The 239,214-nt window shown below is 24.2% G+C and overlaps 12 protein-coding genes and 1 non-coding gene across 19 annotated transcripts; 5 read left to right on the top strand and 8 right to left on the bottom strand.

Annotated features, from left to right (window-relative positions):
* Positions 1–14,104: 14,104 nt before the first annotated feature.
* On the bottom strand, positions 14,105–23,042 carry LOC122499900 (major facilitator superfamily domain-containing protein 8). 2 transcript variants are annotated; one of them, XM_043608476.1, is made up of 11 exons: positions 22,681–23,042; positions 21,258–21,404; positions 20,905–20,990; positions 19,976–20,126; positions 19,235–19,478; positions 18,196–18,284; positions 17,785–18,004; positions 17,400–17,508; positions 16,273–16,407; positions 15,774–15,883; positions 14,105–15,311 (listed from the first exon to the last, which is right to left on the bottom strand). In XM_043608476.1, the coding sequence occupies exons 3-11, from the start codon at positions 20,934–20,936 to the stop codon at positions 14,773–14,775; spliced, it is 1,629 nt and encodes a 542-aa protein (XP_043464411.1). In that variant the 5' UTR covers positions 20,937–20,990; positions 21,258–21,404; positions 22,681–23,042; the 3' UTR covers positions 14,105–14,772. The 2 variants fall into 2 exon arrangements, with proteins under 2 accessions (XP_043464411.1, XP_043464412.1); XM_043608477.1 differs by lacking the exons at positions 20,905–20,990; positions 21,258–21,404; positions 22,681–23,042 and having other exon boundaries at positions 19,235–19,474; positions 19,976–20,113.
* Positions 23,043–24,406: 1,364 nt separating this feature from the next.
* Positions 24,407–28,889, bottom strand: LOC122499903 (opsin, ultraviolet-sensitive). The gene is made up of 5 exons (XM_043608484.1): positions 28,576–28,889; positions 28,043–28,258; positions 25,420–25,801; positions 25,155–25,339; positions 24,407–24,836 (listed from the first exon to the last, which is right to left on the bottom strand). The coding sequence occupies exons 1-5, from the start codon at positions 28,794–28,796 to the stop codon at positions 24,734–24,736; spliced, it is 1,107 nt and encodes a 368-aa protein (XP_043464419.1). The 5' UTR covers positions 28,797–28,889; the 3' UTR covers positions 24,407–24,733.
* Positions 28,890–29,174: 285 nt separating this feature from the next.
* On the bottom strand, positions 29,175–36,364 carry LOC122499901 (FAD synthase-like). Of its 3 annotated transcripts, XM_043608481.1 has the most exons (9): positions 36,158–36,353; positions 34,718–34,807; positions 33,289–33,409; positions 32,993–33,223; positions 32,652–32,808; positions 32,312–32,555; positions 31,684–32,116; positions 31,332–31,473; positions 29,175–29,786 (listed from the first exon to the last, which is right to left on the bottom strand). In XM_043608481.1, the coding sequence occupies exons 5-9, from the start codon at positions 32,793–32,795 to the stop codon at positions 29,361–29,363; spliced, it is 1,389 nt and encodes a 462-aa protein (XP_043464416.1). In that variant the 5' UTR covers positions 32,796–32,808; positions 32,993–33,223; positions 33,289–33,409; positions 34,718–34,807; positions 36,158–36,353; the 3' UTR covers positions 29,175–29,360. The 3 variants fall into 3 exon arrangements, with proteins under 3 accessions (XP_043464416.1, XP_043464413.1, XP_043464417.1); XM_043608478.1 differs by lacking the exon at positions 34,718–34,807 and having other exon boundaries at positions 36,158–36,349; XM_043608482.1 differs by lacking the exons at positions 32,993–33,223; positions 33,289–33,409; positions 34,718–34,807 and having other exon boundaries at positions 36,158–36,364.
* On the bottom strand, positions 33,416–34,711 carry LOC122499902 (tRNA (guanine(37)-N1)-methyltransferase). Its single transcript, XM_043608483.1, has one exon. The coding sequence runs from the start codon at positions 34,688–34,690 to the stop codon at positions 33,425–33,427; it is 1,266 nt and encodes a 421-aa protein (XP_043464418.1). The 5' UTR covers positions 34,691–34,711; the 3' UTR covers positions 33,416–33,424.
* A 161-nt stretch (positions 36,365–36,525) lies between the features above and the next one.
* On the top strand, positions 36,526–38,298 carry LOC122499904 (probable small nuclear ribonucleoprotein G). Its single transcript, XM_043608485.1, has 4 exons — positions 36,526–36,685; positions 36,809–36,831; positions 36,917–37,041; positions 38,072–38,298. The coding sequence occupies exons 1-4, from the start codon at positions 36,654–36,656 to the stop codon at positions 38,120–38,122; spliced, it is 231 nt and encodes a 76-aa protein (XP_043464420.1). The 5' UTR covers positions 36,526–36,653; the 3' UTR covers positions 38,123–38,298.
* A 2,352-nt stretch (positions 38,299–40,650) lies between these two features.
* LOC122499897 lies at positions 40,651–46,241 on the bottom strand. The gene is made up of 4 exons (XM_043608474.1): positions 45,378–46,241; positions 42,479–44,777; positions 41,750–41,794; positions 40,651–41,084 (listed from the first exon to the last, which is right to left on the bottom strand). Exons 1-4 carry the CDS (start codon positions 45,462–45,464, stop codon positions 41,011–41,013), a joined length of 2,505 nt encoding a protein of 834 aa, XP_043464409.1. The 5' UTR covers positions 45,465–46,241; the 3' UTR covers positions 40,651–41,010.
* Positions 46,242–50,262: 4,021 nt separating this feature from the next.
* Positions 50,263–151,449, bottom strand: LOC122499908 (disintegrin and metalloproteinase domain-containing protein 12). Its single transcript, XM_043608486.1, has 13 exons — positions 151,164–151,449; positions 88,647–88,738; positions 74,635–74,790; positions 66,773–66,962; positions 65,634–65,698; positions 62,868–63,032; positions 62,061–62,230; positions 59,325–59,522; positions 58,429–59,025; positions 55,597–55,798; positions 55,268–55,472; positions 55,050–55,182; positions 50,263–52,797 (listed from the first exon to the last, which is right to left on the bottom strand). Exons 1-13 carry the CDS (start codon positions 151,297–151,299, stop codon positions 50,463–50,465), a joined length of 4,644 nt encoding a protein of 1,547 aa, XP_043464421.1. The 5' UTR covers positions 151,300–151,449; the 3' UTR covers positions 50,263–50,462.
* Trnae-uuc lies at positions 136,915–136,986 on the top strand. Its single transcript has one exon. It is a non-coding gene; the product is annotated as a tRNA-Glu (tRNA).
* A 396-nt stretch (positions 151,450–151,845) lies between the features above and the next one.
* On the top strand, positions 151,846–156,336 carry LOC122499910 (ribonuclease P protein subunit p29). Its single transcript, XM_043608489.1, has 4 exons — positions 151,846–151,907; positions 152,151–152,287; positions 152,506–152,899; positions 154,868–156,336. The coding sequence occupies exons 1-4, from the start codon at positions 151,892–151,894 to the stop codon at positions 155,002–155,004; spliced, it is 684 nt and encodes a 227-aa protein (XP_043464424.1). The 5' UTR covers positions 151,846–151,891; the 3' UTR covers positions 155,005–156,336.
* LOC122499909 (clathrin heavy chain) lies at positions 155,268–174,743 on the bottom strand. The gene is made up of 14 exons (XM_043608487.1): positions 174,263–174,743; positions 172,126–172,333; positions 168,304–169,262; positions 165,505–165,939; positions 164,811–165,264; positions 164,282–164,601; positions 163,857–164,122; positions 163,432–163,666; positions 162,872–163,254; positions 162,357–162,654; positions 158,359–159,362; positions 157,988–158,210; positions 157,508–157,583; positions 155,268–157,408 (listed from the first exon to the last, which is right to left on the bottom strand). Exons 1-14 carry the CDS (start codon positions 174,302–174,304, stop codon positions 157,275–157,277), a joined length of 5,037 nt encoding a protein of 1,678 aa, XP_043464422.1. The 5' UTR covers positions 174,305–174,743; the 3' UTR covers positions 155,268–157,274.
* Positions 174,744–175,983: 1,240 nt separating this feature from the next.
* LOC122499911 (60S acidic ribosomal protein P2) lies at positions 175,984–178,036 on the bottom strand. The gene is made up of 4 exons (XM_043608490.1): positions 177,902–178,036; positions 176,979–177,157; positions 176,369–176,467; positions 175,984–176,172 (listed from the first exon to the last, which is right to left on the bottom strand). Exons 2-4 carry the CDS (start codon positions 177,148–177,150, stop codon positions 176,102–176,104), a joined length of 342 nt encoding a protein of 113 aa, XP_043464425.1. The 5' UTR covers positions 177,151–177,157; positions 177,902–178,036; the 3' UTR covers positions 175,984–176,101.
* Positions 178,037–178,511: 475 nt separating this feature from the next.
* Positions 178,512–191,097, top strand: LOC122499919 (RNA-binding protein cabeza-like). Of its 4 annotated transcripts, none has more exons than XM_043608501.1 (8): positions 178,512–178,686; positions 179,017–179,397; positions 181,643–181,733; positions 183,324–183,355; positions 187,430–187,572; positions 187,757–188,112; positions 189,957–190,268; positions 190,625–191,097. In XM_043608501.1, the coding sequence occupies exons 1-8, from the start codon at positions 178,674–178,676 to the stop codon at positions 190,662–190,664; spliced, it is 1,368 nt and encodes a 455-aa protein (XP_043464436.1). In that variant the 5' UTR covers positions 178,512–178,673; the 3' UTR covers positions 190,665–191,097. The 4 variants fall into 4 exon arrangements, with proteins under 4 accessions (XP_043464436.1, XP_043464439.1, XP_043464438.1 ...); XM_043608504.1 differs by having other exon boundaries at positions 183,327–183,355; XM_043608503.1 differs by having other exon boundaries at positions 178,513–178,686; positions 190,628–191,097.
* Positions 191,098–201,927: 10,830 nt separating this feature from the next.
* On the top strand, positions 201,928–204,447 carry LOC122499944 (transcription factor AP-1). The gene has a single exon (XM_043608551.1). The coding sequence runs from the start codon at positions 202,603–202,605 to the stop codon at positions 203,407–203,409; it is 807 nt and encodes a 268-aa protein (XP_043464486.1). The 5' UTR covers positions 201,928–202,602; the 3' UTR covers positions 203,410–204,447.
* Positions 204,448–239,214: the final 34,767 nt, after the last annotated feature.

Below are 239,214 nucleotides of genomic sequence, written 5' to 3' on the forward strand. Positions count from 1 at the left end.
AAGCAAATACCATTTAATTGACTCCAATAAATATTATTTGATTCAATTAATTATTTAATTGATAATAATCATTCAATCGGTTATTTGAATCAAATAAATTTTGTTTCAGTGTATTATTTTCTTTTATTTTTTATTGTTTTTAATTGTTTTTAATTCCTTATAAATTGTTTTAGTTGCTGAAAACAGCAGAGGTGCTGTCAAAACATTTAATTCTTATTTCCATTTTTTCGACTTGGAAATATTAATTCCTTCCTTTATTTACGCAAATTGATATATTTTCCTAATTATTTAAAAGTGAGTTTAATTTATTTTTTTAAATAACTATTTTATAGATTAAAAAGGTTGCTTTAATTAATCTATTCACCTATTAAACCTACTGAGTTACTTATTTATAATTTCTATACAATTTAGAAATTTGTAAGTAACAGACCATAAAAAGAAAACTAATTAATTAATTAATTAAAAATTAATTAAATTTTAAAAGAGTTGCGTTTACAATTTTCATAAATAGATAAACTTTAAAAAATTTTAATTTGAAATTTTATAAAGTTTCAATTTTGAATGAATTTAATTAGAATTTTTAAAGAACTTACATTTTTGAAAAATTTTAATAATTCAAATTATTTTGAAATTAGTTAAATTTTTATTATGTGTTTAATTAATTATTTAAACTAATGGATTCATAGAATAATTTTAGTTAAAAAACACTATAAAAATTGAATTTTGGAGAAGTTAGAAATGATTGGAGAAATTCAATTATTTTCGAAAGTAATAAAATTCTTCGCAGATATTCAATTATGTTTAAAAATTTGTAAAAATTCTCGTTAAAATTTCCATTATCTTTATAAATAATAAAATTCTTTTCTGAAATTCAATTATTTTCAAAAATTTTTAATAAAAATCTTGGCAAAATTTCAATTATTTTCAAAAATTTTCCTCAATTCAATGAATTTTAATATCTACTATTTTAATAAAATTTTCCTAAATAATTCAATTATTCAAAAACTTTTGTATTTAAATAATTGAATTCTCGTAGAATTTTCTAATATACTGAAAAAAAAATTTAATTGGTTCAAATAACCGATTAATTGACAATTATCAATTAAATATTTAATTGAATCAAATAATATTTATTGAAGTCAATTTTAAACGGTATATTTGAATCAATAATTTCAGTATTTGAAGCAAATACCATTTAATTGACTCCAATAAATATTATTTGATTCAATTAAATATTTAATTGATAATAGTCAATTAATCGGTTATTTGAATCAATTAAATTTTTTTTTCAGTTTAGAAATTGAATTAAAGATAAATTTCATTTAAAATTTTAGATAATAATTGAATATTAAAAGCATTATAGTGTGAATTTTTAGAAATAATTGAATTTTGAAAGGTTTCAAATTAAAATCTTTGAAATTAATTAAATTATGTTCATAAGTAATATTTTTTATAGGAATTTAATTATTTTTTTAAAAAATAAAATTCGTTGCAAGAATTCAATTATTTTTATAAATAATAAAATTCATCGCAGAATTTCAATTATTTTTGATGCAATTATAATTGAATTTCTCAAAAAATGTAATTATTCTTAAAAATTTTATTAAAATTTGTCGAAAGAATTTAATTATTTAAAACTTTGTTGATAACATTCTTTATGAGAATTCAATGTTAAGGAACATTTAATTAGTCAATAAATAATTTATTTTTATATTTAAATAATTGAATTCTCGTAGAATTCGCTTTTATTCGCCTTTAGAGAGGTAGAGAGGGTAAAATTTTGCAAAAAAGGACGTAGTTTCTGAACGATCCCTTATTATTATGGGTAATAATTATAATATACTTCTTATTATAATTATTATAATTAATCAACTATTATTATAATTTTTTTAATAATTATTAATTCTACATTTAAAATCTAAAGAATTATATCTCCTTTTATACATCACACCTGGTATATAATGTAGAAAAATTTAAAAATGTTAAGTATAGTGAAAAATCTAAAGTGGAAAAAGTATTAACACTATAAAATTTCAAGACATTCCGTCACGGTGAACATTTTTATTACGCTACAATAAATACGTGTAAAAATGTGTGTGTGTATAAATATGTGTATTCGCGTTTCCATGAATTTACAGTTGGCAAGAAAAGACGTGCCGTGGGCGAACAAGAAATCCACGCGTTTTCATACAAAAAGCACACATATATACCTACTCTTTTTAACTCGATTCGCTATATTAGAAGTAAAAGCATGTATAAACGCGAGGTAGTTTAGAAAAAGGGAGAAAAAGAAGAAAATGGGGATATGGGGATATGGGAAAAGGAGGGAAAGAAGAAAGAAAGAAAGAAAGAAAAAATGAAAGAAGAAGAAGAAGAAGAAGAGTCAACTTTGGCCACAAGAATCGACCTCTTCTCTCTCTCTCTCTCTCCTTCTTTTTTTTTCTTTTTTGATCCCTTGTACCCATTTCTCTGCGCATCAGAGATCTCCTGAGAATAGGCCACAGGGTACATACATACGTATATATACCTTGACGGAAAAAGATACGCAGATAGCAAAACACAAAGGAATGGAATCACTAACAATGACTCAACAATGAAAACGGTGCACCCTGCTGCCGTCGTCATCGTCAGCCTCTGGACTTTACTTGTGAGAGAATATTTTTCTGCCACACACAATTTCCCTATAAAAACGCCTATTTTCCCATCAACGCGTACCTGCGCGATTTTTGATGCCATTCTGTCTGCCAAAAGTAACGCCCTTGGCCTTTCCATCAAATCTTCTTCTTCTTCTTCTTTTTTTTGCACTCTTCTTAAAATGTACAATAGATTGAACCCCTCCCCACTTTTGTTGTCACGTCAACATATTTAGCGTTCATTTTTGCTTTTTATTGTAAATTTATATTTATACGGTACCGTAAAGTATAGGAATTAGCTTTTTAGAAAAAAGGAGGTGGAACTTTCTTCTCAACCGCCGCACATCTGCTCCAGTTTTGTTAATTAATATAATCTGAAATTTATAACGACTTTGTTCGCATAGTTGATTTTTTACAAATCTCGTTGACTTTGGTGTTTTATTTAAGGGGTTACGCCACCCTGAACGCATGAAAATCGGATGGTTTTTTAGGAATTTTTTTGATAAAACTGTTTCAGGTAGGACTTCTTTACATTTATTGATGCTTTAGTACATATATTGAGCTTTATAAATATTTAAAAAAAAATTGTTTTTAATTAAAAATGGCGGAGATATAACTATTGGCGTGGATCAATTTTTCCGGAGCACTCCTTGATGGTGTACATGATTGGCAGTTCAATTTTTGTCAGAAACAAGTAAAACAATATTTTTCTTAAAAAGTGATAAATTTTGAACAGAGTGACGAAGCCATTTTAAAAAAAAAAAATTTTTTACGCAAATGGAAGCACTTCAAAAATTGACATTTTTTTTTTGGCTAAAATTACCGTATAAAAAATTGGATAAAAAATTTTCAAATTATTCAATCAAAAAAATCCCACGTCACTCTGTGGAAAATCTATTTAGGAAGATGTATATTAATTTTCAAGTCAATCGATTGAATAGTTTTTGAGTTATCGTGTACACCGTCTCGAAAATTGTGGTTTCGAGAAAAACGCAAAAGAAGAAAAAAATGAACTTTAGTGTATTATAACTTGAAAATTTTTCAATTTACTATTTAATCAGCAATTCCTGGGCCATAATTTTTTTTATTTAAGAATGGAAGGGATACAATGAAAAGGACCCTTCCTAAATCATGAAAGGGCCCCCTAGACCATTCGAAAATAGAAAGTCGCTGCTTCCAGCAGCTCTCGGCGCGTCCCCACCGCGCTGACTTCTAATGACCATAACTTTTGTAATTAGTGAGACATTGTCTTCGGCGACATCTCAAAATATTCGTTAGAATATAAACTTTGAAATTAAGCAAAAAAAAAAAATAAATTTTTTTGAAAATTTCAGGGTGGCGTAACCCCTTAAAGTAAAATTTCATTCATAGTTAAAAATAACACCAAAATAGATTATTTTAATCCTTTCTGGGTGTTAATTTAATCCTAGAGGGATTCAAATTTAGAGAGTAAAGTAAAAATTACTCTATATAGTTTATACACTTTCTTTTCCGCACGTACTATAATAAATATCCTTCAATAAATAATACTCGCGCACGTTTAAATTTCGTATTAAAAAATGAATTGTTTCTACAATCCCTCCTATGGTTATAGATCACCTACGAAAAAAAAAATCAAAAATCGCACTCGGCGCACAATACCCTACATCAACATAAACTTTAATTTACCTTTCTCAAACAGAAATCTTGTTTGAAAAGCCATTTTCAGCGCGCACACGATGAGCTAGGGTAGGATGTACATGCCCATTTTGTAATTCGCATTTATATATATCTATATATCTCTCTCTCAAGTGTGCATCACGTGATTCTGATGTACGACAGATATTGAGGGCTCCACGCAGTTTTTCGATATCATATATGCCCATACACACTGCGAAAGGCAAAGAAAAAAGAAAGAAGGGGCTTGAGCTTTTGCCCTGTGTGTGAAAACAACGAAATAGAGCATAAAAGTGGACTGAACGTGACGAGAAGGGTGAGGGTCTCACTTATATATCAAGTGACTCACGAGTAAAATGGTTATATATATATATATGGTTATATATCTCAAATCACACCCGTGCCATCATCCGCACAACATCGTCAATTATTTATGAAATCTTTTGAACGCCTCTTGTCTCTCATGGGCGAGATAAAAATATTCTAAAAGATAACGCGCAAATATACAAACGGATTGTAACACACTTGAAAGCTTGTAGGGGCTTTTTTTGTCTTTTCCGATAAGCAATTTATTTATCGAATCTACAACATCTATGCGTGTGTATGTGAATTTGTACCAAAAGTCAAAAGTTAATTCATCTCCTGGAGTATACGATTTCTATTCGTTTTTTTTATCGAAATAATTTTTTTTTTATTGAAAAAATTCGTTTTTATGTATAATGATGACTATGAGGAAGGCAATTTTTTCTTGGGTCGAAATCACAACAATTTTTCGAAAAGAAATTGACACCAAAATTTAATTTTGTTTTTCCTCGATTTACAGACAAAATTTTGACTCTTTCCCTGACTCTAAAAAAAATATTCTGCGACTCACTCTATAAAGAAAATGATTAGACACTAAAAAAAAAATGTTCTAATACTTTTATTTGCGGACTTCTTTATTTGTAAAATTATTCGAGAACATCAATAGTTTTATTTAAAATAAACATCTTTTTCCATATATATATATAGGAATTATGATTTTAAAAAATTTCCAATTCAAAACTTTTGAAATTCATTAACTATAGTTAATGATATTCTTATTATAATAGGAATATTATTATACTCTAACTTAACTTCAAAATTATTTTCATCATTTCAATTCAATTATTATTTTCTGGAATTTTTAATTAAAATTCTTCTTTAAATCTTATTAATAATTTTTAAAAAAGTTCTTTGAAAATTTTCAAATCGAATGTTTACAATTCAATTTAACAAAATTTCAATTATTCGGAAATTCTGCAATTAAATATATATTGAAAAATAAGATGTTTCTCAAAATTCAATTCTCATAAAGAATTTTATTAACAAATAATAATAAAATAATAAAATTCTTTATGAGAATTGAATTTTGAGAAACATCTTATTTTTCAATATTTTTAATAGCAGAATTTCCGAATAATTGAAATTTTGTAAAATTGAATTGTAAACGAATGAATTTGAAAATTCTCAAAGAACTTTTTTAAAAATTATTAAAAATAATGGATTTATTGAAGAATTTTAGTTAAAAACACTAGAGAAAAATTTAATTTTAGAGAAGTTGCAAATTATTGCAGAAATTCAATTATTTTCAAGAGTAATAAAATTCTTTTTAAGGATTCAATTATTTTTATACTAAAAATAAAACTCATCGCAGCGTTTCAATTATTTTTCATACAATTATAATTGAATTCGTTGAAAAAAGTAATTATGTTCAATGCAAGTTTTAATAAAATTCGACAAAAGAATTCAATTATTTAAAAATTCTTTATGAGAATTGAATTCTGAGAAACATTCAATTATTCAATACATTATTTACTTTTGCATTTAAATAATTAAATTCTTGTAGAATTTTCTAATAAAAATTAATTTTCATTTTATAAAAATGAATTTCAGTTAAAATTTCAGCGTGAATGTTTAGAAATAATTGAATTTTAAAATTAATTTTTTGGAAAAAGTTTAATTGAATTTTCTTTTATGTATTATTTGAAGTTTTTATTTTCTATAATATGCATTTAATTAAAGAATTTAGGAATAATTGAAATTTCGTTAAATTGAATATTGTAAACAAATGGATTTGAAAATTGCCAAAGAATTTTTTCGAAAATTATTAAAAATAATTGATATAAAATAAAATTGTAGTTAAAAATTTTTGAAAATAATAATTGAATTGAAATAATGAAAATAATTTTGAAGAAATATAATATTCTTATAATATAAAATAATGATTTTATTATTATTTATTATCTTCATGTTTTATAGTTATAACAAAATTTAATGAACTAAAATTTCATTAATTGTAAAAAATAACACTAAAATTGATTATTTTCATCTTTTTTGTTGTTAGTTTAATCTGCAACACTTTTTAATGCCTCACGATTTACTGGGAAAATTTAACTAATTGTTAATAATTTTCATAGATGACTATTCCCTTTTTTATTAGTAAAATATGACTAATTAGTAAAATTTTACTTACATTTTAGGACAATTTCACAAATTTCTAGTCAATTAATTCACTAAATGGTTTAGTGAAATAGAAAATAGTTATTTTCTATACTAATAGTTTTTCTACTAATTTATTAGTAAGTGCGATAAGGCAAAAAGATAGTTAAGAGTTTACTAACAATTTGTTACTTTTAAACGTTTTAATTAATTAGAATTTGGAGTGTCAGTAGTAAAACACAACAAAGGTCAGACGTGATGTATGAAATGTTTGTAGTCACAGTTTTCTTGAAAGTATCAAATTGATAGTAAATAAGTGGATCAAATTAATGCAAAAAATTTGGATTAATTATATATTTGATCCACTTTTTTGTTATCAATTTGTTGAAATTTGATACTTTTAAATTAACAGTAAAATATTCATGTCAGTATAGAAAAATTAAATGACAGGCAAAATAATTTTTTCGTCAATAAAAATTAGTATAGTGAAAATATAGTTTTAATCAGACAAATTCTAAATTTTAATTCTTCTGTTAAAATATTGTATATAGTAATATATAAAATATTATATAGTAGTAAAAATAGTATAAGTATATAGAAGTAATTAAGTAGCAAGTAGTAAATGTCGTTTTATCAGGCAACATTTTCAGTTTCTGTTTTGTTATTTTAATATCAGTATGAGTATAGTAATACTGCTCAGTTGATAAATAATTTCCTAAAATAAAAGAATCATAAATTCCATCGTGTAGAGTAAAGATTTATAATGACGATGATCGAATTACGATTATTTGTAATTTTACATGACGACGTCAAGTTTGAAATTTTGTACACGCTGATGGAAAGTTTCGTGTCATATATTTGATAGAGGCAAATTATAAAATCTCTCTCTCTCTCTCTCTCCCTTTACTCATGTCTCATATATGCAAAGGAGAGTTATTAAGAAAGATTTCTGTTCGAGAATGGTAAATTAAGTTTGTAGACGTGGTTGTGCTGCAAGCAGTTTTGCTTTTGTTGGCAAGAGCCTAGGGGTTGTGAACTTTACTGAGGTTAAGGGGGTTTGATACATATATACACATATATATACACTTTGCCTTCTATATAGGATGTATCGCTAACGGAGACACATTGCGTTATTAGGATTATAAGTTATAATTCATGGCGCTACTCGCGCGCGAAATTAGGGTGGAAACCCAGGGCTTATGTTCGATATATACTTAAAAACAGGGGTGACTCGTGAATTTTCTGTTTACCATTTGTTCAAGTCAATTTAGAAAATTTATATACAGATATGAAGAATCTTCAATTGTATCAATATGTATTTTCTCTCTCTTTCTCTCTCTTATATATATATATATGTATACACTGCTCGTAGTGATTTAATGTTTGCTTCAAGCTTCAATGTTGCATTCATTTTCTGTCGACTCACGTTTATTTGAATAATGGATGGCATTCTTATGGTAAAACGGCACTTTATATACAGATATATATAGTGTATATAGTATGTGTAGTTATACGGAAATTGTTTCCTCCGGTTCTGTTCATTTGTTGCGATCTATTTCCTATTAGAAAGCAAATTTTCCATTCTACATTGATTTACAGATTGTTATGGGATCAGTTTTAATTTATACTGTGCAGTTTTCTTTTTGTATCTCGAAAGAAAACAATTAAGAAATTTTAACAAAGCAGTTTTCAATTTAAGGAAAATATTGTTGAACAGGGGAATTTTAATTTTTTCTAATATTTTATTAATGTTTTTACTATATAATTCAAATTTATAGAGAATATATTATTTAATATTTATGAATTGTAGATTGTAAAGTTAATCGAACAACTATAGTTATAATATAAAATATAATATTATAATAGTTAATAATATATAATTAATAATAAATAATTTGGCGTGGAATTTTTTTCTTATCAAATTTTAAACTATTTGAAAGAAAGAACAATCGTGTTGATATTTGCGTAAATTTTTTTTTTTCGTCGAGTAGACAATGTATAATAATCGATCTATTTGTATTCATTCTATATATCACAAAAGTTGAATATAATAGTAGCTTTATGAGAAGTTTTGGAATTCTTATCACATGTGCTCCATTATTTGAAAAGACCCTTTTTTTTCCTAAAAAATAAAAAATGCATGAAACGAGAGCCAAGAATATTGCCTGTGAGATGCTGCTATACAATAATATTGCTTTTTCTCTCCTCTCCTCTCGCATAATACACATACACACATACACAAACTTCTACTACACTCTGGCAAAAGTGAGCGGGAATCCCAAAAAATTACCAAGTGGAAGCCAGTGTCATATATTTATTTTCTCATTTTAGAAAATTTTTTTCACCAATTTCGTTACAAATTCAGCAAAGTATTTGTTAACTTATTTTTGATTATTTTTTCCCCCCGAGCACTGAGTTATATTAAATGCTTTTGCAACTACTTTGAGAAATATTAATAAAAAGTAGTAATTGTTGAAATAAATTTTACTAAATAAATCTGTTAAATATATTTTTAATTTTTTATATATATTTTTTACTGCACAGTATTTTTTATTTAGTTTATTTTTTACAAGCATTTTTTATTATTTATTTTTTTATTTTTTTAATATTTATTTTTTTTATTTTTTTATTTTAATTTTTTTTATTATTTATTTTATATTTAACTAATATTTTTATCATTTATTTATTATTTACTTTTTTTACTAGTTATTTTAACTATAATATTTGCCATTACTAAAATTTTACTTCTATTTTTTCTAAATATCACAATCAACTGAAATGTAAAAAATAACACAATCAACATGTACTTGAAAAAAAATTCTTTTCACTTTTGACAAAAACTCGTGCGAACAAGAAGAATTTAATAATACATTATATTCTGTATATAAAAAAAAATTATACTTATAATAGTGGTCGCAGCGTAGAAAATTAATATAAATTGAAAAGCAAATAAAATTATTTCACTGGACAGTGAATTTGAAAAGATGATTTCTTAAGGAAGGATTTTTTATAAAGTAATATTTTTTCTAAAAAAAAAAGAAGAAGAAGCGAAACCATATATGAAAAATGTGACTTATGTTGTGGTATCTGTTCTCTATGGAATAAATTGAGTTAGGGATAAAGAAAAAAAAGAAAGGTGGGGGGGGAGAGATATTACCCCCTTTGTCAGTGAGTCTGTTTTCTAACAAAGGATGCTCCCCTCAGCGTTTTAGGCTATTTAAATGACTCCTGAAGTGCGGCAAAATTTGCTGCTCTTGTGGGGTGTCTATTGAACAAATATGAAAGATAATTTGATCATATGGCAAGTTGAATATTTATAACACTGTCGCATCTTCCTTTAATTTTTAACGTTATGTGCTTTTAAATAGTCGCATTAAAAAAGCAGAAAAAGATAAAATATAAATTTTTTAATTTTTTTTATTTAATTTTTAATTTAAAAAATTATACACCAAAAAATATAAATTTTGGCTTTACCATTTCACTAAATTCTTATTTTTTAAATTTTACTGTATAAAATATAGTTTTTAATTATTAAAATTTTGATCAATAAAAATGTAATATAATATAATAATAATAGTAAATAATAATAATAATAATAATAATAATAATAATAATAATAATAATAATAATAATAATAATAGTAAAAAATAATAATAATAATAATAATAATAATAATAATAATAATTATAGTAATAACAATAATAATAATAATATTAATAATTACAATAACAGCAATAATAATAATAATAGTAAAAATAAATAAACATAAATTTAAATCATTTTTATAATTTTAATTATTTTTTATTTAATTATCAAATAATTAAATAACTTTTCCATTTTCTTCTTCATTAGAAAGTAAAAATATTAATCTTCGAACTTTTTGTCCCAAAGGAAATGAAATGAAACAAAAAAAAAAGTCGATTACTTTCCTTCTATAAACATTTAAAAATTGAAAGTGTTGGGTTGTTTTTTTTTAATTTCCTGGAAAGATAAAAGGTAATAAAAAAAAATAATTATTATTGTTGTGAAATATTTGAGAAAGTCTTTTTATTATTTTTTAAATAGTACGTTTAAAAGAGGGCACGAGTTTGGTTGAATTTAATTTAAAGGAATTTCCCATGGTGAGGTGTTGGCGACTGTGCGTGACTTTCTAGCCTAGAAATAATAAAAGGTCCAAGAGAGACGAGAGAGGAGAGAGAAAAAAAGAGCGAGAGATATCCAAGACCCCCTGTTATGCTGATCAACAGCTCATCATTTTCAGAAAGCGTCGTTAGCAACACAATGCGTTCATCAAAAAAAAAAAAAAAAAAAATTTGTGTTGTGAGTCAACAAAATTTTTTGATTCTTCGCCCATCGAACATAATTTATTTCCAACAAAACACTGTGACAGTTGTACAAGTTTGAATTCGCTTGGGTAAATATAAAATATAAAAAAAAAGAACTCGACAATTGTGGTTTGATTTCCAAGCAGTTGTTGAGTAGAGGGAAAAATAATTTTTTTTTCTAACTTGATTTGGAAAATTTGAAATTTCTTTTTCTATTTTTTTTATTTTTATTATTGATTTTTATTAATAAAATTTTAGACTATTCAAAATTTTAAAAAATTATTTTTTTAAAAGCATTTTCTAAACTAAATTGTGTGAATTTAATTATTGTTTAATATAATAAATTTTTAATTTTAATAAATATTTAGTAAATTAGTAGTAAAGGAAATTTTTGGTCAGACAAGTTGCATTCGATTATGTTATCAGTAGTAAAAGTAAGTCCCAGTCAGACGAAACGTTTTAATTTCGAAATAAATTTATTACATTAGCAACACAGTCATTTCTTAGCAAATTTTATCGCAAGTAGTAAAAGTCAATATTGGTCAGACATTTTTACTTGATGGAAAAGAAAAAAAACTTGGTAAAATAAAAATTAAAGTTAATAAGAATAAATCTCCAATTTCTAATCTGAAGCTCTCGTGGAGTTTTTGCATTTTGATTAAAGTTGATTTTATAATTTTTTAGAGTGGGGGGAGGGGGAGGCGGTGATTACTAATTAGGTGGGAGAAAAGTGTTTCATTAAGTTCTGGGTTGATGTGACAAGGCCTGAATTTGTCCCCGAACGCGTCAAGAAATTAGCGACAAGAGAGTACTAAATTTTCATACAAATTAAATGCGATTTTCGCAAAGGAAGGGCGCTGAATTTATGTTAATGAGCCACGAGTATATGTACGAGAAAGTTTACTTACTCTAAAACTCCAACAGAGAAGTACATCTCAAGCTTCTAGTTTATTACAAAAGAGAATTCAAAGTGAAATTTATATATTAATGCTAACTGAATATTTATATTTTTTCTACTAACAATTTTTTAATGGCGAAATAAAAATATAAATTGCGATAAAATAAAATATAAATGTTATTATTATTATTATTTTATTTTTATTTTATTCATTTTAGTATAGCTAATGTTACGCGTGCTAGTGCTTATGAAACGCAGTATTCTAATTATTATTGTTATTATTTTTATTATTATTATGCAAATTACAAAATTTTTTATTATCAAATATATCAACTTCAATTTTTGAATAATTGCAGATTAAATAAAAGAAAATTATTTTGAATAATAAATAAAATAATCAAATTATTATTATTATTATTATTCATTAATTTCAATAAATTTTATAAAATTATTCAAAAAATTCAATTATTTTCAAAAATTTTAACAATATTCTTGAGAAGATAACAATTTCTTTATAGTTTTCAGAAAATTTTCGTATAAGAATTCAATTATTTTTAATGCAAAATTAATTAAATTTATCAAAAGAATTGAACCTTTTTCTTAAATTTTTATTAATTATATATATAAGAATTCAATTATTTTCGAAATAATTCAATTATTTTCTATAGAATTTCAATTATAGATTCCTCGAAAAAATTCAATTATATTCAAAAATTTTAATATATTTTTCTGAATATTCAATTATTTTTAAAATTTTCGATAAAATTATATAAAAATTTTAAAATGTTCAATTTTTATAGAATTTCTTGAAAGAATTAAATTATTTTCGAAACAATTCAATTATTTTCAATATGATTTTAATTAATTTCCTTGAAAGAAGTCAATCATTTTAAAAAATTGCAATAAAATTCTTCAGAAGAATTCAATTTTTTTCAGAATTTTGATAAAATTCTTTATTTATATAAGAATTCAATTATTTCCAATATAATTATAAATTAATTCCTCAAAAAAATTATTTTTTTTCAAAAATATTTTAATATTATTGATGAAAAAATTCAATTTTTTTAAAAAACTTTTTTATAAAATTATATAAAACTTTAATTATTTTTAAAAAGCAATTCAATTATATTTAATAAAATATTAATTAAATTTCTCGAAAGAATTGAATTGTTTTCTAAAATTTTTATTCAATTATATAAGAATTCAATTATTTTCTGTACAATTTTAATTTACTTTCTCGAGAGAATTCAATTATTCAAAAATTTTAATAAAATTCTATAGAAAATTATAGGTATTTTTTTTAAACTTTTGACAAAATGATATGAAAATTAAATTATTTTTAATAAAATTTTTATTTAATTTCTGGAAAGAATTGAGTTATTTTCCAAAAAATTCAATTATTTTCAATATAATTTTAATTATAACTTCCTAGAAAGAAGTGAATTATTTTTAAAAATTTGAATAAAATTTTTCCGAAGAATTTAATTTTTTTCAAAAATTTGATAACATTTTTTCTAAAAATTCAACTGTTTTCAATAAAATTTAAATTAATATCCTCGAAAGTATTCAAGTATTTTTGAAAATAATTGCAACAAAATTCTTCGGAATAATTTAATTTTTTTCATAAATTTTGATATAATTCTTTATAAAAATTCAATTATTTTTAAAAGTTAAAAAAAATTTTTTTGAAAAGAATTAAATTAATTTCAAAAATTTTAATAAATTTCTTGTCTCGAATAAAATTGTTTTCTTATATAAAATTTTTCTCAGGAATTCATTTTACTTGAAACAAATAATTTTTAATAAAAACTAAAATAAAAATAAGATTTTAAATAAAAAAATAATTTTTATTCAAAATTACTGTTCTATTAACATTTTTATTTACATATTTTTATTAAATAAATTTAATTTATAGCGTTAATTTCTGATATTGAAGCAAATAGTATTAAATTGTTTCAATTAGAAATTATTTGCATACAATAAAATATTTATCTCATAAAATATCTCTGATTATTAATAAAGACAAATATTTTTTAAGTGTAATCAAAAAATATAGGTAGTAAATATAATTATATAAAAGTAAATAAAATAATTAATTAAATTAAAATTGTAGAAAAAAAGGGAAAATACTGAATAGAAAATTGTAAATTTTTTATTCTATTTATAAAATTATAGTTTCATTCAATCACAAGTGGTTGTTGTTAAGAAAAATATTTTATTCGCGTATATAACAATATTAAGTAGTTTACGGCTAGAAAATATTTTACATTATTATTTATAATTTACAAATGTATAAAAGTGATAATTATTTCTAAAATCTCGTATTTGAGCATATGGTTCTTTTTATAACATGTATAGTTTTTATCACAAATAGACTTATTTTCTTAATGAACTTAATTAATTAGAATTAAAATTAAGAAACTAAATTTTCTTTATCAACATATGTATGCATGTATACGTGTAAAAAAAGGGGAAAGAGAAAAAATTTTTTCGAAAAATAATAAAAATTTATCATTATTCGCTTATTTTAATACTTTTCATTTCTAAGTGCTGTATAATAATTGATACTATCACTATATTGATATTTCAAGTAAGTAGAAATATTTGCACAAACGAAAATAATAAATTTTCTCTGCAGGAAAAATAAAGTTCATTTACAAGAAAATAAAGTTCATTCACAAAAAAATAAAGTTCATTCACAAGAAAATAAAAATTTCTTTATAGAAAAAAATAAAAGTCATCGACTGGAAAACAAAATTTATGCACAAAAAAAAAAAAAGAAAAAAGAAAACAGGATATGTTAATCTTCTATATGTTTATCATTCTCCTGATCAATATTTAGAGGAACTCGTGTCGAGTCCGTATGATGATTTTGATTTTCCATTCTTTTCATTGGCACTTGAATAATTCTTCTCTCACAACCCTCGACATTATTGTCACGATTCACTTGTTGTTCTAATTCCTCTAATGGAATAAGTCTCTTATCGACGATTTGTAACCAAATAATACACAAAACAAGTGTCGCGCCAGTGACACCAAATGTATGATATGTACCATAGCGATTGTAAATGATACCAACACAAATGGGACCCAATATTCTTGATACACAACCGGCGCCAGTCATCAGACCCATCCAAACACCTTGTGGTCGTGGTCCCAAAATTTTACTAAATATCGTTTGTGTCAATGACACACCCAATGGATAGCCAATTGTTGTAAATGTATAGCCAATGAGAAATTGTGTTATTGTCATTTGGGGCGTGTAACGACACCATTCTTGAATACTTGGGCAGCCAACTTTTTCCGTTCCATTCGCGTGCATCGTTTCATTTCCAAATGCTGTTGAGAGAATTAAATATATTCACTGTTAACTTAAAAGTATTAATAATCAAATTGCAACGAATTGATGCTAAAAATGTTGATCAAAACAAAAATTGATCTAAATTTTTGGCATTCGTTTGATACTTTCATCTAAAAAAACTGTTTATGAAAATTTAGGTTTCTTAATTGTTCAGATACCTATATTCTATAGAATATAAAAAACTGGTTAGAATTACATTTAATTACCACAAAGTGTTTTTCTAAGGATATCAAATTGATACCAAAAAAGTCAACGTTTTTTTTAGTTTGCTATCCTTAGAAAAACTGTGGCAGTAAAAATTGATTAGAACTAAATTTAATTTGCTTGGGAAAAAAAAGAATTGGAATTAAAGTAAAAGCACTGAATTTTAAATGTTACAGAATTGTTTGCCATTAATGTTAGATATGAAAATTTGTTGGGTATTTATATTTGATACTTACGACCGTATTCAGCAATTGGCGGTGGATCCGGTCCCCAAGGAATCATAAATAATCTTCCCACAAACATGCAGAAGAAACCACCCCACATCATTACTTTTCTTTCAGCAATTCTGTAAGAAAAAAAAAGCCACCTCATACTATTAATATATTTTAACGTTTGATTTTTATCTCCCGAAATAGTGTATACCGGAAATAGAGAAGAAAATTTCAAATAATAATTCACGTTTATTTTAATGATGGCAATAAACATTATTATGATAAGTTGTGATATTTATAGTAAATTAAAATTGATAACAACTGCGCAATAAGAATTTAGCAGAATTATTATTAATTTTTAATTTATTAGTAAAATTTATTATTAATTTATTATTAATTCAAAGGCAAAAAGTCAGTCACTAATTTAAATTAGTAAAAAAAATTATTTAACTTATTTAACTCAAAAATATTTTACTTATTTAAAATATTTAGGATTTTTTTTTTATTGTTAAATGAAAAATACCTTTTGCAAATTGGTCCAATCATTGCGAATACTCCACAGGCAATTAAAGCTCCTACGCTCATCATGATACCCACATAGTACATTGCTTCCTTACCTGTCCATGCAAATTGATTCATTGTCAAAGAACTACCAAGGCTGAAATAATTTAATTTTTAATTAGTATTTTAATTTACAATTAATATCTTAATTTCTAATTAATATTTTAATGTTTAATTCTAATCTTTTATTCATTTTTACTGCAATACTATTAAAATGATTTATTTTACATTTAATACTATAATTAATTTGCTTAATTTTAATACTTTTTAAAATATTAATCTTTTCCTTATTTGATACTTATTTACACCAAAAAGAAATTTTTTTTTAATTAAAAAATTAAACAAAGATTAAATTTCTTTCATTTAAAAAACAAATTTCTTTGATTTAAGGAAAATTTATTTTATCGAAAAACAATTTATTTATTTCAATGAAATTTTCTTTTATAAATTAAAAAATATTGATAAAATTTCTTTCATTTAAAGAACAAATTTTGTGGATTCAAGGAAAATTTATGTTTGGAGGATAATTTCCTTTTTGAATTAAAAAATATTAAATATCTAATGATAAAATTTCTTTTATTTAAAAAATAAATTTCTTAAATTCAAAGAAAATTTATTTGATTAACAAAAACAAATTTTTCAAAGATATTGCCCTTGAATTAAAGAGTACTATTAAACAATGATAAAAATTCTTTCATTTAAAAAACAAATTTTTTGGATTCTAAGAAAACTTGTTTAAATGAAATAAAATTTTTTTAAAGTCAAAGAAATTTTCTTTGAATGAAAAAGCCTCTTTTTGTTTGATAGGAAAATTTATTTTAAAAGGAAAAAGAAAGAATCTAAGAAACTATTTTCTTTGAATTAACAAAAATTTTTTTCTCAGTGTAAGTTTAAATATTTTTTTTTTAATTACTACTTTAATTTTTTAAAAAATTAATATATTTTCTTTTATTACATAAACTTTTTCCTCTCAATTTAAACAGAAAATATTATTTTCTTACTAAAACAATTTAATTGGACATTTTTTTCATGTTTATTTATTAATTTCATAATCTTATTGGAAAAAATAAATAGAATTACAAAACTTACGTTTCAATGAGAACGAAATTAAAGACAAAGACTAAAAATGCACATATTAGGGTCCAAGATGCGACATAATCGATTTTCCTTGATTTCCATGTTGATTCTTCTGAAAGTTCTGTTAAAGAAAAAGAATTATAAAAAATTAATTTGAATCATTTGATTATTTTAATTTTATTTGATTCAAATAAATTTTTTTCAAATGTAATTATTAGTTATATTTTTTTATACAAAGAGTAGATTAAGATTTTTGCTAATTTGTTATAATTATTTTGAACAAAAGTTTGATTTTTAATTGGAGATGATAAAAATTGTTCAAAATTGATTTTTAATTGGAGATAAAAATTATTCAAAATTGATTTTTAATGGGAGATAAAAAAAATATTCAAAATACCATTAGAATCGTTTTGCTCCTTTAAAGCTTCGCGAGCTGCAATTTTGTGTTCAGTGAAATTTCCCGGAAGAAATAGAAGAAAATTAAGAATGCCCAATAGTACATTAATCCAACCAACTGATGTATACATATTAATGGGCAAACCAAAAATATAGAATCCTTGTGGTCCCAAAAATGTCACTGCTGCTTGTAAAGCTGGTCCGACCACAAATCCCAATACCTGCACACACGCGTACATACAATATATTTAAAGAAAAAAAATTTGCTTTAACAACACATAAAATGATTTAGCATAAACATATCGCGATAAAAATACTGGACATGTTTCTTTTTATATTCTAGATTCCCATTTAAAAATTCTAAGAGAGAATCTTTATACATACAATATTGAGAAAAAAAAGTATTTCAAACCTGCGCTAGGGACACCATCGATACAGCGTGTGTCCTTTCTGAAAATCTCGTGGCAGCTGATAGATAAGATCTCGCTACCGCAATATTTGCTGTAAAAGAATTACATTTCATTTTTAAATTTCTTTTCACCATTTTTTTTTCTTCATTCACACCTTTAGTGTCAAGTAGATTTTTCAAGATATCGCGATATTCTTCACCAAGAAAGAAAAAGAGAGAGAGAGAAGAGAAAAAATTTACTTCCTGCTTAAAATAGATTTAGAGCACTTAGTAAATATTTTCTAAATCTATTTGTAGTTTTTAGTTAAATAAAAAATGTGGGAAAAATTTTTTTATAAAGAAAATTTATTTCATTCAAATAATAATTTTCTCGTCTATTATCAAATAAATATTAATTTAAATTAAATAGTATTGAATTGAATTAAATATTTACTTGGATTAAATAATATTTTTTGTATTAAATAATATTAAATTGAATTAAATATTCATTTGGATTAATGTAATATTTATTTAATTTAAATTGATTTTAATAATTTTTCGACTTTTATCAAATAAATATTAATTTGAATTAAATAGTATCGAATTGAATTAAATATTTACTTGGATTAAATAATATTTTTCGTATTAAATAATATTGAATTGAATTAAATATTCATTCGGATTAAAGTAAAATTTATTTAATTTAAATTGATTTTAATTGAATAATTTTTTTTATTCGATTAGATATTATTTGATTCGAAAACAAAAATTATTGATTCGATTGAAAAATTAATTAATAAATTAATTGAAAAATTAATTAATTAATTGATTAAAATCAATTAATTTTTTCTTAAATTAATTGATTTAAGAAAAAAATAATTTATTTTTTTAATTAAATATTTATTTACCATGAAAATCAAGTAATTGATTATTTTAACATTTAATTCTAATTTTTTTTTAAATAAATTTTTTATTTAAATTATTGAAAAATTAGGGAAAAAATATTTTCCTAAAGAGTTTAATAATAATAATTTGAAAAATAAATTTTGATAAATATAATTACCGGAACTTACGCCAACCAAAAAACGTGACACGAGCATGGCCATTTTTCTCGATTCAATTGGAAGAATTTCGAGGATACTGTAAAATCCGGAAGCAAATGTAAAAATGGCTAATGTTATTAGCATTGGTAATCTTGATGATCCTAATTTATTACTCCACCAGCCAATTAATGGTGAGAATATCATTTGTCCCAGGGGATTTGCGGCAACGGCAAATGTCATAAATTCAACTCCAGTCGAATCTAACTAAATGAAAATGTCGACAAATTAATTCAAAACACTTTATTTACTATTATTATTATTTGCTTTTTGGTAAATTTGTTTCTTCAATTATTTTAGATCTTTTTATTGCAAAATATTTTATTTTTTTTATTGTTATTAACTTCAGTAACTAAAAGAAAAATAAATGTATTAAATATTATAATATACATTTAAAAAGAAACACATTTTCTAAAATATTATTTTAATTAAATTCCAAAAATTTGGTAATGTTTTTTTATTTATTATTTATTTCTTATATTATATTTGTTGGTCATTTTTATTTTTATAGAGTAGATTAATAAATAATAAAAGTAAATATAGCAAATTCTAATTGGAACACGTCTTTCAAAACAAATTTTTATTTTTGAATTTTCTTTTATAATTTATTTTGTACTAATAGATTTTATATTATTTATTTAAAATTTTAATTCGTTCATTTTAAATTCGTTTTAAAATTTTAATTCATTTTAAAATTAAATTACCTTCTTTTGTAAGTAATCATAAATTCCGGTAAGAACTATACTGAATCCTAAAGACATTAGAAACATTGTGAAATAAATAACGTAAATGCTTCTCCATCTTGCTCTTCTTTGGTCAAAATTTTCAAGACTGTCACCACGAAATGAATGAGCTCTATAAAAAATATTATTATTATTAGGTATTTTTATTATTATATTAAATAATAATGAAAAATTAATATTAATTTAAATTCCATACATGACAAAATATTATTATTATTAGGTATTTTTATTATTATATTAAATAATAATAACAAATTATTATTAATTTAAATTCCATACATGACAATATATTATTATTATGTATTACTATTGTCGTTGAATTAGTAAAATTCTACTAAAAATTAGTAAAATTTCACTAATAATTGTTAATAAAATTATTACTTAAATTTAAATTAAATTCAAATTACTTAAATTACTTAAAATCATTTGCTGGACGATTTTTCATCATTTGTCATTAGTAACTTTCTACTTATTCTGATTTAGAGAGTAAAGAGAAAAAAAATTAATTTCGTTCGCTTTTTGAAAATTCAAAACTTTAGGGACGAATTTTACATAATAGCCGGTAATTGTTATTAAATGGAAAAACAAAAAGAAAAATTGATATATGTTAAAATTTATGTTCCATGAATCAGCAAATCTTGAACTTAATAATCAAAAAGCAAAATATGTAATAAATGTCTTTCGCGAAGGCTTTGAAAGAAAAATAAGGTGAAAATGCTTATTAAAAATGTTAAAAGTAAAAAAACAATAAAATTTAAATAGAAAAATTTTTATTAACTTAAATTTTCTTAAATAATAATTAAAGATTTTTTTTAAATAATAATTAATAATAATTAAACCTAATAATGTTTTATTTTGATAAATAAATAAGTATAAATGATATAACTTACTTTTTGCGATAGTACTTTTTATACCAATCCATTGTTATTATTTAATATATTCTCTTTCTCCTGGACGAAATAATTAATTAGCTGTTCTAAAATTAAAATACATTAATTAAAACAATTAAACAGAATTCTATATTAAATTACAATTAAACAATATTTTGGTTACGTATTTAAAAAAAGAATTTAAGAAACAAGATAATTTTTTTGATAATGCTAATTAATTTTTTTAATTTAATTACCTTTTTTCAAATCAAGTTTAGAAAATCAAGAATTAAAAAACAATCTCTAAAAAATATAGTTTTATTTTAAAATTAATCTATACCAAAAATACGCAAAAAATCAATAATTATACTTACCGAATTTTTTTATTAATTAAAAAGTCGAATTATCATTTTTTGATGTAAATAATAGACTAGAAAATTATTTCTATCTCTTTGCTGTGTGCATTAAGTGAAGAGTCTTTTTTTTTATCATTTTGATAACGTTTAGTGCATTTGGTAAAACTGAAAAATACAAATAAATCGTTTGAATTTAAGAAAAAATTAAACAATTGTTAAAGATAAAAGAAAGATAAGGAGCAAAAAAAAATATTTTTAAATTAGTTTCAATGCGATGAAGAAAAATACTTCGATTCGCTATCAATAATTTGTTTTGTGTAGAAATTAGCAAATCACATTTTTTGGCGCCACAGTTTTATTATCAAACTTAGAGTAGACTTTTTTCGTAACTATTTTTTATTTCGGTGCATTAACTAAAATTAAAAAGAAAATCTAGTTTTATTTATTTTGATTTATTTTTTATTAATTTATTAATTACATATTTATTACTAATTAATTAATAAAATTTTGCATTAATAATTAATTAAATTTTTATTATTAAATAATTTATTAATTAAATTTTTATTGTTAATTAATTTAGTAATTAAATTCCTATTATTAATTAATTTATATTCACAGATAAATTAAATTGAAACTTGAAAATTGAGTGTAATCTGATTTAATTACTTTTTTATTTACATTTCGCTACTTATTTACACTAAATCACATACTAAATTATTTGTTAAACATTAAACGTATTATCATTTAATCGAATTCAATCCGTAAATATTGTAATTGTAAATTGTTTGTTATTGATTTAAAAATACAACAATTAATAAATAATACATTGAGGTGAATCCACTCTTTAATTTATTATACCCATAATGATGCTTATTAACCGATCACGTTCCGTATTTGTCATACATTTTAAAATTCCGGTATTATTTTCAAGCAGAACAAAGAAAAAAATTCCGATGAATTTGAAAATCATCCAAAGAGTATTTTTTTCTTTTGTTGTTAATTCACATCTTCGTTTCCACTCATAAAAATTATTAAATATTTTTTATTATTCAGTAATTATTAATGTAAATTAATGTATTCAAATATGTTAATTGTAAACATAATTATTTAATTAATAAAAAAAGTGAATTATAAATTAAAAATTATGAATTAGAAATTAGATTATAAATTAAATAATTAGTAGAAAAAACAAAATAAATTTTTTATGATTTAATATTTATTTTAAAAATAAAGTTAATAATCAATTTAACAAAAATTAAGGAAATATTTATCATTTTTGTAGAAGTTTGTTAGTACATTTAGCAGAAGTTTGTTTGTTACTTTAGCATTTAATCAAGAATTTTTTTTTCAAAAAAAGGGAATTTAGCATGAAAAAAATAAAATGAAAAAAAATTGATAAATATTTTTTGGGTAAAATTTATTTACAAATATTTTTTTTCACCTTTTTTTCTTGTCAGCTCTGTTCCATGTGAACACAAATTGTTGTTGAATTGAAAATACTGTAACTATACATCGAGATAAATCACAGATTAGATTATTTCTAGCATTCTACAATTAGTTTTCTTGCTTTTTTCGTAACTGTAAATCTTTGGCAAGCTTTGTTTCTTTTTTTTGTCACAAAATTTAATTTGTTGCGAAGAAATTAGTTTTTTTTTTTTGTTTATAGAGGAAAAAGAGAAATAAATGGCATCGAGTTTGTTAACTGTTACAAGTGTAAACCTCGTATCGAGACAACAAACTGCCAGAGACGGTTCAAATATACGCGGATAAAGCCTCTTTACTCTCGCAAATAAACTTGGACTTTCCACTTTCAGGCGCGAAGCAATTGTCTTTAGAACCCAGGATTTATTTGTTATTATCTATTGTTTAAAAATCGAGAAGAAAATTTATAGGTTGAATAAATTATTTTTACATAATTTTAAATAAAATTCTCTGTTTGGGAAAATTATGACTCGAGTTGTTGTTTGAAGTTTAATTTTTTAACACTAAAGCAGTAGGAAAAAAAAATTATTTATGAGAGAAGAAAATATGATCTGAAAGGAAAAAATACCATCTTTCGGTGAAGGTCGCGATTGAAGAAATAATCAGGTGGCTTGAAATATTTACCTTCTTAAATTAGTATTTTTTAATTTTTAAAATTGTTTTAATTTGTAAAATTTATTTTTAACAAGTCGAAGCAATTTTTTAATAGATTTTTTTTTATAGAAACATTACTTTATTTATTTATTATTATTATTATTTATTTAATAAATAAATAAAATATTGTATGACAAGAAATATTTACTTAATTCAGAAACCAAGAAATCATTTTTTGAATCATTGAAACTTTTTTATTAAATTTTTATTATTTTTATTATACAAAAAGAGGTAAAATATTTATTTAATCGAAGTATCTAATGAAAAAGTATTTTAATAATTGTGAAAACTATTTTTTAATAATATTGGTAATTATAGAAGAAAACAATTTACAAAATAAGAAAGTTCTTTGAAAAAAATACTCAGAAAAAACATGTTGATAATTAATCAAAACTTCCCTGAAAATATTAATTTAGGCTGGAAATTAAAATTTCCTCTAAAGAGAGCATTAGGACATTTAAAAATCTGACAGCTAAGGAATGTGGTCTTTTAAATACAGGAGCGTAAATGTTTCAGGTAGTTGTGCCCAAAAGTAAAAGGGAAACTTCAAATTAATAAGTGAAACGAAGGAAAAAAAGTTCAAATCTACGCTGCAACGATTTTGATTTCTATAAAAGCTGTTAGTTGGATTCTTTAGGAAGTGGATTATTATTTAATTCCTCCTTTATATAAAAGTACAAATTGGAGATCCCTTATATAATTATTACATAACAACCCTTAATTACATTTTCATCATAATACTAAATTAAATCAGTCCTTTAATTAAATTATTTTTTTTTTCTTTTTTCCTAAAATTCCAACTAATTTCTTCTTTCCTAAAACTCCAAACAATTTTTTTCCTACAATACCAAACAATTTCTTCTTTTCCCTAAAAATTCCCTAAAAATTTCCCTAAAATTCGAAACAATTTCTTCTTCCCTAAAATTCAAAACAATTTCTTCTTTCCTAAAATACCAAACAATTTAAATAGTTCGAAAAAAAATTGCATTTCTGAAAAATTAATAGAATTACAATGAATTCGACGAATATTATACTTTATATTTAGTCCATTATTTATTTAAATAAATCGTCGGAAGAGATCTTTATTACAAAATAAAATAAGAAAATTACATATTAATACATAATTACTTACTTTGACGAACAAGCGAAAATATATTATAATTTTGCGGAATAATTTAATTTTCAACTCCGTCAACATACTCTCTCTCTCTTCTTTTTTTTCTCTCTCTCTCTCTGGTTTAAATGTTTCAAGATTTCACGTTTTTCTTTTTCGTTTTTTTTGCAGTTATCAGATATTAATCATAACGTATAGAAGTAGTAGCTTATTTATCAAATCATTTAATTACATCTTATTAAAATTAAGTGGTTGATTGATTAACAGCTTCTGTTGTCGTGCTGGTTGAATCTGAGATTGGTTTTTCTTGTATTTCAAGCCAAGGCAGTCTCTTTTGCAATTCCAGTCTGAAAATTATAATTATGTCTGATGACTCTTCTTTTCGATTCATAGTCTGATAATTGGAGCAAATCTCTAGAACTTTTCTGAATGAAAACTTATTTTATATAAAAATGGATAAAATAGGCAAAGAATTCAGAAATCAATAGAATTAATATTGATTCGTGAATTGGTTCTTAAAATAATTGAAGATTGACAATTAAATAGGTAGTTAAAAGGTGAATAGATTAATTAGCGACGATTTAAGCAAACATTTTTTGCCAGTAATTTTGTATCTTAGTTTTAAATTTATATTTTATTTTCAGATAATGAGGAATTATTTTTACCTGTATCGAGGATGACTGATGGCATAAACATAAGGATCTAAACAAGCGACAGCTTTGCAGCAACAAGCTGGAATCATTGTCACTGCGGGTGTTAATAAAGCTTTATTCCCGAAAGCTCCGATCATCGCCATCACTCCGTACGGTGTCCATGCAGCAACGAACAGGAAGCAAATTGTCACCGCTGCCTGTAAGTAAAAAAATACTTTACTAATTTTTTCCAAATTCCAAATTTTTCAATTTTACTAAAATGGGGAACCATTCGTACCTTGGCAATGCGAATTTCCGCCGATTGAGCATTTGCATTTGCATTACTCCTCAAACTCTCGACATTCATTTTCTTCGCCTGTTCCCGAAGTGCTTTCTCGTGATCCATTACGTGACCGACCATTCGACTGTAATAAAATATAATAAGTGTCATTGGTATTGCATACGAGAAGGTAAATATTGTCCCGGTGAACATGCGAATTTCAGGTGTATCAGTTATATAATCAAAGGTGCAACTTGTCAAAAATCCTTCTGGAGCAAAACGTCCCCAGACACCCATCACAGGCATTAAACCCCATGGAATCGTGTAGGACCATATGAGAACAATGAATAACATCACTTGACCCCGTGTTAGTTTTCCATCCAATGGTCTCGCTATTGTACTAAAACAGAAACAATAGAAAATTTTAATAACTTTTCACGAGAAGAAATTCTATTTTTAAAAATCTTAATAAAATTTTTAGGAAGAATACAATTATTTTCATAAATTCTAATTTTAATTTATAATAAAATTTTAATAAATTTTTTTTTTAATTTTTAATAAAATTCTTGTTAAGAATTATATTATATTTTCATAAATAATACACTTTTTGCAGAATTTGTATTACTTTAAATGTCGAATTTCAATAAAATTTCTCGAAATAAATCAATTATTTAAAAAATTTTAATTACATTTTTCGAAAGAATTCAATTCTTTTCAGAAATTTTGTTACATTACTTGGCCAGAATTCAATTATATTTTCATAAATAATAAAATTCTTTGTAGAAATTCAATTATGTACTTTAAATATAATTTTAATAAAATTTCTGAAAAGAATTCAATTATTTTTAAAAATATTGTTAAAATTCTTAACAAGAATCCAATTAATTTCTTAAATAATAAAATTCCTGACAGGAATTCAATTACGTTAAACTAAATTTTAATAAAATTTCTACAAAAAATTCAATTGTTCTTAAAAAATTTAATTAAATTGTTTGAAAGAATTGAATTATTTTTAGAAATTTTCTTATTTCTTGGCAAGGATTCAAATACATTTTTATAAATAAAAAAATCTTTGCAGAAATTCAATTACTTTAATTATTATTTTATAATAAAATTTCTCGAAAGAATTCAATTATTTTTATAAATAATAAAATTCTTGTCAGAAATTCAATTATTTTCATGAATAATAAAATTTTTATCAGGGCTTCAATTACTTTAAGTTTAAATATAGAATTTCAATACAATTTCTCGAAAGAATTTCATTATTTCAAAAATTTTAACTACATTTTTAGAAAGAATTCAATTATTTCAAAAATTTTAATTAAATTTTTTGAAAGAATTCAATTATTTTCACAAATTTTATTACATTTCTTGGCCAGAATTAAATTATTTTTATAAATAATAAAATTCTTTGCAGAAATTCAATTATTTTTAAAAATCTTGTTAAAATTCTTATCAAAAATCCAATTAATTTCTTAATTAATAAAATTTCTCGAAAAAATTCAATTATTTCTAAACATTTTATTTAAATTTTTCGTAAGAAATGAATTATTTTTAATAATTTTGTTACATTTCTTAGCAAGAATTCAATTATATTTTCATAAATAAAAAAATTCTTTGCAGAATTTCAATCACTTTAAATATAATTTTAAATAATTTCTCAAAAGAATTTTTTTATTTATGAAAATATAATTGAATTCTTGCCAAGAAATGTAACAAAATTATTAAAAATAATTCATTTCTTACGAAAAATTTTAATAAAATTTTTAAAAATAATTGAATTTTTTCAAGAAATTTTTTTCTTTTATGAAAATTATATTTTTTATTTATGAAAATATAATTTTAATCCTTGTCAAAAAATATATCACAATTTCTGAAAATAATTAAATACTATCGAAATATTTTCTTAAGATTTTTAAAAATAATTTGATTGTTTTTATAAATTTTGTTACATTTTTTGTCAAGAATTGAATTATATTTTCATAAATAAAAAAATTCTTTGCTGTAATTCAATTACTTTAAATATAATTTGAATAAAATTTCTCGAAAACGTTCAATTATTTTTATAAACTTAATTAAATTTCTCGAAAGAATTTAATTATTTTCAAAAATTGTGTTACATTTTATGGCAAGAATTTAATTTTTTTTAAATAATAAAATTCCTGGCAGGAATTCAATTACTTTAAACACAATTTTAATCAAAATTTCTGGAAAAAATTCCATTATTTCTAAAAATTTTAATACACTTTTCGTAAGAATTGATGCAAAACCTTATTTTGTATTAATAAAAATTATTTTTTCTACAATAATTTATAAGTAAATATTAAATGTAAAAATTGCGATGTTTTAAAATATAAATTAAGATTACATTTTTAATTAAGATTGTTAATTTACAAAAATTTTGTTTAATTAACTTTGTTATTATTTAATCTTCAAAACATTAAATTGGAATTTTATTAATTTTTGTTATTTTTTAATTTTTTAAAACACTAAATTGGAATTTTGTCAATTTTTAATATTCAAAATATTTAAAGAGAAAAATTTTTTTTTTTAAATTAGAAAGCAAAGAAACAAACAAAAAAATCTTGAATTATTTTTGTTTTAAAAACAAGCATCGGGATAGAAAATTTTCTATTGTTACCTGTATCTATCATAGGCTATCGCTGCATTCGTTGTACCAGCGCCAATTCCCGATAATGTGCCCATAAATCCAAAAATTTGACATCCAAGATTTCCGAGCGCAAAGCCAGTGTTTATTGAATTGTAAATGAAAATTGGAGTCTTGAGCATCATCATAAAATCACATATCGCCAAATTCACTACAAACATATTCGACGGCGTTCTTAACGACTTGGCCCTGTTGAACACAAAAATCTGTCAGTATTTATTGAATCTTTAACGTCATTTCAATCTAATCGAAATATTTCCATAGCATTTTTTAAATTATTCTCTGTGATTTAATTCTGAAATTTACAGTGAAACATTTCGAAGGGGAATTTAAATGAAATGTCAAAAAGGGAAAAATAAATATTCTTTTATTTTCGATAATTATTTTTCCATATTAGGAATTAGAGGGGAAAATTATCGTTAGGAATCGTTATTATGAAAAAAATTGTCGTAATTGGGATAAATACAGAAAAAAAAACTAGAATTATTCAGAAAATTATGACTTACGAGCAGAAAATCCAGATAACGAGACCATTTCCTAGGAGAGCGATGAAGGTGAATAGAACGTAGAGAAGAGCTAGAAGATAGTGAAGGGAGGGGTTCGGCTCAGGATACACCAGCCAATGTTCCGGTATATGAATCAATTCCTCTGGTGGAACGTTCCATCCTAGCAGACGTGGTGCCCCTGCCGGGAGTCGCGCTTCCCAGTGAACACTACTGTTGTACATATCGGTTGATCCATTCGCCAGAACCCGTCACCTTGATCGCTCCAAATCTGATCGCTTCTTTTTATACGCACTTGAAACTGCCCACCGCAAATCCACGCTTAGGGCTTTCTTTACTTGAGACCTTAATTCAGTTATTTAAGGGGCTTCACGAAGCTAAGTCGCGGATTATCGTTTCATCTAACGATAGTCAGCGAAAAAATTCCGTGAATGTCAACCTTCTCATCCTTCACCCCTTTTATCACTCTCTCTCTCCCTTTTTTTCTTTCTCTTGTCCCCTGACTCTTCCCCGGCCCTTTAATTTATTCCTAAAAAATCTTTTTCAATCCTCAAATTTTTATTTCTATTAAAAAATTGAGACAAATACAAAAAAGACCAGAATTAGATAAAATCGTTTATTACGTAAAATTGACAGAGATTTTTTACTTAAATAAATTAAGTTAAAAATTGTACTCTTATTTTCATTTTTCGCTAGAAATAAATTAAGTTAAAATTTGGTTCTAAATAAAATTTATAATATAGAAAAATAGAATTTTGAAATTAAGTTACTAAAAGATAAAATTGACTCTATTCTCGACCTTGACGTTCGGTCGAGTCATCAGCTAGTGTATGAGCTGGTAAATAAATGGACGGATTGTTTGGATCGCGTAAAAGTGGATTCCTTAGGGTTAGAGTTGCAACGCCAACGCTACTGTAACCTTTGTCGTACAATGAACAGTAGGGCACATTAAAATCGAGGAGAAATTGCCAAATTTGATTGTAGGTCCAATCAAAAATTGGATTCACTCTCATTAATTCCGCCCATCCTGGATCTGTTTTACAAAATGGTTCGAGATTCTCTGCGTATGGATCAGCTTTACGCGTTCCCATTAGGCATGCACGTAATTTTGGATTCTCCTTGGTAAACTTTGTCAAGGCTTCCTTCATTGGACGATTCTTTCTCACTACTCTTAATCCATAGTAGGCCGCTGCTTTCGCCACGAATTCATCCACCTGTCAGACATTTAGACGAGTTATTTAGTGTCTGTAGAATTAAATTGCTCAATGTCCGGAAATAAATAAATTTTGATCGAAGAAGTACTTCTATTTAAAATTTTTTTAATTTTTAAATTATAGAAATTACAATTTTCAGAAAATGCAAATTTTAGAGATTGTAAATTTTTTAAATTGTAAATTTTAGAAAATGTAAACTTTAGACAATTACAAAAATTTTTGAAATTGAATTAATAATTTACTGAAATTAAATTGAAATTTTTCTGAAATTAAATTCATAAATTTTAATAAAATTCCTTGCAAGAATTCAATTATATTTTCAAAAACAATAAAATTCTTTGCAGAAATTCAATTATGTACTTTAAATATTATAATTTCAATAAAATTTCGCTAATGAATTCTATTAATTCAAAAATCTTAATAAAAATCTTTGAAAAAATTCAATTATTTTCCGATATTTTTATAAAATTCTTATAAAGAATTGAATTTTTTGTAAAATAATAAAATTATTTGCAAAAATTCAATTACTTTAAATTTTTTAATAAAATTTCTCCAAAAAATTCAATTATTTTTAAAAATCTTAATTAAATTTTTCGAAAGAATTCAATTATTTTTAATAATTTTGTTACATTTCATGTCAATAATTCAATTATTTTCGTAAATAATAATAATATTCCTAATAGGACTGCAATTATTTTAAACATAAAATTTCAATAAAATTTCACAAATGAATTCAATTCATTCAAAAATCTTGGAAAAAATTCAATTATTTTCCAAAATTTTTAAAAAATTCTTATCAAGATTTCAATTATTTTCTTAAATAATAAAATTATTTACAGGAATTCAATTACTTTAAATTTTGTAATAAAATTTCTAGCAAAACTTCAATTATTTTTAAAAATCTTCATTTAATTTTTCGAAAAAATTCAATTTTTAGAAATTTTGTTACATTTCTTGTCAATAATTCAATTATATTTTCTTAAATATGTACTTTAAAATTTTAAATATAGAATTTCAATGAGATTTCTCGAAAGTATTCAATTATTTTTAAAAAATCTTGATAAAATTCTTATCAAGAATTTAATTATTTTCTTAAATAATAAAATTCCTGGCAAGAATTCAATTACTTTAAACAGAATTTTAATAACATTTCTGTAAAAAATTCCTATATTTTTAAAAATTTTAATAAACTTTCCGTAAGAATTAAATTATTTTCTATACAATTTTAATTGAATTAAATAAATTTAATTATTTTTGACAATTTTAATAAAATTCTATATAGAATTAAATTATTTCAGATTTAAAATTGTAAATTTTAGAAAATATAAATTTTAGAAAATACAAATTTTAGAAAATACCTACAAATTTTAGAAATTTAAAAGTTTTTTGAATTAAATGGAAAATTTTCTGAAATTGAATTGAAAATTTAATAAAATTAAATTCATAAATTTGAAATTGAATTCAAAGTTTTCTGAAATTAAATAGAAAATGTTCTGAAATAAAAATTTGTTAATAGAAAAAAGTTAAATTGATTCTGAATTTCACCTCGGGGAATGAATCGCCAATTATGTATAAACTCAGTAAAGGTTCAGATCCCTTTAGGGCAAGAAAAGCGGAAGTCAAGTGTAACACTGCCGTGCAATCTTTACCGCCATTGAAGGAGAGGAAAACTTCGTTAGACGAAAATCTAGAACAAATTTCATTAATTAACTCATGTAAATTAATGTATGAATTCACAACAATATTGACAGAAAATCAGTTTATTAAAAACTGCACATTTTTCATTATTCAAATACAAAAAAAAATTTGAAATTAATTAAAAAATTTGTGAAACTAATTTCAAAAATTTAAAAATTAAATTTCAGAAGTAGAAATTAAATTTGAAAATCGATTTTACCTATCGAAGCACTCCTCAATAATGCTCCAACTGCGTTTCAAATGATGATGGGCTTGAATTTTTTCAAACACCTTTTCGGCTATCGATCGACTGAATTTCCGATCATTAAAACGACTCTCTGAGAATGAATTTTGAAATTCCCTTTTTGCAATTATAACGTCCTCTTTTTTGCCCTCAAATGTAATTCTCGTCGAATGTTTCGCACCAAATTGTTGTGGATAACTTCCAATATTTACGCGACCTTTCCACCTTTCTGCAAATGCATCCAAACCCTTGACTATTTTTACTTCCTTCAGAGCAATATCCAATTCGTCTATAAATAATGGAACACCTCCTTTTAAAGTTGAGATAATTTTATCAACTGCAGGTTGAAAATATTTCGGTGAACCAGGAAGCACGTAGACATTATTCACCTTTATCACAGCAAATTTTTCTGTAAAAAGAAAATTAGACATAGAAATTGAAAATACAAAAAATTTTATTTTTATTAAAAATACTTGTGTACGACTTTTTGGACTTTTTTCGACTTATTTTCAAAACGTTTTTCGACGTTTTTTAAATTTTTGAATGACTAAAGCGACTTTTTGCGCCTTAAATTCAATCCTAAACCTACATTTTGAAAACTTACGTGATTTTATGTAGATCACTTCAGAGGAAGATGGTGCCATTGCATAGCGTTTAACTTCCGGTTCATTTGGTAATAATTTTTTATAAATATCTAATAATTCTTTATTCTCCTCGATTTCTAATTTGAAACATTTACCAACTGCCTCGTATGTAAGATCATCGTGAGTTGGTCCCACTCCACCGGATGTGAAGACAATGGGATAATTTTTCGAGACTTCCGATAATTCTTTGGCAATATCGAAAACCTATTGAAGAAATTAATTAAAAATGCAGTTTTTGAAGAAAAGAAAAACTATTCGATCTGAGTTTTTTAAAATGAAAATACAGTGAAATTTGCTTACTGAATCTGGAATTATGATAACTTTATGAAATTTAATTCCTATTGCGTATAATTTCGAGGCCAAATAGGATGTATTTTTGTCTTCAACTTGACCTCTTAAGATTTCATCTCCAATGACAATCAATACTGCTGTGTTTTTCTCCATTTGGACGATTTTTCTAAATTCGAAATTAGAAATAAAAAATTAAATCTTTAATTAAAATTTATCTGAATAGAGAAGAGATTTTCTGAATAATTCAGAATTAAAATTTCTGACTTGTTAAATAAAGATGGAGAGTATTTATGAAAAAAACTTAATTTTTATTACGAAAGAAAAAAAATGCTTATGTTACAATTTTGTACATTAGGTAAACGACGGATTTAAATCTGCATATTTTTAACTAAACTAGCTGTTGATTCTGTCTCCATTTTTGTCGATTTCTTTTTAGTTTGGAAAAATTTTTTCCCCTTTATTTTTCCCGCTAATTCCGATTTTTTCGCATCTTTCGCTTGATAGACTTCTTTGCGTAATTCCGCCAACTGTTGATTTATCAGATTGGTTTTCTCTTTATTTGGATTTTTCGATTTGCCCAGCTACAAAAAAAAAACAATAATGAAAATCTATTAAAAGAATTATGAAAAAAAATCTTCGAACTTACATTTTTTAGATTGAGAGACACCTTTTGTGCTTTAGATTTAAGGCGATGTGTGCGAGAAACTGCGACCTTGAAAACATTTTTCGCCGTTTTATTCGAACCCTTATTCTTTGCCATCGTTCCCCTGGGAAGTAAACAGTTAAGAATCAGCATTTAATTTGGCTTTCTTCATTGCTGGCTCCCCGCCTTTTAATATTTTTTGCGTTAAAAAGAATGAGACTCGCATCATTTCTTTATTTGGCGCTACATTACGAACATTATGAATTTCAATCAAAGTTTCGGAGCACAATTCTGTTTTAATATTCTCTTCGACTAATAATTTTGCAATATCAGTGGCCTTCTCGTTTTTCTCCGGTTTCACGAAACAATAAACGTGAATTTTTGTTTTTTTCGTTGAAACATCGATAATTTCCTCGTCAGTGAATAAATCTTGGAATACGTCTAAAAATTCAACTGCAATCGCTGGAAGATTCATGACAATATGTTCAGTACCCGGTTCACCAGTTTCTCGTCGTTTTAAAATATCATTTTTCACTTCATTCCTTAGAAAATCCCTACCGTCTTTATTAAATGCCGACAAATTGTCCTTTGTTTTATTAATTTTCGAATTTATCACAAGATAATTGTGGGAATTTGGATTTAAATCATTGGCGAGTACTTTAATTCCCTTACGTGCGGCGGGAACGGAGAATGGACCAACACCGGCAAATACATCGTAGAGCACGTCCTGTGGTTTTAAAAATTCAACAATTCTCTCGTGTTCGGTTCCCAATCGTGGATTCCAATAGACTTTGGCAAAATCAAATTGATATCGACATCCATTCTCTTTGACTTCGACAATTGTATTTTCTTCGCCTGCCAAAATCTCCATGGAGAAATGTCGAAATGTCGTGTCAATGATGTTTAATTTATTAACCACTGTTTTTGAATTTGGTACCTTATCGAGAATCACTTGACCAATTAATGTTTTATAAGGCAATTGACAATCTCGTAGATTTAAATGAACAATGTGTCCAATTTGACTGAATGAACCTGGTGCCTCGATGTCTTCGGGGAAAATTGCCTTCAATGTTTCTTCTAATCGTAAATTATCGTAAGTCACTTGTAAATCAGTTAGGGAAAATTTTCCATTTTGTGATTCGATTATTTCCCTGTCTTCATCGGTGAAATCTTGGAAATTGTCTATTTTCTTTGGATCGAGATAAATTGTCGTTAATTTATCACAAGTGGCGATTGATTTGAATTGTCTCAATTTTAGAAAATACTTTTTAACTATGGGAATAATTTTTGAAATATTCCCTTCTTGGAATTGTAATGAGGGAACTTTGAATGATGTTTTAAAGGCGTCGCGATCTAAATTTTTCATTCCACGAACAGAAGCTGGTGGAACCAGCAAAGAAGCCATCGTACTTTTATAAAATCGAGAATGTACCCTTGAAAAATTGAGTCGCAGTGTGGAAATAAAATATCCACTCATTTATTGCCAGATATGCTGAATCCCGTCTTTGCAGAGGCCGATAACCTAAAAGCATTTATTTAATTTTATAGAGAAAGATATTTTTTTTACTATACTAATATTTTCACATTTTCTTTTTATCAATTACATGCTTTTTTGTAGTAGTAGAGAAAAAAGAAAGCGAGGACAGGATTCAACTATCTGGCAATAGATGAACACAAATTACTGTATTTCGTTTGATAGAATTTATTATAAAGTTGAAAATAATTGAATTTTGAAAAAATGTATAAACAAGGTTGCCACAGGTCATTCAGGCAAAAATCAGGGAAAGTAGAATTGGTTAGGAAAATTGGGGAAAAGTCAGAGATTTTTATTAAAATTCTGAATTTTTGTGTATTTTTTTATTGTCTCATAAAATTACCACGAATTCTAATATAAAACCCTCAATTTGTTCTATTTCTGACAATAATTTCTTTTTAAATAACTTAATTCTTTAAGAACTATCATAAAATTATTACTTATAAATTATTTAATGAATAATTTTACTTAAAAATTTCAAAATTAATTAAATTTTAAAAGTGTAACGTTTACAATTTCCATAAATAGATAAATTTCAGAAGGTTTACATTTCGAATTTTATAAAATTTCAGTTTTTAATAAATTTAATTAATAATTTTAAAGAACTTAGATTTTCGAAAAATTTTAATAATTCAAATTCTTCTGAAATCAGTTAAGTTTTTTAACACAATTTATTATTAAAAGTAATGGATTTATAGATTTTAGTTAAAAACTCTAAATAATTAAATAAATTATTATAAGTTGTTGAATTTCAAAAAGTTTTGAATTTTAAATTTTGAAATCTTAATTCCTATGGAAAAATAATAATGATTAAATATTTATTTAAAGAAGAAGTTATTGGTGTTTTCGAATAATTTCATAATTAAAGAAATTTGTAAATTATAGTAATAGAATATTTTTTTGAGTATCTAATCATTTTCAGAGTGAATTAGAATATTGTTTAGAAACAAGGAAAAAGTCCGGAAATCAGGAAAATATAAAATAATATTTTTGTAGCAACCCTGAAAAAGAAAGAATTTTTTTTTTAATAATTGAACATTACAAAATCTAATCGAAATACAAAATACTCTGATGGATAAAAAAAATTATGTATAAAATATTTGAATGATAAACTTAACCTATTTTTCTAACCTCTATTGACACCGCTCAAAACGTTCAAAAACTATCACAAAATATGTACATTTGTAAGTAGTACAATAGTTTCACAGATTTAAACAAATTTTATTTATAAGAAGTGATAATATTTAATGTTAAGTTTAAACACGTGCTCAGTTTCAAAGTTTAAATGCATTTTTTTAAGATAAGAAAAAGAATGTAAAAGTAGGTCGTATAATTTACCTTTTATTAGTTGAAAGTAAGTTCGCACACTATTCTCGCCCAATCTACAATATCTTTGCAATTTTAATACTAAAAAATGTTGTTTTCTGAATTATTATTTAAATAAATTTATTAATTTCAGTCATGAGAGTAAAAAAATTCCAATATGCTTGTATTTTCATGAAATAATAAAAATGGCGAACTTGTCACGTGTTGCGTAGTCACGCCTTTTAAATGGCGATTTTTAATTGACTTATTTTACTTCTAAAAGTAACCACATGTATAAGCGCTGTCAACGATTTATCGTAATTACGTCACCGGTCAATGACCTACAGAGACAAAACCTACCCTTGTGACAAAATGTCAGAACTAATTTCGTAGTTTCCGTTCTTTAAACGACCTGAACTTTGGTTGTCATTGTTGGCTTGTTCTTGTTCTGTTTTTGCCATTTTTGCCGGAGTGAATTTGTCAATAAACAAACTTATTTTTCAATTCAAGCAGTTTGTAATTTTTCAAAATGAGTAAAGCACATCCACCAGAATTGAAAAAGTAAGTAATTTTTAATTATTCGTTAGTACTATGCTTAGAATTTAATTTTGAAATTTTTTGAGGTTAGGTATAGCAACGCGTACTTATTACGTTTATTAATTATTTTTTTTACTATTCTTCTAGATACATGGACAAGAAATTATCTCGTGAGTATTCATATTGTTTGCCTAATAATTTAATTTATCTACAAATTATTTACTTACGTTTTCTAATTTATTTCTATTTTTTTAGTGAAGCTCAATGGGGGACGACATGTTATCGGTATTTTGCGTGGTTTCGATCCCTTCATGAATATGGTGGTGGACGAAACTATTGAGGAGTGCAAGGATGGTTCTAAAAATAATATTGGAATGGTTGTAAGTAAAAAAAGGATTATTTCGAAAAATAGACGTAAAGGAATTTTAATTTATCTTTTAAGTATTAAACGTCTGGTTTAAGGTTTTATAAGCAGGCTTCGCACTCGTTTACTAAAACCTACTATTTACTACTTTTTCTACGTCATTCTACTATTTGAGTACTTTTTTTAAAATTTCAGACACTAAAATCTACTATTTCTGATTTCTTTTGAAAATTTACACTACTTTAATTCAAATTATTCAATTATTTTCAAAAAATATTCGAAATTAAATTATTTTCATAAATAATAAAATTTCCTCATGAATTCAATTAATTTAGAATAGCATTTTGAAAAAATGAATTAAAAATTAATTACTTTCACTAATAATAGTATTTTTTCATGGAAATACAATTATTTAAAAAAATTCTAAACAAGAATTCAATTATTTTCATAAATAGTTGAACTCATCGAAGAATTTAAATTATTTTTAATACTATTTTAAATTAATTAATCGAAAAATTTAATTATTTTCACAAATAATGTTTTCTACAAGAATTTAAATTATTTGAAATAAAATTTTCATAATATTTATTATATTTTGAAAATACAGTCAGGTCTCGCCAAGTGTCGTTTTCAGTAAGTGTCATGACTCACAAAGTGTCATCGTTCAAGACCCAACAAGTGTCACTTTTCCCACTTTTTTTTACCCTCTCCAATGCTAAAAATGGACTTCCCCAAACCGGTTTGCAACATAAACCAATGAAATGGCCACTTTTATTAAAGGGGCGTGGCTTAGGCCACTGACACTTACTGAGACAGACGGTCTCAAAAAATTCCCAGTGACGACACTTAGCGAGACCTGACTGTATAAATTATTTTAAACTTTTTTAAAATTTAATTAATTATCGAATGCGAAGCCTGTATAAGCAAATCTACAAATTATAACTAAAATTTCAATTTGCATTTATCAGTTAATTTTTCTATATAATTATTAATGGAAAAAACAACCAGTTTCTGTGATTTTAATAGAAATTTTCTTTTCCAAACAGGTAATTAGAGGCAATAGTGTGATAATGCTAGAAGCACTGGACAGAATATGACCTGCAATTATTTTAGATAATTTGAAAATCATTCGAAGTTCAATATTTTCAAAGCTGTAAAATAATATTATCATTCCCATGATAATGCATCGAATAATTGTGTTTACTCAATTAAACTCTTATTTTCTATTAGTATATAATTTGTACCAATAATAAAACATTTTTTTTATATAAAATTTATATTGATTATTTTTGTTGTTGTAATACATCATGTATATAATTCTATTGTGTAAGCTTACAATCAACCCAAAATAGTGTTCAACTTACGAATCAATATTCTAGGTGTACCAAAAAATTACGTTGAATTTGAAAAAAAAAATTTTCATACAAAGATTTCGATTTTTTTTTCTTTTTGTTTCGAGTGAGGCTCACACACTCAATGAGTATATTTTCTACCTAACTATCTACAGTAGATAATCGCTCGCAATTTACGTGGATCACAAATAGAAATTACAAAGATTCAGATCACGTGATAATGTCGAGATTTTATTTTTTTTTGCGAACCACATACAATTGAAAAATGTTTCCGATATTTAAATTTATCTTAATAATATTTCTTTTCGTGGAAAACTATTATTTACAGATTGAGAATTCTACGAAATACATTTTTTCCCATTGGTGACAATACTAGTGACAATATATAATATTTATGAATATAGATTTTTCTTGATACAAATAAACTACAAGCAATTAATAAAAATATGTATTTTAAAGTGAAAAAAGAATTTAGTGAGTCGTTTTTTTCACTTGTGATGTGATTAAATTAGAAATCTATTAAACTTCTTTACACCAACTCTTTATAATTGAAAGTTTCCATAATAAATTATATCTTTCTTTTGTTTAATTTTTCTTTGTAAAATATACAAGAATTTTCCCGCAATTTACAAGAAAATGGAAAATTCCATAAATATTGCAAAATTATTTAACATGAAGTTTAATTGATAACTATTTTAATAAAAAAGATACGCTAAAAAGGCAAGTAAATAATAGACGATATTTCGGCACTGACTGTTTTTTTTTTAATATATAATTTTTCAACAGTCTCCGAATTTGACTAAAATCACTAAATAAAATATAAACGAAGAAATCAGACTATATAACCACGATTTTGGTTGAAGCTACAAAAACAATCCCCCAAATTAAAAAAATGAACATAAAATTATTTGTGATAAGGAACATTTCGAATTTAGAAGGCACACTGTGTTTTTATATAATAATTCCTAATTTAGGAACATTTACGTTTAAAAGCGGATTATGATTATAAAAATCTGCGTAATATATTCACGTTTACAATTATAGAACTATTCTCACTTTGCACTATCGAAAGTGATAAAAATTAAAGAAAATAATTTCTTTTCATGTTTTATAATTATGAATATAATACGAAAAGTTCGTGGTACTTTTCGTAGAAGAAATAAAAATAAATTGAAAATTGTTTTCGAATCTGGGATTGCATTGAATGTCAGTCGGTAGTAATGTTCTGTAATGTTAGCGGAAAAGTCAAAAAAGCAACAAATATTGCTTTATAAATATATAGATATTAATATTACACATAACGCTTTTTTTGACTAATAAACTATCAACTTTTTTTTACAAAATGAAAAAGAATATCGCAATTGTAATAAATAAGTAAAAATCTATGGAAAACTAATTTGTTTTTTTCAATTCGAAGTCTTTTTTTTGTAACACTTACATTCATTTCATTTATTCTCTTAACATCTACAATAATATTCTGTACATAAAATATTTGTTTCTCTATTTTTAATTGCTCTTTAGAAAACTTAATGTATAATCGAAAAAAGATTAGCAGAAAAATATTCTAAATAATTCCGAAAAATATCTCCAATTTTTTGTTTCTTTTGTTTTTGTTCCTTTTTTTCTCTGGAAAAATTCTATTTTAAATTCAGAATTTTAATTCTTGTAATTGTTCTCATTAAGAAAAATAATAATAAAAAAGGTTTAAAATAAACATTTGTAACGTTAAAAAAACGTTTCCGGAAAAAATGTCTTAAACATACTATTATAAAAAATTTTACCGGGCAATTCACTGAGTAAAGAATTATTTACAGTAAAATTATTCTAAATTACATGACAAAAATAACTCGTATACGGTTTACCATATTTTGAGCTTTTGTTTGTCCCAGGCTAAGTTTCAAACAGAAATATTTCTCTTTTTCTTTTAGCTAAATATTCAAAAACTAGATAGTTTAATGAGCATTAATAATTGAAAAATTGTGAAATACATTTCGGTATTTTACAATTTTTGGTTAAAATAAAAGCAAACTTTCTTTATGAACTGTGCGACGTATACTTTTTTTCTTAAAGAAAATTCCCACTTTAAAGGAAAATTACAATTTTTATTACTTTCGTAATAAAAGAAAATACAAAATTTGTATTGATACTAAAAGAAATAATTTTTTGTAGAAAATAAAAGATTGATAAATTATCAAATTTAAAATAAAACTCATCTACAAAATTTGAAATTTGTCAAATGTTTCAAAATTTGTAAAAACAAAAATCTATTTTGTAATTCATACAAAAGCAAGAGAGTGATATTTTTGTACAATAAAATTGTCTGTAATTTGTAAAAGTTCGAGTAAAAATTATAATAAAAATAATTACAAAAAATAAAAATAGATTAAAAGATAGTATAAAAAAATAAATTAAAAACTATTTTTCTTTTGTAAAACTGAAACTGGAACTTTTACAAATTTTTTTTTGTGATGTATTTTAGGATTATTTTAACACAAACCGTTTTAGTGATGTTGTGTGTGACTCATTGAAACATTCGAGAATATTTCGAAATATATTCTAATTCTTCCAACTAGAAAGTCAAATATTAGGCCCAATTTCTCGAAAATATGAAGGGAATTATTCTTTCTTCTTGTCTACGTTGTCTCAGCTGATTTTGAAGATTCCTTGTTCTCCTTCCTTCCATTTTCCGATACTCGATTTGAAAACGCTGGAAAAGACAGATTTTTTTTTTTAGTAAATCGAATTTTTATTAAATATTAAAAAAAAAATTTAAACGCTTACGATCAACAATTAGAGTCAAACAATTTTTTTGCAGAAAAAAGTAATATTTTTATGTTTACAATTTTTTCTTTTTTAATTTTTCGATCTAAAAATGATTAGATACTCAAAAAAATGTTGTATTCAACTCCCATAAAGAACTTTATCAACAAATTTTTAAATAATTGAATTCTTTTGACGAATTTTAATAAAATTTTTAAGAATACTTTACCTTTTTCGAAGAATTTAATTAAAATTGTCATTTTTAATAATAAATTGATTAATTATATATTTAAAAAATTAACTAAATTCAGAAGAATTTGATTTATTAAAATTTTTCAAAAATCTAAGTTTTTGAAAATTTCTTATTAAATTCATTAAAAATTTAAATTTTATTAAATTTCAAATGAAAATCTTTTGAATTTTATCTATTTATGAAAAATGTTAACGCAACTCTTTTCAAAATTCAATTAATTTTGAAATATTTAAGAAAAATTATTCATTAAATAATTTTTTTTAAATTGAATTTAATAATTAATTTAAATTTTTATTAAATTTTTTAGTAAAACTGGCGAAAATTGTATTTTTAATTTCAAATTAATGAAGTTTTATTACCTAAATCGCAGTTCGATTGACTTTTGTTCGGATTCTTCAACAGGGCTGAAAAAATATTTTCTCTTTAAATTTCGCAATACAGAATTTTTTTAATTAGATTTTTGAAAAAATGTTATAGAAATTCTGTAAATTTAGACAAAGAAAAAAGTTGACTACAATTGATTTAAGTTTCCTAAATTCTGAACGTTAAAGTGAACAAAATTTATTTTTTTTAATTCAAATTTTATATTTTGTTAAGAACGAAAAAAAATTATATTTTTTTAAATATTTAATTTAACTTTTTGATATTTTTCACCTTTTATTTTATATTGAAATAATTTTATTTTGTAAATTAATATTTATTTTTAATATTTTTATTTTGTTAATATTTAATATTTTATCTATATTTTGTAATTATTTTTGTTAATATTTCTATCGACAAAAGACTTTGTTCATTTGAACGTTCAGAAATTGTGGATTGTAAAAATAAAAAATAACTTTGTTGAAGTTTACAATGTTTATAATCAACGATTTCGAAGAGAAAATATGTTTTCATTGCATAAAAACAAATTTTCATCTATTGATCGAAACAAATTCAAAAAAGAAAAATTTTTATAAACAAATTTAAATTTGTTTTCGCCAAGAAAAATATTTTTTTTTCTTTCAATCGTTGATCATAAATGTTGTGAAGTTCCTCGACTGGAAAAGTAAATAAATTAAAAAACTTGAGAAATTAAAAATTCGACTTACAAAGTTTGAGAGCGGCTCGTAGACAGGTATCATTATGTTCGGAGAGTTCATCCTCAGTATCAAAATCATCGCCACATCCAGGACATTCATAAGAGCCTCTCGGCAATTCCAATTTAATATCCTCCTCGTCAATTTCAGTTTCATCGCCGTCTTCATTAATCTCCAATGCCCCCTCATCATCACTATCATTGTCCTCCTCCGAATCAATTCCATTACTCTCCTCCTTAATAAATGTCATTTCATCCTGAATTGAAATTTGATCGCTAATTGAATCAGTCTCGTCGTAATTAATTTCTTGCTTAATTCCATTACTCTTCTTCTCACCCTTTTCATTCGCAAAATCACAATCAATCGGACATTTCATTTTTGTGCATTCATTTTCAATTTTTGTCTTTGACATACCATGTTGTACCAATAAATGCTTTTTGTACCTTAATTTTGGTACTTGTATTCGACATTGTACGCAAACAACAGAGCCATGCTTCTTTTGATGTTCGAGTAAAATTGTACATGTCTTGTATGTTTGCCTACATTCCTCGCACATTAAACGTGTGGTGGATTTCATGTGTTTTTGCAGATCGTCCTCGGAGGGGAAGATAAAACCACAGACTTCACAGCGTACTTGACCTTCCTTGTGCTCCTTGCCAACGTGCTTCTTGATATCGTATTTATTGCTGAACGGTTCTTCGCAAAGTTTACAGGAGAATAGCATTTCGCCTCGGTGTCGCGCCACGTGCATCTTGAAGTACCAATCGGTTGAGAAGCGTTTCGGACAGTAGGTGCAATTGAACATTCGTCCGGCTCTTTTCTTTCGAAGACGGGCGTTCTTCTTCCATATTCGATTCTTCGCCGCTCTTGCCTCTTGAGCCGAGGTGGTGACGAGTTTCACCTCCGTTCCCGGTTGTACAACGCGGAATTTTATTATATTTGGTGTCGGTTGTTTTTGTGGTTGTTTTTGTAACTGAGGTACCAACTGTTGAGTTTTGGGTGGTTTCGGTTGTATTGGCTGCTGGGTAACTTGGGGAGTTTGCTGCTGCTGCTGCGTTTGGGCCGGAGTTGGTACACGAATCCCGGTGTCGGTCATGATGCAGAACCTGGGAATGCCTTGGGTTTGATGAAGAAGAGAAGGTTGGGTTTTGAGATTAGCGATCGGGACGACGCGAATGGGTGTTAGGAAGGGTTTGGGTTGTATTGGCGTTGTGACGACTTGCTGCGTCATTAGCCAGTCGTTGATCGACATCGGTTGGACGAAACTACCCTGGGGAATTCCCGTGACTTTAATGAAGGGATTTTGTAAAATTTGGGTCAAAGTCCCACCGGTTGTGTTGTTTATTGGTTTCAGAGGCGGTGGTGAGGAGCGGTCCTCGATTTTCTTGCCGATAACAACGTTTGATTGAGAGAGCATTATCGGGAGATTTGGCAAAATACTGCCGAACACGTCTTTTATATTCGGAAATTGTTGATTTACTCCCGAATTACTTGGTACAGTGGTGATGGTTATAATTGGCGTTTGTTGGGGTGTTGTTGTTTTTGGAATGACGATTAATTCGTCATTGTTTTGTAGAGCTTCCAAAGCCTTACTGTAACCATTAACGGGATCCATGTAGTCGTTTTTCTTCAACTTGGCAGCTTCGAGTAGTTGTAGTTCTCGTTCGCGTAATTTTTCCCGTAGAACTTGTGCACCGTCGTTTTCATTGTGACGATATTCGTTTTTTCTCTTGCAATTGCGATGATGGATTCGGGATTTGTTGTATTTTAGTCTAAGACCACAGATATCACAGGGACCACGTCTATCGACTCGATTGAGTTTGATTAGTGCACGTCGACAACGATCGTGATCGATATTGAGGGCATCGCATTTTTCGTTTTTGCAGTGCTTTGAGACTGGGGCATTTATTTCGTCTTCGTCGATATTAATGGCAAGCATTGGCTCGACTCCATCTTGATCGACGTATTGTTCTACGTTAACGTCACAAATAATATTCTCGCACGGCTCAAAATGATTGCAATTTTTCTTCTTGCGCTTTATTGGAACAAGGGCAATTTCCGATTTTCCCTCATTCTTCGAGGGCAACAATGTTGAATCGTCTATTTTTTCGACACTGCTCGTAGGTTTTACTGCATGAATTGATATGTCAGGTTCAAATACATTTGGCAAATCGTCATGAATTCCGTTTCTCTTGTCAGGAAAGCCATTTGTGTTCGTTAAATTTGAATCTGATGGCTCGTCGAGAGGAATCGTTTTGATAATGATGTTCGGCTGATTGAAGAGACGCTTCACCGCGTCCGATTTTAAAACCTGGGGAAAAAATAAATTTTGTATTTATTATTTTGTAATTTCATTTTTTAGACAAATATTTAAATTTTATTACAAATCGAAAAATATACGAAATAGGAGAAAACCGGTTTTAATCGCAGACACTTTTACGATAGCATAATTTTTGCCTTTTTTTATTTTTATTTCATCGTTCAAGGCGAAAAAAATATAAAATTAAACATTCTGTTTTTAAAATGGTCTCAAAAAGATAAAAACTTGAAAAATGTTATAATGATGCGAATCCAATATATTATTAATAAATCACAAAAGGTAAATGTCAGTCTACGTATAAAAAATTGCAAATATTAAAATTCAGCAAAGAAATTACTTATAATTTGATCAATGAACTTGGTAACTATAGCAACTTAGTTAAATTTTACTAATCAAAAATTTAGAAAAATTTCGAAATTCTTTAACAAGTGATTAAACAATTTTCCAAACAAGATATAAATTCAAAATTCACTAATAAATTTACAAACAGTCGAAAGTACCTCAGGAAGTAGTCAATTATTATTATGCACGTACTCTTTTAAAAACAAAGGAAATAATGAATTTCAATAATGAAATTATTTATACACTTACTTCAGAAAGGGCGGAGTTGCTGCCAATTTTGGAACAAGTAATATTGATGTTTCGACTTAAAATGTTTGGCACGGATTTATAAGACATCTTTCAAGGTTTAACTGCAGGGCCAAATTATAGAAAAGGGTGCAGGAGAGTTGTGTGCGTGTTGACAAAAATTCTAGAACTCCAAAGACGCTTCCTCACTTGTTAATTATAATTATTTCCAAAAGGATAATTGTTTTCGAAAAATGTTCTTTGTTGTCGACACATTGTCAAAAAAAAATAATGTGATTTTGTTTCACTTGTTTGTAATAAATTTACGTGCGCTTTAAAAAACCACCTCTTTCAAAATTGAGGTTAGTTTCGATTGTAAGCAATATAACACACCAGGCACAGTGTTTATAAATTCCCTTGCTTTTCTCCAAAGTGAAATAATTTATAATTATTTTCAACACATAAGTAGAATAGTGCAAATTTCGAGTTCCACTTCGGCGTCAGCCATGTTTTTTTTTGGTGGGAAAAAAATTACACTCAAAAAAATGGGGGAAGAGAGAAATGGCCAGAGAGAGAGAGAACTGGGCGACAATTAAAATATCCACCACCTTCTATTACAATACAAACACTTTTGAACGTTGAACACAAATATTATACGATACACACGCTTAAAAACGTTATAATTTTTGTGATTAATTGGATTAAATTTTCTTTTGTTTGTTAAATTATGTTGTTCATTTTTTCTCAATGAAACGAGACAAAAAACTTTTTTTTTATAACAAAGCGTAGTCCCGCGTCAACAAACTTCTGATTTCGCCTCTTTCTGAACCAATTTTTTTAACAGTTGTTCGCCAACGCCAACACGAGAGGACTACGCATGCGCTATTACTAATTTTTATCTTTCGAAAAAATCCCACCTTCGATTCTCCGATGGTCCTCGAGAAATTTCCGAAAATTCACGTTTTCGCCCGAAGTAAAGTAAAAATATTTTACTTTGTTAAGAGTGTTAAGAATATTCCAAATATTTATAAAATTAATAAATTTTAAAAATTTGTTAAAATTTTTGCATATTTTTTTATTTATTATACTTATTTTTATTTATTTATTACATATTTATTTTCTTTTATTTATTTATTTTTATTTATTTTCTTTTCTTTATTTATTTTTTTTTAAAAGAAAAATTTACCGTTTTTCGGTATTTTTTTTCTATTAATTAAAATAATAAAATATAAATACATTTTTTTAAAAATGTTAATTTAAACTTATTTTAATTGGCTCACTTTAAATTTGAATTATGAATTAAAATTCAATTTTCGTTTTTTTATTGAAATTCGATTAGGTATTAATTCAAACAAATGATTAAAAATGGTTTTTTTTTATTTTAAGAATTAGGATTTTAAATAATTTTTTGAATAGGAATTTTTTTTCAACTAGGAAAGGTGTAATTGATTTTATTCGATTGATTTTATATTGAAGAATTTATTTTATAACATACTTATATATAATGCGAAATTTACATTGATTATTTTAAAGTTTGAAGACATTGATGGATTTATGAATAGCAAAAATGTTGTATCTTTGGTATTGAGTATTGAGTGCAATACATAAATTTCTAAGTGTTTGAAAAAGTATTTTTTTTAATAAAATTAAACACTAAAATAATTTCCCTATCAAATGCTTGATTTAGACTAAATAAACTTTTTCTGTTTTCAATTTATTTGAAAATATTTCGAAAAATTCGTACTTTATTAAAATAAATTGGTTTTTTCTTTATCAAATTTTTCTTTTATTTCTTTATTTCTTTTGTTAGAGAACTTTGTACTTTCTACACAACAGAAAATACTTCATTTTATTTATTTTATTGAAAATTTATTTTCTTTTATTGATATTTTATTGTATTTTATTAACAATTTATTTTTTTTAATAAAATTTTATTTTATTGAAAATTTATTTCATTTTATTGAGAATTTATTTTCTTTTACTGAGATTTCATTATATTTTATTCAAAATTGATGTTTTTTAATAAAATTTTCTTTTATGGAAAATTTATTCCATTTTATTGAGAACTTATTGTATTTTATTAATTTATCTTCTTTTTATTGAAAAAAGAATTCTATTTATTTAGTCGAAATCACGAATTTGTAAACGAAATTTTCTATTGTTTTACCGGACACATATTCTAAATTTAAATACATAAATTGATTGTCGTTAAAATACAAATGTGTGTGACATAAAGAGGAAAATATCTCAAACTCAAGAAACTATTTTTAATATTCATAGTCTAATTTATATACAATATTTATTGCAATTTTTTTTTATTGAACATACACGAAAGTTTTTTTTTAAACTTTAAAAAACAAAAGAATTTTGGATTTAAAATTTTTAATCTCAAAAATAATTAAGTAATTTGCCGAAATGAAAAAAAATGTTAAAATATTATTTAAAGAGATCAATTTTAACATTTTTCGAAATTTTCATAAATTTTAAACAAAATTTAATTTTATATACCTATTATTAAAAAATTTCAAATATATAAATATTATTTTATATTACATTTATATTTACATGTTTTCGATTTTTTTCTTTTAGAAATTAGAATTAAAATATTTTGAAAATAAATAAATTTTTCCGATAATTCTATCGGAAAGTGAAATAAAAATTCGAAAATACTAAAAACGGTTTTATTACCTTTTATGGGTGATAAAATTAATGAAATTAATTGACGATTAATCGTACGATTAAATGTCATATTCATTAAATTATCATTAAACGTAATAAATGATTAGAAATTGATCGCGTCATGTTCAATAAAAAGATTTTACGAATCTAATCTCTAAAGCTGCACATATTTATATTATAATAATAAAGTATTGTTTTCTTATTATAATTGTATGAGCACGGCGTTACGTTGTACAAAAATTTCTTAATCTACACTTTTATAAACATATTTACAATGGTTCAGTCAAATAAATATTTGCTAGTCTTTACATTAGTAGCGCTTGCACATATAAAAATTAAATATTTATATTTGTTTTTCATATTCATCATCAGAATATAAAATTAAAGTCATTATTAATTTCTTTTTATGGAATAATTTTTTATCCCCATTTCAAAAAAAAAAATCGAAATATCTAAAAGAAATTTATTTAATTACTCTTTTGTGGAATATATTTTCTTTTTTTTAAAGAACTGGGATTATTTTAGAAAATATATTATTATACAATGTATTTTTTCTTTTTCTATTTAAGTGGAAATTAAATAAGATATGATGTGTTTGGATTTTGTCAAGTTTTGAACTTGATTATTCTTTACAATGTTGATTTGCTTTCGTTCATTACATATTATCACAGAGTTTTTTTTTGCAAATTTGTTCACTTTTACATATTTCATTGTATCCTATATTTTTTGTTTCTTTTTTTTACCTCTTCGAGTGTAACTTTGAAAAATAATGCTACCAGTATGTGTATTCTTTGTTTTTGTTATTTTCTGGATAGATATAAAAAAGCTTTGTGTAAATATATAATATATATATATGTATAGATAATAACTGAAATATTCTAATGGATAACAATTAATATGCAAAATCAATGGAATATCAATAACCATTGAATATATTTGAATTTTATACATTAAAATTTCATACGTTTTATTTACATTTTTTCGAATACAAATACTTCAAGTGTGTCGTTCGCAATGAATCCATTTTCTTTTAAATCTATTGTGATCAAATAGAAAAATGCTTTTTATTTGGTAAACATTCGGTGGCAGAGCTTTTCGAAATTTATGGCATCTTTTTTTTAAATTGTTTCAGTTCAAGATTCATTTTTTTATTGATTAAATTTATTAATTTATTAAATTTATTTATTTGATTAAATTTATTAAATTCATTTATTTGATTAAAATTAAAATTAAAAAAATTGACAAAAGATTAAAACATTATGAAAATTGAAGATTTCAAATGAATTTTGAACAAATTTTATTTAAATTTTTTTCTAATTGAAACTCATTAGAAAAAACGGTTTTAACGAAAAGTGAATATTAAATTTTATTTTATTTTTCAAAAATAAAATAAATTACATATAAATTAGAAAAATAAATTTCTATTTATTACTTTAAAATGAAAAATTATAATAAGTCAAAAAGCACACGGAGAGAGAATATATATTAAATTTCGTAAAAGTATTTTTCAATTTGGGGAAAAATGCGACAAAGCGAAATTTTCAAATAAAAAATACTAAACATTAAAAAAATTAATGCGAAATTTAGTATAATTATAGCAAATATCAAAAATATTAATTAAATTTTAATATAACTTTACTAAGTTTCACATAAGTTTTTTTAAAGTTTAGTATTTTTTATATAAAAAGTTTGCTTTGTTACACTTTTCCCCAAATTGTAAAATACTTTTACAAAATTTAATATCTATTCTCTCTTCGTGCATTTTTTATTTTATAAGAATAAATAAAATTTTATTTATTACCAAAAAATGATAATCGAGCGAAAATAATTTTGCTAATCTTTAAACAAGATTTTCAAATTACAAAATATATTAACAAATTTTAATATTTTATGATATTTAAATATTAAATATTTATATTTATAATTTAATTATAATATTTAATAATAAACAAAATTTACTCATAACATTTTTGCAACAAAAAAATAAATAAATTTGAACTGGAACAATTCGAAAAATTCATTTACCGTGTGTGATAAATTCACCACTTTCAATAAAGCAGAAGTTTTGTAAATTTTAAGAAAACGGAAAATTAAATTTAGAAAAGAGATAAATTGATAGAAAAAGCAATTAATTTTTTCTGAATTAGAATTTATATTGTTTCAAAATTAAAAATTGAAACTAATCAAAAATTGTTATTTTCAATCTTATTTTTTCATTTTTTTTATTCCCATTTTCACTCTTAATTTTTTTTTTATTTTTATTTAATTTTAAAGCAAATGAAACGAATTTCATTTAAATTTAAATTTCCATTTCCAAAAACTCAAAAACTTCACTTTCAGTCGATTTACAAATTTTCTTATTTACATAAAACAAAACAAAAAAAAAGACTAGAATCTGAATGAAACGTAAACAATTTATCAATAATAATTTCATTTCTTATCGATAGTTGCTTGCGTCTCTTGTGTCTTTTTAACACCAACTGGCAGCGATTTAGTTAATAATAATGACGACGAAGAATTTTTAACAGGTTGCTCAAATTTTTGCTGTAACGATGCAACATTAGATTTACTGTTTCCTAACTTACTAGCTAAACTGGTCTTAATTCCCATCATTTCCATAGATTTTGTCTCATTTTTCCCGACATTAATTCCCGCAATTTTTGTCAAATTACTACTACCACTACTACTACTACTATTATTATTAAAATTGGCAGTTGATAATTTTTGCTTCTCAGCAAAACTCGCAGCTTTTGATAACAAACCCGTTGGTTTTGGTGGCATTATTGGTGTTTTTTTTCCATTTCCCATTTTTTGTTGTACTTTCGTTGTAATTTTATTATTTATCAACACGTCTGGTGATTTTGTACTATTTTGGGAATTCGAGCAACTTGTCACAACATCAGGACTTTGAAATCTTTCCTTTGAAGGCACACATTTATCGAAATTTTTCTTTTCTTTTAGATTCGAGTCGGAATTTTGAGTTTTTAATACAGGTTTTAATTTTTCTTGATGACTAGTTTTTGTTTTTGAATCTGTAGGGGATTTTTCATCGTTTTTCGATTTTGGGTGTTTTTCGATTTTTTCCTGACTCTTCTCGAATGGTCGATGGAAATTTTCGCCAGGTTTCGTTTTTTCCGGTGATTGTTTCGTTTTCTCGGGTGATTGTTTTGTTTTCTCGGGTGATTGTTTCGTTTTTTCGGTGACTTTTGAGTTCTTCAAGTGAAGGGGTATGTTAATAGCCGAGGGGTGAAGATAACCGGAACTTGTCGTCGAACTGGCGGAATTGAACGCCCCCGATTCGGAATTGGAATAAATGCTTTCGGGAGTTTTTTCGCTTGTTGAATTCACATAGGTGTCGTCTTCGAGTTGTTTTTTCTTCTTCTTCCTGGCTATGGTCGACGTAGAGTAGATGGAATCGAAGTTTCTGTTTGATATTTCAGAGACGATTTCGGATAATAATCCCATTGAGTCAATGGGACCGTCGGTGGTTGGGCCGATGGGTTTTGGTGCTTTGTACTCGGTGTCTTCTTGTTTTTTCTGAACTTCTTTTTTTTCCGGCAGTGGTTCCTCAATTACGGCGTAAATATTGTCGGTGGATTGTGACTCCTCGGCTATTTTTGTGAGCGAGGGGTCGGGTATTAGATTCATACAGTCGTCGTAGGTGTTGTCGGGAATGTTCGGCTTGATCGAGGGGGTTTGATAGCCGGGTAGTCCGGGAATTTTCATTCCAGTCTCGAGTTTTGCAGTTGGCGGTCCTGGGGGAGGAGAAGTTGGTCGGGTACTGGCCGGAATGCTGGTGGGTCGTTTCAGGGAATTGCTCTGTCGCATGGAGCCGAAGGTGTGAATTGCTGGTCTTTGGGAGACTTTGTCGCGCATTGAGTGAGCTCGGGATATTTTTTTCTCTGGCGATTCGTTCTTGTTGATGAGAATGGTAGAGGTTGGGATTTCGATTTCCGTTTGGGGGATTGGGTGGGAAATTTCTAGGTTGCGGAGAATTTCCTTGTCGATGACTTTATTGGCCTTGTGATGTTGGGAGCGGGGGAGGGAATTTGTATTGCTGGCGAGAGGTTGTGAAGTTGATTTTATGATGCCGGAGTTTGGACGCAGCATTGATGCGAGTCGATTTAGAGTTTTGCCTTTTTCTGATTTCTCCTTTTTCGGACAGTCCGATGAGTCTGATGATTGTGTTGTGCTCGAGAGGGGTCTGGTTGATTTTTCCCGCGGTGGATCGGGTGCTGGACGTGTTGGGACGTCGGGCACGGCACGTGACGATGGAATATCGGGAGCTGGACGGACGGGATTATCGGGGTTTGAGTTTTTTGAGCCGATTAATTCGAGTGAGGTGCAGGTGGTGGCGGCTAGAACCGGGCTGCTGATTAAAGGCCTGGCAGTGCTTCCGGGATTGAGTGGCGGGAGTGCTGGTGCAATTGTGGGAACATTGACGGGTGGACTTGAAAGTGCTGAGCGAAAACTGTTGATCCTTTGCAGTGGTTTGATGTTGGTTTTGATTGCCACTGTTGGAACAGTGGGTGGAAGTGGGGCTGGCTTTGTTGGCTCGGAATGCGATTGATTTTGAATGGGAGTGATACTGAAGCCTTTGAAGTGTCCAAAGAAGTTGTTGTTGTAACGCTCGTCGGAATCGGATTTTGGGAGTAAACTTGCGCACGCCGGGTCTTGACTGAGGCTCGAGTCAATCGTCTCAATTGTTCGCGGCAAGGGATTTGAACGGTCGCTCGATTTGATTGGCAATGTTCCACGAGTGATCCTGAAATGTGAAGCAAAAAATCTTTGTAAGCCTGGATTGTAGGAGGAAAGCAAGATTTTATTGAAATAATTCGAAAGTGTCGCTGACATTTTTTTTGTCTTTTAATATTTGTAATGTCGAATGAAAAGGACAGGCTCATTTACGTAACGAGTAGTAAAAAGGTTTCTAAAGCATGCAAAAAATTTAAGCATCAAAACCAACTTATAATCAAGCAAACGAGATTAAAAAAAAAGTAGGGAAACTGTTAACGAGATTGTAATATTAGTAGCAAGCTTTGGAAGGAGGAAAAGTAAAATGATTAAAACAGGTAAATAGAACGAGTCTTTATCAATTTTTTTTTATCTGAGAATTGCTTTTATTGCACAAAATGTTACAGCAAAAAACCAATGCAGGTGTAAAGTAGTGCTTTTTTCTTGAGTATTTTTTTTTTTTTTTTAAATATAAAATTCGAGATTAAAGAAAATAATAAGTTTTCGTAAATCGAGACGAAAAATATCATCGATACACAAAATTATAAACATTCTGCACGATGCACATTAAGACAAAACAATTCACGATAAAGAGACAATTCACACATGCCCGTGCAATATTCATAAATAGTTTCGCCATTTGTTCAAAATGAGTATAAAAAAAATTTACTAGCACTACAATTGGAAAAAGTATCAATCTCTCAAAAGACACTTTTATTTTGCCATTTAAATACGTATATTCACTAAAAAAAATTGAGCATGCAGTCCAACTCTTGCACTCTAATTTCTTTTCTCAAAATAAAATTCGCAAGACTCGCAGGAAAAATTCAATATCGAATTTACATGCAAACAACAAACCATGCTTTCTACTAGATTTTATATTATTACTACTTGAGCTTCGTCTCTTCGCATTCGCAACAATTTATTATTTTTCACGTTAATTATTAAATATTTCAAACGAGATTGAATTTAAAAAGCAATTATTGATATTTATCAATAGTTTCTTATTTTTAAAAAGAAATTATTGAAATTAAAACAAAGGAAAGTGATATTATTTATGAAAAATAGATTTATATGATGCGAGGAGAGTCATTATATGATCTATTAATATATATTCGGCATTAAAATTACTTATTTGATACGATCACAGGATTACTTGTCAATAATTGAGTAAATAAATGCTAATATCTCTTTTTTCAAATATTAAATAGAGATCCCTCAATTTTCTAAGATATTCTCTCGATACTTTGCAATATAAGTACAAGCGTCTGCATCGTTAATACATTAATTTATCTATCTACAAATTTTTAATATCATTTTTTTTAAGTCTCTTTCACTAAAACCTGACTTTTTTTTGGGGCAGTGAAAGTTGAAATGAAATTCATAAGCAATCTCGTTTCGATCTTATATAATATTGGCAAAAGACGAAATTTAAGCTCATTTTCTTTACAGATAAATAAAATTTTTAAAAACATTTAATCTAATATATTAAAAACTAAGAAATAAATTTGAAAATTTGAAAATATTGTTTCAAATTTAATAGATTAAATAATAAATTTTCATCAGTCTAAAGGATAAGAAAAAAAATAATACTTGGAAAAATAAATACTCGAATATCGAAGTGTAATTTAATGTGTGAAAGAGTTAAAAGTTTTTTAGTTTCACTGTGGAGGTGGTGGTGGTTTTTTGTTATAAAATGGAGCTTTAGAGGTTAAATTAGATTTATCCTTTAGCAAAGTTTCACAAGTATTTGGAGCAGTACCAGAAGTGCTGGAAGGACTTTCATTCAATTGCTCAAACTTAAGCTCTGTTTGAACTTTGAGACCCTTAAAGTTTCTATTAGATCCTTTCTGAAATTGCTGTATGTGATCCGCCAATTTGGATCCCAAGTCCATCTTAAGAGGACTTATCCTCTTTGATGTAGCATCCGACTGATTTTCATTAGAATTAACTTGAATTTTCAAACTCGGCTGATTTCTAAATTCAACTTTTGGATCGTTCAATGAATTTCTATATTGAATATTATTACTACAATTAATCATATCGGGATTTGTTGTCGAGACGAGATTGCTTTTGACAATTTCAAGTTTCTCTTTATTCGATAATTGATCACTGAGAGAGAATATTTTATTTGTATTTTGAGGTGGTGATGGTGGATTTTTTTTCGGCATTAAAGCGACTAGAATTCGCTCACTAAGGCCTTTTTGACTTTTGTAAACCGGTATCGTTGTTGGCGCACACGGTTTACGCTTTGGTTTAAAACAGTCGACATTAAATACGTACTTAGAGAGCGCTCCTTTATTCCATTGTTTATTTGGATTGTTCCTCCTGTACCAGAGGCCAAATAAGACTAAACCGATTGTCGGTAATACACCCAGGAAAATAATGTAGGTAGCAGTGATAAAGTCGTTTCTCGCTAAAAGAAAAATCAATTCCAAAATTGAGTTAAAAAAAAAAATGACAATTGATTCTAATTTTTATTTTTATTTTTATTTGTTTACCATTTGGATCCTCAGCGGGGCCACTGTCTTCGGAACCGCCAAATCCCGGTTGTGTGCAATCAGGATATTGAAAACCTCGATTACAGTGACAGTGTCCGAGACTGTTGCAAACTCCATTTCCACCGCAATTATTCGGACATGCGTGTCCCTCGGTTATTTTCGCTCGTAGATCGGCCACTGGCATGCATTTTTGATTCACGCACATCTGAAATTGTACAGAGATTATTTTTTTCTTTGAAAAAAGGAATTTAAAAAAATAAATTTAAAATAACTTAAAATTGAATTAAGATAGGAACTTTTTGTGAATGAGGAATTAAATTAGTTTTCACCTTTCCGGGTCCACATTTTGCCCCATCGGGCGCAAGTCCAGGATCAACTTCATTAAGACCTAAATCAACAATTGCAGAACGGCAGGCAATAATATTCCCCTGGCTATTGATAAACGAGTGACTGAGAGTTGCGACCGATTCCATTCCAAATTCGAGTCTTTCATTCAAATGCTTACAATGAAGCATACCACAGAGGATACTCCTGTAATTAAACAATTAAATATAAATAAAATGAATTCTGAAATTAGTGAAGTTCTAATTAAAAGTTTTGAAGATTGAATAATAACAAAATTTAATTTAAAAAACTTATTATCAATTAAAAATTATAAGTTAATTTAACATAGTAAAATATTATAATAGTTACCATTTAATGCAGGAAAACTAAGTTTTATTAATGCAAAATACGGTTAATGTTATTTATTTTATTAGAAAAATTTATAAATTATTTTAATTAACTTAATTTAGCGTTAATAAGTGAATTTTTGTTTTAATTTTAAAAGATAAGATTTTTGTAAAAAAAGTGCTATAATTTTTGTAAGTTTTTGAATTTCGGCGAAAAATTTTATTATTTATAGAAATAATTGAATTGTTTTAACAAATTTCTTTGAATTTTTTTAAAATAATGGACTTTTGTTTATCATTTTAATTGAAAATTAGGAAAGTAATTGAATTTTACGAACAATTTCTTTCAAATTTTTAAAATTATCGTTACTGCTAATAATTGTTTAACTGAAAATTTAATTTTCGAATTTTATTAAAATTTTGAGAAAATAATTTAATTCTTATCAGAATTTTATTACAATCATTGAATATAATTGAATTTATTCAAAAGAATTTTATTAAAATTAAAAAAAAATTGAATTCTTTCGAAAAACTATCAAAATATATTTGAATTCCTGAGGAGGAATTTTATTATTTATAAAATAATTGAATTCTTATGCAGAAATTTCTAACAAATTTTTGAAAATAATTGAATTGTTTTAACAAATTTCTTTAAATTTTTTTAAAATAATAGAGTTTCCTTAATCATTTTAATTGAAATTTGAAAAGTAATTGAATTCTTATTATAATTTTATTACAATCTTTTTAAATAATTGAATTTATTCAAGGGATTTTATTAAAATTTAAAAAAAAAATTGAATTCTTTCGAGAAACTTTATCAAAATATAATTGAATTCCTGAAGAGGAATTTTATTATTTATAAAAATAATTGAATTCTTATGCAGGAACTTATAAAAAAATTTTGAAAATAAATAATTGAATCGTTTTTAAAAATTTCTTTAAATTTTTTTTAAATAATAAAGTTTTGTTTGTCATTTTAATTGAAAAATTGAAAAGTAAGTAATTGAATTTTACGAACAAATTCACTCAAGTTTTTAAAATAGATGTGTTTCTTAATAATTGTAATTGAAAATTTGATTTTAGAATTTTATTACCATTTTTTTTTAATAATTGAATTCTTCTTAGAATTTTATTACAATTTTTTTTTTTTTTTTTTTTTTTTTTTTTATTCAAAGAATTTTATTAAATTTTTTTAAATAATTGAATTCTTTCTAGAAACTTCACTATTATTTTTTTTTTATTAAAATTATTGACAGAAAATTAAATTCTTTTGAAAAATTTGATTGGAGTTTTCAAGAATAATTAAATTCTTTTGAGGAATTTGAAAGTAATTGAATTTGAAGAAGAATTTAATTTCTTCAAATAATTTTTAAAATAACCAGGTTAATAATTGTAATTAAAAATTTTATTATTAAATTTTATGAAAATCTCTTGAAAATAATTCAATTCTTCCTTTAATTTTATTAAAATCAATGAAAACATTTGAATTCTTTCGAAAAGTGTTGTTAAAATTTTTAAAAATAATTGAAACCTTTCTTGAAAATTTCATGACAGGTTTCTATTAATTCCAATAGAATTTTATTAAAATAATTGAATTTTTCCGAAGAATTTTATTGAAATTTTGGAAAATAAATTCCTTCTAGGAATTTTTAAAAATAATTTAATCTTAAAGAAAATTTTTGAACATTGTATTGAAAATAATTGAATTTTTTCTAATATGTTGTAAAAATTTTTTAAAATAATTGAATTTTTCCTAAAAAGTTTTAAACATTTTTTAAATAATTGAAATTGAAAATAATTGAATTCGTGTAAAGAATTTTTATCATTTATAAAAATAATTGAATTCTTCCGAAGAATTTTATTGAAATTTTGGAAAATAAATTCCTTCTAGGAATTTTTAAAAATAATTTAATCTTGAAGAAAATTTTTGAAAATTGTATTGAAAATAATTGAATTCTTTCTAAAAAGTTGTAAAAATTTTTTTAAATAATTAAAGTTTTTCTAAAATGTTTTAAACATTTTTTTAAATAATTGAAATTAAAAATAATTGAATTCGTGTAAAGAATTTTGTTATTTATGAAAATAATTGAATTCTTTCGAAGAATTTTATTCAAATTTTGGAAAATAAATTCCTTCTAGGAATTTTCAAAAATAATTGAATCTTGACGAAAATTAAAATTAATTAATTTAAAATTGTATATATATTGAAAATAATTAAATTTTTTCTAAAAAGTTGTAAAAATTTTTTAAAATAATTGAATTTTTCCTAAAAATTTTTAAATAACCTTTTTTTTGAATAATTGAAAATAATTGAATTCTTGCGAAGAAATTAATTATTTAGCAAAATAATTGAATTCTAGGGCGCGTAACTTTTCCTGATAATTAAATAATTAAATACAAAATAAATAACGAAATATTAATAAAATAAATAATTCGAATAATTTAAATATTGAATATTAAATTTCCCCTCCATTAAAAATGATCACTTACTTATTGTTGCATTTATAGTAGGACGAATCGATCCGATTAAATCCACAATTTCCATTTTTATTGCCCTTGTTATTCATCGAGTAGCATTGTGGATCTGATGAAACGCCAGTGGGTCCCCAGAGTAATTTACATTGATCATTGTGAGTGCGACAAGATCCTTGATAACAATAAGCCTTGCCCATGTTGCACGGTTCGCCGTCAATTTTATAAACATCGTTTGGACAATATTCACTTTGACCAGTACAATATTCGGGTAAATCGCATTCATGCTCTGCCGAGCGGCATTCGGTGCCTGCTGTTTTCGGTCGACAGGTCTTGAGATCACAGCACTGACCAGTTGCACAACTTGCGTTTGCATGAAGCATACATGTGGAAGCATCGCAACAAGGATTATTGCAATTTTCCTTCAAGCCACAGTCACATTGTTCACCGGGCTCGACAAAACTATTCCCACAAACTGGACTGTCAAAGAGCTTTTGTGGTTTATTTCGTAGACAGTAATCCATTCCGTGCTCAAAGGCAAGTGCCAAATAATCCAATGAGCACGATGACCAATGAACTGGACCAGCGGATCCGCTCGATGGTGCCATGATACATCTGCAAATTTTTGTTTTCAGAATTCAATTACTAAATTTTAATCACGATTTTTTAATGTAAAAGTAATACAGTCGATCTCAAGGGGCGTGGAAAAAAAAAATCAAATTGCCGATCGTTTCATTTATTATTCGATAAATTCAATTTTTAGTTTCAAAATTTATTCTAGAGAAGAAAAAAAAACTTCTATCTATGGAAAGTTTAATTATCGAGAGATGACTGTATGAAAAAAATTTAATTTAATATTAAAAAGATTTTATTTAATATAATTGAAAAATTTAATTTAATATTCAATTACTTACCGTTCTTCGGGACATTCACATTCGGGCGATGGCGCATCGTGTTCCATGCCAAAATTGTGACCAATTTCGTGGGCCACTGTGGCTGCAACAACGCCGACTTGATTCGAATGATCACTGGAGACACCTCCAGAAAATTCGTAGGTGCATATTGGTCCCTTCAGGGCTTTTCCCACGACGCCACCGTCAAATTGTATCCTCCTTTAAAAGAAAATTTTTGTTAGATTTCATTACAAGCGAAAGTAAAATAAAGAAAGAATTTATCTTCTAAAAAAGAATTTATTTTAATTTTTCTATTTAAATAATATAGATCGAGAATTTTTTTCCATAAAAGTGGGTAAAATAATTTTTAAAGAATGGACTACATTTTTCTATTTGAAATTTAGATCTTAACCAAAAAAGAGAGAAAAAAACTATTTAAAGAAAATTTTTTCTGGAACAAGATTGTCTAAGTAATTTCCGAAATCAATTTTTAATTATTTTTTATTAATTTTAAAAAATATCAGAAATTGATTTTTGACAATTGTGACATGTTTATTGATTAGGACACCTTTCCACATTTTCTAAAAGTAATTTTGAATTTCTGAACACTATTTTCTGATTTTTATACACGATTTTACAATTTTCGGAATAACTTTTCAAATATTGGACATTTATCGATTTGAAAATTTCAAAAATTGATTTTTGGCAATTGCGTATGTTGTAATTATTAAAAAACACCCTTCCACAATTTTTGGAATCACAGGCCTCAGATCGACTTTAACGAACCAAAAAAGTCGCTTTGGTCGATTAAAAAAAAGAAAAAAAAATCGAAAAGGTCGTTTATTTAATTCAGTGTTGTCACAAACAATTTTATTTTGTATTTCCCTGATTCTTCACTGATTTCTAAATTCAATTATTCAAACATCGAATAATTTTGCTAAATAAATATTTAAATACTTCTTATTTCTTTTTTCAGGGGAAAAAAAACTTTTTAAATTAAAAAAATTTCAACTTCTGAAATTTATTAATTTACAAAAATTACAACTATAACCGTTCCAAAATTCAATTATTTTCTACAATTTTGAACTAAACTTCATCTCTAAATCAATTATCTACATTAATTTTCAATAATTTTCAAAAAGTTCTTCGAAAATTCAATTATTTCAATACAAAAATTGAATATCTTTTAATAATTGAAACTATTCATTTTTCTTATTAAATATATTAAGGTAAAATATTTTCAAAAAATTTAATAAAGAAATTGTTAAAATTAATTTTTTAAAAATATTTTTAAATAATTTAATAAAGACAATATTTTTACAATATTAGGTACAATTAAAAAATGTCCAAAAAATTTAAATTTAGTAAAATCTTTAAGAAATAATTGAAGTTTGGTAAAATCTTTTAAAAATAATTGAAATTTGTAAAAATCTTTTAAAAATAATTGAAATTTGGTAAAATCTTTGAAAAATAATTGTAATTTGTAAAAATCTTTTTAAAAATAATTGAAATTTGGTAAAATCTTTGAAAAATAATTGTAATTTGTTAAAATCTTTTCAAAATAATTGAAATTTGGTAAAACCTTTGAAAAATAATTGAAATTTGGTAAAATCTTTGAAAAATAATTGAAATTTGTTAAAATCTTTTAAAAATAATTGAAATTTGGTAAAGTATTTTAAAAATAATTAAAATTTGGTAAAATCTTTTCAAAATAATTAAAATTTGTTAAAATCTTTTAAAAATAATTGAAATTTGGTAAAATCTTTTCAAAATAATTGAAATTTGTTAAAATCTTTTAAAAATAATTATTGAAATTTGGTAAAATCTTTTCAAAATAATTGAGTTTTTAAAAGATATAAAAGAAAATCAAATTTTTGAAGAATTTTAATTTAAAATGATTTTCCCGAAATTTTAATAAGTCTAAAAAATGAAATTTTGAACAATTTTAATTTGCTTTGTTCGACGGTAATTGAATCTTAAAAAATTATGATAAAACAATTCGAAGAATTAGTTTTTTATAAATATTCTAATGTAATTTTTCGAGAATAATTGAATTTCTAATAAGAATTTCTGTATAATTAAAAAAACTATTTAATTTTTCGAAGAATTTTAATTAAAAATTTTAAGCATGATTTTTTTCTCCAAAATGTTAAAATTAATTTATTTTATTTTCAAAAATTGTAATAAAATACGTAAGAAAAATGATTTATTTTCAATTAAATTTTACAAAATTTCATTTATTCAAAATCTCTTTAATTATATATTTCCAAAATTTAATTAGAAAAATTATTCAAAAATAACTTTTCCAAGATTTGTCTATATACTTTTAACACTATAAAAATCATAATAAGTTGTATTTTATACTAAAAATGTGGTATTTTGTTGCAAAATTTGGAAGAAAAATCGAAAAGATCGTAATTTTTTCATATAAAAAATAGTCAGAAAAGTCATAATATCCGAGGCCTGGAACCATTTTAGAATTTCTGATCACTGTTTATTAATTCCTGAATACGATTTTCTAATTTCCAAAATAAATTTTTAATTATTGTACATTTATCAATTTGGAAATCTAGATCTTGATCTATTTTCCAAAAAAAAGTGTATTGAAAAATAATTTTAAAAAAAAATTGACCATCTTAGGAATGCAATTTTACGAAGAACATTTACCTTAAGAGGAAGAATTACAGAGGACGTTAATCTTAAATTGTAATATTATGGAAAATATTAAAATAGAAATAGACGAAAAGTTCTACTTACGTTAATAATTGGGCATTATCATTTGGAATTGCCTTGACTAGTGTTTCTCTGCGGTAACGCAGGAAGCTTGATAAAGTCGAGTCTCCATTAACAGAGAGCGGTATTTCATCTGAATCTGACCACACTTCGACGCCCACCAGTGCAATAAATACATTAAGGGGCATATAAAACTGTTAAAAAAGTCGGAAAAGTCATTAAATTAATTTTTCTCGAAAAGTAATTTTCTTGGAAATTCATATTTTAAGAAAAAATACTAATAAGTACTATTAGAAATATTTAATAATATTAGAAGCTACAGTGAAAAAAAAATTTACGTAATTCAAATATCCAATTATTTGTTTATTATCAAATAAATATTTACTTGAATCAATTAATTATTATTTGATAAATTTTTTATTTTATTTTAATAAAACACTTCTCAGAAATAAAAAAATAAATATTGAAACAGTGAATAAAGTTAAATTTAAAGTAAGTAAATTAATTTCAATTGAAATAATAAAATAAAAAAAACATTAAACGAATATTTAAAAAATGATTGAAAAATAAATATTAGAAATTGAACACTGAAGAATGAATATATTTTTTCATAAAAATTACTTTCGTCTTTCTTTTTGGATATTCTCAGTAAATACATAGAAGATAGTTATAAAGTTCGTAATTTTCCAGATAGAGAATTTCAATTTGAGAAGTGAACTTGGAACTTTATCGCGGAAGTTTCGAATTAATCTCTTGAAATTTAAGTTGAGTGCACGGGAAATAACAAACTGGATTTGATGGTAATAATTTGTACGAATTTCAGGAACTCACCGCATTGATAATGTTTGCAATATCCTTGCAGCGTTGATAAACTTTATCGAGATTCTCATCAAATGCCATGTATTCCTTTTTGTCAATCACAAGAACCAATTCCACGTATCTCGATTGTCGGTTTGCATTGTAAGGACCTCTTATTGTTTCCGTCGCTCTTTTGTGCTGCGAAAATAAAAATTACCATTTTTTTAGTCAGTTTTAAATTAAATTCTTCAGTCAAGTAAAAAATAAAATTGCAATTTTATTTTTTTATTTTTAGTCAATTTAATAATAATTAAAAATAAATAAATCATGGGATAATTAATTAATCACTTGAATTTAAATATTAAAAAAAATTAATTCAATGTAAAATTAATTAAATAAATTAATTTTTATTTCACAGGGCTCGAACCAGTCAAAGTATTTAAAAATACTGACCAATTACTTAAAATTCAATTCTCATAAAGAATTTTATCAACAAATTTTTATATAATTGAATTCTTTCGACGAATTTTAATAAAATTTTTTAAGAATAATTACATTTTTCATAAGAAATTCGATTAAAATTGTAATAAAGTTTAAAAATAATTAAAATTCTGCGATGAGTTTTATTATTTGTGAAAATAATTGAATCCTAAGAAGAATTTTTTTATTTTTTAACAATATTTAATTTTTGCGAAGAATATTATTACTCTTGAAAATAATTGATTTTCTACAATAATTTGTAACTTTTCCAAAATTAAATTTTTTTTCGTATTTTTAACTAAAATTCTACTATAAATCAATTATTTTTAATAAATAAGAAAATAATTGAATCCTTGTAAAAATTTCATTATTTATTAAAATAATTTAATTTCTGCAATAATTTGTAACTTTTCCAAAATTAAATCTTTTTTTTGTGTTTTTAACTAAAATTCTTCTATAAATGCATTAATTTTAACAATTTTTGAAAAACTTCGTTAATAATTTTCAAATTCATTTGCTTACAATTCAATTTTACAAAATTTCAATTATTCATAAATTCTTCAATATTAAATATTAGAAAATAAAAACTCCAAATGATTTCAATAAAAATTCGCAATTAAACTTTCTCAAAGAAATTAATTCCACAGAATTGTTAGTTAAAAATATATGAAAAATTTAGATTTTCAAAGATTTTAATTTGAAACCTTTTCAAAATTCAATTATTTCTAAAAATTCACGCTGCAATGCTTTTAATATTCAAATATTATTTGAAAATTTGAATAATAAATATTTAAATCTAAAATTTTAACTGAAATTCAGTTTTAAATCAATTTTTATTAGAAAATTCTACCAGAATTCAATTATCTAAATGCAAAAATAAATAATTTATTAAATAATTAAATTTTTTTAAATTGAATTCTCATAAAGAATTTTATCAAAACATTTTTGAATAATTGATTTCTTTTGACGATTTTTAATAAAAATCTTAAGATCAATTACATTTTTCAAAAGAATTTGATTAAAATTGTATTAAACATAATTGAAATTCTGCGATGAGTTTTATTTATGAAAATAATTGAATTCCTGAAAAGAATTTTATTATTTGTGAAAATAATCCAATCTCTGTAAAAAATTCGATTATTTATTGAAAATAATTAAATTATTGCGAAGAAATTTGTAAGTAATAGAATTCATATGAAATTGAAGAAATTTTTTAAAAATAATTGAAATTTTGACAAAAATGTTATTAAAATTTTTTAAAAAATTGAATTTTGCCAAGAATTTTATTAAAAATTTTAAAAATAATTAAATTTTGGAAAAGAATTTTTATTACTTTTGAAAATAAATGAATTTATGCAATTATTTATAATTTTTCCAAAATTTAATTTTTTTAGTATTTTTTAGTAAGATATTTGTCTATAAATCCACTATTTTTAATAACTAATTAAATATATATTACAAAATTTGACTAATTACAGAAGAATTTGAATTTGAAAAATAAATAATTTATTGAATAGTTGAATGTTTCTTAAAATTGAATTTTTACGAAGAATTATATTAAAAAATTTTTAAATAATTGAATTCTTTTGACAAATTTTAATAAAAATTTTAAGAATAATTACACTTTTCGAGAAATTCGATTAAAATTGTATTAAAAATACAATTCCTGTGAAATTTTTATTATTTTATGAAAATAATTAAATGTTTGCATAGAATTTAATTAATATTTTTTTTAAATAATTGAATTGTTTTGGAAAATTTTATTAAAATAAAAGATATTGAAAATCATTGAATTAAGGAAAATTTTTTGGAAATAATTGAAATTTTGCCAAGAATTTTATAAAAACTTTTTAAAATAATATTGAATTTCAGAGAAGAATTTAATTATTTCTAAAAATATAATTGAAATTTTGAAGAGAATTTAAAAAATTTTTTGAACATTTTTGAATGTCTGCGATGAGTTTTATTATTTTTGAAAATAATTGAATTTCTGTAATCAATTGTAATTTTTCTAAAATTCTTCAATTTATAAACTTTTCGTCCTTTTCCAATCAAATTACGGACTTTACGGACCTAGTTCGAGCCCTGATTTCATTGAAATTAATTAAAAATTAATATTCGTAGTGAAAAGAAAAAAATAAATTGCGATTCGCACACATATTTCTTTCCTAGGGGAGAAAAATTCCCGTCTCGTGTTGCTAATAACTATAGATAAATTCTTCTTAATTTGTTCAACTGGCAGAAAAGTAGATAGTGAAAAGGAAAAAGTGCAAACATCACGAAGTAGAAATTACAGTGTTTATCGTTCTAGATACTCACCCTGGAGGCTCGATGGGATTTTTTCAAGTCACTAGCAAGAAAATCATGCGGCGTTCCTTCGTAGCCTATGGACAAAAAAAAGAGAGAAAAAGCATTAAATAAAGAATGAAAAATGAAAACACAGAGATCATTGAAGTGCAACCGGATTCTTATATTATAGGTGCAAGCAAAGGACAAAGGAGTCGGCGTACTGTGAGGAGGACCTTGCTTCCAACATTCGTTATAAGACTGTTAAGGAAAGACCAGTACTTTATACTAGAAAGACAGGTCTCCCCAAAGCCTTTTACATTCGTTGAGAGAAACTTGTTTGGAAAAAGGAACTTCTGTATTTTCTTTAACTGAATATATATATGTATATATATAATATATGAAGATTCTATCGAAATTTATTCTCCAAAGATACTACTTTATTTTTTAAGGATCACAAATTCACGCAGTACTCTGGCTCATTGCCAATGGGAGCAGGTCAACGAGCATTGAACAATTCAAGCGAATTCGAAAAGTAAAAAAAAAGGATTTATACTTTTAAGGCAAAAAAATTCAAAAAATTCCGGTCATTTAATATTTTATGCAAATAAAATTATTAATGAAAAAATATTTTTGCAAATAAAATTCTTAATGAAAAAATAGTTTAACAAATAAAACTCTTAATGAAGAAATATTTTTGACAAGTTAAGTTTTAAATGAAAAAATAGTTTTACAAATAAAGTTCTTAATGAAAAAATAGTTTTACAAATAACGTTCTTAATGAAAAAATATTTTTACAAAGTTTTTAATTAACAAACATTTTTTGCAAATAACGTCCTTAATGAGAAAATATTTTTTTCAAATAAATTCTTTACTGAAAAAATATTGAAATTACTAAAAAAATTCCAAGCGTATTTTACCGAACAAAAGATACATTCTCGTTAAATGAAGAAAAACAAAATGAAAAAATAATATAGAAAAATATAATTTTCATAGAAGAAATATTTAATTAAAATATGGATTTTCTTTGTGGGGAAAATGTTTGTTTCAAAATTGTTTCTAGATTTAAAAAAATGAAAATTCAATAAAAATGTTAGTAAACGTGTATTAAAGAAAAAAAATTTTTTTTTGTTGCAGAATAATTCATCAGAGAGGAAATTATGATGTCTTACCGCATGTACGATTGCCAATGAGATCTTTATGTTTATAAATATAGTGTTTGGAATTAAGTGTCTCAATTTCGGGATGAATGTGATGAAGATCGATGCCATCGTAGATGACGCCTTGCAGGCCATTGCAGGTGGAAATTGCAGCCCAAGATCCAGGTACGTCTCTTATGCTTCCATGATACTGACACAATTCCTGCAAATTACAATTTTTTTTTAATATTATTTATATACAATAACAAAAAAAGGAGGATATTTTCCTTTTTCTAAAATTCTAAAAATTCTAAAGAAAAAAATAATAATAATAATACTAAAAATGCTAAAAAAAGTACTGATTACTAAAAAAAACCAATGAACAATAATAGCAATACAACAAATAAAACTAATAACAAAAATAATAATAAACAATAATAATAATTATAATAATAATAATTGTAACAATACTTTCGTTATCAATAAATAGCAAAAAAGCTAATAAACAGAAATTGTAATAAAAATAATAGTAGTCATAACAAAAAAACTGAAAGACAATAATAGTTATAAATAATAATAATGGAACTAAGAACAAAAATACTAATAAGCAGAAATAGGAATAAAAATAATAAGCAATAACAAAAAAAACAATAATAGTAATAAAAAATAATACCTATAATAAAAATTATTTATAAACTATTCAATATGAATAATTTTACTTAAAAATTTCAAAATTAATTGAATTTTAAAATATTATTTATTTATTTTCATAAATAGATGAACTTCAAAAGGTGTCAATTTGTAATTTTATAAAATTTCAATTTTGAATGAATTTAATTAGAAACTTTAATGAACTTAGATTTTTGAAAAAATTTAATAATTCAAATTCTTCTGAAATTTGTCAATTTTTTAATTTAATTAATTTTAAAAAATATAGATTTTATAGAAGAGTTTTAGTAAAAAGAAACATTACAAAATAATTGAATTTTGGAGAAGTTACAAATGATTCCAGAAATTCAATTATTTTCAAAAGTAATAAAATTCTTCGCAAAAATTCAATTACCTAATTATATTCAAAAAGTTTTTAAATTTCTCGTCAAAATTTCAATTATCTTCATAAATAATAAAATTTGTCTCTAAAATTCAATTATTTTTAAAAATTTAAATAAAATTCTTGGCAAAATTTCAATTATTTTCAAAAATTTTCCTCAATTCAATGACTTTCAATATTTACTATTTTAATAAAATTTTCCAAATGAATTCAATTATTCAAAAATTTTGATAAAAATATACATTAACATTTAATTATTTTCATAAATTATAAAAATTTTACAGAAATTCAATTATTTACAATATTTTTGTGATATTCAATTATTTTTCATAAATAACACAATTTTCTACAGAGATTCAATTATTTTCATAAATAATACAACTAATCGCAGAATTTCAATTATTTTTAATACAATTTTAATTAAATTCCTCGAAAAATGTGAGTATTTTTAAAAATTTTATTAAAATTCGTCAAAAGAATTCAATTATTCAAAAATTTTGATAAAATTCTACACAAACATTTAATTATTTTCATAAATTATAAAAATTCCACAGGAATTCAATTATTTAAAATATTTTTGTAATATTCAATTATTTTTCATAAATAACACAATTTTCTACAGAGATTCAATTATTTTCATAAATAATACAACTAATCGCAGAATTTCAATTATTTTTAAGACAATTTGAATTAAATTCCTCGAAAAATGTAAGTATTCTTAAAAATTTTATTAAAATTCGTCAAAAGAATTCAATTATTTAAAAATTTGTTGATAAAATTCTTCATGACAATTTAATTTTAAGAAACATTCAATTATTGAATAAATTATTTATTTTTGTATTTAAATAATTGAATTCATGTAGAATTTTCTAATAGATATTGAATTAAAGATGAATTTCAGTTAACATAAAAATTATTTGAAGTTTTCTTTTAAGAATTTCCCAATAATTGAAATTTTGTAAAATTGAATTGTAAACAAATGGATTTGAAAATTTTCAAATTAGAACTTTTTCAAAAATTATAAAAAATAATTAATTTAAAGAAGAATTTTAGTTAAAAATTCTAGAAAATAATAATTGAATTGAAATGATGAAAATAATTTTGATTAAATATTTATTTAAAAATGATAAGTTATTGATGTTTTCGAATAGGTTTACAAATTAAAGAGATTCGTAAATACGTAATTTTTATTTAAATCAATTAAATGGTATCTATTTGAAGCAATAATTTAAGTATTCGAATCAAATATTAACTGAACCATTTAATTGTGACTCAAATAAAAATTATTTGATTCATGTAAATATATAATTGACTCAAATAAAAATTAGTTGATTCAAGTAAATATTTAATTGATTCCTAATTTTTTCCGATTTTTTTTCTCATCAAATTTAAATATATTTGATTTCGAACATAAATAAATCTACAAATGGCTTCAAAAATTTTTTTTATAGTTTTTATGAATACAATTCTTTTGACGATGAGTTTCATTACATTTTTTCGGTCATCAAAATTAAATTTTTGTTGCAACCCTGTAATAATAAAAATAGACATAATAACGAAAAATAATTGCAAAAAATAATTACAAAAGTTTCCAGTTAATTGGAAATACAAAAATGTCATGTTTCATTTTAAGGTCACAAAAACGAATTAAGCTAAGGGAGTGAACGTGAAATTCTTGGCGTAAGATGAATTATTCCATATTAGTTTAATAATAATGACAGTTAAGCACGCAAGATTGACGCATTTTTCTTCTTTATTTGTTCTCCCCCCGCGGTAGGAAATGTCTTTTTCTTTATAGAAACACGAGAGGAACTTGGAAAAAAGTCATTGTATGCGTCATCATGCACTCGTTGAAATAAGTCTAAGGTTCAAAAAAAAAAAAAAAAAGAATTGCATATTTCTGCAATAAGTGACGAGGCCCTGAGAATAATACAATTGTCTCAAGCCACAAGATTATCTTCATGTTTATAGTTACATTATTCGCAGCGTTTAATTAATGTATTCTTCGCTCGTTGCAAGGCCATGTAAATTATAAAAAATTTTGAATAATAATTGTCCATTTTGGTGTATTTGGAAATAGAAGAAAAATTAGACAAATATTTATTAATATTAACGATTATTTATTTAAATTTGATAATATTTAAATAATATTTATTATTGTTAATTATCATTTATTTAAATTTGAATATTTATTAGATTTTATTCTAGTCTTATTTTGTTGTCGTTTTAGTTATACTTTTTGGTTACTTTTGTTTTATTTCATCTCTATATTAGTTTAGAGACAAATTTTCTTTTTTTTAAATTTTTTTTTCAAAGCAAATTATTAAGAAAGAAAATTTTTCTTTTTTAAATTCACTAAAATGAATTTTATATACTTCTTGTCATTCAGGATATAATGAGATTCTTTCTAATCTGAAAAGTAATCTGGTTTGAAAATTGAACAGAGAATACGGTTGCCTTTTTTCAACTCACAGAACATATATTTTATTTAAATATTTTATTTTTTCACGAAAAAAATTGAAACTATTGTTTCTTTTCAAACAGGATTCTCTGTTCTAAACATGAATAAAATTTCTTTATCTTTTTCACAAATAAAATGAAAAAAGAAACAAAATAAAATTTAAAAAAAAAAAATTAGAAAGTAAATAAAAAAAATTCAAATAAATAAAATAAATAGGTAAATAAATAAATAAAAAAAATAAAACAATATAATATAATATAAATAATAATAAGATAACATTTATTTTAAAAAATAAAAATAAATAAAATAAAAATTCAAAAGTAATGAATTTTAAAGCAACAAAGAAAAATGGAAAAAGTATAAAATAAATAAAAATAATAATAAAAATGTGAAGAGCGTAATATTAACAAATCGGTCGAGATAAAGAAAATAAATTTTATAAATGCGAAAGGGGGAAAATAATTTTTTTTACCGAAATTCCATTCAAATGTGTAATAAATGAAAAACGCAAATTTACGAATGAAATTTTCATTTTACTTTTATATGGAAACGGAAGTGAGTAATTCGTGTATATCCGAGTAATTATAATACAACTGGGTGTCTCTTGTATGCAAATGATAACATGTATTAAAAAAAAAAAAGAAAAAAAACTAGCATTGTCGAGACAATTAAGGATGGCAATTGGTAAAATGTGAAGCCAAATATAGAACAAAGCACAACGAACTCACAGTTTATATTATTGCCAGTCATTATATTGATATTGCAATTTTATTTTTATTTTTATATTATAGAGCAAGTGTTAATGACTCTATATAAATTCCATCGAAGATAAAATTTATTTAAACGTTTCTGAGATCAGAGATTGCTCTCACTTTTTATTTCTATATCTTTTTCCCCTAAATCTCCAATATTAAAATTAAATTAAAATTAAAATTAAAATATTATTAAAATTAAATTAAAATTAAAATTAAAATATTATTAAAATTAATTTTCAAAAGGTTTATAAATCAAAATATTTTGTAACTAAAACATATTTGTAATTGAAAGAATTTTGTAGAACTTTGGAATTTTCTATTTTAGTATTTATCTTAAATTCCAATATGAATTAAAATAAAATATTTATAAATCATATTTTTTAATTAAAAAATTTGAAAATTAAAGGAATTTTCCATTTTAGTTTCTCTCTTAAATTCCAATACAAATTAAAATAAAGTATTAAAATATTTATAAATCGAAAAATTTTGTAATTAAAACGTTTTTGCATTCAAAGGAATGTATAATTAAAACAATTTGTAATTAAACGAGTTTCTATTTAAAAAAATTGTAATTAAAAAAATTGTAATTTAATTATAAAAAAAACTAATTTTGAAAAAAATGTTCCTTTCGAATTAAAAAAATTTAATTTCAAAAAACAATTCTCAGTTTAATGAAAAATGTTACAAAAAAATTTAATCCGATGTTACACAGTCGAGTAAATAAAAAAAAATGTTTTCCATCAAAAAAAGAAATTATTCTTTTTATTATATAAATAACGCAGAGAAAAATAAACATCGTGTATAAATGTGGCAGAAAAATACTTTTTTCCTCCTATTTTTTCTATATCTCGAATCGTTCAATAACTATGACATCAATTATATCTCTTTTGATATAAATCGTTATTGACTTTAAAGTATACTATAAACTGATAGAGTAAATTGGATTTTCTTTTTTATTTCCCCGACTTCTCTCCCCCACCCCCCAAAAAAAGAGACATTTATATCAGAATTTCTAAAAGGATTTCAGTTTTTAAAAAAAGAGATTGAAAAATTTTATCTTTACTTTCATTAAAAAAATATCTTCTTCGACATTAAAAGAATTTTATTAGTTGGAGAAAAATATGGGATTTTATATATAGAAAGAATTATAAAACGGAAGCATATTAAAGGAGGATAATAATTATTTTTCTTCTTTTAAAAAAAAGGAAAAAAACTTAGTGAATCACAATTTTCTGATTCGTATTTCTCCAGGTGCGCACGTGTTGATTAAATTTTATCGAAAAAAAACCGATTAAATTGAAAACTTTGAAGCGTAGGTAGTATAAAAAAGAAGATATTAAAATATGGAAAAGTGATAATAAAAAATAATTGTTTTATAAGAAATTAATAAATTAATAAAAATGATTACTGAATAATAATTACTTATAATAATAAATTTAAAAAAATTTTAAACCTAAAATAATAATAATTATTTTATTATGTAATTTCCGTAGAGTTTCCATGGAAATTCTGCAAGTTTTTTATTTTAAAAATATTTTAACATTTCCAGGGTTGTCACAGGTCAGGGAAATCAGGGAAAAGTCAGGGATTTTTATTAAAGTACTGAAAAAAATTGAATTTAGAAGAAATTACAAATAATTGCTGAAAATTCAATTATTTTCAAAAGTAATAAAATTATTAGCAAAATTTCAATTATATTTAAAAATTTTCCTCAATTCAATCATTTTCAATATCTACTATTTTAGTAAAATTTTTCAAAATAATTTAATTATTTTAAAAAAGTGTTGATAAAATTCTAAGCAAACATTAAATTATTTTCATAAATAATAAAAATTTCACAGTAGTTCAATAAATTATTTAAAACACAATTTTCATAAAATTCTTCTCAAGAATTAAATTATTTATAAAAAAATTAAATTACGAATTCTTCGTAAAAATTCAATTATTTTTATAAATAATAAAATTTCTCTTAGTAATTCAATTATTTTTATAAATTATAAAATTGATTTTAGGAATGCAATTATTTTTATAATAATACTCATCGTAGAAATTCTATTATTTTCATAAAAATAATAAAATTCTTTTTATGAATTCAATTATTTTCAAATGTAATAAATTTCTTCGCAGAAATTCAATTATTATGTTCAAAAAATTTTTAAAATGCCACGTCAAAGTTTCAATTATTTTTAAAAATAATAAAATTCTTCTGCAAAATTTAATTATTTTCAAAAATTTTCCTTGATTAAATGATTTTCAATATCTAAACTATTTTAATAAAATTTTCCATAAGAATTCAATTATTAAAATTTTTTTTTTAATTCTACGCAAACATTTAGGTAATTATTTACAAAAATAATAAAAATTTCACAGAAATTCAATAGTTTACAAATTTTTTTATACTTAGCAATAATTCAATTATTTTCATAACTAATAAAATTTGTTTCCAAAATTCAATTATTTTGAAAAATTGTAATAGAATAGCCTTGGCAGAATTTCAATTATTTTTAATTCAATTTTAATCAAATTCCTCGAAGAATATAATTATTTTTAAAAATTTTATTAAAATTTTACAAAAGAATTCAATTATTTCATAAAAAATTCATGAATAATAAAAATTTTACAGGAATTCAATTACATATTTAGAAATGTTTTTATAAATTTCTTGTCAATAATTCAATTATTTGCATAAATAATAAAATTTTTACCGAGATTTAATTATTTTCATAAATAATAAAACTCGTAGAATTTCAATTTTTTAATCGAATTCATCGAAAAATGTAATAGAAAATTTTATTAAAATTTGTCGAAAAAATTCAATTATTTAAAAATTTGTTGATTCAATTTTGATAAATATTTATTTATTCAATAAATTATTACATTTTTTAAAATAATTGAATTCAATTTACGAAATTTGATTAAAATAGTAGATTTTGAAAATATTTTAATTTCAGCGAAGAATTTTATTATTTGTGAAATGTAATTGAATTTTTGCAAGAAATTTTTAGAAAATAATAATGAAACTTTATTATTTATGAAAATAATTGAATTCTTACAACGAATATTATTACACTTTTTAAATAATTAAATTCATGTGAAAAATAACATAAGTAATAATATTCTTATAAGTTGTTGAATTTCGCATAAAGATTTGAATTTGAAATTTTTTGAAAATATTAATTTCTATAAAATAATAATAATGATTAAATATTTGTTTAAAAAAGAATTTATTGATGTTTTCGAATAATTTTACAATTAAAAAAATTCGTAAATGTAATAGAACAATTTTTTTGAGTTTTGCAAATAAATTGCAACAAAGCTTATTATTAGACTTTAATAAAAATAGAAATGTTAAAATAATATTAAAATATAAAACTTGCGTGGGTATTATTTATTTATTTGTTGCTATTATTTTTTTATTGTTTTCTTTATTTTTTTTGTTTTTTAATTTTTTTTATGGTTTTCTTTATTTTTTTATTATTTTTATTATTAGCATTATTGTATAGAAAATAACTAAAAAAAATATTATTGAAAAAGACGAAAAAAATTACTATTTTTATTATTAATAATTTTCTTAAAAATAAATAAATTGGAATTTAAAAAAAACAAGAGAAAAATTGATTGAACTTACAACTTTGGTTGGAGTGTGTACTTTATAAGTGCCTTTGTGTTGGTGTCTCTGTTGATAACCATAGGGAATGAGATCTTTATTCAATCGAAGATCCAGGATCCTTTCTACGCCGTCTAACTCGTAATGAACTGACAGCACGTCGACGTGCTCAATGTCCTGGAAAAAAAAGAGTACTAATGAGCAACTGCGAGAATCCCACAGAATTTATTCGCCCCAGAGAAATTCAATTTTTCTTTTACATTTCGCATATACATATAGATATACAAAAGTCTCTTTTTCCGAATAATTACTTTTTTCCCGCGCATCTAAAGAAGCAAAAGTCATTTATTCATTCGTTTCCTTTTTTTTTTTTAAACATTTGCATTATTTCTTTATTTTTCCCTGCCTCTCAAGAAGAGAAAAAGTAGAAAAAAATAGTGAATAAAAATATCAAACGAATTTCAAATTATAATTAAATTTTTGTATGTAAATAATTAGATACTAAATTAAATTCACTTTGAAAGATAAAAAATAAAAATAATAAATAAAAAAATAATAATCTTTTTTTATAAATTTATAATTTATTAATAAATTATATTAATATAAATAAAAATCCAAGAATATTTCATACAGTTCAGTGAATAAAATTTTATTAACATATACTAAATTCGCAATGAATAAAGAATATTTCGTTTAATTAACAGTCTCTACGAGAGTATACTACTGGAAATTAAATATTAAATTAAAATTATATCTTCTGTACATATATTTAATTTGCACATTTCGTACCTTGAATTTAATATAGGGCAGAATATCATAAAATACGAACGTACAACTAAAATGTAAAAGTCCATCAAATAAACTCATTATAATATTATTTAATGAATCTCATTAAGATTTTTCTTAAATTATTATAAAATATACATTTGGAAAATTGCGTTTTTCAAATACGAGATCTTTAGATACCATTAAAATGGAAATTTAAATATTTTCCATACAAGCAAATCATTATTATTTTCTACTGAAATCGCTCTTTAGAAACAATTAACAATTACTTAATAATTAATGTCGCAGTAAAAAAATTAGTTATGTCAAAATAGTGAATAAAACGCAAAATTACATCATCATTACATTCAACAATTAAGGAAACTTAATTATTATTCGATTATAATTTTTGTAATTTTTTCATTTGTTTTTTTTAATTATTGTAATTATATTATAATTAATAGTAATCACTATATAATATAATTAGAGAATATTATTAAAAAATAATTCTAGTTTTATATTTGTATTTTATTTTCCATTTTTTATACTACGAAATATATTTTATATTTTTTTTATTTTTTCCTTTTTGATAATTTTTTATTTTTTATAATTTTATTCAAACTATTATTTATTATTATTTATTATTATTATTATTATTATTATTATTATTATTATTATTATTATTATTATTATTATTATTATTATTATTATTATTATTAGTTCTATTTTTATTTTTATTATTATTATTCAGAACCAATGAGATTCTGAAAATTACTAATAAATAAAAAATAATTATTACTAGGAAGTAATTAAAATATCGCTAATGACATAAATAATTAAAGAAATATGAAAATGCATAAAATACGAAACTTTAAAAAATGACAAAAAATAATCTTCGCTTTAAATTCATCCCGTAAGTTGGAAATTTATTTAAAAAGTGAGTAATCGTTAATAAACAACTTCCTTATTTCTGCTTAATAGATTACAATTGCAGATGCAGTTGTCAATATTTTAAGCAGGAAATTGCTGTCAATTTGTTTACCTCAGTTAAATGGTGAGTCAGATTTATCCTGAAAAATGATTAGTCTAATTATGTATTTCTAATCTTTATAATATTTTCTTAACGATCGTAGTTTAGCGATTGTCATCGGTATGATAATCAAGAATTTCCTAAATGTCACTGATGATTCACAAAAAATATATAATTATACAGAAAAGATGAATACAAAAAAAGTTTAAAAAAAACCCAAAAAGTCCTTATTTGGGATTTTTTTGTTTTTTCAGGTTAAAAATAGTAAAGAATTTCCTTTGGGATTTTTTGGGGTTTTTACGTTTAAAATACTAGACAATTTTCTTTGGTATTTTTTGGTACTTTTAGGTTCAAAATATTAAACAAATTCCTTTGGGATTTTTTTATTTTTTTAGGTCAAAAATACTAAAGAATTTCTTTTGGGATTTTTTAGGGTTTTTTAAATTTAAAATACAAGACAATTTTTTTTGGGATTCCCTGGGTTTTTTAGATTAAAAATACTAAACAAATTTCTTTGGGATTCTTTCGGTTTTTTAGGTTAAAAATACTAAAGAATTTCCTTTGGGATTTTTTTGGGTTTTTTAAGTTAAAAATACAAGACAGATTTCTTCGGAATTTTTTTTTGTTTATTTGATTTAACATACTAAACAAATTTCTTTGGGATTTTTTTGGTTTTTTATGTTAAAAATACTGAAGACTTTTTTTGGGATTTTTTCGGTTTTTCAGGTAAAATACTAAAGAATTTTCTTTGGGATCTTTTGGGTTTTTTTAAGTTTGAAATACAAGACAATTTTCTTTGCATTTTTTTGGGATTTTTTTAGATTTAAAATACTAAAATTCCTTTGGAATTTTTTCGGCTTTTTAGGTTAAAAATACTAAAGAATTTTCTTTGGGATTTTTTGGGTTTTTTAAATTTAAAACGCAAGACAATTTTCTTTGGGAATTTTTAAGTTTAAAATACAAGACAATTTTCTTTAGAATTTTTTGGGATTTTTTTAGATTTAAAATACAAAACAAATTCTTTCGGGATTTTTTCGGTTGTTTAGGTTAAAAATACTAAAGAATTTCCTTTGGGATTTTTTGGATTTTTTTAAGTTTTAAATACAAGACAATTTTCTTTGGAATTTTTTGGGATTTTTTCGGTTTTTTAGGTTAAAAATACTAAAGAATTTCCTATGGGATTTTTTTGGGTTTTTTAAGTTTAAAACACAAGACAATTTTCTTTGAGATTTTTATTGTTTTTTTTTATTTAAAATACTAAACAAATTTCTTTGGGATATTTTGGAATTTTCAGGTTTGAAGTACTAAAAAAACCAAAACTGATTTATTTCTGTTTGAAAAAATCCAGTTTAAAAATCTGGGAATAATTTGAAAATTTATATTTTTCTTTTTCTCGTATTTTTTTTCATTTTTTTCTTTAATATATAAATATACAGTAAGTTGTCAGCCGTTGGGCGAGGGTGGAGAATTTGTTGAATTAGGACTTTCTTGACACATGGCCATAAGACCATTTCGTGCACACACCTATGAGATTTGCAGTGACCCGCTTTTGCTAAAGCCAATATATTTTCGGATAAATATAACGTGCGGGGTCACGTTCCTCAGACTGCGGAAAATTACCTTTTCGCTATGTTCAAAAAATATATATTTTCTGTTCCTTTCTTTTATATAATACAATGCAACAAAGAAAAATATATATATTTCGAGCGACAATATGAATACGTGCCAAGTATATTTATTAATGAATAAACAATACATTTTCTTTCTTTTTCAAATGGAAAACGAAAAATTGTAGAAAATTTTGCAAAATTGTTTTTGAATTATTCAAGTATGCGATACAATATTGAATTTTAAAAGTTGACGATAAATAATAAAAAAATGTCTCAAAAATTTAATTTTCTCTTTTTCTCTGATTTAGACAACATTTTCATTTTTTCCCTAATTCTAAAAAATATTCTATAATTCACTCTAAAAATGATTAAGATTTATGAAATTTTCCAATTCAAACCTTTTTGATTAAATAATTTATAAGTAATAGTTTTATGATATAGTTCTTCAAGAATTAATTTATTTAAAAATAAATTTTTGTCAGAAATAGAAAAAATAATTTTTTTATTTTCAAAAGCAATAAAAAGTTTTACGCATTTGAAACTAAATATATATAGGCAAAAAATATTTTATCTGGAACATCTAAAAATTTTATTATATTAGCGAAACTTTTAGAGTCTTTTAGATGTTTCAGTTAAGAGTGTTAAGACTTTCGCTATTCTAGAGAAAATTATCGTTGTTCTAGAGAAAATATTTTTTCCGTGATAAAATAAATAATGGAAAAAATTATTTATTTATTTATTATAATAATTATTAAAAAAGAAAATCTGGAACATGTTTTTTTTTAATTTTTAATTTATTTCATATTTTATTTATTTTTTTTTTTTTGAAAAGGATCAACGCCGTCAATTATGAATAAACTTTACGTTGCAGTTTAAAGTTTTCCTAACGAAATATGGTAATTTTGCTATCTCTCTCTCCTCGTTCATTGAAAATTTATATTACCCACTTTTCATATAAACTTCGTAATTAAGTTTTTGCATCTTTATTATTCATGCTCGACTTAACAAAAAAAAAAAAAAAAGAATTCGAGCAAAGTGTAAAAAAAAAAAATGAAAAATGTCAATGGACCGTAAGATGCTGCAAGCACTTGAAAATGTGAATTTCATATTTTTATATACAAAATTGAAAATCTCTCGCATCAGCTAAACTTAATATTGAAATTGAATTTAAAAATTTTCTTTACAATATTTTTTTTATTTTTATATGAAAAAAGAGGGGGAAGAAATATATTTTATGAAACTTTGAAAATCGACTAGTTGAGAACTCAATCGGCTATATAACTATATAAGGTCATCGTACCAATTAGACAGGTACTGCAACATATGAAATATGGAATATGGTTGTTCTGATTTATGACTTACTCTCTCAACCAGTTTGCGAGGAAGATGAAATTTTTCTAAACAGTGCAACAAAAAAAAAAGGTAAACGAAAAAAAAATACTTGTAAGTGAAAGGAAAATTATTGGAGGGGGATATTTTTGTGTTATAAAAATATTAGTTTATAAAAAATAAAATATTATATTATAATAAAATATGTATTTACAATTTATTTATCATTTATTTTTTATTTATTTACCGGCCTACAAAAAAATTGCTCTTTAGTTTATTTTAATATAATATTATATTATTATTTATATTATTATATTACATTATAATAATACAAATATATAATAATTTAAATTACTACAAAATAAATAATAATATAATAAATAAATGATAAAAAAATTATAAATACCTCTGAAGAGGAATTTAAAAAGGAACATTTGAAACTGTCAGAAAGAATTTCCTTCTGTTTAATTCGAGAAGCATTTTGATGTCTAAAGCAGAAAACAATGGAAAAGAAAGAAACGGTTTGAGAAAAATTAAGGCAACTCGCAATACGCTGAGAGTTGGATATATAAAACACACACGGTTGTGGATGGCGTAATGGAAAGGTCTCTTGAAAAGTGGTCTATGTATTTTTTTTTACTGAGTGCTTTCACGTGCCAAAATATTGCAATGCTTTTGTTATAATGGAAAACGAAGAGAACGAGAAGGAGAGAATATTTATACATAAGTGCAATATCCTCGGTTAAAATAGTTTCTTAAATTTTATTTAGAATTAAAAAAAAATTCCCTTGCAACTTTATTTTTCCACTGTTATCAAGCTTAATTATTTACTTTTATTTATTTTATTTTAATTAATTTATTAATATTTTATTAATTAATTATTTTATTTATTAATAAAAATGTATTAATATTTGTTTATTTATATTATTTATTTCTTTATTTATTTAATTTAATTTAAAATACAAATTTTTATAATATTTATTATATTTCGAAAAATTTAATTATTTAAAGCAATGTTTATAAAATTCTTATGAAGAAATCAATTATTTAAAAAAAAAAACAATTTTTCTTCATTCAATTCAGAAATTTATTCAAATTCATTCAATATTTTTCAGAAATTCAATTATTTTTAAATATTTTAATAAAATTTTTCGCAATAATTCAATTATTTTGATAAATAATAAAATTTTTCTCAAGAATTCAATTATTTTCAATAAAACAATTTCAATAAAATTCTTCTGGCAACTATTCAATTATTTTCATAAATAATAAAATTCATCGCAGGATTTCAATTATTTTTAATACAATTTTACAGAAATTGCTCGAGAAATGTAATTATTTTTAAAAATTTAATTTCAATTCCTTGAAAAAATCAATTATTTAGAAAAATATTAGAATTTTTCACAGGAATTCAATTGTTTTCAAATATTTTAATACAATAGTTCGAACGAAATCAATTATTATTTAAATACAATTTTAATAAACATTTTTTGAAATAATTCAATTATTCTTTTAAATTAAAATAAAATTCTTCCCAAGAATTCAATTATTTACATAAATAATTCTTCGAAAGATTTCAATTATTAAAGATAAATAAAATTTTTTCCGTAAATTCAATTATTTTGAGGCATTTCAATATAATTCTTTGCAAAATTCAATTATTTTCATAAATAACAATATTTATCTCAAGAATTTAATTTTTTTTTTTAAGTAATAAATTTCTTCTTGGAAATTCAATTATTTAAAAAAAATTCTAATAAAATCGTTCGCAAGAATTCAATTATTTTCATAATAATAATAAAATGCTTTTTAAGAATTCAATTATTCAAAAAATTTTTTGTAAAAATCTTTTATTAAAAATAATGGATTTATCGAAGATTTTTAGTTATAAACACTAAACAAAATTGAATTTTGGAGAAGTTACAATTAATTGCAGAAATTAAAAAGTAGGAATTTTCAAAAGCAATAAAATTCTTTGCAAAAATTTTTTAAAAATTCTTATCAAAATGTAAATTATTTTTATAAATAATAAAATTATTCTCCTAAATTAAATTATTTTCAAAAATTTTAATCAAATTCTTGGCAAAATTTCAATTATTTTTCCAAAAGAATTCAATTATTTAAAATTTTTTTTGTAAAATTGTTCGTAAGAATTCATTTATTTTCATGAATAATAAAAATGAATTGAATTTCTCAGGAATTAAATTATTAAAAGTAGAATTTGCATAAAATTAGTCGAAATAAAACAATATTAATTAAAAAATTTTATAAAATATTCACAAAAATAAAATTATTTTTATAAATATTTAAATTCTTTCATGAATAATAAAATTCGTTGCAGGAATTCAATCTATTAGCAGGATAAGAAAGAAATAAATATTTTTGTTAAAAATTAGGAAAATTTCAGGAAAATAAAATATATAATGGAATTTTTGTCAGTTTTATGAAGTGTCTAAAACGAGTTTTTTTTTTTGTCGTCAAGTTTAATTTTTCGATAGCTTACTTTTTTACTACATTTTTTGTTTTGAAAGCTACTTTTTGCTACTTTTTTAAAATTAATTATTCAGTACGAGGTTTGTAATTTAAATGGAAGAAAAATAAAATTAAAAAATTGAAATTAAATATAATATTTGTTTTAAATACTAAATATTTGAAACAATAAATATCATTTAATTGACTTGAATGAAAATTATTTTATACGAACATAAATTTTTGTTATTACTACCTATAGAAAAAATGCAATTTGCAAAAATTAAAAATACTTTTTCAAGCTCTTCGGTTAGTTAGAATTTAAAACACATGAAAAGTTTAAAATAGAGCTTAAGACTGTAATTGTTTTTAAATCCATATAATAGAGGGAAAAGTATATAATTTACGTTTGTTTTATTTCTGCTTGTTTCGTGCATTACCGAGTGAAATTTGTTCGAATCGGGTTTTGCGGTTGGTCGCGCGTGTTTCTCGAAAAGACAGGATTTGCTTTGAAAATAGTCAATGGTCGTGCCGCATATTAAACGCAGGTGTTCGCTCGATCGTATGCACATGTTCATATATATATATATATATATATATACAATATATTGTAACAACTGTTACATATAACAATATAGAACAACTACACTGTATATGTAGATACACATTCAGTATATTGAATAGATAAACAGAAAAATCTCAGCAAAAAGTGTGTAAATGTATTTTTTTTCTCTTCTAATTTTTTTCTATTTCCCATCGTCAAATTCTACTTTTTCTTTTGCTTTTTTTAACGTGTAGTAGAAAATTACAAATTCACATTTTTACAATAGTATTTCGATTCTATTTAAAAAAGTATTTTTCGACAAAAAAAAGGACAGTTTTTTTCCGATGCAACACGAAAATTTACCTCTTGTTTTCTTTTCTTTCTCGAATTTATGACCCTTTTTACGTGTATTTGGCCGTCCGCATGTGTTTCCTATGGGGCCGTACACATAATACGTCACGCGAACAGGGGGAGGGGGGGGGTCAAGACATTTGTGACGACCTATAGAAAAAATGGCGCTAATGTATGGGACAGTGTGTGACATGGGGGAGGGGGGGGTCTAAAATGGTCAAAAATCGCGTGACGTATAATGTGTACGGCCCCTATTTGTGGGACAAAAATATTTTTCTTTCCAAAGAAAGAAATTTTGTTTCAACTTTTTAAACATTTTTAACAAATAATTATAATTGAAAAGAAATTATATTGAATTAAAATTATGTGTTAAACATTTTTTTTTATTTGTTTCACATTTATTTCGTTTCCTTCTTTTATTTATTTATGAAATTGTAATTAATTTTACCAAACTTTACAAATTTTTGTTTTTATTTTTTTTAAGAAAGACGAAAATTTAATTAATCAATTGTCATTTAATTAGTAAATAGTCACAATTATATTTAGTAACAATTATTTCTAATTAGAATAATTTTAGTTACTATTATTTTTAGTTATAATAATTTTAATCATCTTTATTTTTAGCGGCAATTATTTCCAGTTACAATTATTTTTGGTTACTAATATTTTTAGTCAATAAATTTTAGTAACAATTATTTTTAAGTAGAATAATAATTTTTGTGCAACACCTGTAAGGAAAGTAATACTTTGCATGCCTGTAAAGTAGGCGCAAAACAGTACTTTGCTGCACTAGTGCGGCAAAGAGCTTACTTTGCTGCACTAGTGCGGCAAAGTGCTTATTTTGCTGCACTAGTGCGGCAAAGTGCTTACTTTGCTGCACTAGTGCGACAAAGTTCTAAAACTTTTGGTTTTTTTTTTGGTGATATACATAGGTATTTGTTTTCTATTTGTATATAATACCTGTTTTTTACAGTAATATACGCGTAAAAAACCACGAATATTACGTGCGGGAACATACGTTCCAAACCCTGCTAAACAGTACGTATGTTGGCGTCAACTAGCGTTTCCAAACAGCTTTTTTTATCAAAACCAAAAGGTGTTGCACAAAGTACTGTGTGCAACACGTACGAAAGAAGATTTTCCAACTTCGTGCAAATTGCTGCCCTCGCTTCGCTCGGGACAGCAAACTTTGCACTCGTTGGAAAACAGCTTCTTTCTGTACTTGTTGCACAATATACTATAGTTGTACATAATTACTTTTAGTGGCAATAATTTTAATAATAATATTGTAGTCCCAATATTTTTAGTTGCAATTATTTTAAGGAAATTATTTTAAGTGACTATATTATTTTCAGTTTCAACAATTTGTTTGTTACATAATAGTTGTAATTAATTAAAAAGAACTAATTTGATATAGTAAATTTATAAATTTTTTTTAATTTTATTTTTTATTCTTTTTTTGGGGAAAACAAATATTAGTTTGTCCAATGCACTTGTTGTATTGCGTGGGATTTTGAATCGAGATGCAAGTGCACTATATATATAAATCTGTCGGTATTGTACCCAAGGCGGAACAAAAGCACCGACTTGAATTGTAACTCTACGATAAAGATTAGTCGTCAATATCCGGAATCGAGTAAATCACATTTTCTTTGCTTTAACTTGTCATGTTTTCTCTCTAGTCGCACTTAATCTTAATTCAACATTTTATTTTTTTTTTATTTTTTATTTAAAAAAAAGAAAATTAGCACCTTTTTCAAAAGAATATTTATTTTTTCGCTTTGTACAAAATTGGTGATTAATTTTTTTTCTAAAGGCAATTATCACCTTTTTCTAAAAAAAAAATTCATTTTTTCACTTTTGTTCCAAAATAACAATTAATTTTTAATCATTTAATTTTTTTTCTCTAAAAAAATTATCATTTTCTCTAAAGAATATATTTTTTTCTTTATGCAAAATTAATTTTTAATCATTTAATTCTTTTTTCCAAAGGAAATTATCACCTTTTTCTTATATTTTTTCGCACTGTGTGAAAAATTGATGATTAATTTTCATTTTTTCTAAGATAAAACAAGTTTTCCTCGGTTGTAAATTAAAAGCAAAAAAAAAAAATTTTTTTGCCTCTAAATTGTTATTTCTTTTTTTTTTCAAAATTTATGACCCTTTTCCGTAAGTTTGGACGTCCATGTGTTTAAACGGAATGTAGATATATAGTGAGAACAAGAAGTCTTTGAGACAAAACGCGCAACTGTAAATATAATAATAATATATAAAAGGGCATATGTAATTGAAGTGAGGATAAGATAAAGTCACCGAACAAAGAAAGCATAGAAAGACGTTTAACCTTGCAGCATCATCACGCATATTAAGATTAACGTATTTCCAATCGCACACGAACTTGAATTAATCAATTTATATATATTGACCGTGAAAACTGTCTTTATAATAATAAATTCGATTCCTTTTACATAAAAATCGTAATTGTTCAAATGTCCAAAACTTGTCCTGCTTGTGAATCATAATAAGAGAAATAAATAAATTAAATGAAAAAAATAATTAAAAAGATGTAAATAAAATAAATAAAAAATAATTTAAAGATGTAAATAAAGTAAATAAAAATTAAAAAATAATTCAAAGATATGTAAATAAAGTAAATAAACATTAAAACATAATTCAAAGATATGTAAATAAAGTAAATAAACATTAAAACATAATTAAAAGATGTAAATAAAGTATACATAAAAAATAAATAAAAGAAGTACATAAAGTTAATAAGTAACAAATAGAAAAAGTTGTAAAATAAATAAAGTGAGCAAAAATAAATAACAAATAAAATGAAAAATATATAAAATCAAAAAGAAATAAAAATATACAAACAAAAATAAAGGCAAAAATGAAAAAAATATATACTGAAAATATATAAATAAAAAGTTTATCGTTTTCTATATAGAACGATACAGAAAATAGAAAATACAAAAACAGAAAAGTATAGAAAAATAAAATAAAGAAATAAATAAAATGGTACTGTATTATTTTCAAAACTAGTAGATGTTAAAAAATATTTTCCAAAAATTATTTTGTCGCAGATATTTTGTCAAATTACTCAATTGTAAAAAAATTGTAATTTATTTACAGTAAAGTAGCGTGTTCACAGGTTATTATTACATTGTTCATCATGGATATAATTATGTCATTATTATAATTGATATTTTTTAAAAGGAATGGCGAATTTTAATTCCATACAATTGCAATATAAAAAGTGAATGGTTTGATGGTCATACAGTTAACAAATAATATAGTAGTCATTGCATTTTACTTAATGTTGTAAATTATCTCTCCCATCGTTTAAATAACAAAAAAGTAGAAAAAAAATTTAATTCATTCTTCAATTTACTTGATTATTATTAAATTAATATTTAATCGCATCGAATAATTTTTGTAAGCCAATTAAAACGTTCTTGTTTCAAATAAATATAAATAAAATATAATATGTTTGATTAAAATAAAAACTATTTGATTCAAGTATAATCAGTGTATAAAATATTTTTAATAAAAATCTTATTTATGACGCTTAAATTCATTGCAATAATCTGCCATGTGAAAATAATTTAAAAAAATATTAATACTTTTAACTTTGAAAATTAATAGTCTTATTAACTTAAAATTATTCTTGTTAATAAAAATAAGTTTTAATAGTTATTAGTTTTAATTTAGTTTCAATTTAATTTTATTTTATTTTATCTCAATTAAAAATAAATAATTAAAATTAAGCATTAAATTGAGAAAAATTTGCAATAAAGAGAAAATTAGACAAAAGGATTTGGAAAAAAGACATTTTAACGAAAAAGAAGTCATCATTTGATACTATGTTATTAAAAAAAAGAAAAAAAAAACACGTTTGGTAAAAACGTCACGTGCGATGATTCATATTACTATATAATTGATTCATTCTTGCGAATAAAAAGGCATTATGTCCTCGATTATGTCAATGAACATGTCGCATGCTCCGGAAGGAATTTCGTCACAATTTTTACACCTGATGAAAATTATAATTACTGCAATTACGAATTTAACAATGCAACATTTTATTCCTCAAAAGAATACAATTTCCGGTTCTTGAGAGAAGAAAACTATTTTTATAGTCGAAACACTTGCTGAAATTTATCGAAAAAAAATTTTAACTCCAGGAAAACAATTTCCGTTTTATGCAAGATTTTAATTAGGGTTTTTTTTTTAATAAATATTCGAAAAAATTTGCATTTTTGTATGAAATATATAATTTACTTTTTTTTTAGTTTTCTATATCTTTTTTTATTTTTCGTTTTTTTTTCTTTTTTTCTATTTTATTATTTTATATTTTTATTATTTACTTTTCTATTTTTCTGTTATTAATTTTTTCATATTTTTCTACTTACTGCTTTTCTATTTTTTACTTTTAACATTTTTATCTATTTTCTTTTTTTATTTTCTATTTTTTTCTATTTACTACTTTTCTATTTTTTACTTTCAATATTTTACCTATTTTCTTATTTTACTTTCTAAATTTTTTATTTACCAGTTTTTTTTGGTTAAGTGGTCTCTTCTAAAAAATATTTTTTAATACTTTTTTTTCCTAAAAAAAGCGATTTCTAAAATTTATTTTACAATTTTTAACAAGTTTTAATTTCTAGAAATTATTTTTTTTTTACTTTCAACATTTTTCTATTTGAATAACTTTACAAACAGATTTTTTTCTATTTTTTACTATCTGCATTTTTTTATTTAATATTTTTCTGATTTTTACTTTCAAAATATTTTTCAATTCTTTGTTTTTTTACAGAAAAATGTAGAAAGTAGAAAAAAAGAAAAATAGCGAAAAAGCAAAAGTCTATTTTTTACTTTCGACTTTTGTTTTTTGCTATTTTTCTTTTTTCTGCTTTCTACATTTTTCTGTAAAAGTGTAAAACACAAAAAATTGAAAACTATTGAAAGTAAAAAATCAGAACAATCGTAAATAAAAAAATGCAGAAAGTTAAAACATAGAAAAAATCTCTTTGCAAAGTTATTCAACTACTTTGAGTATTAATTAATTATTCAACCAATTAAAATTAATTAACTATTTAATGAAAATAATACAATAGTTTTATTCTAACACCGAATGGAGGTAATAATAATATAAATTCTATGTCAAAATTAGTGGATTTGACTTTTGGGTTTCTGTTATTGTCAGAAATATCGGGGACGACGCTTTGTTGTGCTTGTGATGCAGCTCATGTCGAAACATTTGCATTGAAATTGTTGCACCGAGGTGGTTTGCAACGCGCATAGTAAACAATAAATGAGTTATATACAGGCGCCAACGGCAGCGACGTTTCCGAGTTGTGAACGAATTTTATTTTTTTATTTTATCTTTTTTTTTTCCTTTAAAAAAAAGCTCACAAACAGTACAAATGAATTTAATATCAAAAGATTCGCGCGAGATAAAAGATATACACAGAAAAAACCTCGAACTGTCCATAAAATATTTTTTTTCCCCCATGAAAACTTTTCTATTGTGCAAATAATCAAAAAATTCAAAAAAAGTGGTAAATTCTTTTCAAAAAAAAAAAAAATAATGAATTAAAAATAAACGTGTTTCAACCGGAACAAAATACATTTAAAATTAACAATTTAAATTGTTAATTTTAAATTTATTTTGTTTCTATTCACGATTAAACATTTTTCTTATTAGAGAAAATTAAAAATTAAAAAAATTAATAATTACAATAATTAAATATAATTAATTAATTAATTATTTATCAGAGAAATTCTTTTGTTAATAATAAATTTTAAAAATTTCGTGTTTTGTACAAAAAATGTAATTATTATATAACATTTTAATTTTTAAAAAAAATTGTTTCTCTTTTTAAATAAAATAATAAATTGTTAATTAAAAAAATAGTGGGGAATTACTTACATTTTCTTTGGTTGACGAAATTTCCCTTTTATGCCTGGCATGATAGATTTTTGGCCTAATTATCTGATGCCTGCTAAAATCGGTTGAGGGACCTGGAAAAAACAAAATAAATTTTATTTTTTAGTCCAAAGATATAAAGATTAAATGATTTTAAGAAATTGCATTTTTCACTATTTAATGTTAATTAATTTAACAATTTAATTGACAAATTAATTAAAACAAATTAATAAAAATTAATTAAAACAAATTATATGAAATTAATTAAAACAAATTAATTGAAATTGAAACATATTAATTGAAATCAATTAACAAACTTAATTTTTTTAAACAATTTTGAAAAAATTTTTTTTAACGAATTATGAAGGGAATATTTTTTTTTCTTTTTTATTAAGTGAAATAAAAATTGGAAGAGGTTCTTGACAATTTTTTTTCTATACAAATAAGATTATACATTAGCTCTCGGTTGAGAATTGTGAATATATACCCTCGAGTGTTTGATATTGATCGACCGACAAAAACAGCATTGCTAAGCACTCTACGAACCTTAGAAACAATAGTTCACGCGAAGAACATCGATTGTTTCCAAAGTCAAGTTGTTTTAATTTCAACGACTATATACATATATATTGATTTTATTAATCAATTTCCTCTCACATTACTACACTCGAGAATTTTTGTCTTAAATTTCAACAATGCTAGTTTACATTATTCTCTCTTTGAATTTTAATTATAGTTAAAAATAACTATTTGTTTGTGAAATATTAGCTGACTTTTTACTTTAGTAATTAGTAAAAAAATACACAAATAATTATTATTGTAACTAGAAATAATTGTGACTAAAATTATTATTATTGAAGTTATTGTAGCTAAAAGTTATAATAAATAAAATTATTCTACCTAAAAATAATTGTAACTAAAATTTATTGACTAAAAATAAAAATATTAGTAACTAGAAATAATTGTCACTAAAAATGATTGCAACTAAAATTATTGTAACGAAAAATGAGTTTTTATACTAAAAATGACTGTGACTAAAAATAATTGTAACTAAAAATAATTGTCACTAAAAATAATTGTAACTAAAATTTATTGACTAAAAATATTAGTAACTAGAAATAATTGTCACTAAAAATAATTGTGACTAAAATTATTATTATTAAAGTTATTAACACTAAAAGTAATTGTAACTACAATTATTCTACCTAAAAATAATTGTTACTAAAATTTATTGACTAAAAATAATTGTAACTGGAACTAATTGCCACTAAAAACTATTGTGACTAAAATTATTTATTAAAGTTATTTTAACTACAAGTAATTGCCATTTAAAAATAATTGTGACTAAAATTATTATTATTACAAGTTATTGCCACTAAAAGTAATAAATTGTAACTACAATTTAGTGACTAAAAATAATAGTAACTAGAAATAATTGTCACTAAAATTGTTATTATTAGAGTTATTGCAACTAAAAGTAATTATAATTGAAATTATTCTACCCAAAAATAATTGTTATTAAAATTTATTGACTACAAATATTAGTAATTAAAAATAATTGTAACTGGAAATAATTGACACTAAAAATAATTGTGACTAAAATTATTCTAACTAAAAATAATAGTAACTAAAATTATTCTAATTGAAAATATTTCTAATTAAAAATAATTCTAACTTAAAATAATTGTTACTGACCTATTTACTAATTAAATAACTATAGTGACTAATTGCTAGTTAAATTTTACTAAAAAATATTAAAATAATAAACGTTCACTAACTTTTTAGAAAACTTTAACTAATTTAAAAAAATAAGTATTTATCTCCTTTCACGTGTTTCATTGTTTCGAATCCGTTTTATTGACCCGGATCAGAAAACGTTTTTTTTCCTGTGTATCTTGGCAGAAAATTATTCCTCTCTTCTGCCAGAACATGTGAGGAGCAAAATCACGAACTATATAGTATAAGGCAATATAAAGTTGAAAAGAAAAAAATTCTATATGCATATTTAAATACGTTGTGAACGAGAGTGTCAACGACCATTGAAAAAAAAACTTTCTGTATAAAGAACGATTATCCAGGATGTTCCCAACTGTGTATGCTTTCTTGTGATAAAAAATTTATCAAACGTTGTGCTCTTTCTGTTTCATATTCATGGCAAGTATTTATAGTTTGATTTCGAAATGAAGATGATAAAAATTTTGTTTTTCCGGAATTATGAATGAATTATATTTTACACCTGGTGTACTGTAGTTTGTCTTGAAATTTTCAGTGACAATTATTTTTGGTTGGAATTAATTTTAGGAGGAATAATTTTACTTACGTTTATTTTTAGTGACAATTATTCTCAGTCATGATTATTTTCAGTTCCGAGAATTTTGGTTAGAATAATTATAGTTTCAATTATTTTTAGTGTTAATTGTTTCTGGTTACAATGGTTTATACTTACAATTATTTTTAGTTAGAATAATTTTTTAATTATAATTATTTGGAGTGATTTTAATTATAATTATTTTTAGTTACAGTTATATTTCAGTTAAAATAATTTTTGTTAAAATATTTTTAGTAACAATTATTATAGTTGCAATTGTTTATAGTTCCAATTATTTTTAGATAGAATAATTATTTAATTATAATTATTATTAGTCAACATTATTTTTAGTTAGAATAATTTTAGTTGCAATAACTTTTAGTCCCAGTAACTTTTAGTTACAATTACTTTAAGTGACAATTAGGCTTTTAGTTCTAATAATAATTTTAGTGACAATTATTTTTAGTGACAATTACTTTTAATGACAATTATTTCCAGTTACAATTATTTTTAGTTACAGCAATTTTTAGCTAAAGTCATTTTTGGTTACAATAATTTGTAGTTACAATTATTTTTAGTGACAATTATTTAAATTTTCAATAATTTTCAAATAAATAAATAAATAGATTTTAGATAGAATAATTTCAATGACAGTAATTTTACGCCCAATTGGTTAATACAGTAATTATTGTAACTGTTCTAGTTATATATTTTTGTTTAAAAGTTCTTATAATATTCTATCTAAAATTTTCATCTTCTGTAAATATTTTATGTTTTACTTTAACCGCAATTAAAAGCGGATAATCTGAGTGAATGTATTATGCGATAAGGGGTTTATATGATGCGCCAAAGGGTTGTTTCATTTGACTTATGCTAAAGTGCAATTACTTTTTGAATATCCATATCGCGATTTGCCTCATTCAAATATAGAGTTTATTCAACTTCGCCAATCTAAATGTATGATCGAAAATTTATTTTATTCAAATGAAAAGCGTTTGCTTCAAATATATTTTATAATCGCAAATGCGATTCATAATATAAATCTATATTTTTTAATTAAGTTAAATGAAAGTAAATTTAATTTTTGATACAAAATTTTTTTTACTAAGAATTAGTAGAAAAAATAAATAAAAATAAATAAAATAAAATAAAAAACTTAAATGAAATGAAATTTAAATAACTAAAGAAAAATTTTTTCAACGCTAAAACTCGAGTAAACAATTTTAAAACTACTCAAATTTAGGAACAATCAGTTTAATGATTAAATAATAATTAATTTGTTTTTTCCTAAATTCAGTAAACATTGTCATGTCTGTTTACATAAATAAAAAAATAATACTTAATAGTAATTTTAAAAAATTTAAATTTAAACAAATTTTTAGTCTTTAGTTTTATAAAAATTTAAAAATATAAAAAAAAATATAAAGCTGATATAAAAGTTATGTACATGCAGCTTTTATGGTAAAATCAATAGAATCCGCTGATATTATATGATTCATCCCTGCGATTATATTGATTCTCGGTGGAGTTCACCAAAACTCGCTCATTTCAAGTTACAATTTATCACTTGAATGAGTAAAAATTTAATTACTCAGCGAGGGCTTCTTTGTATTAATAACATTTTTTTGGAGGGGAGGGGGTTCCCTTCAAATGCGGCATGATAAAATATTTTTTAATTAATTAGACTATAAATTTTTCTTTTAACACGCACGCAGAAAAAAAAATTTATTTTTATTACTGATATTGTAATTAATTAACTTTTATACTATAAAGACACGTACATGGCCGAAAGCCGAAAATCGTGAACTATTTAAAATAATTTGCAGTAAATAATAAAAAAATTTCTTTCCTTTTTAAGAATTTAAAAAAATATTTTTTAAATTTCTTTTTTCAAATTGATAAAATGAATTTGATCGAAAATGAAAGAAATTTTTTTAAATAAAAGCAGGAATAAAGTTTAAAAAATTGTCAATGATTTATTACACGAAAAAAAAAACGAATCAGCTGTGTAATAAATTTTTACTATACTTTTATAGTAAAAATTAAACTTTTTGGAATTTCGGCGCATTTTTGTCATTTTTCTATTTTCGAATGGGGAAACTTTACCATTTCTCCTCAAGTTTTTTTTTTAATATTTCCGAAGTCAATTTTACTATTTACTGCGTCAATTTTATTAACGTTCGTAAAATTGTTCTTTTCAGTAGTAAAACTATATTTTAGTCAGATAAATGATTTTATAATTTTTTTCAGTAGAACAACTAAATATTAGTCAGACATTTATTGAACTTTCGTTTACTTTCTCTCTAAATTTAAATATATATTTAAATAATTTGTAAAAATTTACTTTCTTCGTATAGTACAATTGACTTCGAAAATAGTAAAACTGACAGAAATTACAAAATGTTTTTTTTAACTGAAATTATAATTTTAGCTAAATAAAAATTACTTAATAATTTTTCCGTGCTCTCCGAATTTGAATTCGTGAAAATGTTTATTAATTTGAATTAGTGACTGATTTTTTGCTTTTGAATTAGTAAATTTTACTAATAAATAGTAATTTCCATGGAAATTACTAGTAATTAATTAATTAGTGCACTAATTCATTAGTAAAATTGACTATAATTCAAAAGCAGAAAATTTTAAACTATTTAAAAAGTTTTTCAAAAAGTCACTAATTAAAATTAGTGAATATTTCTACTAATTCAGATTTAGAGTATTCGAAATGAATTTCAGTAAAAGTAAACAATTTAATTCGAGCGCATAGTAAAATTTATATTTGTAACTTTTTTTAACAGAGTAGTACATCTGAATTTTAGTCAGACACTTATTAAACTTTAATTACATTCGAGGAAAATTTTAAAAATATTTTCTAAAAAAAATTTACTCTTGAAATGATGAAAAAAAACTCCCAGAAATTTGAGGCAGCTTCAATTTTACTTTGTAAATATATTATAGTAAAAAATGCTTTATAATTTTCTTCCATCAGTATAAAAATATAGATTCGCTTTACTAATAAAACTACTATAAAAACTGTCTTGTCAATAAATAACATACATATGTATGTACATGAGGAAAAAATCAAAACTTTAAATACGTGCACTGCTTTAGCTATCCCCATTCAAGCTCGTTAGTCAATTAAAGATCATAATTACGGTAGCTTCAATAATCGCAAGATATGAGGCTATTCTGACATGACTCATTTTGCCGGACGTTGACATGTATTCATCACATAATACAAATACTAATACATAAACGTGTATGTCAATTTCATGTGTATATACATATTATACCAGCCGTTAGATAGGAACTAATAAATATCTATCATATTAGACAGAAAAAAAATTGCGAGCGTTAAATATTAACTTCTTTAAAGTTTTCAACGATTCAAACAAATGATCCAAAAATATCAAATCTTGCCATTTGCCAATATTTTTGATAATAGTATTTAATTTGTATTTTACGAAAAACTATTATTTTGTTATTATTTTTTTATTTTTAGAAAAAAATCTTTTTCATTCAAATGATTGATTATTTTTTTTATTATCAAATAAATATTTTTAACTGTTCCAAGTAAATATATTTATCTGATAATATAGACAAGTATTTATTAATAAAAACTAAAATTAGTTATTATTGATTGAGAGGGAGAGAGAGAGAGAGTACATTTTCAATGCTTTGTGAGAAAATAAATGTTTATGAGATAAAATCGAAGAAAAAAATAGAAATAAAATACGAGTATTTAAAAGTATTTAAAAGAAATTAAATGCGTAGAGTCGTGAGAAATTCTAATAATAGGATAACAAAGTTTACACAGGTTATAGAGATAAGGGCATTCTATAAAAGCTCAGCTATCGTATAAGTTTACCCTCTTATAGCCTCAAGTTGTTATCGACTTGAACTAAAAGTACCTGCGTAATCTGGTTGGTTACTTTACAACAGCCACTCAATTAACGCTTATCTTAGATTCTTTTCTACTGTTTTTTTTAATCACCTGTGACACTTGCTCACCTGGCATATATGGGAAAGTCGTTAAATTTAAAAGCATCACCCTCTCTCTTTAGCTCTTCTCTCTCTCCCTGTTCTTCTGTCTTTCCATTCTTTCTTTCTTCATTTTCTTTTGCTTTTTCTTGCTTACTTTTTTGTTTCCTTCTCTTTTCTCATTCTTTTTTTCTTCTCCCTTTTTTCCATTTCTCCTCCCTTTTTCTCATCTTTCTTTACCTCCCTTTGTGTCTTTCCTTCTTTCTTCTTTCTCTATTTTGTGCCTTCTTATGCTTTTCTCTTCTTATTTTCATTTGTTTTCTTCTCTCTTTTTTCATTCTTCTCCTCTCCCTTTTCTCATCTTTCTATTCCTCCCTTTCTATATTTACTTCTTTTTTCTGTCTTCTTTCTCTTGCTTCTCCTTTTTTCATTTCTGTTTTCTTCTCTCTTTTTTCCTTCTCCCTTTTCTCATTTTTCTCCCACTTCCTTTCTGTATTTCTTTCTTTTTTGTCTTCTTTTTCTTCTCTTGTATTCTTATTTTTGATTCTTTCTCTCTTTCTTCTGCCTCTCCTCTCCCTTTTCTCCTTCTCTTTTTGTCTTTCTGTCTCTTTCTGTCTCTTTCTTTCTTCATTTTTTTCTTTTCCTTTTTCTTCTCTCTTATAATTTTTTATTTCTTTGTTTCCTTCTCTCTTTTCTCTCCCTTTACTTGTCTTTTTCACCCTTTCTTTCAGTCCTTCCTTCTTCTTTTTCTTTTCTCTCTCTCTCTCTCCCTCTTTTTTTTTCTTTTTTACTCGAAAAATTCAAAAAGTACGAAAACATAACGAACTAATTCCGCCAGGTCTATTTTTTTTCTGGAAATTAATAAAATTACGAAAAAGTGAAGCGAAAAACATAAACTTTCGTACCCCTCTCCCCCCTTCGTATAAATTTAATATCATACGTTGGAGATTATTTTTACGCCTTCATCCTATATTTCCATTTTATATTTACAGGAGAAGACAGTTGCATTCAAATAAAGTTATCGATTCGTTATTTATATTGAACATTTCAAAGAGCTCTTGCACTTTTAGTAGCAGTAGTAAAAGACAGTAACAGTCAGACTTGATTTATTTAGAATGAAGAATCAGTAGTATAAGTCAGTTTTCGTCAGACGTTTATAACTTCTGGTAACTTTTTTCAGTATATAGTAAAATTGTTTCCTAGTGGGACGTATTTACAAAAACTAGTGGTAAAGATTTGTTTCAGTAGTAGAAAGCAGTTTTAGTCAGGCATATTTATAAAAAAAAACTGGTAATAAAAAATTTGTCTCATTAACAAATTTTTATAAATTTCTGTCTCGGTAGTAAAACTGTGTTTCAGTCAGACAAGTTAAACAATATTTTTCTTTCAATATAAATAATTTTTTTTTTCTTTTTAAATAGTAAATAATTTTTTGTCAGAAAATTTCAAAAAAAATTTTCTGACTATATAGGAAAAGCTTATTTTAGGCAGAGAAATCAATTTTTATTTTTTCAGTTGTACAACTTAATATTAGTCGGACATTTATTAAATTTTCGTTAAGTTTCTTAGTATTTTCTTTCTCTTTCTTTCAGTAGTGAAATTAATTTTAGTCATAAAGATATTATTTCCCTAGAAAGTGTTGGTGCAGTAGTAATAGTAATTTTTAGTCAGACATCTTTTAGTAAGATTTTTATTTTAAAGGAGAAAGTTAGTTTTAGTAAAAAAATCTATGTGAATCGTTGAATCTTTCAATTTCAGTAGTAAAAGTATATTTTAGTCGGACAAATTGGTAACTCTGTATTTTTTTTTGCAAATAAATTTCTATTTGTTTTTCGAATAAATTACAGTCAGAATTTTTATAACAAAATATTAATATTTTTGTCAGTGATAAAATTTGGTTTTAGTCAGACAAATTTCTAAAGTATTATAATTTTTGTTTTAGTAGTCAAAGCATGTTTCAGTCAGACAAATGAAAATTCACTGTAATTTTTGTGTAGTTCCAGTAGTAAAAGTAAATTTTAGCCAGACAATTTCAAAAAAGTTGCAAAAACTTTAAATATTATTTCAGTAGATAAAGTGGTTTATAGTCAGCCAATTAACAAACCTCAGTAAATTTTTTTTTAGTAGTGAAATTAAATGTTAGCCAGACAAATTAAAAAAACTCAAAAACTTTAGTTTCAGTAGATAAAGTGTCTTATGGTCAGACAATTCATAAATCTCAATAAATTTTGTTTTAGTAGTAAAAACAAATTCTAGCCAGACGCTCTATTTTCAGTAGTTACAGTACATTTTGGTCGGGCACATTAAAATTTTCTCAAATATTTCTTTTTTTAGTAGTAGAAATAAACGTCCAGTCTGACAAATTAAAATACTTCTAAAAACTTTAGTTTTAGTAGATAATGTGTCTTATAGTCAGTCAATTGTTAAATCTCAATAAATGTTATTTTAGTAGTGAAAGTAAATTTTAGTCAGACAGATTAAAAAAAACTCTCTTAAAACTGCAGTTTCAGTAGATAAAGTGTCTTATAGTCAGCCAATTGATAAATATCAGGGCTCGGATCGTCTTTAAGACTAAAAAAAGTCGCTTTAGTCGCATAAATTCACAACAAAAGTCACGAAAAGTCGCATAAAGTTTCCGAAAAAGTCGAAAAAAAGTCGCATGAAATTTTAGAAAAAACGCCATAAAGGAAACACAAAAATGTCAAAATTGTAAAAAAAAATCACATTTCTCGACAACACAGACTTTAATATCAAACAATCCGGAATAATATTTGATAAAATTTAATATAATTCATGACAAAATTTTAATTAGGTATTTTTAACATTTTTAAAAAAAATCTGTTCAAAATTTCAATTATTTTTACAAATAATAAAATTCTTCTCTGATATTAATTTATTTTCAAAAGTAATAAAATTATTCGCAGAAATTCAACTATATTCAAAAAATTTTAAATGTCTTGTCAAAATTTTATAAATAAGAAAATTCATAATGGAAATTTAATTATTTTCAAAAGTTCTGATAAAATTCTTTGCAAAATTCAATTATTTTCAGAAGTAATAAAATTCTTCGCAGAAATTCAATTATTTCCAAAATTTTTTTTAAATTCTCCTGAAAATTTCAATTATCCTTATAAATATCAAAAATTCTTCTGCAAAATTCAATTACTTTTAAACATTTATAAAAGAAATCTGTTCAAAATTTCAATTATTTTTATAAATAATAAAATTCTTCTCTGAAATTCAATTATTTGCAAAGAATTTTAATAAAATTCATCCTAGAAATTCAATTATTTTCAAAAGTAATAAAATTCTTCCCAGAAATTCAATTATTTACAAATTTTTTTTTTAAATTTCTCGTCAAAATTATCATTATTTTCATAAATAATGAAATTCATCATGAAAATTTAATTATTTTCAAAACTTCTGATAAAATTCTTTGCAAAATTCAATTATCTTCAAAAGTAAGAAAATTCTTAGCAGAAATTCAATTATTTAAAAATTTTTTTTTAAATTCTTCTCAAAATTTGAATTATTTTTAAAAATATTAAAATTCAATTATTTTTAAACATATTTAAAAAAATCTGTTCAAAATTTCAATTATCTTTATAAATAATAAAACTCTTCTCTGAAATTTAATTATTTGTACAAATTTTAATAAAATTCATGTCAAAATTCTAATTATCTTTTTAAATAATAAAATTCATCCTAGAAATACAATTATTTTCAATTTTTTTTCAAATTTCTCGTCAAAATTTTATATAAATAATAAAATTCATCATGGAAATTTAATTATTTTTATAAGTTCTGATAAAATTCTTTGCAAACTTCAATTATTTTCAAAAGTAAGAAAATTCTTAGCAGAAATTCAATTATTTTCAAATCTTTTTTTTAAATTCTCTTCACAATTTTAATTATTTTTAAAAATATAAAAATTCTTCTTCAAAATTCAATTACTTACTAATGTTTTATAAATTTCTTCTCAATAATTCAATTACTTTCATAAACAATGATTAAAAAATTTTTTTATTCATAAAGTCTTATAATATAAAATAATGATTTTATCACTCGGTCATCTTTAATTATCATAAAATATGAACACATCGATTGCTCCGAGTCGAAGACTCATGTTTTATGTTTTATAAAAATTTTTTATAAGTTGTTTAATCTCATAAAGTTTTGAATTTGAATGTTTTGAAGAATTTTAATTTCTACGGGAAAATAATAATTAAATAGTTATTTAAAAAAGAAGTTATTGATGTTTTCGAAAAATTTGAAAGAAATTTGTAAATAAAAGTAAAAAAAAAGTCGCACAATCCGTGCCCTGAAATATCAGTAAATTTTGTTTTTAGTAGTGAAAGTAAATTTTAGTCAGACAATTAAAAAGTCTCTGTACTGAAACTTTAGTTTCAGTAGATAAATATTCTTTTATAGGAACCCAATTAATAAATCTCAGGAAATTTTGGTTTTAGTAGTGAAAGTAAATTTTAGTCAGACAATTGATAAGTGTCAGTAAATTTTATTTCAGTAGTAAAAGTAAATTTTAGTCAGACATTTTAACATCTAGGTTCACTAATTTTATGAATTCTGTTTGTATAATTTATTAGCTAATAATTAATTTTAAAAAATATTTTTTTCACCAGTAGTAAAACAGGATTTTAGTCAGACATGTTTCGCAAATCATAACTTTTTTTGCTTCGCAGTAGTAAAAGCACTTTACTTTCGGACAGAATATTTTGAAATTTTGTTTTTTTTCCATCATTTTTACAGTATCATAGTAGTAGTAGTATTAATGTCAGTTATATCAGGCGGAATAGTCATGTGGGAATAGTATAAAGTTTCATGAAAATCCATTGCATTTTTCCGGCTGCAAAACCAGTGAGAATTGAATATATTCGTTTACGGGATTAATTCACGCTTGAGCCACACTGGGGGATCGGTGATCCGAAGCGACAAAACCGATTTATCTGCGTATATATACGGAAACCTGCCGTGAATCCCTTAATAGAAAAAAATCACACTCATGACTGATTCTTAATTTCTCGCAAAAACCATTCGTTCTAATAAAAATAATATCAAGAAAAAGAAAACAGATTTATTATTTAAATTTTTGTATTAAAAAATTAAAAATTAAAAAAATTAACAATCAAACAATTATCATTAAAGAATTATTATTAAAAAAAAAAAATTCTAAACATAAAAAAAAAATATTCGTATCTACCCACGAAAAAAGTGTGGAAGAGTTTAAACTTTAGAGTCAGGTCACTTTGAAATGCTCGTAGACGGCGAAATTGAACTGTTCCGGTGTTAAAGTACCAGTCAAAAGAAAGCAAACGACTACGAGTGTAATTGAGAAAAATAATCAGTTAGTGCCTATGAAATAGTTTCCTGAAACTTTTGTTCAACATTGAACAAGTTGGAGAAAAAAAACAACCGTTTTTTCTTTATTTTTTTTCCCTTTTATTGTTGCACGAGAAAAAGAACAAAATTACAGTTTTAAAACTATTTTTTTCTTACAAGATTAGATTTTTTTTTCCTTTTTACCAAAATAAAAGTTAAGTCGATAAAGTTGTTTAAGAGACAGACGTTTGACTCCCAAAGGGATCTTATATGTCTCAAAGAGAGATAAATTTCAAATTCTTAAAAGACCTTTTTCGCAGAATTATTTATTAACTCTCTTCTCGCGCGCGTCCTCAGGGACTTTTATCTAATAAAATTTTGACATTTTTACAGTATTTTGATATTAAAATTTGATTATATTATTATTAAAATTAATAAAATTGTTGAATTTTTATTTTAAGAATTAATTTAAATAATTTTTAAATTATAAATTTTATTATTATTATTATTATTATTATTATTATTATTATTATATATTTGAACTATTTTTAACTTTTTTTAACCAAACTGTTTTCAACTTTAATTAAAAAAAAGTTTCTATTTAAAATTGAATAAAATTTTTTAATTACCACTATAACCTTTCTCGTTTGATAAAAGAAATTTCTTTATTCAGCGTCACTCAAGGAATTCAGAAAATCAGTTTTAATTAAAAACACGAGATTATACGTGAAATATGCCAGGGTTGTTAAAAATGAATTAAAAGAAAATGTTCCTTCACATCATATGTACAATATCGTGTTCTTCTTTATCATCGCGAGTTGAAAGATAAGGTTCAATATAAGTTCGTCAGCTTGACTAAAAGGGTTAATTGCACTAACAAGCGTCAAATGTTGATTTTATTAGCTTTTAAAATTCTTGCACTCAAAGAATTTTATTATTTATTTATTTTTATATTTATTATTATTTCATTTTCATAAAATAATAATAAATTTGTCATTATGTTTCACTTTTCGTTTTGTTATTTTTTATTATTATTAATTTTTTTATTTATTTTGTCCAAATTTGTAATTTTTTTCTTTTTCTGCGCACCATAAAAGAAGAAAAAAACGGTTGTTTATTATTTGTACATTTGTTTTCTTGTTTCTTTTTATTATATGTATATATATATTTTAAAAAAATAAAAATTATTTAATATTGTTCGTTTAAATCTCACCAAACTGTAGAAAAAGCGCAGTCAAAAATAGTCTTTTACCTGAAACAAAAAATATAAAATACATTTAGAATAATTATTTATTTTATAAAAATACAAAATAATAAGAAATTCAAAGTTCACGATGAATATTTAAAGAAAAACAAAATTTCCAAAATAGAAAAAATTAATCGTTTAGAAATTAAAAATTTTTCTGTATTAAAAAATTGTAGAAAAAAAAACTAAAAAATAAAATAATAACTAAATAACAATATTTCTAAATAAAAACTTCAAACATCGGAAAATAATTAGAATAGTAGTTTTTTAATGAAAATTTGTTATAATGTCTTTACAAACGCATTTTCACAATGCTTTCACTATCCCATTTCGTTTTGTTCATTAGTGGAGGATTTTTACTCATTAGAATATACGCGTTATCCGCTTTGACGAGCATAAACTGATTTAAAACCCAGGGAGGAGAATATGTATATATATTTCAACCCCAAATAAAAAGCAAGAGATTTAAAGGAGGGATTTTCAGACATCAAACGAATTTCTTTGAATAATGAGATATATTTTACGAAAGTTAAATGAAATATAATAGAAAATTATTTACTTTAATATTCTATTTACTTTTATTTATTTTAGTACGAAAATAATTGGTATAAAAATTTACTTCGGCTGTACAGTAAAATTTACTCCGAAAATAGTAAAACTGACAAAAATTACAAAATGATTTTTTTTCTAAATGAAATTATAATTTTATCTGTAAATAAAAATTGTTTTATATTTCCGTGTTTTCTAAATTTGATTTAATAAAAATACTAATTTTAAATTAGTGACTCAATTTTTGCTTTTGAATTAGTAAATTTTCCTAATAAATAGTATTTTTTACACGCAGATTTCATTAAAGTATCAAATTGATAATTAAAATGGATCAAATTGATGCCAAAAATTTGGAGAGAGATAAATTTTTCTCTATAGAAATATTTTTACTTATTATATTTCTTATATTAGTAAAATTTGAAATAAATTCGTAGAAATTACTATTTATAAGTAGAATTTACTAATTTATAAGCAAAAAGTTAGTTACTAATTTAAATTATCAAATTTTTTTTACGAATTCAAATTTAGAGATTGAGATTTTTCTTATTATAGACAGGCTGGTCACAAGTTTTAGTTTGTAAATTCTTTTTCCAGGAAAATATAAAATATATAAATAATAATTTTTCAATTTTTAAAAATTTCCAAACAATTAAAATTTGGTAAATTTTTTAAAAATAATTAACTTTTTGAAAAGTATAAATAAAAATGATCAAATTTTTGAAGAATTTTAATTATAAACAGGACCATGATTTCTCAAAAGTTTTAATAAGTCCAAAAACCAAAAAGTAAATTTTCATAAATTTTTATTTACATTGTTCGAAGATAATAATTGAATCTTCAAAAATTATTACAAAACAATTCCAATAATTAGTTTTTAAAAATATGTTAATGTAATTTTTAGCAAATAATTAAATTTCTTAAAAGGAATTTTTGTATAATTATTTTTTTTTATGAATTTTAATTAAAAATTTTAAACATGATTGAATTCTCCAAAATGTTAAAAAATAATTCTAAAATGTTATTATTTTTGGAAATATGTATTTGAAAATATTGAATTATAAAAAATTAGATGCTAATTGTCATTCATTTTCATTTTTAAATTTACCTTTTAAGATTTTTCATTAAAATTTTTGATAATTCAAATATTTTCAAAATTTGTAATTAAAATTCTTCAAAAATTAATTTACAGAAATTGTAACAAATTACTTGAAATAAATTAATTATTTTTAATTAAATTTAATAAAATTTCAACTATTCAAAAAGATTTTTATTAAAGATATATTTGAAAAATTTAATTATAGGTATGTTAAAAAATGATTCAAAAACAATTTTTAAAAGAATTGTTGATAGTTATTTTTTGTATTATAAAAATCCAAATAAGTTGTACTTTTCTAGTAAAAATTGTGGTATTTTGTTGACAAAAAATTTTTTTCCTTACATTTTCCTGATTTTACTGACAAAAATTTTGTTTTCCTAATTTTATTGACATGTGGCCACCCAGATAGAATTAAATTTTTCTGAATTTGAAAAAAAATTGACTAAATTGAATTGAATGAAAAAGTTTGAAAAAAAACATTAATAGAAAAACTGAGAACCACTGTTTCATGGCTTTAGGGCGTTATTTCCGGAATCTAAAAAGCTAAATGCAACCTGCAGGCGGTATACACTGTAAACTAGTCAAGTTGTCCCGCTTTCGTTCACCCTTTGGTGAACATCGTTGATATTTGCCGTTATTAAACTCATACGTAATCTCATCAGTGTGTAATTGAGGAGTAATCGAAAAAAGGGCTTCGCCCTCTTAATCGATAGTACATTTAATTATTCAGAATGTATCCTCATTATCAATTTTAATTCCTCATTGTCTAGCAAAGCAATTAAGGACATTAATTTTATATTTTCAACTGCGCTCATGCCTTTGCGGATAAACAATTTATCGCCACATAAATTACAAGTAATAAAAATATATTCTCTTCAAAAAAAAAATTTTTCTCATTTCGAATTTAATTTAATTATTATTATAGTTATTCACATTGTCACAATTTTTTTGTTTGTTTTCTTTTTTGCCACAAAATTGCCACAAGAATTAAATTTTATTTTTTTGCAAACATTATTGTAACTTCTCCAAAACTTAATTTTTTTTAGTGTTTTAACTAAAATTCTTCTTTAAATATTATTTTACTTAAAATAATATTAATAATTAATATTATTTTAATTATTCCTTCCTTTAATTAAATTTTAAAAAATGTTTACTTTTTCATTTCTATATTTTTCTGATAAAGTCGACATTATTTATACAATATTATTCTAAATTATTCTAATATTCTTGGTACACGATGGATTTTTTTTTTTTGCTTTTTGCGAAAATTTCATTCTATTTGGTTTGCAATATATGAATTTATAATAAATCTAAAATAAAATCAGACGAAACATTATACTGAATGAGATCAAGTATTTGTGGAAGTAGAGTCATCATAAAGGACACTAATGAAAAGATAAATAGAATTTAAAGCACTCAAATCCCCTAAGGACTTACAGCCCTCAATTTCCGGTCTCCGTTAAGAAGATTAAACTTGCTTGAAATGCAAATATTACTCAATATGAATTTCAAAAAAAAAAAAAAAATGGAAAGTATCCCTTCATTAAGAAAATGTTTATTATTATTATTTTTTTATTATTAATTCTCTAAAGATTCGAACGTTTAAATGAACGAATTTTTTTTTTAATTTAAATAAAATTTTTCAAAATATTTAAATGAAAAAAAAAATATTCGTCCATTCGAACTTTCAAAACTTTAAGAAAATTTATTATTTTGTTTTGCATTATTTACAATCTACACCTAATTAAAAATTGTATATTTAATTACTTTTTAATTAAAAATTTCATATAATTTTTTTATTTATTTTTTAATACAATTTTCTGTGTGTTTTATTTTCACGCACAAATATTATTATGTGAGTAATAACGAAGATAATAATTTTGTTTTAAATTTACAACGGTACGTATAAATAGTTGGAAAATATGAATTTTGATGGTATAAAAAAGGAAAAATTTTTATTAAGGTATTCAGCACTTATGTGTTGCATACTTTGCTGTATATATATATCGGAAGTTGGGGAATTTGGTGCACGTGAGTCATGCAGGAATGGGTTACCTTATTTAAATACCAATGACTATATATATGTGTATTTTGTGAATTTTTTTTTCCTCTTTGTCTTTTTTTTCTTCTTTTTTTTCCTCTCAAAATACGAAAATCGATGCAAAAATGTGTAAAAGATCAAATGCCAACTTTAACCGCACGGAAATTCGAATCCTTCTCAATCTTTCTTGAGCTCTATTCCGCGCTGGCTATCAAAGGTTATCGATTATTCCTTTTATATGCATGCGCACATATGTGCAAATATTTCTTTCTTTATAGAAAAAAAATCTTAAGAGGCCCGTATGAACTTTTTTTTTATATTGTCCTTTTTTTTCTTTTTCTCTCTTCTTTTTTAATCTTTTCATTTCTCCTGTTTTTTGTTTTCTTTATTTATTATTTTTTATTTTTCTTCCCTCTTTTCCTTTTTTCTTACTTTCTTTGTTACATTTTCTTTTTCCTCGTTTTTTTTCTTTGTCTTTTTTCTCTTTCTCTCTCTCCTTTTTCTATTTAGAGAAAATAATAAAAAATTAATTGCTTTGGTCAAACGATCAATTTAAGACAAATTTTACAAAAAATGATAATTTTAATTTTTTTATTATTTCTGTAAGTTATTACTACGATCCAAGAAAATACTTATGGATTTTTTCCATCAATTTCTTTTTCTATTTTCTTATTCTCTACATTATTAATTTATTATTTATTCTTCTTCTTCTTTCTTCATTTTTTTCTTTTCTATATTCATCTAGAATTAAACAGTCAGAAAAGCTTTTGAATACAAATTATTTTGATTATTTATTATTAAATTTTTTTCGTTATTTCATATTATTTATAATTTTCCTAAAGTTTTGAACGTTCAAGTAAACGAAATATTTTTTTATGCTCCAATATTTTTCAATTTCAATTTTTAATGTATTTCTTTTTTCTTCGCACCAATTCAATAATTTTAAATTTTTTAATGAAGTTTCTCTAAAGAATTCAAATATAGGTATTCAGAGAATTGAAAAAAATTTTAAATAGTTCTGAGAAATTCAATTATTTTGCAAAATTTAAATAAAATTCTTTTAAAAATTCTATTATTTAAAAAAAATTTTGACAAAATTCTTTACAAGATTTAGTTAATAAACTTGCAATTTTAATAAAATTTTTCTGTACATTTCAATTATTTTAAATATAATTCTTCTTTAAAATTCAATTATTTTCAGAAATAATGCATTTTTTTTATAGAAATCAATTATTTTTATAAATAATGAAATTTTTCTTGAGAATTCAATTATTTAAACAAATTTTGATAAAATGCTTTATAAATTTGAAAAATTATAATAAAATTTGTCGTAGAATAAAATTATTTTCGTAAAATATATAACATTCTTCCTAGGAATACAATTATTATCATAAATGTTTGTAAGAATCTTCGAAAGAATTAAATTATTTTCGTGAAAAATAAAATTCTTCAAAGCAATTCAATTATTTAAGAAATTTTAATGAAATCCTTCCAAAGAATTCAATTCTTTTCAAAAATAAACATTTTCACATGAATTCAATTATTTAAAAAAGAATTTTTTTTTTATTTCTTTGTCAGATTTCAATTATTTTCAATTTTTGAACGAAATTTCTCGATGGAATTTAATTATTTTTAAAAAGTTTTTAAAAATTCTGAGAAATTCAATTATTTAAAAAAATTTGAATAAAATTCTTCACGAGAAATTAATTATTTTCATGAATAATAATATTTTTCTCCGGAATTCAATTATTTTTAGAAATAAAATTATTTACAGGAATTCAATTATTTTTAAAAAGCCTGATAAAATTCTTCATAAAAATTCAATTTTAAGAAATATTCAATTATTAAATAAATTATTTATTTTTGTATATAAATAATTGATTTCTCGAAAATTTTTCTAATAAAAATTTATTAAAAATTTAATTTCAGGTAAATTTTTAGATAATAATTGAATATTACAAGAGTGATTGTGTGAATTTTTAGAAATAATATTGAATTTTGAAAAGGGTTCAAATTAAAATCTTTGAAAATTTGAATTTATTATTTTTATTTTATAATTAAGTCAAAATTGTAATGAAAAATAGAAATTGTATTAAAAATAATTGAAATCTTATGAGAAATTTTATTTGTAAGGTAAATAAAAACGAATTCATTCGGACCAAATGTTAAAATGTTAAATGTTGAAATTTTATTATTTATGAAAATAATTGAATTCTTACAACGAATTTTATTACAGTTTCTAAATAATTGAATTCATGTGATAAATTTTATTATACTTGTAAAAATAATTGAATTCTTGCAAAGGATTTTATTAAAATTTTTGTTAAATAATTGAATTTCTTGTTGGGAAATTTTATTAAAATTGTAGATATTGAAAATCATTGAAATTATAGAAAAATACATTTTATTTTTGAAAATAATTGAAATTAGGACAAGAATTTTTTTGACATTTATGAAAATAATTGAACTTTGGAGAAGAATTTTATTATTTATAATGATAATTGGGATTTTTACGAGAATTATTTTCAAATTTTGAACATAGTTGAATTTTATAATAATTTTATTTCTTTTTTTTAATAATTGAATTTTTGCAATTATTTGCGTAATTTCTCCAAAATTCAATTCTTTTTAGTGTTTTCAACAAAAATTTAAATTAGAAAATTTTTAAATTCTATTATTTTTAAAATTACTAATTTTATTTAAAAAAAAAGGTAGTAGTTTGTGGCAACCCTGCATTATAGTAAAAATAATTAATAAAAATTTAAGACATAAATTCTTTTTTCTGGAAAAACATTTTCCCTATCAGCGAAATTTATTACACACTATACATATATAATTATTATTGGAAAGCTTTCTATGAAAGGCAAAGTTATTATTTACCGTTATTATAAAGATCGATATACACGTATATATTTATAAATATATAGTTAAAGTTGAATGTTCTCTTTATGTATATAATTGCATATTTGTGTGAGAGAGTAAAATTTTTGAACTCTTTCCTATACACTCTGATTTTGAGAGTGTAAAATATTAGACAGCTTTTGATGATAATTATTCATTAAATTCTATTGACAATTGTGTGTCTATTATTCTTTCCGAGAAGCGATGCAATGGGAATCGATGATGCTTTGAAATCACAAGTAGTCATTATTTTTGCGCACCTATGCGTATCGACGCCATATATATGCAATAAAACAGTGTATATATGCAATAATATATGTGCCACTGTCGTGTAATAGAATACTTTCTAATCATTAGAGATTAGAAATATATTATTGTACTGTAAAAAAATAATAGAAAACAATAATATTGTAATTAATATTAACAAGGGGGTATTAAATTTTTCAATGTCATGTTTTATAAATATCGTTTTTCGTTTTCACAGAAAGCTTTCTATTTTTTCCTTTTGTATTTTGTTATTTACTTTTTTATTTTCCTATTTAGTTCTTTAATTTTTTATTACTTTTTTTATTTTTTTTTGCTTTTTTATTTTTTTTTGCTTCTTTATTTTTTTCGCTTTTTTATTTTTTTGCTTTTTTACTTTTTTTTAGTTTATTATTTTTTTTCTTTTTTTCCAGTTCGTTATTTTTTTATCTCGTTTTATATTTTTTCCATACTTACTTATTATTTATAATTCGAATTCATTATTATTTTATAAGTCCACAACCAACTTGTACGAAAAAAAGTCAATAAACATGTTTAAAAATTTTATAAAAATTTTCAACTCTCGGGCATAAAAAAACACACACATTCTCGACAATTGGAAAAAGAAATATAAAAACGCGATGAAATATTAAGTGAAACAAAAAAAGCGCATTTGAAAAAATTGTAAATATAGAATACATGATAAAACACAAAGGATGACATCAAACGAATTATATATTTCGCGTTTCATGTCGAAAAGAATTTTTCAACTTGAAAACTCGAAATACGCCCTCGAACTCATAAGTCTCGTTGCTAAGATATATAAGTGCCAAGAAAATTTAGTTTGTCTTGTACGTTCTCTGGTTTATCCCTTTCTTTATTTTTCATCTTGTGCGTGAATTCTGTTCCGAGAACTTGTATTCATAGGGGGTCCCTGCGCAGTAGAATTGGTTACGAAATTAAACACACATACACATATACACGAAATTCAAAACCACCAGGTCTTGTCGTATATATAATAAAGTTGTACGTGTAGAAAAATAAAAATCTCTCTCTTGTTACTGAAAATTGTTTCTATTTGGGTTTATAGGAACTTTTTTTACTTGTAACTTAAATTTCTTGTTTGAATTTTTTTGTCCTGATTCTCAAATGTTTATTATTGAAATTATTTGTTATTATATTAAAGTTATTATTGAATTGTTATTTTTCGTCTTTTTCGACTGTTGAAATTAATTTCCCCACAAAAAAATCTTACGTAACAATTTGTTTTTCAAATTTTCCTTTCTCTTATATTCTTGCAATATATTTAGAATATAAAGAGATTTGGAAAGATTGTGACAAATAATCATAGGCTGATTTTCATATTTTTTTTCCAAGAATATAAATTCTGTACGATTTATATTGGAACAGCTCATTCATTTTAAAAAAGAACTTTTAAGATTTATTCGTGTCGTTATTCTTAATGCAAATACCACTGTCGGAAGAAGACGTTTTTCTTCTATGATTTTTTCCCCATTTCCGACACTTTTGAATTCAACGTTTCATTTTTATTTGGATTTAAAAATATGATCACTTACGATTTAGAAAAAAGGAGATAAATATTCATTTTTATTTGGATTTAAAAATATGATCACTTACGATTTAAAAAAAAGGAGAAAAAATATTTTGAACCCTTGAGGAGAAAAACTATTGATGATTAATTAATTATAATGATTTATGCTGCAATGTGGGTGTTAAAGTGTAAAAGAAATTAAGAAGGTTGTTGCCTACAAGCATATTACATGGTTACGTGTCTAAGGGGTCGATGTTTGCACAGTAATACAAAGGGCTTCGTGTATATTTTTCCGAAGAAACGCGATCGATCCACTATGTCTGCTTCAATGGCCACCCTCGTTCAATAAATTACTTTTTCTTAGTGACACAACGTCCATTTCATCTCGAGGGAAACAGATGAAGTAGAATTATTTGAACACTTTCATTGGAACCAAGGAGTTCGGGGAAATGGTGGCCTGATCGCTCGTCTTATAAACATTTTGGGCTTATCAACTTTTGGTAGACAAAACATAGCCTACGATGAACAAAGACGAGCTGGTGGACGAGGCTACGATGAGCTGTTCTGGGGACAGTCCTTATTCGGCTACGAATAAGAGCAGACTAACGAATATTAATCAAATGCCAATTATTCTTAAAAGATTTCAAAAGATATTAATTATAACTACTTATTGTCATTTTTACATATAATTAAATAAAATAACATTTATAGGAATATCTCTTTTATTAAAAATAATATTCCTACAGTTCAGAAGTGGGATACTTAACACGTGTCGATACGGCGCGTTGCCCCTGATATATTATAGACAAATTAACTAGGTGTAAATTTTTCTTTTTGTGTATTGAAAGAAAAATATTAGTGAGACATTTCTTTTAAAAAAATAAATAAATAATTAAAAGAAAAGATCTTTGAAAATGCCGCGAAGTGATAAACACGTGAGTGCAAAACATTCGAAGAAACAAAGGTTCGAAGATAGTGTGAGAGATGATTCCTCTTCACGACGATCTTCAAGAAAAAAGGAAAGAGACAACAGAAGGCGAAGGTCTAGAAGTTCTTCAGGGCGAAGACATCGCAGAAGTCATTCAAGGGAATCTCGAATCGACTATGACTACAGAAGGATGAGTAGGAGTCTATCAAGAAGCAGAAGTCGCACTAGAAGCAGGTCGATGACGAGAAACTACTCTAGATCACAAAAGGGTGAGTCCGATTTTGCAAAACTAGCTGAAGTGCTAACCACAATTGTTAAGACAGGCAGTAAAGCATCAAATAAATATTTAAATGAAAAATTGTTGCCAGAATTTGATCCTGAAAAAAAAGATTTATCAGCCGCGGAATGGTTAGAGAAAATTAACATGTTTGCTGTGATGTATGATTGGGATGAATCTCATAAAATTTATTTAGCCTCATTGAAACTAAAGGGGATTGCAAAAAGTTGGTATGATGGTCTTAAGATTGCACCAATTAGTTGGGATGCTTTTACAGTAGCTATTCTCAGGCAATTTTCAGGGGATGAAAATTTTGGAAAGTTATTTGAAAACGCATGTCAATATAAAAGTAAGTCAGGTCAGTCTTATTTGTCATATTGCTTTGAAAAAATCAAAAGAATCAACCGTCTAAATCTAGAAATACCTGAACAAAAAATAGTTGAATTCGTTATTTACGGGATTCAAGACGAACAATTGCGAACAAGTTTAATGACTTCAAAAATAAATTCAATAGCCGAATTAAGTCAATGTTTAGGATCTTTGTCAGTTGAGGACACTAAAGATTTAAAGAAAAATAAGGATACGTCAGACAATAAAAGATTTGTTAAACACGAAAAGGGTAAACGTCCATTTAAATCTTTTGGACCCGATGAATGTTATAATTGCGGAGAAAAAGGTCATAGAAAAAATCGATGTCCTAAATTGCAAAATAGTGAATCAAACAAATCCGAAAACGATACGCGTAAAGAGAACAAATCCGAAAACGAAAAACCTTCCGAAAGATCGACTAAGGAAAAACCCAAATGTAATTTTTGTAATAAAATAGGGCACTTAGAAAAGGAATGCTACAAGAAAAAGAATAAAGATAAAAAAGAGGGAACTGCATGACTAGGGAACGACGGGGGGTCCCTTCAAGAAGAGATGTCAAACCAAGAAGTATTCGTTGTTGGGTCGGGTAATGTAAACAAACCGATAAAAACTTGCCTTTTAAATTTGAAAGAAAGAATATGCACCGTAGATTTGGGAAGTGATTGTTCAATAATCCGAGAAAGTTTAGCTCGAGAATTAAATATAAAATTTAAAAATACAAGTCAAATATTAACCGGATTTAATCACGCGATAGTCACACCCATTGCTAAATCAAAAATTAAAATTTGCATTGATAATATTCCTTTTACAATTAAAGTATTTATTGTCCAAGACAATCAATTAGCAAAAGAAGTAATAATTGGTAGAAATGTTTTGCTTAAATCCGGAACAAAAGCAATATCAGATATGACTGGTATAACATTTACTTTGGACGACTCAGTAAAATTAAATAATACACTGCAAGTAGAAATGGTCGATATGAGTCATGCGAAACCTGTAGAAGAAGCAGATATCAAAACTGAAAATCTCGATTTTGAAATTAAAGAACAATTAATAGAATTGTTAAACAAATATCGTAAAACCGTGTCATTTAATATCGAAGAACTAGGCAAATGTACTGCTACCGAAATGAAAATTGATTTAATGACAGAGACACCGGTTTATCATGCTCCATATCGACTATCTCTCTCCGATCGTAAAGTTGTAAAAGAAATTTTAGAAGAATTAGAAGCGAGTAAAATTATCCGTGAAAGCAATGCACCTTACGCGAGTCCTATAATTCTTATTAAAAAAAAGAATGGAGAATGGCGAATAGTTATAGATTACAGAGCGCTTAATAAAATAACTAAACGCATTCAATATCCTTTACCTTTGATAGATGATCAAATAGATCAACTTAAAAATAAAAGAATATTCACATCATTAGATATGAAATCTGGTTTCCATCAAATTCCTATGCACCCAGACTCAATAGAAAAAACTGCTTTCATAACACCCGACGGACAATATGAATTTTTACGAATGCCATTCGGTTTAGTTAATGCTCCCGCCGTATTTCAAAAAGCAATGAATAAAATTTTAAAAAAATACCGCGCTGATTTATTTTGATGACATTTTAATTGCCTCTGAAACAATGGAAGAAGCATTTATTGCATTAGAAAATGTTTTAAAGGCCTTAAAGGCAAACGGATTAACCCTTAATTTAACGAAATGTAGATTTTTTCAGAAAAAAATCGAGTACTTAGGCCGCGAAATTTCAAGTGAGGGCGTAAGACCGGGAACAAATAAAGTAACCGCTGTAATGAACGTCATCGATCCAATAAATGTAAAACAAGTTAGACAATTTTTGGGTCTTGCCGGCTATTTTCGTAAATTTATAAAGAATTTTGCACGAATAGTTTTACCTTTAACTATTTTATTACGTAAAAATGCACCATTCGTATGGGGCCAAGAACAGAAAGAAGCAATTCAAACTGTAAAGAAAATATTGTCCGAGCGGCCTGTTTTGGCCATTTATGACAGTACGTTAGAGACCGAGGTACACACAGACGCGAGTGCAGTAGGTATAGGCGCTATACTAATACAAAAACGGGAAGGCAGAAAATATGTTGTAGCCTATTACAGTAGAAAAACAACTCCCGAAGAACAGCGATACCATTCATACGACTTAGAAACTTTGGCTGTATTCTCGTCTTTCAAACATTTTCGTGTCTATTTAATAGGCATTAAATTTACTGTTGTTACTGATTGCATCGCAATTCGAGCCACTGCTAACAAAAAGGATATTCAACCACGAGTAGCACGTTGGTGGATTTACCTTCAAGATTTTGATTTTAATATTGAATATCGACCTGGTACTCAAATTGCACATGTCGATTATTTGAGTCGCAATCCAATAGATTGCCTTGCTATAGACATTACAGAAAAAGAATGGATTAAAGTGGCTCAATTACAAGACCCTGACATTGACGTGATTCGTAAAATTTTAGAATCGGGAATTAAACAATCAGATACGAAGCAATATTTCGATAAATATGACCTAAAAGGGGGGGTACTTTTTCGAAAGACTGACTCTGGCAATAAATGGGTAGTCCCTCGCATGTCTCGGTTTAATGTAGTCAGATTATGTCATGATGAACAGGGACATTTTGCTCTTGAAAAAACGTTAGAAAAAATTCAAGAACACTATTGGTTTAAAAGTATGAGAAAATTTGTTTTCAAATATGTAAAGTCCTGTTTAAATTGTTTATATTATAAAAATCCATCAGGCCGAAAACCAGGACTATTGCATCCGATAGAAAAGATCTCAATCCCATTTCATACTATTCACCTTGATCATGTTGGACCATTTATTCGTAGTAATAAAAAAAATACTCAAATTCTCACAATTGTAGATGCTTTTACTAAATTTTGTATTTTGGAGCCTGTTCGAAACACTTCTGTAAAAGGGGTATTAAAAGCACTTAATCAGCTGATTGCAATTTTCGGAGTTCCATCCCGAATTATTAGTGATAGAGGATCAGCTTTTACATCTCACTCATTCAAGGCCTTTTGTGAAGAATACGGCATTAAACACATTCTTAATGCCGTAGCAACACCTCGAGCGAACGGGCAGTGTGAGCGAATGAATCGTACTGTCCTTGACTCACTGGCAGCTACCTGTGCTGGTGGGACCGAAGACTCTTGGGACGAAAATATTAAAAAAGTGCAAAGCGCTATTAACTGCTCTACAAATAGAACAACGCGAAGATCACCAAATGAATTGTTAATGGGGTATAAACCACGCAGTATGGCCGATGCGAAATTGATTGCCAGTATTCAAGATACCCTTGATCAAGTTGATCTGCAACAGATGAGGACTGATGCAAAGGCATCCACAGATGCTGAGCAGTTGGAACAGAAAAGAAGATTTGACTCTCGTAGGTTCAAACCACCAACATACACAGTAGGGGATGTTGTCATGGTGAAGGCGAACCCTGTGGCTACGGGAGAAAGCAGGAAGTTAACAGCTAAGGCAAAGGGGCCTTTCAAGGTTACAGCAGTCCTGCCCAATGATAGGTACGAAGTCCAAGATCTTCGTGACCTCAAGAAATCACCAAATCACCGCAGTGTTGTGGCGGTGGACAGCTTACGTAGGTGGATCACATTCGATGCCACTGAGTAGCTTGGTGAGTAGTTTGAGTACAAGTGTTGTACATTGGCCGAGTCTAATATTCCTAGGTAAAGAAATGGTCAAGCTCTTACCGGAGGGAGTATTAGGCGGAGGCAGGGACCATTATAGTTGGAGTTAAGCCAACTGGGGTCAAGTCTAGTAATCCTAGGAGTGAGAAGTGGTCAAACTTATTCCGCAGAGGGATCACTAGGCGGAGACCGGGACTATAGTCGCAGTCAGGTTCAACATGGGGATCTAGGTGGTTGGTTGGCTATCTAGATCTAGGTGCGTTCCTGGCAAGACTGGCAACTAGGTGCGCTGAGTTTAAGAGCGTCTGATTATTTCAGAATGGCTCTTATGAAGCGTTACAAAAGTTCCTAACTAACAGAACCTTTCTCAAAAAAATAGTTTTCATTATAATAATTGCAAGTCATTTGAATCCTCTGCGAAAACTGATCACTTTCAATTGATGTTTCATGTGTTTTGGAATTGTTTATGAAAACTCTTAAAATGAACTTTAAAGAAAATAACAAATTTTTTTTTTATTTTATTTAGATACTGTTCAATTGTCAACCACTGGCCGAGGACGACCAATTTGTCAGGAAAGCCGAATGAAGTAGAATTATTTGAACACTTTCATTGGAACCAAGGAGTTCGGGGAAATGGTGGCCTGATCGCTCGTCTTATAAACATTTTGGGCTTATCAACTTTTGGTAGACAAAACATAGCCTACGATGAACAAAGACGAGCTGGTGGACGAGGCTACGATGAGCTGTTCTGGGGACAGTCCTTATTCGGCTACGAATAAGAGCAGACTAACGAATATTAATCAAATGCCAATTATTCTTAAAAGATTTCAAAAGATATTAATTATAACTACTTATTGTCATTTTTACATATAATTAAATAAAATAACATTTATAGGAATATCTCTTTTATTAAAAATAATATTCCTACACAGAGAAATTCATGTATATTTTTATTTGGCGAAGAGATGTGTCAATACTACATTTTACATTCTAAGACCTTTTCTTTTGTTAAATTATTCGAAAACATTAATAAATTCTTATTTAAATAAATATTTAATCATTATTATTATTCTATAGAAATTAAGATTTTCAAAAAATTTCAAATTCAAATCTTTATGAAAAATTTAAATTTCCATAAAATTTTCCAAAAAAGAAATTAAATTCTGTTTACAAAAATTTTAATAACATTTTTTGCAAGATAATATTTTGTCTTGTGCAATTATTTAAATCAAAATTCGGAAAAAATATATCTCGTGTAAAAAATACAATACACTATAAGCATAGGTAAAAAATTTCACCAACTCATAAAATCTATATATCGTGAATTTAAAAATCTAATCTATATTACCAAGTACTATATAATATAGTCCATCGTAATATAGACTTTATGGATTCAGGACATAACTTCCCGTAATATAATCTATAAAATAAAGTTTATGTTTCAGTTTGCGCTATTTTTGGCCGCGACTGGTTTTACTTATTGCTTCGAGCATTTTTCTCCAATATTTCTAAACAGAAAAACACGTCGAACACAAAAGCAATTATTTAAGCATTAAATAAGAGCAAATTTTACTGTTCAATAATTCTGTTTCTATTTTTCCTTCTTCCTTGTTTTTTTTTTGTCTTCGCAAATAAAACATTGAACAAATTACTGATCAATGATTCTGGTTCTATTTTTTCTCTTGATAATAAAACAATTACTGTTCAATGATTCTGGTTTTATTTTTTTTTTGCAAATAAAACAAAATAATGGAAATAAGAGAGAAATAGAGAAAAAGAGACAGGAAGTTTGCAATTGAAACACAAAAGTCCATTGAGGCAACGTACTGGGCACATACATTATGCGAATGAATTATAGTATCCAGACAATACGCCACAAACACACACACACGGGAAATAATGTTGTTTCCAAACTATAATGATGTATCAGTTACTATCTCTAAAAAGCAATAGTATATATACTATTATGTAGGAACGACTATTTTCAGAAACAAATTCCCGTGTGTGCATTTTAAACTTTGTCACTTATAGATAGATACCAGGAGGTTAAAGTTTTGAACGTTCAAATGAACGAAATTTATTTATTTCTTCTTCAAATTAAATTTTTATTACTATAATTTTGCGTCACTATTAAGCAAATTAATTATAATGTTTTTAAATGCAAAATTTGAGTTTTTAATTTAAATTGTAATCAATAATCTATGAAAATATTTTTAACAAAAAATATTTCGTTCATTTGAACGTTCAAAACTTTTTGTTCATTAGATACCACGAATACGTAGGTGTTAAGGAAACGACGTTGTCCAGATGAAATGATTCACAAAACGAAAAGGATGATAAATTATTTATGAGCTATGGAGAAAAGAGGAAAGAGGGAGGAAATAATAGACAATGCACGAGAATTTTAAATGAAAAAAAATGTCAACGACACTGTTACAAAATAAAACATAAATAATAATAAGAAAAATTATACAATTATTCCCATCAAGATAAGGGAGAATTTTAATACTTTTAGATCGAAATTCATTGTCATGCACTTCAAGTTTTTTTTTCAAACGAACAAAATGCATTTTTTCTTCAAATTCAAATTTATTTTTGATTATTATTTATGTATTTATTTATTTACTATATTTTAATTATTTATGTGAAAAAAATATTTAATTTTTTGGAAAAAATATTTTCAATACAGGAGAGAAAAAAAGGACTCAAGTGAATGCGACTGTGACAATATTTGGAAAAACATGTTTCATATTTGAATACTTATGTCCCTAAAGTGGAAATGACCAAACTTTATTTATTCCTTCTTCAGCTTCTTCAACTTCTTCAAAATTATTTTCATATAATTTCAATTTAATTATTATCTAACATTTTAACTGAAATTTATTTATTAATTGTTATTAAAATACACAAGTAAATAATTTATTGAATAATTAAATGTCTCTTCAAACAGAGAGAAACTGAGAGTACGCACGTAATGCAAATCGCCCCCTCGCGGCCAAAAGTCCCAAGCTTAGGTGGTTGGCTATATATATTGCCTAAATCGGTGAGCTTGCACACATATGTAAAACGCAATGGCTAAGCCGAATTTTAATCGGAAGCACTCGTGATCGCTCGTAAAATGCAAGAAACGCGAGGAATAGAACTGAACTAATCTGATAATAGGCCGAGAAATGATTTTGAGTCCCCAAAGGCCCCAAAGTAAATTTATCGCAATGCTGAGAATGAGAAAGTGAAGGACAGCGAAATGTCTGCTTCCTTCTCTTATTCATTCTTACTATATTGTGATTTAAAAATTATTACACATTAATTACTATAAGTGATAAATTTAATAAATGAAATAACAATAAAAATTAATTTTTAAGAAATTTAATTTATAAATTGAAATTATTTCAACTAAAAATAAAAGGTAAATTAAATTTAATAAAATTAATTACATTTTTTTTAAATTAATAATTAGTATAAACGTACCTAATAATTTTAAATAAAATTTAATTTTATTAAATTTGTATAGTTCATGTTGAATTAATTTCTATACGTAAAATTATTCAGGGAAGAAAATATCATTTTGGATGCCAATTTAATTATTAACTCTACGCCGTTAAACACTAAATAATTCTACACAAATAAATATCTATAGTTTTCAGAAAATCTATGACATTAAATTCTTTACACTATTACATTTTTTCAATTTGAATTTCTCTTCAAATTAATTTTAGAAAATTAATCTCTACACACGAAAGTTTTACAAAAAAAAATTCTACACAATATAATTGAATATACTTAATTTAACTTAATTCTTAATTTTTTATATATATTTACTTTACTAAATTTATGGGGTAGAATTAATTTCTTAATATTTTAATTTATTTTTTTTTAATTTAATATTATTTATTTAAGAATGTTTGTGTAATTTGTAATTTTTTTTTGTAATTTTTTATGTAATTTGTGTAATTTTTTTAAAATTTTAATTGTAATTTTGTAATTTAATGTTAATAATTAAATTAAAGCATCCAAACTTATATTTCTTCTAATTTAGAATTTTACGGTGTGGAATATTGCGAAAAATTAAGCATATTTAATTAAATTAAATGTTTTCTAATAAGAATAAGTGTACTCTAGCTATTTTTGAATTAGTGACAATGTTTACTAATTTGAATCAGTGACTGACTTTTCGCTTTTTAATTTGTAAATTTTACTTTTTTAAATCAGGGTGGTTTCATAAGTATCAATTTTTCTGACAATTTACTGACTTTAAAATTGCTTTTCCTGACAAAATTCTTTTTACAGGAAAATATGAATGTTTACGGAAAAATGAGTAAAATTTATGAATTTTAATAATTTTTAAAAATTACAATTATAACTCATTCTGAATTCAATTATTTTCTACAATTTTCAACTAAACTTAATTTCTGAATCAATTAATTTAAATAATTTTTCAAAAGTTCTTCTAGAATTTAATTATTTAAATACAAAAATCTTAATTTTTTATAATAATAAATTGTAGCTCTCCATAGTTTTTTCTTATGTTATTAATGTATTATTTTCAAAAAATTACAGAGAAATTCTTACAATTAATTTTGTAAAAATATATTAAAATAATTTTTTTACATTGTTTGAAGTTTTTTGATAATTCAATTATTTAGAAAATTTGCAATTAAAATTCTTTAAAAGTTGATTTTTAAAAATATTGTAACAAAATACTTTAAAAAAATTAATTATTTTCAATAAAATTGTACAAAATTTCAATTATTATTTAAAAAGATTTTTCTTATAGATATATTTAAAAAATTTTAATTATCTTAAAAAATGATTCAAAAACAATTTTTGAAAGATTTGTTTATAGTTATTTGTCGCATTATAAAAATCAAAATAAATTGTACTTTTTTTTACTAAAAATTCTGATATTTTGTTGCAATGTTTGTAAGAAAAGTCGAAAAAGTTGCAATTTTTGGTAAGTTTAGAAAAGTCTCAATTTTCTTTGACAAAAAATTTTTTCCTGACATTTCCCTGACTTTACTGACATGTGGCCACCCTGTAAATCTAAAATCTTTGAAATAATTGTTTCATTTTTTCGGTTTTGTAAAAAAAAATATTTTTCGATGCTCAACATAGACACTAACTTTAGACACTTTAGTAATTCAATTTGTAAAACTTTACTTTATTAGTAAAACTTTACTTTATTAGTAAAATGTACTAATTCAAAAGTAAAAAAGTCCGTCACTGATTTAAATTAGTAAATATTTTTACTACTTAATTCGTATTTACTTTGTTCTTGTTTAATTTTGTTTTTTCCTGATTTCCAAATAGAATTTTGACTTTTTCACATTTATTTGAGAATTTTTTCAATTCTAAACTTTTATTTGAAACATTAATAATTTACAAAAATTATAAATATAAAACCTTCTAAAACTCAATTATTTATAAAAATTGCAATTGCAACTAACTCTTCGAAAATTCAATCATTTTTCGGCTTTTTAAGTAAAATTATTCCCTGAAAAATTTATAAATAATAATATTATGAAAGTTTTTTAATTCAAGATTTAAATTATTTAAAATAAATTGCAATTATTGTCAAAAATGGAAAAAGTCCAAAGTTCTGTATGAAAATTATAGTAATGATTTCAAAATTTAGAAAGTGAATTATAAGAAAAATTCCTAAACGTATTAATATTAACAAAGATTAATTTGTGGACACCGGAAAAACCACAATTTTTTTCTCAATTTTGTAAATTTAATATTAATTTCTCCAGTACTTTTCATAAAATTCCCGAATTTTTTCCTAATTTATGCAATAGTAAGAGTTTATCACTCAGTATAAAAATACTGATGAATGTTGAGAATTAAGAATATTGTTGCAATATTTATTTGCTCTATATTTGAATTCCTTTTTTTTAGGAGAATTTGTTCCTATAAATATGTAAATATATCAAAATAAATAGCCTTAATTAAAATGTTATACGCTCAAATCCCTAAAATAAAATTTTTGTGTAAATACAAAATTTTATAAGCATAAAAACCACAAAAAACTTTGCATAAACAATGTGTACAAATGTCAAAACATTGTCATAACCTCTTTTTTAGTTCTATTCCTCGCGTTCGCGTTCCTTGCATTTTACGAACGATCACGAGTGCTTCCGATTATACTTCGGCTTAGCCATTGCGTTTTACCCATGTGTGCAAGCTCACCGATTTAGGCAATATATATAGCCAACCACCTAAGCTTGGGACTTTTAGCCGCGAGGGGGCAGACTTTCAAAGGAAAGAGCGATTTGCATTACGTGCGTACTCTCAGTTTCTCTCTGCTTCAAATTGAATTCTCATAAAGAATTTAATCAACAAAATTTCTAAATAATTGAATTCTTTTGATGAATTTTAATAAAAAAATTTTAAGATCAATTACATTTTCGGGAAATTTCTGCAATCATTTGTAACTTCTCCAAAATTAAATTTTTTTAGTGTTTGTAACTAAAATTCTTTTATAAATTATTTATTTTTTATACTTTTGGAAAAATTTCTTTAAGAATTTATAAATCCATTTTGTTTACAATTCAATTTCACGAAATTTCGATTTTTCAAAAATTCTTCAATAAAAAATATATATATATTAGAAAATAAAAACTTCAAATAATTTAAAAAAAAATTCAATTCAACTTTTTCAAAAAAATTAATTCTATAGAATTAAAAATTAATTTTCAAATCAACTATTAATGGAAAATTCTACAAGAATTCAATTATTTAAATACAAAAAATAATAAACGTTTGCGTTGAATTTTATTAAAAAATTTTATGAAAGTTTTTGAAAATATTAAATAATTGAAATTTTGACAAGAATTTTAATTCAATTTTTGAAAATAATTGAATTTCAATTATCTTTTTTATAAAGATAATTCTAACTTTGACGAGAATCTTATTAAAATTTTTAAAAATAATTTAAATTTTGCCAAGAATTTTAATTAAATTTTTTTTAAATAATTGAATTTCACAGGAGAATTAATTTTTTTATAAAAGATAATTGAAATTTTAAAGAGAATTTCATTAAAATTTTCGAAAATAATTGAATTTTAGAGAAGAATTTATTTTTTATGAAGATAATTGAAATTTTGAGAAGAATTTTTTTAAACTTTTGTAAATAATTGTATTTGTGCGAAGAATTTTATTACTTTTGAAAATAATTGAATTATTATTAAAGTTTTTTATCACAACAATTTTGTGTCTCTATAAAAAAATAATTAATAAAGTTTCTAAATTTAAAATTTACGTTTTTAATTGTTACCTGCAAATAGAGAAAAATAAAAATATTTCTATTAAAAAATATTTCGTTCACTTGAATGTTAAAAATTTCAAAAATGCTTCACATTTCGAAAAAAACTGATATTTAAATATATTTAAAAAAAACCCCAGGGAAGGTGGATTATAAAAAATAAAAAATAAAATACTGGAGGGTGTGCCTCGCTTGTGGAACTTGATTACAACAATAAAGGCTAGTTGCATCTTTGTCATGACGACGGAAAGTCGATAAATAAAATGTCCAATGGAGGCAACGAACTACTCTCTCTGAGTCACTGGCGCCTTCACGTGAGTCCTGCTTTTTTTTCCTCTCCTCTGTTTTCACTGCCATAGAAATTGCTTAATTCTATATAAAAAACGTGCGCCAAAAATTTTAATTCAAACTTTCTCTTTATTTCTCTTTATATAAAAATTTTACTCGACACAAAAAGAAATTTCCGTTTTTCTAAACAAAGAAAAGAAAAAAAGAATCCCACAAAAGTAATTACAATTTTTAAACACACTGTTAATTTAATAAAAAAAAACCAAATTGTAACTAATTGATACCAAAAATGTGGATCAAATAAAAAATTGATCCAGATTTTTAGCATCAATTTGATCCACTTTAGTATCAATTTTATTTTATACTTTCAAGAGAACTGTGAAATTGAATTTTGATTTACCGAATTGTGATGGCCTTTCATTACAAAATAATTTTAAAAAACACTCGTTTTTGAATCTTTTTTTTTGGAAGGCCAAATTTTTGAAAGGACAAATTTGAAACCAAAATTAAAGAAAATTTTAGACACAACCGGTTTATCAGGAGACTAAAAATTGTACAAAAAAATTTAAAAATCCCCACTTGCAATTATAGAGTTAGAAGTAAAATACTGAAGTGGAAAATGATAATTAAAAAGAAAGGAAAGGTAAAAAAGTGATTTTCACATCTGGTTGGATCTCTCTCACTCTCTCATTAAAGGCTGATGACCCTTGAGGAGAAGGGTCTGAAAGGCAGAGAATTGAAAAGATTGATGGGCGAATAAAAATGAAAAACTACATAACACGCCATATTCATGGCACACGCCATGTCGATCAGCTTCGTTAAAATTATAAACAGGAATAGAAGCCGTCACACCGACAGCTGCTTGCGATTAGAGACGCAAACTTCTCCAAACAGTTTTCTAAATATAGGTATTTTAAGTAAGACTTCACTTCTCCTCTCTCATTATAAAATCTTCAACAATGAGACGAAAAGAAGGAGCCCATAATATTCAATTTTTATTTTATGCTTGTTTAGAGTAGTACTTAATACTCTCTAAATCTGAATTAGCGAAATTGTACTAATTCCAAGCGATAAGCAAATACCACTAATTTTTAAAAAAGTGGTTTGCTTTTAAATCAGCAAAAATGATGTTAAATCAGTAACTAATCAGTTAACGACTACTGTACCTTTTACACTAATTATTTAGTGGAATTTAACTAATTCGCAGCATATTGGAATCAGCGATAAATCGCTATTTCAGATTTAGAAAGTAAAACCACGACTTAGTGATAACATTATTATAAAATACATTTAGTTTTTATAGGCATTTAGAGTAAAGTAGAGTAAAGAGTCCTCAAGGATCGCCAAAATATTCCATTTTTATTTTATTCTTCTTTTAAAGAATATTTGGAGTAGTGTTTTTAGAGTAGAGTCTCAAGAGTAAATGTTGATTATAAGTTGGAGTGGAAATTATTTGAAAAATGATATTTGATTAGATTTAGAATGAGAGAAAATCAAATATAGTTTAGCATCCACTTATCGCGTGAATTTGCATTGTTCAGCAAGAACAATTGAAGGTTGTTTATATTTAGAATTGACCTTCAAACAAGTTGAGAGTCCCTGAACAACTATTCAAGAGGGTGTGTTCCTTTTGAGAGTTATTGAAGGGTCTGAGGATACGAAGAGTGAAAAAAGGAATTGATAATAGAAATACCACCCACAATATTGTAGTTTAGTCAAAAAAGAGTAAAAAAATAATTATTTACTGCCCCACGCAGTCCAAAACTATTAAATTATTACTGCTCTTTTCGGCAATCTTAAATAGATAAAAATTTGTTTGAAACAAACCAAATTTTTTTTTACTTTTCACAAACCCAGACTTCGCACTCGATAATTAATTTTAAAAAAGTAGCAAAAAGTAGCTTTCAAACTTAAAACAAAAAACGAATCAAAAGTTTTCAACTTTTGATTCGTTTTTTGTCTCAATTAATTGATATCCTTAGAAAAACTAAGTTCTTTTAGTTAAATTGGTAAATTTTTTTAATTAGACAGATTTTCTTTTTACAAAACATTGTGGCATTTACAAACAGAAAAAGGTTCAAAAAGACTATAAATTTACATGTTCCAAAAGTTAGAATTAATTAACGACATCTTCTGCTAGTTGGACAGTTTCAAATGTCAAACTAAACAAGTGTTGCGGTGACGAAAACCGCACGAAATTTGACCCTCATTTTGAAAACAACCATAATGTTGTTGTGTTGGTGTAGCAAAAGAGAAACAGATGGTTGTACCGCATGAAAATAAACAGTTTTCCTTTTAAGAAGAAAAACTCTCCTTTAGAAGAGAAAAGAAAGCAATTTTCAAAAAATGTAGAAACATAATCGTAATTTATTATAAATTGAAGAAAAAAATCCCAAACAAGAAAACTGATTTCACACTAAACTTCAATTCAAAAATTATCACTCAAAAGTCAAAACAAATTTTAAACCGTAAATTTTACAAAAACTTAATTCAAAATTTAACATCAAAGGCAAAAATTTCCGCCGTGTATATAAATTCTGTAAACAATACAGAAATTCTGAAAATAGAAAATAAATTTCGAAATTCGAATCGAATCCTCTTGTGCCGAAAAAAGGGACGTTTCGGGACAATTTGTTGTGCTTTTGGGCGTGAAAAATGCCGAGGGGGATAATAACATTCGGCATATTCATGTTAGTTAAAACCACCGGCGTCTGACAGTCGAGTTAAAACTGTGGGCTATTGTTAAAGCCGGGAATAGATTTGGATCTGGTTGCGGAGTCGAGGCGACTTTGACTCCCCAGCGTTTCTCAACCTTATAACAATGACCTAATAAGACACTGAACCAGTAATTATATTTAAAATCCAGAAAAGTTCAAATTCTCCTTTTCCATTTAAATTATTATTTTCAATTTTTAATTCCATTAAAATTGGTAAATTAATTATTAAATTAATTAAAGAAGCTAAAAGTAGTTCTCTTGAATTTTAGTTCTTGGTTAGTTAAATTATTCAAAGTATATTGAATTATTAAACTATTCATGACAAAGAAGAAAGAGCTAAAAGTAGTATTTTTCATTTATTAAATAATTTGAAATAAAGACCAAGAGGCAAAAAGAAGTTTTTATTTTCAGTTATTAAATTATTCGTCAAGAAGCTGAAAGTAGTAGCTTTTCAGTTTGCAGTTATTAAATTATTGAAAATGAAACTAAGAAGCAAAATCTATTTCTTATATTTGTTATGAAATTATTAAACTTATGACAAAAAGCAAGAAGCTAAAAGTTGCTTTTTGACTTTCAGTTATTAAATTATTTGAAATAAAAATCAAGAAGAAAAGAGGCTTTTTAGTCATTAAATTTTTTACTAGTAAAAGGCTTAAAGCAACTTTTTAGTTTTCAATTATTAAAAGATTCTAAACAAAACCCAAAAATCCGAAAGTAGCATTTTTGGGTTTTTAATTAATGAAGCAGGTTGCAGTAGCTTTTTAGTTTTTAATTCTAATAATTCAAAGCTGAAACCAAGAAGCTCTAATTATTTAGATTTTTAGTTACTAAATTATTCAAAATCAAGAAGCTCAAACAACCTTCTTCATAAATAATTAGCGTCTTATTAGGTCACTGTTATTTTATGAAAATTTCATTCCCAGTTGATTCAAATTTATATTACCTAAAATTACAGAAAACAATTATTGTGTTAACAAAAATAATAACATATTGTAGAAATTATTTATACAAAAACCAAAATCCAAATTCTGCAAAGATGGTTAAAATTTAGTTTTCGAATTCTTAGCATAAAAGTGTTTTTTTTTTGTCTAAAAACCGTTTTGTAGAAACTAAAAAAAGCCATAACGAGTGCAAGTAGGAAATAATGTAGCAATCGTCAGTTACACTCGGGAAAATCTAAACATGTTCAATTATCAACAGAAACAGAAGGCATTGTTAAGATTTATAATTAAGATATCCTGCCGTAAACTGAAATTTATGAGACACAGTTTACTATAACAGTTTGCTAAAATACATTTTAGATACTAAGATATAATTTAGATATACTAAGGTACAATTTAGATTATAACAAGATATATCGCTTAGATACATACGTATAAACTAAACTACGAAACTAAGATCCCGAAATTCAGTTAAGATCCAGAGATTAATAGTTCAGATATCAAGACCATACCCAAAATTTATATTCACTCCCTGCTCCTAATGTATAAATTTCGCAACGATATAATAAATAGCAAATTTCCAACACTAACACAGTTTTCTTGAAAGCATCAAATTGATACTAAAGTGGATCAAATTGATGCCAAAAGTTTGGATCGATTTTTGTTGTTTTCTATGTTTTCTTGAAAGTATCAAGTGGATCAATTTGATGCAAAAAATTTTCATCAATTTTTGATTGGATCCAAATTTTCAGTATCCGATCAATTCGTTGCAATTTTTGATACTTTTAAGTTAACAGTCAGGCAATAAAAAAATGACAAAAAGAATACTTTTATTTTTAAAAGAGAGGATTCCTCATAAACTCTAAAATTGCACGAAATAGGTAATAATTTTGAATTATGGATTTGCGAAGCGTGGAAAAGTTGTGCACGATAATGTTGCACACCAAGCATAATTTAATGGTAATGCATAAGCGTTTTACATAATTGGACGAGATTGTCGTGTCTCTCCTTTAGAGTGTACCATACTACTACTCTATATAGATGTAGTCTATATCGTTTATTCTGGCAGAACTGCAACCTGCAGTTTGTGTATATATACATATATAATTTGTGGCTTTAGTTGAGCGCAATATTGTCAGACTCCGGAGATTCTATTATCACTACAATTTCCAATACAAAACAGTCTCTCTCTCTCAGTCTCTGAATTTTTTTTTAATTGGGACAAAAATTCGAAAAAAAAATTTCCATTTCTTGATTAGTTAATTTGAATAATTAATTTGGTATCAATATCTTTCTTTGGAAAATAAATACAAAAACAAAATTCATCTACTTCTTTTGCATACTTCATTTGAATAGTTAATTAGATACCAATATGTCTCTTTAGAAAATAATTGGAAAATACTTTTTCTCTACTTTTTAATTATCAATTTAAATATTTCTCATGACAAAATTCAATAACTTAAATATTTCTTTAGAAAAAAATTGGAAAATACTTTTTATCTATTATTCACATCATCCAATAATTTATTTATTCAATTATTTCCTAAAGAAGTTGATCTCATTTTCACAGACGAAATTATTCAACATGACCTGAATGGAAATAAAATTCATTATTCACTCATTCCAAAGTTCACAAGAGAGAAAATTTATTTCAAAATAACCCCCGTTAGAAATTAGTAATTGTGCAAAGTTGTTTTTTTTCCTGTCGTTATACTTTGCTTAACCGCAAAAATTTCTTTATGTGCGCACAAAACAGTAACAATAACGATCGATGATTGCGGTGTGGTCCTTTATAAAATGTATCATTTTCAGCTGTTAAAAAAGAATTTTTCAAAGAGGAATTTGGTCGTTAAAAAAAAATTTTTATCACTCGCCCGAGAGAACGTTTGGCAATTTCTCACGAAGCAGTTTCTGTTTAGTATTAGCCTGTTTAAAAAAAGCGGAAATAAAAAGAAAAAAGAATAAAAAAGAAAGGAGGCGGGGAGGGAGAAAAAATGCAAACTCGATCAGCACATGACTATTTTCGGATGTGGACGACGCTTCTTCATTGACTGTGAGTGCAACGGCATCGTCAATTTCGTCTTAATGGCTTCTTTTTTATATCAAGAACCACAACGAAAGCAAATAATACTCGACTTCGAATTGGTTTGGTTTAATAAAATTTACTTCACTGCGGGGAAAAAATTCACTTCTTTTTAACTTTCTAGTCGGAAAAATCCACTTCTTTTTGAATCATCAGTCCGAAAAATGTCCGCAGTCGAAATCATTTCCCGGTCCAGCGGTTTAAATTTAGAATTTAATTAAATTAATTTCTTTAATTTATTTGTTAAATTAATTTAGGTCTCGAACTAGGTCCGTAAATTTGCTTAAAGTCCGTAAAAAGTCAGTTTTTTTTTACAAAAAAGGTCCGTAAAGTCCGTCATTTGATTGAGAAAAGACGAAAAATTCGAAAATTGTACGAAATAATTTCCAGAATTTTAGAGAAATTACAAATAATTGCAGAAATTTAATTATTTTCAAAAGTAATAAAATTCTTAACAGAAATTCAATTATGTTGAAAATTTTTTTCAAATTCTTGTCAAAATTTCAATTATCTTTAGAAATAAATAAATTCTTCTCCAAAATTCAATTATTTAATATCATCAAAAATTTTTGGCAAAATTTCAATTATTTTCAAAAATTGTCCTCAATTCAATGATTTATAATATAATCTACTATTTAAATAAAATTTTCCAAAAGAATTCAATTATTTAAAAAAAATTAATAAAACTCTACAAACCTTTAATTATTTTTATAAAATAATAAAAATTTCACAGGAATTCAATTATTTACAAATTTTTTTATAAATTTCTTCGCAATTATTCAATTATTTCCATAAATAATAAAATTTTTACAGGGATTCAATTATTTTCGTAAATAAGAAACTTCTTTTTAGGAATTCAATTATTTTCAAAAATAATAAAATTCATTGCAGAATTTCAATTATTTTTAATAGAATTTTAATCAAATTTCTCGAAAAATGTAATTATTCTTAAAAATTATATTAAAATTTGTCGAATGAATTCAATTATTTTTAAAAAATGTAAACAAATTCTTCTCAATAATTCAATTATTTACACAAATAGCAAAATTCTTCGGATTTACCAAATTCTTTTGAATATTATTTTTAAAAAAAATCTTCACAAGAATTCAATTATTTTTATAAATTTTTATAAAATTCTAAAAAACAATTCCGCAATTATTTTCAAAAGTAATAGAATTCTTCCTTGAAATTCAATTATGTGTAAAAATTTTTTTAAATTCTCCTCAAAATTTTGTAAAATTGAATTGTAAACAAATAGAATTGAAAATTTTTAAAGAACTTTTTAAAAAAATTATTAAAAATAATGCATTTATAGAAAAATTTTAGATAAAAACACGAAAAAAAATTTAATTTTGGAAAAGTTACAAATTATTGTAGAAATTCAATTATTTTCAAGAGTAATAATATATTCTTCGCAAAAATTAAATATTGTTCAAATTTTTTAAATTTTTAATAAAATTCTTGGCAAAATTAAATTTTTAAAAAGTTTTTGACAAAATTTCAATTATTTTCAAAAATTTCTCCTCAATTTAATATAAATTCTATTATTTACAATTTTTTTTTTATAAATTTCTTCGCAATAATTTAATTACTTTCAATAAATAATCAAATTTTTTACAGGGATTGAATTATTTTCATGAATAATAAAATTCTTTTTAGGAATTTAATTATCTTCAATTTTTAATAAATAAAACTAATTGCAGAATTTCAATTATTTTTAATACAATTTTAATCGCTTTCTCAAAAAATGTAATTATTCCTAAAAATTTTAATAAAATTCGTCAAAAGAATTACATTATTTAAAAATTTGTTGATAAAATTCTTCATGGGAATTGAATTTTAAGAAACATTCAATTATTCAACAAATTTTTTTTTACTTAGGTAATTGTATTTAAATAATTGAATTCTCGTTGAATTTTCTTATAAAAATTGATTTAAAAATTAATTTTAGTTAAAAATTTTAGATAATAATTGAATATTAATAGCAATATAGCGTGAATTTTTAGAAATAATTGAATTTTGTAATTGATTTTTTTGATAAAGTTGGAAGTTTTTTATATTATTTTAAGTTTTTATGTTCTAATATATATTTAATTGGAGAATTTACGAATAATTGAAATTTCGTAAAATTGAATATTGTAAACAAATGGATTTGGAAATTTTTTTTTTATTTTATTTATTTAAGGTCGCCGTGGAACAGGTAGGGTCTTAAGCGACCACAGACTTAAGGAAAAATTTTAGTTAAAAATTCTTGAAAATAATAATTGAATTAATGATTTTATCACTCGGTCATCTTTAATTATTATAAAACATGAAGAAATCGATCACTCCGAGTCTTCGACTTGGAGCAATCAATTTTTTCATGTTTTATAGTTATAAAAAATTTAATTTATATTTGAAAGTAAAATTTTCTTTGATTTGACTCGGAGTGGTTATATTTTTGTCAGTAATTGGTCCGTAATTTTTTATTTTTGGTTCGTAATGTCCATATTTTTAAATACTTTCATTCGTTCGAGCCCTGATTAACTGAATTACTTAATTCAAATTCAAATTTTATTATAAAATTTAAAGACTCGAAACCTTAGGAACAAAACACTACCAAAAATTTCTATTTTAGATAATGGGGATAATAATTAATTTTTTTTAATTAATTCCTTGTGAGGGATTAATGTTGTGGTAAATCAACCCGTTAAAGTGTATTCACTTTCTTTTTTTTCCACAATGAGAGCAACTTTTATGGACCCTAATATAAAATTTCGTAATAGGTGTTATTCGAGAGAGCATATGGCACGTATGGCACGTGTGGGGGCAAAAAAATTTGTTTGTGTGTGACATTATCCTTCAGGCTAACCGGAAGTGGTTGGTTCATTGAGTCCCGTTTGAACAATATATATATGCTCGAGACTCCCATTAGTAGAGTGACTCCTAAAAACCACTTTGAGCTCAATTCTCAAATAACTTTGCAATAATAATAATAGAAGTTTCTCTCTTTCTCTCTCTATTTATTCGCCAGTTCAAAATAAGTCAAAGCACAGCTGGCCACCCTCATTACTTTATTTTCTCGTTTATGCTGATGGAAAATAATAAATGACCGAAATTACCTCATTGTTTTCAACTTCAGCAGTAGGCGGAATAGCAAATTCTGCATAAATAATATGCACCTATTTATATAGACATATATAAACAGCCAGATGAGTCTTTTTGCTTTTATATATGCACGCGGTGAATGTGAATAAAAGAAAAAAAAAATGTTGGAGAAAAAAGAAAATGAAATGTTTGGATAAAAAGTACTCTTTTCACACACGACTTTAAAACCCGTTACGGATATAGCTGTTGCTTCTTTTGACAGAGAGGGACAGGGAGATTCATCGAAAGGGGGAGGAGGAAAAAAAAGAGAGTGAGAAGATACATGAAAGATGGTGAAACAGAAGGATATTTTCGAAGCCATATAACTGAAAGTTAACATATGTGCGTGGTGCACACGCTGAAATAATGATTCACAAGGGCAGATGATCAACAATTTTTTTTCGATAATCTTCAATATCCGTGTGTGTGGAATTTACAGGAGAAAAAGAATTGAAAACATTTTTACATGTCATTCAAAAAGTCTTTTTTTTTTATCATCAGCAATTTAAATTTTAGTAACTAATTCGCAGGGTTTCCACAGGTCAAAGGGAGAAGTCAGGGAATTTTATTAAAAGTACTGGGAGTTGATTTTTAACACGAAAAATTTCACTCCCAACTCCAGTGACCGTCAACTCTCTAAATTTTTTATAGTGTATAAAATATAAAATGATGTTTTTGTAAATCTTAATTCCTGTTTAAATATATAATAATGATTAAATATTTACTCTAAATAAAACTATATTAATGTTTTGAATATAAAAATTATAGTAATTAAAATCAGTAAAGAATTTTACTATCAGAAATTTAGAGGTCAAGGAATTGAAAAATATAATGTGGAGAAAAAATATAAAATTATGTTTAGAATCATAATTAAGATAGTCCTTTGAGGAGGTGAGATATTTAAAGAGCACATATCGGAACTGATTTCCATTTTTAAACTACAAAGGTTATATATGAATTCTATAATAAAGTTTGCAATTGGGATGCACTGTGCATATATACATATAGCATAAAGTAAGTGCCGATAACCCATTTTAGATATCAATGACAGATATTAGTAGGCGGTCGATGCATTTAATGGAGGCGAAGTTATATTCATTTTCAAAGAGTCCAAGGTCCTTATAATTTCATAAGAATAAAATTATCTTTTCAAGGATTAATCAAATCCATAATTGCCAATTAACAAATATCTAGGGGGAACTCCTAATAATATACAAAAATATTTAATCCGCCTAAACTATTTTCAAAATCCTAAATAATGTGTTCTTCACCTATTTTTAAAATAAGAAACGAAATCTGACTTTTGTTTATCAATAAATTTATCTATAAATTCATCAATGAATTGATCAATAAATTCCCCAATTAAATAAGTTTGAAAAATTGTTAACGTATAAATAAATAAATAAAGATATAAGGAAAAATAAATAAAAGATTTCAATAACAATAGAGTTGTATAGAAATAAATTCCTTCCGCAAAGAAAAAAAATTTTCCTAAGCCAAAAATTCTGCTACATATACTTTGGCAAAAAAAAGAATGCTCATCATAAAATTTCAGGGAAAAAAATTCAAAATTCTCTTGACCTTTTATAAATAGAGAAAATTCGTTCCACAAGAAATGGAAACTAATGGAGTTTCAAAGAACGTGTATACGCAAGGCGTATCGAAAATTTTAAAACCATACTAAAGACGAGTGTTAAACCTTTCCACAGGGAGGTCGGTTTTCCATTTTTAAACTAGCGGAGGGAAAAAAGTGATGTCATCAATATTGAATGAAGAAACATTTTCTTAGTTAAAAGAGAGTTCAAGTATTTAAGAAGAAAAATGAGAAGTAAATTTTTATTTTCATTTTTGAATAACTGGGAAAAAGAGGAATAATAAAATAACTATTATACTTTCATCACTCAGAAAGAAATAATATGTTAGAGTTAAATAATACGATTTTGTTACAAAGACGACAGTTTTAAGTTCTTTTATAAATAAACATTATTTTAACCAAAATAAATATTTATTTATTTAGATCCTTATTTAAATTTATGATTTAAATTTACTTAAAAACTTATTTAAATTTATTTAAATAATTATTATTAATATTATTATAGGCGCAATCGAAAACAAAATGTATAATAAATAAATAATATTATTAGACTGAAAAAAATTTGACTCAAGTAATTGCTTGTTTGTTATCAAATAAATATTTTCTTGAATCAAATAATTTTTATTTGAATCAAATAAATTGTATTTGAATCAATAATTTTAGTAGTTGAAGGAAATACCACTAATTAACAAATACAATTTGATTGATTTAAATAAAAATTATTTGATACAAATATATTTTACAAATTAATTTTATTTTATTTGATAATAGACAAATAATTGTTTATTTAATTCAAATACATTTCTATTCAGTGTATTATTAACATTTATTAACTTATTATTGTTTATTAATATAATTATAAATATTTATTTCACTGATTAAATAAATTAGTTCGAAAATATTTAAATTTACTCTAGAAATAATAAAAAAAAAGTAATAAAAAAATAATTAAACGGAAAAATATTTCTGGATCAGCAATAATTTTCTCTAAAATAGCAAAAGTCTTAACTGAAACAACTAAAAATTTCACTAATGTAATAAAATTTGTAGTTGTTCCAAATAAAATATTTTTAGCGTGTATTTATTTTTTAAAAATTTATTTTAACTATTTTTTTATTAATTTTTTTCCACGCAGAACTAAGCGAAAGTTGCAGATTTTAGTCTTTTTTTATAAATATTAGTAAAAGTTACTAATAATAAATAAAAATACTGAATAAAAAAAAGTTATTAGAATAACAGGAACAAAGTGAATTAACAAAAAAAATATTAGTATAGAAATTTGCCCGCAGAAATATAATAATCGAAAAATCCATAAAATAAATATTAGTTACTTTTATAAAAATAGTGTAATAACAGGCCTCTGACTGAATTTAGAAATGAAAAATATCGCAATAGAATTAAAAAAATGTTCGTAATAGTAAAAATTAAGTGAAATTATTAATAATTTTATTAAAATTATTAAGTAAAAGTTTATTAATTAGTAAAAGTTACTTTCAATTTTTTTCTCCAATGTAAATGTGAATATAAAAAATAAAATATAATTTCACCATAAAGTTTAGGTCAGGGGAATAAATAATTGTTACCCACATATTACGGGCACGAGTACGTTCATATATAAAGTAGATGATCGTTGGGATTAACGTTATCGCTCTTGACCCACGTTTATAATAAAACCCAACACAACTATGCGACGACAGTATTTCCATGCTAATTGGTGCGTATATATAATTGAGATTTCCTTCGATTATACCTATCAAATAATATATATATATAGTACTCTCGGCAACACTGAGAGAGAATTTTTCGAGAGGGAGAGATGAGGAGAGCGACCCTGATCACACATTTTATATTATGTATATGGAGGAGTCAACGAAATATATTTGGAATCTGGGTTAACGTGTAATTAGCGCAATTTTCCTTTATACAAAAGGGAGGAGGAGGAGAGGGGAGGGGAGGGGACTTCAATTCATTTCAGTGATGTGTCCGTTCTAAAATAGGTCAGTAGTGGTATCTGACTTATAATTTAATTGAATATTGTAATTAAAGTATAGCTTATAATTATATATTGTACTCACGATATTCATATAGTCTTTAATTTGTGTTGATTTTTGGAATTCAACTCACCTGCAACAAAATTAGAATTTTTTAATTAGAAATTTTTTTATTTTTTACTATTTTCTAATAGTAGGTATTATTATTATTTTCATTATCAAAGTTAAAACTCTTCAAATCTGAATTGTAAGTTAAAATTACTAACTATTAGTAAAAAATTAAAATAATTAAATTAAATCTGAATTATATAGTTAAAAATAAATAATTGTTAGTAAAACTGACGTTTTGCTTCAGCAATAGGAAAACAATAACTAATTATCAGTAAATATACAACTAAAAAATAATTGAATCAAATTTGAATTAGTTACGGTAGATAACTAATTTTATTAGTAAAATCTTGGCTGACTTTTTGCTTCAGAAATTAGTAAATAATAATTATTAGCTAGAAAACATCTGAGAAATAAAAATAATACAAAAAGAATAATAATAATATCAATAAAAATAGTAATAGAAATAGTAATAACAGGGTGTCTAACAAGGATTGAGAAAAAAATTCCCTGACTTTTCCATGACTTTTCCCTGACTTTTTCCCTGACCTTTTACTAATTTTATTTTTGCTTTCTTGAGACAAAAATATGGTAACTGACATATTTAACAATAAATTAATATCTAATGATAGAAAAAAACGGTGATAAAAATCTTCTAAGTTTTGTTAGGTTAAAAAAATTTTTTATTCACAAAAAATTTTAATTTTTGTATACATTTTTAGAAATTTCCCTGACTTTCAATGAAATTTTCTGACATTCCCTGACTTTTCCATGACTTTTCCCTGACCAAAGAAATTCCCTGACTTTTCCCTGACTTCCCTGACCGTTAGACACCCTGAATAATAATAAAAATAGTAATAAAAATAATAATAATAATAATAATAATAAAAATAGTAATAAAAATAATAATAATAATAATAATAATAAAAATAGTAATAAAAATAATAATAAAAATAATAATAAAAATAGTAATAATAATAGAAATAGTAATAAAAATAATAATAATAATAATAATAATAATAGAAAGAATAATGTAAATATGACTATAAATAGAAAAAAGATGTTAAAGCACAAAAAAGCGACTGTCATCTGAAAAAGTGTGAAAACTGATTTATCATCTCCCAATAAAAATATACAAAGGCTTATCAGTTCTACAATTTAAGTTGAAAGGTTGAGTAATATTTTTTCGCGGTTCAATGTACATATAATATTATCGAGGGACATATCGATACCCTGTTGTGGTTCAATGTTTGCCGACTCCCTGTGGCTTCTTTCTTTAAATATATATGCCTGAATCATTCATTTTTATTCGCTCCTCGTAAAGACAGTTTCCCCCTCTTCTTCTAAGAAAGAGCGAGAAAAAAGAGAATAATGAGTACAGACTGTACAATATTTTTAACATTTAAAAAAAAATATTGACCCTTTACATTCGTAATTTTTTTCTTTATATTCGAATTCTACTGTAATAGGTCTATTAAGATTTTGCAATAGTTACTACGTTTAGAATAATTAAAAAATGGTAAATAAAGTACTAAATTTTTGTTTAATTATCGAAAAAATAATTTTTTTTTATGATTAATATTGAAAATAATGAAAGATAATTGTTTATTATAAAGCTTGAAACTTCAAAATTCTTGAAAAATGTTAAATACAACCTCCCGTATGGTCTAGTGGCTAGGATACCTGGCTTTCACCCAGGAGGCTCGGGTTCGATTCCCGGTACGGGAAATTTTTTTTTATTTTTCAACAATTGTTAACTTTATTATTTTATTTATTTTTTTTATATTTCCTTATTTTACATTTTCAGCAGTTATTTTTAATAAGTTCTTATTTTTTTTTACTGTTAATCGTAGTTCATTTTTTTATTACTGAGAATCAGTTATTTTTTACTGATTTATATATAACATTATTATACTTTTTATTATTGTTATTATTAGGTATTATTATTATTATTAAAATATACTAAATAAAATTATTTTATTACTCAGGGTTGCTACAAAAATTTAATATTGACAATATTGTTTTTCCCTGATTTTCTCTGATTTCCAGAAAAAATTTTCACTTTTTTCCCTGACCCTAAAGAATATTCTGATTCACTCTAAAAATTATTAGTTTTAAAAAAAATATTCTATTACATTTATTTACCAATTTTTTTAATTTAAAAATTTGTTTTATTTAAAATAAATATTTAAACACTATTATTTTCACATAGAAATTAAGATTTTCAAAAAAAAATTCAATTAAACATTTTCAAAAAATTAATTCTACAGAAATGATAGTTAAGTATAAAAATTTCAGATTTTCAAAGATTTTAGTTTGAAACCTTTTCAAAATTAAATTATTTATAAAAATTCATACTATTAATGCTTTTAATATTCAATTATTATCTAAAATTTTAACTAAAATTTATTTATTAATCAATTTTTATTAGAAAATTCTACGAGAATTCAATTATTCAAATTCAAAAATAGATAATTTATTGAATAATTCAATGTTTCTGAAAATTGAATTCTTATGATTTTTATAAACAAATTTTTAAATAATTAAAATTTTGCTAAAAATTTTATTAAAATGTTTGAAAATAATTGAATTTTTTTAACGAATTTTAATAAAAGTTTTAAGAATAATTACATTTTTAGAGGAATTCCATTAAAATTGTATTTAAAAAAATTTTAATTCTGCGTGATAAAGTTTATTGTTTATGAAAATAATTGAATTTCTAAAATGAATTTTTATTATTTATGAAAATAATTGAAATATTTCGAAAAAATTTAGAAAAAATTTGTAAATAATTGAATTCTTGTGAAGTTTTTATTATTTATAAAAAAAATAATTATATCTTTGCGTAGAATTTTATCAAGAAATTTTTTTAAATAATTGAATTCTTTTGAAAACTTTTATTAAAATAATAAATATTGAAAATCATTGAATTGAGGAAAATTTTTGCAAATAATTGAAATTTTACCAAGAACTTTATTGAAATTTTGGAAAATAATTGAATTTCAGAGAAGAATTTTATTCCTGATTTATACAGATAATAATTGAAATTTTGACGAGAATTTTTTTAATTTTTTGAAAATAATTGAATTGCTGCGGAGAATTTTATTTTATAAATAAATTGAATTGCTGCAATCATTTGTAACTTCTCTATAAATCAATTGTTTTTAATAATTAATTAACTATATATATATTAAAAAATTAAATATTATTTAAAAAAAATATTAATTGTTTGACAAATAATTATTTACTCGAAGCAAAATATTTTTTAATTTGAATGAATTAAATTTTCTTCAATAAAATATTTGAATTGCCATATAAATAGTATTGACATATTGTCAATATATGAACAGATTGAATATATATTTTTTTCTACCAAAGTAAAAAGAATGTATAGAGGTATTCACATTCAGAAAAAGAAGAAATTGTAAAAAAAATCTACTGCAAAGCAATCAGTTCGATAAGAATACAGAAAAGTAGAACAGATTAGATTATAATTCCAGCATTGAAAGTGACTTTTAAAGCAGTCGTAAAGATAGAAAAAAACTTTTCTAAAAAATAGTTTTTAAATATTTACACAGTATATCCCATAATCATAAAATCATAAAAATAATTTCAGTCACATTTAAATTTATTACAATTTTGCTCAATTATATTTAATACAGTCAGAAAAGAAGTTAATAAAGTAATTATATTCTAAACAGCTTCTGGTTTGTTCCCATTGTAATTAAGAAATTAAAGAAACTAAAAATAAAAATCGCCAAGAAAACAAATCTTATAAAAATGTTTCTACATTTTTATTACAAGATTTGTTTTCTTTTTTCCTTTTTTTAAATGATTCTACATTTTTATTATAAGATTTGTTTTCAACTCAGTATACTTTAGAATATGCGATATTTTTACTAGCCATTTATTTTCAAAATAAAAATTCTGCATATATTCTAAAGAATCTGATTCTATAGAATATGCGAAATTTTTATTATAGATTTTATTTTCAATTCAGTTCCTTATATATAAAATAAGCGACATTAAATTTTAAGAATGTAAAATGTCAAAAAAAAAAAAAATACAAAAGAAGAGGAGACGATTCGCAGATTAAAGTTAAATGCGGATGTGTTTCTTTTGAAATTGAACAATAACTTTTGAAAAGCAGCAGGATAAGAAGAAGCTCGTAGAATCAAATGTAAAGTCGTGCACTCGCATTTTGTTGAACTACAAAAATAAGACATGCAATCTTATGCACTATGAGACTTTGCTTTGGTGAAATGGTCAGCTGATTGCCATTTCATGGAAAAGAAGCTTATATATGTACTGGTATATATAAAATTTTTCCCCTCCTAAGAATAATACGGAAAACACACAATGCCTTTTTCAGAGTCGGATTATTTCTCCTTTCATAAGGAATTTCACAATTTAAATTTTTCATATTTTAATTTTTCTCTCCGGAATTTAGAGACAAGTTTCGGATTAGTTATTTTTCCTATTATCATAATTTTTTCCTTTTAAAATCTATTATTTGAAATAACTATAAATTCACTAACTTATTCTTGTACTAGAAAATTTTCTTGCAGCTTTTTGAAAAAAGTATAGCTATCGAAAAATTAAACTTGACGACCAAAAAAACTCGTTTTAAACGCTTCACAAAACTGACAAAAATTCCATTCACAATATTTTTTATTTTCCTGACTTTTTCCTAATTTTCATCAAAAATATTTACTTCTTTCTTATCCTGCTAATAAATTGAATTCCTGCAACGAATTTTATTATTTATGAAAGAATTAAAATATTTATCAAAATAATTTAATTCTTGCGAAGAATTTTATAAAAAATTTTCAAATAATTGATTTCTTTCGACTAATTTTATGCAAATTCTAATTTAAATAATTGAATTCCTGAGAAATTTTTATTATTCATAAAAAGAATTGAATTCATACGAAAATTTTTACAAAACAAAAAGTTGTTAAATAATTGAATTCTTGTGATAAATATTGTTATTCATGAAAATAATTGATTTTTACAAAGAATTTAATTAAAATGCCTCAAAATAATTGAATTTTTGGGAATAATTTTGTTTTTTATCGACATAATTGAATACTTTCGAAGAATTATTTATGTATATTAAAATATTTAAAAATAATTGAAATCCTGTAAAAAATTCTAATTTTTTGGAAAATAATTGAATTTCTGAAAAACATTTTATTATTTATGAAAATAATTGAATAGTTGCAAAGGATTTTAGTAAAATTTTCAAAAATAATTGAATTTCTGAAAAGAATTTTATTACTTATGAATATAATTGAATTATTGCAATAAAATTTTATTAAAATGTTTAAAAAGATTTGAATTTCTGTGAAAAATTTTGTTATTTTTGAAAATAATTGAATTCTTCATAGGAATTTTATAAACATTGTTTTAAATAATTAATTTTTTTCTAAATATAATGAATATTATGAAAATATTATTTTAAATAATTGAATTCTTGTGGAAAACTTTATTTGTGAAAATAATTGAATTTTTTGATTAATTAATTTAAAATAGAATTAAAAATAATTGGATTTCTTCGATGAGTTTTGTTATTTATAAAAGTAATTGAATTCTTGCTTAGAATTTTATCAAAATTTATTTTTAAAAATTTAATTTCCATGAAAAATGTTATTATTAGTTAATGTATTTGAATTATTGTGAAGAATTGTATACAAATTTTGTTAAATAATAGATTTTTTTGAAATTTTTTTGATAATGCTGTTCTAAATTAATTGAATATTTAATTTAAATTCCTGTGGAAATTTTATTATTTATGAAAATGATTGAATTTTTGATGAATTTTATCAATTATTTTTTTAATTAATTGGATACTTTTGCGAAATTTTATGAATTCAGAAACTTTATAACTATTTTTTTTTTTGAAAGTGAAAAAAATTGTTATCTGTTTTTACTGGAATCTCTAAAATGCGTTCTCGAGTTCGTTTTGCGAAAAATTTAAATTAAAAATTAATTAAAAATTGCCAGCAGTTTACAATTTCCATATGAGTAAATTTTAAACCCTTCGTATAGTAAATCCGTAGCAAATTTCTCATAAAATGAATAACATTTATATTCACTCATCCGGAAATAGCGCAGAAATTGCATAAATTCCAGACAGTATGAAAATTATTTGTTTTTTTCCCTCAATCGTTGATCATAAACGTTATTAACTTCACCGACGTCACAGAAGAGATGAAAATTCACACAAGCGGAAAGAAAATGAAAAAGTTTCAATAATATTTAACAGTAGAGGGAAAATTACATAAATTTTGATCGAAAATAAGCTATTATCACACAAGAGCTCTTCAAAGTTCCAAAAAAAGAAGAAAAAAATTGTTCAACAAAGAATTCAGAGCATTTGATATTGTGTATAATGAAGAAAGCACACAGCGTACGCAGTGATATATATTTTTCGACCAACTGGCCACTATTTTTGGTTACATAAACCTTCCAGATGCTTTGGATTTTGCCAGATAAGTAAACATTGGCCAGCTTTCCCTTCAATACATAAATATATATTGGTATAGATATATATAAAAGACCCCCAACAGCATAATGGTAATAATTCTTTCGAAAACGATTCTTGCGGGCACGAGGTCAAAAATCACTGCAGATCGTGTGTGCCCCCGGAACTATGCTCCAGCAGGCTCGAGAATTTTTTTTTTCTATTCTTTCTCTCTTTCACTCTCCATTGTCTGCATTTAGCCAAAGGACACTCGACAGACAACAATCGAATACTGAATTCCGAGAATTTTTGGGTAGCCACGACCTACGAACCACTTTTCTGAGCGATTTTTAATATTCGCCTAAATTCTAAATCTTAATAATCAGTAAAAATTTATTAATTTCATTAAAAATATTTAAATCTTTTAATATAGTAAATATTTTCATAGTAAATATTTTCCGAAATTTTAGTATTATAATTCAACCATTTCGTTTGATTTTACTTTTAATTTTTTTAACTGGGAGCGCCGCTCGACTGGACAAAGAGTTAATTTATTATACAAACTCAACGAGGTTTATTTTAATTGTGTAACTTTTAGAATTTAGGAGTAATAATTATACAAAAGGGCTTGTCCCGTAAATTTTGTAATTAAAAAATAAATTAATATTATAGTGCAAAAGACATTTTTAATTATTAATGTTAATTGATGATATAAATATTTTATGATTATAATATAACAAAGAAAAATACTATTACTAACTTGCCATCTATTGGAGGCGTCACTGAACTATAGGAACTATTTATAATTAATTTAAAATTAATTTAAAATAATTAATTAATTAAAATATTAATTAACTAATATAATTTATTTATTTACATTATATTTATTTATTACCGCGCAGTATTTTTTATGCGCATAAAATGCAATTAGTAAAATTTCATTTAAAGAAATAAAGTAAATATTAATTTACAAGAAAAGTAACTAATCAATTATTTGATACGAAGAAATATTTATTTCATACAAATAAATATTTAATTTGTATAAAATAATTTTTTAGTTACTTTTCGTATTTTTATTAAATGAATATTTAATTTATTTCTTCCTGCAAATTATGCATTAAAATAATAATAATAAATAATACGAATAATAATGATCCACAAGTTCTAAACGTTCAAATGAATGAAATTTTTTTTATTAAAAATATTTTTATAAATTACTGATTGCAATAAAAATTTAATTTGAAGAAGAAATAAATAAATTTTGTTCATTTGAACGTTCAGCGAACTTTAAGATTATGAATAATAATAAAAATAATAAAAAAATTACAATAAATAATAAATATTAAACATAATAAACAATTATAATTAATTGTTAATTAAACTGTTAATTAATTAATTTATAACAACGTGTGCCCATCAAGGATCTTTATGATTAAGTATAATTTGCAAAAAGAAACTATGCTTTTTTATGCATTGTAGTTCAGTGACGCCTCCGATAGATGGCAAGTTAGCAGTAGCTACTTTGATTTTTTAATACTAAAAATTTTAGACGGAAAATTAACTTAAAAATAGTATAAATTTTCTTCTACTAATTTTGACAATAATTTTTATCACTTCTCGATGATTTAAATTTAGAAAAAACTCTAAATTTAAATAATTAGAAAAAAATTGAGAGTTTAAAATTCCAAAGAAATTAATTTTAGTAAAAAAGTACTTATTATTTAATGTAAAAGAAAATTGCTTTTTATAGTAAAGCAATGTTACTTTAATGAAAATTAAATTATATTAAATTAAAAAAAATAATTGTTTGAACTTTTTTAAAAAAAATTTTCTCATGCATAACTGGCTGACGCATTATTAGAAACTATAACTCATTACTTTAGACTATATTACATAAACTCTAAATCCATTTATATGTGACTAAATTTGCCCTCTGTTATTAATTGTCTTGTTAAATTTTCTTGGGATTAAATTCTACTTTGCTAAATGCCGCCATTAAATATCTCAAATTACAATTACTTATTGTTAGTCTAGTAAGTAATACAAAGTGTTTGGGTTAGGCAACCACATATATTGTAATATTATTCATTCAGGAAGTGAATGTGGATAATCGCTATATAGCAAAACCATGCCAAAACCACAATTGAGGCCTTGGATCCAATAACTCGCCCGACGCTCGGAGGAACGCGCAACTGCCAGTCAGTGAGCAGTGAGCGCCTCTGGGCCACTCACTGCTACCCGACTGGTATTAGCGCGTGGCTTCGAGCGTCGGGCGAGTTATTGGATCCAAGGCCTCAATTATTAAACGCAAATTGTATAACCAGACAAATGAGAAGTAAATAATTGTTTTTCTCTGATTCACGAAAAGTGGCTTAATAATAGGGACAATTTTTATTAAATAAATATTTTTATTCTTACTTATTTAAGAAAAATAACATTATTAATTAATAAATAAAGAAAATAAATAATAAATAAATAAAGAAAGTTTAAATAATATAATTATAATACAATTTATTTATTTAATAAATAAGGAAATAAGTAAACAAATAAATACAATATTTACTAAATAAATATTTTATTTATTTATTTATTCCCTTATTTATTAAATAACTAAATGAACAAATAAATAAAATAACACTTTGTATAAAGAAATAAAATATTTATTTAGTAAATATTGTATTTATTTCTATATTCATTAAATAAATAAATACAAAAATATCTCAAATTCAGACACCAAAAATTTTCCTACATTTCCTTAAATAAATACTTTTGCCCAAGAGAAAAACGATATTTTTTCCTAAAATCCGAAATTAACTCTACTAGAAAAACTTTGGCTAATTATTATAACCAGCAGTCAAAAAGAAAAACTACAAAAATACCGGTTTTTTTGTTGACTGAATAGTGTGAAAATTTAATAGACGAGAGCAGGTAGCAAGAAAGAATAAAAGGTAAATCAGAAGTTGTGTTTAGTTCCTTTACCTTTTTTTTTGAAAATAAAAAACACTCGATAAAATCGTTTCAAGTGGTCACTTTGAAGTCTGTCAAAATTTATCTGTCTATGAAAAAAAAAGTCCGCAGGACTATTAGAAAGGCATTTTTCTTTCTTTTGAAAAAAATAAAAGATTTCAACTTATCGCATACATGCATCAGACATTTTAAATATGAATAATTCACTAATGATCGACATAAAACGAAAAATCACTTTCAAAATAGATCGTTTTTGTGGTTTTTTTCCTCTATGTGAGGTCCGCCTATTTGTCTATAGTCATTGATTTTTTTTAAATTGTTCACCGTATATACAAAAATCATTAATTAGAGAGATGAAAAAAAAATTTATCTATTCATTGCGACGATTTTATATAAATTCGAATAGCATTAATTTATCTCATTAATCAAACCCGAATAAACCCGAATTAATTATATTTTTTATTATTTTTTTTTCCACTCAATTCCTATTCAAGTATTGTATTTTTTATTTTTACAAAATGTACTTTAATTTACGAAGGAGAAGTACTTGTAAAAAAAACTTTCAGACTAAACTCCTCGTTACTCGTTATTTGTTCTCTAGTATTTTTTTTAAACTTGAAGCTTTTACAATTTTTTTTTCTTTCTCCCTCTTTGCTTGAAAATCAACACGCGTGCTCGTTACGAAATTATATTATTATTATGACTAATAAGAAGTTTTTTTTATGTTATTAACTATTATTTGCCTTCAAGATAAGATAATTGTTTCAAGAACACAAAAGTATTTTGCAAATCCAGAAATATCACAACTTTTTCAAGTTAATTTTAATATTACTAATGATTAACTATAATAATCTTGGTATAATAATTAATTGTAATAATAATAATATAATAATTTCTACAAATTACAATTATTCCAAAATTCAATTATTTTCTACAATTTCTAATTAAAGTTCATTTCTAAATCAATTATTTTTAATAATTTTCCGAAAGTTCTTCGAAAATTCAATTATTTAAATACAAAAATTCAATTTTTCATAATAATTATAACTGTAAATGCGCCTATGTTTTTTAAAAAGTTTTTAAAGTAAAATATTTTAAAGGAAAATTATTATATAAATTTTAAGAATTCAAATTCTTAAAATTAATATTTTAAAAATATTTTCAAATAATTTTTGATTGAATTTTAAAAAATTATGATATGACAATTCAAAGAATGAGTTTTTTAAAAATATTCTAATTGTAACTTTTCGAAAATATTTGAAATTTCTCAAAAGAATTTTTCTATAATTTAAAAAAGACTAATTAATTTCTTGAAGAATTTTAATTAAAAATTTCCAACACGATTGTTTTCTTTAAAATCATGAAAAAAAAATTCCAAAAAATTTTAATATTATTATGAAAATAATTTAAATTTAAAAAATCAAAATGAAAAAAATTCTAAAACCTCCTTTTTCAAAAAGATTTTATTATAATTCTTATAAGCTAAGTTTCATTAATTTTTAATTTTAAAATACTAAAAGATTTTTCATTGAAATTTTTGAGAATTCAATTATTTTCGCACAAATTTATATAATTTAATTCCTTCAAAAGTTGATTTTCAAAAATTGAAATAAAATACTAGAAAAATATCAACTATTTTCAATTAAATTTTAAAAGATTTCAAAATATTAGAAATCTTTTTAATTTTATGTATTTCATTTTCCTAAAAGTTCCGAACGTTCAAATGAGCGAATATTTTTTTCTATTTTATTTTTCAAAAATTATTTAAGAATAAAATTAAAAATATAAAAAATTCAACATTTTTAGGACAGAATTAATTTTCTAAATTACGAAAAAAATATTTTCTAGGAAAATTCAAATTTTAACGAAATATAAAAAGAAATCGTCCTTCATTTGAACATTCGAATTTTTATAATGATCCTAAAGTTCTGAACGTTCAAATGAACGAAATTTATTTATTTTTTTCTTTAATTTGAATATTTATTACAATAATTTTTGTCGATATAAAATAAATGAATTATAAAGTTTCTAAGTGTAAAATTTAAGTTTTTAATTTTTATTGCAAACAATAAATTATAAAAACATTTCTAATAAAAAGTGTTTCGTTCATTTGAACGTTCAAAACTTGTGGATCATTTTTTATAGCGAATTAATATTTCGAAAATTTATTTAAAAAAATTAATGAAAAATATTTAAGATAAATAACCCATGACTGAAAAATTCGTAACTTTAAAAATTATATTAATTTTCTTTAATAATTTAATTTCTATTTTTATTAATAATATTATTATTATCATTATTATTATTTGTAGCACGTTTACGTAAATGGATTATTATTATTATTCGTCGCTCGTTTACATATATAAATTAATAAATAAATTACTATTACCATTATTATTATTATAATATTGAGATTGAGATAATACATATATATTATAATTGCAATTACTATAAATTAACATCCGCACTTAGTCACGATTTAAAATTAATATAGTTATATGGGAATATTTGGTTCAGCACTTAAGCAAATCCAAATTTGGTGTGTAAAGGATATTACGGTGGCTCATTGTGTACACGTTTCTCTCTGTACGTCAATAGACTCTAGTGGGCAAGTCCTCTCGCAATTAGTGAAATTAATGATCCGCAGAACGTCCATGAGTACTTTGTGTATATATATACCATATACGTACATACCTACATAATATAGAACGCGCAGTCGCGATACTTAATATATCACCAGAATAATTTATTCATTTATTGTGTTAAATACTTATTACATTGTCTCCCAATAGATTAGAGGTTAAACCACATAAATATGTTCGACAAGCAAATAATCATCTCGTTAAATGTTCCCACTGTGCTTCATTAAATTGTATAACAAAATAATCACGCCAAATATCTCCCCCCTCCCTCCACTGATAGAAAAAATAAAAAACCATGAAAAATTAAATTAGGTATAGAAGAAAAAAATTTATATTTTCGGACATTACTATATTTTACTATTATAATTATAATAATTAATATTATTACTATTGTTATTATTATTATTATTATTGTTGTTAAACTATTATTATTATGAGAGAATAAAATAATAAGAAAAGCATTGTTATTAATATATATTAATTATAAATTTTTTTATTAATTATTTTTCTGCTCCAAAAAATAGTGAAAGCAACGAGTAATAAACATAATTGCCGCTGTTATATATTATAAATTTTTTTTTCTATAATTAAAATATAATTTTGCTTTTTGGAAAAATTTAAAATGTGGAAAAATATATTGAAGAGAATTTACTTGAATATAATTAATAGGTGGATGAATAAAATAAAAATTAAAGGAGGAAAAAAATTTTCCTTTATGTACAAATTTTTTGACATCAAAGACTTTCCTTTTTTTGGATTTTAAACGCATTATGAGGTAACTTTGTAAGAGCACGGTAACTACTTGTATGTATATAATACTTAAAAGTGAACCTTTGCTCCCTCTTTTCTGTCGCTACAAGAGGTCATTAGGTTCAATTTCATGCTCATAAAGTGCAATAATTTATTCTCAAGAAAGACTTGCTCTCATTTGCCATTGAACTTTTTTTTAAATTAACCCCAACGTCATATATATTTATATTCCTTACAATCAAAAAATGATAAATCTTCTCCAAAAAAAAGTATGATGCATGATGTACCGTTAAATTTTTAATTTAACGGTAAATTTATTTTTTTTCAATTTTTTCTTTCATCATTTTGGTCAATTTTATTTATCATATTTTGGACTTTTTTTTATTTGCCATTTTGATATTTTCTATTTGCCAATTTGTTTTTTCTATTTGACATTTTGAACCTTTCTTTATTTACCATTTTGTTTTTTTTTCTATTTACTATTTTTCTTTTTATAAAAAAAATTATTTCATTTAAAAAATATAGACTTACTTCATGAAGCGGAAAAAAAATTTATATAAGCGTTATCAGTAACAAGTTTAACCCTTGCCTCGTTTGTAGAAAAAAAACGATAAACGAACGGAAAAAATACGCAATAAGTTTTTGTACATCTGTTCGAAAGGAAAATAAAAAAGCAAATTTTTAATAAATTTAATTTGAATGAATTATTTATGATTATTAATTGTTAATTTAATTATTAATATTTAATATAGATTTCAATAATGTAAAGACGAAATAAAAAAATTCTTTGACACAATTATTTATGAATTAATTCATTTATATTTTTATTTTATTGAAATTAAATTAATATTGAATTTTAATAAAATAAAAATAAAAACCAAACAAAAAAAAAATGTTGACAGAAAAAATTATGATTACAAAAAAATTCTTATCGATAAACTCATTACAACAGAAGATATTTCGTAATTTACTAGACCGTGCAATCACTCAGAATCTCCATGAGCCTAGCAGCTGTTTTGTACCACAACTAATACACAGAGTAACCCGTTAACAAACGTCTCGAAAAGATTTTACAGTTATACATAGTTACCCGATTATTTTCTTCCTCTGAAAGGCTATCCATCGACCTTAATTAACATTCATAACGCACGAATAATATAGATTTCAATCATCAACTTTCCAATACGTCAAAAAAAAAAATTAATAAAAGCTACAAACATTTTTTGTTTCAAAAAATTGGGACCGTAATAAATTAAAAAATAAAAACAAAAAAAATCTCAAAAAATTGTAATAAATTCATTTCTGGTAGTCAGCTTCCGATTGTTTCTTTTTTTCTGATTTCTAAAGAAGATAAAGTCTCGAATATCCTGTATAAAATCGTACGCGCTGAAAATTTTTAACAGCACAGAGAGAGACCGTGACACTTTCGGCTTTGCTTAAACCGGAAATTATGTCTCGACAGTCAAGTAATAAATTAAGCCTACAATATTATTTTTCATCTCAAAAATTTGGGGTTAAAAATTCAGAAGATAATGAAAAAAAACAATTTTCTCGAAAAAATGCTCTTTATTCCAGGAATTTTTGACACGTAATCAGCAAAGGGGGCAGGGCGGGGGGGGGGGGGGGGGGGTAAAAACAATCAAAATACCTCAAATTTCAATTTCTCGTTAAGGTAAAATTATTATTTTTCTATATTATTATACGAGACTAAGAAATTTAATTTTTATTTAATTTATTTATTCTTTAATTCAATTAATATTACCAATTAATTATTAAAAAAATTTTATTGTCTTTCGACGAACTTTTATTTACTGAATTCGAATTCTTGTATAAGAATTCGAATTCAGTAAATAAAAGTTTGTCGAATGTACGTCTTGCGTAAAATTTGTACCTAAAGTTTTAACAATTAAATTCACTCGCTTTTATAACAATTAAAATTAAATTCACTCGCACTTATCTCCATCTCGAAAGTTTCACTCGACTCTTGGCGCGATTAAAAACAATTTTAACTGAACATCATTTTCCCTTTAGCACACTCTCAATTTAATTTCACTTTCTTCCCGAAAAAGGAACGGCGAATTTTCGTAAGTAACAATTAAAAGAAGTAAAGTAAAAAAATAAAAGAATTAACTCAACTCAACCGAAACTCGTATACACCTTTTTTAATGCCTTTCACATTCGAACCTTGGTGAGTCATTATGAATCATATAATGAAAAAGTCTGAAACTATTTGAACGTAATTGTTAAAGCAATAACAGTGCAAAAAAAAAAGTATACTAGAGCGTATTTTCATTCGGTCCATTTGACAGAAAAACCTCCCCTCCCCCCTATAAGTTCTCCAACAAAGCTTTTCGATTCTATTATAACTACTCGCTTTTGTGAACAAAACCATTATTCTTCGTCTCCGACGTTATAATAATTTTAACTCCTCACAAATGCGGCTTAACCACATTTTTTTTCGTCGCGTTCCAACGCATGTGAGGAATGAATCGAAAAATTAAAAAGAGGCAGGAGGTCTCTCTCGCTATTTGGGGGTTGATTGCTTTGAGATAACACACAAGATACTTGATTGACTTCGTTTATCCCGAAACAGTAAATCAAAATATAATAAGAATAAATAAATAATTTCGATTTTTAACTCCTAAAATTATTTCTATTCAAATAGAAGTTAAATATTGTTCCCGATTAAGCGAAACCAGTTTGCCACTTTCTTTATTTATGAAATAATATTCGGTTTAAAAATCCGCCCGCAATAGCAAACTTTCCCTGATTACAAAACTGGTTATACTGACAGGCGGTCAATTTCCTAACCTTAAAAATTTCAGCTCTATTGTTAAACAAACACCAAAAACAGTTGAACCGTTAACACTCTAAAAAAACACGATTATTTCAAATCGGTTCGAGAAAGAATTTCAAAATAGTTCACTTAAAAAAAGAGTCACAGAAATAATCAAGACAATTTAAATGTTAGGAAATTTTAATTCTCTATAAGTTCCACTAAAAAAAACCCTTGTGGGATAAAATTGGATGTTTGCGGGAGACATGTGTAAAAAAAGAAATGTTTTTATAAACAAGCTTACCTTGATTCTGGGACAGGACAGCGGGAAGAGTCGTTATCACCAGTAATACCCAAACAAGCACCGATTTCCACTGCACCGAATCACTGTATAAGCACCTTGTTGCAGATGAAGAATAACACCAAATATCACTTGCCATTTTTCAGTAACTATTTACGGCGAAAATTCGCAATGTTTCATGCAAATATGATCATCACGATAGTTTATCCCGTTTACTTGCTTTTTTTTCTCTATTAATAAACACACATCCGCACTGTTTGGAGTAACCAACCTTACTGACGAATGTGAAGTTCGGGTGTCAACACTGGAATGACGCCTCCACTCGAGTGAAGTGAGCGCTGTCATGTGAACTGCGCATGCTCCTTAATAAACTAGTCAAAAATCCTATTGGTTGAAATTGAGCGCGACGATTTGAATCGACCATTCAGGAGTAGAATTTTGAATATTACCGCTCGTCGTATCCAATCGAGTTGAATTTTAAAAAGAAGGAAATTTCGAGTTTACAATTGAAAATCCGGCCTAATAACTGTCAACTTCAGATTGTTCGATAAATGTGGTTCTGTGCAACATAACCTAAAAATTAAATGTCAAATCCAAATATTGACAAAAAAAGAAAGAAAAATATAAACAATTTATAAGTAGAATTTAATTGTAAATTTATTTCGTTAATTAATGGAGTAAAAATAATACAATATTAATTGACAATAATTATTTATGAACTATTCGTAAAAATGGAAAATCAGGAAAGTAAGTGTAGTTTACGTTTTCTCTTGTTAATATTTAATTATTATTACTTTAAATTAATTTATTTTTATTTATTAATTTACTAACAAAATTAAACAGAATTTTTCAATTGACAAAAAGGATTGAAATCTGGAATTAGCCCTCAAAGTTTAAAACGTTTAAAAATTGGGGACTTAAATGAAATTAAGAGTAAATAGTAAATTATAATAAATTTTATCCTGTTTCAAATATTCCTTTTCTTTAAAGAAATATTCCAGCCGTTGCCAGCAACACTTGTAAATAATGTAACGACTTACGAAGCAAGGGAGCAATATATTTTAAAATTTTTAAATGAAACTTTACCGGCGTCAGATATTAAAAGAATACCCGACGAAATGAAAAAAGTAAGTAAAAATGGTTTAAAATATTAAACCAAAAAATTAACCTGATTATAAATAGTAGTAAATACCTAAATAACATTTATAAATAACTATTAACAAATAAATAAATTATAAAAACGCTAATAAATAATGATAAATAAGTAAATTATATAAAATTAAGACATTTAATTAATTTAATTGAGAATTAAACTAATAGTTTTGAAAAAATGGTTCTTTTTCAGACATTTCTGTTCGGTAAACACAGATCGAAAAAAACACAGTTGAAAAAGAAGCAGAAAAAGGGATCGTACTCGGGAATAAGAAAAAAGGTTCTTCTCAATATAAATAAAGGGACAAGTAAAGAATTATCGTTCAAAGATCTCCTTCCCCTGAATAAAATTTGGTTAGATTATATGCGAAATTTGCTGGGAATTGAAAATTTCAGTAAAATACCGAATAATCCACTGGAATCTAATTGGGAGAGTGTGAATCAAAAAATAATGAAAGCCGATTATCATGGAGCAAAAATTTCCGTTATTAGATCAAAATGTCCCAGTTTAGTTGGTGTCAAAGGAATTATTTTGCAGGATACAAAAAATACTTTTAGATTGATTGGAGAGGACGATATTATTCGCAGTAAGTAAATTAAATCTTTCAATTTTTTCCACTTCTGATAATAATTTATTTTTAAAAAACTTAATACTTGAAGGACTATCATAAAATTATTACTTATAAATTATTAAATGAAATAATTTTACTTAAATATTACAAAATTAATTGAATTCTAAGAGTTACGTTTACAATTTTCGTAAATAGATTAACTTCAAAAGGTTTTGATTTGAAATTTAGGAAAATTTCAATTTTGTATGAATTGAATTAGAAATTTTAAAGAACTTAGATTTTTGAAAAAACTTAATAATTCAAATTCTACTGCAATTTGCTAATTTTTTAATTTAATTAATTTTGAAATGATAGAAATTTTAAATAAATAGAAATTTTCAAATAAATAGAAGAGTTTTAGTAAAAAACACTAAAAATAATTTAATTTTGGAGAAGTAAGAAATGATTGCAGAAATTCAATTATTTTCAAAAGTAATAAAATTCTTCGCAAAAATTCAATTATGTTAAAAAATTTTTAAATACTCTCGTCAAAATTTTAATTATTGTTATAAATTATAAAATTCTGAAATTCAATTATTTTCAAAAATTTTAATAAAATTCTTAACAAAATTTCAATTATTTTCAAAAATTTTCCTCAATTCAATGGTTTTTAATATTTACTATTTTAATAAATGTTTCCAGCAGAATTCAATTATTTAAAAAAGATTGTAATAAAATTCTACGTAAACATTTAATTACTTTCATAAATAATGAAAATTTCACAGGAATTCAATTATTTACAAAATTTAAAAAAATTTCTTTACAATAATTCAATTATTTTCATAAATAATAGAATTTTTACAGGGATAAATTCAATAATTTAATAATTTCTTAGTAAAATTCTTTATGAGAATTCAGATTTAAGAAAATTCAATTATTCAATAAATTATTTATTTTCGTATTTAAATATTTGAATTCTCGTAGAATTTTTTAATAAAAATTGATTTAAAAATGAATTTCAATTAAAGTTTTAGATAATAATTGAAAATTAAAAGAATTTTAGTCTGAATTTTTATAAATAATTAAATTTCAAATTGTATCAATTTAAAATTTTTGAAAATTTGAATTTTAAATAAATTTAATTAAAAATTTTTAAATTCTCAGTTTTATAAAAATTTTTAATTGTAATTCATTTAAAAGTAGTTGAATTTTTTAATAAATATACACTTAAATATTAAAAATATTTGATTTAGAGAAGAATTTTAGTTAAAACATGTAAAAAAAATAATAGAATGTTGGAGAAGTTATGAATAAATAGCAATTTTTAGAATTATTTGGATTTTGAAAATTTTTCAAATGAAAATCTTTGATAATCTTTATTTTTCATACTTTTAATTAACAATTCTGTAGAACTATTTTTTTTAGAAAAATTTTAATTCTGATTCTTTTAAAATTAATTGAATTTTTTAATATTTTTTAATTTTTAATTTTTAGGTAATATTAATTATTAAATTACTAAAAATAATTGATTTAGCGAAGAATTTAAGTCAAAAACTAGAAAAAAATTGAATCTTTGAGAATTAGAATTTTTTATACTTTCAACTAAGAATTCTGCGGAATTAATTTTTTTGAAAAAGTTTAATTGACTTTTTCTTATAAATTTTAAGTTTTTATTTTCTAATATATATTTAATTGAAGAATTTCTGAATAATCGAAATTTCACCTAAAATTAAATTGTAAACAAATGGATTTGAAAATTCTGAAAATGAACTTTTTCAAAAATTATTATAGAAATAATTGATTTTAAAGAACTTTAGTTCAAAATTTTAGAAAATAATAATTGGTTGAGTTAAAAACGAATTTTTCAATTATAAAAAATAATATTTTGCAAATAAGATTCAAATTAAAAGTAGTAAAAAAATATCGTCGTTCATAACTTTAAAGACACGTGTTTAATTATTTATATTTAAACCACTAATAGTTTATATTTTTATTTTATTTCAGCTGTTCCGAAGGAAACATCAAAATTTGAAATAATTCTAGACAACGCCCGTCTAGAAGTTTTAGGCAAAGAACTTTGCATTCGACCAGCGGAGAGATCGGTTAGAAAATTCAAAAACGCCCAAATACCGGATTTATAAATCTAGAAAGTAAATTTGTACAGTCCTAGAAAAAAACTATATTAAGATTTTTAACACTAAATCAAGATTATATAAGTAGTAAATCAAGTTTTATTTAACAATCTCCATGTTTGTAAATAATTTTTTAAAATAAATAATAATTTCCCAATTTCATTAAAACCATAAATCATATTATTTATTGAGTTTTAAAATTTACATTCTGATGTGTATGGAAACAAAAAAAAAATATTAAATTAACTGAAGCAGGAAGTTGACATTGAAAATAATTTCGAAACACGCTTCATTTTTATTTCAAACTATTCATATATAGCATTTTCCGCACATTTCATTACATATTACAATTGGAAACAACAAAATGTGTCCTGCACCACATTGATCATGCAAATCAATTAAACATATTCCATTTTTTTTCGTCTATAATTTATTTTCTTTTCGTTAATACGATTTTTTTTCTTTTAATTTGTATTATTATATTATATGTATATCTACTACTTACACGTTATATTATTAATTACCAGTTTAATATATAATTATGTATTTATAATATATATGTATAATTATCGATCTTGTTTTGCTCTCGTTTGTTTTTCTCATCCAATAATTATAATTCACAATATTCAAATAATTATATGATATATCAATACAATAACAACTTGCGTCAGAACCACAAACAATGCGGCTCAAAAATTGAAACAAATTCATTCGTTCATGTTGGTTTTTTTTTCATTTTTAGGATTTAATTTCGAAAATACAGTGCAAGGACATAATTTTAGATTTCTTTTTTTTAAATGGGAATGTCATAATCTTTCACTCGTGTCCATCTATTTTTTTACTGCTTTTCAAACTAATACCTATGCGTATTTACCGGGATTGAAAAATTGTCAAACACTCGTGATATCTCAGAAAAATTAAGTTGTTGGGAAAAAAAATTAACCTTTTTTTCCAAGTTTTCTGTATCTTTTTCCTACAAGGACGAAGAGAATGGATATTGTCCAAAATAGTCAAGACCATCACATTAATCTATAGAATGAATTGTATAGCAGTGAAATGAGAGTACAAATCTCATTTCCTAAAAGTGCTTTTTTTCATAGAAAAACAATGTTTTTACTAAAGTTTACTAGATAGACTTTTCTTTCTCATTTTTTTTTCTCAAGGCAATATTAATTATTGAAATCGATTTAAAAAAGTTTATAAGAAAACAAGAAACCAGAGACAAGCGTTTACAAAATATTTAAAAAATTCTGTTTTATTAAAAAAAAGAAAGATGGGAATTACTACTCGAACTATTTTTAGTTACACCGATTAAAGACGTCACGCTGGGGGAAAAAAGAGGGGTTGGTGGTTCTAATTAAATTAGAGACGTAATTCTACATAATAGGTCAAAATCAAAATACTTGAAGTTATTTCTCTCTCTCTCTTTCATTCTTTCAGTTTAAATGGAATTCTATCTAAAATACGTCTGGACAAGTAACAAAATATACGACGGAACAAATAACAGAAATAGGCAGTTAGATTTCAATAACTGCCACTTTAACAAATAAGTTCACAATGTCCTTAAAAAAAATTCTTTTTTCCTTTGAAAAAAAGAAAATACTTTTATAAATCAATGACTCGGAGTCATTATTCAAATTTCATTTTTTTAACGATCAAATTGAGTTATACGAGTTGCATTTTTTTCTGTCTGTTTACATCAAGATTTATATTCAATTAAATTTTCAGTTTTTTTTGTTTGCTTTTCTGGAAGAGGGACGACGTAGAGTATTTCGGAAGTCATGCCACAAGCAAACTACACACACCTGACACAATCTTTTTTATACAACACGAAAATTCTAATGATAAATTTTCATTTTTTTCTCAGTAAATTCTGAGTGAGAATTTTTTAAAAATTTATTTCTTCTCCACGAGAGGGAAATTTATTATCGAATTATTTTTCATTTAGAGAATGCTTTCTTTTTAAATTCTTTACAGGGTTATTCAATCATTAAATAAATGATTGACAGTCAATTGTTTTCTTGTATCTACAAATTTGCAATAAATATTTTTTTTTTTTGATATAATGACGGGACGACGTCTTATATCGATTTATTTATTTTTTTATTAATAGCATAGACTGGTCTAAGCGTAACGATGTCTGCTCTGTGGTGACATTTCTTCAGCGTTTTTTTTTTTTTTTAATTTACGTCTAAAATTCTAAGGGCGGTACTCTTGATCTAAGCCTTATAGAAAAGTAAATGTTGATCGGTATTGGTAAATGAGTTATAGAATGGTTCTCACATGCCGTATCCCTGGTACGCCGCCGCTGCCGGTGCATAAACCCCTTGGGCAGGTGCTCCATATACACCTGCAGGTGCGTAGCCTGGTGCCATCATTCCCGGTCCTGCCGTTAACATCAATTGTGGTTCGGCTGCGAATTTGAATTATTTTTTTTTTTATTATAAACACTATAATTGCTGTAATTTGTGTGTACAATGGAAAATTTTCATTATTATAAAATATTACTCACGCATAATCATAGGTTTAACTTCATGATCATCAGTCTCTTCTAAACGTCGATTTTCAGATTCTTCCAATTTATCAACCTATAAAAATATAAATTTTATTAAAATATAAATAAAATATTTTATTAAAGTAATTACGAAGAATAATCATTGAAATAAAAGTAGTATTATTCATATTATTATAATTAAAGGCCTCGGATCGACTTTAAAACTAAAAAAAATCGCATTTGTCGAATAAAGATAAAAAAAATCGTATTTTGAGAAAATAAAAAGAATAAGTCCCCTTTTCTTTGAAAATGGTTGATAAAAGTCCAGAAAGTCTTAATTCGAGGCCTTTAATTAGCAAATGTTACCATATTCCGCGACAAAATGATGTATTCTTATTATTATGCAAATTATGAAATACAAATAATTATTATTCTCATGAAATAAAATTATTAACTAAAATATTACGAATTATAAATAATGTTAAAAATATCTCTTACCTTCGAGATGTATTCTCGCGCGACTTGGATGAGGTAAGGCATTGCGAAGTGCAGAATTTTGTGTCTCCACGCAAGTTCCAAAATTACGTCCGGATGAAGTAAATCGTAACAATGGAAAAGGCACGCCGCGAAACAATCTTTCGATCCCCTCTCCAAGAACCATTCCAGCAATTCCTCGGCGACTTCTGCTTGACGAGACTCGGCCGCATATTCCATCGCATCCCTTGAAAAAAGAAAGACAGAAAATTATTTTATCTCCTTAAACGTTCAATTCTTCGTTTATTTCACACTAAACTTTATATTAAATTTCGAATCAAAATTTCATCCTAATATTTAATTTCAATTCAAATAGAATAAAGTAATAATCTCACCTAAATAATCTATCCTTTTTGCACAATTCCACAGACTGTTTCCATCTATTATTGCCCTTATATAAATAGGCGGCAATTCGTCTAAATTCAATCAACTCGTGCTTCTCTAATTGCTGAGCAAGAGCAATATTATCGAAATTATCGAAAGCGTCTATCGACGTTCTCAAACCCTGATAATCCTCTTCATCAATCAACAAACCATTTAAAGCCTCATTGATTGCCTTATTATTTAATGCCTGAACCGAGCGCAAGTACGGTTTCACCAATTGCAAATGATCAAATCGCGTGAAATAAGCCACCGATCTTGTATGATCCATACGTGGCGCAAGAACAAGTAAAATATCATTCAACAAAAGTGGTTTGAATTCCACGTAAAATTGTATAGCCTTGTAGTAGAGTTCAACATTCGCGACTTTAGTGATAACATCCTTGAAATGTCCCTCTCTCCATGCCTCCGTGGGATGTTGCATCATTGCCAAAACTGCATTATCATATTCCTCGTATTTATCATATAAAAATACAAGTTCAGCCCATAAATGCGCTTGTTCGGCGGCGCGCAACACTTTTGGAATATTGACACGCGACCAAAATAATTCCAAATGTTCCCTCATTCTCTGGGGTTTGAATTTACTGTAAAGAATTGCGAGTTCAGTGAACATTCCCATGTGTGCTCTCTCAAGTCCCAATGCTGCTTCCAAAAGATTAATCAACTCCTCAAAGTGGCCACGATCCTGATAGTAATTTATAAGATCCTCGAGTTCATCCGCGTGGACGACAATGTGCAAGCCGCACATTTGTGCCAATCGAAATTCACCGCTGTCAACGCAGGCGAAACAAACCTCCTTCCAAGTGCGCGTGGAATTTGCCTTTCTTGCACTGTCAACAGCGCCCTGGAACTCCTTCAAATGAACCAATGTTATCGCGAGGCGGGCAAAATTCGACACATTGTTGTACAACAACTTTGCTGGCTCGTACATTTTATCATCGAAGCATCGATCGCCAATCTGAATAGAAAAATAAACATTTCACTATAAAATTCTCTTTTAAAAAACATTTTCTAAATACTTTATTTGTATTTGATTTTTTCTAAATATTCAGGGCTCGAACCAGTGAAAGTATTTAAAAAGACGGACTTTACGGACAAAAATGAAAAATTATGGACCATTTACCATTTTTAGTAAATACTTCTTTCAAGATTAAAATTGTTCTTTCTTTTGTACAAGTTTTTATTAATATTGTAATAAAGTGCATTGCCCGTGTATGTAAGTAAATAAATAAATTTACGAACCAATAATTGGTCGTAACTATAAAACATGAAGATATCGATAACTCCAAGTCTTCGACTCGGAGTGATCAATTTCTTTGTTTTATAATAAAGACGACCAAGTGATACAATTTATTATTATCAATTCAATTATTATTATCAAGAATTTTTAATTAAAATTTAAATTGATTATTTTTAATAATTTCCGAAAAAGTTTTTTGGCAATTTTCAAATCTATTTGTCTACAATATTCAATTTTACGAAATTTCAATTATTTGTAAATTCTCCAATTAAATATATATTAGAAAATAAAAACTTCAAATAACATTTGAAAAAATCCGCAATTAAACTTTTTCAAAAAAATAAATTTCAAAATTAAATTATTTCTAAAAACGCACGCTTTAAATATTCAATTATTATCTAAAATTTTAACTGAAATTCATTTTTAAATCAATTTTTATTGGAAAATTCTACTAGAATTCAATTATTTAAATACAAAAATAAACAATTGATTGAATGATTGAATGTTTCTTAAAATTCAATTCTTATAAAGAATTTTATTAATAGATTCATAAATAATTAAATTCTTTTGACGAATTTTAATAACATTTTTAAGAATAATTACACTTTTCAAGAAATTTTATTAAAATTGTATTAAAAATAATTGAAATTCTCCGATGAATTTTATTATTTGTGAAAAATAATTGAATTCCTGAGAAGAATTTTATTATTTTTCAACAAATTTTAATTTTTGCGAAGAATACTATTACTCTTGAAAATAATTAAATTTCTGCAATAATTTGAAACTTTTCAAAAATTGAATTTTATTTTCGTATTTTTAAGGTAGTAGTCGCGCTGCTGGCTCTGGCCAAAGGTTTACCGGGCCGCTTACTAGAGTGGGGCAGTGAGAGTGAGAGAGACAGTTTAACTCCCTACTCTATTCATTCGTATGAAAATTCGTATAATTTAGTTATTTTTTTAACTTTCTGTCAATATATTTATAGTTTGGTGCGGTCAAAAAATGTCATGTTTTTTCTATTCATTTGTTTCATCTAATTGAATACTTTGGTAGTTTTATTTCAAAATCTGACGATTAGTTATCATATAAATAATTATTAAACAAAATTAATACATGCATTGGGTGCTCCCTCCATGCAAAATGTATGAACTTTGAATTCATTTTTTGAAGCTTTGAAACGGTCAAAATTAATGAAATTGGTCTCATTCTGTAGATAAATACTTCAGGAATAAGTATGCAAAATTTGAAAAAAATCTGACGAAAACCATTTTACGCGACTAATACCTTAACTAAAATTCTTCTATAAATCAATTATTTTTAATAATTACGAAAATAATTGAATCCCTGTACAAATTTTATCATTTATGAAAATAATTGAATTTCTGCAATAATTTCTAACTTTTCCAAAACTAAATCTTTTTTTGTGTTTTTAACTAAAATTCTTCTATAAATGCACTATTTTTAATACTTTTGCAAAAGTTCTTTAAGAATCTTCAAAATCATGTTTACAATTCGTGGCAAAAATTCAATTATTTTCATGAATTACAACATTATTCGCAGGATTTTAATTATTTAAAAAGAAAATGCAAATAAAAATTCGTTGCAAGAATTCAATTATTCTTCTAAATAATATTATTCTTTTCATGATTTCAATTTTAAGAAAATTTTTCGAAAAATGTAATTATTTTCAAAAATTGTATTAAAATTCTTTGAAAAAATTCAATTATAAATTATTTTTAACAATTTTAGCAAAAAAATTATTGAGCATTTTCAAATTCGTTTGTCTACAATTAAATTTTACAAAATTTCGATTATTCGGAAATCCTTCAATTAAATATTTTGAAAATAGAAATTAAAAATAATTTTAAAAAAAATCCGCAATTAAACTTTCTCAAAAAAAATTCATTTTGAAATAAATTTTTATTAGAAAATTCTACGAGAGTTTAATATTATTTAAATGAAAAAATTAATAACTTATTGAATAATTGAACGTTTCTTTAAATTGAATTCTCATAAAGAATTTTATCAAAAAATTTTTAAATATTTCAATTTAAATTGAATTCCTTGTGAAAAAATTTTATTAAATAAAATTCATTAAATTCCTTCTGCAGAATTTTATTAAAAAATTTTTAAATAATTGAATTCTTTTGGGAAATTTTATTAAAATTGTATTAAAAATCATTGAATTGAGGAAAATTTTTGAAAATAATTGAAATTTTGCCTCGAAATTTATTAAAACTTTTTGAAAATAATTGAATTTCGGAGAATTTAATTATTTCTAAAAATAATTCAAATTTTGACGAGAATTTAAAAAAATTTTTGAACATGTTTAAAATTATGCGAAGAATTTTATTACTTTTGAAAATAATTAAATTTCTGCATTCATTTGTAATTTCTCTAAAATTCTGCAAATTATATCGTACAATTTATCAACTTTTTCGTCCTTTTTCGATCAAATTACGGACTTAACGGATCTTTTTTCAAAAAATCTGACTTTTACGGACTTCAAGCAAATTTACGGGATTTGTAGACCTAGTTCGAGCCCTGAAATATTTTAATTCTATTCGATTTTTTCTAAATTCAGGGTAGTCACAAAAATTTAATTTTGTTTTTCCCTGACCTGTGGCAACTCTGTAGATATTTAATTTCTATTTTTGTTTTTTGTTAATTTGTTCAATTAATTGTTAATTTCAGAATAAATGAATATTTGAATACCTTTTGAATATCAGCATGATTTGGTCCGGAGATAAATTCTTCGAGATCAGCAAGTCGATTGGTGCGAGCGTAGGCATAAATTAATTCACTTTCAATAAATGATTCTCTAGTTTTCTTGCGTGCCATCTGAAGATAGCGTACAAGATCCTCCCAGTGTGATGTTCTGTGAGCAGTTTCCACAACGTCAACGTAAGCAGTTGGATCATCAGCCTTGATGTAGCTGTCAATCGATTCCTTAACCAAACCCTGATTCAATTGAGCCTTGGCCAATTGAGACCAAACAGCCGGTTCATTACACCTGTAAAAAAGAAAGTTTAAATAAAATAACACCTCACTTGATGGAAAGTACAAAATTTCACTCAATTAGAATTTAAATTAAATTTCAATAACTATTTAATTTATTTAGAATTTAAATTGAATTAATTATTTAATTTAATTAATTTAAATTTTATTTAATTAGAAATTAGAAGGTGATTAGTTATCTAATCAGAGAAATTAGAAATTGAGAAATTCACCTTTCAGCGAATTCGTAAGCCCTGTCGAGATTATTGACCTGATCAATCAACACTTGAATAGCGGACGTATTGACGTCGAATTTCTTGAAAATAGCAAAAGCTTCCTCGTAGAGTTCATTATTAATAGCAATGTTTGCAATATCGGGTGCATCGTAATTATCTAAACGATTAATGTACTCCATAACTCGGGTACGATCGGCCTTAATTGCCGTCAAGATCAAGAGATTTTGTAAATTACGATGATCACTGAAAACGCTACTGTCGAGAACAATTTTCTCAAGAAGTTCAATCAATTCATTTGGCAAATCGGCTGTCATGAATGCCTTTACAGTCACTGATATATCCTCCGGATCCTGTGTCTCTGACAAAGCAGTTTGTACCACCTAAACAAAGATTTAATTACAAAATTACTGAAAATAAAAAATATGAAAAGAAATAAAAGTACAGAATTGTAATAAGATCAAAGGAATTATATCCAAAGAAATAAGTTCAATAAAAGTATAAATTTATTTTAGGAGTCCAGCAACTTTGACCTTTATGAAAACAAAAGATTACTTCACCTGATCGATCAATGGTCGCTTGTAAGGATTGCTCTCGAGAAGAACTTCAGCCCATAGATCCGGATCTCTTCGTCTCACGAGATACCTTGCTTCACTCTTGAAAAGACTATTCTCATTGCAAACACTTATTAATTCGCGATCGCATTGTCCGCGCTCATAAGCAATGCAAGCCAAATGTGGATCACGTTTCTCGCAATATTTTCCCACCACTCTGCTGTCGTAAAATTGATTCTCCCTGGAAATTAAAATTCATTTTTTCAATTACAAAAACTTAAAATATTAAATATTTTCTAATATCATATTAGAAAACTGATTCTACTTGAAAATAAATTAATGTGAAGATAAAATAATTTCTTTATTATAATTATTTATTTTAGGAGAAGAATAGAAATTTAAGCAATTTTTATTTTATTTAAGTCACTTACTTGAGGAATCTTTCCGGATTGTTATTGCTATCAATATAAATTTTGGCTAAAGCGTTATGAGTAGCTGGCTCGACACATCCTTCATGAACACGCGATTCAAGCCAAGGGAGCAACAACTTCAATCGATTACGTTTCTCCACCTCTTCCACAAGTTCATCTGTGGAAAATTGTCCACGAACGACTAAAATCAAATTTTTTATTATGTCCTCAGAACAATCAACATCCAACAATCCACCGATAACGACTGGCAATCGCGAAGGATTCACCTGAAAGAGAAAGGAAATTTTAAAATAAACTTTCCAACACTTGAAGATTAAATTTTCATTATTAAATTAAAATATTTCTAGTTCTAATTGTTCTAATTAAAATAATAATTCTATTTCTAATATTTCTAGTTGTTTCTAATTAAAAATGTAATCTCTCACCTTTTGCACATAAATTTCAATATATTTTTGTAAATTATTTCTGTACAAGTATAACACAAGATCGTGCACAAAATCGAAACGATCACACACGATGATCAACGGTAACTGATCAGAGAGCTTTGCCTCCTTTAGGAAGTTTTTCACTCTCTCAGCATTGTAACAATTACTCTCACGACAAATACGTTCAACTTCTTTGATCTGTCCAGTTTTACACGCAGCTTGAATATATTTAAAGTGCACTTCCTGATCTTGACTGAAATTCACAATAGAGCCAAGGAAATAGAACAGTCCCTCGTACGATTTGAAACTCTCAAAGAGATCTACGAAAAAACATTACAATTAGTAAAAATTAAATAAAATTCGTTTCATATAATTGAATGAATTAATTAATGAATGAAAGAATTATTATATTATATATTATATTAATTTTAAATGAAAACGAATGGAATATTAATATTAAAAGAAAGCCAAGAAAAAAATCTTGAAAGTCAAATAGAAATAAACAGTAAAGAGAAAAAAAAATAATTACCAATAAGCGCTTTTGTTGTCAATTGCTCGTGATACTTGGTGGCAATTTGAACGCAAATTTGTAAATTTTGCCTGATGTTTGCAGTGAGCATTGCTTTCAAGCACTCGAGTGAATCCTCAACTGAGAGTGTGCCGAAAAATCCAACGAGCCAATCGGGCGACAATAAATGTGTATGAACAACAGCTCGTTTAATATCATACAAATCGGTGTAATGTTCAAGAGCCCTTTGCAATAGTCCAGCTTTTTCGCACAATTGTGCAACATGAGCGCGATCATAGTGTGTGAACATTTGATTTCCTAAAATTGCATCTGCCACTTGCGGCGCTGACATTAAATTCATCTCAAGGAGACGCGTCTGCAAGGCACCCTCGCTGGGGCGATTATTTTTCAAGGCGTCCAACAAAAAGGCCGTACACTGCTGCACCATATTTTGCTCCATAAATATGTCTACAATCTGCAATAAACAAGAGAAATTAATTTGTGATTCTACTCCAAAAATGTGTTTATACAATCCGAAGTAAATTAAAAACTAGTCCCATATTTTGCTCCATAAATATTTTTACTGTAGTAAATAATAAATTAAAAATAAAACTAATATTAATTATTAATTATTCTTAATTGAAATTGAAATTGAATTGAATTGAAGAAAAGAAAAGAAAAAGAAAAGAGAAGAGAATATGATAAAAAAAATTACCTGATTAATATCAGCTAACGGTTCGTCATCTTGCACTAACATTTGGGCGAAAGCTACTCCCTGATCGGGATTAATTCTCATAACGTTTCTTAGTAAAAATATATAGTCCGGTGTATATGAAACTTTCTTTGCGTAGAGGACAATCTTTTGAAATTGTCCCGTTTCGGCGAAACACTGAATAACTTTATTCGGCACATTCGCACGCAAATAAACACTGAGCGCCAATGTGGGATCTGCTTGCTTTACTAAATCACCCAATTCCTCGCTGCACTCGAGTTTATCTTCCTTTAGCCATTTTTCCAATAGTTGTTTCCTCCCCTGTACCAATACCGGACGGCACAATTCAAGCGATTCGTATTTATTTAATTGTCCTTGGTCCAAAAGAATGCCGAAATATTGCAGTAGCGGCGAAGTTTGACCTGTAGTCGTTGGTACCTGTAAAGCAAAGAGAAGAAAATCGTCTCAAATTTCTTTTAGTAACAAAAAAAGAAGTGAAAAATAATTAGTTCAGGTTTCGGACTCGATAATTAATTTAAAAAGAATAGCAAAAGGTAGTTTCAAGTTTGAAAAAATTAGATATCGAAAAATTTGACTACTAAAACAACTCGTTTTAGACGATTTGATAAAAATCACAAAAATTTGATTCTGTATTTCATTTCCCTGATTTTTCCTAATTCTTATACAAAATATTTACTTTTTTTCTTATCCTGATAATAATTTACATTCTAAATTTTTCAAAAACTTAATTACTTTGACAAATTTTTGGTTAGAATTCTTCAAAAATAGGATTATATTTAAAAATAATTATTAATAGTAAAAAAATACAATTCTTTAAAATATAAAATTTATATCAATAAAATTTGACGAATTTAACATTTTCAAAGAATTAGAAATTTAATTTAATCTTTTTAAATTAATTGAACTATTTTGAAAAAATTTTAATTACAATTTTTGAAACGGCTAATTTTTTCCATAATTTCTAAATTAAATTTACATGAATAACTTCAATAATAATGTTTGATAAATAAATATTTTAATATTTATTACTTCACAGCAATTAAAATATTTTAAATTATTTCAATGAAAAACCTACTTTAAAATTTTACTATTTCTATAAAAATTACAACTGTAATTCTTCAAAATTCATTCATTTCTTTCTTAAAAGTTTTAAATAAAATTAATTAAAACTTTAATTTTTTGAGAAAATTAAAGAAAATTAAATTATTATAAATTAATAATTTGTCAAATTAAAAATTTAAATATTATTACTGTTTTACAATTAAAATTTTCAGAAATTTCAATTAAATTTTGAAAATAATTGAATTTTTGAGACGAATTTTATTGAAAATTTGTTAAATAATTGAATTTTCGTACAAATTTTATTATTTGTGAAAATAATTGAATTCCAGCAAAGAATTTTAATTACTTATAAAAATAATTGAATTTTTGCGAAAAATTTTCTTAAAACTTTTGAAAATAATTGAATTTCTAAGAAAAATTTTATAAAATTGTATGAAAATAGTAAATAATTTAATTTTTACAAAAAATTCTATTACTTATGAAAATAATTGAATTTTCGCAAAGAATTTTCTAAAAACTTTTGAAAATAATTGAATTTCCAAGAAACGTTTTATAAAATTGTATGAAAATTGTAAATAATTGAATTTTTGCGAAGAATTTTGTTGAAATTTCTGAAAATAATTGAATTTCTAAGAAGAATTTGATAAAATTGTAAATAATTGAATTATACAAAGAATTTTATTAATATTTAAAAAAAATTGAATTCTTTAGAGAAATTAATTTAAAATTGTATAAAAAATAATTGAAATCTTGCAATAAATTATTAAATTTTTTTTAAATATTCGATTTTTTTTGAAAACTTTTATGAAAATTAAATTTTAAATAATTTAATTGATTTGAATATCTCTTTATTTATGAAAATAATTTAATTTTTGCCTAGAATTTTATAAATTTTATTTTCAATAATTGAATAACTTGAATAATTGAATATTTATGAATAAATTGAATCAAAACGTGAGTAATTTTTGTTAAATAAATATTTAAATACTTATTTATTTTTTAATGGGAATTAAAATATTCAAAATGATTTGGAATGAATCCTTATAAATAATTTTATCAAAATTGTTGGAAATATTTTTAAAGATTTGTAATTAAACTTTATAGAATAATTGCAGTTTTTGATGTATTCCTTGAAAATTCTAATAAAAATAATTGAAATTCTTTGACGAGTTTAATTAGTTATCAAAATAATTCAATTGAATTGAATTTTATTAAAATTTCTTTAAATAATACATTTTTTCGAAAAAATTTTATTAAAATTGTACATTAAATATTTGAATTCCTGAGAAAACTTTATTATTTTTGAAAAAAATTGAATGTTTTTGAAGAGTTTTATCGATTTTTTTTATATAATTGAATTCTTTTTGGAAATTTTATTAAAATAGTAGATATCGAAAATAATTGAATTTCGAAAAATTTTTGAAAATAATTTAATCGTTTCAAAGAATTGTATTTTAAAAAAAATGGTTCCAAAAAATGGTATTAAGAATTATTAGGAATAATTTTTTTATTTTAACTAATAGCGAATTTAAAGTAATGCAAATTTTCTCTCTCTCTCAAAAAAAAAAGAAAAAAGTAGTTTTTAGTGTCAGAAATCTAAGCGAAAGTATCCAAACAGTATCAAAATTGTAAAAAGTAGATTTTAGTAGATGAGTGCGAAGCCTGTTAGTTTTAAAAAAAATAAAAATACTAAAATAAAAAAATGAATAGTCTAAATACCTGTTGAAATCGTTGTATTGTTGCTGGAGTTCTGAGTATTCCTTTAGGAGCATTTGCAGCGACTTTAGCGGCCTCAGCGTACTGTCCATTTTGAAAGAGCATATTAAATTTCCTCACAAAAAGATCCTCAGCGCCTGACAAATTATTTCTCACTGCCATTCTCAACGCCAATTCAGGATTTTGCAATACTCCATTAATATAGGGAATGATATTTTCTTCCTCAACTGAAACCGAGAGCACTTGACCCTTACGATTAACGCCAATAATACCGCCAGACGCCTCATGTGGAGCAGTGACAAATATTGTTTCACCCGAAATTCGATTCATGAATATACACGTTGCCGATTCAATATCGTACATATGAATATAGCCATATTTTGTAATTAAATAAATTACATCATACTTGGAGCTGACTTGCATTGCAACTGGAAAATCATTTCCCGCCTCTGATGGAAAGAAAACTTCAACTGCTTTCTTCGGGAATGGATGATTGCCGGATGGTGGTTGACCGACTTCGATAATATGCAATTTAGCGCCTTGCACTGTTCTCACGGCAAAGCAAAATAGATTACTTGGCTCGGGATTTCCTTCCATTTTAAATTGTGCAAATGATGCCGCATGACCTTCAATTGGCTGTGAGCATTTACGTTCAACGGAATAAAGTTGCATTGCACCGGCAACGCGACTATGCTGCGCGGATATACCAATTAATAGTAACCACGTTTGTTTAGCGTCTGTTCGATAATTGATAATTTGACATCCATTCAATGATGAGTGACGATCGAATACTTTATTTGGTGTCGAATCACCTTCCATTGACCAATGATAGACGGCAGTCTCTGTCACTAATGCCAATGTATTCAATGAAATCCATTTCCAAAAGACAACATCCTCCGTCATTGTGTGAGCTTTCATTTTTGATTTCATCTCAATATTGAAAATCTGCAGAGTTTTTTGAGCTGCAAATTCAAAACATATTTCCAATTACACTCTTGTTTTAATTCAGTAATTAAAAATAATGTACAGTTAAAAAAAGTTAAAAAAATAATTAAAAAAGTTAAAAAATATTTTAAAATTATGAAAAAAATTTTTTTTAAATGTTAAAAAAAAGTCTAAAAAAAATATGAATGGAAAAAAGGTCTTTTTACAAAACAAAAAGGAAAAGGGCAATTTCCTCGAGACAAGGAAGGAAATATTAAATTTCCTCCTTTTTTTCTTTCTTCATTAGTCTCGATATGACACAATATCGATTCTTTTATCCTTCTTAAATGTAGCAGCAATCACTTAACTCCAATGGAGCTGAATTCTCGACTTGTACATATTGAAGAGATGGAATTAATCGCAATTGAAATACACTAAGTGTCGAGATAAGTCAAGGGGTTAAGAAATCACTCGAAAAAAATATGTCTTTTCTTATCATTTCCAACTAGATTTCGCTAATCTTTCAAGACTTTAAAAATCGTTAACAAACCTATTTCTATTTTGACACAATTTTTTCTATTATTAAATCCCACATGATTAGGAGCGATTTGTTTTTCTTTTTCAATTCTCTAAAAAAAGAATTCATCTAATAAAACTAAACCATTGTTTTCTTCAAGTTTTGAACGTTCAAATAAACGACTACGTTTTTTTAAGTCCTTTAATTTTTTTTTATTGAAACAGGGTTACCACAAAAAAATAATTTTGTTTTTCCCTGATTCCCAGACAAAATTTTGACTTTTTCCCCAAATCAAAAGAATATTCTGATTCCTCTAATTGTAAAATTATTCGAAAATGTTAACTTTATTTTCAAATAAATATTTAAACATTATTATTTTTCCATAGAAATTAAGACTTTTAAAATTTTTTAATTCAAACTTTTTGAAATTCTACAACTTATAATTTTATTTGAATATCCATAAAATTTTTCAGACAAAATTAAATTATTTACAAAAATTTTAATAATATTCTTTACAAAAATTCAATTATTTTTACAGATAATAAAATTTTTCACGTGAATTAAATTATTTTCATAAATAATAAAATTTTTCAGAGGATTTCAATTATTTTTAATACAATTTTTAATGCATTTCTCGAAAAATGTAATTAATTTCAAAATTTTTTGCAATAATTCAATTACATTTCACAAACAATAAAATTCTTCACTGAAATTCAAATATTTTCAAAATTACTTTAAAAAATATTTTCTCAAAAGAATTCAATTTCTTTAAAAAAAATGTAATAAAATTCGTTGCAAGAATTCAATTCACAAGATTTCTATTATATAAAATAAAATTTAATAAAAGTCGTAGCAAGAATTTAATTATTTTAAATATTTTTTACATTTTTTTGATGAAATTGAATTCTTTTGAGAAAATATTTTTTAAAGTAGTAAATTTTGAAATTATTTGAATTTCAGCGAAGAATTTTATTATTTGTGAAATGTAATTAAATTATTGCAAAATATTTTGAAATGAATAACATTTTTCGAAAAATTCATTACAAATTGTATTAAAAATAATTTAAATCCTCTGAAAATTCTTATTATTTATGAAAATAATTGAGTTTCCAAAAAGAATTCTATTAATATTTTGGAAACATTTTAATTATTTAAAATTTTATTAAAAATAATTGAAATCCTGCAATGAGTTTCATTATTTACAAAAATAATTGAATTATTGCGAAGAAAATTAAAAAAAAATTTGTAAATAATTGAATACCAGTAGAATTTTTATTATATATTTATGGAAATAATTAAATGTTTGCATGGAACTCTGTTAAATTTTTTTTTAAAAATAATCATTTAAAAAACATTTTCAAAAAATTCCATGCAAACATTTAATTATTGTTTTGGAAAAATTTATTAAAATAATTGATATTCAAAATCATTAAATTGAGGAAAATTTTTTAAATAATTTAATTTTGGAGAAGAATTTTATTATTTTTAAAGATAATTAAATTTTTTTAATATTTTTCAACATAATTTTGTTATTTTTGAAAATAATTGAATTTCTGTTATCATTTCTAACTATTCTAAAAAAATTTAATTATTTTAGTGTTTTTAACTAAAATTGATATTTAAATTTATTTTTTATTTATAATAATTTATTGAATTCGATTAAAATTGTATTAAAAATAATTGTAATTTTGCGTTGAGTTTAATTTATTTTTCAAAAATCTAAATTCTTTACAATTTCTGACAAAATTCATTCAAAATTGAAATTTTATAAAATTTCAAATTAGAACCTTTTGAAGGTAATTTGTTTATGAAAATTGTAAACGCAACTCTTTTAAAACTCAATTAATTTTGAAATATTTGAGTATAATTATTTATTAAATAATTTCTAAAAAATAATGTTATGATAGTTGTTCAAGAATGAAGAAATTTAAAAAGAAATTATTGTTAGAAATAGAAAAAGTTCAAGGTTTTGTATTAGAATTCGTGGTAGTTCCATAGTTTATGAGGCAAACAAAAAAGACACAAAAATTCAGAATTTTCTTATGAATTCTAAAAAATAAAATTTTTTCCAGTATTTTCAATAGAGATCCCTGAGTTTTCTCTGATTTTCCTGATCTTTGGCAATCCTGTTTATTTTCTAAGAAAGAATTCATCTAATAAAATTAAACAATTGTTCTCAAAGTTAAAGTTTTGAACGTTCAAATGAAGGACGAAATTTTTTTAACTTCCTTTAATTAGTACATTTTTATGAAATAAAATAAAAATATAACATTAAAATACTTGAACAGAAAACAAATTTTGTTCATTTAACGCTAAAAACTCAAGATAAATAAATAAAAAATAATAGGTAGAGAAAATATTTTTTTTATTAAATTCGAATTTACCTTTGAGAGCGATGACTTTGCTCGCTGGATTCATGATGGCCGAATCTGCAGAGATCGGCCTTCTAATGGGGTTGGCCGTATCATTCATATCAATGATTACTACTTGTGCTGTTTCGCCCACTTTTTCTCGCACACAGATGAATTTATCAGATTCCATGGTGACAGTATTAAAGCTGACATTATTTGCATTTATCCCAACAGCAGTCAGCTAAAAATAGTAATCAATATTTTTTTTTCAATTACACATCTCTTATTGTCAATCAATTAAAGATAAATTACCAACACAAAAATTGGAGAGAGAGCGAGTAAAATCATTAAATTACAACTCTTTAATTAATTTCAACAAGTTAATTTTTTTTCACAAATATATGTTTTAAATTAAAATCACATCTAAATTTTACAGTATCTTTTTTTTTGACCAACAATTTTTTTTCGTGCAATATACTTTCCTAAACATACTGAACTTTAAAGTGTATAATAATGAATAATAAACCTCATTAAAGTATTTTAAAATAATCTCTTTTATCTGTCTAGTAATTACTCTCGCGTGACCTTAAATTGTTCGAAAATATATGGATCTGGCATTTTTTTTTTTCTTTTTTTAAAGAGACACCTCTCTGTGATTCATATATATGAAAGCTACATTATCTTCTTTTGATTCAAAGGAAATTAGTTTGAAAGCATTTCACAGTGATATACATGCACTTGTGTTTCAATTGAAAATATGCGCTTTGACTTTTAGAAGAAGAAAAAAAATTATTCAACTATTTCCCTTTCTCTTCAAGCAAGGTTACTATCTTTGCATCAATTATTATAAAATATTTTACAACACAAGATAAGTAAATATCAAAAAGTATCAACTCTAATGCATGAAAAGAAAAATTAAAATTATAAATTCTCTGGAGAAAAATATTTTCCTTTCATGGTTGTCACAAAAAATTAATTTTGTTTTTCCCTGATTTCCCTAATCAATTTTATTTTACCTGACTTTTTCCTGAATTCCCTGACCTGTGGCAACTCTGCCTTTGTACTATTTTTATAAATAAAGAAATAATCTTCAAACAGAAGGTCAGAGGTAAAAAATATTTTTTACTTTAGAAAAAAAATTGTCGTAATTGTTTTTTTTAAATAATAAATGTTTAGACAGTTATAACAATGAAGAAGTCGAAAAGTACTTATTCAGCTCATTGGTAAGAAAAACAATCGACATTAAAAGAATTCAAAATTAAATTTAAATCAATCCAATGATATTTTTCTTTTGCAGAAATTTCTACTCTAAATTATTAATTTACTTTATTTGTGAATTAAATCTAAACGAGCTCAACCCGGAGGCTAATTAACCTCTTGAAATCAATTCCTACAATTTTGGATGAGGACAAACTGATAAAACCCGATAATTAAAGCGACACAAATTAAATTGATTCATCTTTACCCAAAAAATTAACTTCTGGAAAATAAATCAATTTTTTACTTTTTATTATACAAGAAAAAAAATGACTAGTAGTTTATAAAAAATGCAGTGAAATTTTCTTTTTTTGCAAATAAAACCGGAATTTTCCGGATGGAAAGTAAAAATGGCAGTGAGTTAAAAACTAGACAGAAATAAATACATTTGACTGCTTCTGAAAGGGTTAAATAACAAGATAAATGAAAAAAAACACAGGTTGAAGATTCACGTCAAGCGACACGGTGTTTTGTAGGCGGAAGCGAGGGGCGTATATGTCGAGGAGCAGACGTGGCTTCCATGCCACTGACGATCGGTTATCGGTGAAAAATCGATTCCTTAATTTCATTTTTCCACTGATTCTGTATAAATTCATATTTTATATTCAAGGAAAATTCTAACCCTAAACTCCCAAAGATTAAACTCCAACGATTGAATCTTTTAAACCTGAAAGAAACGGTCAGTTAGGAAAAAAAAGGAAAAGAATTTAATGACTCTCACGATAGCTGTCAACGTAACGTCGGTGGCATTTTGGAGTACCAAAAAGCGTCTTTAATACTAAACTTTAAAAGTGAATTTTAACCTAAAATACAATTGTATTTTTCCCTACACTATCTAACAAATAATATGCAAATCAATTTAATAGTAAAAAATCAAGACGATGCACCTATCAGAAAAAAGCAGGTCACTTACCTGGAGATGTTCCTGAAACCTTATGGGCAGTAGCTGCGTCATTTTTGTGATTCTTTTGCAAGATTACCGGAATCCTAAAGCCAATAAAATTTGGCAGGATCTTCTCGCAGCCAAATGGCGGTATTCAATTGCAAATACACCAATTTTTTTCGTACACCTTTCACCCCGAGAATCACGATTCAATCATCCGCAATACAAAACCGACTGACGCAAGGCAAATACCGTCACTGCTTGCCGCTGACACCCATCATGGACGCCATTATTCGTCCCCCACCACAATTACTCATGGATTGCAAAATAGTCCCTAGATTCACTTGATTTCCCTTTTGTTAATTCTGATAATAACTTTTCTTTTCACATACACTAACGACAAAAAATACTACTAAAAAAACAATTTTAATTATTAATTCAAATTCGTTGAATCGATTTTGTGAATGTGAAAATTTTTCACTGATTGAAAATACTCCTGCGCAAGGTTACAAGCCGCGATCAAGAACCCCCCTCTTGCGTCTCCTTTTAAAAACGAATCTCGTGAATGAAGCCAACGGCGACGGCGCGTACGAGAACGTGCCAATGCTTTCATATAAATGATATATAAATTGTAGGTGACACATTAGTTCTTTTGGATCTTTAATTAAAATTCAAAAAAAGACTTTTTTCAAGTTTGACGAAAGAAAATTAAAAATTTCGTTTTTTTTCTTCGCTGTTAATTTTTATTTGAAAGCACCCTTATTTTTCTTGACTATTGACACGTCCAGGAACTTGAATTATTTGGCAATTTGACAAACACGATAGCAATTGACACCGATACATCATATTAACATCCAATTCTTTTGATGCTTCTAATTAATCTTGTTTTTGTTTCTCTTTTTTCGATCAGCTGCCTTTATTCCAAACGAAAATTCTTTAAAACTTCTTCAAGACTAAAAGCTCTTCTTTAAAACGAAAAAAATCTTTCTTTAAAAAGAAAAAATTCAAATTCAAAACGTTTAAAGGCAGATTTCGATTAAATTTTTAACTATATCAAGAAAATGATTTAAATCTTCGATAAAATTATTTTAATAGTAATTTTGAGAGAGGAAATCAATGGTCAGAAAATATTCCGACACTTTTTGCATTTTTATTTTTCTTCAAAATTGAGATTTTAAAATCCATCCGTAATTTTGTAGAAAATGTTTTTGTATTCACAAAAGAATTGTCGAATGAAAACAATGATTTTTATTGTTAAAAGATGTATTTTTGTCGTTAACATGATTTTTATTATTTTTATTCCTTAGCATTTTCGACCTAAAAACAATGTTTAAAAATAATAAAAATAAATTTTTTGGCGAATACAAAAACATTTTCTACAAAATTATGGTTGGATTTTAAAATCTTATCAATTAGGAAAATAAAAATTCATAAAGTATCAGAATATTTTCTGATCATTGATTTCCTCTCTCAAAATTACCATAAAAATAATTTTATGGAAGATTTAAATCATTTTCTTAAAACAGTAAAAAATGGAGTTGAAGTCTTCCCTTAAAACGGATAAATAGAAAAAATGCAAATTCAAAATGTTTAAGTTGAAATCACGAACGAGATTTGAATAATAATAATAATTAATTGAAAATAATAATTAAAAATTGAAATAAAAAAAATAAAAAGTTCCTAAAATTAAATGGAACATGGAAGATTGAGAGAGGAAAGAAGGTTTTTTCGATACTTATCACAAATATGGCTGGGTTTTAAAAAAAAGATTTATTCCTCAGCAGGGGTGTAAAAAAGGAAGAAATTATTTTTGTACAACTAGCCTTAACGTTGCACCTCTGTTGGAGAATAAAAGTCTTGAGTGCAGGCTTAATCAAAGAGACCGAATCCCATGTCCTCGTCTTCTGATTCAGATTCCTCTTTGGCTGGTTTCTTCTCCTCTGTTTTTGAAAAGATTAAAAAGAATTAGCAATTTTCGAAAAAAAGAAAATTTCTAGTCTATGCAACAATTATTTACATTCAGGCATAAATTTAGCATCACAACGACTCAGGCGAAAGATGGTATATTGCATAACATCATTAAGTATATTTTTGACAAATTTGCATAGAAAATAAAAGTGCAAAATTTTTTTTTACCTTTCTTCTCCTCTGCTGGAGCTGCACCGGCGCCACTGGCAGCAACTGCAGCTGGTGCTGCTCCACCACCCACGGGCATTGAGGACAATTTTTCACGTCCTGAAAAGAATTATTTTTTAATTATCCAGTTTTATTGACTATTTAATGAAAAAAACTACTTTTTACATTAAAAAATTGTACTAATTACATTTAGAAATTGTACTAATTTTATTTAAAAATTTTACTATAATTATATTTCATTACGAAAATATTTACTTTCATTACAATATAATTTATAAAATAAGGCAAATAAAACGAAAACATTCGGACAATGAATAAAAATATTTATTTGCCTTATACTATAATTATATTTCATTACGAAAATATTTACTTTCATTACAATATAATTTATAAAATAAGGCAAATAAAACGAAAACATTCGGACAATGAATAAAAATATTTATTTGCCTTATTTTATAAAAGATCTCGAACATTAATGTTTTATATTTTAACTAAAATGACTGTAGGATTTATAACAAAAATAATTATTAGTAATTAATTTTAAAAAAAATTAAATATCTACAAAAAAAATTAATAATTATTATTTAATTTAAAATAAATAGTTAAATACCTTGTGAAATCAAGTCCTCGATGCTCTTTCCCTTGAGCTCGCCGATGACTTTCTTGAGTTTCTCATCATCGGCTTCAATACCCACGGATGACAAAATCTTTTCTATGTCCGTTTGTGCGGGTTCGGCCTTTCCGCCAAGGACAGCCAAAAGGTAAGCAGCCACGTAACGCATTGTATAACTGAAAAGAAAATTCGCTGTTAGTTTCATCGAAATTTTTACACTCGAATAGCTAGAGAACTATTTATCAGGAGGAACTCAGATTATAAAGAGTATCATCACAACGACTCAGTCGAAAGATGGTGATATTTAAAAATCATCATACAAAAAACGAAAAAGAATATTTTTTTGAAACTATTACTAAAATTTACTAAATGCAGTATAAATAGTACAGCAAATTCAATCGAAAGTCTGATCAAAATTTTCAAATTTACATTATACGATTAACATAACCTCCAAATTTACACATTCAACAATTACTTTATAATAACAACAACAATAATTAAAATATCAAATGTGAAAGAAGTTAACAATAGTCGAAACTACAGAAAAAAAGAAAGAATACAACTAGAATAGTAAAATTAGAAATTAATACTTTTTAAAACTTCCTAACCTAAAAAAATTTCCACGAGTACAGAACGAAGGGAATTAAAAGAAAAAGTTAATAATTATAAATTGAGAAATAAAATCAGTCATTAGATTTTTTTTAATAATTATAATCAGAAAAGTAGAATTGTTGGGTAAAATAAGAATATTGTTGAGAATACAAGCATGGAGATGTGTAACAACACGTCAAAAACATCAATAAACATCGGCGGTTATTTCAATAAATACTTGCAGAATTATTGCAAAATAAAGAAAAATTATATTCAATGGTGATAAATTGAGGAATATTTTGTAAATTATTAAAATAAAAAGCACTTACTTTTGAGTCTAACGACACGAATACGTGTTAAGCTACCAAGATCACTGTCTGTTCTCTTTGAAAGAAAAAACAAAATGGACGAAACAAGCAGGGATCGTGTCAGTAGTCAGTACTGCCAACCCAATAGAAACTAAATAGCCCAGTCTTGCAAACCTAACTTTTAGGTACTTTTGAAAAATATGAAATTTGTTTCCCACTGCTTGATACTTTTTTAGAAAAAATACACACGTTACAAACAAAAGAACTAAACATAATTTTTACACCAAAAATAATTTTAAAAATGAATAAATAATTTTTCGCTTTGTTAATATTTGTCTTTGTTTTTAAAGTCCCGCTCTTTCGGTGCCATCTTGAATTTCAATATTGATTGGCGGGGTGTTTAAATAAAAGTACTTTTTACTTATTTTCTCTAAAATTAAAAAATCGATAGTTAAATAGAAAAATTGGAGAAATAATTTTTATTGCAAATATCATTCGCTTTTGAGAGTAAATAGTATTTGTTGTTTTCTATACATAAATATTTAATTCAAAATTTGTTTGCTTTGCTTACTTCTAGCGGAATTGACGTGAACTAAAAGTGAAATAGATGTCGCCACCAACTTCCGTTTTCTCGGTGAGGGTGGTTTCCTTTTCCGACTATCGACAATCAGCAGAGGTATTTTTGTCATTGAAGTTGTATTTTGTCTACGTGTGAAATTGTGATTTAATTATCATTTTCCCGAGGAATTCCTGACGAATTTTCAAATTCGAGGATACCGAGAAGGGCGAAACAATGACGGACAGCCGTAAGTTTTCAAAAAATTGATAAAATTCTTCGTGTGAAAATTGCTTTCCATTGACAATCGTTTGTAATAAATATGGAGGTTCAATTCTTTTTTTTTGGCATCGAGACGCTTTCGATGTCCGGTTTATAATTTTTATCAAAAATGAACTTTTTTTGCTCTAATTAAATGAAAAAGATGTTTGTTATTTTAGTTTTGTTATTTTAATTTTGGAATTGATATTTGAAATTCGATTAAAGCGGAAATAATTGATGAAAATTGAGATGCGAATGAGATTTGGAAATAGATGCTTGTTTTTTTTGTTTGGTCATTGGGAGTCTTTCTTTTTGGCAGAATATGCTGCTTATCAGCAGCAACAGCAAAATTATGGACAATACAGTCAGCCTCCTCCAGTAGCTCAGGATACATCGTATCCACCTCCATCGGGTGCTTCGACTAATTACAGTCAATATAGTCAACCCCCGCCAAGTGGTGGAAATTATCAGAATTACAACAGCAGTTATGGTGGAAATAACAGCAGTGGTCAAGATTATAATCAATCCCAAAGTCAGGGTAGTTATGGCCAAAGCAGTTACGGATCCAGCGGTGGTTCTAGCAACAATAATAGTAATAATTACGGAGGTAGTAGTTATGGAAGCGGCGGTGGTGGAGGTGGAGGCGGCAGCGGCGGAGGTTACAACCGAGGAGGAGGAGGTTCAGGGGGCTATGGTAACAGTAAGTTTTTCTTTTTATCTACAAACATTTTACCAATTTTCCCACATTTATTTTTCTTTTACAATTTTTCCTGAACCATTAGAATTATAACTAGAAGCAATTACAGAGGCTTCGCAATTCTGTATACTAACACTTACTATTTTCACAGGAATTCAAATATTTAAAATACAATTTTCCTTGGAGAAATCCAATTACTTACAATTTTCATACAATTTTATATCATTTTTCTTAGATATTCATTTATTTTCAAAATTTTTAAGGAAATGCTTCGCAAAAATTCAATTATTTTCATAAATAATAAAACTCTTTGTAAAAATTCAATTATTTACAATTTTCATACAATTTTATAAAATTCTTTGCTAGAATTCAATTATTTTCACAAATAATAAAATTTCTATGAAAATTCAATTATTTTTTTTTTTTTTTTTTTTGCTTAGGGAATTTTGGGAAATCTGTTTACAGATACCTTGGATTCCGCACTCCAAGGTTATGTGGGGTTGGTAAAATAAAAAAAAGGGAATTTAAAAAAAAGGATAAATAAATAAATGTTATAATAAATTTAATAAACTGGCGACCTACTACCAGCCCGACCCACTAAAACCCGTAACCCTTCTTTTGGAGCCCTTTACCCTCCCTCGGAACTGTCGTAAGACTTTAGCCTTCGAGGGAGGCGCTCCAACTCTATCGCTGCTGCGACTTTGTTCTGTGTCTGCGGTTCTCCTGCGTCAATAGTTAAAAAATTTAAAACTATTTCAATATAAAAGCGGAATTAACAGCACAACAACAATAAAAAACAAAAATTTTAAGAAGTTTAAAAAGTCAAAAGATAAAATTATAAACGGATATATAAAAAAAAAAATAAAAATAAACGCGTATAAAATATTGAAAACATAAAATTGTACAAAGATGAATAAAAAAAAACAAAACAAATTAAAAAAAATGTATAGGGACAAATAAATCAATTAAATTCAATTATTTTTATAAATAATAAAACTCTTTGCAGGATTTCAATTATTTTTAATACAATTTTTAAAAATTCAAATTTTTCCAAAATATTAATAATAAAATTCTTTGTAAAAATTCAATTATTTACAATTATTATAGAATTCTTTTTGAAAATTCAATTATTTTGAAAAGTTTTAAGAAATTCTTCTTGAAAATTCAATTATTTTCAAACGTTTTAAGAAATTCTTCTTGAAAAATCAATTATTTTCAAACGTTTTAAGAAATTCTTTTTGAAAATTCAATTATTTTGAAACGTTTTAAGAAAAATCTTCGCAAGAATTCAATTATTTTTATAAATAATAAAACTCTTTGCAGGATTTCAATTATTTTTAATACAATTTTAAAAAATTCAAATTTTTCCAAAATATTAATAAAATTCTTTGTAAAAATTCAATTATTTACAATATTATTAAAGAATTCTTCTTGAAAATTCAATTATTTTGAAACGTTTTAAGAAATTCTTCTTGAAAATTCAATTATTTTTATAAATAATAAAACTCATTGCAGGATTTTAATTATTTTTAATACAATTTTAAAAAATTCAAATTTTTCCAAAATATTAATAATAAAATTCTTTGTAAATCATTTAAAATATTTTAATTGCTGTAAAAAAATAAATAGGTATTTAAATATTTATTTAACAAAAATTATGATTCAAGTTTTGAATGTAGTTTAATTTAGAAATTATGAAAAAAATTTTGTTTTGAAAAATTGTAATTAAAATTTTATCTAGATACTTAAATAATTTAAAAAGATTAAATTAAATTTCTAATTATTTGGAAATGTGAAATGTAATTGAAATAAATTTTACATCTTAAAGAATTTTACGTATTTTTAAAAATTATTTTTAAATATATTTTTAGAGAATTCTAACCAAAAATTTAGAAAATAATTGAATTTTTAAAAAATTCAGTATTGAAATTATTATCAGGATAAGAAAAAAAGGATATATATTTTCTATGTTAATTAGAAAAAGTTATTAAAATGAAATACAGAATCAAATTTTTGGGAATTATGCGAATCGTTTAAAACGAGTTTTTTTAAGTTGTCAAATTTTTCGATAGCTACTTTTTTCAGACTTTAAGCTACTTTTTTAAAATTAATTATCGAGTGCGAGGCCTGTAATTAGAATTATAATCATAATTAGAAATAAAATTGGAATTAGAATTATTATCAGAATCGAGATTAGAATTTTAAATAGAATTATGATTATGAAATTAAAAATCGAAAATGTTTACAGACCAGGGTGGTGGAGGAGGAGGTGGCGGCGGTGGCAATCGATACGGAGGCGATCGAGGAAGCTACGGAGATCGTTCAAGTGGCGGATACAAGTAAGTTGTCTTAATTTTTCCACCTTAAATAAAAATTTGCGAAGAAATTAAAAAAAAAAAAAACAATCCAATGAACCTCAAAAGAGAAAAAAAAAACTTCTTGACTTGAGAAATAATTTAAAATTTTCACAGCATAAAAAAAAGAATTGTAATAAAAAAGGTAACGATCTGCATTTAATGCAAATTGCAAAAAAAAACATGTATATTTATAAATAATATGGTATTTTACGTCCCTTGGGTTTTAATGTGATTTGAAGTGTGTCTACAGGTTTAACACACAGATATTTACTGGTAAGAAGGTAAAAATGAAACAGGTTGTATATGACAATTGACAAAAAAAAGTAATAATAATAATAATATGGTTATATTATGACAAATACCGCATACTGAATCTGTATCACAAATTCAAAAATGTATGGCTGGCAAATTTAATATGTCGCCTTTGGTGCTGCAACAATAACGTTTATTTTGACGATTCTTTTCGACAAAATGCGAAAACGTTTAGGATTGCGTGAAAAATCTGTTTTTTTTTTTTTGACTGGAAAAAAAAGGATTATTCGAAACGCAGGTTGTGACGATCGCCATAATTTAAGCCGTCGTCTAAAATTATTTACTGCATTTTAGTTCCTTTGTCACTTGTGACAAGCTAACACACTGCTGTTTGTAGTTGCGAATACCTATCATTTTTTCGAAATACAAGAAATTTAATTTATTTTTTTTGTTTTTTAGTGTTTGTTTTTTTTTCTAATTTGTAAAGGATTTTTTTTTGTTTTTTAATCCCAACACTTCCTTTTTTGTCGTATTTAACAATTAACAAAAATTTTTTTTCTCCAAAAGTAATATTTTTGGTAAAATATAATAATAGGAGCCGACGAGAAAGAAATTCGAAGGTCATCAAAAAAATACCTTATCGACTTTTTCTCCCCTAAAGTATTTAAATTCCTCCCCTTCATACTTGACCGCTTTTCAAGAGCCGTAATGTCGCAGACTTGTTATATTGTGTGGGACTTTTTTTTTCTGAATATTTTATTACACTTTATTCATGCTTTGTTTGTCGAATGATTTTCAGGTTTTCTTCGCGCAAAAAAAATCGTCTTTAAAAAAAAAGAATTCTTTCGTTTTTAATAACTAAAAAAATTTTCTAGTAACTTAATGATTTAAAAATTATTTCAATAAATTACAAAATAGAATCCAAAATAAAAAAAAGGAATAATTTAACAAAATGATTAATGGTTAAAATTTGATTTTTTCTCAGATAATGAATTTTTTTTAATGACGATTTAATTTTTCCGAAGACTGAATAATGTGGATGGAACTGGACGAGACTGTGACGAACGTGACGTTGTGAAAGAAGAGAGAGAAAGAGAGAAATGAGAAAAAAGTCTGTGTGCTTTAAACGACGCATCAACACAAAGAGTCGAATAAAGAAATGAAAAAAAATTGTAATGTGGTGACTAAAAGACATTTAGACAGTAGGTACATCAAGAAGAGAGGGTGGCGACCAGCATATGAATCGCCACGCATCGATCAATCAATCAATCTATCTGTTCCATGAGTCGTCTCATTGGTTTATCTGCTTCTGTGTTTTAGCAGTGGCGGTGGCCGTGGTGGTTATAACAAAGGTAAATGCACCAGACTGTCTGTACTAGTCTGGTGCTATTCACGCATTCAATCTATAATATTTTACAATTTAAAATACTCGGTTACTCGTATTATTATATGAAAGGGCTGCCAATAAAAAAAACAATACTACGCTTTCTTCAGGGAAACTATACAACTTAAGTTACAAAATATTTTTTTCTATTTTTTTCCTTTTTCGATTAAGTGTTTTAGATTTATTGTTCAAATTTGTGTTAACACGTTAAAAAAAAGGTTTCTGATGAAAATTTCATTCGTCAGTCGAAATCGTCAATTTTTAATTTTATTCATCTCTTTAATTAATCATCAATTAACAGAGTTGACACAGGTTAGAGAATTCAGGGAATTTAATTAAAAGTACTGGAAAAAATTAAATTTTTAGAGTTCATCAGAAAATTCTGAATTACAATTTTTTCAATTTCTGATAATAATTTCTTGTTACATAACATAATTATTGAAGAATTATCAGAAAAATTTTAATTATAAATTATCTAATGAATAATTTAACTTCAATATTTCAAAATTAATTGAATTTTAAAAGAGTTGGATTTACAAATTTTGTTATAAACTTCTTCGTAATAATTTAATTAATTTCATAAATAATAAAACTCATCGAAAAATTTTAATTATTTTTAATTCAATTCAGAAAAAATTTTAATCGAATTCCTCGAAAAGTACAATTATTCTTAAAAATTTTAATAAAATTTGTCCAAAAAATTCAATTATTTTCAAAAATTTTAATAACATTCTTAGCAAAATTTCAGTTACTTTCAGAAAATTTCCTCAAAGCAATAATTTCCAATATCTACTATTTTAATACAACATTACAAAAGAATTCAATCATTAAAAAAAATTGTAATAAAATTCTGTATAAGAATTTAATCGAAATCGTTTATAAATATTTTAATTCCTGTTGGAAAAAGAAATATAATTCAATTATTTTTGGTAAATAATAAAATATTCAAAGAAATTCAATTATTTAAAAAAAATTTAATTCATTGCAAGAATTCAATTATTTTGGAAAAATTTAATAAATTCTTCGTGAGATTTCAATTATTTTCATAAATAATAAAACTCACTGCCGGATTTTAATTATTTATATTACAATTTTATTCAAATTCCTCAAAAAATGTAATTTTTCTTAAAAATTTTATTACAAATCATGGAGAAAATTCAATTTTTAAAAAATTTTGTTGTAGAATTTTCAAATAAAAATTGATTTAAAAATAAATTTTAGTTAACATTTTAGATAACAATTGAATATTAAAAGCATTATAACATGAATTTTAGGAAATAATTGAATTTTGAAAAGGTTTCAAATTAAAATTTTTGAAAATTTGAATTTTTGATACTTTTAACTAACAATTTTGAAGAATTAGAATTATTTGAATTGAATTAAACTTTTTCAAAAATTATTAAAAATAATTGAATTCTTGCGACGAATTTTTAATAAATTAAAAAAAAAAAATTAAAATCTTGTGAAAAATATTGTTATTTATGAAAATAATTGAATTCTTGCAACGACTTTTATTACATTTTGTTTTATGTAATTGAAATTCTGTGAAGAATTTTATTGTTTTTATGAGAATAATTAAATTCCTACAATACGAATTTTGTTACATTTTTTAAAAAAAATTGAATTCACGTGAAAAATTTTATTACTTGTAAAAATAATTGAATTCTTGTGAAGAATTTTATTAAAAAATTTTGTAAGTAATTAAATTTTATCTTGTCTAGAAAATTTGTTGGATATTTAAATTATTATAAGTTGTTGAATTTCGAAAAGGTTTAAATTTGAAATTTTTGTAGCAACCCTGATTAATTAATTGATGATAAATTAACATTAATCGAATTTTTTTCCAAGTTTAAAATTGGAAATTTAGAATTCTTTTTCTAAGTTTTAAAATTGAAATTTAGAATTTTTTTCTAAATAAGTTTAGAATTATTTTTTATTGTTTTTTTGGTTCAATTGAGAAAAATGAATTTACCTTTTTTATTAGTGTTATTAATTATTAAATATTGCGAGTGTAATTTTGCAAAAAAAGCAAAAGTGGCGGAATTCGTTGTCAATTTCAAGACAACTGGTAAAAAAAAGTACTTTCAATAAGCAATTAACATTTTTGTCGTCTAAAAAAAAAGAAGCGATTGTAGGAAAATGAAAAGGGAAAACTTCTCCTTGCAGCCCTTTTGTATGTAAAGCCGCAACCTTGTGTTTCCCTACGATAGATTTAAGTCTAGATTATTAAATTTTATTCCAAGAAAAAAAAAAGAAATTAGGTGAATTATCGTAAAACTACACGAGTTATTATTAATTATAATTAACAAAAAAATATATATATAGAAAAACATAAAAGTCGATTAAAAAACAATAAAAGGTCTACAAAATTATCTGGTTTTTACAAAAAAAAAGTCTAAATTATTAAATTTCATTCCAAGAAAGAAAAAATATCAAGAGAAATTAGGGCAATTATCGCAAAACTACACGAGTTATTATTAATTATAATTAACAAAAATATAAAGAAAAACTTATAAAAATCGATTAAAAAACAAAAAAGGTCTGGTTTTAACAAAAAAAAATTTATGTAGGTTTAAAATAAGTAAAACGATAAGTTTAGAAAAAAAAACTGGTTCCCATTTTGAAATTAAATGAAGGTGTTTAAGAAATATTGTTTGAGGTATTTGTAAAAAAAAATGAAGGTTATAATAATTTTTCGTAATACGAAAAATTACAGAACGAGAAAAAAAGTTGGTTTATTTCTAAGACGTATATAATTAATCTAAAATAAATTATTTTTAAGTGGTGGAATTGAAATTGAAATAAATGAATTGTCAACATACAGGACCATTAAGTAATTCAACAAATGAGTTTTAATAATAAAATTAGTAAACTAGTCATTTTTTTACTCACGATATTGCCACACCGACAATTGAGTTATTATCGAGTGTGCAATTTTTTTCATAACGAAAAATGGAGAAGAAAGGAAACGACAGTAGAAAAACTTTAACTTTATTTTCTTTATACCGCAAAAATAAATATTTTATTAACAAAAAATTTTTTTTAATATATTTTTTAAACAAAAAATAATAAAACAAACAATGATTTTGAAAAATATTTTTTTTATACTTGTCCTTTTTGACAAGTATTTAATAATTAGAGCAATTTTTCTATTTATTTAATTAGAGGAAATTAGAGTGTGTCGAAAATTAAAAAAGAAGTTTGGTAACGGAAAATAGATAATTTAAACGTATATGGTAAAATTTGGTGGAGAAAATAATTTATATTGAAGAGTGTATAGAGTGACAAAAAGAGAAGCATTGAAGAAAATTAAGCTAATTAAATAAAATTGAAAATAATATTGACTGAAAAAATGATTTGGAAGAAAAGAATTAAGTCTATGAAATGGAATATTTACAAAAAAGAATTTAGGTTTTATTCAACAAAATATAAAAAATAATTATAAAATTCAAAGATAATTTTTAATTAAACAAAGTAGAAGTAATAAAAAAAATATAAATTAAGCTAATTAAAATAAAATAAAATTTGAAAACAATATTGAATGAGAAAATGATTTGGTAAATGATAATAATTAAGTTTATAAAATGGAATATTTACATGAAGAATTTAGTTTTTATTCAACAAAACATATTTATTTTGTTGAATAAAAACTAAATTCTGTAAAGATAATTTTCAATGTAAAAAAAAACAGAATTATTAGAAGAAAAAAAAGATCCGTTTAGATCAAATATAAAATGTAAAGAGAATTTTCAAGGAAAAAAACAAGTAATTATTAGAAGCTAAAAAAAAGATCAGTTCAGATCAAGTATGAAAAGTAAAAAGTAAAATATAAAATGTAAAGAGAATTTTCAAATTCTCTATGAAAAGTAAAAAGTAAAATATAAAATGCAAAGAGAATTTTTAATGAAAAAAAAACAAGTAACTATTAGAAGCTAAAAAAAATGAAAAGATCAGTTTAGATCAAATATGAAAAGTATTTTTTTAATTTTTGATTAGGGCTCAAATTTATAATGACGTGATAATAATAATTGCGATATTGCAGGAGGATATGGCGGTGACCGAGGTGGTGGTGGCAGTGGTGATGGAATGGTTACACAAGAAGATACGATTTTCGTTTCTGGAATGGACCCAACAGTATCTGAAGAAGAAATTTGCCAGCACTTTGGAGCAATTGGTGTCATTAAGGTAACGAGGACTAATTATAATAACTGTTATTATTTTACGGCGAAAAAAAAATATGGAAACGATATAATTGTTTACATACTTTTTGAATTTCTCTTTTAGTTTATAAGTGTTTAATAAATTAGATTCATTAAATTACTCCTTTTAATTTTACTAGTTTTATTAAAATACTTTTTCTTTTTCGTAGAATGACAAGAAGACCGGAAAGCCGAAAATTTGGGTGTATAAAGACAAAAACACCGGCAAGCCAAAAGGAGAGGCCACAGTCACTTATGAGGATCTGAATGCGGCCCGATCGGCCATAGAATGGTTCGACAATAAGGACTTTAAGGGATTCACGATTAAAGTACAAATTGCTCAACACAAAAGTAGTTGGTCTGGAGGCCGTGGAGGTGGTGGTGGTGGCGGCGGTGGTGGTGGTCGCGGAGGTGGTGGACGAGGCCGTGGAGGCGGCGGATTCGGTGGTCGCGGTGGTGATCGTGATGACAGCCGTGGAGGCGGTGACGACAGACGTGACGGAGGTGGACGCGGTGCCGATTGGAGGTAATTAGTATTTTTTTTTCTATTTTTGTATCTAGTAGTAATTAGTCACTTTCATTCAGACATTTTTTTTAGTTATTCTTATTTACGAAGGAAATGTTTTATTTCTTGTAATTTTAAAACAGAATTTTTTAATTCTTCTTTAATTTTAAATGTATCACTTATTCAGTGATATATTTTTTATTTACTTTCTAGTTTTATTTTTTTTTTTAAATTTAGTTTCGAAATTTTTTTTAAATTTAGTTTTCATTTATGATTTTTAAGTTTAATTTGTACATTTAATTTTCGAATTGAATTTCGGAATTTAATCTCTAAGTTTAATTTAAAAATTTAATTTTTATATTTAGTTTTTAGTTTTTATTTCTAAATTTAGTTTTTAACAAATTTTTATATTTGTTTTTCATTTTAATTACTAATTTGGTTTTTAATTTTAATTTTTTAAGATTAATCATTGTTAATTTAATTTTTGAAATTTATTTTAAAATTTAATTTCTGAATATAGATTTTAATTTTAATTATTAAATCAGGGTGGCCACATGTCTGTAAAGTCAGGGAAATGTCAGAAAAATGAAGAAAATTGAGACTTTTTCAAATTATTTTCAAAAATTGCGACTTTTTCGACTTTTTTTTACAAATATTGCAACGAAATACCACATTTTTAGTATAAAATGCAACTTATTTAGATTTTTATGGTGCGAAAAATAACTATAAATAAATGTTTCAAAAACTATTTTGTTACAATTTTTGAAAGTCAACTTTTTAAGAATTTTTTTTGCAAATATGGTAAATAATTGAATTATTTATCAAAAATTTTAATGAAAAATCTTTAAATGTAATTTTAAGAATAAAAATTAATTAAAATTAGCTTCTAATTTTTAAAAATTCAATATTTTCAAATACATATTTCTGAAAATTCAAATACTTACAAAAAATAATAACATTTTAGAATTATTTTTAACAATTTCGGAAAAAAATCATGTTAACAATTTTTAATTAAAATCCATGAAAAAATTAATTAGTTTTTTTAAATTATACACAAATTCATTTAAGAAGTTCAATTATTTTCAAAAAATTACATTAAAATTCCTATTCCATTAAAGTTCCTATTCGTAATTAAAATTCTTTAAAAATTTGATTTTTATTAATATTTTTCAAAAATCAAATTATTTTTAAAAGATTTTACCAAATTTCAATTGTTTGGAAATTTTGCAATTGTATAAAAAACTATTATCTTTCAAAAATTATTCAAAAATAGTTTTAAAAAACTATTTGTAAGAATTTGTTTTTTATAATTGTTTGAAAATATTATATCTTAATAACTTAAGAAAAAAAAAATGGACAGTTGGAAAAATTATTTAAAATAATCGTTTTAGAGATAAAGTTGATTTTTTGTAGAAAATAGTTAAATTCAAAGAAGGTTATAATTATAAATTTTAGAAATTATTAAAATTCATAAATTTTACTCATTTTCCGTAAACTCTCATATTTTTCTGTAAAGAGAATTTTATCTGGGAAAATAATTTTAATGTCAGGGAAATTTATAAACTGAAACTTGTGACCACCCTGTGGATTCAGGTTTTAATATTGATTTTTAAATTTAATTTCTAAATTTTGTTTCTAATTTTGATTTTAAAGATTCATTTGTAAATTAGATTTCTATGTTTAATATGTAAATTTAGTTTTTAATTATAATTTTGAAAGTTAATTTCTTAATTATTAAGTTTAGTTTTTAAGTTTAATTACTATACAGTTTTTATTAATTTATTGATTTTTAAGGTTTTTTTCAATTTCTAAATTTAGTTTTAAATTTAATTTTCAAATTTTAATGAAAAAATTTATTTTTCAAGGTGTTCGAATCAAGACTGTGGCAATACAAATTTCGCTTGGCGCGATCAGTGCAATTTGTGCAAGAGCGCAAAACCTGAGGGAATGGGAGGTGGTGGAGGCGGCGGCGGTCGCGGAGGAAGAGGTGGCGGTGGACGCGGTGGTGGCGGATTCCGAGGAGGAGATCGCGGAGGTCGTGGAGATAGGGGTGGAAGAGGTGGCGGCGGTGGTTTCCGCGGCGGTGACCGTGGTGGTCGTGGAGGAGACCGAGGAGGTCGCGGAGGCGACAGAGGAGGTGGCCGCGGAGGCAGAGGAGGTCCAATGAGAGGCGGATCGTAAGTGTCGCTTCGTTCCATCATAATTTTACAAATTTCCATTTTTAAAATTAAATTATTCACCAAAAAGTGACCATTTGGTCTTTTCGTTTTTTTATTGAAGTATTATAATAATAAATATAATAAATATTATAAATATTATAAATATTATAATAATTGAAATTGTATTTGATTTTCAAGTAATAAATTAAATTATATTAATTAATTAATTAAATTTATTTAAGTAGTAACAATGAATATAATATTTTCGAAACCTAATGAATTTTTCCTCAATAAGTTCGAATCTAAAGAAATTTAATTTAAATTATTTTAATTTTTCCTTTCCCTATTCTAAAAAAAATTAACCTTTCTTCTAGAAGAGGGGACAGAGATCGCGATCGTCAACGACCCTATTAACTCTCCACGAATGAAGATGATGCATTTGCGTAAAATTTTGCATAGCGTGTATATTTTCGAAATGACGCAAGCATGTACGGTGTTTTTTTTTACGTTTCATTAAAAAAAATTTTTGTACTTGCAATCTTAAGTGACTCGTGTAAAAACAATCGTTAAATGATTGTCGGAATCTTAACAAGTAAATTTTTAAATTTAGATTTTTTTTTTTTAATTTTGTCAGTCATTGTCATCAAATACGAATTAAATTAAAATACGACTGTTAATATAAATAATAGTTGACACATTAGTTACATTAAGTTAGGATAATGATTAAAGAAAAAAACTGTGTCTCAAAAATCAGCATTATTATGCTGTGTAAGTTTTTTTTTTCCAAAACTAGATGTGAACACTTAGCTGTGTAAAAATAAATATCTGTAAAGTATTATAACCAAAATTTTGTTTTTTTCTATTATCCACAAAATTCTTTTGATTTCAGTATTCGTATAATTATAATCAAAATTTGCAAAATAATAAAAAAAAGTTGCAATTTTTAATTAAATTTGTCTAATTGTTTAGATTTACTAGGATTTAAAGGTAATTAAATTTCATGAATTGCTTGTAAAAAAAAAACTTGTAAAGAACTTTTGTAAAGAAAAGTTCTTGTAATTAAAATTTGAAAATTCGGATCGATTTTGTTGAATTAGAGTTTAGAATTTGTTTGAAAGTAATATTATGCATACAAATTAGTGTGGTGATTAAAATCTTGAGCATGTCGACAGCGAGTCTAAAAGCTGATATCGCTTTTTTTGTCTGATTATAAAAGCAGACCAAAAAGGTTTGGCCTTCCCGGCTCGTTTAATTGATTTAACCTTTTACAACTGCGGCTGGCAAACACATGGCGCACAAAAGGGTGCAAGGGGCGGAAAAATTAATTATGTTTGTTTTATTCAGACACCGCCTCACCCTACCATCAACTTTTTCATTTAAGGAATTAAATTATTCACAAAAATTTGCTAATTATAATTAAATTTTCAATTACAGTAAAATAACCAAATAAAGTAAATTAAAAAAAATTATAAAAATATAATTATTTCGTTTTTATTAGGTATTTTATTATTAATTTTTTTGTTTTGAAAAAAGAAGAAAAAAGCTGTGAAAATTTATAAATTTATGGAAATTTAACACCTGTTGGAAAATGTTGACAGGTAAAATTAAACGACTTGTATCAGAAGTGAGTCATTTCTTATCTAAAGAGATAATCGGAGGATGATTTAAAAAAATAAGCCAAGAGGAGATTTAAAAGTTTCCCGAGTGAAAGAGAAACATTTCCCCGGAAGGAAAACGAGGTATTCTTTTTATTACCTCATATATTACAAAAAGTGGACAAAAAAAAAAGATAATACTGAACCCTTGGCCGCACGAGCCAAAAATTCTCATCCCTTTATACCTGAGGGTTTATTATTATTGGTCAGCGGGAAACTTTTTGCCCAAAAAAAAAAGAGAGAGAGAGAGAGAGAGAATTTCCTTCTATTTTCCGGAGTATTTTACCTGATGGACCAAGAAAAAAAAATTCGAAAGCAAATCTTTGGATGGAATTTCAATTATACTTTTTAGCACTTTAACCAAACGAGGGAGATAATGAATGCACGTGTATATAACAATAGTGAGGAGTGGGAGAAGGAATCTCAATTTTCCTTTTGTCCTATGGTAAACAAATTACCTGCCAGTTTTGCGGCTGAGTATAGTTAATATCTTCTATAGATATATATACGAATACGTATTCGAATATAAAACAATGAACAGTTGGAAAACCATGATTTTTAGACCTTGGAACGTTGAAGCGTGAAAAGAAACGAAATCACTAACACATTTTTTTTCCTCCAAGTATAGCATTGTTTATTTGTCGTAAATTCTCTTTTTTTTCAATTGTCTTTTTTTTTCTTATTAATTTCGTAATTTTTCTTTATCCATAAGAATATTCTCTTCTTTTTAGTGGAAAAAGAGAACTCTTTTTTTCTACAATTTTTGATCGAAATGAAAATTATTTTACTTCTGAAAACTTTTTAGTTTTCTTTTTAAATTTAATTTTTGAAAAGTGTATTTTAAAAAACGTATTTTTAAAATGTATTTTTAAAACGAAATTTAGTTTATAAAATTTACGGAAAAATATGTAGAAGAACGTAAATTAAAACGGAATTTTTTGTAAATTATTTTTTAATACGCGAATTAATTATTATTATAATAGGATTTGAATTTAAAAAATAGTAAATTTCGTTCAATTTGAAGTTTCGTACTTTTTGCGTAAATTTTCAAGATAAATAAATTTTGTTTTATTTATTCATTTATTACAAGTTAACGGGTTTTAAATAAAAATAAATATTTTTTCAAATTCTACTTTGTTTTAAAGAAAAATAATTTTTTTAGAAGTTAAATTTTGTTTTTAACGGTAAAATAAACTTTATTTCGGCCAAAATTTTAGCAAAAAGAGCAAAAACAAGAAAAAAGAGAATATTGGATTTTTTTTACAGTTTTTGATGGAAATAAAAATCTTGCGTTTAAAAAACAAAATTTATTTTTCATTGAAACATTTCATTAATATTTTATTTAAGAATTTTAAATCGAATTAAATTGAAAAAAGAAAATAATTTTATAGCTGAAACAAAATTTATTTATTTTTTTCAATTGTTACGTAAAAATTTTTAACTTTCAATTGAACGAAATTTGATATTTATTTCTTAAATTCAAATCCTATTATAATAGATCCTATTGCGTCGGGTAAGTATTAAAAAATAATTTACAAAATTGTAAAATATTTATTTTACGTTCTTTTCTGCGGAGATTTAAAAAATTAATAAAAGTTTATTTTAATAGAAAATAAATTTTGGTTTTTAATTAAATTTTTTGTTGAAAAGTAAGATAAATTTTATTTCGGTCAAAAATTCCTAAACAAAAATAAATTTACTTCTTTCATTGTCTTTTTTTCTACTAATTACGTAATTTTCTTTGTGAAATTATTTAAATTATTTAAATTACTTTAAAAAAAAAATATTTTTTGACCGAAATAAAATTTATCTTACTTCTAAAAACAAAATTTAATTAAAAAACAAAATTTTTTTTTTATTAAAACAAAATTTATTATTTATTTGTTACATTCGAATTTCATTATAATAATAATAATGGAATCGTGTATTAAAAAAGAATTTTTCTTTTCTTTTATTTAATTCAATTCAATTTGAATAATGATTAAAAAAAAACTTTGTTTTTAAAAATTAAAATCATATTGATAATAATATTAATAATGTTTTTTCTTTTTTTCAATTTAATTCAATTCAATTCTAATAAATTAAATTAAAACAAATGAATTCCTTCAACATTTTTTATAGAAATAAAATTTATCTTTACATTTAAAAACCAAATTTAATTAAAAAAACAAAATTTATTTTTTGTTGGAAAAATTCATTAATTTTTTAAAAATAAAATTTTTTAAATTACGTAAGAATTTAGAACATTCAAATGAAGGGAAATAAAAACTTCAAATCGTGTTATAATAATAATTGCGTCGTATATTAAAAAATAATTTTTATTTCCTTTCAATTTAATTCAATGCAATTCAAATAATTAAATTAAAATAAGAAAAATGAATTTTGATTTTAAAAATAAAAATTAAATTGGTAATAATGTCAGTAAAAATAGTAATTGTAATAATAATGGTAATAATAATAGTAATACATAATAATAATAAAAATAATTGTATGAAAAATAGTAATAATAATGATAGTAGTAATAATAAAAAAAGTAATAATAATGAAAAAAAATAAAAACCCTAATAATCATAATAATGAATTAAAATAATTTTTCCCGAGTCAGTGCGAACCATAATAATAAATTTAAACTTTTTTCAATATATTATAAATAATTAATTAAAAGAAATAACGATGAAAAATAAAAATGTACTTCATATGTGACAATGAAAAGTGTCACACCTTTCTATTATTATTTCTTTGGTAAATTATACACTAGAGTATAAATATTAGAATCATAAAGTGTGGAAATGAAATCCTTCAATTTCTTATACAAATTACATGACAAATTAGATGCATATACACACGTAATCGCAGTTGTATTATGGCGCATAATCTATTATGGTATAAATCATGATGTATTTTAATGAATCTCGTTAAAATATAAATTGATGGTTTAAAATAAAAAATGCGAGAAAAACAAAATTCCTTCACCCATTGTTTCAATGCTTCTATTTATCAAAAAATTTGCATTTCTTTCAATAAAATGCTAATTATTATCTTTTGCAGACTTTTATAACAAAACTCGATGCAAAACAAAAAAAAAAGAGAGAAAAAACTCCAGATACAAAAATCATGTTTATCATTTGTATTTAATGATTCTATTTTGAAATCAAGTTTTTCGTTGTGTATATAATAATGAAAATTTAGGAGGGAATATTTTTTATGAAAATTTTTTTTCTTTTTTGAAAAATCTATATTTTGCAGTTCGAAATTAGTTTTTGTTTGCGTCTTTGTTTCCTACCTTTATTAATAATTTTTCTTTTAGAGTATTTTCAATTTTAAAATTAATATATTAAAAATCATTACATTTTTTAAAAAAATTTTATAAAAAAAAAATTTTGAAAATAATTTAATTTCTTCGAAAAGTTTTATTATTTATGAAAATAATTGAATTCTTGCAAAGAATTTTATCAAAAACTTTGAGAATAATTGAATTTCTCCGAAGAATTTTATTATTAATGAAAACAATTGTATTCTTGACAAGAATTTTATTATTTATGAAAATAATTGTATTCTTGACAAGAATTTTATTAACATTTTTGAAAATCCTAATTAAATTCTTTTGAAGAATTTCATTCAATTTTTTATTAATTAAAAGAGTATCTTTAATAATTTTAATTGAAAATTTTGCCAGTAATTGAATTTTATGAACAATTTCTTTCCAAGTTTTTAAAATATTCGTGTTTCCTAATAATTGAAATTAACCAATTAAATTATTGAATTTTATGAAAATTTTTAGAAAATAATTAAATTCTTCTCAGAATTTTATTACAATTTTTTAAAATAATTAAATTAATTTAAGGAATTTTATTAAAATATAGAAAATAATTTAATTCTTTCGAAAATTTTTATTAAAAATTTAAAAAAAATTGAATTTTTTTGAAGGATTTTTAAAAATTTTAGAAAATAATTGAATTCTTATGAAAAATTTTACAACAAATTAAGAAAAAAATTAAATTATATTGTGAAATTTTTTTGAAGATAATTGAATTTTTGCAAAGATTTTACTATTTAAAAAAATAATTGAATTGTAAAGTTTTATTAAAATTTTAAAAAATAATTGAATTCTTTCGTGAAATTTTATTAAAAATTTTATTCTTTCATTAAATATTGTATTCAAAGTAATTGAATTTTTGCAAAGAATTTTACTATTTATAAAAATAATTAAATTGTTTCGAAGGATTAATAAAAATTTTAAGAAATAATTGAATTCTTTCGTGAAATTTTATAAGAAATTAAGAAAAAAATTCAATTATTTCGTGAAATTTTGTTGTAAATTATTGAATTTTTGCAAAGATTTTACAATTTAAAAAAATAATTGAATTGTGAAAGTTTTTTTAAAATTTTAAACAATAATTGAATTGCTTCGAAGGATTTTAAAAATTTTTAGAATATAATTGAATTTTTTCGTAAAATTTTATAAAAAGTTTTAAAAGTAATTGAATTTTTGCAAAGAATTTTACTATTTATAAAAATAATTTAATTGTTTGGAAGGATTTTTAATAATTTTAGAAAATAATTGAATTCTTTCGTAAAATTTTATAAAAAGTTTTAAAAGTAATTGAATTTTTGCAAAGAATTTTACTATTTATAAAAATAATTGAATTGTTTTGAATAATTTTTACAAATTTTAGAAAATAATTGAATTCTTTCGTGAAATTTTATAAAAAGTTTTAAAAAAATTGAATTTTGGCAAAAGAATGTACTATTCATAAAAATAATTTAATTCTTTCAAAGAATGTTATTTATTTATGAAAATCGTTGAATTCTTGCGAAGAATTATATTCAAATTTTTGAAAATACAAACAATAATAATTAATTATGTGCTTAATAAGTGTTTTTTCAAGTTGATTATGAAATTATTCAAAAATTTATATTTTAAGATAAAAAATGTTATAATTTGCATAATAACATTTGCTAGTTAAATTATAAAAAAAAAATTCTATTTTTAAAAATACAGTAAATTTTGTTTTTTAAGAAGTTTTAATAATTCCGATCGTTCGACTGAAGGAAATATTTTTCCTTGTGTTGATAAATTTTTTTTTAATATGAAGTTGAATCTGGCAGCAACTTTTCAGCACCCACTTAATTTTGTAAATTAAATATTTTTTCTGTTTGTAACCAACATAAAATTTTGAAAAATTAAGTGGGTCCAAGTTTTAGCTTCATAAAAAATATTTAACTTCAAAATTAAGTGGGTGCTGATAACTAGATGACAGTCTCAACTTTATTTTTTAAAAATTTAATTTAATTATTTGAATCTAAAATTTAAAAAAAAAATAATTTTCTACATAAAATTATTTTCTCCAACACTTGCTCTGAAAGGAGTACTTTTCTTGGTAGAAAAGTGTGGCGAAAGTAGAACTTTTCTCAACTGCTCTGAAGAGCGTGGCGAAAGTAAAATTTGGCGTGGCGAAAGTAAATTCAGCGTGGCGAAAGTAATTTTTAGCGTGGCGAAAGTAAATTTGGCGTGGCGAAAGTAAATCATGAATTTATTCTTTTTTCTTGTTCTTTGACCGAGATTTATTTTGTATCTAACTTCTTCCCCACTCAAAACATTCGTCTTTTATTATATTAAACATAAGAACATTTTAAATTAAAATTATACGAAACTCACGAAGAAACCTTTCCTCGCAAGGCGTTGGAGAAAACGTAGTGCACAACTCGTGGTGAAAGAATGATTTCTCTCGAGTGATTGCTGCTCTCGCTACGCTCGAGCCGCAAACTTCACTCTCGAAAAATCACACTTTCGCCACTAGTTGTACAATGTACTATTTTTACATTTTATTACTAATTTTTATTTATTTCAATGAAGAAAAAAAATTTCTCAAGCTAATTTTTTAAAGGGAAATAAAAATAAAAAGTTAATATAAATGTCAGATGGGTTAAAATTAAAAATTAGTTCTTTGAAAATTATTTAATGATAATTTGTGTCTGCTTATAATAAGTAATAAGTATTCAAGTAAAATGGGCAAGAATACTTGTTTAGACTTGTTTTCCTCACTGTGGGATGCAAGTTAAGACTAGTCGTTGCCGGATGAGCCGGTGTTATTATTCTTTTCGAGGTACTCACAAAAGTTTATGTGTTGTAGGCCATAAGAATGGACTTGAAATGGTCTTGTCATAAAAGTCGCAAACTAATAATAATAACGAATCGTCGAATGGAAAAACGGAAAAATTTAACTTGACAGGCGTAGAAAAATATATTTGATGCACATTTTTTAGTTATTTATATTTTTTGCACATTTTAATTATTTTTATTTATATTTTTCTGCATAGTTTTTTATTTTTTTAAAAAAATTTTACTCGTTTTTTATTTCTACAGATTTTTTTTATTTTTACTGTTTTTTTATTTTCACTCTTTTTTATTATTATTATTATCATCGTTATTGTTAATATTTTTTTATTTTTACTCCCATTATTGTTAATACATATTTATTTTTTATTATCATTTATATTAATATTTATTCGAGTTTATTAACAATAACAATGTTAACAATAAATAATTATTATCTTTATTGTTAATATTTTTTTATTTTTATTTCCATTATTGTTAATACATATTTATTTTTTATTATCATTTATATTAATATTTATTCGAGTTTATTAACAATAATAATGTTAACAATAAATAATTATTATTAATAATAAAAGTTAGTAAAACAATTACTAAATAATAGTTAACAAAATTTATTGAATATTTAGTTATTATTGTTGTTGTTAACGTTTCTTAATATTAATATTTTACAAACGAGCTGTTAATATTAATAACAAATAATTTTAATAATATTGCGTCGCGTATTGGAAAATAATTTACAAAATTACAAATTATATTTTCTTACATTCTGAATTTTTGCGTAAAATTTAAAAAATAAATAAAGTTTGTTTTAACAGAAAATAAACTTTGCTTTTTAATTAAATAAATTATAAAATTAAAATTATAAATTAAATTTTAATTAAATTTAATTTTTAAAATTTAGTTAATTTAGTTACTTATTTAATTATTCAGTTATTTTTTCATCATATTATTATGATTTTCCACATTTGTAATAACAATTATCGTTATTTTGCTAATATTTATCAATTTTTTATCATCATTAAGTTTTTTATTTTTTTTTTAATTATTTTTTTGTTTTGCTTGTCTTAATAGAGGAATTTTTATTGTCTGAATAAATGTTAATTTATCAGAACTTTTGTAATATATGTGTATAATAAAAATTTCAAGTATTCGTTCGTTACTGTAAATATTTCAAATGTTGATTGCATAAGAGGAAGACACACACAAGCACAGGTAGAGGTAGGTATATATTAACACGAAATGGTAAAAATATTTTTTTCGATATCGATATACACACAATTGTGTATAAAATTTATATATACAATATGAATCATATACATCGAAATTTATGTCATTTCTTGTGTTATACAAAACTCTTTCTTTAAAAAAAAAAAAAAATAAATAAAACGAATGTGCTATCTAACGTCTTATATGATAATAACCATCCATTTTTTATCATTTACAAAAGAAGCGTGACATTGTTTTTAAGAGAAATTGTTTGATAAACTTGTTATTATATTAAGACATGTTTGACAGAGGAGAAAATACTTTTATTTCTTCATTTTTTTTAATAAAATGTGGAAAAAAGAAAGAAGAGGGAATTTTTGTGTTTTACATTAAGGATGAATATACATTTCGATTGAAATATAGAAAATTCTGTAGACAAACTTTTCAGAAACAAAATATTTTTCTTTTACAGTTTTTCTGCAGATATCAAATTGAGACAAAAAACGAATCAAAAGTGTTGCGAAGCAACATTTTGATTCGTTTTTTGTTTTTTTTTTATTTTTATTATATCGATTGTTTCTATTATTAGATATTAATTTATGGTCAGTTACCATATTTTTGTCCCAAGAAAGCAGAAATGAAATTAGTAAAAAGTAAGGGAATTATTTTTTTAATCCTTGTAAAACACACTGTTTAAATAAGTAAAGTATTTTTCAAGAGCCCAAAAATAATGAAGCTAAATGCCATAAATGAGAAGAAAAAATAATGAATTTTAAGAAATTCGGTTTTTTGAATTTTTTCGATTTTTTGATAATTTTAGATTTTTTACCAAATGATGGAGACTATTATCAGGGTGTCTAACGGTCAGGGAAGTCAGAAAATGTCAGACAATTTCATTGAATGTCAGGAAAATTTCTAAAAAGTTATACAAAAATAAAAATTTTTGTGAATAAAAAAGTAAAAAAAATTAAAAAGCAGTAGGTAAAAATAGTAAAATTCACTAATAAATTAGTAGAAATTACTGTTTATTAGTAAATCTTGTAAATTAAAAAGCAACAAAGCAGTAAAATTTGTTAATAAATGAATAGAATTTACTGTTTTCTGTTTAATAGTAAAATTTACTAATAAATTAGTAGAAATTATTGGCTTTTAGTCATATTACTGATTCAAAAGCAAAAAGTTTGTAAAATTAATAAAATTCACTAATAAATTAGTAAAAACTACTGTTTACTGTTTATTTATAAAACTTATACTAAAAAAGCAGAAAATCATAGTTAAATTTACTAATAAATTACTGTTTATTCACAGAAAAAACTTGGACTCATTTTTGTTGCAACTCAAAATGAGTCCATGTTAAATGACATAGAACGTGGCGCCATCTGCCCTACTCATTTTTGTTGCAGCTCATAATGAGTCACTTTTCCGACTCATTTTGAGTTTCGTTTTTTTCTGTGTTAGTAAAACTTACAAATTAAAAAGCAAAAAATCAGTAAAATTAGATATTTATACTAATAAATTTGTAGAAATTACTGCTTACTGTTTATTAGTAAAACTTAGTAATCAAATATCGATAATTCAGTAAAAATAGTAAAATTTAGTAATAAATTAGTAGGTACAAATTAGTGTTTATTAGTAAATCTTACTAATTCAAAAGCAAAAAATCAGTAAAATTAGTAAAATTCACTAATAAATTAGTAGAAATGTTTTACTGTTTATTTATAAAACTTACTTATTTAAAAGCAAAAATTCAGTAAAATTCACTAATAAATTAGTTGAAATTAGTGTTTATTAGAAGAATTGACTAATTCAAACCAAAAAAACAGTAAAATTAATCAAATTTAATAATAAATTAGTGGAAATTACTGTTTTATTAGTAAAATTTACTAATTCAAAAGCAAAATGTCAGTTACTAATTCAAATTACAATAATTTAAGTTTTTCTATTTCATAAATAAATTAAAATTAGTAAATGGTTTACATTAGTAAATTTCTCTAATAATTTAATAAAAAATACTATTACATTTTTGCTAACTCAAATTTAGAGATCTACAATTTTTAAAAAAATACAAAAATAAAATTAATAATTTTTGAAAGAAATTTGAAAAATTGAAATATTTTACAAAAAGCTCTCCTTTTGCATACAAGCTGTTAAAATGTATATACATCAAGACTTAAAATAGAAAAAAAAATTCAAAGGAAAAAAATTAATTATTTTTTGACAATAATTATAGAAATTAAAATATTTTTTTTCAAAAAAAAAAGGTCCTCTCTTACATACGAGCCACACATAACACATATTACATACACTCACAAAACACACAATTCGCGAGATTATTAAGTGTATTATCCATCCGCGGGCATGAGATTATTATACATATTCAATGCTCATAACATGTTCTCGCGCTCTCAGTCTCACCAAACCTATAGAAAAAGACACTAAATATTCTCCTCCAACCGCTTGGCTGACAATTATCAGTGAAAACAGACTTTCAACGTCAGCCCGTGTTTCGTTTGCCGGTTTCCCTCTCTTTCAAACCAAAAACCCCCTTTCAAAGCGCATGCGCTCCCATATTTCTCAGTAGCGTGTACCAGTCAGCCAATAAAATCAAACAACTGACGCCATCGTCATCCAATCACAAACCCTCCTCATGACGCCAGTACTAATTTTAGTTCCTCTGAGTCACGAGATATAAGGCTGAACATTTACTTGGGTGTTCACAAGTTGTTGAGACTCCGAGCTGTGCGGTTATAACACAACCAAAAGTCAATTTTCCTTCTTTTGAAAACACACTTCTTTTTTTCTCTCCCACCCACCACCCCCCCGTCTCTTGTGACAATAACACAATTTTATCAGTGGTGACGTTCTGTGACTCATTGTTGTGTTTTTTTTTCAAACAAAATTCACTGTGTGCGCGTGGATCAAAAAAATTATTTCTCCGTTAAATAATCGCGCAGCTGTGCGGAGTTTTTTCTTTTTAATTCCTCGTTTCAGAACCAAAGTGAAGTTAGTTACAGTTTCTCGAACGAAGAGAAGAGACCTCGTGGTTTCAAAGTGTGTGTGTTGCCTCGTGCTCTAATCGGCACCGGGGGGCCGTGACCAAAAAGACATCGTTATTATGTATTTATAAATACATATTTCTGAATATTATGTAAGAATTGCAAAATTTCTTACACAAGTGGAAAGTTCAAAAAATCGGAAAAACTGTGGTCAAATTGGGTGAAAAGTTGCCAATTTGAAAAAAATAGTGGGGAACAATTGACAGTGGGAGAATTGTGAGACAAAAATCGCCAATTGGGACCATTTGTCAATATTTGACACTAGGGGAGAAAATAAGTGTTTTTCGGCCGGCAAAGTGAAAAATTCCGCATCGATGGTGCGGAGTCTGACGATGGAGCCAACCTTCTATGACGACGCAGACATTTACGACAATACAAATCGTGAGAATCTCAAGAGAAACCTCACCCTGGACTTGAACGGTCATCATCGTCAGGGTCCCCAGGTGAAGAGACCACGACTTGGCCCCCTGGGACCTTCGCTCCACAACATGGCACCACTTCTCAGTTCACCCGATCTCAATATGCTGAAACTCGGCTCACCCGAATTGGAGAAATTAATAATCGCCCAGCAAGATGGCCTAGTCACGACAATGCCAACGCCAACGACACAAATTCTATTCCCAAAAACTGTCACCGAAGCTCAGGAACTTTATGCCCGAGGCTTCGTCGATGCACTCAATGAATTACATCATTCGGACAGTTCACAGGAGCCGGGCAGTATTCATGGGGCAACGTACACTACACTCGAACCTCCGGGCAGTGTACAAAGTACGGATACATCGATAAGTCAGGGTTTAATGCATCTCAAGGAGGAACCACAAACTGTGCCCAGTGTTTCGAGTTCACCGCCAATGTCGCCCATTGATATGGAGAATCAGGAGAAAATTAAATTGGAGAGGAAACGACAGAGAAATCGTGTCGCAGCTTCGAAATGTCGACGACGTAAACTCGAGAGGATCTCGAGGCTCGAGGACAAGGTTAAATTGCTCAAGGGCGAGAATACCGAACTCAGCGCAATGGTTCACAGGCTCAAGGAGCACGTGTGTCGTCTCAAGGAACAGGTCATGGACCACGTGCATTCTGGTTGTCAAATAATGCAAAATGTTCCCGGACAATTTTAAGGGAGTCAATGATACAATGACTTTTTTTTTATGCTTCGAACTTTTTTTGTGACAATTTGAATACTTTCTTGTGTTTCGAAAATAGGTCCCAAAACCTTGATACAAAAAAACGTTTTGTTTCGACAGTAATTCGTCCATTCGGAACTACTGCGATAAATTCGAAACAATTTCGTCAAATTCGAAACTATTTGGAACCAATTTCTCCAAATTCGAAACTACTTCGTCAAAAATTCGAACCAACATCGACGAATTCGAAACTACTTCGTCAAAATTCGAACCAACATTGACGAATTCGAATCTATTTCGGTCCAAATTCGAAACCATTTTCACCAATTCGAAAAATCCCCCCTTCCCCCTTTTTTCGTCATTTTAACGAAAAAAAAATGGTTTTGTTGCCTAAAACCATCTTGTCAGTGGGGAAAAAAAATTTTGTTGCCTAAACCCCCATCTTGTCAGTGGGGAAAAAAAAATTCAAGTGGTCGAAGTGCAAAAAAAGAACGAGGACTACGTGACTGTTATAATTTTTTTTTTTGCGGCAGACGTGGCCGTCGTGTGACGTCTGCGTCGAAGGTCATCACCCAGAGAAAAACGTGTGATGGCGGCCATTTTGGAGAACGAACGAGTTTTTTATTTTAATTCTGTGCAAGAAAAACTCGTGTGGGTGCTGCAAAAAAATCTTCTGGATACGTCCCGAATTTTTATTATACTATTATCATTATTATTAGTTTTTATTTTTGATAATAATATTTGTTATTATACGAATGGGAAGTTTTTTTGGACAAAAAAATGAAAAATAACACACATCTTCCGTCATTGTCGTTTCAACGCAGAACTCCGTTTCGTCATTTGTGCATCTAGTCTTGTCCAGTATGATGTCTACATTATTACGAACATTTATATTTTAATTGATCGTTCGTGGACCTGATTACAGGGTAAAAAATCCAATGTTTATTTTCTATTGTTAAAGAATTATTTTTTTTAACGTATTTCAAAAATACGTTTCAATTTTTTTAAAAATTAAAAATTTTGGAAATTAAATATTGAAAAAATTAAAAATTTTGGAAAATTAAAAATTATGTAATAAATAATTATATAATATATATATAATAATTACATAATATATAATATATCATTTACATAATATGTAATTATGTAATATATTTTTTTACACGAAAAAAAATTTGCTTTTTAAATAAAATTCTATTTTTTTTCAAAATAACAAAATAGAAAACAAGACGCAATTTTTTTCTTTTTGTTGGTTAAATGAACCAAATGCTTTGTTAATTTATTTAAATGATTCAAAATGGATTTTTGAATTTCTTTTTTAGTTTTATATGTAAATAAAAGGAAAAAAAGACCTTGGATTTTTTACAGTGTATATCTTTGGGATTTTGTAAATTAGTATAGAGGTATACAGTACTTGCGAAAATCGTGTTTTCCAGTCGCAAAATATTTTTTTTATTGACTTTTACTATGAAAAAGAAAAAAGAGAAAATTTCGCTCACATCTCTATCTCATTTGTATTGTGAAGTTTCAGAATTTAAAATTTTGCTTAAAACGGAATGAAATTTATTTATTAAATTTACTAAAAGAATTATATTTCTTTAATAGTGACAACAAATTTTTTATCAAACTACTAAATTTCTTTGGAAGTTAATAAATTTATTTACTAATTTACTAAATAAGTTGCTAAATAAATTTATTTACCAATTTTGCCATAAATAGTTACATAATTTTTATTTAGTAAATAATTACCAAAACTTATTTACAAATTAACTAAGTAAATAAGTAAATCTATTTTATTTACTCATGTACTAATTAAATTACTTAATGAACTTATTTACCAAATTTCTTGACTAAAAAAAAAATACTGAATGAATTTATTTACTAAACAAATGTATTTGGTATTTAAAAAAGTTATTTACTACGAATAATTTATTTTTTAGATAAATAACTGGTAAATTTATTTGCGAAATAAAAAATTAAGTAAATAAATTTAATTACTAAGGAAAAATTTAGTAAATTTGTTTATTTACTAAATAATGAAGCAAATAAATTTTAGTTACTAAATAATGAAAGTAAATAAATTTTAGTTACTAAATAAGGAAGTAAATAAATTTTAGTTACTAAAGTTACTAAATCAAGAAGTAAATAAAGTTTAGTTACTAAAAATACTAAATAAAGAAGTAAATGAAGTTTACTTATTAAATAGAAAAGCAAATAAAGTCTACTTACCAAACAAAGAAGTAAATAAAGTTTACTTACTAAATAAAAAAGAAAATAAAATTTTGTTACTAAACAAAGAAATAAATAAAGTTTAGATACTAAACAAAAAGGTAAATAAAGTTCAGTTACTAAATACAGAAGTAAATAAAATTTAAATAATAAATAAAAAAGTAAATAAATTCGTTTATTTACTAAATACTGATATAAATAATATTTTTATTTACTGATTTATTTAGTAATTTATTTAATAAATATTTAGTAATGTATTTAGTAAATATTTAGTAATTTATTTAGTAAATATTCAGTAATTTATTTAGTAAATATTCAGTAATTTATTTAGTAAATATTCAGTACTTTATTTAGTAAATAATCAGTAAATAAACGTAAACAATAAACAAAAAAAAATCTTAAGTAAATTAACAAGTTCATTTCAGCAATAAAAAATTAAATAAAGTCCAAAATTTATTTATCAATTTACTGTAAATAAATTCATTCGTTATTCGTCTCAAAACATTCGAAATATTTTAAATTCTGAAAACAAATTCCATTCACAAATAGGCATATTTATAAAGTTTGGCGATTGTCTAAATTCAAAGTGTTCTTAAAATTTTTGAACATTCGTGAAAACGAAATTTCCACATGTAAAATGAGTAAAAAAAACATTTTCAATCTTTGAATGTCAAATTCAATTTATTTTTTTTTCAAAAAAGAAAAAACTAAATATATATATATGGTAAAAATAGTGAAAACTAATAAAAATTATTAAAAAAAACTAGTGATTGTCTTCTAAAGACAAATAAAAAATTTTTTTTGCACGAAAAAATTATTATTGATTCAATCGAATTATAAATATTTTATATATTAATTTTATATAATAAATAATAAAATAAAAAAGAATGTGATTTTTAAAAAAACAAAAATTTATTTTTCTATATAAGAATATGAAAAATTTCGTTCCACTTGAATGTTCAAGAAAGAGAAAAATTTTCAAGTATAGTGTAAATTATTTTCTTACTATAATTAAAAAAAAACGAATATTTAAGATTTTTTTTACTATATACCGCAAGGAGTAAAAAAAAAAGAAACCAAGTGATCTAAAAATAGCGAAATAATATTGTATAAAATTGCTATTATATAAAACTTGACTAAAATTTGATATTTTAGTTTTTATAAAATGTTTCTTCAAACATTTTTTTTGCAATTATAGATTATATATAAATTATATATATAAATATAAATATATATGTATATGAAATTCATTAAGCGTGTAAATAGACACTATTAAAAAAAAATGAACTCTTTTCATATATGTATATTTAACTTCAATTTTCCACGTGTGCAATGAAATTTTACATTAAAAATAAATCTTGCAAAATATTTTCTAATTTCTTTTTTTAATGGAGAGAATTAAATTGTTTTTTCTTGATGAAAAAAAATACATTTAACGTAGGTATTTATAAAAAGAAGTATATTGTAGAAATAAATTAACGAACAAGGGTTTATTACACTGAGAAAAAATGGGTACTAATTAAAAAATTCAGAAAATTATCTGTAATTCAAAATTTATTTGCAATTTCCAAAAAATTCAAAAATTCCAAAAAATCTAGTAAAAGAAATTTATTGTTAAATAATAATAATAAATAATAAAATATATAATATTATATTATTAAAATTTTTTTTTTGTTAATAATATATTAATATAAAAATATTATGATCCACAAGTTTTGAAAGTTTGAATGAGCGAAATATTATTAAAAAATATTTCCATGAATTACTTTTTGCAATAAAAATTAAAAAAATTAAATTTTACATTTAGAAACTTTATGATTGACTTTTTTTTAAGTGATGCAAAATTAAATTTAATTTACAGAGCGAAATAAATAAATTTCGTTTATTTGAACTTCAGAACTATTATTTATTCAGAAAAAAAATTGATTTTTCAATTACGTAATTAAAAAAAAATTTAATTTACTAAAAGGCTTTTTGTTTGTGAAAAATAAACAAATGTATTGTTTGTTTACAAAAGAAAAAGAAATAAAATAATTGGAATTAAAAATCAAATTACAGCTCGAGTGTAAATAATAATTAATTAATTTATTGGGAACAAAATTTTCAATAAAATTTCACACATTTTTTCCAGTGTATTTTCCAAAAAAAATAATGGTAATTTTAATAAAAATATATAATAATCGTCCAGCAAGAAATTGACTAAACAAAAAATAAATAAAAACGCTTTTTTCAATATTTGAAAAATATTGTAATTTTAGAATCGTCTGACTTCGTTTTGCTCGAAAAGTCGCGCAAGTCTGTTACATAATTTTTGATAATAACTTCATCGCGTCTATACACATTTTTATTATTATTTTAATTTTTGCGCAAAGAATCACACGAATGATTAAATTTCATCATTTATATTTACAACAAATCAAGAAATTAATTTTTTTAACAAAAATTTTTTTTTCAAACACATAGAAAAAAAAGAAGAAATTTCTTCTTCTTCTTCTTCTTCTTCTTTTTCATAGTGATGGCTTTTCCAGGTCGATTCCTCTATGATGAAAACATTCGTGGATTCTAAATGCGTACCAGACAGAAATACACACGCTCACTAACTTCAAACATTAAATGTATATATGTGAGCTTAGAAAAGTTTATAGTAAAGAGTAATTTTTTTCGAAAAAAAGAAATTTATTGAACATTTATTGAACAAAAAAAGAATCGATTTTTTTTGGCATTTCCTAAACGTATGTTATCGTAAGCAAACCAAACACAAGATAAGAGAATTAAGAACGCATATATAGAACACAGTTGACGATTTCAATTTGTTATCTACAATTTCTAAGAATTCAATCTCGCGTTAATTTTCAACGGTTACTTGGAATTTTATCGTTTATCGCGAGAGTTCTTGACGTACAGCAGTGAACGTTAATGTCTTGTTGAATGCATTATTATTATTATTTATTACTGCTATTATTATTATTAATTAATATTAATAATAATTACTAATCTTAATATTATTATTAATATTAATATTACTATTATTTTTCTCCGTTGGCTTCAATAATGAAAAAAAATATTAATATTATTACTAGTAATTTTATTACTACTACTATTATTATTATTAATTATTAATATTAATATTATAGTTATTATTACGACTTTTACGATTATTACGATTATTATTATTATTATTATTATTATTATTATTATTATTATTATTATTATTGCTATTATTATTATATTATTATTAATATTATATTATTAATATTATTATTATTATTATTATTATTATTATTATTGCAATTTTTATTATTATTATTATTACTATTTTTATTATTAATATTATTACCATTTTTATTATTATTATTAATATTATTATTATGCTTTTTTGTAGTTGAAAGCCAAAGATGAAGGGTATTAAAAAAAATTGTTTAGTATTTTGTTAAAATCATGTTGAAATGGTAAAACCAGGCATGTCATTTATAAAATGTGAAATTGCGATAAATTTCTTTTTCTACTGCGGCGTTCAACTCGCATTTTTTTTTTTTGTGTTTTTTTCATTATCATTAAAAGTACCTAAAATAAATATTTTTTTTTGTGCTCTCTTGGCAAACGGAAAAAAAACGAATGCTCACAATAATTTTTTCTTTATTTTTCAATTAATTGTTTCTTCTTTTTCTTCTCCTTTTTTTTTATAAGTTTTCGATATACATTTCGTTTTTCCAGAATAATTACAAAATAATAAATGTGTATTTGTATAAAGAAAAAAATACAAAGTGCCGTTCTTTTGTACGTTTTTCCAAGTCCAATAAATATATATATGGAATTATATAATTATATATAAATATTTATATGAAAAAAAAAAAAAATATTGTAGAAAATATACGATAATTTATTTTGAGATTTTGAGATTAAAAGATTGAGCAAGATAATCAAGGCGAAATTTCCAATTTGGAATTTGTTATAATTTGGTGTATAATGTTTGTATAACTTGAAAATATCGCCTAGTTTCTTGGCAGAATTAACTTTTTGTAATATATATAGGTGACATTGTATAATATTCATTCTCAAGTTCTTGAGGAAATTTATTTTTCATGATTTTATAGAAAAAAGGGGGGAAATTAAATTTTTTTCTATTTTTCAAACGGAAAATTCAATTTTTTTTTCTATTTTTTAATGGAAAATGTAAAAAAAATCGATAATTCAAAACTAAAAATAGAAAGATGAAAAGTTTTCACTTTGCCAAAATTGAAAATTGAAATAGTAAAAAAAAATTCAAAAAAGAAAATTGGAAATTGAAAATAGAAAATTAAAAATTGAAACTAAAAAATTGAAAATTAAAAATTGAAATAGGAAAAAAAATTGAAAATAGAAAATAAAAAATAGAAAATTGGTAATTGAAAATAGAAATTATAAAATTGAAAGTTATAAATAGAAAATAGAAAACAGAATTTAAAAAATAAAAAATAGGAGAGAATTAAAAATTGCAATTTAATTAAATAATAAAAAGAATGTCAACCAACTAAAAAAAATTTGAGAAATTAAAATTCCTTTCAAAAAAATTTCAAGAACTTGAGGACGAATCGGACAAGTCTCCAAAAGGACGCACTTTTAAAGTTGCATTTTTTAAATTATTATTCAAGCAACGCACAATTTTTTTCTTTCGATCTCTTCACGTAAGCTTTAACAAGTTTCTAGTTAATTAATTAATTAATTAATTAATTAATAATTACAAATAAATTGAATTTTGCGAAATGATAATTGAAAATCAGTTAAATTCTTAATAATTAAAAAAGTAAATTCTCAATAGTTATAAATTATTTGGATTTTAAATTAATTTAAAAAAAAGTAATTAAAAATTACTGAACTTCCTAATAGTTACAGATTAATTGAATTTCTAATCAATAATTAAAAATTACTGAAAATTCTAATCATTATAAATTAGTTAAATTATTAATTAACAATTGTAAATCAATAAAACTCTCGATAAAAGTTCTGTTATTTAATTTGTAAAATTAAATAACAGATAAATTAATTATAAAAATTATAAATTTTTAATTATTGAGAGTTAAATTAAATTATTAAATAACAGCAATAAATAAACTAAACTCTTTCTCTCTGTATTAAATTGAGTAAAAATTAAATTTCCATAAAAATTAAATAAATGAAAATAAAAGTTAAATAGCAATGAATTTTAATTCATTTATATTGCTGTCAATATTAAAATAATAAAATTTTCTTGCAACCTCTGGAGACCGTTCGTTCGATACAAAAACAACAAAAAAAAAAAGTGCGTTTATAAAAAGCAATCATTAAAATGTTTGCCATTTTGTGCCGTTGTTACTGAGATTATAAACATTTTTTACTTGTAATATTTTTGGCGCTATTAAATTAGTGTGCCTTTTGAATAAAAAAAAAAAAAAAAAAAAAACGACGAAAATAAAAGCGCCGAGAACGAAGAGAGTTCTAAACTCTGTTTTCTCATTGAGAAATTTGTACATTAAAAAAAAAAATTGTTTTGTAAATTTTTTGCGAATTTTTTCTCCTATTGAGCGACTGTCCATTATATTATAAATAAATAAATGGTAAACGCATACTATTAAACTTGTTGCAATTTTTTTTTTATCAAAAGAGAGAAAAAAAACATTACAATGTACCATTGACGATTTACCGATGCGATAAACATCATACGTAAAAGATACGAAGGAGGCGGTTGCACAAACGTATGAAAGTAAAAAAAAAAAAAAAACCACATGTGATTTAGCTTGTAAGCGGAAACCCCATTAGTGTTTAGGTGTCTGGAGTTGACTACGCGATGATAATAAGTAAAAAAAAGCAAAAAAAATATAGAGTTACATAACCCTATATATATGTAATAAGGAGAGTAAATAAATATTGCTATTATATTGTAATAATATTATTATATACATACATTATATATATATATGTTATATATTATATATCTACAGAGCGAAGAAATCTTTTTTACAAATAATTTTATTTTTGAATGAAATAGAAAGGAAAAATAAAATTCACTGTATTACACTTTAAATTTTTGTGTTTTTATTACATAACCTTTGGTTTTTTTTTCTAATCTTTGGTTTAATTTTTGTATACCTGTTAACTATTTTATTGTTATTTAATTATGCTAATTAGTATACTTCAATTTACTTTTTCGATTATGAACTGGGACTAATTATAGTATTCATTAAAGTTAATGGGATAATTAATTATTATTGGTATTGAAATGTTTGTTTTGGATAGAGAAACAAATTTTATTATTTCACTAAATTAATTCGCTTAAAAAGTGAAAAAAATAATATTCTTAAATTCTATAGTAAAAATTTTTTTTTTAAATTCTAGTATTAATTGCGTTAAAAATTAATTATGTTACCAAAAATAATAAAAATTAAAAATATAAAAATATAAAAGTTCATTAAAAATTAAAAAACAAGTTCATTATTTTCTTTTAATATTACAGGGGTTGAAGAAGTTCGAAAAGTTAAATAAAATATTAACCGAAAAGAAAATAACTAAATATTTCAGTTTCAATTTAATATTTTAATTTAACAATTTTTTCAATTACAAATTCCAATTTAATTTTTTAATAAAATTAAATTTTTTAGTGTTAATTTTTTCTATAGAAATTAAATTTTTTAGTTTTAATTTAATATTTGAACTTAACAGTTTTTTTAATTACAAATTTCAATTTAAATTTTCAGTGTTAATTTTTTATTGAAATTAAATTTTCTAATTTCAATTTAATATTTCAACTTAACGGTTTTTTCAATTACAAATTTCAAATTTAATTTTTTAGTGTTAATTTTTTATTGAAATTAAATTTTCTAGTTTCAATTTAATATTTTAACTTAACAGTTTTTTTAAATTACAAATTTCAAATTTAATTTTTTATACTAATTTTTTATTGAAATTAAATTTTCTAGTTTCAATTTAATATTTTAACTTGACAGTTTTTTTAATTATAAATTTCGAATTAGTTTTTTAGTATTAATTTTTTATTAAAATTAAATTTTTTAGTGTTAATTGTTTATTGAAATTAAATTAAGAAAGTTAAATTAAATTTAAACTGAAATTAACAAAAATTAAATAAAAAAAAATTTTTTTAATTAAATAAAAAAATAGAATTTTAAATAAAAAAAAAAAATGAAATATTAATATTTAATTGAAAACTGTCTTTCATTTAATTTGGAAATAGTTGAATAATTTTTTTAACAAGTTTCAAAATGAGATTAGTTTATATAGTGGTTGAAATTGTATTGAAGGAATCTAGACTGAAGTCCCTCTTCTAAACTTCTCTGTCTTTAATAAGTGCAATTGACTAATTGGCTCAATTGAGAAAAGTTCTTGGTAAGCATTGAGATCGGAGGGAGATCACGATTTCAACATAAATCTTAACGATTGTGGGCTGTTTTTTTTCCTATCTTTTGCTGAAAGTTTGACTTCTTGCTTCGATAAACAAAAAAATCGCCATCGTATACACTTTGCAAATATAGGAAAAAAAAGAAATTTTCTTAAAATACAACTTTTTGTTAATTTTCTACAAAATTTTATTATTTAAATATATTAATGGATTGATAAATAAATTTGTTATTAAAATTAAACAATTAATTAAATATTTATTATTAAAAAATGAATATTTATTAATGAATTAATAAATTGATAAATAAATTTATTAATCGTCTTTTAGTTTAATTTCAATTTATTTAATTTTCAGAATAAAAACAAATTTGAATTTGAATTTCCAATTTTAATAAATTACAAAATCGATTGAGAAAAATCAAGACAAAAATTCAAGGTAAGTAGAATTTCAAAATAAATTATACAATACAATTTTGAATACAATATTTAGAAAAGAAAAATGTTTTCTGAATATTGTATTTAAAACTATTTTTTTTTACTTTCTTAGAACGTTAATGAAATGAAAATTAAAAATAATTTTACTTAAAGTAAAAATTTTTGTACCCATATCTGAATTAAAATAAATATATTTTAATTGAAATGTAAATTAACAGTTTTTGTAATAAAATTAATTAATTGTTAATTATTGTTAAAATCAATAATTATTAAAGTGCAAGTTAGTTATTAGTGTTAGTCATTAAATTAATAACTAACTATTTAAATTTTATTTCTTTTTCGTAGACAAAAAATTACAAAAGTAAAAATAAATTTCTTCTATAACAAAATTTATAGTTTTTACATCAGGGCGTATATAAGTAATGTAATTTTATTATCTTTGTCTTATCATAAAGCAGTTATAGTTATACACTTGCTTTTGTTGAGTATATTTATATCTATATGTACAATACTAAAATTTTATCTCACAAAACTAGCAGACATTTAATTTTTTTTAACTTTCATTATCGAGCCTTCTATCTTAATAAAAAATAATTTCATATTAAACGAACAATACGCAGAGAGAGCAGACATTTTTGTTTGTTGTATTGTTTCTTAGTCACATCTCTTCAAATAAAATGATTCATTCAATAATTCTCAATTAATTTTTTTTTCGCAAATATTAAAAATTTTTATAAATAATAATTCATTTCGTAAAATTCTATTTTTACCGAATTTCTTTAGCTTCTTTCTCTACTTTTTTTTACTTTTTTACTTAACAATTAATTATTTAACATTTGGTTGAATATATTTAGTATATTTTTTATTTTCCAAAATTTCTATTGTTTATTTTTAGTGTACTGAAAATTTATCGTCGACAATTAAAATTTGAATAAAAAGAAAGTTTTGAATTGTCTTTTTCATTTCATTGGCTTTTTTTTAACGCGGTGAAACAAGGTCATGAGACAAACAATATATACACGAACTATATATATAGATGTAATGAATTCGGTTCTAAATTAGCAATTTCACAATATTTTAAAAGCAAAAAGTTGTTATAAACTCGTTTAGAAACGAGGACATAAATTTCAAAACACACCTTTTTAATTATCGTAAGTGAATTTTTTTCCTTTTTTTATTTTAATGTATAGAAATGTTTATTCAACTTGAATAGTATTTCCTGTATTTAAAAACAACTCGTGTTCTTTAAATGCGATTACATTTTTAAAATTCTGTATACATAAATATTGGTTCATTGAACTATTTTTCTTTTTTATCAACATTCGCGAAAAATTTTTTATTCATAACTTTTTATTTCACAATGAAAAGGAAAACTCGCAAAATTTTTATTCACAATTTTCATTTTACTATTAAAAAAAAACTCGCATTTGTATTCATAATTTTCATTTTACCCTCAACATTTTTATTAATATTTTTATTTTACTATGAAAAAAAAATAAAATTGATAATTATTATATTTTACAGTAAAATAATTGCGAGTAAAAAAATTGAAGACTAAAAAATGCGTATATTTTTGTTAAATAAATAAAAAATCAAAGGGAGTTAATTTAAATATAAATATATATAAATTAAATATTGCGAAGAATAATAAAACGATTTGAGGATAAAAAATTGAAAAATAAAGACAAGATTAAAATTATTATTATTATTGTGTATGAAGATAAAAAAAAAATGTCGTGATTTGACCCAAAATTAAATTTCACGAAAAATTATAGGATTTTTTTGTTGTATTATAAATAAAAAATAAAATACTTGAAAATTCTTTGCGTAGGTTCGATTAAAAATGACAAGGTAAAAGCGATCGCTAATATATGCAAATAAATTCCAAAATATTTCGACATTATCGAGCTTCCGCGTAGTGTATTCAACTTTTAAAAACATTATATTTTCTGTAAAAATTATTTTTCACAATATAGAAAATATAATGCAAACAAGATAAAATTTATAATACCCAGAAAAGAAACAAAAATCTCGAAAACAAAAATTTCTTCACAATTTTATTTTTTTGAAATTCAAATTAAATTTTAGTATACAAACAATAAGACAAAAAGTATGTACTAAAAAAGGAAACGACTTCTCAAAAATAAAATTATTTCATCATTTTTTCAATTTAAAATTTTTAATTGAAAATTTAAATTGAAAAATGCAAACAAATTGACAAAATTTATGCGATAAAGGAGAAAAAGATAGAACTGATTTCTTTTCAAAATATCGTTTCTTAAGAATTTATTATTAATTAAATTTAAATAGAATTCAACATAATTATAGAAATTAATAAACAATGAAATTAAATATTAAATAATAAATAATAAGTAATAAAATGTTATAATTAATGTAAAATGAGAAAAAAATGGAGATTAATAAATAAGAGAATAAAATTAAATAAAATAGAAAAAAATAAAAGTTAATGCAAGAAAACTAAAGAAATGTAGAAAAAATGATGCTAAATAAAGGAATAAAAATAAATAAATAGAAAAAAATATAAATAATTAAAAAGAAAACCGAACAAAAATAAATAAAAATATTTTTTTTGTTTTTAAAATCAATGTTTTTTTCAAATCGAAAAAATCGAAGATAATTGACAAGGTGTTAGAACGACTGAAATAAAAATAGAAAAAAATTAAGAAAAATCAATAAAGTAAACAAAATAAAAAAATTAATAAATAAATACGTACAAGAAATAGAAAAAGAAGAAAAAAGAGAAATTATTTATTTTACAATTTTCGTTTTCAAATTTAAATTTTTTTTCAAATCGAAAGAAACCAAAATAATTGACAAGGTGGGAGGATAATTAAAATAAAAATAGAAAATTAAATGAAGAAAATAAGTATATAAATAAAAAGTAGAAAAAATAAATAGAAAATTATTTTATAATTTTTGTTTTTGAATTCAATTTTCTTTTCAAATTGCCAAAACAAAAAATAATTGACAAATTGTTCAAATATTGAAATAAAAATTGAGAACAATAAAAATATACAATAAAAATACAAAAATACAAAAATACAAAAATGGAGAAAATAAAAAATTAAAAAATGTGTTTAAAGATAGAAAAATAAGTAAAAAATAGAAATTATTTTACAATTTTCGTTTTCAAATTCAATTTTCTTTTTATAATCGAAAAAATTCAAAGTAGTTGACAAAGTTTTCGAATAAATGAAATAAAAATAGAGAAACATAAAAAATAAAACGATCAAAATAAAAAAGAAGAAAAAATAAAAAAAGAAGAAAGTAAAATTTTTTTTTGAAAAATAAAAAGAGAAGTAAAAATAGAAATTATTTTACAATTTTCGTTTTCAAATTCAATTTTCTTTTCATATCGAAAAAATAAAAATAATTGAAAAAGATGTTCGAATAATTGAAATAAAAATAGAGAAAAATAAAAAAGAAAACTAGAAAAATAAAAAAAGAAGAAAGTAGAAAAATTTTTGAAAACTAGAAAAGAAGTAAAAATAGAAATTATTTTACAATTTTTGTTTTTAAATTCAAATTCCCTTTCAAATCGAAAAAGTAAAAAATAATTGACAAAAAAATTGAAAAGATTTCAGTCAAGTAGCTCAGAAAAGGTGAACTACTAATAATCGCCTCTCGATTATCAGAGCTGGTCTGTTGTAGGAGCAATAAGTCGAATGTATTTTCCTCGTAAATATATCCCTTATCGACTATTGACTGATAAGAAAAAGCATAAAGTCTCATTCCCTTTAGGAAACTACAAATAAAACCAAACAAATGCAAACCCAAATACAGTGTATAACTGCGTATACAAACGTTAGACAATAGAGGCCATATATATTTAAGAGAAATGAAATACCAGATAAGTATACATAAGAAACATTTTTTTTCCTGTAAAAAAAGACGAAAAGAACAGAAAATTGTTTGGAAACTGTAAATCAACTTCAAATCAACCTTGACTTCATTTTCAAATACTGAAAATACTATATTTTTATACAAGTCTAGAAAAATTATATTAAAAAAAGATTTTTAATTACAGAAAATCATTTTTGTTATAAAACAAAATTTTTTCATTTTTTACCGCAATTAAGTAATAAAAGTTGATTAAAATAAAATTAATTACTAAAATCGTTATAGTAATTAAGAAAATTTGAATCAGAATATAAAATTAAAATTAAGTAGTGTTAATTAATTAATGTTAATTAACTAAAATGAAGGATATTTTTGTTTAAATTTTTTTTAACTATATAATATTAAATTGTAAAAGAATTTTCCGAAAAAGAATGATTATTTAAAATTTTTAATTCAGAATAATTTTATTATTAACATTAAAATTTATTTCCTCTTATTAGAAAAAAATAATTATTAATTCTATTATTAGTAGTTAAAATAATTTGTAGTACGAGATTTTTAAGTAGAAATAGTAAATTTTGATCAGACAACAAATACAATTTAATTTTATAACTTTTCTCTCTACAAATTTGAATTAGTAAAAGTGTTTACTAATTTAAATTAGTGACTTACTTTTTGCTCTTGAATTCGTAAATTTTACTAATAAGTTAGTAGAAATTGCTTTTTATTCGAAAAATTTACTAATTAGTAAAAAATTTAGTAAAAATAACTATTTATTAATAAAATTCAAATTATTTCCCCAATTCAAAAGCAAAAAGTCAGTCACTAAAAATTATTAAATATTTTTACCAATTCAAATTTAGAACCTTGTCACAAATCAAGTCACAAAGCAAATTATAATAATATTAATAATTTATAATAGTATTTACAATAACTAATAATTTCTAAATTATATTATCATAAATAAACTATAAACACTGTTACAATATAATAATACAAGGATATTATTTTTATTTCTCATATTACAAAATTTCAATAATAATATTTTTTTATTTCATCATAATATAATTATGTAGGTAGGGATTATACACACTGAATGTTATTAAATAATAATAAATGACATTGAATCACATACGATTGAAGGTAATGGTGTTTTTTTTTCGTAGAATGTTTAAGAGGAAAAAAATTTCTATAATTGGCAAAATGTATTAAAAAGAAATTATAAAAGAAGATAAAAATCTCTTGAGGAAAGATGAAAGAGGAGACTTGAGAGTAAAATTGTTAAAGATTAGTGCGTTTGTGTTAATTCTCAGGATTTTTTTTCTTTTTTTTTTTTTTTTAAAGAGGCTAGAAGTCCTTGATGTTAGGTTGAGGACAACCGCTCTAGGGTGCATTCTTTTTTCTCTCTATATTTGTTACATTGGCATCAGTGGGGAATGTATTTAGAAAAAAATTTTTTTTTTTAAAAAAGGCAAAAAAAAAAAATTTTAGAAATTTCCTGAGGAAATTCAGGCTGGAAAATTTCGAATGGAAACTATGTACCGCACAAAATGTCGTTAACTTAATTAATTACTTTTAAAAAAATAATATTATTAGCTGAAAATTATAATTAGTTGATGAAAGAAAAATAATTTTGTATATAATAACTATTTTAAATAAATAAATAATTATTTTGTTTCATATTTTTTGCATCATTTTAGTTTTCACTTATTTTTCTCTTTTTGTACTTTATTTATTTCTTTATTTTCTTAATTTTGGTATTTTCTTTTTTTTTATTTTTTTAATTTTGTTATTTTCTTTATTTTTTTACTTTTACATATTACGAATTTTTTGAATTGTTAAATTATTTGAAAACAACAATAAATTCATTTTTAAATAAATATCTAATCATTATTATTATTCCATGGAAATTAAGATTTTTAAAAAATTTCAAATTCAATCTTTATGAAATTCAACAACTTATAAGAATTATTATAATATTATAAAACATGAAGATATCAATCACTCCGAGTCTTCGACTCGGAATGATTGATATCTTCATGTTTTATAATAATTTACCATAAAATTTTCAAAAAAAAAATTAAATTATTTACAAAAATTTTAATAAAATCCTTCGCAAAAATTCAATTATTTTTACAAGTAATAAAATTTTTCACATGAATTCAATTATTTAAAAACTGAAATAAAATTCGTTGTAAGAACTCAATAATTATTTTCATAAATAATAAAATTTCTCATAGGATTTCAATTATTATTTATTTTTAATACAATTTTTAATAAATTCCTCGAAAAATGTAATTATTTTCAAAAATTTCTTGCAAGAAGTCAATTACATTTCACAAATAATGAAATTCTTCGCTGAAATTGAAATATTTTCAAAATCTACTATTTTAATTAAATTTCTTAAATGAATTCAATTATTTTTAAAAAATATAATAACTTATTTAATAAATGAATGTTTATCAAAATTGAATCCTCAAATAGAATTTTATCAACAAATTTTTAAATAATTGAATTTTTCGACGAATTTTAATACAATTTTCAATTACATTTCTCGATGAATTTGATTAAAATATTGTATTTACATTTTTAAAATAATTGAAATTCTATTATGAGTTTTATTATTTATGAAAATAATTGAATCTCGATAAAAAATTTTATTATATTTCTGCAAATAATTGAATTATTGACAAGAAATTTATAAAAACATTTGTAAATAGTTTGATTCCTTTGAAATTTTCATTATTTATGAAAATAATTTAATGTTTGCTTAGAATTTTATCAACACTTTTTTTAAATAATTGAAATGTTTTGAAAAATTTTATTAAAATAGTTAGATATTGAAATTCATTGAATTGAGGAAAATTTTTGAATAAGTAATTGAAATTTTGCAAAGAATGTTATTAAAATTTTGGAAAATAATTAAATTTTAGAGAAGAATGTTATTATTTTTAAAGATAATGGAAATTTTGACGTGGCATTTTTAAAAATTTTTGAACATAATAATTGAATTTCTGCGAAAAATTTTATTTAATTTGAAAATAATTGAATTCATAAAAAGAATTTTATTATTTATGAAAATAATGGAAATTCTGCGATGAGTTTTATTATTATAAAAATAATTGCATTCCTAAAAACAATTTTATAATTTTTAAAAATAATTGAATCACTGAGAGAAATTTTATTATTTATAAAAATAATTGAATTCTTACGAAGAACTTTATTTAATTTTTTTTCATGAATAATTGAATGTTTGGGAAGAATTTTATTAAAAAATGTGTTTTAAATAATTGAATTAAATTTCTGTAAAATTTTTATTATTTATGAAAATAATTTAATGGTTGCTTAGAATTTTATCAACACTTTTTTTAAATAATTGAAATCTTTTAAAAAATTTAATTAAAATATAGTAGATATTGAAAATGTTTGAATTGAGGAAAATTTTTGAATATAATTGAAATTTAACGAAGAGAGTAAAAGAAAAGAGAAGAAAGTAAAAATAAGAGGAAAAAAGATAAAAAAAAGAAAAGAGAGTAAAAAAAGAAAAAAGTAAGAGAAAAGAGAAGAGAGTAAAAGAAAGGAGAAGAAAGTAAAAAGAGAAAAAAGAAAAAAATACGAGAGAGTAAGAGATAAGAGAGGAAAGTAAAAAAAGAAAAAAAACACCAAAACAAAAATTGGAAAAGTTTTAAATAACTCCATTTTCCCTATACACAATTCGCAGATCAGCACGAGGCGAAGCGAAAGTCATAACAAAAGTTTCCCAAGAGGCCAGCACAATTAGATACGATATTGTATACGTGTGTGATAGAAATGGTAGATTCTGAATGTAAAAGTGTATCCGTGTACATTGTGTATTTGTCTCAATAAGCTCATATATGAACGTTCTTTTTTTTTCTTCTTTTTTTTTCTTGTTCCTGGTGATCGTGCGCTATCTCGAATGTATATTACATATATGTGTATACAATACACTTAAAGTAAACTTCAAATAAAATTATGTGGACACGTGTGTCCGTAGAGACACACAGAGATCATTTCGCAACACTGACGAGTATTTTTAGATTTTTCTTATAATAATGGCATTCCCTTGTATTATTGTCCTTTAACCACAGCTGTACCAGGCAAATGAACGTGGGTGCCTTTATTTTTTTCTTCAATCTATCTCTCCACATTACAATAAATGCCCATTATCCTCTAATATCATTCTAGAGAAAATGTTCTCGTATGAAGCTCACGAAAAATTTTTTTTTTGTTTCAATTGTTTAATTTTTTTTTCTGTGGAAAAAAATTAATAAAAAAAAATTATATAAGTGGGAAACAAATATAGTAAAGTAATTTTTACTAGAAACGACTGGAATTTTTAATATTTTTGAAAATAAATTTTAGTAGAAATTTACTAATTTCGAAAATAGATTTTAGTAGAAATTTACTTATTTCGAAAATAGATTTTAGTAGAAATTTACTAATTTCGAAGATAAATTTTAGTAGAAATTTACTATTTAGGAAATAAATTCTAGTAAAAATTGACTATTTCAGAAAATAAATTTTAGTAAAATATTTATTCTAGAAAAATTAATTTTAGTAGAAATGACTATTTCCAGAAATAAATTTTAGTAGAAAATTGACTACCTCCAAAAATATATTCTAATAGTCAAAAATTAATTTCAGTGGAAATTAAATTTTGGAAAAGTTATTTTCGGAAATAATTTTTAGTAGAAATTTACTAGTTTCGACAATAAAATGTAGTCTAAACTTGTTATTTCCGAAAATAAATTGTAGTAAATAGTTTAACTATTTTCGAAAATATAATCTAGTAAGAGATTAAATTTGGTAAAACATTCAATTTAGTAAAAAGGTAATTCTAGAAATTTGCCATTTTCCAAAGTAAATTTTAGCAGAAAATTACTGTTTTCGAAAATAAATTGTAGTAAAAAATAACTATATTCCTGAAAATATATTCTAGTAAAAATGTATTTTAATAAGAAATTAATTCTAATAACAAAATTAATTCCGTAGAAAAATTATTTTCGAAAATAAATTCTAGTAAAAATTACTATTTTCAAAAATAAAATCTAGTAAAAAGTTTATTTTAGTCAAAAATTAATTCTAGTAAAAAAATTAATTCTATAGTAAAAAATTATTTCCACTAAAAAATTAATTCTAGTAAAAAAAATTGATTCTAGCAAAAACATTAATTCAAGAAAAATTGTTTTCAAAAATAAACAGTAGTAGAAAATTTCTATTTTCGAAAATCAATTGCGTAGAAAAATTACTATTTTCGGAGAGAAATTAAAAATTTTTCCACTCCGAAAATATTGAACAGAAAACTAATAATAATTTTCGACATTATATATATTATTCCTCTTCTAAATAGAGAAAAATGTTTTTGTAATGTGCTTTTAAAGCTATAATTAAATTTCAATTCTCGCAGCTAAACGTAAATATAAGTATACTCTGCGTGATGTGTATTAAAACGAATGCAGATAAGGACGAGGCGAAACTGTTGAAAAAAAGGAGTGCCTTATGTAACTTCCAGCACACAGTGTACAGAACTGCGATTCATTAACGACTTTAATGAATTCAACTCTACATAATACATATACATGTAAATACATAATATCTTCATTTTCCATTTCGATATTCCCTTATATATCCATAAATCTATTTTTATTTCACGAAAAATGACAATTGAAAAAAATTCACATTCCTGTGTTTATTTATATTTTTTTTCCTTCAAATATGTGAAAACAATAATTATTGTTATTTAAAGGAAAAAAATTTGAAAAATATTTGAATTTCTTTTTGAATTATTAATTATTATTTATTTATTTGAATTATTATTTTATTTATTTATTGTTTTATTTCTATTTGAACAAAATCTATTTTTATGTGAACATAAATTGATAGTAAACTGATTTTTTCATTTACTTGGAAAATATTTGAATTATTTGTAATTATTAATTTATTATTAATTAATGATTATAATTATTATAATTATTATAATTAATTGACATTTCTAATAAAAGTCCTTTAATAAAAGTCCTACCTTTTATTAAAAAATAATAATTTTTTTATTTTAATTTGTTTTTATATTTTGAATTAGTTATTTTACTTATTTTGCAGCAATTAAATAAATAATTAGAAAAATTTTTTTTCGAGTGGAAAATAGTAAAGGAATTTGCACTCTGGAATTAGAGAGAGAGAGAGAGAGAGAGTAAGTTTCTAATTCCTGAAGAGAGGACCTGAAATGTCACAAACAACATTATAAATCACTCGATCTTTTGACAATTGGAAATATACAAAGAACCAGAAAGCTCATTGTACTATTTAGTTTTTCACCTTTCGTGACCCTAATAATACCTACAGTAACGAGTTGCCATTTTAATTCTGATAACTGGAATTTATCACTGATTCAGAAGCCGTATAACGAATGTTGACTATTTTTTTTTCCTACCAATACAAAATGGTAATTAATATATCTCAATTATTTTATTTCCTTCAATTAATTTCTTTATATCTCAATTATTTGTATTTCCTCATTAATTAATTTATTTATAACTCAATTATTTCTTAATTTATTTAAGATAACTTATTTCTTAACTAATTTATTTATATCTCAATTATTTTACTTCTTAATTGTTCATTTTGTAGCTGAATTTATTTATTTCTTTATTTAATTAAACGATATTAAAATTAATTCAGATTTATAATTATCATGCAAAAGAAAAGTTTTAACTGGAAGAGGGATAATGTTTCTCTAGACTGAGAAAACAATATATATTTGAACGAAATATAATTTTCATAAATTTTGCATTTTTATTATTATTATTCATTATTATTTTTAATAATCTAATTTATTATTATTTTTAGTATTTTTTGTTTTTTTTATAATTCTTTTTTTATTATTTTTTATTTTTCCTTATTATTTTTTTTTATTATTTTTATAATAATTATATAAACATAAATCTGTCTTATACAGTCAACAAAAAAATATTTTTTAATTAATAACTAATTTTAATTCAATAGGTACATAATAAGTTTGATTCAATAAAAATTACGTTTAATTCAATTATAAAATATATTTAATTCAAACATATTTTTTTGGTTGGCTACTTATTTTTGGATTAAAAAAAATTTTTCTTATTGTACACTAGCGAAAATATTTATTGCAAAAACTAAAATTTCCGCTAATACAGTGCTCGAACCAGAGAAAGTATTTAAAAATACGGACTTTACGGACCAAAAATGAAAAATTACGGACCATTTAAGGACCAATTACTGACAAAAATATAACCAGTCCGAGAGTCAACTAAGAAACATTTAATAAAAAGAATCGTTATCAACAAATTTTCAAATAATTGAATTCTATCAACGAATTTTAATAAAATTTTTAAGAATAATTTCATTTTTCGAGAAATTCGATTAAAAAATTGCATTAAAAATAATTGAAATTCTGCGATGAGTTTTATTATTTATGAAAATAATTGAATATTCTTGCGAAGAGTTTTATTAAAATTTTCAAAAATAATTAAATTCTTGTAAAAAATTAACAGCAATTCAATTATTATTAAAAATTTTAATAAAATTCTTGTCATAAATTAAAAATAACAAAATTCTTAGCAGATCTTCAATTACTTTCAGAAATTTTAATAAAATTTTTCTGAAGAATTTAAATATTTTCGTAAAATTATAAAAATCTTTGAAAAAGTTCAAATATTTTCAAAAGACTTAATAAAATTCTTTCCAAGAATTCAATTATTTTCAAAAATAGTAAAATTTTAGGAGAAATTCAATTATTTTCAAAAGTTTTGATAAAACTTTTTTTGGTAGAAATTTTAAAACAATTTAAAAAAAATGTCTCGATAAAATTCAATTATTTTTAAAATTTTAATGAAATTCTTCGAAAGAATTCTATTATTATAATTTAAAATTTTTAATTGAAATCCATTTTTAATTCAATTTTTATGAGAAAATTCTACTAGAATTCAATTATTTAAATACAAAAATAACAATTTATTGAATACTTGCATGTTTCTTAAAATTGAATTCTCACACAGAATTTAATCTATAAATTTTTAAATAATTGAATTTCTAAAAAAAAATTTTATTATTTACGAAAATAATTGAATCCCCGTAAAAATGTTATTATTTATGAAAATAATTGAATGATTGTGAAGAAATTTATAAAAAAAAATTTGTAAATAATGCAATTCATGTGGAATTTGTTATTATTTTTTGAAAATAATTAAAAGTTAGTGTAGAATTTTATTAAATTTTTTTTTTAAATAATTGAATTCTTTTGGAAAATTTTCGAAAATAATTGAAATTTTTCCAAAAATTTTATTAAAATTTTTGAAAATAATAGAATTTTGGAGAAGAAATTAATTATTTCTAAAGATAATTGATTACAATCATTTGTAATTTCTCTAAAATTATTCAAATTATATCGTACAATTTACGAACTTTTCATCCTTTTTGAATCAAATTACGGACTTTACGAACCTTTTTTAAAAAAAACGGACTTTTACGGACTTCAAGCAAAGTTACGGACTTTTACGGGATTTAAGGACCAAGTTCGAGCCCTGCTAATATAGTGAAATTTGTTCATTAAAATTATTATTCATTAAAATTATTGTTCATTAAGATTATTATTCAATAAAATTATTATTCATTAATTGTTTACTTAATTAATTAGACACTGGAAAAATGAGAAAGAAAAGAAAAAATGCAACCAGGGAAAAAGAGAAAAAAACAAAAGAAGGTAAAAATGAAAGAAAGAAAGAAAAAATAATTTTCCGCTGAACAATAATAACAAAAGAATAAATGCAGTAAAATCTAGATTGTGCTTGTACTCGTGCTTGTATAATCAAAAAAAAAAATTACAGAATCAATTTTTCCCGATATGGTAAAATTGAAAAACTGATTTTCAATTTATTTGGTTATTTTTTTTTATTTTTTTTTTATTTTCTCGTGAAAGATCGGTCGAGGGTATTTGTCGAAGGTTATTACAATAGGACTAGATCACCTTAGGTTTTTAGCATCTTATATATTATAGATATATGTATAGGTATATATATAAGAGCGACTCTTTTCCATAAAGGGGAAAAAATGCAAGGACAAAACTCAATATCCGTAAATGCAGTTCCACTTAAGCTGCACTGTGTATGTATACAGCCATAATATAATTGAAAAAGCCCGCTAAGGATCTTTCCATTCCACGCATGATGAAACAAAGACAAGAACGCGAGGTCGTATGGTGTGTGTGTGCACGCTTATAAAATCCATAGACTTTTCATTCTACGGATGCTTCGTTTTTAACTCTATTATATATAGATGAATTCTATTTACTAATGAACGAGGAAATCGAAATTAAATCGTCTTTCTGATAATAATAATAATAATAATAATAATAATAATAATAATAATAATAATAATAATAATAATAATAATAATAATAATAATAATAATAATAATAATAATAATAATAATAATAATAATAATAATAATAATAATAATAATAATAATAATAATAATAATAATAATAATAATAATAATAATAATAATAATAATAATAATAATAATAATAATAATAATAATAATAATAATAATAATAATAATAATAATAATATAATAATATAATAATAATAATATAATAATAATATAATAATAATAATAATAATAAAAATTTATAATAAATATAAATATATTATAATATTATTATGTTGTAATTACTTTTATTTTATAATTAACTTAAAATTGTCATTACAATTCTTTTTTATTGTCATTACAAATAGAAATCATCAGAATTTTTTTTCACTTCTTTTCATTAAAAGACTAAAATTTTGTTAAATATTATGTTTTTTCAAATTGAAATTATTTTTGTTCTTTACTTCTAAACAAAATTACAATATTGTTAAACAACTGTGATTAAGAAATAGAAAATTTATTTCTTTTCCATTATTTTTCTTTATGAATCACAATTTTTTTAAAAAAATTAATTTTGTTTTAGAAAAAAAAGAAAAATATTTGCACAATTCCTATTTTTAATCTTATTTTTGGAACAGGATTTCCCACAGGAATTAAGACATTCAAAAATTTCAAATACAAACTTTTTGGAAATTAAACAACTTATAAAAGTACTGTTATAAAACATGAAGAAATCGATTGCTCCGAGTCGAAGACTCGGAGTGATCGATTTCTTCATGTTTTCTAATAATTAAAGATGACCGAGAGATTCCATTAAAATAAAAAGAAAATTTATTATTATTATCAATAATTATTATTAGTAATATTAATTTTTATAATAATCGCATTTTGTATTTTATGCGCAAAAACAATTTCTATATATCTTAGAAATGATCGTAGAATCTTAGAAAAATTTTATTTTCTTCTTTTTGCCTATATAGAGGTGTATAATTGATGAAAAAAAATGATTGGCACATTTTCTACACTGAGAAATATGGTAAATTATTATATGATTTGAATATAAGAAGAAAAGAAGAGAATGATATATTCTCGAGAGTGACCCTCAAAATTTAATTACAATATTTAAATTTTTTTTTGTAAAAAAATATTATTTGTTTTATAATTCAGAGAAGCCAAAAAAATGATTTTATTTCAAATTTTATATTCGCTTTTTACCCTTTGGTTGGTTTACTATTAATTGTTAATAATAAATTATAGAAAGGTAAAATGAATAAAAAGGTGAATGAAATACATTATAATAAAAATTATAATTAAAATAAAAATTGAAATTAATTTAGTTATTCACTTTATTATTAATTCTTTATTAATTCTTTATTAATTTTTTATTAATTCTTTATTAATTCTTTATTATTAATTTATTATTAATTTATTATAATAAATCAAATAATAAATAATCCAGTGTGTATTTAATTAATTAATTAAAATAAAAAATATAATTAATCGAATAATTATTCAATTAGTTATATTGTTCACTTTCTACTAAATGTATTAATTAATTTTTCACTATTAATTCATTCTGAATTAAAAAAAAACTGGTGGTTACTGGTTAAAGAAATAAAAAAGTATAATCTTGACAGTGATTTTATCAACTTGTTTTATTTTCAATTATAACTTTCAGGTGTAAGTTTCAAACCCATATTTATTCTTATATAGTATTAGAAGCAAAATTTATTGTTATTATTATTATTTTTTTTTCATAAAAATTCATTCTCTATGGTAGCAATGTTTCGCAATTTCGCGGAAACAATTTTGAAACTATTTTCCAACTGATCGCGATAAGAATTGATTGATTGAAAGAGGTATTTAGCGAGCATTTATATATATAGTACACTATACATGCAATTACGTTTAAATTGCAGACAATCAATGAAAATAGTGATAATTGCAATTGGAAATTTCTCACTTCTATTTCGTAACACAAAAAAGTATTTAAAATTCTTTTGTTTTCTGCGTGGAAGAAAAGATTTTATATTTTCCGTATTTTTGTACGCACTCAATAGAGATTTTTTATTTTTAATATTTTATTTAAAATAAATTTTTATATTTTACAATTTTTTTAATAACTAAAAATGTGCATTTCATTTTTTTAATTAAATAAAGAGTTTACCTTTTTAATTTTTTTATTCAATAAGAAAAGAATTTAATATTTCTACTCTCTAAATTTTCATAAAATAATAAAAATTTCACAGCAATTCAATTATTTAAAACATTAAAACACAATGTTCATAAAATTCTTCTCAAGAATTCAATTATTTTTATAAATAACAAAATTCCTCTGCGAGTGATTCAATTATTTTTATAAATTATAAAATTGTTTTTAAGAATGCAATTATTTTCATAATAATAAAACTCATCGCAGAATTTCCATTATTTTCATAAATAATAAAATTCTTTTTATGAATTCAATTATTTTCAAATGTAATAAAATTCTTCGCAGAAATTCAATTATTATGTTCAAAAATTTTTAAAAATGATACATCAAAATTTCAATTATCTTTAAAAATAATAAAATTCTTCTCCAAAATTTAATTATTTTCAAAAAATGTTAATAACATTTTCTTTGCAAAATTTCAATTACTTATTCAAAAAATTTCCTCAATTCAATGATTTTCAATATCTACTCTTTTAATAAAATTTTTCAAAAGATTTCAATTATTTAAAAAAAAATGTTGATAAAATTCTAAGCAAACATTAAATTATTTTCATAAATAATGAAAATTTCACAGGAATTCAATTATTTATAAAAAAAATTTAATAAAAGTTCTTCGTAAGAATTCAATTATTTTTATAAACAATAAAATTTCTCTCAGTGATTCAATTATTTTCATAAATTATAAAACTGTTTTTAAGAATGCAATTATTTTCATAATAATAAAACTCATCGTAGAATTTCCATTATTTTTAATACATTTTTAATCGAATTCATCGAAAAATTGAAATTGAAAAAATTGAAAATTTTGTTAAAATTCGTCGAAAAAATCCAATTATTTAAAAATTTGATTAAAAAATTCTTTATGAGGATTCAGTTTTGATAAACATTTATTTATTCAATAAATTATTACATTTTTAAAAAATAATTGAATTCATTTAAGAAATTTGATTAAATTAGTAGATTTTAAAAATATTTGAATTTCAGCAAAGAATTTCATTATTTATGAAACGTAATTGAATTTTTGCAAAAAATTTTTAAAAATAATTACATTTTTCGAGGAATTCATTTAAAATTGTATTAAAAATAAATAATAATTGAAATCATATGAGAAATTTTATTATTTATGAAAATAATTGAACTCTTACAACGAATTTTATTACATTTTTTTAAATAATTAAATTTATGGGAAAAATTTTATTACTTGAAAAAAAAAATTGAATTCAATTTACAATAAATATGCGGGCGTGCGTTACAGTGTAAATTTTGCACTTAAAGAAGAATTTCTCGCGCGCTTTCAAGTTATAACGCAAAAAGGCAAAATGTTTGAAAAGTGTCACTAATATACATTTAATGGAAAACCAAAGCAAAGGCGTGGATTATGTAGGCCAGTTTATTAAGCGCGCTCGCGGCTACGCTTTGTGATGCAGATATTTAATACCACATGTGTGCACTATATCTATATGAATACACATTTATGAGTTTAAAATAAGTGCACATGCGCATTTGGCCACGTGCTCGAAAGTCGGCGGCTGCACTCTGGGCAAAATGTAAATGTTCATTCGATTCATATTGGAATGCATATATGTAAACAAAGAAACCGCGACGGGTATACCAATCGCGAATATACAATATACAAAAAAAAAAAAATAAAAATACAATGGAAAATTTACATTTCTTTTCAGGTTGCACAGAGGCCTAATTTTCTTATAGAAAAACAAAAGATTCACGATTTTCATATTCTTTATTTTTTATGATAATTATGGTATTAAATTAACACCCTGTGTATTCATTAAATTCATTAAATTCATTAAATTGCTTTCACATTTTTTGTGTATGACACCTTTCTGTCACCAGGATTATAATTAAAGTTTAATTTAATCCATCTGGCGCCCAATTTGACTGAAACTTAGTATAATTAACATTTTAATTAGAAAATTTAGTTAATATTTGACTGAAAGTAACTTTAATTAAAATTTGACTAAAAATAAATATAATTAAAATTTGACTAAAAAAAATTCAATTAAAATTTGACTAAAAAAATGTAGTTAAAATTTCATTAAAACGGTATTTAATTTAAATTCTAATTTAAAATTAGATAAAATTTGATTAAAGCATAATTTATTTCAAATTTTAACTAACCAAACTAATTAAAGTTCAAATCAATTTAAGTGAACCTAATTTAACTAAACCTTAGTATGAATACAATTCTAAAGAAAAATATGGTTAAAATTTAATTAAAACTTGATTTAATTAAAATTTTTTTTTAATGAAAAAAGTATAGTTAAAATTCTAATGAAACTTATAATTAAGTAATTAAAATTGTAATTGACAAAAAATTTGTTAAAATTCGATTGAATTGAACTTGGAACCTAATTTAACATAATCTTCATCTCGTATATAATTCAAATATGAATTAAAAATTTAGTTAAAATTCCATTAATAGTCAATTTAATCAAAATCAAACTTTTAGTTAAAATTTGATTAAAATCTAATTTAATAAAATTTTTTAAATTACATTAAATTAAAATTAATTAGAAAACAATTGAAAATTTCATTAAAACGAACTTGAAAATATAATTTACAAAAAATATTATAATTTTTTTTCCTGAGAAAAAAAAATGTTTTGATATATATATAATTATCTTGTCATAGTGGCAGATGCCAGGTAATTTAATTAAGCAAGATTTTTATGTTTATTGGCTGATTAGTCACGTGACATTTTTTTGACGCAACGCCAAGTGATTCCTCAAGTTACTTTTGGCACGCGGCCAAAACTCCTGTCAAACAAAAGCGTAATTCTAAAGAAAGGCATATCTTTTTTTGAGTATAGTTTTTACTCTAAATTTCTTTTTATAATATATCCACAAAAAAAACGAGGGAGTAAATTTTTATTTTTGAATCATTCGATCATAAAGTTTAGAGCAAAAGGAATATTTTTTTAGTAATTTTTTATTCAGTCAAATATACTATAAACAAAGAACAAAGTTTTTTCTAAGAATCAAAAAATGGATTAAAAGCAGGAAAATTTATATTAAATAGGTATAGAAAAAATGGATTAAAATTGAAAAAATTAATTAAAAATAGAAAAATAGATTAAAAATAAAAAAATAGATTAAAAATAAAAAGATGGATTAAAAATGAAAACATGTATTAAAAATAGAAAAGTGGATTAAAAATGGAGCAAAGATGCAAATCTTTGCTCCATTTTTAATCCACTTTTCTATTTTTAATCCATGTTTTCTACCAAAGAAATTTTCTACCCAAAAAATATTTCCAGAAAAGTGTGTGAAATTTTATTCATAAAAAAAAAGTTTAGAAAAAGAAGACAATTTATTTAAAAAAAAAGAAAAATTTTCAAAGGACCGGAAGAGAGGTTTTTAATATTCTTCGAGACGAAGATGAAATATAGAGAAATTGAATATAAAAGAAAAAAAAATGCTACTTGATTTTACAATTGAAAAAATTATATAACTGATTTATCAGGCTTTTTCAAATTAAAAAACCCCAAAAAAATAAAAATTACCATAAGAAAATTAGGAACCAGTTTTTTTTTATTTCTTCTTTAAAAGGCGTGAACTCTATATATGTATATGTACATTATATAGATTATAAAGATCCATAATGCATAGAATTCTGTTTGCATTTGCATCCGAATGACATTTTCTTTCCGGACTGACTGACTTTGGTTCGACACGCTTTAATTTGATTATATACAGAAGTGAACAAAAAGGGGACCAAATATTTTCGGCCACAATAAATATTTTGTACGAGAAATAAAAAATTATATTTATTTTTCTACAGCGTTTGCCTCGCTTTTTATTATATTAAATCTTTTTTTTTCTCTCATTTTTTTTCCTCTAGAAAAATTTTACTCATTTTAAAAAAATTTTTTTTTAAGATACGAATTTCTCTGTAGTAGCGAAATTTTCAGTTATTTTAGTTAAAGACTTTTGCAATTCTAAAGAAAAATTTATCGCTATTCCAGGTGAAGATTTTTTCCCGCGGAAAAAATTATTATTAATAAATTAATAAATTATTATTAATATTTAATAATTGTTAAAATATAATAAATACAAATATAATTAATATTTAAACATAATATTTAAATATAAAAAAACAGAAATATAATTAATGTTTAAATATAATAAATAAAAACATAATTATAATATTAATTGTGTTTTTATTTATTATATTTCAATTAATTCTATATTTAATTAATATAAATATGATTAAAATATAAATTTCTAAATGCTAATTAATTAATTTAATTACGCAAATCCTAATTATGTGAATATATTGAAATTTTTTTTTTCAAATTTAATTTCTATTAATTATTATAAATTATAATTATAATTGTTTAGAAATAAGTATCAAGTATCCCGATGAATATAAATTATAATACAAATACCGCTTGTTTCTATCAGCGTAGCGATATATTTTGCATTTCGTAAACATTTAACAATCGCACACACGTTTCTTTTATTGTAAAAAAAATTGCGTTCTAATAAAAAATGTTAAGTCGCACATTATAAACGTTCGTTTTTTTTTCTTTGATTTTCCGCAAAATAAATTTATATCTTTAATGCAATTGATCAAATTTATCGACAGATTTTTTTTTTTATTTTACGAATTCTTATTTTTTCGAGTTTTATTCTAATTTTTGATATTCTATTTTTATTATAGTGAATTATTTGTATAATAAATAAATTAATAATTAAAAATTGATTTAATTATTTAATTTTATTTAGTTAATTTTATTTAATATTATCTATATTTTCTATATTTAAATTAAATATTTATAAAATTACAATTATATATTTCGTACAGTAAATTGTAATTATATTTTAAAGATATTTCATTTTGATTCTATTTTGGGGATATTTAATTATAATTATTTACTGTTTTGTAATTTTTACAACAAATTATAATGAACTTATTTGTAGGATTAGTAGAAAAGCTAATACAATCTCAGATCGAATTAATTTTTTTCATAATAATTTACAGAGATTTACCTTAGCATTGCGCAGATTAGTTTTAAGTTTCGATAATGTTGAGCCAGCCTAGATTTTAGTTATGAATTTTTGTAATTTTATTCTTTTAAGTACTTTTGTACGAAAGGGCATGTCCCGTTTATTATGGTAAATAAATAAATAAATAAATAAATAAATTATTTTTTTTTACTTTATTTAAAACAGACAAAATAAAAAAATTAATTAAAAAAGGGGAAGAATTTTAATTTTTTTTTTATTAGTTAAAATAATTGTTTTAGGAGTTAAGGGGGGTGGGGGTTAAAATAAAAATAAATTAAAAATATATAATATTTTGAAGGAGAAATAATAATTGATTGTAAAATAATTTAAAGGCGCGGCCCTGTTTTCATGGTCGGGAAAGAGTAATATAGAAAACCGTTTTAGGAGACATTTTGCAACCAGCCTCGCCTCTCGACAAAGAAAACCAAAGTTTACTTTAGATAACGTTTGGATTCGTGTTGCACGCCTCCTATATAGCCAAACACAGATTTCGAGCGTATATACACGCGGGCTTTGTTTAAAATCGCTGAGTAAGATCCAGATTACAATGCAAGCGCGCTAGTATACATACAGAAAAAAAGAAAAACGATAACAGAAAATTAGTTATGAAAAAAGAAAGAAATCATAACTAATAAATTCTCTTAGCGAAATGAAAACGAAAACATTGCTTATATTTGAAATAATATATCAGAGCACTGCATTTTTTTTCTTTTTCTCGTTTTCTTTGTCAATTTTTTTTTCTTTTGTTTCCTATTTATTCAAATATGTAAAATATGATATTTTGTTGAAAATAAATATTTACTTAATAGTATACATTTAATTTTGCATGGAATTTTTTTTTTAGAAGAGAACTTGACATTTAAAATGGAGATGCGTTCTCCACCTGCGAACGCCAAGGTCACCGCTAGGTGGCAGTTGTTAAAAAAAGATTCTACGCCACCTGGTGATGACCTTGGCGTTCTCAAGTGGAGAACTTGAACCACCATTTTATAAAATATTTTTTCAAAAAAATTTTTTTTCAGTTTAAAAAAGTTATTGTTAGCAAAAATAAATTTTTCTTTCAATAAAAACTTTAATCAAATGTTTGATTTCACTGGGTTACAAAAAAATGGTCATGTCGTGTTTATTTAAAATTTACTGTGTTTATTGAAAGTTTAGGTGTCACAGAATAAGAATATACCAGAAAAACTTTTTTTCATTCGGTCATTCCCTTAAAAAACGAGTTTAAAGTCTCAAAAAACCGTATTTTTAGCACTTTTTGAGGCAGCGTAACAAGAAAACGCAACATGATAAAAATCTCTACAAAAGCTTAAATAAAAGCTTAAACCTTCAACTTTAAGGCTCAGAACTGAAAAGTACTTAAATAAGCACTGAAAACCTGCAGTCACTATCTGAAATTATCAAAAAAGCTGGGTTAGGTAGCACTTGGTAAAAATCAATTTCCCTAACCGGATTCGGTTGCAAATTGTTATTTTAGGTTTTTGAGGTTTCTAATGACGAATTGGAACTTAGATTTGAAAAATTTCAAAGTGGCGGACTCAATTTTTTAAAATTATTAACGCAAATTTTGAAAAATTGAGTGAATTCATTATTTTCAGTCCGCCATTTTGAAATTTTTAAATCTAAGTTCCAATTCGTCATTAGAAACCTCAAAAAACTTCAAATAACAAGTTGCAACCGAATCCGCTTAAGGAAATCGATTTTTACCAATTGCTTCCTGTTCTAGCTTTTTTTGACAATTTCAGGTAGCGACTGCTTAATTAAGGAGGTTTTCATTGATTATTTAAGTACTTTTCAGTTCTGAGCCTCAAAGTTGAAGGTTTAAGCTTTTATTTAAGCTCTTGTAGAGATTTTTATCATGTTGCGTTTTCTTGTTACGCTGCCTCAATAAGTGCTAAAAATACGGTTTTTGACACTTTAAACTCGTTTTTTTAAGGGAATGACCGAATGAAAAAATGTTTTACTGGTATATTCTTATTCAGTGACACCTAAACTTTCAATAAACACAGGAAACTTTGAATAAACACGATATGACCATTTTTTTGTAACCCAGTGTTTTCTACTAAATTAGAAAGAAACACTATTTTAGTAAAATAAGGTTTAGAATCTAAGAAAAAGTGTCAGGAATGTTTTGATTTGAAGTATTTTGAATTCATAATAGAAAAAAGCTTCTTATAAAAAAAATGGTTCTATTTTTTATTTCCAAATTGAGTCTGAAAGGCCTGAAGTTAGTTTTAATAGTCAAGAGACAAAATTTACATTTTCTAATCTTATTATGTATATACAAATTCAACAGAGTTGTATTGGATCAAACAAAAAAATTTGTAAGAAATAAATCTTCGTCGTGTGAACTCAAAAAAAAAGAATATGCCCTACTTAAATAAAGCAGGCAATCTGCCGAAGTGGAGAATATCCCCCCATGAATTCTAAATTCTATGCCCCTAATATTTCTCTCACATGTCACATTCCAATGATCCGAGGACCCCTGAGTCTGCTGGCTACTCCCACACATTTTTTTATTTTTTTTTTTTTGAACCCTTGCATTACGAATATAAGTTTTCTTTTTCTTAATCCCCCCGTACTGAAAGTTTGTTGGTCCAAGAGAGAAAAAAAAAAGAAAAAACAACTATCGGCATAAAAAAGAAGGCTGCGGTTGGTCGAAAAAGACCATCTTATATTTGACGTGTTAGCTATTTGACCCTGGAGGTTAGACGATGTGGTACATAATATAACGACTCCGAAAGGCAGTAAGAAGCTCATTGTGTGTGCACCATTAATGTGAAATAATAATTTCAGTAAAAATAATTGTCTCGTAAAAATATGACGAAGAAAAATAAGAAGAAAAAGAAGAGTTGGAAAAAGGAGAGCAATTTAAAAAATTAAGAAACAAAGAAGATGAAATGAAAAAAGAAGGAAAAAAATGAAGAGAAAAATAAAAAAAGAAAAAAAGAATACGAATGAAACAAAAGCAACCCGTGTGGAAATCTGCCCAAGTTAGCCCAGTTAAAAACTGGGAGCCAGCTGGGCCCCACCTGGGCTTCCCATTTTCATAAAAATATTAACATTATAATAGAAAAAGTCTGAAAATTAAATATAACTATTCACAATAAATCATTCTACAATTAATTCATAATAATAATAATCATTATTATTTTAAACAATTTATTATTGTCAATAATTATAAACTTTTATTGTACTACACTAACAGACATTTAGTTTTATTGAAATTTTAAAGTTGTTCCAGCTGAATTTATTTATTTAATAATTAACTCATCAAGGTATAACGGTTTTTAATACATTTTAATAATTGTTTAAACAAATAATTGTTGTTATTTAATAACTTTTGATACACATAACTTAGAAACTTGCAATTTTTTTTCCTAATTTTGCAATTAACTAATAGGAACGACATAAAATAAAGAAAATTTATGGTTTTAACAATTCAGAAATTGTTTAAACAAATGATTGTTGTTATTTATTAACTTTTGATACACATAACTTAGAAACTTGCAATTTTTTTCCTAATTTTGCAATTAAGTAATACGAACAACATAAAATAAAGATAATTTATGGTTTTAACAATTAAGAAATTGTTTAAACAAATTATTGTTGTTATTTATTAACTTTTGATACACATAACTTAGAAACTTGCAGTTTTTTCCTAATTTTGCAATTAACTAATGTAAATAGTAAATCATTCGGATGTTTTATGATTTTAATTTTAACAATTTATCAAATGTTTAAACAAATAATTGTTGTTATTTACTAACTCTTGACACATAGCATCTAGAAGAATGAAGTTTTTTCTTATTTTGCAATTAGTTAATCAGAGTAGTAGTAATTGTAAAATTAGAAAGAAACTGCAAGTTTCTGGATTGTTTGTATTAAAAGTTAATAAACAATAACAATTATTTGTTTAAACAATTTCTGAACTGTTTAAATCATAAAATACTGTTATTTCATACTTTTCAGATTAGTTAAATATAAAATTAAAAAGAAACTGCATTTTTTTAGGTGCTTTGTGTCAAAAATTAGTAAATAACAACAATCATTTGTTTAAACAATTTTTGAATTGTTAAAACCTTAAATTATTTTTATTTCATGTGGTTCGAATTAGTTAATTGCAAAATTAGAAAAAAACTGCATCTTTCTGGAAGCTAGTGTCAGGAGTTACTAATTAACAACAATTATTTATTTAAACAATAACGACTGCAATATAACATTAGTAAAATTTATTATATATAATAACAAAAATCGTTTACAGTGAAAATTATTAAATAGTTTAGTTTTTCTTTAACATTTAATAATAAAACTTTGATGTAATTATGGTCATCTTCGTACATGAATTGACAATTGACAAACATGTTAACATTTTACGGAAGCATTTTAGAGTTTGTCTATTGACCCACTCACGGTGGGTTCCGGTCAGGCGAAATAATATTATAAGTGGGCGTGAGCTGGGCCCTACCTGGGCTTCCCAGTTTTTGAGGACCCACATCAATAATTATATAAGTAAAAATTTCTAAGTCCAAACCTAAAAATTTTTTTTTCAACAAAAAATTAATGTTTATAATGACTTAGATTAAGAAAAAACGTGTTTTTAACAAAAATGTATTCACAATATTTTTTTTATGTAATGTCCACATAATTAATTAGTAAAAATTTCTAAGTCCAAACTAAAAAAAATTTTTTTTTTTAGACCAACAAATTAATGTTTATAATGATTGTAAACAATAAAAAACACATTTTTAATAAAAATGTATTGATATATTTTTTTCATAATAATATAAATATTATTTTAAGAATATTTATCGTTCTTATTACATTAATAATATTGTTATAATTATTATTAAATTATTTATTTGTTACGGTGTATTCGTGTCAGTAAGTGCTTTATTGAATCATTACAGCAGATTAACAAGTCACTGACAATAAAACGTCGGTGTTCAGTAGTTAGTCTCCGTAGTATAGTGGTTAGGGCGTTAGTCTAGTAGTCCGTAGGTCGTAGGTTCAATCCCCGCGTGCGTTAAATTTTATTTGTTTCTTAGGTTTGCGTTTATTCCGATTTTTCTGCATTGTATTCGTATAAGTATGCAATTTAGTGATTATATATACCGTTTAATAATTTAATTAACAAATTTCTAATTTTTTTATAAATTTTTAATTTATGAATGAAAGGATATATATTAATTCCCATATATATGCTAACATTATTTATGAATTTGCTTTTGGTCACAATTT

This window comes from Leptopilina heterotoma, unplaced genomic scaffold, assembly GCF_015476425.1.
Source record: "Leptopilina heterotoma isolate Lh14 unplaced genomic scaffold, ASM1547642v1 Lhet_18, whole genome shotgun sequence".
NCBI classification, from domain to species: domain Eukaryota; kingdom Metazoa; phylum Arthropoda; class Insecta; order Hymenoptera; family Figitidae; genus Leptopilina; species Leptopilina heterotoma.

What these genes read in the sequence shown, in the direction of transcription:
- LOC122499897 (XM_043608474.1), bottom strand. Translation starts at nt 45,464, where the DNA reads ATGTCTTATAAATCCGTGCCAAACATTTTAAGTCGAAACATCAATATT. An exon ending in GCAACTCCGCCCTTTCTGAA is followed by an intron (nt 44,778 to 45,377) that starts GTAAGTGTATAA and finishes TTTTTTCCCCAG; the next exon opens with GTTTTAAAATCGGACGCGGT. An exon ending in ACGAGCCGCTCTCAAACTTT is followed by an intron (nt 41,795 to 42,478) that starts GTAAGTCGAATT and finishes ATATTTTTTCAG; the next exon opens with CCCTGTTGAAGAATCCGAAC.
- LOC122499909 (XM_043608487.1), bottom strand. Translation starts at nt 174,304, where the DNA reads ATGACGCAGCTACTGCCCATAAGGTTTCAGGAACATCTCCAG. An exon ending in CGCGAGAATACATCTCGAAG is followed by an intron (nt 157,584 to 157,987) that starts GTAAGAGATATT and finishes ATATTTTTATAG; the next exon opens with GTTGATAAATTGGAAGAATC. An exon ending in AGTTAAACCTATGATTATGC is followed by an intron (nt 157,409 to 157,507) that starts GTGAGTAATATT and finishes TCAAATTCGCAG; the next exon opens with CCGAACCACAATTGATGTTA.
- LOC122499902 (XM_043608483.1), bottom strand. Translation starts at nt 34,690, where the DNA reads ATGGCTTCTTTGCTGGTTCCACCAGCTTCTGTTCGTGGAATGAAAAAT.
- LOC122499904 (XM_043608485.1), top strand. Translation starts at nt 36,654, where the DNA reads ATGAGTAAAGCACATCCACCAGAATTGAAAAA. An exon ending in CATGGACAAGAAATTATCTC is followed by an intron (nt 36,832 to 36,916) that starts GTGAGTATTCAT and finishes CTATTTTTTTAG; the next exon opens with TGAAGCTCAATGGGGGACGA. An exon ending in AAAATAATATTGGAATGGTT is followed by an intron (nt 37,042 to 38,071) that starts GTAAGTAAAAAA and finishes TTTTCCAAACAG; the next exon opens with GTAATTAGAGGCAATAGTGT.
- LOC122499910 (XM_043608489.1), top strand. An exon ending in TACCCGACGAAATGAAAAAA is followed by an intron (nt 152,288 to 152,505) that starts GTAAGTAAAAAT and finishes GTTCTTTTTCAG; the next exon opens with ACATTTCTGTTCGGTAAACA. An exon ending in AGAGGACGATATTATTCGCA is followed by an intron (nt 152,900 to 154,867) that starts GTAAGTAAATTA and finishes ATTTTATTTCAG; the next exon opens with CTGTTCCGAAGGAAACATCA.
- LOC122499903 (XM_043608484.1), bottom strand. Translation starts at nt 28,796, where the DNA reads ATGTACAACAGTAGTGTTCACTGGGAAGCGCGACTCCCGGCAGGGGCA. An exon ending in GTTATCTGGATTTTCTGCTC is followed by an intron (nt 28,259 to 28,575) that starts GTAAGTCATAAT and finishes TGTGTTCAACAG; the next exon opens with GGCCAAGTCGTTAAGAACGC. An exon ending in ATCAGTCATCCTCGATACAG is followed by an intron (nt 24,837 to 25,154) that starts GTAAAAATAATT and finishes TATAATTTTCAG; the next exon opens with ACTGGAATTGCAAAAGAGAC.
- LOC122499901 (XM_043608482.1), bottom strand. Translation starts at nt 32,795, where the DNA reads ATGGAGAAAAACACAGCAGTATTGATTGTCATTGGAGATGAAATCTTA. An exon ending in TTATCATAATTCCAGATTCA is followed by an intron (nt 32,556 to 32,651) that starts GTAAGCAAATTT and finishes TTTCTTCAATAG; the next exon opens with GTTTTCGATATTGCCAAAGA. An exon ending in AGTGATCTACATAAAATCAC is followed by an intron (nt 32,117 to 32,311) that starts GTAAGTTTTCAA and finishes TTCTTTTTACAG; the next exon opens with AAAAATTTGCTGTGATAAAG.
- LOC122499908 (XM_043608486.1), bottom strand. Translation starts at nt 151,299, where the DNA reads ATGGCAAGTGATATTTGGTGTTATTCTTCATCTGCAACAAGGTGCTTA. An exon ending in AATCCCATCGAGCCTCCAGG is followed by an intron (nt 63,033 to 65,633) that starts GTGAGTATCTAG and finishes TTATTTTCGCAG; the next exon opens with CACAAAAGAGCGACGGAAAC. An exon ending in TTGCAAACATTATCAATGCG is followed by an intron (nt 62,231 to 62,867) that starts GTGAGTTCCTGA and finishes CTTTTTTAACAG; the next exon opens with TTTTATATGCCCCTTAATGT.
- LOC122499900 (XM_043608476.1), bottom strand. Translation starts at nt 20,936, where the DNA reads ATGGATTGGTATAAAAAGTACTATCGCAAAAA. An exon ending in GGAGCAAAACGATTCTAATG is followed by an intron (nt 17,509 to 17,784) that starts GTATTTTGAATA and finishes TTTCTTTAACAG; the next exon opens with AACTTTCAGAAGAATCAACA. An exon ending in AATTTCGTTCTCATTGAAAC is followed by an intron (nt 16,408 to 17,399) that starts GTAAGTTTTGTA and finishes AAATTATTTCAG; the next exon opens with CCTTGGTAGTTCTTTGACAA.
- LOC122499919 (XM_043608501.1), top strand. An exon ending in CCGTGGTGGTTATAACAAAG is followed by an intron (nt 183,356 to 187,429) that starts GTAAATGCACCA and finishes GCGATATTGCAG; the next exon opens with GAGGATATGGCGGTGACCGA. An exon ending in GGTCCAATGAGAGGCGGATC is followed by an intron (nt 190,269 to 190,624) that starts GTAAGTGTCGCT and finishes CCTTTCTTCTAG; the next exon opens with AAGAGGGGACAGAGATCGCG.
- LOC122499944 (XM_043608551.1), top strand. Translation starts at nt 202,603, where the DNA reads ATGGTGCGGAGTCTGACGATGGAGCCAACCTTCTATGACGACGCAGAC.
- LOC122499911 (XM_043608490.1), bottom strand. Translation starts at nt 177,150, where the DNA reads ATGCGTTACGTGGCTGCTTACCTTTTGGCTGTCCTTGGCGGAAAGGCC. An exon ending in CGAGGACTTGATTTCACAAG is followed by an intron (nt 176,468 to 176,978) that starts GTATTTAACTAT and finishes AATTCTTTTCAG; the next exon opens with GACGTGAAAAATTGTCCTCA. An exon ending in TCCAGCAGAGGAGAAGAAAG is followed by an intron (nt 176,173 to 176,368) that starts GTAAAAAAAAAT and finishes TTTCAAAAACAG; the next exon opens with AGGAGAAGAAACCAGCCAAA.